Raw genomic sequence first — 264,594 nt, forward strand, 5'->3', positions numbered from 1 at the left:
TTGCTGCCATAAAACACTTACCAAAATCAATCCGGAGAGGAAAGAAAGAGGTTATTTCATCTCACAGGTTACAATCCATTATCAAAGGAAGCCAGGGCAGGAGCTATAAAGAATCTCCTGTAGTTCTGGTGGAAAAAAGAAAACAAAAACAACAAACAAACAAACAAAAACTTGACTTTTTTGCTTGGCTCCATCTCTATCATTCACATTGACTTCCTTCCTTCTCATGCCTGTGTTGTTGAGGCCCCTCCAGATTGCCTTGTTCAGTGACAACAGAAGCTGTCACGTGGCCAGCACCGCTAGGAAAGACTTCTGCACAGTGAGGACACACCGGCTGAGCTTGAATCTGACTTGACCTCCTTCTTCCTCACTGTGACTGAATTGGTGACCCCAGCCTTGGGGCCTCAGCTGCTCTTTACTCATTTACATCATTCATTAGAAGTCATAGCAAGGTGACATACTGCTTTCAAATGGCATGTCCATCCGGGAAGCTTGCTACTCACATGTGTAGAGCTGCACCCCTTCTGACTCTTCAGGATCTATCACAGTTTATGTGTCATGGCTACTAAAGAGAAGCCAGTTAGAGGGGCTAATAGGCTCCACACATCAGCTTAAAAATTACAATCACTAGATAAGGCAGAGGTTTATGTGGACATCTGTCAGATTACCCCATCTACATGGTCCAGGAACCACAGCCGCCTTGTTCATGTGAGACTTTGAGATGCTTACCCTGATGCCCCTGAACAAGCAAGCAGCAGTAAGCAATACAAAAGCAGCCTTGCTCTACACAGTTGCACTTAACAAACACTGGTGCAGGGTGGAGATAAGGAGGCTGCCAGTTTGGGTCTGCAGCCCTACTGTATGCATGTCCCCGTGGTCAAGGAATATCGGCTCCGGATGAAACTCCCCACCACCACACCATCCTCAGACCCACACTTGACTAGGAGGGTTATCTAGTAGCTGGTTTCCTGCAGAAGGTGGAAGTATGTCTTTTTGTATGCTGTAGCTAATAAATAAAGCTGCACTGGCCTATGGAAGGGCATGATGGAGCCAGGCAGGAAAATCCAAGAGAGACAATGAGAGGAGAGTGGGGGGATCTAAGGAGCAACATGTAATGGGACACCGGTAAAGCCACAGATCACATGGGTTATGTTGTAAGAGCTAGCTAACAAGAAGCCTGACCCACAGGCCACACAGTTTATAAATAATATAAGCCTCTGTATGTTTACTTAGGACCAAGTGGCTGTGGGATGCAAATGGGAGAGATTCGTCCTGACTGTGGGGCAGGCAGAACCTGAGAAACTTCTGGCTACATAGGAGTCTTTGTTACCAGACTCTGACTCACCCAGGAGAACCTGGACAGCTCCCAGGTACAGCTTTGGGCCAGGATATGGTCTCTTAAGGCAGTGCCAACTGTGGCCAATACCACAAATTCAATTTTGGATGGTCCTCATGCCCCATTTCCCTGCAGCCTCGCTGGTGCTCCCGCCCTGCTAGCTTTCTTCCCTTGTCTTTACAGACTTCCTAGTTGCTTAAAGCACTGCGCTTTTATGATGCACAGAAGGACAACTCCAATTGGATGGGGTGGGAGCAAACAAGGATGCAGCATCTCAAATCATAACCATCATAGCCACGTGTACTTGTGTGTAGACTGGGTAGATGCAGACCTTGAACAGAGGTCCTGGGGTCTTTGCTCAGGACAGTGGACCTGGGTCTGTGTTGCAATAGGAGCTACTACTTCTACTTGAATTGATTTTTTTCTTTTGAGATGAGATCTCATGTAGTTCAGGCTGGCCTCATAAATCACTATCTGAGCCTTTCTGATCCCCCTGCATTCATCTCTGGAGTTCTTGGATTACAGGTATGCATCATCACATCCAGTTTTTTATGTAGTGCAGGAGACTCACCTCTTAAGTGCTGGCAAACTCTGCCAGCAGAGCTGTATCCACAGCCTTCGCCTGTATTTCTCATAGCAGCTGCTCCCTCACGAAAGGAAGGGTGGATGTGTAGGAAGACACTGGCCCAAACCCAGTAGAGGTGTGCCCCAGACTTCTGTCAGCAAGACAGCTGAGGCAAGAGGAGCCAAGCCTATGATTTTTACAATGCGAGTCAAGAAACCAAGGCATCTTCAAGATGCCTTGATTCGAGGGAAGCCCCACACCCACCTTATCATAAGTTTGCTTTTGGTTTTTGTGTAACAAGTTTTAGCTTAGGGGAAAAAAATTTTATTAACCTGGAGGGAGAGCATCTGTATATTCTTCTCCCCACATGCCCTTTTATCCTAAACCTAGAAGCTTTTCAAAGACACACAGTACTGAACCTTTTCATTCATATATATGTGTATATTCATACACATATATACACACACACACACATTTAATTTATAAATTAATTTAGTAAGATTCTAACTGTAAGTATTGAAATAGAAGTTATAAGAGGAGTTACACATATATGTTATAAACATAGTTATATTCATGTATTATTCACAATGTATGATTGATAAGGCCTATTTCAGCAATGGTACTCTATATTTGTGTGTGTGTGTGTGTGTGTGTGTGTGTGTGTGTGTGTGTGTGTGAAGAGTCAACATTAGCATCAGAGTGATAAGTCAATCCAAAGGTGGTTGGTACAAGTTCAAAATTTTAATGGCTGTTAAATAATAAAAAGGTTTGCACTATATACATTCTGTCTACTTATCATACTCTCAGCCAGCCATGCACATTTCATTGCACATATAAACAGTGTACAAGGATCTTGAACACATCTTATCCATATAAGAACTGCATTTAAAAAAAAATTTACAAAATACTGAAGCCATTTGTATGATACAGCCAATTTCAAGAAAATTGTGGAAATTAATATCAAAAGAAATCTTTTAATTTTGAAAAAAAAATACCCAAAAGTAATGGTTATGGAGCTTCATGTCACCAGAGATACATGTAAAAATATATTTCAGGACGCCGCGCTGCAATGCCGTGAAGGTGCGGCCTTCTAAACCCTTGTGTACATCAGCTCTGAATGCTGCTCCAGTTGAGTACACTCTGTTAAAAATCCTCTCATCTTTACATTGTTATACCATTTGACAAAACAGGTATTTGTGCAGTACAGAAAAGTAGTAAAATATATTTATGTTAAAGTGCACAGTACATTTGATAGGAAGTTTTCTAGCTGCCTGTCTGAATCCCCATGTTCAGAATCCCTCCATCCTTCCTGGTGGAGGGTCAGTTTCTCTTGAATGCACTCATTCATCCTGAAGTCTTTTGTATCTACCTTGACGGTCCCCTACTGTGGCTACTGTTGCTCTAGAAACTGCCAATGGCTTTGTACAGAGGTGAAAGTGCAGTCAGTATCCACAGGCTTTTGACCAATGACTGGGGTATCCATCCATACCGACAGCATGAGTGTGCATGGGTGTGACTGGCCGGCATAGTCCCGTGAAGCCTTCGGCGAAGCTCTCCCACCGACAGGATGGGACGGGCTCCTCTCCTGGGCTGGCTCCTTTCTAGCACTAGTGTGCTGATCTTTGCTCCCCACTGGCTGCTCACACACTCCACCTACTTGACCTTCTCTCAGTCTGCTTGGCTGTGCATGTAGCTCCCACCAGAGGCCCCATGACCCACTCACTCACTTCCCAAGTTTCATACCAGACACTAGGAAACTTCCCAGTCTGGACTCTTTAAAAAGCACCAGCTCGATTACAATAAAAACAAACATGTCTACATTTCGGAATCTCTCCCTCTTTGAATGCCGGCAGTCGTAACAAGTGCTGGTTTCCTGAATCAAGCTCTATAACCCTTTCAGTTAGACGTCATCCTCCATCATCTCCACTTTCTCATTCATTTCTTCAACATCTACCTTTGGTGCTAGATGCGCCTCGATTACCCAAAACACAGTGCGAAATTATACTTCAAGACATATGCTGAACACTTCCCACTTCTATGTTAAAATGTGAATGTTTTGTGCATAGCAAAAGAAACATGAATCAAAAATAAAAACCTGTTCACATTTCATCTTCAAGTTTAATGTGTCTTTTTTTTTTTCCACATAGCTATTTACAAATAACTTTGGGGTGCTCTCTTGATTTCAGTCAGTTCAGTATACTATGCAACAAGAGGGCTGCTGGAATGTAGGAAACTGGATGGAATGCAGAAATATAAATAAGAACGACGTTCCGCAAATCAAAAGGGGGATTATCACCTCCCCAGAAAACAGCTCTCTGTCACAGAAGCACGTGTTTCTTGTTTAAATTTTTTTTTTTTTTTTTTTCTGAATCATATACACCAGGAAATAGGAACACTGAGACCTGGAACTCCTACATGCCCAAGAGGCTTGACAATAACTCAGTATTTATAATATTAAAATAAATTGTTTAACCACAAAAAAGCAGTAATAAAATAGTTTCCTAATTTACAATTTGCATCCAAAGGATGAATAACGACTCACTAATAAATAATATTTATATAAATATTTTGTATGTTGAAAATAGTTTCTCAAAAAAGGCAATGGTCTCAAGAAACATCTTGAAAAAAATTTGGTGGCAAAAAAACCTGACTGCATTCCCCTCCCACCCCTGATTCTACAAGGAGTTTGGTTTTGGTAAGACGGACGGACGGACGGACTCGCTGTGAAACGGCTGTGCTTGGCGTTTGGTAATGGCAGTCGGTGAGTGTGGAAGGGATGAAGGAGGCTGAAAAGGCAATGGTGTGCTACTCAGTTCTCTGCCAGCTCCCTCACTGGCTGTCAGATAATACCCGTCCAACCTGAACCCTGGAGGCCAACTCTAAAAGGTCCTGAATCCTTCCATAGGCTGAAACCCTGTCAACGAAGCTTGTCAGGGAACTGGCAGGCGGTGAGGGCGGGGAGCCGGTGCCAGGAGCAGAGCTGGGAGTCCCTGCTCTGGGTAGAGTCCGGGCCCACCCAGCGGAGAGGGCTTGGTCTCATGTGAACAGGGCTTTTGTGACGGTGACGTCCAACAGCGCTTGAACAGTCATGCCCACTTTGACCAGGCCTTTCTCTTCAAGGATGTGATGAGGCAGACAGAGCTTTTCCTAAAAGGAAGAACAAAACATCAGCGTTCAGATGATGATGGGTCAAGGACAGTAAACCCTCGCTACATCATGCACGGGAATTGGGGTGCGCAGGGCCACATGGCTGTGCCGCTTGCTTCCCTTGGCCTGTGCTCCCTCCAATGGTGACAAGCCATGGCCGAAGCCTTTTCTGGGTTTGCAGGAAAATGATTTCTCATGTGTGAAGGTTGTTCCAGAAGGTTCTTAAACACACCCAACTCTGTATTAGATCTAAACATTTTTCACTAAATAATTGAGTAACATGGAGTAAACACACACATACACACACACACACACACACACACACACACACACACGGAGGGAGGGAGGGAGGGAGGGAGGGAGGGAGGGAGGGAGGGAGGGAGGGAGGGAGGGAGGGAGGGGGAGAGAGAGAGAGAGAGAATATTATAGCTTCCAGCCATGGCATTTTAAAGGAACTCAATGACTCATGTACACAGACTACAGATGGTTATGATGGTCAGCAGCCTTGATTTAATTCATTTTGTTCTGTGATTTCTATTTTATGTGCATGAGTGTTTTGGCTGCATGTATGTCTATGCATCATATGTATGCCTGGTACCTGTAAGTCAGAAGAGACAGTGAATTCCCCAGAACTGGGGTTACAGGCAGTTTTGAGCTAGCATGTGGGTGCTGGGACCCAAATCCAGTTCCTCTACAAAAGCAGAAAGTGCTCTTAACCACTGAGCCATCTCTCTAGCTCTAGTTTTTAATTTTCCGTCTTAGGCGTGCCTATGTATCTGTGTGGGAGTATGTGCACATGAATGTGTTGTCCATGGAGACCGGAAGAGGAGCTGGAGTTACAGGCCTGATGGGGTGACTGGACAGAATTTGGGTCCTTTGCTGGAGCAGTACCCACTCTGAACTACTGAGCCATCTCTCCAGCCTCTACATAAGGCATCTAACACAGCTCCCAATGACCTCTCCTTGAAAGTTCTTTCCTTTAAACTGGCAAAGACATCCATCACGTTCTACTTCTGTGTGTGGGAAATGCCTGATGCCCAGTACTAAGGGAAATGACCTCGAGCCGTCCTTGTGTACACCATCTTCCATACGCCACAAAGCAGTTTACACAGTAACATGAAAAGACGTTTGCACCTTTGTTATTTGGCCATGTCCCACTACCACATGGGGGATTCTCCTTCTACTATACCTTCTTTGGTGGGAAAAGACCCCACAACTCTTACATCTGAGGGTCCGTCTTCCTCCTGTCTCTTTCTTTTCTATATAACTGAATTTTTGTATTCTTTCCCAATGTCTCTAGAACATTTTCCTCCAACCGCTGGTAATTTCTATGAAATTAGTTTTCTTTTCTTTCCCTTCCCCTTTTCCTTTCTCTCTCTTTTTCCCCTCCCCCACACCCCCTTCAGTGACCCTCTAAGTGAGATCATGTGATTTTTGTTTTTCTGTGCCTTTGTTTAACTTAATAGTGTCCTCCAGGATCCTGAATGTTGCCACTATGCAGAGAATTTCTTTTAGAAGGCTGAGCAGCACTATCGCTGAGCAGAGTTTAAATGGGATCTGCATTTGGGTGCAGGGGGTGGAGTGTGTTTATTAGCAGCAAGCCCAGTCCTGGCAACAAGACTGCTTTCTTCATGTAACTTGATGAAGAATCAGATCTTCCTGCCAACGTCTGACTGCAGACTCCCTACAAATCACCATAGACAAAGGCAAGGCACTGTGAGCATAGACCTTCAAAGGTATGCCCTAGTAACTGCAGAAACTTCTTCCACATTCTCAAAAAGCCAGTGTGTCCTGTACTCTGTCTCCTCTTCTCTCTAGTTCATATGCCTTGCCTAAGAGAGGCTTGGCCGGGCGGTGGTGGTGCACGCCTTTAATCCCAGCACTCAGAAGGCAGAGGCAGGCAGATCTTCGTGAGTTTGAGGCCAGCCTGGTCTACAGAGTGAGTTCCAGGAGAGCCAGGGCTGATACACAGAGAAGGCTTGGACCCCAGGCCTTAGGAAATGGTCACGTGGCAACGTAGGAACAATTTTGCCATGCCTTCAAGTACTTGTGGAGAGCCAAACAGGATGATCTTCTCTGTAACATGTTAGGCAATCATGTAAGTTTACACTGCCAGTCAATCTAACAGCCAAATGTCAAGGGAAGAAAGGATGGAGGCCATGTGTGACTGGAATTCAGAGTGAGCCATGACCCAGGTTAGGAGGAATGGTGACTCAGGACATCTGTAACTAGAAGACAGTACCCATCCTTTTCTGTACAGGCCAGGAAATCTGTAAGCTCCATTGTTCCTCCGTCATAGCTGGTTAAAGGGGCAGAGGTATGTCCTCCTCATTCTTGACCTTCCCAGCACCCAAGATCACCTCTGACCCAGGAGGAAATTATAAACACTTAATACAGCTAAGTTTCTGGTGTCAGGCATTATTTTGGAAAGGGGGTGGGGGGGAAAGAGGATGTGTATGTGAACATTTCATGCCATAGGCTAAAATCAATTTAAAACTATCAGTTAAATGTTTTTTTTTTTTTTTTAAAAAACAACTCTAAATGCCTTTGAGTAAAAGGAAATAATACTTATGTATTTATTTGTTGTATGTGTGTCTGCATGGATTTATATGTACCATATATGTGTATGCACATGTACACAGATGCCAGGGAATCTAGTTGGATTCCCTGGAATTAGAGTTACAGGGGGATATGAGCCAACCCAGGTCCACAAGAGCAGTCTTACACAGTCAGGGTCAGACTCCAGGCCTATAAAGACATATTTACAAAGTGCGAAGAAAAAATCAAAACAGTATAAACTTAAAAATGTGACATTTCCATTTGAAAAGTGAAAAAAAAAATCCCACTTAATGAAACGGTCAACAAACAAACAAAAATAGCCTGTAAAAGTGTGTATTTGCACCAAATTACAGAAGGCTTTGTGTGATTACAAGCTCAACCAAATTACTGAGAGATCACTAGGTACATAGAAAGGTGGTAGGGCATGTTTGTAATCCAGAACCCAGGAGGTGGAGTCAGGAGGTTCAGATGTTTAAAGCCTGCCTATGCTACATGAAACTCAATCAGTTAGATCTCCAAATAGCTTTGTTTAAGACAGTGGCAGGACATTTGATTCTCAACCTAACCTACCTACATCATGGCTTGGCCCAGCGTCTACCACACAAAGGCTCAGAACAGTTACATTAGCTTACAGTTGGGCAAAACCATCTCATACAAATTTTATTCTATACCTATGTAGAAGGTAGATTCTATATAGTGAATAGCTCGTGTAGTTTATTGAGTCCTATACTGAAAGTGGAAAATAAAAGGTTATTTATAATGGCACCATCTTATGTGTGGAAAATCCTAACTGAATATCATTAAGTCAGGAACCATCTGTAAACACAAATAGAAACATGTCCCTCATAATCTTCCTTTTTCTTTTCATTCAGGCCCACCCAGAGGTGGCCTCAGAGCATAGCTTGGAATTATCTAAGAAAACTAGCCTAAAAGGCCAGAAACCATCTAAAGATAGAGCAGTCCCAGGAATTCCACCACAGGCCTGGAAAGAACACGGGATCTAACTCCAGGTGCTGTTTGGAAAGATAAGCACAGAGATCCTGCAGAAATGGAGAGCAGGGTCAACCAATTTGTGACAGAGGCCACTTTCCATCACAACGGTTGTCTCCCTGCATCTCCCCAAGGTGGGCTCAGACATCGGAATGGGATTGGAGTTGCTGTAGATTTACTTTGGGACCAGGGTGGCAGAGAAGAGCAAGGGCATCGAAGAGCCAGGCAGGTCAGGTGCCACCTCCAGAGACCCCTGTAGAAATGGACTTAAAGCAGAAAAGACTGTGCATGGTTACTGACTTCACATGAACTAAAACTGTCCTGCTGCAGGTTGTCAGAGGACTTGTTGAAAATGTGACAGAGGAGGCCTAGTCTATCCATGGGCATCCTGTGCTGGTATTTTTTAAACAAGGCGAAATCACAAATATGCTTAACAGTAACACTCAGATGCTTTTCAGAGCAGGTGTTCCATGATACTGCCCCAGTGGTGGAACCATTTAGGCCAGTGGTTCTCAATCTTCCTAATGCTGCGGCCCTTTAATACAGGTCCTCGTGATGTTGACACCAACCATAAAATTATTATCATTGCTACTTCATAACTGTAATTTTGTTACTGTTATGAATTGTAATGTTAATTATTTTGGAGATCTAAGTTTGCCAAAGGGGGCTTGACCCACAGATTGAGAATCACTAGATCAGGCTCTCTTATCCACACTCTCCTGAGCCACAGCCAATAGGATTAGAAAAGGCAGGCGAGCAATTGATGCTAACTGTGGGGAGTAAGGTTGGATGGCTGTCAGGGCCAGCTCTGCTTCCTCTGCAATGTTCTTCTGATGACTATACATGGCCGACCCCACTTCTAGGCCAGCTACTGGTCTAACGAAGTCCTTCGCACCAGCTTATTTCCCTTGGTTCAGCCTGTTTCTTGATATGAAACATTCTGAGACTGGATTGTGTGAAGCTTAAAGCACGTGTTATTTTAATGCATGAGAATGCAAAGGTCTAGCTCTGCCCCCATGGTCAATCTCTGGCTACTTTGTCCTGTGTTCTTTCCATTCCAGCCCCTTCTCACCCTATGTTATCCACACACATCCATCCCTCCACAGCCTTCCCACTCATTCCTAGCTTACACATCTTTCTAATCTTAGTGGGGACTTTACTGTTTCAGGGGATCTGCATGGCACCCCTTCATGAGTGTCAGGCCATCTTTCGATGTGTTTCACAGAACCCTGTAATTGACCCATCTCAGGTCCTTCTCACTGAATCCCTCTTGTTTTCTAATAAGTTTGTAGATCAGGGGTCCATAAACTAGGACCTGCAAGTTAATCCAATTTCTGATCGATTTTTGTGAATAAAGTTCTATTGGCACACAGAACTGCACATTGGCTCATGTATTCTGTATGCTGGTATTCATGATACAGTGACAATTTGGGAGGTTGCAACAGAGACCATCAGCCTAAAAAAATAAATCATAAAATATGTCTGGCCCTGCCCCCCAAACACTGAAACCTGGTATGGACTACAAACTTTCTGAGGACGGGGGCATGGATCTTGGGCACTATTTTATCTACAGAGCACAGTGCGCAGTGCACATTCAATATTCAAAGAACAACTGAATGAACCAAGAATGAACAAGACTGCAGGGAAAGCCCAGGACCGGAAGGGAAGTGAAAGGCACACATCCCACCTATCTAAAGGACTGTTTGTGGATAGGGAATTCTGAAGTCTCAAACCTAACCTTTAAATGCTCTGCAAGAACATTAAAATATTTTTCAGGAGCTGGGACACAGCCTAGAGGTATAAAATCTACTTAACATATGCAAGGCCTGAGGTGCACTTCCCAACACCCACACATTTTGACTTAACCTATAACCACTGTGCCGCTCTCAGGCGCTTGAAATCTAAACTCAGACTGGGACTGGCAAGAATTCTGGAGGCAATCCACACACTAAAATAATTTTTTTTTAACAAACAAATAGCATTGTGATAACAAGTGTATTTAATTAACCACTCTCACTGATAAAACAACTCAGCTGTCCTGCTTTGGGATTTAACAAGGTCCCTTTTCTGCAGTGTTAAGGACATTGACGTAACATGGCCCTGAAGTCCAGAAGGAGCCATTAGAAATGGGCTGTCACAAATTCTGGAACTCCTGACACTAAGTGGAACATTTTCAACCAATAGTAGGAATGGAAGAAAGAGATATATCATAAACGGCTACTGCAAAATAAATATGTAAACAGTCGTTCCTCTTTATCAAATATTAGGAGGGCATATTAAAACGTTCTTTCTTACAAGATGATGGGGACTTAGTATGTGGGACAAATCACAAAACTGGATCCCTGACCACTCCTCAACCTCTAGGCAGACCAGTCAGGGGTCCCCAGCTGAGCTGAAATGGCAGGTGTCTGGGGCCTTGGAGAAACGCCCCAGAGAGGCTCAATATTCCAAACAGAAATTAATGGCTCGCTCACACTAAGCAAAATGACTCACTCCAAGTTTTGCATGAAGGGCTGAATTAACTATGTTCTGTGAGTGACCATACTTTATAATGAAAAAATATCATCACAGCAAATCCCAAGGGGAGCAAGCAGCACATAAGGGTGTAAACCAATGACATGAGAAATGAAAAGCGTAGCCAAGGGATCCTCAGGATACCAGGGGAGAAATACATAGAAAGTCAAATGCTGAACCTCAAATCTAATCTCATGAAATTGTTTGACTCACTGGATTTTTATTCAGAGTATTTTTCCTTGAGCCAGCAGCTCAGAATGTTTTTTCTTTTCCTCTTTCCCCCCATTATAAAGCCGCAATGGAAAAAAAAAAATCCAAACAAATGGCAGTAACTGAAGGGAAGTCCCCATGCTTGTGGCCGAGCTGGGTGGAAATGCCAAGAGCCACTCTGGGTACCCATGGACAAATGTATCAACGGGCCAAGAAAAAACTTGGATTAATCACCCAAATTGTGTTTATTAAGCAATTTATGGCTCGGGTGCTCACCAGACACAGTACAAAGGGATTTTATTGTTACAGATGGAAAAATACAAGATAGCACCAAAGGCATTTAGTACATCTGTGGTTATTTAGACACAACACATGTCCAACAACTTCACATACCCTGTATTCACCACTCAACACAAAGCTGGGAGGAAAGGGCTCAGACCATCTCACATCTTACCATGTAAAGAAATGTTTCCTGTTTAAAAAAATTCAGGTCTGATTTAGCAGCAAGGAACCTTTATAAATATATCCTTTCAAGTATGGAGGTTTTTCAGACTCTCATCTTCCCTGTACACATGAATAGGTTCAGAAAAATAAGATAATATTCTTAGCAGCCATATCTGAGGAATGTCCGCATCTCAGCAAACTAGAAATTTACCTTGAGGACAGTAACTCCATCATCCTCCCCACCCAAGAAGCAGCATTTGGCAAGAAGGATCTAAAATGAAGCAGGTGATGGTAGCTGGAGCTTGCAGCGGGACTTCTCATATCGTAAAGAGACATCCCAGGACTCAGCCAGATCTGGCAGTACGTTAAAGTCTACCATTTTTTTTCTTTAATTAAAAACTCATCACTTTGCTCCAAAGACTGAGAGTTGATAATGTAAGCCTTTAAAAACAGACTTAAAAACAAAACAGTTAGGTAGTTAATATCTCTGGAACAAAGGCCAAATGGACATTCAAAGTAAATGGAGAAAAACAGCATTCATTGAAAATGAAGAGTCATCTTATCCTTGGCTGCTGCCATAGTAACCCACGGCCCCAGTACCAAGAATGTTCCAAGGCCCATAGATTTATTTGAGACTGATAGTCAAAATACGTGACATATCATGAAAGGAAAATGACCCAATACATTATGCAAAAATAGAAATTCCTTCTATAAAACACTTTTCTCAGAGCCCCAGAACAGACCTAAGGAAAAGGAAAAGCGGTGTAAGCAGATCCATATCCACCAGGTGGCGCTCTAACAGAAAGGCACTTCCCCAGAATATGCCTGCATAGGGCAGAGACCGCATGCTCTGGTGGACTTGGGCGGCAACCCTTCTGAGTGCCCTTCACAATTCCCTTGCAGCAAACAAGGAGGATTCCACCTAACCAGCCAGCAAAGCAGTCATTCTCCAGATAAGACTTCTCAACTTGGTCCACAATGGCATCATCAGAGATTTTTATGAATTATACTTGGGCCAAAATGCTGGCATCTCATCTCTGCAAGGCAACCCTCCCTCTACAATTCAATTCCCAGTCCTGAATTAGGACAGGCATCAAGTCTCAAGACTCCCATATGCTAAATCCAGCCTGTTCTGTCCTGGTTCTCCCTATCCACTACCCAGAGCAGCAAAGGCTCATGGGAGAAAGCAGGGCCTATACAGCACTGCTGCACGTACTACGTGCATGAAGGAACATGAGGTATGGACTGACAGGCTTTGCTGTCGCTGTTGCTTTTCAGTTAAGTGAAAGAAATTACCCAATGGGAATTGCATTCTACAAAGTTTGTGCTTCTGGAAAAATCTGGTTCAGAAATGTTCACATTCATACTCAATAGCTTACTGAAGAGATGACAGGGATGGGAGTTTGCAAGGCAAAGGCTCCAATGGAGGAAGAAGCTGGGATGGACCAGGGTGCCAGAGCAGAGCATTTAGACGCGCACATGCAGGAGTTAGGCAGACAGAGCGTTCCAGCGGTAAGTGATATAGACCAGTACTATAAAGAGAACATGGACAAGACAGAAGCCTATAAGGTCCCTGGAGCGGAGGGCAGAAGTTGGTTGTGGGGGTTTCTCCCCGAGTGCCAGCAGAGTGTCAACAGTCTTTCGAATGTGACGAAAATCCAACTGCAGGATGTCATACGGAGAGCAGAGGTCGGCCTAATCCCAGGGCAGCCATTAGAACAGAAAGAGACAGTGCATACAATTAACACCACACGGAAGAAAAACTGGAAATAAACACACATTTATGGTTACTGGCAAATAGCAGGAGTCAACCCTTACTTCAAGTACAACAGTCCATGACCAAAGTAGAATCCCCCAGTGTTCCCTAGGTAAACTGGATAAGAAACGCCATCCCCAGTCACACCATGGCCACTGTGCGCTGTGCAATTTATACACCCGTTCTGGAATTAGAAAGGCCTTAGTAGTGAAATGGTATTAGGTGCTCAGCAGCAGCACAAAAACATGAGCTTTTTATTCAGGCCAATTGAGGGCTTAAACTTACTAAAGGGAAAATACAAATCTTAAAATTGAATCTTCAATCTTTTGGGGGTTGGGATGGGGTATGGAGTCAGGGTTTCATGATGCAGCTCAGGATGGCCTCAAATCCAGAAGCCTCCAGACTTGGCCTCCCAGGCACTGAGAGTATGTAAGAGTACGCTAAAGAGGGCCTCTGTGGTATGCAGTAGCAAAGCTAACACGCAATAGGTTATTATCTACATCCCTTTACTAGTATGTAAGTATGGAAGGATGCCTCAGCCTGTGTTTTATCTCCATGCAGTGTGTGTATAATATTTCGGTGTGCAGACTTCTGAGCATCTCTCTTGGCCCAACATTGTCAGGATGCAGTTTTCTCACACACTAAATTTCTGAACCAGGAGACTTTGTTTTGTTTTGGGTTTTTGTTGTTGTTTTTAAAGACAGGGTCTCACTTAATATGTAGAGCAAGGTGGTCTTGAATTCATAGAGATCTACCTGCCTCTGCCTCAAGTGCTAGCTTTAAAGGTGTATACCCCAACACCGGGTCTGAAACAGGATTCTAAGTCATGCAGCTCAAAATGAACAACAATTATAACTTGTATACCAGTAAGGAAGAAAAGCTGTGTTTTGCTTTCAACGTAAACAAAGACAGACAGTATTTGTGACATATTTCACAAATACAATTTCCAAGTGAGCAAAGCATTTTAAATACCTATTATATGTTTGTATATACCTTGCTGGAGTTGTTAGCCTTTTATTGTGGCTTCCTTGATAAGTATACCAATCCCAACTGAAAGGCTATTCAAGGTCTCATCTTGCCTGTATCCTCAGAGTTCAGCCTGATACTCTCAGGTAAGATACCAGGTGGGTTGATGATGATGGAAACCCTTTATGATGGCAGAGATGTTCTTAACACAAGGTATTTTAAATATTTATTTGAATGTTATATGTGTCTGTATGTACCCTGAGCATATGTGTTCATGTGTAGTATCCACAAGAAGCCCTGGATGCCCTGGAGTAGAATTTACAGACTGCCCTGAGCTGTCGTGCATGGGTGCTGGGAGCAGAACTCCTGTTCTCCTGAAGAGTCGCAAGTGCTCTTAACCAATAAGCCATCTCTCCAGACCCAACGAAAGATATTTTAAGATTAACAAATAATGTTAAATCTACACAATCTCCCATGTTTTCCCAGTGTATCTCAAAGAACCAAGATAGCATGGAGAGTCCTCCCAAGAATTCAAACAGCCACACGTAAACTGGATCTTCCTGGGGGACAGATGCTGGCCATAACCTAATCGATGAGAACTCTCTCCTTCCCACAGAGAAGGTTTCCACTGCAGAAGAACGTTCTAGTGCATTGCTATATCTGACCATAATGTCTGAGAAAAGCGGACATAAGACGGAGGCTTAAACACACCTGAAATGTGACTTTCTCAGGGACCAGTGAAGTCTGAGAAAAGCGGACATAAGACGGAGGCTTAAACACAAATTGAAATGTCAGGGATGGTTAAGACACAGTTATAATCCCAGCCCTAAGAGGCTGAGAGTTTGGGGTCAGCTTGGGATACATAACAAGACTTTGTCAAGAAAAAAAGAAAAAAGAAAAGAAAAGCAAGCAAGAACACTAAGGAGGCACCACAGGTCAGCTCCCTAGTAGCTCTGTCAGAGGGTCCAGACTGCCATGCAGTTCTTAGGGTGCTTCTTCAGGTGAGGTGGACACTCTCAGAAGCACACTCTGGAGAAGTAAAGGACATAGGTCATAGAAGCTAGATGTAATTAAAGCAGACGATGCCTAATGTCTCAGGCTATGATCATTTAAATAAAAAATTATGCCCTTTAAGAAAAATGGTCAGGACTAAGTAGGCCTGATTACGAGGAAAATCACCATGACAACTGCCCTGTGTAATGTGGTGGGCACCACAGAGCCAACAGCCAGCAGCTCCAGCCCTAGAAGCAAGGCAAACCATAGAGGAAATTCCTAAGAGAACCTCCTGGGGTTTCCTGACCCTTTGGTACTTTCCCAAAATTGGCACTATTGAGAGGAATTCTGAGGTTACACTACTCTTTTATCTCTGAGAATTAAATGAGAAAACACTACATTTGCAGAGACTAAATGCTTTCATTTTTTTTAAAAAGAATACTTGTAATGAGTGAAAACATTTTCAAAACAGTTAATTCACTCTGAACTCTTCTGAAGCAAATGTTGATTTAATTTCCCATTATACGGAAAGAAAAATCACAACCAGCAGACTCTAAGAAATCAGTTGAGATTAAACACAAGGATGTGATTGAAATTGCGAATAAAGATTGACTCAGACGCTCCAAACACCAAGTGCTTACCAAAGGGAAATAGAGACAGATCTGGATGTCTGCCTGTCTAAAAAAAAAAGTAAATGAAAATCTTTGAGGCAATCTCACTGTGGCTTTCACTATGCTATAACTCACTATCTCTACCAGGCAGGCCTTGAACTCAGAGATCTGTCTGCCTCTACCTAAATTACTTATGAATGTTCTTTATGTTCTTTAACCATATGCTAGTTTATGTGCTCCATACATGCATATATAATGGACTTTCGTCATATTTACCCCTCTAGCTGGTCAGCTTCTTCCACCCAAATGCCCGCCCCTCCACTTTCACGTTTTTTTATTACTACTGAAGCCCAGATTCTGCATATAGGAAAAAACATGCAGTATCTGTCATTCTGAGTGTGGCTTATTTATCAAAGTGACGGTCTCCAGTTCTATCCATTTTCCTGCACACTAATATCATTTCATTCTACTCTACTGCTGGGGGAAACCTGCATTGTACAGATGGTTTGCTTTTTCCTTACCCACTCGTGTGAATGGCCATCTAGGTTGATTCCAAGCTTGCCTACTGGAAACAGTGCTTGCATGGGTATGCTCGTTATCTCTGTGAAATGCTGGTCTGGATTCCTTTAAGTGTGTACCCAGGAAAAGTACAGTTGGGTCCCATGGCAGTTTTTCAGGTTTCTGAGGAACTGCAATCTCAGCTTCCACAGCGGCTGGTGTAACATTTCCATCAACATGGAAATGCACCTTCACTAGCAGTTTGTTCTTTTGGCTTTTTGACTTTTTGTTTTTGTTTCATTTTATTTGAGACAGGGTTTCTCTGTGTTTCTTGCTGTGTAGACCAGGCTGGCCTCGAACTCACAGATCCACCTGCTTCTGCCTCCTGGAATGCTGGGATTAAAGGCGTGCGCCACCACTGCCCGGCAGTTTTCTGCTTTCCTAATGACATCCATTCTGACAGTGATAATTTGGTTTTTACATTCCCTGATGGCTAAGAACAATAAACATTTTTCCAGATATTGATTAACCATTTGCACTTTTTTCCTGTGAGTGGCCTCCTCCACTCCTTCATTTATTCACAGAACTTCCTCCTCTTTCAGGGTCTTGTCGCTGCTGAGTTGTGTCTGCATGCTGGCTCCTAACGTCTGTTGGCCGAGTTGTTGGCAAACGCTTTCGGCCCTTCCTTGGCGGTGAAGAATCCTTTAATCTGATGAAATCCCACTGGTGGACTGTTGCTGTCACTCATTCTCAGGGGCACTGCCTACCCCTTCATCTTCAAAGGTTTTCCTCCACCGCTTTCACATTTTTATGAAGATTTTTGACCCAATTTTAACTGACTTCTATACAAGATGAAAAGGGGGGAATCTAGTTTTATTCTTCTACATTCCAAGGTCCATTTCTCCCTGCATTATCTGTTAAAGAGGCCATCTTTCCTACAGTGCATGGCTTTGGTACCTCTGTTGATAATCACATGGCTAGAGTTGCAAGGGTTTACTTCTGGGGCCTCTATCCTGTTCTCTCGGTCTATGTGTCTTCTGTGCTGATGCCACACTGTTTGTCACTACAGATCTGCAGCACAGTTTGAAATGAAATTTTGTGATATCCCACAGCACTTTCATTTCTGGTTGTTTTTTGTTTTTTTTTGTTGTTGTTGTTTGTTTGTTTTTTCCTCTCAGGATTGCTTTGGCCTATCCAGGGTTTTTTGTGCTTCCATGCAAATTTCATAATTATCGTTTATAGTTACATACTAATGGGAGGCCTTTCCATTTTCTAGTATTTTATTCAATTATTTTTTTTCTTCAGCATTTCAAAGTTTTTGTTTTGTAGACGTCTGGCACATACCTCCGCAGTTTGGTTATCTTAGCTGTTTTCTTCTGTTTCGAAAGCTGTCAATAGGGCCCACACCCCGATGGTTGTAACTGGCATACAGAAAAGCTACCGAGTTTTGTATGTTGATGTTTGCACCCTGACATTTGGCTGAACGTGATCATCAGACCTCAGAGTTTTCTTAACTACTGTCTGGTAACAGCCATAGCATGACTTCTTCTCTCACCTTTTCTGTCACTTTGAGTGACAGAAGTCAAGACCATGACGAACGGGAGAGGAGGAAGTGGACATCAGAGCCTCGTTCCTGATTTTAGAGGACATGCTTTTCAATTTCTCCCCATTCAATATACAGCTATAGGTTCATCACACACAGCATTTATTAGGTTAACTCTGATCCTTCTAACTCTAGGCTTTTGGAACTTTCATCATGAAGTGATGCTGGATTTTGTCAAAGACTATTTCTGCCTCCGCTGCAATGTCCTTGTCCTGGGTTTTATTTACATTCACGTCGTACTTACTGACTGCTATATGTTGAACCACACTTGCATCCCTACAATGAAACCAATTTATCATGATTACCTCTGTAGTGCTGAATTTGCTTTACTGAAGAAAACTGGTCTGGGATTTTCTTTTTGTGTTTTGTCTTATTCCACCCCCGGTGTGTGTAGAATGCCAGCTTTGTAAAATGACTGGGAATTGCTCCTTCCCTTTCTAGTTCATGGAATAGTTTGTAGAGCCCTCATAATGACTGATCTTGGCTGTCAACTTGGCAGAGCTGGGAAGAGCAAACCTCAACAGAGGAATTTACTCCATCTGAGTGGCCTGTGAGCATGTCTGTGGGGGCATTTTCTTGATTGCTAACTGGGGTAGGAGTACCCAGTCTACTGTGGATGCTGCTAGCCCTGAGGAGGTGGGTCTGGGCTGTGGAAGGTGGCTGACCAAGGCAGTGGAAGTAGTGTTCTTCCATGGCCTCTGCTTCAGTTCTTGCCTCGATTCTCTGCTCTGGCTTCCCTTCCTGACCCAAGCTGGTTTTGGTCAATGTGGAGGTTTAAACAACAATGGCCCCATGGGCTCATGTTTGAATGCTTAGTCATGAGGGAGTGGCACTATTTGAGAAGGATTAGGAGGTGTGGCCTTGTTGGAATAGATATGGTCTTATTGGAGGAAATGTGTCCCTGGAGGTGGGCTTTGAGGTTTCAAAAGCTCAAGCCAGGCCCCAAGTCTCTGTCTCTGTCTCTCTGCCTGCAAATAAGGATGCAGCTCTCAACTACTTCTCTAGCATCATGCCTACCTACACAGTGTCATGCTCCCCACCATGATGGACTAAACCTCTCCAACTGTAAGCAAGCATCCAATTCAATGCTTTCTCTTGTAAGAGTTGCCTTGGTGATGGGGTCTCTTCCTCGCAAGAGAACAGTGTTTTATCACAGCAACAGAGCCCAAACTAGGACAGAAATTGGTACTGCAGTGGTCTTGCTGTGATGGACCTGATCATCACATCACGCCTTGGGTTGTTTTGTGGGAGGAAGGTGGAGGGTTTTGAAGCTTCGTCTAGAAGAGTGACAGAGTACTCAGAGTTTAATGAGCTACCGTGGGGACTTGGCAGATGAGACTAAGAACACCGCTGATGATGGAGGCCTGACTTGGGAAGTTTCAGAAGGAAGCTTGAGATTTCCTCAAAGTCCCTATTTAGAACTGGCTGTGTGATCGTTCAAATTAAGAATCTGTGATGTCTGGTCAGCTGTGATCAACAAGAGATCAGCACCACTGAGTGAAACCTTTGCTTTCCTGGAACAAATCAATGCTGGGCAGCTGGAGCTGAGAAAATCATCTGTGATTGAAAAGAGACCAGCATCACAGGGGTCAAGTCTTCTGGGAAGTGCTGTTAGGGGTCAGCACACAGAAGCTGTGGTCCAGTTGGAGCTGGGGCAGGGAGGGGGTGGGGCAAGACTGCACATCAGTTTGGCAGCAGAACTTGGTAAATAATGTGTAAGAGTCTCCCCCAGATGGTCCTGGTTTTGAAGGCATGAAGGTGTCATGAAGAGCAGCAGAGGCTTGACACTGTGTTAGTCTCCCTGAAAAGATACCAGAAGAGGCCACTGTTGAAAATACAGCCTCAGCTGCAGTGGAGACTCCAGGACTGAAGGCATCTTGGTGAGAAGTTGAGGCTTGGCATCATGAGAGACTAGGAGAGGCCACTAGTGAAGTGTACTCAGCGGCAGTGGAAATCTTGGGATATTGGACATGCCAGGATCATGGGATGTCTGCTAAGGGCAGAGGCAGGTGTGGAATGAAGCCAGCCTGAGCCTATGAGACAAGCTATGTGGTTGTAGAAGCCAGAGAAGTGGGACTGCCTACGCCCTTTGGAGATGAGAAGATCAGAAGGAAGTCCAGGTCCTGGATGCTTGCTCTTACCATAACTGTGCCCTGGTTTTCCCTCTTGAAATAAAAAAAAGCATATGACTTACTTTTGATTTGATAGGAACCCACAGTTAAAGGACTTTGTACTATTAAAGAGACATTTGACTTTTAAAGCAAATTTTGTTTGGAGACAAGATCTTATTACTACATAGCCCTGGCTGGCCTGGAGGTTGTTATATCGACCAGGCCTGCCTCCAAGTCACAGATATATGCAGGCATCTGTCTGCTAAGCGCTGGGATTGAAGGCATGTGCCACCACATCTGTCAAAGTGTTGGAACATTTTAATGACTATGGGAGTTTTAAAGTACTAAGTGTTGGGGCTGGAGAGATGGCTCAGAGGTTAAGAGCACTGCTTGTTCTTCGAAAGGTCCTGAGTTCAATTCCCAACAATCACATGGTGGCTTACAACCATCTGTAATGAAATCTGGTGCCCTCTTCTGATCTGCAGAGATATGTGCAGACAGAACACTGTATGCATAATAAAAAAATAAATTAATTTAAAAAAAAAGTACTAAGTGTTATACTGTCACATTAGCAAGAGATTTGGGGGACAAGGGGAGGTCATATGTGTCTGTGTCAAGCTGGCAAAGCTTGTTGTTGTTATCAGCTTGCTGTCAGTTTGACACACTTGGGAAGAGGTGACCTCCATTGAGAAAGTGCCTCCAGTAGACTGGCCTGTGGGCATGTCAGCGGGGCATTTTCTTAACTGTAAACTGTAAGACTACTTAACTGTAGACTGTAGGAGGTCCCAGTCTACTGTGAGTTATGGCAGGTTGACCTAGGATGTATAAGGTAAGTGGCTGAGCAAGCCAGTAAGTGGTGTTTCTCCACAACCTCTGTTCCTGTTTCTGCCCTTAATTCCTTCAGTGGTGGACCATTACCTGGGAGTTGTAGGATGAAACAAACCCTTTCCTCCCCAGGTTGCATTTGGTCAGGGTGTTTATCACGGCAACGAGGACACTATGGGTGCCACAGAGTCTAAATTCTAAGAGCTAATCATATCTAGGCAGAAGTTCTACTTACAAAATTGGAATGCATTATATGCAATCAATATGCTTCTATTTCGATTGGACATTCACAGAAATAGTAGGTTGGTCATCACCCAAACCTGGTGACCAGGTATACAATCTTGTGTGATAAGGAGAAAGGTGGAGGATTTTGAATTCCCTCCAAGCATACAATAAAGAATTGCCAATTTTATGGACTTAGAGGGCAGCTCTAATATTGTCAAGCTAATTTATCTATATATGTAATTCGACTGTTATTAAAAATTAGATCTCTATTGTAAAACTTTCCTCTCTGCCTGAGTCATTGCCAACAATAAAACATTAAAAAAAGGTGGTCTGCATCTTGAAAAAAACAACTAAATATATTTTAAAAAATTTTAAAGTGTCTTTGTATTTAAAATTTTAAAAACACTCTTTTTTTTTTTTTTTTTTTTTTTTTGGTTTTTTGAGACAGGGTTTCTCTGTGTAGCTTTGTACCTTTCCTAGAACTCACGTGGTAGTCCAGGCTGGCCTCTAACTCACAGAGATCCGCCTGCCTCTGCCTCCTGAGTGCTGGGATTAAAGGCGTGTGCCATCACCACCGGGCCTAAAACCCTCATTTTAAAAGCTGCTTTGAAAATGATTTAATTTCAACTATTCCTGGAGACAGGTTGGAAGGCTACTGGTCAGAGGTGGGCAGGAAGCTCACCCCAGGGAAAGGATGCTCACATGAATGAGTGTATGGTCCTTAGAAAAAAACTGATGGAGATGGAGAGACAGCCTTAAATGCCAGCTGCAGGATTCTGCTATCTTCCTCCAGCCTTCATGGGCGACTGTAGTCACATACACAAACCCACAGACATTCTTGTAATTAGAAAGAAAAATAAATCTTAAAAAAAGAGATGAGCTGACTTTATACGTAGGTTCCTCCAAAAGTATGAATTTACAAATTAGTGTAATAACAAATCTGGCAGTTTGTATTTCCTTATCCAGCTACAGAATAAACCAGTAAGATTACTGAATCAAAATAAATATCATGCCAAGAATCTCATGTCCACCCTTCAAAGAACTGTTGGTTTCAATTTTAAGCGATGACTAAAGTCTCTGGTTTGTGGGAAACTGAGACAAACTCAAAGAAAATAAAAAACTCATTTCTCCTCAAAATGAAAACAAAAGTATAGCTTCAATTTGCCATTGGATGACAAAATTATGATCCATATCACGTCTGCAAAACCTAACTCTTCATAGCATGTGTAATGTAGGAATGCCTTATTGTTACTTTCTGTAGAAAAATCTCATTACAAAAACACAAGTCCAAATACTAAAAGGTGGTAAAAAGGAGAAAACCTCCAACACAGTTAAGCCTATATTCACAGAATCAGTGTTAGCACCTGCAAGTAATTCTCCATGTTGTTCTTAACTCCACTTGGTATGGCAACTGAGGTCCACCCAACAGCCTGTCCTTGTGAATCTGGAATGAAAATTAGTGGCCTTGCATCCTTTTGAAGGGACTTGGTCGCCAAGGAGGCGAGAAGGGCCACTGCCTGCCAAGGTGTCCACACCCACTGCTGACTAGGTCACTGCCTTAACTTTCTTCTCTATGTTCGCTCTAAACAGAGTATAAAGCAAGGCAAGGTCAGAGCAGTGAGAAAAAAAAGTATCTTTCTGATCCAAGTGCCACCCCCTCCCATCTAAGCAGGTATCTCTGTAAGAAAAACTATCCCATGGTTTTAAGACCACGGTTACTTATTTAAAATTTGGTGGAAACATTCCCAGTGAACCACATAGTATCTGTGGGATAATATTTTTGATTCTTCCTCAGTGAGAGACTTCTCTCAACCTGAGAGACTACTACTAATATTCCTAGAGTAGTCTAGATGTGGAATGATAGCCCACAATGAACCTGTTACGTGTCTACAGGAGGGCCCAGCTGACTCAGAAACGACAAAGGAAGCCAGATGTAGAAATGGCTTCGTAAGGCCCAAGACTTAGCCAGACTCAGATTCTTCGGTGACACAAAGACTCTATCCTGAATGATTCAGGAGCCCATCAAACACTGTCCTCAAGGCCAAGGTGATACTTGCACAGAGGTCAGAGATAGCTGCAAATCTGACCCCCAGCATCAGCCTCACAAGAGCATCCCTATTGCCTGATACTGTCTACAGTTCTGAATCTAGCCTACCAAAGACACTATGTGTGCACAAAAGCCAGCCTGGAACCGCTTACTGTAAGGAGTTGAAACGCTGCCTTACAACATCCCTCTTGGGCATACTTCCTGGATAATCAACAGACGACCACCTGGTTCTGAGGATCAATTGTTCAATTGTACATAAGTAGTTAATAAACACTGTCTGTACTGATAGAGATTTCTAAAAAATTGAATAAACTATAAAAGTAAGAACAATTTGAAAAACTGTTGCCCTTCCCATCCCATCAACTGACTTTGCACGTAATCATTTAACTGAATCTGCTCAGCGCTTGCATCTACCGCTATGTACCTGGTAAAATGTACAAAGTGTTTATGCCGACTTTAGGCTGTAGCTCCAAATGGTGGTCCTATGACAAACAGAACTAACACAGTCTCAGACAACAGATGAACTCCATGTCACCTCCTTGGATGAAACAGTCCCTCATGCATTTGTGAGATGAACACATTCTGTTCTGAGCCAAGCAGGAAGAGTTGCTAATTACTTCCCAACTGGGGATTTCTGGTTTTCCATTCAAGTGTGTTTTTCTTACTTAACATTCTCAGTAAAGAAGTTTAGTTGCTTATGCATATTTTTTTCTGGTAGCAGTGACCTAAGGTAACTCTTGTAACCAGTGGAAATTAGGGTAGATACACACGCATGCACACAAACACACACACACACACACACACACACACACACACACACACACACACACCTTGAAAATCTCTTACAACTTTAAAAATAGCCAAGTATAACCAACTGGGTCATGTGATTCCGGCAAGTGTCATTCAATTTTCTTCACCCTTCTTGGGAATTATGAGTTGACTATCAATCACTATTAGAGGCAACATGATAGAGGCATATTGAGAAATTGTGATGTTTTGCTCCTTTTTATGGTGATTTAATTTCCTTTTCTCACTTAGTAAGAGCAATCACATTTCATCTTGTTCCAGGGTAAGCCAAGAGACAGTGACAAGAATGATCCTTCATAACTCTTAAGGGCTTTCCAACACGGATTTAGGTCACTATCATCTGGGACTGGCTTGAGAGTTCCAATGCACAGTGGGGGAACTCTTACTAGTCCCGAGGTAGAATCAAATGATCAGAAAACTGTATTTTCACAAATATCTGAAGCCAAGAGTGTTTCTGGGATCCAGACACACACAAATGACACAGATGCACAGATTAATGGAGTTGAAAGCAGAACTGATCACCACAACATTTCGGGCAGTAAATAAAATTAGATTTTGTTTTTCAACAATGGAATTGATCAATTTCTTTTCATGGACACAGCACGATGCAAGGACGCTGTAATAGTAGTCTCCCTTTTCTCAAGTAACACAGGAATCCTTTTACTAGCCTCCCCCTAAACCAAAGTAAAAGAGAGAAAGGGAGGAAGGTGGGGGCTAGGAGGGAGGGGCGCAATACACTTTGAAATGTGGTACACAAGCTTAGAGTCTCACGAGAGGTGTTTTTTTTAAAGTTGCTTTATCCCTGTATCATTAGGAAACATAGAAGCCTTAAGAAATGTAATTTCTACTCATCTCTGTTTACCACGATGATGAGGAACATCTTAATTTTTGTGGCTGCTACCTAAAGCCTGAAGCCATGTTATGTTGAATTAAATACGGAAGTCTCTAAAAGCTCTGAGCGCCTTCCTAAGGATGTCTACAGGGCTGAGCCTGGGATGGGGCGTGGGGAGGGGCAAATACTTAACTATAGATTTACTGTATAATTAGGTGAGCTACAGAGAACTGTCAACTGGGCCTAGAGCACACAGAAGGACAAAATGAAGATGCAGTGAGCCAACTACAGCGCCCCACGCACTGTCATCACCAACGACAACAGCAGCAATCGCTGTATTCTTAGTGAGCATTACTTTGACTCCTATCTTAAAATGCAGCCACTGGGAATGAAAGCCAGCAATTAGTATGGCATCGGAGGTTTGGCCAAACAGCCCAGGCTAAAGAACCCCCCTGATCCGACCTGCTGCTCTTAGCTACTCTTATGGATCTGGTCCTAGGCCACTCACTGTCTCAGCAATTTCTGCTTAGAGAATTTACTGATTCTTCTCAATTCACTGATATTAGCGCTTTTGTTTCAAATTTGGAATTTCACATTTAAAAAAAAAAATGATGTCCCTTTTTCCTTAGAACTGAACATACATGTAAAACCACGTCAATTTCATTGCAACAGAACAATTCCAGCTAAAAATGTATGTCACTTATTCAAGATGATTTCTTGAAACTTGAAAAAAAAATGAAACCAAAACAAGATGTCTATTCTATGGTTCAAACAGCTACAATGACGTTTTTATCAAGACATGGCCATCTGAACTGAGTCTTAACGTTACCTCGGGAACGCCAAGTTTTCTGCATGCTTCCAAGAAGTTTTCCACATTCCTCCTGCACTTGGCCATGCTGAGTTTGGGCTAGAAATGTAAACATACAGAAACAACATCATATTAAGATAAAAAAGTTATCCAGAAACATCCATCTAGAGACAAAAAACTTAATATTGTAGGTCATATTCTTGAGCTGTGTGTGCCCACATAGGCCTTTATATGTGCTTGTTAAGAGAGATGTTTAGAGAGACACAAGTCTGCCATGCTGATGTGCTGACATCTATGTATGCCAGGTTTTCTGCTCACACCTCTAAGTGTCTGTGTATATGCACACAAAAACACATGCCATACGGTTGGATAACCCGTTTTAGTTCACCTAAAAATATACCACAAATATTACCTTTCTCCAACCACAAATGTATTTCCGTACAAAGGGTTAAAATCCATGAGGCTAACTGTCCCCTCACCCAAAACAAACAAACAAACAAACAACTCACTTTGATGACCTGGAAAGTGTGGATGGATAACAGGTTATTTGATTCATACAGGAAAAATTTTAGATGGTAAGTTTTAAACATGTCTTACCAATTTTTAAAAAATATTCCACTATTAATTTCCTTAAAAAAGAAAGCAAGAAGTGTGGCTTAAACAACTTAGTGTGGAGGCTAAAAAATACTCTCCCTCATGGTAGGAGAGGAAGCCCTGTGACAAGTATCACAGAAAGACACAGGACAGCTGTGCCCAGCCACACACAGACAGGAGCATCAGAGAGAACACCAGGAATAGAGAAGAATAGGTTCCAGAGGAAGTGAGGCACCAGAAGCCCGGCATCCTGTGGTCCTAGGGGCCCACTGTCCGCCATCAGGTACTTATAGTTCATGTACAGTGCTGTGACAGTGGTTCATTCTCACAGTAGCCAACCAAAACTCACATTAATTAGACCAACGGGGGCCGAGGCTTTGCTTACAGCTGGGAAAACGGAAGAAACTAGTTTTTCTCCTCCTAAGGAAAACTTTCAGTATGTGAATGACAATGACTATCCAAACTACCTCCCCTGAGCTTGGCATTAAAAACCACACCCCATGGGGCTCAGGAAATCAGAGACCAGAACACAAAATGCTTGCAGCAGTGTGGTTGGGACAGGCAACCTCGGCATCGTCGATGGTGCAGACATGACCGTATCGGCTGTCTACTCTACACATGCTGCCTTTGGTGCTGAGGGCACATCAGGGGAACAAAAAGACACAAACCTTGGGCCACACAGCTCTGGGGTAGCTGGAAACAATAAGCCAAGAGTGTGTAGAGTGACGTGGGGGTAGTTCTTACTGGTGATGGGTTTGCAATGAGAGAAAATACAAAGAAATGAAATTCTCCTGGCGTAGAGCAGGAACTGTGGCAGGCAAGGTGGTGGGCACCCACGGGTCCAGGTTCTATGGCTACAGCAGGGCTGCGTCCATCAAAAACTGCTTGAAGCGCTGGCAAGGTGGCTTAGTAAGGAAAGGTACTTGCTGCCAAGCCTAATAACCTGAGTTCGATTCCAGGACCCACACAGGAGAAGAAGAGAACCAATTTCTGTAAGTTATCCTGTGATCTCTACACACTCACTGTGTTAAGTGCATGCCCCCCCCCCCAAAGAAACACAAAACTTTAAAAACAAAAATACTTCAAGCTGATCACAGGAGAATTTCTACTAGTAGGCATTTAGAAGGAGCTGTAACAGACAGACTCCTGTAACCTAACAGCAAAAGGAATGCTTAGGGAGATCTGATGATTGGCAACCTAGACTCTCATAGATTTTAAACACCACTACATAGTGGATATAAGATCATAATTAAAAACACAAAGTATAGAGTCTGTTCATGGTAAAAACAGAACGACACTGTTTCTGCTATTTTCTCCTACCAAGCACTTTTTCCTATATTTTTCCAATTAAAAAATTATTAAAATGAAAAGAGCTCTTTCAAAGTATAGTGTTTTTTCCTGAAACATAAATAAAAGTGTAAGAGTTCCCAATCCTTAACGTCTCCTGACACCTTGCAAGGTGACAGTGCACACTCCATTTGGAAGCCGGAGAACCCAGGATGTCTCATATAAACTGGGGGAAAAGCTGACACGTGGCATACAGCGCACGCGTTATCATGGAGAATTGGCTTCGTGGCTAAGGGAGGACCCGAGTTCAGTTCCTAGCACCCATGTAAGACCTGCAACTCCAGCTCCAGGGGATCCAATGCCCTCTTCTGGCCTCCTCAGGCACCTGTGCTTGTGGGCACACACCTATACACAGAGCTAAAAAATAAATATGACTCTTAATAACAGTAACAGGAAGAGACTGGAGACCTCTGTGCTGCATTGAATGACGGAATTCACTGTCCCACAGGAAGGCTGCTAGAGACAGGCTTCAAGGAGACGTTATACTGCTACCCCTCCAATGTTTCTGAGGCAAGAAAAAAAAAGTGGCCGTACTTTTGAAAGGAAAAAGCAGTCAATACTATAGAAAAGGAACTTCTGTGCCAGAAGAAAACAGAGCAGAATAAAAATGCCCTAGTGAGAACTCCCTGAAGGAGGAGGGCAGGGGTCTCACACAAGTGGTCACCTGACACACTGATTACACGGTCAAAATTGTACCTTGAGATTAGTGGCTCTGCTATATATAAACACACATGGTAGCAAGTGACTCATTTACATGGCTTGTCTCTCTGGTACCTCATTTCATCTTCTCGAGAGCAGGTCTATTCCAGAGGAGGGTGTATATCAAGCTAAAGACAGGATGAAACTTGCCCAAAGCTTTTAGACACGGATCTGGAATCTTAATCCAACCTTTCATCTGAGCCCCTAAGCACCTCAACTTTCCCTAATGCACCCAATCTGTCAACATGAACTCTTTCTGTTCTTATTTGTATAACCCTATGTGGGCTCCAAAGATAAGCCTATCTACGATCCATCCATTCCTGCAGGTGGGATCACAAACGGCCCCTGTAGCTTTCTATCACTTGACCCTGGCTCTGTGACATCTAGGACAAGGGTCAGAGCTAGGCTATAGCTCACTAGGAAAGCACCTGGTTGGCAGGCAGATGCCCTGGGTCTGAGGAAGAAGAGGAGAGATGGGAAAGGAGGAGAAAAACCAGCTGAGTTATGCCTGTATAGGTCAGTTACTCAGGGTGCTTTCTATATTTATATACCTTCACAGGCTACTGCAAAATCCCCAATGATGGAATAAAAGGAGATCCCAATCAGTAATGACCACACTGAGGAGGTTGAGGCAGGAGAGCTCAGCTTGGGCTACCTAGGGAATATCATCTAGTGAAGGCCTACTGAGAAAAAAGCGTGAGAGAGTCCACTTAGAAAAAGTCTTCGACCAGACAGCCTTCCGAAGAGACATCTTGCTGTTCAAAGGCCCCTTTGTGAGGGCCAAATCTCTGTGCTCTATGGCTTTTAAACCAGTGTATCGATCCGTAACTTCTTTAAACTCTACACCTGAGATAGTTATTTCTGTCTTTCCCATACATGTTTTTTTTTTTAACAGCCTTTCTTTACCGGAAGTGCTGCTTCCTCAGGCTCCCTTTGCTCTGTTCCTCTAGTTGTAGGGGGCCCAACAGAAGGGATCCGGACAGACTCCCAGAGACCTCACCCACATCTTTAACCAACAACTCTGTGCAAAGAGAGCTTGTCCTATGCCAGTTTTCCTCTATCGGGCATTACTTACAACCGCAGGGGAGGGGACGTGGATGCTGGCGACAGACCGCGGGCGGATGTGGTTGGCCAGGTGGCAGAGCACGACACCGTCCATGAGTGCTGCCCCTAGGTCTTCGTGCAGGGTCACTTTCAACCTCATTTCGATGCTCTGCGGGTAGGAAGCAGGAAGAGCCAGTTGCTATGGGCACTGAAGCAAGTTAAGCATTAAACTCGGCTATATTTATGGACTGAAGCACTATTCTCAATGGGCGGATAAGGTAAGAGCGTCTAGAGGTAGGGAGGTGGCTCTGTCACTGAAGTGCTGTCAAGGACCCAAACCTGATACCAGAACCCCTCACAGTCTGGTATGATAGTGTATGCCTGTAATTCTGGCAGTGGGGAGGTGAAGTCAGGGGAGTCACCGAGGCTTGCTAGCCAGTCAGCCTAGTGAGCAAGGTCCAGGCCTGTGTGAGAGAGACCCTGACTCAAATTTTAAAAAAATGTAGATGGTATCTGGGAGTCATCTCCTAGCCTACACACACACACACACACACACACACACACACACACATGCGCACACACACACACACACACATAAACACACACCCCAGACACAGAGAGAATGTTCGAAAAACACTCATTAAATATTCTCAAATATCTTTTTTTAAAACCCTCTCTATAGACAGGTTCAGTTGTACTGAAATGTTTTAATTTAAAACTGCAGAAATAATGAAATCCTTTTTTAGTTTGTTTCTGAGATAGAGGCATATGTAGTCCAGGCTAACTCAAACTCTCTGCGTAGCTGAGGATGTCCTCCTGCCTCCACCTCCTCAGTACTGGGATTATACACCTGTGTAACCAAAACTGGAATCATTTAAGTTCAGTATTTTCCTAGCTTTGGTTATGAGAATACAAAAACAGAATGAATGGACTGATAAAAACCAAATCTGGCTAGCTCACTGGAGTTGACATGGGGTAGGAGGGGGATGAAGGGAAGCGTTTCGGTTGAGAAATCAATTAATGATCCTTATTCTAAACATCAGTCTTGAAGGGCTGAGGAAATGGTTCAGCAGTTAAGAGCATATACTGCTCTTCCAGAAGACCTGAGCTCGGTTCCCACCACCGACATCAGGCTGCTCACAGCTGCCTATAACTCCAGCTCTAGAGGATCTGACACCCTCTTCTGGTCTCTGCAGGTACTGCACTCATATGCATACACATACTCAGACATATACAGAGACACCTAATTTAAAATAAATAAAATTAAACTTGAATTTTGAAACAAGTCAGGAGAATTAGGAAGCAAGGCAGATTTCATACACTATTTGCCAAATTTTCCCAGTGACAACAACAACTTGCAAAACAACCATGGTATTACTGTGTGCCAAGAAATACAAGGCTCTTTCACAAGGATGCCCGGGGGACTGATGTTGCTTCTTGAACTCTTTGTACATATCACTCCTTCACAGGCTCCCAAACTCTATCCATCTGTTTTTTCAGTTTGCTTTCTCTCTGGGTCTTAAAGTCATGCCTGTCATCCTGTCATTCTGGCTTGTCCCACCATCTTTCCACTCTGCTGTGGCTCTTCTCCATCAAGTTTCATCATTGTGGATAATAACATATCTTTCAGTTCCAAACATCCACTCAGTCCTCCTTTGCTGAGATTTTCTGGTTCCTTGGTGTACCACTGTATGGCTTCTCATTACTCACTGAGGTCTCTCTACTGTGGCTGCTTGGAAATCCGTCGCAAAATTCTAGGCATTCTTTTCACCCCTGCAGTGCTGGGGATCAAAGCAGGATCTTCACTGGTAGCCAAGTGAATCTGACCCCACCACTCTGCCAATAAACGACATCTCCACCTTTTCTCAGGTCATTTTAACATCCTTCCAGATCAGAGCTGTCATCTGTGGGCTGTTTTCTCACGTGGTTTGTGATCCTCCCAATCCTTGATTTGAGGAGTGGTTTTTCAATCGAAATCCAGGCACTTTTGCACTGTGTCATGAGTCTCAGATTCCCTTAGAACTCTGTTTTAGGCAGACATGTTTGGGGAAACTGATCTGTTACAAAAAGAAAGACTCCCACCAAGTTTTCCACTTGGCCTCAGAAAGGGAGCAGGATAGTAGCGGTCTTCCTCTGCCTAGGTACCAGAGGAAGGATCCAGGCTCCCCACAGGCCTCCCCTGGCTCTGTGGGAGCAGACAGGCTCTTTACTAGAGAGGGTAAATTTCTGGCTTCCACCTTGCTTTCTCTGACACCACTCCCACAGGATGGCCTCGGACTCAGCCTTTGCTAACAGGGCATGAGTGTGGGACTAGCTCCTTTTCTCTGGTGTCCAGCTGGAGTAGAACACCAACTGTCTGAAAGTCCTCTGTCTTGCTCGACCACGCCCTCCCTAGTTGTCCGGGTAGAGGACACAAGCCTTCGCCATGTGAGCATTAGTGTCTCTGGCTCCAGAGAAACATGAGGCAAGAAGAAAACCCACAGAGCTCATGACCATGACAGTCTTCAAGTTCCAAGGACATCACCAACCTGCCTTCTTCACCTGGCCCTTCAGAGTACTTAGCGTGTGAAGGTGTGCTTACTGGGAGGCCTGGGAAGGGTGTGACTAGGCTATTCGCTAGCAGGAAGTACTGAGTTCAACTTTAAACCCAGAGCTACAGCTTCTGCTTTAGCAGAAGCTCTTCTGAACTGAGCAATGGCTATGGAGGGACAGCTAATGGACATTCAGAACAGATCTGTGTGTAGACATCGCGTGTGTGCGTGTGTGTGTGTGTGTGCGTGTGTGTGTGTGTGTGTGTGTGTGTGTGTGTATGTGTGTGCAGACTGCATGTGTGCATATGGTATGAGTATAGGCATCGTGTGTGTGTGTGTGTGTGTGTGTGTGTGTGTGTGTGTGTGTGTGTCTGTGTCTGTGTTGTGTATGGGTATGTGTGGATGTGCACACACATGTGCATAAGGAGATCAGAAGTCAGTTTCAGGGGTCTACCTCCCTCTCTGCCTTATTTTTGACGACAGGAATGCTTACTTTCACCTGGATCTCACCAATTAACCTAGGATCCCCTTGTCCCTGCCTTCCCAAAGCTGGTGTAGGGTTGTCTGAATGAGAATGAGCCCCATAGGTCACATGTCTGAATACTTGGTCCCCACTTGGTGGAACTGTTTGGAAAGGTTTTAGGAGGTGCAGTCTGTTGGAGGAGCTGTGCCACTGGGGGAGGACTTGGACGTTTAGAGAGCCCAGGCCATTCCCAGTTTGCTCTCTCGGCTTCATGCCTGTGGATCAAGATGGGAGCTCTCAGCGACTGCTCCAGTGCCATGCCTGCCCGCCCCCATGCTCCCTGCCATGATGGACATGGATTCCATCCCTCCACAACTGTAAGTCCCCAAATTAAACATTTTCTTTTCTAAGTTGCCTTGGTCATGGTATTTAATCACAGCATTAGCAAAGTTAGGCACTGGGATTACAAGTGCTCCTCACTACATCCAGTTTTGACGTGGGTTCTTGGGGTTGTACGTATGTCCTCACGCCTGTATAGCTGACATTTTTTACCAACTAAGCCACCTCCCTAGTTCCCAGGTATCTAGTTTTGTAAGGTAATCTTTGTCTCTAATTCTCATTATTAAATTATCCAAGTTTAAGGTTAAAACACGGGCTATTATTTTTCCAACTGTACTCTCACACATCCCAACGTCTGCCTTTCAAGTTCATGTGAGTATATGCCAGGCCAGTAAGTCCAACAACTTCCCTGTGCTTCTTGAGCCAGTCAGTATGACTTAATGTGTTGGTAGGAGGTCTCCAACCATCTGTTCCTCCCAACAGCCCACTACACCATTCATAAAGCATCACCTGCAGTAATAAAGATGGCGACTGACCTCTTACTTTCATTTTTTTTTTTTTGAGAATGTTTGTTGCTCCTTTGCTAAATTCACTCTTTCCTGAAATTGTATATTTCTGTTTCCTTCTTTTGACTATCTCTTCTCAATAGACTACATAAGCATCATATCCAGCACCTAAATGCTGCTTGGCATGGAGTGGTGGTTCTGACGGCAAATCTTGGTCGTCAGCTTGTCTGCATCTGGACTCAACCAAAACACAAGCTGTGGAGCCCCGCTGTGAGGGGGTTTCTTGGTCAGATTATCTGAAGCAGGAGGAGCCACCTATATGTGGGTGACATGTTCTGGTGGCAGCTGGGATAAACGAATGTGAGAGAGGGAAGCTTTGCTTTTAGAGTCCAACTGAATGAAGACCAGCAGCGCCCAAGAGTCCTCCAGGCTTTCAGTTCCAGATTCAGTCCGCTGAGATATCCAGCCTCAAGGACTGTGCAATTACTGGATTCTTGGCCTCTCCAGTGTGAGACAATGATTATTGTGATTACTTACAGGTCAATCTAATAAATCCCCTAAATATATACATAGAGATATTTAAAATAATTATACATAATTAAAATAAAATACATATACATACACATATATATGTACATATATTTACATATGTATATATGTGTGTATATATATATTCATTTATTCTAGCAGTTCTTTCCTTTTAGAAGGCCCCAACTAATACAGTGGCCAAAAAACATTTGTCAGAGGAAGGAGAGGCTTCAACATAAAATCTGTGGCCTCTCAGGAGCTTTCTTACCCTCTGTGACCCTAACCATGACACTTCTCTTTGAATGTGAGTTGATTACACGCTGCCTTTCACAGCTGACACCAGCCTCTTCTGGTGATGGGACTGTTAGTTTCTTATACAAATGTGTCATTTTCCTATGTAGACACAAAGACCTTCAGAGTGCTCATGAGGTTCCACAACAGTACAGTGAACACACAGCCCCAGTCCCCACCTTTACTGAGCTGAAAGTCTTGGATGGCATCCAGGCAAGACTTCACCTTCAACAGGAATTCAAATGGTTTGCTTATTACAGGGTGGCTTTAAAAGCTCTGACCAGTTTGGAATACAAAGTTCAGAATACTACATACATATCTTTAAACTAATGAAATCCTACCATTAAGCAAATAAATGACAGGCATTCATTTACAGTACAGCAGAATCCAGCGATGAGTCTTCAGTGTAAGCAGAAGCTGAAAGTAGGGATTAAGTGACTCACTCACTAACGGAGAGTCTGTCAGGGACTGATCTAGCTGGATCCAAAACTGGGACTGTGTGCAACACTGGAGGAAGGTGTTTTGCACACACAGAGTGTGCTTTGGTTCTGCACCTCACACGCTGTGCCTGCCACCCCCAGTACCTCTCGGAGTTGCTCCACCAGCTCCTTCTCTTCTCTCATCTGCTCCATTTTCCTCCGAATAGTAAACTGTGGGTCTATAGACTCCAAATTTCTCTGAGGTCTTAGAAACACTGTAATGGAAACGGAGGGGGCAAAAATCAATCCGTATTGCTACACAGGGCTAGTCCTAGTTCAGTGAAATAATTCATTTATCCCAAATTATTTATCCTTCATAGAAGCAAGGAGAGTCCAGGTTCATAGCAAAAGTTGGATGTGAATACTCAAAGGGAAATTCATCTTTTGAGTTATTCTAGGTTGTGTGGACTGCCAAGTTGTTTTTGTGGTGACTGAATGAACTGGATGGACTGAATTGAGGGGCGGGTCTCAGAGGGGTGGAGATGAGAGCTGCCACCACCCAATTCTCTCTCCTCTCCACTGTTCTTCTGTTCTAATCGATATTCTAACTGTATGCTTTATCTTTCTTTCAATCTACGTAATTTAGATCAAATAACAAGATACTAGAATTGTTTTACATGTTAAAAATAGGCATAGGAAACTGTTTTTGTTGGCTTCACATTTAATAAGCCTCTATCCAAAACTAAGTGATAACACGTGGGACTATATATTTGAGAGTGGAATGGAAAAATTCTGCTTGCCCCAGTCCCCAGGTGTTCAAAAAGCCAGCTCTTTACAGATGAGCTCAGCTTGTTGTCAGAAAGGCTGCCCAGACCGCAGGTGGTTATCACTGGCTTGGAGGCCTTAGGCTTCCTACCACAGCAGTGGCTGAAAACATGCCTCCTTGAGAAAGTCAGCTCAGCAGTTAAGAACACTGTCTGCTCCTCCAGAGAACCCAGGTTCAATTACAGCATCCACATGGTGGCTCACAATTATCTCTAACTCCAGTTCCAGAGGATCTGAAGCCCTCTTCTGGCCTCTGAGGGCACCACAGATGTACATGGTAAAAAGACATACATTGTAAGACAAAATATCCATATGCATAAAATAAAAATAAATAAATCTTTTAAGTTAAAACAAAGAAAATATATACTATCCTGGGCTGAATGTGTAGCTCAGTAGTGGAGCATTTGCCCAATGTATATGAAGTCCTGGGTTCAGCCCCCAGCACTGTGTAGAACAGAACAGAACAGAACAGAACAGAACAAATGGACTATGGAAAAAAAAAAAAAACCCTCACAAAAATCATATGCACTAAACATCTAGGTGATAACAACAGTTGGGATAATTAAAATACTTTCTCCAATGGCTTTCCACTATCTTTGCACCTGTAGAGGAATGCTCGGAACAGGACTTTTAAAAACCAAGCGTATTAGGAAGGCTGTGTTTGCAAGGCCATTTTGGCTGACTCTAAGGAGGTCTCAGTAACCAATGAAAGCACAGCTCTTCTTGAAATTGAAGATGTGTATGCCAGAGATGAAACTGAATTCTCCTTAGGCAAGTGAGGTACTTAGGTGTACAGAGCAAAAGAACAACCTAGTGACTCCTGGAGGCAAACTCAACAAAACCAGAATAATCTGGGGAAAGCTAACTCTGGCCCATGGGAACAGGGATGTGATTTATGGCAAATTCCAAAGCAACCTGTTTGCAAAAGCCATTGGATACGAGATCTGTGTGATGCTGCATCCCTCACAGATGTACGCTGATGAAAAGTAAGTAAGTAAAAGTGGATGTGCAGCCTTCTAAAAATATTCTACATGTAAAGAATGATTTTAGTAGCCAGGCGTGGTGGTACATGCCTTTTATCCCAGCACTTGGAAGGCAGAGGCAGATGGGTTTCTGTGAGTTAATGACTAGCTTGGTCTACATAGTGAGTCATAAGCCAGCCAGAGCTAGACAGGGAGGTGCTGATTGTAAATTTTTCTTGTTAGAGATTTTTTTGCCTCGAGACACAATGCTGTTGCTGCTGCTGGAAGTGGAGTGGTCTGGTTCTGTGTGGATTTTTAAGACCTGGCAGGGAGTGGGAGCGGTGCTGAGTCATTTGGGACAGTTTGTGCAGAGAATTCCCAAGTCAGAAATCGCTACCACCTAGTAAGTGCTAGGGACACCACAACTGCAGTATTCCAGCCACTGTCATTTAAACAATGCTGAATACAAGGAGCCTACAACTTCATTCTGCCATTTCCTACAACGTCACTTCAGAAACGACCTCAGTCTATCACACTTTAAAAATTAAATATGGCTTGCAAATATAACACTTAGAGAAAAAAGAAACTGTGTGTACTTCGTGTACTTAAATATTGAGTGCTATGAGGCTGTACCCATCTTAATCCTCTAGTTTCCTTTCTACACGAGTTCAAAGACGCCAGAACCAGCACCGAGATGCTTGGGAAGATGAGAAGTGTGACAGACACAATCTTTGCCTCGGTTCTTGGAGAACGAGGCTGACCTAAGGGTGCACAAGGCTTTTCGGAACTGCAGAAAGGAGTCTGTACCCTGGACTTAGGATGGAAGTGAAACAAGACATCACTGGTAAAAAAAAAAACCAAAGTGCATCACAGGAGTCTCTGGAATAAGACTGGTTCAAAGACAGAAAGGAGGAAAGCCAAAGCTAGCAAAAGGAGGCTAATGTGATCCAGTTGCTGGGCAGAAGAGTTAAAAAAAAAAAGCAAGGGCAAGCTGACCAATGAGAAGCAACAGGGTACAGCATTGGGAAGAGAAGTACAGGGTAAACCAACAGCAGCCTCATCTCCCAAAGATGTGAACCAAATTTACCAAAAAAGTCAAGGAATGTGGACAGAGCTTGGTAATGCACCCACATGTCACCAAGGGGCGCCTTGACCCCACTCCCATACGCCTCCTGTTTGCTTTGGAGGTCATTTCCCTTTTACATTTGTTCTTGGAGAAATCTTATCTAATACGGCCTGCTTGATATTTTCAATATGTTTTTATTGGATGATTCCATTCTGAATCTGAAAATATGAGGAAGTTGAATGAACTGTGAACTCTGGCTTAACTGCACACAATCTTAGCGTCTGTGTTAGCGCACCCCCTCGAGGGCTATCGGGAATGCAATGGGTTTTAATTTCCTGACATGCCTGTTTATTTTAAATTACCGTGCCTCTGAAAAACAAAATTCGCACACTGGGGTGTTTGTTCTGTGAACAGCAAGCAATAAAAACAAAAAAACAAAAACAAAAACAAAAAACAAAAAAACCAAAACAAAAACAAAAACAAAACAAAACAAAAAACACAAAAAAACCAACAACAAAAAACAAAAAACAAAAAACACCAAAACAACAGTATGTCAACTGTAGTTTACAGTTTTTTAAACAAATATTGCAAATGTACATACAGTTATTGGAAATGAGTTTTTGTAGTATATACACAAAAATTATACAATTAGTTATAACTACTGTGGACTATTTAAGCATTTTAAAGAAACCCTTTCAGCTAATAAGCCTGCCAGCTTATTTCTTTCTGAAGCCAGTCTTCAGGAAACTGCCCCATGGAAGAATTACCTTGTCTTAATTCCCTATCACAGCATTTCAAGAGCTCCCTACTCAATTCTGGGGACTGAAAGTTTAACTTGAAGCTATATAACAATTGTTAGCACCTGCTTTTCAATGCCATCCTGTTTAAATTAAAAAGAGGGGAAAGTGAGCTCTGTGAGTGTGCACACACGCATCTCCACATATACACACTTGTGCACAGGAAGAGGGGGGCAGATGATTGAGATACAGAGAAAAACAACTCTTTGTTGTTTAATTATCAGGGAGCAAATTGTTAACAGTTACAACAGGCTGTAAGACTTGCTGGGTATAGTCACGTAACAGGATCAAATTTCTAAACCCAGGCCTGTAGAGGATGGTGGTATCTGTATGTGGAGGATTCCATTGATCTTTCCATCCTTTCTATGTTTCAGTGTACGGCCTCTGCACCTTTACCCCATAATCTCTACTTCCCATGAACATCAAAGGTGTTTATCTGTGCACATCTTCTGGCATTCATCACTTTGTATTGCTGCATAATATGCACGACTCTGCAAGAGCCCAGTGGCATGCTCTACTGTATCCCACTAAGGAGAATGCTGAGACAGGTCTTTGATGAGTAGAGCAAACAAGTGTTTCCAATCTCTTGGGAAGCATCAGAAGATTGTCTTTGTAGAAACTATCCTGTCCTGATGACTAGTTTCTCGATTTCTCTTCTCACAGAAAAATCCCAAATTACTTTCCAGGTCTGAACACATTAACCTCTAAAATAAAATTTCCACACCAGTAGAGACTGTGTCCATCCTTTCAGAGCTGCATGTGTGTTAGAGGCGTGCTTAGCACAGGGAGGCACTTAACAGGTGCAAAAAACAAAACCCTTTCTCCAGTTGTTACCTTTCGGTTAAGGAAAGGACACTCACAGTTCTAAAGCAGGCTTTAGCTTTACCACTTCGTTAATAATTTAAAAAAACATGCATTTTGCACAAAAATTATTAGTTTACCTAAACTAAACAGAATTAAAAGAAATTTCTTCTCTGTGAAAGCATGGGGCTTTGAAATTTAGCCTCCTCTTTCTTGGAAGTTAAGACTGTGAACTAACATACCTTTAATATGTTTAAATTCAAGGGCAGACATACAATGAATTTGAACACTTAGGACTTAGATTCAGCTGGGTTCTTGGGAGCCAGAAATAAGCCAAACAAATTCATTCATTTCCTCCTGGGACTCCAAGTCAATTAGGAGCATTTACTGCCCTTCAAATGCTGAAATTTCCTCTCTATTATCTTGGGCAGTTTACTTAACTCTGATATTGTCAATCTTATATCTACCATGTACCACATAAAAAGGTAAACAAACAAGTAAATGCTTTGACTCAACACCAATGCTCACCTAACATCTCTGAACCACAGGGCCAGGCATTCTAATATGAAGCCAGAATTGAAAGCCACTGAGGAACTTCCCACACACTCAGCTTCCCTATTTTTGTAACCGGGAGAATAAGACCTTACTGCTATACTGTCATCAAAAAAGAAACAAAGATGTCTGTAAACTGGCTGGAGATGGATGTCATTCACTTACTCTTAGATGAAGGTCAATTTTAAATAAGTCTAAATTAGTACCCATGAATTCACCACAAGTGAAAAGGCAGAAACACCTCAAAAGAGGCCAGGATGGGTTTTTGACTTCCAAGTAAATGGGTAAAGGGAAGACTAAGTCACAAAAGAAGAGCTAGGTCAGGAGAAGAGGGTGAGTTCTCAATAATGAGCAGAGGGAAGGAGAGTCACCCCAGCCTGTGGCAGAGGCCAGCAGAGTCACAAATGCACTTCCATGCCATCTGTCCCTGTCAGGGACTAACTTCAGAAACTGTGAGTCTCCAAATGCCCAAGGTTGGTCTAGCCTGTTTGCCATTAAAAAAAAAAAAAAAAAAACTCTTTGAAGACTATGTTACGAAGAAAATGGTGAATTTAAAATGAGCTCAATTTGGAACAGAATGTTGGAAGGGGTTTAAATGAAAGAAGATATTTTGTGTGCAAAGTGAGGCGATCAACAAAGACATGACTATTCCAAGTCTGTGAAGTTAATAACTAAAAGTTACGTTATGGTGGTCTACACTCTCATTTACAAGGCTGGGCAGCTGCAGGTGTCAGAGAAAGAAGGAGCTGAGGAAACAACTAATGTGCACACCAGCATTTCTGGACTCGCTAAGAAGGCCTAGAGTGGAAGGGTCTGGCTCCACGGAAGCACCGAGAACAACATGGAAAGCATGTGTGCCATGATCCTCAGCTCTTCTCTGCATGGCCTCTGCAACTGAGACAGAAAACATGCTGCAGTCACAAGGCCAAGTCTAACACACAGAGGATGAAGATGTGTGTCACACTTTGGACAAATTAAAGAAAAATGAAAACCACCAAAGACATCTGACATGATTGCCCAATCCAGAGGGATACGGAAGACAATACCCCTATTACTGCTATGGCACTATGTGGTAAATCCCTGGAATTGTTACACACAGGAAAGAAAGGTCATGTAATAAATGCAAGGCTTGCTTTATTTTTAGATGTTCACAGTGATTATTGGCTGTCGACATCTCAGAATTTCCAAGGAAAAGGCGGCCTGGCCTAGAGCCTTGCATATCAGGTCCTCACTGGTACAATGAATATAGATTTGCTGACAGGAGACAGTGGAGAGTTGGGAATAGAGGCCTCCCTGATCCCTATCTCACAGCATCATCCACACAGCACAGAGAAATTCTGCTGCTGTTGAAAATTTCTAAATCTTTCCCAGGTTTAAAAAAAACAACAACAACAACAAAAAAAAACAACTCTGGTTTCAGACATCATTCCTAAGGAAATACCAACTCACACATTAATCTTTCATACTAGGCTTATTTCCTGTAAATAACAACCAGGTTTTGGGAAAAGCAGAAACTCCTCTTCATAACTAGTCGTCTATTTTTAAATAAAAGAACAGCTTATCAAGAAAGTTTCCATCAAATCATCCCCAGCTTCCAGAATTTAAAGCAAGATGATGTAAGAAGGGGATATTGTTTCATGATTTTTAAAATTATGCTTATTTTCAATGAAAAAAAAAAGTTAGACCACCAGTTCTTAACCTGTGGGTCATGACCACTTTGGGGGTGCCTAAGACCATTAGAAAAATCAGAAATTTACATTGTATTACATAACAGCAGCAAAATTTCAGTTCTGAAGTAGCAATGAAATAATTTTATGGTTGGGGGTCACCACAACATGAGGAACTGTATTAAAGGGTCACAGCATTAGGAAGGTCAAGAACCACTGATTTAGACAGCTATGAAATACTAATATTTCTTGTAGAATCAGTCTATCAGAATATGCATTCTTCTTTAATAAGTAGAAAATTTGGCTGAATTTTAAGCAGAGATCACAGCAAGTATTCTAACTTTACTTTCTAAGTGTTATAGATGTTATAGATAGTATACATCAGAAAACATACATACTGCTAAGTGTGCATAGTGGTTATGCCTCACATCTCACTTCTCTTGTTTCATTTAATATTTCTTCTATCACTTTGTAGTTTGAGATAAAATGTTTACAACTCACGTTAAACCAGAACAGAGATTTGGAATATATGTGGTATATAGTTCTAAATTATTTTATTTTAATCTTGAACTAGTTGAACTATCTAATGAGACAAAAGCAGGATATCCATAGTAAGACTCACGGGTGTTCCCAATTTTTAAAAATGTATACATTATTTTCAGACTAACTCAGTATCCTCTAATGTGAGTTCACACCAAAAAAAGTATAAAAGTCAAGATGTATAAAAACTCAGGGGAAAAAAAAGGGGGGGGAGTAATTTCTCTTCATTTTTAGAAATTTCTCAATGTCAACATTATTTTCAGTACAAAGCTCTAGGATTAGCCAGGTACCTTTAAATCTCCTTAAAAACACCATGTGATAAACATCAATAATAAAAGATCAACCTTAATTTTTGAGGTGGGGCTCCACTGTACAGCCTCAGGTAACCTCAAACTGGCTACCCTCCTGCCTCAGCCTCCCTAGGCTGAGATTATAGGAGTGCATCACCACATCCACATTCTAAACTAGAATGTGTGAGCTCAAATTCTTTATAGCTGAGCAGACAAACCAACCAAACCCCAAGCAAAATAGATAGAGAAGACAGCATTGTAAAATCCTCTCCAGACTCAGCACCCTCAGGGATGTAAACTGTCACATCATCAACTGTTGGGCAACAGTTCACATGCACTTGTCTGGACTCTTGCCTTCGAGGCTTCCTAAGTATGGAGCATGCAGGTCGACATCTACTGTCTCTAGCCACACACAAAGCAATGTGCAGCACAGTCACTGGCTTATTCACCAAAGCATGGAAGAAGAGAGAAAATACCTACCATTGTCACTGTCTCCTTCAGAGGGAACACTGTAGCTAGAGCTGTCCCATGTTTGTGCCTGTGTAAGTTTGTTGAAGGAGATAGGAAGAATGAGGGCTGGGTCTGCAGGAGAGCGAGAGAGAGCCAGGCGGACAGTTGCACAAGGACCAGGGGAAACCAAAGGGGCCGCAGGATTTCACACGTGGCATAAGGTTCGTATGGAAATGGAGTGGATTGCATTACACGGGGTTTAAATTCAAATGTACAATATAGGAGGAGAATGAGAGATGGCGTATGGAATGAAAAGAACGACAGAAACTGAGTGTTAGTACTCATCGGTCACATACTTTGCATGCAGTTAATATCCTTAACCTTAACAGTCCTGCAAGCCTGCAGCCTAGAGTACTTATGGGTCACACCAGCAGAGGAAAGAACTAATTTATGCAGTTGAAAGTAAAAGGGCCTAGCAGACACCCTTTGCAGACCCTTTAATCAACTAACCAGCAGAGGCCACTGCAAAAGTCACCCAGAGCTGTGGGGCCCACTAGACAAAGCTCAACATGTATAAATGTATCTGCTATTAAAAAATAAAAGGATTACAAAAGTGCTGTATATTTTAATGCTCTTCAAAAACCAAGACAGTAGTTTTTAAAGACACCCCCATAAGATTTCATAGCGTGTTTAATTAAGAACTGAACCTCACCAACTCTTCCTTGAACCTTGAAATACCTTAAAACCCACTTTTCAATATTGCTCAGTAAACAATTTTTGAATATTCAGTAGTCAACATACAAAAAAAAAATAAAAACAAAAACAAAAACCCCAACTAGCTACTAGAAGGAAAAAAAAAAACTCTCTGTTAGCTATTTATAAAATGATAACACATCTTATTTTTGTGCTTAATACCCAGAGAGTAATTTCACTGGGTAGTTAAGGAATCTGCAAATTGGAAACTTGGGGAGGAAATAGTATGTTTTCTCCATCTTAAAATAATACTCTACTTTTCATCTCCTCACAGAACTTGAAGGTTGCACAGTGCAGGAAGAAGGCACTCTAACGTGCTTACCAAGTCTCTATAAATGCATTCAAAGTCACTGAACCCATTTTACAGCTAAGTTACAGGGTCCAACATTCAAAAGACTATTAGTCTTTGGAGACTCATCCAACTTTTGATTTCAACTATGAAATTTTTTTTTTTTAATTTTGCAGAACTGTCCAGAAGGCTTGAAAGCATCTATAGCCCCACATAAGGCAGAGGAGGATCAAAGAAGTAACCTCCATTTCTCCTAGAACAGAGCTGGGATTGTGGAAATCAAGGCACAGCACAGATGTAGCCATATATGCATAGTTTCGCTCCTGAGGAGGTTAGTCATTTGAGGTTTTTTTGTTTTTGTTTTTTTTTTTTTGGTTTTTCGAGACAGGGTTTCTCTGTGTAGCTTTGCGCCTTTCCTTGGAACTCACGTTGGAGACCAGGCTGGCTTCAAACTCACTGAGATCTGCCTGGCTCTGCTTCCTGAGTGCTGGGATTAAAGGCGTGTGCCATCACCACCCAGCTTTTTCTTTTTTTTTTTTGTCATTTGAGTTTTATACTATTTCAACTAGGCTTTTCCTTTCTGTAACATACTCCCTAGGGCTGGAGACGTAGCTCAGTGGTAGAACACTTGCCTTGGGCCTGGGTTCAATTTCCAGGACTGAAAAACAAAAACAAAAAACCCAGGGACCCTGATCACTCTAGAGGCATTTTTTTCCTACTGGTTTTTCTTTCAATAGTCTAATGGCCAGGAAACCTCACACCTGGCCACATGCTGCCCATCAATCAAGGTGCTCCAAAAACAAAACATTTCCTTTATCAATGAATCTTCTTTCTCTTTCCCATAGCTACCTTTATTTCAAGCCAGAAACTGATAATCATACTGTTGCCATACTGCTTTACCCCAACCCCAGAATGCCTGTGTCCTCTATCAGGCTTATACACGTGTGTCTAGGCCCTTTATTAAAATCCACTCAGCAGCATTAGTAGTAAATATGGTAGGCACTAAAGAAACAAAAAAATTAAAACAAAGGAGGTCCTAAAAGAAGGCAGAGCACCAAATATATATATATATTATATTTTTCTATCTAGAGTCCTCTTTTAAAAATTGAGGGTGACTTTGCACATTGCTATAATTGTTTTTGTTAATATAGTAACACAAAAATTAAGTGGATCAAAGAGTTAGGTGCTTTCCTAGAAGAATTTCTTCCCCTGACTCCTAACCACTCACATAAGCCTTAATTAAAATGCTCACCCTCTCCTGTGAGTCAATGCAGAGACCTTACCATGCTCAGAAAGCAACTGGGGACATCTTGGGTAGGACTCTGCCTTCAGGCTGCCCTTTAGCTCATCAGGGCACCAGGAACCTTTGAGGTAAAGGGAGCTTTTATTTTCCGAGGGTAAAAGTTCAAGGGAATGTTCGTTCCCTACTCACATGTGCCCTTCATCACCTTTCTTTGCTGTGAGTCAAAGAAAGAAGGCTGCCCATTCCTGGAAGCACAGACCAAACAGCTCAATGCCATCCCCTGACCTCCCAAAGCACAGCTGTGCTGACGCCAAGACCCCAGCTAACTAGAACAGGCAGGGTTCCTATTACTCAGGTGGACATCTGAAAGGCCACAGAGAAACATCTGAGTTATTTAGTGTCAGAATCAGCAGAGGTTAACATACCTGACCGAGGCTTCAGGCCAAACGGAGCTGTGACGTTTGCAGTTGGAGACATTGAGGGAGAGTTCTCTCTCATCTGTGGGGTGAGAAGGAAAGGTGGTTGGGGGAAAAAAGGAAGAACTAGATGTCCTTGTATGGCCAAGGATTATTATAAAGCCACTCTGCATTTTGCTATTGCTGCACTGTGATGAAGTCTTGGCTTTAAAAAGAAAGATCATTTTGTTAATGCTTTAAGAGGCAGCCAGCCGAATGTTTTTAGGCACTCTAGCAAATTGTGCTACTGTTTTATTGTTGTATCAAATTTTTACTTGCTCACTATGAAAATATTTTGTAGTGACATAATGCTGGTGACCCACTTCTCATCCGACACAGCTAAATGTATGTGTGCAGGCATCCCAAAGGGCACACCTAATAAAGCCTCTCTGACATGGAGAGATGGAACAGTTAATGCTGAGCAGACAGCTCACCTACACAGAAACTGCATGCTGAACCATCACAGGTAATGACAATGCCATTGATTTGAGTGATTTTCTGCCATTTTCTGTAAAGACATCTCCATACCTAGTTTTCAAAAACTGTTTCTCATAAAATTAATTTTTAATTATACATAGAGCCAAGTGAATTTGTGACAGTCAGTGACATCTAATGAAAGACCCCAGAGACCTTCCATTAACTCAATTCATCCCAGTGTTATAGATGATCCATTTTTGTGAAAGATAATTCAGTTCCACATTCATGGAATGCCTTGGCTTCTATTAATCTTTGGGAATCTTACCTCATTTGGAGAATACTGGCTCCCATTACTCTGTAGCATTAGGTCATTCTGCACCTTAAGGAAGAGACAAATGTGTAAGTTCCACAGACTGTGAGAAAGAGGAGGCAAGGACCACATCTTTCTTATTTCCATCAGAGCCCTGACCCCAGAAGCACACAATCGCAAATGCTCAATTAATCCATGTGTTAAATAGCGAAGAAGGTCATACTTCTATTTTCTAAAACTACACAGCTGTATTCATATAAAAAAAAAAAAGAAAAAGGTAAGCCGGGCGGTGGCAGCGCACACCTTTAATCCCAGCACTCGGGAGGCAGAGCCAGGCGGATCGTTGTGAGTTCGAGGCCAAGCCTGGTCTCCAAAGAGAGTTCCAGGAAAGGCACAAAGCTACACAGAGAAACCCCATCTCGAAAAATCAAAAATGAAAAAAAAGTACCAGGAGAATAGCACAGATTGAGATGAGAGATCCCCACAGAGGGACCCTTCCCGAGAACCTATGAACACATATTACTTGGCAGGGTTACCAAATGCCTGCTGGCTCCCTTCTCCGTTTTAATTATTGGTTTTTAGAAATGGTCCAAGCCAGTTGTTCCAAAATAAACAGAAGCGCCATTGGGAGCGTTCAGCGTTCAGTAAGTACACATGCCTGCACCCCAAGTAACCTTGAAAAACCTCATTCCTGGGCTGGAGAGATGGCTCAGAGGATAAGAGCACTGACTGCTCTTCCAGAGGTCCTGAGTTCAATTCCCTGCAACCACATGGTGGCTCACAACCATCTGTAATGAGATCTGGTGCCCTCTTCTGGCCTGTAGTCATATATGCTGTATACATAATAAATAAATGAATCTTGAAAGAAAGAAAGAAAGAAAGAGAGAGAGAGAGAGAGAGAAAGAAACAAAGAAAGAAACAAAGAAAAGACCTCATTCCCATGACCAGTTTAGTATCAGTTTGCTGTGACAATCTCTGCTTAGGAGAAATGCTAAGGAATCAAGCAGGATGTAACTTACAATCGCTAATAAATAAGTTTAGGGATAGGTAATAACACCTTCATGCATGCCACAATATAAGCATAAATCCAAGATGCCCGTTCTGTTGGGACTGCTATTAAAAAAAAATCCCTAATTTATGTGAACCCAAGAGAAAAACACAGTTAGAATAAGATGCCATTCACGTCCCTATCCAATTAAGGGTCTTTGTTAGAACTGCCAACAAGTGGTATCATGCTTACTCTTTAAGTGACTTCTTCCAGGTTTCCCTATTGTTCCCCCCAAGCCCTCCTCTCTTCAATCCTATTCCTGTACAAGCAGGCAGGCAAGGTACGGTCTCACTGCATGGACTCCCACGCTACCCATTGGCATGTGGCCAGTCTTTTAAAGGATGTTTAAGGAAGATCGCCCTCTACAAGCCTTGCCTCAGACCTCTCAGCATCGTTACACATTGCACTCAATCCCCCCAGGCCACCTCATTCCAGGTCCATACCCAAAGCGGCCACACACAAAGTGTCCTTCCCTCTTGTCACACTTGCCATCCTTTCCTGAAGAAAACAGGAAACAGACTTGTTGGGATGGCAAGCCACACCGTATTCTTAGAATATTTTCAACGTCAACATCTTTCATTGATTCAACAATTCTGCTACCTCACAGGCCTCACACTCTAGACCTCCATTCCAAACGAAGCCACATGCAGCACGTGTCGGCAGAAAATGTTGGCAAACTGACGGTTTGGTGAAAGGGGGTGTAGACATGTAACCGAGTAACAAGTGAGACCTCAGAATCAGGACCAGTGGCCTCCAGAAGCCACACTTAACTTCCGTTTCCTTCATCTCATGACTTCCTTTTCACATCACACCATCTGTTCACCCCTTCCTTCTGGAAGTCACAGAAACCTGCCTGTCACGGACCCAAAGCTGCTTTGAGAAGGAAGACAAGAATGCCTTATGCCAAACACGGGTACTCACTGATGCAAAGGAAAACATACTCACAGCACACTAAATTAGCCAAGAGTACGTATGCCGAACAGAGAGGAGTTCAGGGATCTCTGACCCCTGGAAGCTCTGGCAATCTTAGAGACAACTAAGTTTGGTTTCGAGACAGGGTCTCACTCACCATGAACTTGGAAGCCTCCTGCCTCAGTGTCAGAATTATAGGTATTCACCACCATCCACAGCCAGACAGGCTGCACTTTTGTGTCAAGGTATGACAGTAGTCTGGGCCTGCCTTAGCCTGGCTATAGTTAGTTGACCCTGGAGGAGAATGTGCAGCTACTCCTTGGATGTTAACAGACCAGCACCTGGCTTTGTGCAGAGATGCCAAATGAAAATTAGACACAGACAAAGTCATGCACTGGGCTCAGTCTATCTTTAGTACACATCCATCCTCTTCTACCCTTTCCAAACTCTTTCAACATTTCCTGGAAGCATTGCTCATGAACTCCTAAGTGTGCTGGGCTTCTCGCCTTCTGCCAAGACAAGCTTTTAAGGAAAGATTTGATGCAATCAGGCCTTGCCAGAGTTTGGAGTGTAACAAGACTGAATACAAAGAGGCAATCCAGTGTACTGAAATAGATGGGGTCTACCCATAACCATGGCAACTGACCCAGCCAGTCACTCAACCTGGAGTTTCATGTCCCGCATTCATGAATGGGTAAGGCCAACTCCTGCATTTCCTAATAGTCATCTGGAATATACACTGCTAAGAGGAGGCCCTTTGTGGTCTTGGAAGTTTCTGTGGTGACACACAGTAGGACCCAGAGAATACTTATTGAAGAGATGAAAGTAGAAAGACCTGACTTCATTAAGGTTTGACTTAGAAAATTTCTGCTTTGCTCTTATATAAAATGCACCAATCCAACCATCACCATTTTGTCTTTCCCTTCCTTCCTTCCTTCCTTCTTTCCTTCTTCTTTTTTTTTTTTTGAGAGAGAGAGAATTTCACACAGCCCTGGCCTGCCTCCTGCCTCTGCCTCCTGAGTGCTGATGTTACAGGTGCATGCTACCACACAATTTATGGAATGCTTTCAGTATAATGGTCAATAAATTACTTCAATAAATTATTATAGAGTGGGCATTACATTCAATGATTTTGCCTCACTGCAAGCTAACGTAAGTTCTCCGAACCCATTAGCAGTAGGCTAGGCAACAGTGCTTACTAGAGTAGACAGCTTAAATGCAGTTTCAAGTTAATGTTGTTTTTACCTGAGCAATAGTCTACTGGGAACAGAAACCCATTGTAAGGCAAGAAGAACCTGTGTTGATAAGGCATATAGATAGATAGGAAGCACATGACCTGGCCCCCAGCAAAGCCTCCTTTTCCCCTCACATCAGGAAGAAGTATTTTTGAATAGGGACACAATGTTGGAATTGTGCCCTGGAGATGCAGTGAAGCTAGTTTTTTTTTGTTGTTGTTGTTGTTGTCTAGAAGCCTTGTGTCCTCCTCACCCTGAAGTCATGCAGCAGAGTCATAGGGAGTGGAAGAATCTCTTCACAGACTTTTCATCGGTCACAGGGGAAGAATGAAATAATCCTAATACAGTGATGAAATGGGGTTAGGTAACAACTGAGTGCTTGAATTACAACAAGCAATGGGAGGCAGAAGGACAGGGCAAGACCCCAAACCCAATGGCCTGGGAAGAGCACAGGACAGCACCTAGGCAATACCCAAAATGAGAAGGCAGCATCGCAATCATGAGGAAATGTCAGACAAACACCAAAGGAAGAACATTCCACTAGAAAGGGAATGTTCTGGGAATGTGGCTCAGTTGGCAGCGGACTGGCCCAGCATGCACAAGGCCCTGGGTTTAATCCCCAGCACTACATAAACTGGACGTGGTGGTGCACACCAATAATCCCAACACTCCAGAGGTGGAGGCAGACCGGCCTGAAGTTCAAGACTACCATCTACCTACACAGTGAGTTCGAGGCCGGCTTGGGGATACATCAGACCCTATCTACAAAAGAAAAGGCCTAGCAGGAGCTACAGTGGCACCTGTCTATAATTCCAGGATTTAGGAAGTAGGAGTAGGAAGATTACAAGTTCAAGGTTATCTTCTGAACATCAAGAGTTCTGGAACACCCTGGGCTACATGAGATCCTATTTCAAAACACCAAAAAAGAAAAGGCCTGTATTCTCCACAACGTCAACGTCCTGGAATTATCATTCTCAGAAACGTAGCAAAGCCAAGGAGACTATAAAGACACCAGACAGATTCGGTGACCAAACACAAAGCCTGACACTGACTGAAGTCCACATCGAAGGGTCAGGAATGCTCAGAGAACGATTTTACATCAACTGACCTATCTGGGATCTGGAGGGCTGAGGACAGGAAAAGGCGAATCGGTATACACTTCTGACAGGGAAGATGGAAATTCGTCTGCGGAAGAAACCCTGTTTGTACACATGTCATAGTGAAATGTTAGGGAGAAAGGCGAGGGATGTCCACGCTCTCAGCTATTCCAAAGAGCTACAGATGAGGAGACAAAAGGAGAGATTCTGAATACTACTACAACAGATGTGGGGAAACACCAGGTTGCATCTCCCTGTCCAAAAGGCAAGGGATTAATTGGAAGTGTTGGCACTTCAAAAGTCTTGGGCTTCAATTATTTGCAAATACGTGAGAGGAGCTTGGAAACAGGGCTCTGAGCTAAACAGTTGGTTTTCATTTCATGTATGCCTTATGCACGTGGTCTGAGGGGATTTTATTCTGTATTTCAAGTGCGCCAGTGTTGTGACTTTGAACTGTCTCATAAGACCAAGTGCAGAATTTTACATCTCTAGTGTCCTAGTAGTGCTAAAGAGTTTCAAGCTCTGTAACATCTTGGATTTGCACACTAACAATATTTAGCCCCTAACTGGAAAATCAAAGTGGAAAATTGTATCTTTATAATTTTTATAGCACCTGTAATTTATTTTTATAATCTTTTTGAAGTTAAAAGTATTTCTGAATATGAAACTTTTTGAAAAAGTGAGTCTAAGCCAGGTGGCAGTGGCGCACGCCTTTAATCCCAGCACTAAGGAGGCAGAGGCAGGCGGATCTCTGTGAGTTCAAGGCCAGCCTGGTCTGTAGAGCGAGATCCAGGAAAGGCTCCAAAGCTACAGAGAGAAACCCTGTCTCGAAAAACCAAGGGGGCGGGGGGAGTGAGTCTACAGGGAGGGGCTAGAGAGACAGTTTAGGGGTTAAGAGCACTTCTTCTTTCAAAGGCCCTGGGTTCGCCTCCCAGGACACATATGACCATTTACAATCATCTATAATCCAGTTCCAGGGGATGTGATGTCCTCTTCTGATCTCTATGAGCACCAGGCATGTATGTGGTGCACACATATGAGCAAAACACTCATACATATAAAAAAAAAAAAATCTTCAGAAAGTGAGTCTACTCTTGCTCAAACAGAGAGCATCAGAAACCAGCACAGGGCCACCTGCAAATAAACGTCCCCTGATGTTCAATCCTGGTTCATTTGCAAAGGTGGCACCATGAATCTGTCTAGACCACACCGATAACAATAACTGAGTAGGAGAATAACAGCTAGCATTTACGTGCCCACTGCTGTGAGATTTCTCCTGAATCATCTCATTTGAGCTACACAATAGCTATTATTAGACTGAAATTTCCCAAAAATAAAAGTAAAGTTTAGAGAGGTTAATTAAGTAGCACAGAGTTAGCAATTCAGAGACAGGGCAGCTATGTAAACACTAGTCCCTGCTGTAACAACATAACCACACTCTCTGCAAACAGGCTCTTCCCTTTACATTTTCTTTCCCTTGTTTCTTTTGCACAGACCTGTTGAGTGTGGAAATTGCTTTACTATTTCATAGGACATGGGCAGACAGCCCCAGGACATATACAAGTTTGTAGGGAATCTCAGTATTTCACGTGGGCCATCTTAAACCCACTCACTAGGAAGAGTGGGATACATTGTAATAGGCTCTGTGGTAGTTTGAGTGAGAATGGCTGCCATAGGCTCATATATTGAAACAGTTGACGGAACTGTTCAGCAAGGATTAGGAGGTGTGGCCTCATGGGAGGAGGTATGTCTCTGGAAGCAGGCTTTGCCGTTTCAGAAGTCCACACCATTCCCACCCAGTTAGCTCCTTCTGTCTCCTTCTTGTGAACTAAGTTGTGAGCTCTCAGCTACTGTTCCAGTACCATGTGTGCCTACTTGCTGCCACCAGGAAAGTCATCGACTTTAACCCTCTGGAACCATAAGCCCTGAATGAAACATTTTCTTTTGTAAGCTGCCTTGGTTACGGTGTTTTGAACAGCAATAGAAGAATAGCCAGACGTTAGTACCAGGGAGTAAGCTAATGCTGTGACAGGCCAGACCATGATGCTTTTCAGAGGAATGTGGAAGACTTTGGGACTCTGCCCCAGGAAAGCAGTTGGATGCTGTTAAGGATGGTTTTAGCAGGGCTATCGTAGAAGGAGCTTGGAAGACAGTTAATGCTTAGAGTGACGGCACTATGGAGACCAAGCACAAGTGGTTCCAGAGAAGAACAATATTAGCAACTGGGCCAGAGACCATTCTTGGAATATTTTGGCAAATAACATGGTTGTTTTTTGCCCCTATTCTAAGAATCTGACTGAAACTAAATTAAAAAGTTTGGGACTAGTTTCTTTGGCAGAGGGTATCTGAAGACAGCTTATATTTATTCAACTGTGTATTATTAGTAATAACTCTTATGCAGCTCTACAATGAAAAAGTACCAAGCAGGACAAAAAGAAATTCAAAATGTACAGTCTGAGAAGAAAAAGAACACCAGGAAATTTAATGTTGGAGCACAGGTTTGCGCCGAAGGAGATAAAGAGATGCTTGATGCCAAATGGAGCAAAGGGAGTAATGCCCTCAGGGCAAGACCCCACCCAGCTAGTCTGCAACATCTGGAAAAGGGCCCAGAAATTTTTCTGGTCCTAAAAAAAGCAACAAATCAAAGCTTATGGTAATTATAATTCAAGGAGAGAGTCAGGCTCCATCCAAAAAGGGCAGCTGAATTAGGCAGCATCAGCCATGCGGTCTGGTTTAGAATCATGAAGTCCAGGAGTAAAGGGGTTGTGGAATCCTCCTCTATGGAAGTGGTTCTCAACTTGCGGGTTGCAACCCCCACAGGGGTCATGTATTAGATATCCTGTATTATCAGATATCTGCATTGCAATTCATAATAGTGGGTCGCCACAACCCGAGAAACTGTTGCTGAAGGTTCACAGCATTAGGAAGGTTGAGATCCTTCTGTGGTTAAAGAGAGCTTCTGCGGTCAAGTGTAGGGCAGGGATATCCCTGCATAGAAGCCCTAAAAGGCCCTTTCATGAAGCCATGAAAGCAAAGCCTGGATTGTGTTGGAGACCCCAGGATGTTGGAGGTGCCAGAACCAGGGGATGTATGCCGGAAAGGGAACATGCATACAGGGAAGGGACTGGACCAACCCAAGGGAGAAAGTGTACCGCAGTCAACGAAGCTGGAGGGCTGTCAAGCTCTTTGACATCAGACATGGAATTGTAGGATCGCAAGTTTGCCCCGCTGAGTTTGTTATTGTCTCCTTCTCCTCGTTCCACTTTCTTTGTGTTGACCCCCTTCCTCCCTTTTGGAATGGTCACGTACATTCTGTGCCATTGTCTACTGAGACTATGCAATTTCCGCTTTTCATTTTAAAGGGGTTACAATTAAAAGACTACCTTGGGTCTCAGAAGAGACCTTGAAACTGTTCAAACTGTAAAAGACTGTGGTGACTTTTGAAGCTGCATTCCATGCACTTTGCATTACACTGCGGCCACAAGCCAATGGGACCCACGGAGTAAAATACAGTGGTCTGAATGAAAATGGATCCCAGGGGCTCATAGGCTTGAATGCTTAGCCCCAGTTGATGGAACTGTTTGGCAAGGACTAGGAGGTGTGGCCTTGCTGGAGGAGGCATATCAGTAGAAGCAGGCTTTGAGGTTTCAAAAGCCCATGCCATTCCCAGCTAGTGCTGTCTGTCTGTCTGTCTGTTTGTGTCTCTCTCTCCCTTCACTCCCTCTTCTCTGTCTATCTGTCCCTGGCTTGTGGATTGAGGTGTGAGCTCTCAGCTACTGCTCTTACACCACACCTGCTATCATGGTCCCTGCCATGATGGTCATAGACTCTAAACCTCTGGGGCCTCAAATTAAACATTTTCTTTTATAGGCCCTGATCACCATGTTTTGTCACAGCAATAGAAAAACGGTCTGTAGCTCCCCAGCTACTAGCTCAAACCTATTTTTCCACATCTGGGATAAGCTTTCTCTAGGATCATTGCTAGTTTTATGCCAAAAATGTTTTCTCCATGGCCACCCAAATTTCTTTCCATGTAACTCTATCTAATCCTGTCCCCAAATATTCCTGCCAACTTCTCATTTTAGTATTCTTTTGTATCTGTGTATGCACCTATGTGCACATAAATGTGGAAGCCAGGTGTCAACATCTGGAGTCTTTCTCAATCGTTCTCCACCTTAATTTTTGAGGGTTGGCTCTGAGGGTTGCCAGCCCTTTGGGAGTTGAATGGACCCTTTCACAGGGGTCACATATCAGATATCCTGCATATCAGATATTTACATTATTGTGGGAAGCCAGCTCCCACCTTTTAAGGGTTCCTATGAGGAGGAGAGAGGAATAAGAAGCTTTTAGACAGAAAGATAGCAAAGAGGAAAAAGACAGAAACACAGGATAGCTTCAGGAGGACATGGATCAAAACCCAACAGCCCCTTCTGTCTCTTCAAAAGGGCTTTTTATAACAATGCCAAGGAGTGAGGCCAAAGACCTCCCCCTTGCTAGATCAAAGCACACAGTACAGGCAAGTTCAGACCCTTCCAAACACCTGGCAATCACACCTGTGGTCAAATCAGCCCCTTATTCAGCCCTGCTAGGTAAAGCAAGCTCAGATTCTCAGACCCTGTGTAAGTTCTCACTAGGAAATCTCTGTGGGTCTCTATACATTATAATTTATAACAGTAGAAAAATAAAAGCTATGAAGTAGCAACAAAAATAATTTTATGGTTGGAGGTCACCACAACATAAGGAACTGTATTAAGGGGTCACAGTACAGGGAAGGTTGAGAACCACGGCTCTAGTTGAACCTGTGGCTTTACCAATCCAGCTAGGCTGGCTAACCAGTGATCCCCAGAAATGCTCCTGTCTTCACCTTGTAGCAGTGAGATTACAGACATAGGTGCCATGCCTGGTATTTCACACAGGTGCTGAGGGTCTGAACGCAGGTCTTTATGTTTGCATGACCATCTATGTCTCAATTCCCTATATATTCTTTTAATCTTCCCAGACATCCTCATTTCATTTGATCAAGTCCTTGAGGTCCTTCGTTTGGCTGGACTTTTTTTTCTCAGCTCTAATGTCTACACCAAATGGGCCTCCCTCTCATTTCTAACCCAGCACAGTATCTTAGTATCTTAGTATCTTAGTGACCACTGCCTGGCCCAGTGCGTCTATCTTGGCAAATAAATGTAGAAAATATAACAGAATCAGCCAACTCTCACCTTTCAGGGAAGGTGAGGGACAACAGATCAACAGATCAACAGAACTAGAGAATAAAAGCAGGAACCGTGTAAAATAGTGTCGGGAACAAATGCCGCTCCTGTCCTCCCACACGGCAATGCCAAGCTCTGTCCTTACCTCACACTCTGGAGACGTCTCCAGCTGCGGCTGACCACTGTAGGAAGGCGGGAAGGAAAAGAGACAAAGTGGATTTTGAAATACAAATCATTGTAAAAACAGAAAATATACTTAATTATGAAAGGTGAACGTACTTGAGTGTAGAGTCAGGTAATTCTAAGGCTTCTGCTGAGCTCATGGGGTACAGCTTTAAAATGCTTCTCTCTGTAACATCGGTGCTCAGGCTAAAGAGGAGGAAAATCATTAAACTTCCAGTAAACTCTACTGGCCCCACACACTTCAAATACTTAACTGACAAGCAAAGCTTGTCTTCAGGAGTAAGAGAAAAGTTTTCCAAACACATGTTGCTTTCCCAACATAGTTTCCTATCAGCTATCTGCACTTCTTATGTACAACTTATATACAAAATAGCACAGTAATTTCTGATAAAGTCATGATTTTCAAGGGTCATATAAAACTCAATTTATCTAGAACATCCATATTTACAGATGCAAAATCAACTTGCTACAGAATTAACATGACAGTATTGATGACATCCAGTTTTGACTGCAAAGTCTCTCTGATTTAGACTGCTACACTTAAAAAAATTACAAACCCACTGATTGGCTCACAAGAATAGTACAATAAAAATCAAGCTTGTCAAATTTATTTCAATTATTTTAAAATAAAGAACAAATACATGAAATAACCAACACAGTGGAAAAGAAAGTGTCCAACATAAATAAAATGGCTTCAACATGGCCCCTGACAAAGACACCAGTCAGGTATCACTTGGAAAGCGTTTGAAGTATTCTCCTACAAGCACTGCGTGTATCTGCCATTCTGTACACTCAGCATGCCCAGATGCTCCTCTTGTCTCATGTACTCCAGAGCTGCCAGGAGTCTGTCTAACTCAGTGCTTCTCAACCTTCCTAATGCTGTGACCCTTTAATACAGCTCCTCATGCTGTGGTGACTCCCCCAACCATAACATTATTTTCGTTACTACCTCCTAACTATAATTTTGCTACTGCTATGAATTTTAATGTAAATAGCTGGTATGCAGATTGTAGCTGAAGTTTTTTTTTTGTTCCTGCCTGGCTCCTGTGACCCTGCGGCCGCTTGGACCCAAGTAAACACACACAGAGGCTTATATTAATTAAAACTGGCCATTAGCTCAGGCTAACTATTAACTAGCTCTTACACTTAAATTAACCCATAATTCTTATTTATGTTGAGCCACATGTCTTGGTACCTTTTCCCAGTTCTGCCTTCACATCTTACTTCCTCTGTGTCCGGCTGGCAACTCCTGACTCCGCCTTCCTGTTCCCAGAATTCTCCTCTCTCTTTGTCTTGCCTCTACTTCCTGCCTGGCTACCGGCCAATCAGCACTTTATTTATTAACCAATCAGAGGAACGCATTCACAGCATACAAAGTGACAGCCACGGCAGCAGATGGTCTTAGGCAACCCAGTGTAGGGTCGTTAGACCCACCTGAAAGGGTTGTGACCCACAGGTTGAGAACCACTAGTCTGGAGACTCCTAACTAACCAACAGAGGGGGAAACTGAGGCCCAAATGCACAGCCTTTCCTCCCAGTTGCTCTGTCTTATGACTGAGTCCTAAAACACACAGCAGGACACAGCTATATTCACAACATCGGGACCTGCTTTTTCTTTTTCTTTTGCCTTGGGAATCAACCACTAACCAGTCAAGACTTTGTGAAAAACAGCAAAACAAAACAAAAAGGTTACTACTGGAGTGAAACAAAATTTAAGACATTAAAACATAAGAGAGCTGGATCCCTCTCCCTGTGATGTCAGCTCTTCAACTCCCCACTTTGGTTTCCATTCCCTCCCTTCCTTATGCCTGCCCTCTGCCCTCACCCCCTTACACAGCACCTTCTGAACCCCACTTCTCAGCCCTACAGCATCATGGGGCACTTCCATCTTCAGAACTGCTCGGCACATGCTCAACTGAAGCCAACCCCTCACTCCTCAGCTGGCCACTCCCTCCCACTGCATTCTCTTCATCAGATGGTAACACAGCAAGAGTTCAGGTCTTTCCCAACCCCGGGCTGATCCTCTGCCCTCCGCATCTCACGGTCCACGTGTAGGCCTCCAAACTCAGAACTGACCACTGAGAATCTACTGAGTATAAAACACAGGACAGCTTGGAAGGAGCCACAGCAAAATACCCATTTTAATATGCATCCTTCTAGATTTGTTTAAGCCTTTTATGCAACTGGAACCTAATTCTGAATCTATAATTGAACTCAAACTATGCATTTTTAGATTAAACTTTTTAGAAGTTAGTATTAAATAAGGATCATTTCAGCATCAATGGTAATCTTAACAAAAATGGTATGGACCACATGACATTCTATTTTATCAATGGCTATAAGATATATTTAAAGTCCCCCAAAATGGTTCATTTCCTTTTGTCTAAATACTGCTATTAAAAATATCCATTTCTCATCAAACAAAACAACAGTTCCCCTCCCTTGGTTCTTTAAGGTAAATTCTCACAAGTCATTTGAAAGGTCCATGTATTTTTAAATGTTGCTTACATACTACTAAAGTGACTTTGGGAATGTTTTACCAAATTAGTTTCATTACAACTCTTTATGTATTATTTCAAATGCTTACAAGCCTAAGAGGCAAGTGGGCACTCTACTTTGTAGCTCCATCTCATAGATGAAAAAATGGGATTCAGATGGTGGAGCTGGGTCAAAAGCTGTTTCCAGGGACCTTAAAATGTGCTGGCAGGCACCAGTCATGCTACTTCCTAATTCTTTGGACATGCACGCATGCACGCATGTATACAGGCTCCCATCCAAATCAATTAATGTCTCTGGAGTTAAAATGCTTTTCGAAAGCCAGCAAGATGGTTCATTGGGGAAAGGTGCTCACTGCCAAGTATGACCCAAGTTCAATCCCGAGGCCCTCGTGGTGGGAGGAGAGGGCAGATTCCCTGAGTTGTCCTACGATCTCTACACACACGCTGTAGAGTGTGCCAGCTTGCTCACTTGCACCCACTCTCACTCCCTCTCTTACACATCCACAGTAAGTGTAATTTAACTTTAGGTGATTTTCGATCAATTGCTAAGAATTTGCAGTCATACGCAAATGGACAGGCCACTATTCTTTCAGGGCCAGATGACAGTGCACAAGGTTCTGCCTGGTCTCATGAACCACCTTATTTATAGACTCCAGCTAAAAGTGACATGTCTGTAGTAGCCATGTTTGCAACATGACCCCATCATCTTCCCATTTCCCAGGACGCATGGTCAGAGATGAGGCTCAGGCCCTACTGCTGCAGTGGTCGTGTAGTTAGTGTCTCCCTGTGGATACAGTTGGCCTGAGAGGAGCTTTGTCTGTGGAAATTACATTATCTAAGGAAAACACGCGTGTGCACTTTCACACACACACACACACACACACACACACACACACACACGTACACACGCACACGAGAGAGAGACAGAGACAGAGACAAAGACAGAGAGCGTACATGTTCCTGACAGAGTCCAATTCAAATCTAAAAAGGCATCTACAATCCAAATCTTTAGAAATATATTGGCTGGTTGTCATATCTGGCACTACCAGAAATACAAAGAAGTTTTAAATTTCCATTCTTAGTAGAATTTGCCTATGATTTTTGTACTTCTGTCATATTTCCATTTTCTGTAAATGATACCAAGCATCCCATAGGGATGTCAGGAGAGGTAAGGACCAATCATTAAAGACTGAGAAGGCTGGAACTTATCTCAGTCGCTGTAAAAGTGTGACTCTTTTACTTCTGGATCTTGGGGAATAGGCAATTAAATGACTTCACCTTGTTACTGCTCACATCAAGACTAAACTGGGTATGACTATTTCAGAAGGTGAAGCCATGTCCTCAGTAACTTAGCAGGCTTCATCTACACACAGGACCGGGCTGGGAACAGAAGGGCATACCCGTTGGGATCCTGAAGCAAATCCTCTGCTTCTCTCAGCTGCTCAATCATCGCTATATCCAAATCCTGATCTTTGGATGAACCTAGTCTGTAACACAAGACCAAGTATGAGTGCAGAAGAACTACTAAAACATCTTAAGCATCTCCTTGCAAAACCCCATCAACTGCTGAAAAATAATTTTGACACACTCAATACTGTAATGAAGACACGTCAGTATCCTGCAGTTGGGTCCTATGGTGATGAGAGGAGACCCTGGGCAGAGAAAGCCCAGTTCCACTCCAAAGTCCCAGGCCTCCACCTGCTCTTATGGCCAGTCAGGCAGTGGACAAGGCTGGTGAGTCTCCACACTTTCCTGAGTTCTCTAAGATTTCCTGGAAGCACTCCCCTGAGTGGAGCTATATCCATTCTGAGGCTTCCAACTCTGGTTCCACCAGCATGGCTAGGTGTTATTACTTTTATGGTGTGAGGGGCTCAGTATGGAAGAGTACCTGTCCATCCTGATTCTTTTTTTTTTTTTTTTTTTTTTTTGGTTTTTTTGAGACAGGGTTTCTCTCTGTAGCTTTGGAGCCTGTCCTGGACTAGCTCTGTAGACTAGGCTGGCCTCAAACTCACAGAGATCCGCCTGCCTCTGCCTCTGCCTCCCGAGTGCTGGGATTACAGGCGTGCGCCACCACCGTCTGGCTTCTCCATCTTGATTTTTTTTTTTTTAATTTATTTTATTTTATTTTTATTTTTTTGGAGCTGAACCCCGGGCCTTGCGCTTGCTAGGCCAGCACTCTACCACTGAGCTAAATCCCCAACCCCCCATCCTAGTTCTTTAATGCCAGAAAATTAACTATAAAGCTTAAGAGGCACACTAGCCCTAACACACCTAAGTTAATCCAACCTCCTGTAAAGATAGGCCTTCTAGAAAACTCTACAGGTGATCCTGACTCTATAGCCAGGGCTGCGAAAAGCTGTGAAACTGAAAATGGGATTTCCAAAGACTGATCTGGTTTCAGTTCTCTTTCCTCGTGGTAGCATGATGCTACAGTAAGTCAGGTCTCCTTGGCCCCTCAGAAGTGTATCAATAAGGAGCTGATGGGACAGAGTGAAAGGAGGGAATTCCCGGCAAGAGAAACTTGATCACAGTTGACTGCTCTTGCCATACACCATAGGCCGATGAATTCCTACTAGTAGAGAACATTTGAGTAGGTGCATTTCACAATTGCACCAGTCCTTTTTAAGGGAAAAAATAATCCCTACAAAGTATAGTGGGAGGTCGAGACCTATATATACCCTGGACCACAGAAAGCAAAAGGCCTATCAACTAAACATCTACCCTATGCTATAGGTACCAAGTCTACCCTGGAAGAGGCTCATTTTCTGGCAAGACACTTATCTGCTCCCCTGGAGATCTTGCCAAATAAACCTTTATATATAGTAGAACAAAAAGAGATATTCATTTGGTGCAAGATCCCTCAGGGTCAAATGTTAGCCTTCTGTAACCTTGGAGACGAGAGCATCATCAATTTGTGCTGCAATTTCATCATCTGCAATATGGCAGACAACAGAGCTTATAGGACTACTAAAAGGATGAGCTGAGCTTTGGCCTATGAAATAAAACAGTGCCAGGCACGCAGAACCTAACATACGCCAGTTATGACAGTTATTAGACCAGCAACCAGGACATTAAAGAAATGCTTTTCAAAGATTTGAACCAGGGGCTAGAGAGATGACTCAACCATGAAGAGCACTGGCTACTCTTCCAGAGGACCTGGGTTCAATTCCCAGCACCCATATGGCAGCTCACAACTGTCTGTAATTCCAGTTCCAGGGAATCTGACACCCTTCCACAGACACACCTCTAGGCAAACACCAATGCAAATAAATAAATCATTTTTTAAAAAATTCAAACCAGAAGACCTTGGTTAAAGGGACTGGCTCTCCTGACATTAGGTCTGGCTATTGGCTTCTTCAAACTAAACAGAAGGAAAGGAGAAGACATTTTCACTACCATTATTTTTTTTTTTGATTGACAACTTTGAGTCAGATAAAATTCAAGGCCAACAAAGAAGTAAAACTTTCTGCTGTGCGGTGGTTCCAATGTACTTCCAAACTTTATGTGTAGAAAACTCAATGCCAAAGGCAGCAGTGTTAAGCATGGGACTTTCATGAGGGAATCTCGGGCCCTAGAGGGGAGCAATGGGTACTATTATTACAGGAGATGGCTCCTTATCCACAGGAGCTCAACTCTGTCTCATACCCTCTCTTCCCATGGGACAGCTTCTCACTAGACACAGCCTCTTGACCTTGGACTTCTAAGCCTTTATAACTGCAAACCAAATGAGCTTCCATGTCACCTAGTCTATGTGGTATTCCCTTATAACAGCACAACTGAGGATGTACTGTATGATCCAGTACTGTAATAAGAGTCAAAGGAAAATGGTAACTTCCTATCAGTATGACTGGGGAAGATTCTTGGCTTGCCCAAAGAAAAGTGGGTCAAAGTCTATCAGGATATGAGTGCCAGTGTGCCTGAAGAGGAGGGATGGCCCATGACCCGCCCTGGCACTCACATTCCCTCCATTGGCCAGTGAGGATCCTCTTCTATCCGCAAAAGTTCTTCACAGTCTTCTGCCTGGTCCTACAAAGAGAACACAAGGGATGTTCAATAAAGAGTTAAAACCGGTCCCAGCCCATATCCATGGCAGTGTGATTCACAAGAGCCAAAAGGCAAAACAAATCAGGTATTGGTTGATATGCGATAGATCTATAATGGAATAATCTTCACACTACATACAGAAAACCTTGAGTATGAAATAACACACACAAGCACTCTGCATGACTGTACCCACATGAGGTATTTATAGTAGCCAAATTCATTGAGATGCAAAGTAAAGCAGTGATTGCCAGGGAGAGGAGGCAGAACAGGACAGATTTAATAGATACACAGTCTCAGTTCCGAAGTGTTTTGGAGATCACAGAACAGTGCAACAATATGTATGTACTTAACACAAACTGCACTGTGCAACCGAAATGTGTCTAGGAGAATCTACTGGGGTGGTGTATAGGTAGTGTACACTTGTACCTCAGCATTTGGAAAATCAAGTAAGGCAGAAGGATTTTGAGTTCAAGGTCAGCCTGAGGCACCCTACCAAGCCCTTGTCTCAAAAAATTTTACAGATAAAAGATTTTATTTTTATATGTATTTTACCACAATTAAAACTTAAAAAAATTAGCTGAGAGGTGGCAGCACACACCTTTAATTCCAGCACACAGAGAGGCAAAGGCAGGCAGATCTCTGTGAGTTCAAAGCCAGACTATTCTACAAAGTGGGTTCTAGGACAGCCAGAGCTGTTACAGAGAGAAATCTGGTCTCAAAAAACAAAACAAAACAAAACAAAACAAAAAACACAACAACAACAACAACAACAACAAAACCTTAGAAAACTAAAGATTTAAAAAAAAAACATAAAGTTTACCTGAGTTCCTTATTTAATTCAACTTACTAGTATTTAACAATAGAAAAAGGCCCTACAACTGAATCCAATAGCTTCATGTGAACAAATTCAAAGGTCACTTGAATGTTCTCCCTGAACCTCCCACACCAAAGTTCTCCAGAGATGCTGCAGCAGGAGTGAATTCTGGGAAAGCTCTGTCCACTGGGGGCCCTCCATGTGTTTCCTCGGATTTTCTCCTTAGACAAGGAAAATGTCCTGGCTGGGCCAGCACTGGCAGGGAGGGAGCCACCCTGGAGTGGGTACACTTCCCTATTAGGGAAAGAACATCAGACTGTAGGATGTAGGGCACATCATCATTGGCTCTGGTGTGTCTTTCAGACCAGACTTCCCTGGAGAAGGATGTTTCAAAAACCACTCAGACTGTTACTGTATTGATTGGACTTTCACAGTTTAACAATCAACATATAAACTAATTGTGTGTCACTCTGCAAATGACAGAGAAATCCATGAAAACAGACTCCCAAAGCAACCAAAGCAACGTGCCCCAGCTCCTCTAGGTTTCAACTAGTGGAATTGGTTTCCTTCTCATTTTCAGCTTCAAAACGAAAAGTTACCAAAACATGTAGCTTTTCTTCAGAACACAGAACAGACTGACATTAGCATGCTGAGATTGTTTTTTGGCAAATTAGGCAGCGTTCAATAACTGGCCTACTTAATAAAAATTTACCTGTAATCTCCAAAGCAGTGCTCAGGGTACTTCCGAGTCTGTCTGTCTGTCTGTCTGTCTGTCTCTCTCTCTCTCTCTCTCTCTCTTGTGCACACATGCGCGCTCACACACACACACACACACACACACACACACACAGACACACACACACAGACACACACACAGATTAACAAAAATGAAACTAAACACATGCAGACATGCAGGAGGACTCTGGGTGAGGCAGGATGAGGTGCACTCTGCCTTCTGGTTCTAATTCGCATACTGTAAACTGAACGAGCATTACTGTTGGTCCTCGTACTGCACATTTTCATATTTCTGTGCCTTTTTAAACAATGATTGACAGTTCAAAATGGGCCCCAAATATAATGCTGAGATGCTGTCTAATCTTCCTAAGACAACTACAAAGGACCTCATCCAGAAAAGACATGTTAGAGAAGTTTTATTCAGGTATGCATGACCATGTTGGTGAATTCAGTACTAATAAACCAGTAACAGGCAGTCATGCATAAGGTCATGTTGCTAATGATGCGTAGCCATCTGAGGCTGCCACGTGCAAAGTGATGAAATTCTGTAACAACACATTTCTCAAAACCTATCTCCACCATTAAGGCATGCCTGACTCGATACTGAGTCAGGTGTCTCTGAAAAGAGACATCCATAAAACAAACATTTTGTGTTGAATGACAAAATATAACCAAAGGCTCTCAGAAATCTAAGCTGATATTTTCTCTAAGCAGATTGGCTCGGTATTGGCTGATTTAATATGCACAGTGGTTTCATACAATGTAACTATTATGAGAGATAAAAACTAACCAGAATAACAAAAGCACAAGATACCAATTTAGGAAATAGGAAAGGATTATATAAAACACAGAGCTTTCGATGGTCAACGTGCTGGGCAGTACAGCACACTCATTGGTCCTCAGGTATAAGGCTACAAAATAGAAGTCGAACCTAACACATGCTTGCTCCTTGAGAATCTGTCCATGGGATCCACCCTCTACAGCAGCCATGTCCAAGGTCCTTGGCATTCTGGAACTCTCTGAATCCAGGGGACAGTACGCTTTACTAATTACTTTGATTTCCTTTGGAACGTGAATTGGAGTCTGACTCTTCCAAACACATCTTTCAAGTGTTCTGTCTTTAGTGTCTGAAGGGAAACTCTTGAGGAAGTGAAGACAAGATCATTTTCCCATGTTCTCATGCTCTCACTGTCCCACAGAGCAGACGGACAAGGGTCAAATGTGGAAGAACCTTGTGGGAGGGACCTGAGAGTAATGTAATCAGATTTGTGCTCTAAGAAAACAGCTGGAGGGCAGAAGACTAAAGGTGTGTATTATGTTACAGGCATGCATGCACATGCACACGCACACGCGTGCACACACACACTTACAGAGGAGCTGAGTGGGCACCTCTAACTATCACAGTGAGACATGATGAGCTCAGCTAAAGCAACATGGATAGAGACAGAAGATGAGGGTAAGCTCTGAAGGTGAAGAGCTAGGCTACTGTACAGACTGTTTTGTGTTTTCCCCTTCTGTGTGTCTGTAACCATTTTAGACCAGTGGTTCTCAACTTATGGATCTCAACCCACTTGGGGTCAATGACTCTTTCACAGGGGTTCCCTAAGACCATCAGAAAACATAGATATTTACCTTACGATTCATAACAGTAGCAAAATTCCAGTTATGAAGTAGCAACAAAAATAACTTTATGGTTAACCACGACATATTAGAGGGTCACCGTGTTAGGAAGGTTGAGAGCCACTGGTCTTAGACTGTTGCATTGCACAAACTAAGTGGGGTCAGTTATGGACTTGTCAAAGTAATTATTTCCATCTCAAGGGCATGAGGAAGGCTACAGCATACTAGTGTCTTAAACAGAATAAATGAAGTTCAGCTGGGCTTCCTCCTGGTGGTCCTTGGAGTTAATGCCCCAAAATATCAGTCAGGCTGGGTCCAAGCACCAAACTGATCATCACAAAACATGGATGAGGTGCTGTCAGGATGGCTCAGTAGGTCTAGGTGCCTGCCTCCAGGTCTGATGATTTGAGTTCAGTCCCTGGGGTCCACCTGGTGGAAGGAGAGAACTGATTCCCACTCTCCTCTGACATCCACACAAGAGCCGTCTTGCCGGCCCATCAAACTTAAACCTTTTGAGCTTCAACTTCTGGAGCATTTTGGATTTCAGATTTTTGGATTATGGATCCTCGTTCTGTAATGTTTAATGTGAACATTCCAAAATCTGAAGAGCCAGGACATTTCTAGTTCTAAGGATGTTGGTTAAAGGGTTCTCAGCCCGGGCTCTCAAGCTAAGAAGTATTCACCTAAAACATGTTGAGGGACATGAAATGATGTTGAGCTTTTGCAAGTAAGCATGGTCATTCTGGCAAACCTGCTAACTTGTGAGGCTCAGTGAGCAAGAGGGAGCTGAGCAATTCCCAAATCAGAAAAAGAAGGAAAGAAAAGGAAAAGAAAGTTAAGAAAGAAAAGATATATAAGCAGATAGTCCAGAGACAAGCATGGTTGGGGCCAGCTGCCAATGTCAGACACAGAGAAGCTGAGCTTTGAGAAGACGTGCTGAAGGCTTTGGGAGCAACCAGTAAGCGAGACTGGGAAGTTGGTCTGAAATCTCTGAACCTGAATTCTAAGGTGCCAAGCAGAAGAAAATTAACTCAGCTGCAGAATCTTGCCTTAATACAGTTCATGAATCCCGAGTGGAGAGCATCTGCTCCGTCAGCAAACTGGTCTCTTTCTTGTCCTGAGCTGTTGCTGTCACCCAAAAGGGAAGGCTTTGGCTGAAATTCTCCTGTCAGGAAAACACAGAGAAAGAAGGAAGCGTGACTTCAAGGACAGAAGAGAAAGCACAAGTCCTCCAACACACAGACAACCACTTTCATCCCCCCTCACCCCCTGTGGAGGTCTGCGAAGAACCCACACTTTATCTTCCTTGTAGAATGTAAAAGTAAACGTGGGAGAAGAAGAAATACAAAATAAACAAGACCCCAAATTGAGTGTTAAAGGACAAGGCTGCTTGATGGTTTAGTTCCCCATGAAAGAAGTGAAATGTCTTCTCGTGTTTTAAAAATCTTGAGAAAATTACTAAAAAAAAAATTGTATGTGGCTAATTATTTCAAATTCTAAGTTCAACGAAATGTATTGACCAGCTGTTGCATGGAAAGTATCATGCCACTTAGATATGTACCTGCATGTACATTTGAGGGATTAAATGACTTCTGTCCTTAAGCAACTAATCATCTTAAAAAAGTGTGGGACACAACTAGACAATAGCCCCGAATCCTACCAACAATAGGAATTACCCTCAAGAAAGGCCCTCCAGAAGCAAGAGCATGCTGGGGTAGAAGTCATTTGTCCCAGCAGGCAGAGCACAGACAAACGGACAGCACAGAGAACTGACAGAAGCTTAGACAGGAGAAAGCAGGGCATGGGGGACATTACTAGTAACACATTAATTATTTTATTCGAAAAATCTGTCTCAAACATGACCCCTATTACTGCGTATTGTTGTAAGATTTATATGAATGAATACAGTGACAGTTATATTTGTATGCAAGTATTCACTTGTATTTTGGCGTCATGTACGGTTTCCATCATAGTCTCTACATTTAGTGCTATCCTTGAGTTCTAAATTTAAAATTCTAAATCTATGGTGCTGGAGAGACGGTTCAGTGGTTAAGAGTACTGGCTGCTCTTCCAGAGGACCTGGGTTCAATTCCCAGCACTCACACACCAGCTCACTACTGTCTGTAACTCCATTCTAGGGGACCTGACACCCTCACACAGACATATACCCAAGCAAAAACACCAATGCACATAAAATAAGAATAAATAAATCATTAAAAATGTTTAAAAATAAATAATAATCTAAATCTAAAGTCAGATGCGGTGGCGCTCATCTACAATCCCAGTACTGGAGAAGCTGAGGCAGGAAGAGTGTTCCAGGCCAGCCTAGGCTATTGTAGGAAGACCTTGCTTCAAACAAACAAAACGAAATACAAGTGTCCTAGGTCTAAAAATTGAAAGGAAACATGGAAATGTCTGAGTGGCTTTAAAACAGCCCATTAATCATTAAGAAGAACGCTGTAGGGACTGGACACATGGCTCAGGAGTTAAGAGTGATGTATTTGTTGCTCTTATGGAGGACCCAGGTTCCATTCCCAGCACTCAGTACTCACATGGTGGCCCACAACCATCTGTAACCCCAGCCCCAAGGGACCCAAAGGCCTCTTCTAGACCTCTGCAGATATAAGGCCCGTACACAGTATGCTTACATACATGCAGGCAAAACATGTAAACACATAAAATAAAATGAATAAATCTAACCAAAAAAAAAAATTCAAAGACAGTAATCGTACTGGGATTTGATCTGTCACTGACACAGTTCTACACTTCTCGTACAACATTCTCTATCACAGATCATGAATGGTAAGTTTCAGTATTTTCTTTTGAAGTCATTGAACCAACAAGGGCCATCAAAATACTGCCGCAATGATCTATGACAGTACGACTCTTACAAGGATTAAGCAGGCACTCAGGCTACAGTGTTCAGTGGTCACTTGATTATCAAAGAAGAACTTGAGTTACAGGGAAGCTTGGAGGCCACATAATCCATCTTTAAGGGGGACAGATGAGACCCGGTTATGGTCAAACAGATTCCTGAGCCCATTCCTCAAGTGCATTTCCCACCCTCAAGTGTATTATTAGATGTGACCATGGAGTGAAGGATGTCTTATAGAGGATGGATACGTCTAGGCCCATCCCACAACCTCCTATCCCCAAGAACATCCATGTTCTGCCCCTCTAGCTTAACACACATGGATGTGGAGACACTGGGGATCCACGCTAAAGGTGATGAATGGAGCATTGGTCTGCTAATCAACACTTAGAGGGCAGTTATCTACCAACTGCTAACTTCTATTTGGACTGCCACTGAGATCTAGAGATTTATGACAGCAGCTAGAGATGTCCTGAGTCCTATCTATCCTATCAATGTTTCCTTTCCAAAAACAAATTTAAAGACTCTCCTGTAATCTTCAGGATGAGGGCTCTTCTATTAACTGTAAAGAGCAGAGCTGGCTTGTGAAACCACAGGTAAGCCATTTAAACTGTCCGAGTCTTGGCTTCCCTACCTGCAGAATAGACAGAAGAGCTGTGTAGAGTTTAGGACTTGAAATGAAATCCCTCCCCATGGGCATGACAGCTGGCTCACAGTACATGAGATACAAAGAGTAAACTGATCCATCTCCACATCTGTATGTGGCGCTATAAGCCCTGTGTCCAAACCTACAAAGCAAGCGCTCTCTGCACACATCTTGCTCAGACCTTTAGCTGGGGTCAGACGATGGCATGCATCCTCCTTGATGGTCTGGTCTTCCTCCATGATGTTTGACATGGGAACATTGAGGCTAACTGTGTCCTCATCAGAGGGCTAAAAAGATACAGGGAATCATGTCATTCAGGAGAGAAGTCTAGTGGATGCAGATAAAGAGAACTCTGTACGAAAGTGGCATCCTAACCTTAACAAACAGCATGTTAAGTAAACAACAAGGATAAAACTCTACCCATGCTAGGTAGTGATGGTGCATGCCTTCAACCCTAGCATTTGGGAGGCAGAGACAGGTGGATCTTTGTGAGTTCGAGACCAGCCTGGTCTACAGAGCGAGTTCCAGGACAGACTCCAAAGCTACACAGCAAAACCCTTTCTTAAAAATTAACAAAACAAAACAAAACAAAAAAACTATCTATACAAATTCAGAAACGGCAACCTGATGGCCATGTCTGAACTCAGGAGAGTGACTGTTCACGGGTGGGCATGGGAGCGAGACTTTCAGGGCAGCTTAGGAGGCTGCACTTCATGAATGGGAGCTGGCTGTGAGTGCAGATGCACAGTGCCAACACTGTACACACACCTCTACACATATGCTTTTGCCTGAAGTCTCCTCAGCTTTCTCCCATTCTGAGCTTACAGCCACAGGCACTACTGGACCATTAATACCCCATATAACCAGGGAATATTTGCAGACAAAAAACCATGTTAGCCCTAAGCCATATTCTTACCAAGAAAGGGGCCCTGAGGTCTGACAAAAAGCTAATTTACCAAAACTACATTGTGGTTTCACAGAAGTAGCACCAGGCAGATGACAGCTCTGTCAGGTATGATAGCTAAGGAGTGGTGTTCTGTGTGACTTTCAGAACAAATTTCTATGAAGTAACGGGAGTTACTTGTCTCTGATGGCTCCTTCACCACACCAGCTGATGAAGTGTATTCAGGAAACCTGTGATTCTGTCACAAGTTAAGATACAGATCCTCATTTATTTTCCCATCCCCATTTTGGTGTTGTTATTTAGTGACAAGTGACAAGCATCCCAAGCCACAGGGAGCATGGCCTCCTCAGAGCACACTCAGGTGTGTGGCTGGTCCCTCAAGGCTTGCTTGAATACATGCACAGACTATTTAGAAACGGGCAGAAGACAAGCATGAATTGTACTCAGCAAACAAATATTCACAGATCCCCACCCATTCTTCCTTAATTATCTTAGGGAAAACATGAATTTACTGTTTTCATGGCCAATGTTAAGTCAATCAGACAATGGCAACCGTCAAAGCAAAGGTACTTGGGTGACTTCTGACTCCAACTAAGAGGTTGAAGTGGGGAGTGATCTTGGCCAAAACATTTACAAAAATAACACACCATGTAGTATAATTCAAAACCTTATACAAAACCACTATATAAAAAAAAGTATTCTAGGTGTGCTTAGACAATGAGTTTAGCATGTGAGATGGGAAAGGAAAGGGGAGACTCATTCATTTTATTCTACTGAATTATAATCATTTCTACAGTCTCCTTTCCCTCCACCCACCTCTTACCCTTACAGTTAGCAGAAGTCCAAAGATATGCGTTTAATTAAAGGGGGAGAGTAAATCCTCAGGCTCTCTTCAGAATGCTATTAACATCCTACTTACAAGAGAGAGAAGGACAATGAAGCTCTTTGTGTGATGTTTTATTAATGAACTTAATTACTCTTAGAAGAGAGATAAAGGAGACCTTGTTTCAATTTAATGGAAAATAAGCCCAGGGTGGGTAGTGTCTGTAACAATGGTCCATTTGAGGGGACTGAGGAGTTTTCATGAAGTCCAAGGGTTAAATAGACTGTAATATAGAAAAGCAATGTGTTCAGCATTCCCACCCCACCCAGGAACCACGGCCAACTCGCCTTTTTCTTCCTACTAATTCTTCTTCAAAATGTAAAACAAAATTCTTCATCAAAAAAATGTCGAGGAATTTTAATTGTGTGTGTGTGTGTGTGTGTGTGTGTGTGTGTGTGTGTGTGTGGTGTGCGTGTGTGTGCATGCTTTCCTATGTGTGTAGCATGTGGAGGCCAGAGGTCGATGCTGGGAATCTCCTTCCCTCCCTCCTCTCCACACTCTTCTTGAGACAGGGTCCACTCACTGAACCTGGATCCCCCTGATTTGGCTGGGCTGGCTGCCTGCAGCTCCCGGGTTCCTCTTGTCTCTCTCTTCCTCACAGTGGGATTGCTGGCTTGTACTTCTGGGCCTGCTTCTTCCAACAGCTCTGGGGATCGAACTCCAGTCCTCATGCTTGCATGGCAAGCTTTTTTTTTTTTTTTGCCAGAGCTGAGGATCAAACCCAGGGCCTTGTGCTTGCTAGGCAAGCGCTCTACCCCTGAGCTAAATCCCCAACCATGGCAAACATTTTACAAGCCTAAGCAACCCATCCCCCTAGCCACCAAATTTTAGGTTGTTTTGTTTTTTTAAATATACTACTTTATAGCACATTTTATTGGAAATAAACTTTTCTGCTTGCTAAAGCTCAAAACCAGAAGAGAACTAGAAAAAAAAAAAATGTCCTGAAATCACATTCAATGAAAATGTGATTTCTTTAGATGAAGTATTGGATCTAATCATCGTAACCTCAGGGGTATCCTGTGGATCTAACAGATCACACATGAAAGCAATAAAGACATGAATGGTGGCTAGGCAGTGTGGCACATGCCTTTAATCCCAGCACTCACCAGGAGACAGAGGCAGGTAGATCTCTGAGTTCAAGGCCAGCCTGGTCTACAGAGAGTTAGTTCTAGGACAGCCAGGGCTAGACAGAGAAACCTGTCTCGAAAAACAAACAAAAGATTCCAAATGAAAGTGCTCCATCACTAGAGGAAGCTCGATCATGCCAGACTGATTTGGCTGAGCTTACAAATACATTTAATTTTCTGAACAGAACACAGCTGAAGTGCCAGAAATATAAATATTGTTTTAAAAACTGTAGGTAAGGGCCATTGAGATGGCTCACCAGTAAAGGAGCTTGGTGCCAAGTCTGATGACCTCCCTGAGCTCAATCCCAGGAAGCCACATGGTGGAAGGAAGTGAGTCCAGCACATTGCCTTCTAACCTCCACACACATGTTGGGACACATATTTACCCTCTGAACACACACATTAACTCAAACATTTTAAATATACAATGGTTACAAACATTTCAGCAAATAAGCTACTCAAACCCAGTGCACACCTGATTCCTTAACACTTCTGAATATATATAAACACGCTTCCCTAAGTTACTGTTGAAGACAGGTATATTTATTTATAAAAGTGCTTCATACTTGTGCCGGACTTGGTCCTTTCATAGTGTTTACTTAGTATTGAAGAATAGTCTACATATGTGGGAGTGGGAAAAGAAAAAGACAGGGACCCTATTTTTGAGTTATTTCCAAAATAATAGGACATGCAGAGTGACAGCAGCTAATATTTGTGTAACCCTTAGGGGTTCCACGCCGTGATTTGTGTAACCCTTAGGGGTTCCACACCGTGTTCACAAATGTGATTGAACTGTCAATTCAAATCATTCAAATGCGCCAGCGGCTTTTTCCAGAAAAAGACTTTAGTAGACACAGACAGATGGACCCAGAACAAAGGACAATAACATGTCACCACATTTACCTCGGTGGCAGACAACCGCTTATCCCCATTGTCACTTCCAACTCCCGAATCAGAATCCTTCTTACTGGGGAGACGTCATCATCATTGAATTTGTTTAGGGAAAAAAAATGAAAAATCACAAAGTTGACCCCAAGATATATATACCAATTAAAATGTAATAACTTCATTACATAAAATTTATCATTATCATTGTAATTATTATCATGTGGCAACAAATCAGCCCAGTTCTAAGAACTACTAGGATAGGAGCATAATGGAAACTATACACACCTGCTGAGAACATCAGAAATCCTCTGTATTTTGGGCTTCCTCCTCTGAGGGACAAGTTATTTCTTTGAAACAGTTTATTTTATTTTATTGGTACATATATAGAAACAGTAAGATTATGTAATTGTTTTTATCTTATACATAATAAAACATTATTTTTAATCATTTTGAAAACCTTTCCTGTGATTAACTATACCTGGTAATATAAATATAAAATAATCAAAATATATTTAAAGCATTATCTTGAAAACACCATTAGCCCCGTGGCATGAAAATTCAAGTCACCCTATTTAGCAAAAAGCAAAGCAAAAGATCCCTGCCCCGGAGAAGTCTCAAGCAGAATCTGTTTCTTTAGTGCCACTATGGAAACTCTGTGCTCTGGATGCCCATGGCCTGTCTTACAGCACAAACGGCCCAAGGATGCTTGAACAGATTCTCACAATTTCACATGAAACAAGATGGGGAAAATTTTCCACACTGCATCTTAAAAACTGAAGCCCACATATCTTAACAATGTTAAAACACATGAACAGTGTGCAGGTATACACAAAAAATTGATAACTTCTAAAAATATTTCAGTTTGATACAGTCATTAAAAATCAAGAACAGCATGTGTGAGGCAAGATCTTGCTATTCATACATACCTACAGCTCAGGCTGACCTAAAATTTACAATCTTCTTACCTGCCTCCTAAATACCGAGATTACAGGTGTATGTCACCATGTCCAGCTTAATAACACCAATTTCAAAAAATGTAATGTTTTACCATAATAGAGTTTGATATAGCCATGCTAATTGTAAGCATAAACATCTATTATAGAGCTTGTTTATGAGCATCCATACAATAATCAGGAAGATCTGATTATTGATGAGAGATATTAGATATTGATGAGAGATTAGAGATATTAGTGATTCTCTCTAGCATCCATTTTTTGTATGCCATGATTTTCTCAAGCTCAAAGTCATACATGTGAATCACACAGATGGATTCTGGCTTCCATTCATCTGGGCAGCTGTGGCTAAGCACATTCTAAGCAGGCTGTCTCAGGGAGGAAGGCATTAATTAGCTCACCTGTCTTCTACATGCTGGTGTAAATGAGGCCTCTCCATGGCGTGGAGGTAGAGGGGGTCAGTCGTCTTAATCTGGCATGCTTGTATACTCAGATACTTAAATATGTGCACTTTGCCTTTTGTGCAAATCTATGGAGAAATCAGTAATGCATATTTACCTCTCAGCGACAAAACAAAATGTAAGTTCCAGGTCCCTGACCATGTAATTCAGTCTTCAGAATGTCATGGTGAGTATCGCCCTAACCATGGATACTAAACATACAAGAGTCTCCTCAGGACTGTTCCCTCCGAAGTTCTACTTAAAACAGAAAATCATGCTCAAGAAATCCCTAACCTTTTGCAACCACTAAATTCTAACAAAAAACATATTTAAATGACAATAGTGTAAGATTTATAAAAATCAGACAATACTGGTAATAGTCCAACCCAAAAGGTGAAAAAAAAAAAAACACCATAATTATTTTCAAGTCCACAAAGAGCAATTAAAAATTGAAAAGATAACCAGAGATTTAATAAGCCATTATACTATTTAAAAAGAAAATAAATTGTAAAACAATTTTATTTGCATGCAAAAAACAGACATACTTTGTTGTGTTCTCACAGTTTTACGTTTGATCCCCGTCTCAAAAATACCAACAATCATTTTTAAGAAGTTTAAATTCTGTTTTCCCAGCTAACGTTCAAATGAGGCACATATTACCCACTTTGGGGCCCGTATACTCTATGAAAAAGCTTCAAACGTATGACGGAGTGGTATATTATCAAACCTGTAATTCTGTCCTTGGATCGTTCAAAATGGTAACACAGATGTGGGCACAGATGTGATGCACCCTGAGGCAACCTGTTAGTCAGATTTACTTAAAGTGCTGACTGCATCTCATCAGGCCTAGTGCAGCTTTGGGTGTGCAGATGGTCCTGGAGCAGGGGCTCTGGGCGAGTCCTCACCTGAGCCGGAGGGGACTGCAGAGGATTGTTCTCCAGCAGGAGTACTTGTAACTGCCTCATCTCTCTAAAGCAGATGGGGATCACCAGAACTTTGTTGCAGGAAAAGTCAAACTTTACCAAGGGGAGATCTACGAGTTCTGAAATGATAGAGAAGAGGGGGGAATTTAATAAAGCAAGAATGAATCTCAGGAAACAGCAGGGTCAAGCAGCTACACACTCGAAAATTAACTTTCTGTGTACCTGGAGATGAGCTGTTCGGCAAGATCAAAAGTAAGCTGTGCTAATGTTAGGAATACATGGCATGTGTATGAAGTATTTCCCCAGATGGGGAATCTTTCCCTGGATGCTCAGTCATTACAAACCGTACTGCGGACACTTGCCATTCACATTACCTAAAGGGCCAGTTTTCTTCCAGCGAACGAACTGAATGAGCCATGTCACACAGAACACGTTTGTTCTCACAGTGGCCCATTTTCCTGAAGCACTTGCTGACAATGAATGATATGCCAATTACAGAAAATCCTTATCTATACCCTGTCACTGAGTTGGCACGGGCCAAGAGAGAGTTTCCGCAAGTATCTTCCTGATTATCTCAGAGGTTGGTTTTTTTCTTGTTGGTTTGTTTGTTTTCCTAGTGTTATCTAATTTAGCCTTTTCCAAAAGGCCCCATAATTCCGATCTGGCGGGGCTGCATTCTGTGGCCTCTGAAGTCATCCCCGGTGCAGCTCACAGGAGAAGGCACGACATTTAGCCCGAGGTTCCCACTCAGCGGCACAGTAAACACTCAGCAATTTCAAGCATTCAAGCCCAAACTGGTGGCTGCTAGGAATGAAGTCAAATTCCCAGAGAGCCAAGCGAGGCTGAGCCGTGCCAGAAGCTAGGGTGACTCCTGCAGATCCCGGAGCTGGCTGGGTGGTGACTACTGTGGGGTCACTTGAGAACAATGTCCTGCACTTTGGGTATGGGAGCTGTTAAAGGCTAAAATACAGTGGTTTTGAATACTTCTGGCCTTCCAAAGTATAAGATGGCTAGGAACCAGATAGGAGAGGACCTGAGGGTACCAGCCTACTCCAGCACATGGCTGAGGCTTCCAGTCAACTCTACAGGACTACTTTAGCTGCCCCAACACCACTCCCTTGGGGTAAGAGCGTCTTCTCAGAACTCAAGGCCCTGGGAACGTTAGGGGCTTTCCTTCTTTCCTACCTCACTGAAATACTCGGTCTTCCAGAACAGACCGAGACCGAAACTCTAGTCCGTGCAGGCTCTACAGGAAAAACTTGGGAATCGTATTTCAAAACATATGCCAAGGAATCTTATGCCCACACTGCCCTGAGAAGCTCAAATCCCCAGTGGGGGCAGCCATGAGTCTCAGGCCATACATACTCCCGAAGGTTGTTCTGATATGGTTGGGAAGATTAAAGGGGCGGCCAGGTTGTGGAGCTGGAAGCAGGAAAGAGAAACTAGGACCCTGCCACAGCAGGACCCTGCCATAATAAGACCAGCCACAGCAGGATCAGCCATAGCAGGACCCTGACATAGTAGGACCAGCCATAGCAGGACCAGTCATAGCAGGACCAGCCACAGTAGGACCAGCCACAGTAGGACCCTGACATAGTAGGACCAGCCATAGTGTCTCTATTGCTGTGAGAAACACCACAGCCAAAAACAACCAGGGGAGGAAAGGGCTTATTTTCAGCTTATGCCTTTAGTCCATCATGAAGGGAAGTCAGGGCAGGAACCTGGAGGCAGGAGCTGATGAAGAGGCCACTGAGGAATGCTGCTTACAGACTTGCTCCTCAAGGCTTGCTTTCTCCTAGAACCCAGGACCACCTGCCAAGGGGTGTTTATACCCACAGTGGGCTGGAGCCCCCCAATCAAGAAAATGCCCCCACAGACTCGCCGACAAGCTAATCAGATGAAGGCATTTTCTCAATTGAGGATCTCTTCCCAGATGACCTGACCGTGTCAACGTGAACAAAAACAAACAAGCAAACTTGTATGCTACAGTTTGTAGGTCAGCTAAGGATTGGGATTTCCAGGGCAGGGTGACTTCAGAGTTAAGCGGTCTCACCAGGGCCAAAATGTAATGGCACTCTGTGCTCTGTGGGCCATGGCTTTTATGACTCCTTTGCTAGAACAAATGGTGCTTTTCAGACAAAAGCTATTATGTAGCAAGTGTTCCCAGCAATTCTGTACCAATTAAAATGAAGACTAGCAAGCATGAGCACAGGACCGCTCAGGGGAGTGGAGAACTCACAGGCGAGCAGGTAAGGATGCTTTTCTGACAGCCACTGCCTCGTCCACGGGTTCCAGCGTGCAGTGGTGTCGGGAATGAGAACTCCGCGCTCTCACGGCAGTAATGCATAGGAGGTAATGACCGTAATGACCATCTTGCAAGGCTGATCCAGAAAGGGTCAAGAGGCAGAACAGGTAAAGGAAGGAGGTGAGCCAAGAGGGCGAAAAGGAGGAAGTGGAGAAGCAGCAAAGCAGGAAGTGGGGGGGGGGTAAACAGGAAGAGGAAGAGAAGGAAGAGAGGAAAGGAAAAGAGAGAGAAAGGGGAGAAGAAGAAGAGGAAGAACAGAGCAGGAGAAAGGCAGCAGGGAAGAGGAAGGGGGAGCGGAAGAGGAGGAAGGAAGAACTCTACACTTCTCTCTCCATTCCGAGAGAGGCAATGACTAGCTGAGCCAGTCCCCCGCCATCCTCCCCTAAAAGAAGGAAGCTTGGCCTCCCCACTACCTCATCTGTAAACCACACAAAACTGACTGGGGTAACTGGGCTGCAAACTTCTATTTTTTTGCCCTCCTCAAATTAAAAACATATGAGGAGAGATTCCCCAAGAGAGAAAATGTAATTAAACATGGGAGGTCACTGATGGGCTGCCCTGTGGCATCAACACTCTTGTTGTCAACAGGGTTCTCTCTAGACAAAGAAAGAAACGATATTCAGAAATTTTTTCCCCTCTGTAAAAAGGGTGTTCCAGTAAACTTACATTTTAGCTTTGGGTGTATTTTAAAATATCAAAGCTGAGAAAACATAATTATGGAAAGGCAGAGCAAGGTGTAACTTATTTTTTTTTTTTTTTAGGGAAAAGAATGTTCTTACGGTGGGAGAGAAAATGGTAAGAGATATGCAAACCTAGGCTGGACACGTCTGCTCTGTTCCCAGGTGCCACACTGTTGCCACACAATGATGTCACTGTTTTTTCCCTTCTGGAAATGGATTCAATTATTTATGACATTTCCACAATGATTATCACAGGCACTTAAATGCAGAGGGGCTTCTTAATAGCAAGCCTGAAAGGCTATACTGTGCAGATGTGCTGTGAATTAATTGTTTGTAGTTATAATACTACTATTTGCAGTTATTATTATTATTAGGGAAAATAGGGCCTGTTTTGTTTTGTTGGGGTTTTTTTTTGTTTGTTTGTTTGGTTGGTTGGTTTTGGTTTTTCGAGGCAGGGTTTCCATGTGTAGTTTTGGAGTCTATCTTGGAACTCTCTTTGTCAACCAGGCTGGCCTCAAACTCACAGAGATCTGCCTGCCTCTGCCTCCCGAGTGCCGGGATAAAAGTGTCGCCGCTGCCACCCTCCACCCGGCGGGAAAATAGTTTTATATACTCAAGGAAATGAGACTGTGCAGGAGCCAGTGGAAAAGTCAATCTCTTTATATGAGATGTACAGCTCAGATAAGGTAATGAACCCTACACAGAGGTAGTTTCTAATTGTTCTTCGAATGGAAGCCAACATGAGCAAGGGGAAAAACACTGGATCCCTCTACCATCAAGCACAGTGCATTTTACAAAGATTCACCACACTGTTTCAGAAGCTGTTTCCATGTCTTGAACAAGAAAGTAATAACAGGATGGCAAAACTCAGGCAGTTTTCAAAACGCCACACTAATAAATGCCACATGAACTGGATGTCTGCTGCTTCCAAGTGTACACTTTCGCACTGAGATGCCTTTCCAAAATGTCACAGAAACTTGCTACTACAGAAGCTTCCTAAATGCACCGATGCACTTACACAGGAAGAGTTAAAATGGGGTTACCTTATAACCTGTAATGGGGCAACATAGTTAAGTTAGAAAACATAGTGAAATCAAGCTGATACTGACTAGCTAGCATTCATAGAGCTTAAAAATGCTGTGCATGCTACCTGAGGAAAAAAGTAATCTTCAACCTTACCCAGCTCTGAACCATGGGAGTTACAATCATGACTGGTCTGGCACGCCATGCTCACTGGTGCAATAGTGGCTCAGACATCATACAAACAACCAACTACTTTCTGATTGGATTTAATTCCACCCTACAAGATGAAACTCATATCTAGCACCATTAAAGATGGGGCCAACAAACTATGGTTAGACAGGTAATAGGTCCTGGGGTAGAATCTACTATTACTATTCTGCTAAAAATCGCCATTGACTCCTAATAACTTATTGTTATACCCATAGTTCAGTGCATCGCTAAACCCTCATCTGAGAAGTAGTAGATGATTTGCAAATGGCCAAATGAAGAGAATGAGACCCCCAAATGGAACATAAATACTCCACCTTCTCCTCCCAAGGCTTGGGGATCATTGGGAAACAGAGGTGAGAAGAGTGTAACACCCAAAGGGGATGACTACAAGGGAAGAATGATCTCTGGGTATAGCAGGGCAGCTTAACATATGAATCTACAGAGCTGCAACAGCATACACAAAACGTATGCAAGACCAAACCCAGCAAGGAGATGGAAAGTGGGCAGAAAATCCCACCCCTAGCCATGGAGTTATCTGCAAATGGTAGCTGCTGGGAGAGAGAGAGACAATTTTATCTAAAACGTGTAGCCCCTGGTCAACTGACCATGCTCCCAGGGAAGGCTACCCACCCAAGAATACGTGGGTAGTACAAACTGGTCTTGAGTTAAAAAAAAAAAAAAAAGGACACAAAGTTGGCTGATAGGAAGTCAGGGTTTGCTAAGAATTGGGGAAGGGGAGTAATAGAATCAAAACATGTTGAATGAAACTCTTGAAGAACTAGTAAGATTTGTAACGTATATTTTGGATACCGGAGGGCCCTTAAACAAAATCTATGAAAATCAACATGGTCTTTGGAAAGGAGAGCATGTTTTGAAGAACTACTTGGCATCTTGCTTCTCATCTATTGGCTCCTGACCAGTGTGTGTGACGTGTGTGTTGTGATGTGAGCTTTAATTGTCTTACCGAAGTTAGTTAATATGGGAAGATCCAGCCCACTGTGGGCAGCGCCATTCACTGTAGAGGGAGTATGTACTATGAGCTATGCACTAATGGAGAGATGAACTCGGCATCGACAAGCAAGCAAACAGGCAACAACGCATTCTTTCTCTGACTGACTGTGCATGGGACCAGCTCCTTCAAGTTCCTCCCACCTGATTTCCTCACGTGACGGACTGCAGCCTGGAACTAGGAGCTGAAATGATCGCTTTGCCTTGAGTTGCTTGTTATCAGGGAATCTTATCACAGAAACAGAAATGAAATTAAAGTGTGTGTGCCACGTGTGCATGCACACTTTCCATGTACAAGTGTGAACAGGTGAGAGGCGGAGTTTGCCGTCAGGTGTCTTTACGGCTCTCGCTCTTGTTTGTTCTGACTTGTTTTCATATCTGAGACAGGATCCCTGCTCTAGTCTCTCTCCCGTTGCTGTGACAACACAACTCCGGTGAAAAGCAACTTCGGGGAGGGGAAGATGTGTTCTATCTTCCAGGTCACACAGTCCATTGTTAAAGAGGTCCGGGTAAGACCTGAAGCAGAAACTCGAAACAGAAACCACGGAGGAACGCTGCTTGCTGTTTTACTCTCTGCTGCCTTTCTTACACAGCCCAGGACCACCTGCCTAGGGATGGTGCCACCCACAGTGGGCTGGACCCTCCTATAGCAATTAGAGATCAAGACAATCCCTCATATAAATGCCCACAGACCAACCTGACAAAGACGACTCTGAGACTCTTCTCGGGTGATTCCGGGTCATGTCATATCGACAGTAATGTTAACTGGGCCAGTCTCTCACTGAACCTGTAGCCCACTGATTTGGCCGGGCTGGCTGTCAATGAGCTCCAGGGATCCATTTATCTCCACACCTCTTCAGTGCTAGCGTTGCAGGTGCACTCTGTCACACTCATATCTGGCTTTTCTGTGAGTGCTGGTGAGCTAAACTTCTATTTTATCCTTATGGAACCAGCACTTTACCCACTATTTATCCCCACAATACCCCTTACGCACTCACAACTTCTAAGTAAATATGTCTTTATGCACAAACCCTCACGCCCTGGACCTGAGGGACCTACTACTGCAAGAGCCCATGCGGGGCTGTCTGGGGGATAGACACTGTGACTGACTGTGCTACAGTCAGAGGAACCAAGTGTCCATGCCGAAGCTTTAGGGCCATCACCGGTACTGATCAGAGTGACGCCAGGTCAAGGGTGACTCATCAGTAGCGACACCCTCACCTAGAGGCAGAGTGCAGACATTGTGGGTTCTCAACTGGTGTCCCCAGACCCCAACGCTAGAGACCCTGACAGCCAGGACCTACTGCCACGCTTGTCCTCTCTAGACTCAGACGTTCATGTTCTGGGACATCACACACCTATCCCCAAAGAACTCATTCCACCATGTTATAGATTAGCCAAGTCCCTCACCCCAAAATTCAGCTACAGAAATCCTAACCCCAATAATGTAATGGTATTTGGAGACAAGGCCTTTAAAGGGGTGATTCAGTGACACCGAGGTCATTACGGTAGACCTCCATCCTCTGGTGTAACAGTTAAAAGAGATCAGGACACAGACACAAATAGTGAGATGCTCTGAGGACACGGGAAGAAGACCATCTGTGAGTCATGGGGAAAGGCACTGGAAGGAATAACCCAGCTAGGCCCTTCATCGCATGCTTCTCCAGCCTCCAGGATGGTGAAGAGACACATTCCTGTCATGTAAGCCACCCTCTCTGTGGTCCTCACAGCAGCCCCCTGTTGTCTGTTTTCTCTCTTTTGCCCTTTAGGGGGGCTCACCACCCAGCTCCCAGATAAATTACACACGGAGTCATATTATTACTTATGAATGCCCGGCCCTGGCTTGGCTTGTTTCTAGCCAGCTTTTCTTAAATTACCCCATCTACCTTTTGCCTCTGGGCTTTTTCCTTTTCTTACTTCTGTAATCTCACTTTCTCACCCCGTGGCTGCCTGTGTAACTGGCCCCTGACACCCTCTCCTTCTCTGGCTACTTCTTCCTCTGCTCCCAGATTTCTCTTTCTATTCTCTCTGCCTGCCAGCCTGCCTATCCTTTCTCCTGCCTCGCTGTTGGCTGTTCAGCTCCTTATTCGACCATCAGAAGTTTTAGAGAGGTACAGTAACAGAGCTTCATAGTTAAACAAATGCAACATAAGCAAAAGTGTAGCATGAATCTTAAAGGCACTTGTTAATAAAAATCAAACCTGAGGCCAGTTATTGGGGTGACTGCTGGAAGATCAGAGAAGCAGAACAAGCCACAGCTATCTCACCTTGCTAGTTCCTCAGCTGATCCTGTGTCCTCAGGCTGGAAGCTTCTGAGTCCTCCTCCACATGAATCTCAGATGAACAGTGTTGCTCCAAAGCCTGAACGCTTAACCAACCAAATGCTTAACTAACTACATGCTTTACTCACTTAGTTCCTGGTCCTCACGCCTTATATACCTTTCTCTTTCTGCCCCCACTCCCTGGGATTAAAGGTTGGGTTTCTGGGGATTAAAGGTATATAAGGCGTGAGGACCAGGAACTAAGTGAGTAAAGCATGTGGTTAGTTAAGCATTTGGTTGGTTAAGCGTTCAGGCTTTGGAGCAACACAGTTCAGCTGAGATCCATTCTGGATGAGGACTCAGAAGCTTCCAGCCTGAGGACACAGGATCAGCTGAGGAACTAGCAAGGTGAGATAGCTGTGGCTTGTTCTGTGTCTCTGATCTTCCAGCATTCACCCCAATAACTGGCCTCAGGTCTGATTTTTATTAACAAGTACCTTTAAGATTCATGCTACACAAAAGCGTCACACTTCAAAATACTACTCTACCATAAGCTCTAGAAAGCTACCACACATCCCACTAATGTTTATGTTGCTGTAGCCTTGCTTCAAACTACAACTTGAACCTTGTTCTGATATCTGCCAGGGAGATTCAAATTATTAATAGCAACCAGTGTGCCATCAACACCAGACCCGCCACCCCACCCCTCATCGAAGTGAATGGAAAGAGTGATATTTCCCACCTTCTCTTCATCTTGCCCTCCGCTCTTACCTGGTGGTAAAACCTTAAGGTAATTTCTTCGGACGTTCAGTTCTCGCAGAGACTTCAGCTGGCCTATCTGCTGGGGCAAGGCTGTGATCTCGTTGCAGCTGACGTCCTGCAGCAAGAAGGGGGTTGGGGGTGGGGGGTCAAGCAGGGATAATAAAACGCCTTTTTCTCCAAGCCTTTCATTGAATTCGCCTCAAAGAACAGAAATGCTTGTATGACTCCACATTATATTTTTATACTGCTCTCCGGGTCCCCAGTCAGTGGAGCTCAACAATGAAGAAAAGGGGTTTGGTTTCCAATGTCCTTCGAGGGGAGAAAAGATATCAGTGACATTCACTAGCCGTTTATGTCACTTTTTTTTTAAAGGCGCTTAGACCTTATTCAATACCCACCACAAACTTACAAGGCAGTATTATTACTACCTAATATTCACGACTCGAGAAAATGAGGCTTTGTGACCCCAGACAGACAGGTGACAGGTGACATTAGGAAAGAATTACCAGCTACTGTTACAGAAGCAAAGTTACACCACTCCCATCACACCAAGCTCTTACACAGAGAACTATGAGCATACCAGCTGGTCGTGTAATCTATTCTAAATGGACTTCCTATCACATGGTGGAAAGCTGTAGCCAACCCCTGCACACACATTTGGTAAGCAAGTCTGTGGGGTACAAGGATTCTGGCATCTCTGTTTGGGAAGGGTAGTACCCCACTAATCCTTGATTAGAACCAGCTGGCGCCACATAAAATAAAGACATGGCTCTTCTTACCCTACAGAAACTCATTATCCCCCCACATCTTCCCTGCCGCTCCAGTGGGCTGCCGGGCTTTGCTTCATTCTCCTACAATTCTAGAACCTCCTTCAGTCTGACTATGTTATCTCTCAAAAGAACTCTTGCCCATGACATCCTCTGGCTGGCTTCTGTTCCTCCCCCAGCCCTCACATTCATCCCCTCAGAGCTAGCCCAGTGCAAATTCCATTCTGTTGTTCACTGCTTGAGCCCTTGAGAGGCGGTCTGTCAGTTTCTCCAGGGCCTGTTCTGAATGTTCTCTCTTGCATCCTACACCCAAGCCATGCAGTCACCACCTAGAGTTTTGGTGCTGACCATATTGTTTCACAGTTCCAAAACTCATTCAGGCTTCCCGCCCCACTTGATATGCAAGCTCTGGCGTGTCCTCTCAGTCTCCTACTCATCTGTTATGGCTCAACTCAAGCCTCAACTTTTCTCTTTGAGACCATTCCCATGATCCTCTCCTGCTCTGAACAACACCCAGGGATGCATTATTTTCCCCTTTCCCTTTGCAGTCCTATCCAGGCCGTGTGTACCCGTAATTCACTTGCTCTCTTAGCCTCCTTCTCCTGCAAAGATGCGAGTTTCTAGGTGAGAGGACCCATGGCACACTCCCTCCATCTTTCTGGTGCCTAGCAGAGTGCCAGGTGTAAGGCAGGGATGAAATTTCCAATACCCTCTGATGCAGATGCCCCATAACACTGTGGCTCCTTCTGCCTTGCAGCTGGGACCCCAGAATGTTTTAACATATCACTCAAATTTCATGCAGGTCCCATTGGGTATTACAGAACCAAAGACAAATTCAGGCTATGAATTCTCCCAGTGAGGTTTAGTCATTCAACAGCCCACGTTATTTATGAACCTGCAAAACATCCTTTCACTTTAGAGGTCACCAAGGCCTTGTTACAAAAAGTCCATTTCACTTTCTTTCAGGCTAGATGAATGCATCACTAACCAGTCAATGTTTGGCTCACAACTTCAACCCTACAACTAGGAGCCCTGTTAGAGCAGGGCTATGTCAGTCGGTGATCCCCATCTTCCAGCTTTGACTCAAAACCCTCAGGTGATCAGTCACAAGCCTGCTCAATGGACATGACTTCACAGAGGCATCATATCACCTTTGGTACAAGAGTACGAGGCTGCAGTCTACAAAAAACGGTGTGCACAGGGTAGGTGGCACATTGCATTCTGCTGTCGTCAACTGGGTGGGGAAGGAGGGTGAGAAGGGTTAAGGGTCACAGCATTTTCAGGTACCACCTTAGCTGCTGCCTTTCTCCTGATCTAGAAAACTCTCTCTCTCTCTCTCTCTCTCTCTCTCTCTCTCTCTCTCTCTCTCTCTCTCTTTCTCTCTCTCTCTCTCTCTCTCACACACACACACACACACACACACACACATCTCCAGTGTTTAAAACAAAATAACCAAAGGACAATGGACCTCCCTCTACCAGTACATCTGCAGAAACCAAACTGTCCAAGAAAGTAAAATCAGAATTAGGTGGTGGTCTAAATCTGATCAGCCATGAGGTCCAAAAGCAAATCCTTCCTGTGAGAACTGGATCTTTCCGTGTCTTAACTAAATCAGCAATGGGCCCATTTCATTCTGGTTTATAACAAGCACGGAATCAGGCAAGCCTGAGACGGGGGTCTCATCAGATCACTCTACTGTACTCCAGACTCTAGAGGAGGCCTGGCCCAGGAGGGATGATGTCAGAAGCAGAGGAAGGGTGGGTTGTAGGGAAGAATCTGTGGGAATCATTTTCTATCTGTGGGGAGGATGTGTGTTACTGCACACATTAAGTTTCTGCAAGTCATGTAAGTGAGCACACAGGAAAGCTTTGCATTGCTTACAAAGACACGTCTCAGTGTGAAATCAACAATTCCCACAAGTTTCTTAAAAGAATGCGTGGGAAAAGGGAAGCCAAAGCATAACCTTTATGTTTAGACAATACACTCACAGAATGCCCTGTCCTGAGATCAAACTCAGCCTTACTCCATTCTTAGGTACAACTACAGACACCTTGCCTTATGTCAACTGCTCCCAGTTAATGGTAGCATCGAAGAATGCTGGATTCCTAAAGCCAGGTGACTCCTCCTGGTACAAACCCCTATCACTATGGACTTCACAAATAACACCAACTCCTGCAGGCTGTATTTACACACGTGGTGGCAGACACAGCACCTACTTACTACACATATAACAATGCTGCATCCCAAAGGCACCCAACTCTTCCACCTAAGAGACGGGACACCTGTGGACAAGTGCATGCATAGGCCAGCGGCCTGGTCAGATTTTGAAGGGTGTACATCAACTATGTTAATAATACTCTACGTTCCTACTAGTTATGCCTCCCAATGAAATGGTAAGCAGAAAATTCCCAAGCAAATCTATTACATAAGGGAGGGACAGGCTGTATGCCACTGTACAGTCAATACAGTTAAAAAAAAAAAAAAAAAAAACAGAGCAAATCCTACTCCCCAGGAGCCACTGAACCTAACCAAATTTTTAAAGAGGTTATGAATTTCATCATAAAAATAAACCCCATGGGTAATTATGTCTAATTAGCTGAAGGAGGAGGAGGAAAAAGAGATAATAGTCTACATGTCTGGGGATGTTTTGGTCTTGAAAACGCACTAGCAATATTTCTCGAAGAGCCTCATTCTCTGGAACATTTCTGTGCAAATTTAGCCTAAATAAGGCCTAGAGCTTTTGAAAGACAATACTTAGAAAAATGAATTAAAAAATAAATGCAATGCTTTATGGCAATTAGTGAAAATTACCAGACTATAAATTCCACATTCATTTACTTACTAGAATATTCAAATTAATTCCTTCTGAATTTTCTATTAGCCCCAAGCTGCTACGGTTCAGAGAATAACTAACCGGAGCGCCAGTGAAATTGCTGTGCGTTCCATGTTATAACATCACAACCGTACAACACAAGAATCATGCACAACTGTTATAAATATTTACTGATTTAATTCTGCCCAATAGAGAAGAGAATCTAATCATAACAATATTAGTACTCAAATCCAAGTTTTTCATGGACCTGCTAACCCAACTCTGATTTAGAGTCTACCAATGATTTAAACCACACTCAGTGACAGAATGGTAATAATACCAGCAAAAGAATGTCTGAGAACATTAGGTCTCTATGTAATTGGTGGAAAAGCACATTATCAGCAGTCCCACCACCACCACGGAACCATGCCCTTCTGTAGAGATGCCTTTTGTGTGTCTCACTCTGCAACTTTAGGCAAGTGTCTTACTCTCTGCATGCTCATATACAAAGGAGAGGTGAGCGCCAAAAGAGCCAGTTTGTAAAAGGCACCTGCTACCAAGCCTGAGGACCTGAGTTCACTCCCAGGCACCTGGAAGCCACAGGGTGGAAGGAGGGTGCTCACTCTGCCAAGTTTCCTAACTTGCACACACCGAACATACCAACAAATAAATGAGTATTAAATAATTCTAATTTTCTCTCACTACTGGGAAAACCCATGCACTATATAAGAAACAATGAAAACACTGAGTGGTACTCAACAATGTCAACTTTCATTTCTTGGTAATAAAACAATCCTCAATGCCTATGGTCAGAATTTGAAAAAAGAGGAAAAAAAAAGATTGTATACTGATTTAAACTTGAACCCTTTCAAGCAACCTTTGATGTGATGGATGATCTCCTAACACCCTTGCCTCTCCAATGTGAAACTGTACCTCATACCTCTCCACATACCACAAACACAGGCTTCACACCCTGTTCTTGATAATAAACAGAAATAGAAGCCACAGAGGGACCCTGAGCAACTCCTGGGTTTCCACAGAAACCAAAGAGGTCAAAGACATTTCCAGAGACCACTAATGGACAAATGATTACAGTAGGCACGTTGCTACACCATCCCACCCCCACCTCAGAGGCAGGAACATGAGGCATAAAATGATGGGGGAAGACTCTCTTCAGAAGTTTGTCATTGGTCTTTTGGCTCAACTTCCCTACATAACCAAACAGTTCATGAAAAGAGGATTAAAAAAAAAAAAAAAAAAAAAAAACAAAAAACAAAACACATGTGTCTAGGGAGGGCCTGGAAACACACCTGCCAACCAGTATGACTGAGTCCAGCCTGGTGGGCTTTCTGGTTATAAAGGCAGGTCCCTAAGTCAAGCCTTGGGGTTTTTTTTTTGCACACCCAGTGAGGGAATGGGTGAGGACAGGACAGAGAAAAAGCAAACACAGCCAGCAAGCCACTCAGCACACAGGAGCAGTGTGGAGCTCCCGAGCCTTTGGCAAATGTCTCATCCATAAAATGCCCCAATTTTATTGAGCTGTTAGTATGCTTGTTCACACCGTTAGTGTGTTTGTTAGTATGCCTCACAGCTGCCAGTTAAGTGTAACATGTGGCGTTTATACAGCACCTCTCACTGCACACACCTCATCATTCAGCCGGATTGCACAGAAAAAGAACCATGGTTCCGGAGGAGACGACTCTGCCAGTGAAACCCTCATAGGAGCATTGAGTTTGCATCTCCAGCAACCACGGGAAAAGATGGACACAGAAGTGGCTGCCTGTAACCCCTGTCCAACCAGTCTTGCTGAAAAACAGCAAGTTCCAGGTCCTATGAGAGATCCTGTCTTGTGGGAATACAGCAGAGAGTGATAGCGAACATTCAACATCCTTCTCTGGCCTCCCCATTCACAGGCACAGATCACACCACGTGTATATACATACATGTGTACACGCGTGTACACACACACACACACACACACACACACACACACACACACACGCCTACCTTGTTTTCAATAAATTCCAAACGCTTCAATGAGTTAAATGGGTTTTAGTTGACACAGGTCTACAGATTCCCACCGCCTGACCTGGTTCTACAGTAAGGAAACATTCAAAGCTGTCCATTTGTCCACAGCCATCAGGGAGAATGCCTCCTGCTCAACTCCAAGTCACAGCTTGTCACAGTTTTAATAAGGATGTCACGACTTTATTAAGAATGTCACAGCAAACTGAACTAAGGAGATCCAGAGGAAAAAAACACAGTCCTTCTAAAGCAGTTGCTCATCTACAGTCTAGGGGAGCAGAGAGGGGCTGCCTTGTGCTTTAGACTATGTCTATATATCTGTCACCTATCAACTATATCCATCCATCCATCCATCCACCTAAACTGCCTAACCTACCTACACTGGCTGGTTTTGTGTGTCAGCTTGACACAAGCTAGAGTCATCAGAGGAAGGAGCCTCAGTTGAGGAAATGCCTCCATGAGATCCAGCTGTAAGGCATTTTCTCAATTAGTGATCAATGGGGGAGGGCCCAGTCCATGGTAGGTGATGTCATCCCTGGGCTGCTGGTCCTGGGTTCTATAAGAAAGTAAGCTGAGCAAGCCATGGGAAGCAAGCCAGTCAGCAGCACCCCTCCATGGCCTCTGCGTCAGCTCCTGCTCTCAGGATCCTGCCCTGCTTGAGTTCCTGTCCCTGATTATCTTCAGTGATGAACAGCAATGCTGAAGTGTAAGCCAAACCCTTCCCTCCCCAACTTACTTTTTGGTTATGGTGTTTTGTCGCAGCAATAGAAACCCTAACTCAGACACTATCTTTGCAGTTCTGGGAGTGAAAGCTAGAGAGGCACATAAACCAAGGAAGTGCTGTACCACTGAGCTCAGTCCTCAAGTGGACCTTAATGAGACACAAGCTCCATCCCCTTAGGTAAGTAACTCCAAAAGCACTTCTTCACTGTAACGTGTAAACGTGACGCCTGCCCCGCTGGGTTACAAGGCTTTATGGAATGACACCGGTGAATGTGCTAGTTGACGGCCTGATCGAAGTAGATGCTGAGTAAATGTTGGCGTTCTCTCTTCCTTTTCCCCACAAAGCAGCACCCACATACACAATATCTATGCTGCAAGAGACGGTGAAGAGACCATTTAGAGTGGGCAAGGGGGTCTGAATGTCCTAGATTACTGCTCTCAGTAGTGACTCTAAAAGGATTAGATATATAGAGTTAGGATTCCATGAATTACCCTGCACCAGTGACTGCCTCAAGGTGGACGTACAAGCAGGCTGTGCAGAGCGTTGGCTGTGCCGGGTGATGGCCGGGCAGATCAATGGCTGACATGGGCACTCTTTGTCTTCAGACTCTCAGGTAGCATGACGTGATGGAGAGGCTAAGAATAAATGCTTTGTAGCTTGACTTCCTTGCAAAACTAATAAGGAACGACTGTGTTCTTTCTGATGGCTGAGGCATTTGGTCTCTTTCTAAAGGGCACACTAACTGTGGAATGTTCGTCCACACTTAAGAGAAGTGGGTAGGATTCTATTCCAAACACTGATGTGAAAATGTAGGAAACAGCTTTTCCAAAATAGCCAACAAACAATGCTTAGAGTCCAGTGGGCTGAGTGGTTTCCTCAGCACTCCAGCCTTAAATGGTGAGTTTTCTGAATGCTCAGGGAGTGCCCAACTTTTCTTTTTAACAAACTGGTACTCTGTATCTACAAAACCAAAGGACTCCTGTTCAAAAAAAAAAAAAAATGACATCTAGCTCTCCAGGGAACTCCTTCCCCAATTGAAAACTAAAAATAATCTGACATGACATGGTTACCTATAGCAACACTACTATTTTAGGCTAAATAAATAAATAAATAAAACTGAATTAAAGATAAATGAGAAAGGATGAAAAATAATCTTTTTTATTCTTTTTCCTTTTTAGTCTATGACCTTAACCAAGGCAGGTCCTATCACCTCTTCATGGTTAAAATCATTAGTAAATTTCACCTGCTTCACAAATAAATGTTGTACATGTTTTGTTTTGTTTCTTTTTATTGTTATTAATATGTGTGCATGCCACGGTGCACATGTGGAGGTCAGGGGACAACTATGGGAATTGGTTCTCTCCTTCCACCATGTGGGTCCAAGGAATTGAACTCAAGTCACAGGCTTGGTGACAAGTTCCTGTACCCACTGAGCCAGCCCACTGCATCCCATCAAAAATGCTTTTCATTAAAAGCACACTTGCCCAGACCCAGGGGGCAACAGAATATAAGACTGTAGAGCTGTCAATCTAAGTGGTAGTCCAGCCCTGGTGGCATTGAGCACCCAGTGTGTGAATGATCCTATGTGTGACTCATGACCCCTGAAAGACGCATACTGGACTTGGCAGGAAGGGCTCAGTACAAACAGAAGGACACAGACATATCTCAATAGTTTTCTGTCATATACGTACAGGGGCCATAATTGCCCCTCTAGAGTTAAATATAGTATTACAGAAAGGACTTTCTCTTGTTTCTTTTAACTGTTTAAATATGGCAACCACTACATTTAAACATTTTTTTTTTTTTTTTTTTTTGCTTTGGATGTCTTCTGGACAGTGCCACTGATGAGGGTGTTTCAGCTCAAGTTACCACGACCGGTGAATTTCCATATGTCATTGCCTCGCTGGCCTGGGTTCCATCTTTCCATCAAGAAGAGCCTGGACTACAATGCTTCTACAACCTGCTGGCACTCTGACATTCGGTAATTTGTGGGTCTGGGGGAGACAGGACTGTGGCAGTACTAAGGTGTGAGATGGGAGCTGGGATCAAGGGACACCCTGGCAACGATCAGCTTGTTGCATAAGGGACCCATCGCTTATGTCCAGGATTGAACACGGCATTGTTCTAGACATGCCAAACTCCTTACAGAACCACAGCACCCTGTTCTTTCTGCTCTTTGACGTCATTAAGTATGGACTCCAATCTTAGAGAGTGGAGATTTCTCTAACTTAACCATACTTTTTTGTATGTAAATGCAATCTGCAAAAATTATGTCGCTACAATGCCATAACCTGTCAACTTCAAAACTGCAAACCTGTTAAGATTCAGGTGTCACCCACAGGCAACTTGTAAATTTCAGGAATATAACCCAGCACAGCAGGGATGCCACTGTCACTGTCTCCTCACTGAATGACTTACTTAATCACAGGCTGCCTCCAAAGGATAGGCACTGCTGTAGTTTCTATGTTGGTCCCAAGGGTTCACACACTGGAACCTTAGTCTCCAGGCTGGTAGTAGAAGGAGGTAGGGGAATCCTTTAAAGAGTGGAGCCTAATGGAAGGTGATCTGAGCATTGGGACATGGCCTTAGTCAGAGTTATCATATTGCTGGCAGGACCCCAGTAAGGGCCAGCGAGAGTGGATCACTATAAAACCACAAAATTGCCACGCCCCCCCACTCTGTTTGGCTACCTGTGTAGTCATGTGCTCTTTCCCTCATACATTTGCTCCCACCATGATGATGCCTTCAGCTGTTGATGAGGAAATCCCTCAGCAGTGGCCAAACAGATACGGCCAGCTTGGTCATGTACTTTCAGCTTCCAAAACTGTGATTTAACAATCTGTTTTATAAAATTCCCAATCTTGGGCATTTGTTATAGTGATGGGAAAGGATGATTACAGCCCTCTCCTTGTCCATCTATATCAAAGTCTTTCAGAAAACCTTTAACGGTTATGATTAGTTAGCAAAGAAGAATGTCTTAGAAATCAGTAACATACCAACTCCATTAACTGTTTGAGCTGACCTATCTCTTCAGGCAGTGATCCCAGCTTGTTGTTACTTGCGATTAAGACTTTGAGAGGCAGACCACACAGGCAGGCGGGCAGGGCAGACAGCTGATTTCGGCTGTAAAGACAATACAACAAGAACACATGTAAACAGAAAGACCACTTCATGATGCTGCCTGTGAGCAGGTTCTCTTCTGTTGGTAGGTGCATTTTTTCTCTGGGTTATCTGGACAGGGGCTCTCCTGTAGCCCTGGGGGCCTGGAATCCCTCCATAGCCTAAGCTGGCTTTCAACAGTATGATCTTCTGCCTGTACCTCCAAAGTGCTAGAATCACAGCCTACACACCATGCCCAGCTGTGAACATGAGAAGATACTTTATAAATATAAAAACTCTAATACTTCTGCCTATGAAATCACTCAAATTACTAAGTGCACAAGAAAAAAATGCATAAAGAAGAATGGAGGAGTAGAGAGACAAGACTGGATAACAAACACCAAAATGCAATTTGACAACCACGCTGAGCTTTCATCTTACACCAATCAGAATGGCCAAGATTGATAAAACAAAGGACAGCTCATGCTGGCGAGGATACAGAGTAAGGGAACACTCGTCCATTGCTGGAGGGACTGTACACTTTGTAGAGCCGCTAGGGAAGGCAGTGTGGCACTTCCTTGGGAAGATGGAACTTAATCTACCTCAAGAACCAGCTATCCCACCCTTGGGCATATTCTCAAAAGATGCTTCATCCAACCACATCGACACCTGCTCAACCATGTTCAGTGCTGCTCTCTCCATAGCAGTCAGAAAGCAGAAGCAATCTAGATGTTCCTCAACAGATGAGTAACTAATGAAAATGTGGTACAATTATATGATAGACTAATACTCAAATGTTAAAAAAATGAAATTCATAAGTAAATGGATAGAGCTAGTAAAAATCATTCTGAATGAAGTGACTCAGACCCAAAAGGAGAAATATGGTATCTATTTACATATATGTGCGGATGTTAGCTAGTAAGTCTTTGATAAGCAGACCGCAATCTATATGACCACAGTGGTTAGGTGTAGAGTAAGGGGTGGGGGAGGGAAGGGTCTCCCTAGGAAGAGGAATAGAATAGATAGCTATTGATGGATTGGGGAAGGGGACTTAAACAGCAGCATCCAGGAAGGGGAAGGGGAAGTGGAATCAGAGGGGGAGTAATGGAGGGGCAGCTAACACTAAGGGCCACTTGAGGAGTCATATAAAAACCTACTACAGGAGAAGGTTCTTAAACTATATATAAATATGAAAGAAATCTAAATGGAATCACCAAATGACCAGAAGACAAAGCCACAACAAAACACGTCTTGCCACCCAGCGAAACCTTGAGGTTACATCTCACTGGAGTTGTTGGCCATAGGAGCCCCATGGAAACCCATGAACAACCCAGGCCATTGCCAAGGCTCTTGGTGACTCTCCACAAACTGAGAGTAAGGCCAACTGCTGGAGATAACACCTCGGCAACTCACTGAACATGGAGACGCCAGGCTGGTGCCTGCCCAGAGCTTTCACCCCTGCTACCCAAAGAGAAAGTCAACACCAACCCAGCTATAAAACCTTCAGTCTACAATGGTGACCTGCATGCAAGATACACTGGTCCACTGGAAACACAGATGTTGTGGGAGTAACCAACCCCTATGTGACTGGACTTAAGGCCCTTCCACAAGAGGGAACACAGACATGACACTGCTCAGGTGCCCAATAACCTGATACCAGAGAAAGCCGTGAACCTGGGGGAAAACCAAATACAATCATTCTGCTAAAGCAACGTAGCAGTAACATGACTCCTAACAACACTCTGCTACACTCATAGTCGGCACTTTGTTCAGCCATCATTACAGAGGCTTCCTCCTACAGCAGATGGGAACAAGCACAGAGACCCACAGTTGGACAGTGTGCAGAGTGAGAGACCTTGGAACACTCATCTTAAATGGGATGTTGACACCAAATTCCTCCTGCCAGGGCTCAGGGAACCCCATGGAAGAGGGGGCAGAGAGATTTTAAGAGCCAGAGGGGATGGAAGATATAAAGGAAACAGGCCTTCTAAACACAACAGGACCGGCACACATATGACCTCACAGAGACCGGCAGCATGCACAGGATCTGTACAAGTCCAAGCCAGATGGGGTCCCAGTGGTGAGAGGGGAAGTGGACACAAGCCCCCATCCCTAACCCAGAAGCCATCTCCAACTGACAACTGCCTGCAAAGGAAAAATGAATTTTTCTCCAATAGAGTCTCACTGGATGTACAAACCACTTTTAGGGGCAGGTCCCACGCCCAGCAGTAGATGGCCAACACAAAATGAACTGAATAGTGGTTTTGGAGGTCCTTTTCGGGGGGGGGGGGGGTGTCTCAAATGCTTAGTCTGGGAATTTTTTTTTAAACTTCACAGGTATTTTGCTCATATATTATGGCTTCCAGTTTGGAGTTTCTATGTGTGTGAATATGTGTGTCTCTGGGTCTACATGTGTTTCTTATACTTTCTCTTCAGCTTGTTTTTTGGCCTGTACATTTGTTTGTCTGTTTTCATCTTTCTATTTTTTAGAAGTCTATTTGTTTTCTGAAGAGAACAAACAAGAAAGAGTATGGATTTAGGTGTGGGGGGAGTTGGGAGGACCTGGGGGCAGTTACAGGAGAGAAAACTGTAATTAAAATGTATTACAAAAAAAACTATTTTTCAATTTCTTTTTAGTTACCATGAAATATTTTTTTAAAAAGAAATTTGCAATTCAAAAAAAATGCAATCTGACAGAAAGAATGCACGCTGGGGTCCTGAAGCAGAATCGGGAGAGTCAACTTTCCAACAGGCACATATTTCAGTACCAGCGATGGGCCCAAAGGTTTCCATGGAAACGTGACCACAGTTTAAGGAAGATGCTAAGCACCAGGCAGTTCCCTCCACCTGTACAGGCATCAAATCACCACACTGCAGCTCTCAACTCCTGGGTGCCTTTATAAATACACAGAGGGGCCCTCTTGCAGGAGGCCGCTTTGCACAGTGGGATGCCTTAGAAGGACAGAAGGACAACCTTTACCTCATTTCCCTCAAACCAAAACCAATGGGAGCTGGTGCTGTTACAGCTCAGATCATAAATAGTCCCCACAGGATGCCTCTTGAAAGGCCACCACCAGCTGAGCGGAGGTAACCCACACCTTTAATCCTAGCACATGAGAGGCAGATCTCTGCAAGTTCGGGGCCATCCTGATCTACATAGTGAGTTCTAGGACTGCCAGGGCTACACAGAGAAACCCTGTCTTGAAAACAACAACAACAACAACAACAACAACAAGCACACCACCTTCTGAGAGTACCATGATGCTCTGGCCATGAAGTACACCACCTAGCAACAGACACAGAAGCAATGGAGCCTAACTGACGAGATTGGAGCTTCCAAAAGAAAGCCATGGAAGACTATCTCAATTGCTTTGCTACGTGACCAGACGCTGTCTAACTGATGCCACTGCTCTCTCCTGACAACGTGGACAGGAAACTCAGTCAGACAGGACCAGAACTCTGCCCACCCTGGCACTCTTCGGTCTTCTTTACTGCTGGAAGAGTTCGTTTTTAATGTTTGTGAGTGTTTTGCCTGCAAACGTGCACCACACGAGTGCAGGTGCCCAGAGAGACCATCCGATTTCCTAGTACGGGATGGCTGTAAACCACCACCGAGTGGATGCTAGAAACTGAACCTGGGTCCTCTAGAAGAACAGCACGTGCTTTTAAACACCGAGCCGTCTCTCCAGCACCCGAGATTTTTAGTATTGGTTTTAAGCATGAAGAGGAAGAGAGGTGCTTGGGGGTGAGAAGTGAGACATAGCCATGTGCATGTCCGGGGTGTGCATGGGTGTGGCTTCTCAAAGGAGGGTCACTGTCTGTCTGTAGGGAGAATTGGTGCAACCTATAAATCAGTGGGTGGAGTTCCGATGTCTGACTCAGCTCCATACTGCTCAGCAAGAGCTGCCACAACTGCAGTCGGCTTGAGTGCCTGCGAAGGAGCAGGGAGAGGAAAAAGGCATTCTTCTACCGAAGGATGCCTGGTACCCGGAGGAGGCTTCAGCTTCCCGGAGCAGCCAGCAAAGGCGGATGGGGGTTTTGCTCCACTCTGCATAAAGAGATCTACTGGCTGTGTTTAGTTTTCTAAGTCAAAGAGTCGAGCAAGGAAACTCTGTTGTCTCTCCACATGTTCCGGTCATCCAATCAGTTCGGCCTCCCCATCACCCCCAAAGCCCTTGTCCTGCCACCAACCAGAGTCAGATGGGTTACAGTTTCTCTGATTTTCTTCCCCCACTCTTCTGTAGATGAAGCCAAGAGCATGTGATTGCAACTATTAAAACTTCCGTGGGTTTGTGCACATGCGCAACATTTCAATGCCATGCCCTGCGCGCATGCCCATTTAGAGGCAAAAACATCTGTAGATCACAGTAAGAAAGAGTTCTAACCTATCAAAATATCATTAGTGATCATTGGGGGAGGTAGCTAAGAAGTGGTTTTTATTTTCCTTTGCACATTTTACCATATTTCCCCAAAATTCCTACAAGTGTTTTTATGATCAGAAAAGAAACATCATCTAGCAAGATAAACTGGATTAGATGTTCCTCACATGGGCGTTTCTATATATGAGAACTTCCTGAGATATACACATAACCCATTCACAGTGGTTCATAAGCTATACAGGAGACTCTGCCTCCCCTGTACATAGTCAGGGAAAGGAATCTGGTGCATCCCTGACCTCCACGCTCAGAAAAAGCAGGTGCTGTGCTGAGCAAGGAGCCTATGTAATGGAGGCCCTCCCTCAATCAACACCTCAATATTGCTCCTACTGCAGGCACACACTGCCCAGCTCTATTAGGGTGAGAAACAGCACACCAACTATTTCCCCCATGGCCCAAATCTGCAAGAAAGCTATTTCCACAACTGCACAGAGGAGCTTTCCCATAAAGGTCCAGCAGGAAAGAGAAGAGTCCCAGTCCCACCCCTCAACCTCCCACCCCCACCCCGCCCCGGGCCTGGCTATGAAGATTAGAAAAACAGACAATGACACTCTTCCAATCTCTAGGAACAGTAGAGGAGAGAAGTGGGCCACCAGCCAGCCTCGCAGCCCTCTCATATCCGCACCCCCATAAGGACCTTTAAGGAACTTGTTGGATAAGGGTCCTTTTGGTGCTCAGCTGGCTTTTCTCAAGCTCTGAGAAGTAGCCATCACCTCTATAAAAGAGAAATCAGTTATTAAAAGGTGACGAGTCAATAATTCACAACATAACTTGTAATTATGAAATATTTATAAATATGTCAACTGGGCCTTGTGGTACACACCTATAATCTGACGCTTAGGAAGCTGAGGGAGAAGGGACACCTGGGTGACAAGACCAAGACCTGGTCTCAAACAGCAGAACCAGGCACCTGGGTGACAAGATCAAGACCTGGTCTCAAACAGCAGAACCAGGGCTGGAGAGATGGCTCGGCAGTTAAAAAGGCTAGGCTCACAACCAAGACTATAAAAAGCAGAACAGTTTATAAATATCCTATTTCACAAAGTGAGGACTGGCCAAAAAGAAAGTTAACGGGGCATTTCTCTTAGTATGGAGGCACATCTCAACTTTCTGCGGAGGAAAGGATCGGGGGGGGGGGGGGGGGTATTTCCAGAAATTTCTACCTTCCAATCCACATTGAAATCTTCCCAATACTTCTGTTACAGGTCTCATCACCTGATGCAGGTACCTAACCAGGTAAGTGACCCAAGTGACCCTTTTTCTGACCAAAGACATCCATAAAGACACACACATTTTCTTTAAAAACCTAAGCTTATAAAGCACCCATGGTCGCTTTGGTGGGAATGAATGCTTTTTACACCAAAAGCTGCTAGGCATGCCTCAAGTCCATGGCATTAAGTATTTAGTCATAATAAAAGCGCGGCATAGGCAGTAGTGTGTTCCTTCAATGCCACCCACCCATTCCTTCAGCACTGTTCCATATGTTTTGTCTAAGGTATTTTTTGGATTATTTGCAGTTTTCATGACAGTCGAAGGAAACATACATGGTTAATAAAGGCCCAGGGTCTCCCAGGGAACTATTCCTGAAGAGGAAGAGCGTCTGTATCCCTTTAGCCCCAGGTCCACTGCAGACGTCAGCAGCCTTAGCTTCCTGAAGTCACTCATCCGATAGCTATTTCTCTCAGGCAAGCCCCAAGGGCCCAATCCCCTCCCCATTCTCCACTCATCTCCCATAAGCCTCCAGGCTGTAAATAGAGCCTTCACGGAAAGAATGTTTAAGAATAAGGCCACATGGTACCAGATAAGGCCAATATTTATTCTCTAATCAAATCAGTGAGCCTTTCTAAAAGCTAATTTTATTTATTGTTCTGTCACTCTTTACAAGAGTTGATTTGTATCGGAAAGGGCTCCTTGGGTTGACATGGAATCATGGGTTCAACTGTGGTGGTCTGAGACTTCCTGTCCTCACTTCAGGAGAGTCTGCTTACCTCCTCCTGCCACTGGCCCTGCCCTGTCTGGGAGGAGAGGGGCCAAGGCTTGGCTTTCACCAGGTCCTCTGATGTCACCTCTGTCTTTCTCAGCTGAGTAAACTCCTCGGGTGTTTATTTCTCATCATAAAACCAAGTAACACAGTTCAAGACCAGCTATGGTTCTGTTTGTCTGTTGCCTAAATCCACAGGCTCAATTTTCTAATACTAGCACCCCACCCTTTATTCCTAAATTAAAGGATTCACAGGCCACGATGTTTCTGATGTGTTATTTTCAGAGAGCATTAGTTGTATGTCTTTTGACTAAAGTACTTATCAGTGTCCATTTTGAGAGGTTAAATTAATGACTTCTTGGTTTATTTAGGTGTTGTTTTTCTTGAAATAAGTAAAAACATAGATGTATAATATTCTTTATGTGATTTCACTGTCAGGGAATAATATTCTTATTTCGCCGAGTTATATAGGATATAGTTGTGTGTTTATGTGTCTTCACTTAATAAAGGTACAAAGAACTGACTTAGGAATAATTTATAGAAAAATGTTTATCACCAGGCAGTGGTGGCACACACCTTTAATCCCAGCCCTGGTGAGGCAGAGGCAGGCAGATCTTTGTGAGTTTGAGGTGATCCTGGTCTACAGAACCAGTTCCAGGACAGCCAGAGATACAAAGAAAAGCCCCATCTCGAAAAACCAAAATAAACAAATGAATAAATAAATAAATGTTCACCACAGATTTATCTACTGTGACCTTTGTACTACTGTGTAGAATGCTCACCAGTTCTGGAACCAAAAGACAGGAATTCAAACCCCACCTCTGCCAAAACATTTATTTCTATCTACAGCATTAGGTAAGCCATTTAGTCTCTCTGGTTTTGCTGGCCAAAAAATGCACATAGTAAGATCTACCTTGGTGTGGTAAGATGGCTCGGCAGGCAAAGGAACTTACCACCAATACTGATTATCTGCATTTGATCCCCAGCACCCACTAACCAAAGAGAAAACTAACTGCAGAATGTTGTCCTCAAATCTCCCTACATGTGCTATACACACACACACACACACACACACACACAGAGAGAGAGAGAGAGAGAGAGAGAGAGAGAGAGAGAGAGAGGCATGCACACACATATAAACACTCAAATAAATAAATTTAAAACATATTTTTAAAAGAGCTACCTAGCATGAGATTCTAGATGCAAAAGTGCTTAGCCAAACACTAAATCCTTACATAAAAATGAAGCCATCTGTACCCAACAACTAATATGGTTTATAAAGGAAGGTTAACAAAAGAGCAGATGTATGCTTAACTAGTTCATTGTCCTTAACTGCTAAAATTTCAGCTGTTTTAAGAAATGACTAGCAAGACATCAGAAGCAAGGCAGGGATGACACTACTGGAGACCTAAAAGAGGTAACAACTTGTTAAGTGTAAATATGTCAAACAACACATTAAAAATGTGTAGGACTGGGACTGGAGAGATGGCTGAGCAGTTAAGAGCACTGGCTGCTCTTCCAGAGGACCCAAGTTCAATTCCCAGCAGCCACATGGCAGGCAGTTCACAACTGTCTGTAACTTCAGTTCCAGGGGATCTGACACCTTCACATCAATGCATATAAAATAAATTTAAATAAATCATCTTTTTTAAATGTGGAGGACAAGCCAAGGGGTGGTGGTACACACCTTTAATCCCAGCACTGAGGAGGCAGAGCCAGGCAGATCTCTGTGAATTCAAGGCCAGCCTGGTCTACAGATTGAGATCCAGGAAAGGCACCAAAACTATACAGGGAAACCCTGTTTCTAAAACCAAAAAAAAAAAAAAAGGTGTAGGACAATTAGGAGAATTTTACTAAGACAGATATTTCATGATATTAAGAAGTTTGTTGTATAATAATTACTAGTTTTGGTAAATAAGAAAATGAACACAATATGATTCTACATTTCAATCAGTGAAAACACATCCCAGGAAAAATAAATATCATTCAAAAGACCTACTGAGGAGAGACACACTAGGCTCTAACCGCAGGCAAGTCCTGTGTTTAGTCCGGTCAGGACTGGGCGTGTTTCACAATGAGCTCTTCCCTGCCACCATCCCTAACTCCAGCACCCTTTCTCTAACAAAACATGAATCCTGGGATCTACTTCCAGGTCTTCAGAAGTCACAGAGTCATCAACCTTCACAGAACTGATAAGGAAACACCAGAGGCCTGAAGAGCTGCTGGCTGGTTCCAGTGTGGCCACCCCAGGCTCAGCCTCTGCTGCTCCCGGCAGAGAGAAAGCATAAACATCTGTACTGACTGACTGACTGTGCTGGGCACCTGGCCTGCAGGAAGCAGAGGTTACTTCAGCCAGGAAGTTTTCTTTTTTATAGGCTACCTCACCTGACTCTATTTTTATTCCTTGGTGTGAAATGTGTCCACCTCCCACTAAAGCAGCACAGCGTGTCTTCTGCTTTACATACAACACCTGCTAGTTTTCATACTCACAAGGCAGGGAACAATATCCATAGAGAACCACTTCCTTTTCCTGCTTCCTTCTTCCTGAAAAGCCCACCCTGGCAGTGTCTCACCCTGACTTCCCTCAATGACTGAAGACTTCCCCTTCATCACAACACCCCCACCCCCACGTCCTTCATTCCCGCAGGAATCTGTCTCCACAATGAACTACAAAAGCCTGCCTTGGAGTTATCTCGTGATATTTTTGATGCACTTTAATCCTACCGCTATAAAGCTAAAAATCAAAAAAAGACTATCTTTATGCTTAACTGTAGAACAAAGGTAATGTGTTACATAATTTCGTCAATCTGAACGGTTATTTACTGACCACTGTTGGGACTTTAACCCAGGGTCTCACAAGTGTGGCTACTGTATTACCTGCAGCTTGAATATGTCCCTCATTTGCAAACTTCAAATGCCTTAAAACTAGAAACCCACAGTGATTATTTCAATTAAAACCTGAACTGTGTTCTTGAGAGCTATGTCAATTAACTTCATGGCCACACACGTAAAAGGCGTGTTTTAAGAGGGTTAATGATTTGGGTTGAAAGGAGAACTGTATCAGAGCCAGACCCCCAGAAGGAACCTTCCAAGCCACTCCTCAGAATTCAGCCCCATTTTGAAGTAGCTGCTGCCCAGGCTTTCAGCTGTGCATGCCTGGACCATATTTGGGTACCACAACTGCACTGGTTTCCCACAATAACAGTCCATCAGTCTCCTCTTGAGTATAAATAAATCACTGCTTAAAATATTCCATATTTTTATACCCCCAACCGGGTAGCAACCATGCTAAGCAATGTCCAATGTGATTAGATAATGCCTCAACCTCAAATAATTTTTTTCCTTATGTCTGAAGTTCCTAAATTCAAAGAGGATGGTATTCACTGTAAAAACTGCTGCTTGAAATCTACTTCATTTAAGATGGAACAAATGCTTAAAAATCAAGGGAGATCTTCAAAAAGAACTCAAGAATGTTAATCTATCAAACATTTTCAGAACCAACAACATAGCTTTGTAGTTACATGCTTGTGTACGTTTACAGGGAGGGTGCTCACGTGTGTTCAGGGGCGCATGCGCATGTACGTGTGTGTGTGTGTGTGTGTGTGTGTGTGTGTGTGTGTGTGTGTGTACGCGTGCGCATACATGTGTGTAGCAAAAGGACAACATAAGGAGTTGTTCCTCAGGAGCCATCCACCTTGTTCTTTGTGACAAGGCTTTTCATGGGCCTCTAACTTGCCGTATAGGTTAGGCTGACTGGCCAGCAAGCGTCTGATAGCCATCCACCTTCTCGGCACCAGGATTACCAAAGCTTGTGGGTCATCCCTGCATACATTCATTCTGGAATGAGAAAAGCAAAGGACGTGCAGGAAAACGGCAGGAGAAAGGCACAGATTTTCCAGCAGGAGGCAATACATGGCTGCACTGGACATTAATGATTAGTGCAAAAAGGGGTGTAGGGAAGGGGCCAAAATAATCCTGAGATCTCAAGCACAGGTGATGGCCAAGGGTAAAAGCACAAACGGGAGTGAGAAAGAAGCCAAGACACACACGCAACGGGGAACGGGCGCAGTCTTGGCTACGTTCCTATGGTTGTGGTAAATCACCACAAACCAAGGCAACACAGGGAAGAAAGGGGTTCTTTGGCTTATGGTTCCAGAGGTTTAATGGTCCATGACGTGGGAGAGGACGCAGCAGGCAGTTGGATCGGCAGCTCACATCTCTAACCACAAATAGGAAGCAGAGAGAGCTAACCAGGAATTGCCTATGGCTCTGGAAACCTCGAAGCCCGCCCCCAGTGACGTACTTCCTCTAACAAGGCCACACCTCCTCCTAAGCCTTCCCAAACAGCATCAGGAACTGGAGACCAAGTTTTCAAACATACGAGGCTGCAGGGCCATTCTCTTCGAAACGCTACACTAGCTGATTTGTGCCACTAGCTGATTTGTGCCGGATTTTGAGGTATAAATAGGACATCCAAGAGGACCTGGATGGCAGGCAAAGGAGAAAGTGTGGAATGGTGTTCAAAGGAGCCAAACAGATGGAGGATGAACTTGGGATTTGTAAGACAGGTCTTGAAGAAGCTGTAAGGACCAAAGCTTTGGGCTTTAAGGAAGCACCGGAAGAGAAAGGCCATCTAGACTTGGGAACAGAAGAAACAGAAAGAAGCAGACAAGTCACCAGGAAAGAGTGATCAAGGCCACAGCAGGAAAATGGGACTGGCATCATTACCAAACGGAATTCCATTGTTTTTGATACCTCCTGGGTTCTTTTTCTGCTCATGAGTCAGTGCTAAGCTCCTAGAAACTATGGAAGGTACATGAACCCTTCAGCTTCATCCCTAACAGACCAGGCAACATCATTCTGAGCTATGATCAACCATATCCTACCTAACTGTGATCATGTTCTTCTACAGGAGTAAAAGCTGCAGAGGCGTCCTGTGGAGTTTCTGCAGATCTAAGTATAAAAGCCTGGTGACTCCCAAGGAATAAAGAGGAGAAGCTTCCTTCCCCTAAGACGGCAATAAAGGATCCCTGGCTAGCCCTACAGGTTCTATATAAGTGCCTGCAGATGTTATCACTGCTGCCAGACACTCAATGGTCACCATACTGAAGTCAGGCTGTTTTCCAGGGTACATTCTAGCTGAGGTCACCAGGGTCTCACGGGAGTCATCACCTACAAAGAATACAACACTCAAAACCATTTGCATAAACTCCCTGTAGGGCTCTCATTCAAATCACTGACCACCTGAAGGCTGACTGACTCTCCTCAGAGCACACAGGCTTTGGTTCTGCCCTATCACCCACCTTCAGGCAACAGGGCCCTCACAGTCCTCAGGATACTTGCTCCAAAAGGGAAAAACACACAAACTCCAGGAAATATTTTCCCCATCTATAGTCCTGTGTGATGAGCTCACTGCTGGACAACTCTGTCACGTGAGGACAGAAATCTGACTGAATGCCCTGATTGTAGAGGACACCGGCTCCCAGGATGGGAACGCAGGAGGAAGGAGAGCAGGAGGAGGAAGTCCACCGGCACTAGCATCCTCTCCAGCTGCTTCCTGGCTGCTATGAGGAGAGCTGCCCCGCTCTGCCACTCCCTCCCCAGCAGGGGTCATGCAGGCTTATGAACCATTGAACCAAGAGGAAGCTTCCAGTTCTCCCTGTTGTTCTGCCTGATTATTTAAGCCCAGCAGTGAAAGTCTCAACAACACACCAGCTGCACACACCAAAGGAGTTACAGTGAAAGAGATGTAAACCCCAAATCTAAAAGTCACCCACAACTTTCTTTACATATATATATGTATGTATGTATGTATGTATGTATGTATGTATGTATGTATTCCCCCCAGCAAGTGCACATGGGTTATTCATGGAATTAATTGCACAGGCTAGAAAGCAAATCTTGACCCATCTAAAGACTCTACACACTGGAAACATTCCCTGAAACAATGAATCAAATCCAAATTAATTTTAAAAGGTTACTTAAAATAAGGCTATAGACGTGTAAAGCTCATTGGTCGGAGTAATACTAGAAAGTAGAAAAGACTGAAGGGTGATTAAAAAAAAACCAGTGCATATTATGGTTTAGACAACTAGGCTTGGGCACCTGGGGTGGTGATCTCAGGAGAGGAAGAGTTATGAGTCTTGTGGAGGTAGGTGGAGCCTCATGGGGGTACTTCTAAGTCACTTGGGGCACATTCTGGAAGAGAGTCCCCTTTTGTCCGTTGTTCTGCTTCCTGGATCATGAGATGGGTGGTGTTTTGTTTTGTTTTGTCACACGCTTCGGTCAGGATGTACTACCCATATCAGAGACCCCATTTACAGAGCTTCCCAGTCTTGTACTGAAGCCTCAATAACTAAGTTACAATCATATTACGTTGATTGTCCTTAGAGTTTGTTTAGAAACTAAAACACTACATATAAAAATACTCGCATCCACCCGAAACTCTATGTACTCACATGCTGAAAGCTCTTACTAAACAAGGAGAGTAAGGCCAGGCACAGTGGCACAAGACTATAACCTAACTCTGGGGGCACTGAGCCAGCAGGTATTGTTTTATCTCTGGCACAGTGGGTATACCCAAATGTACTGCTGTTTCTGCAGTAACTGCAGCTCCACAGCTGCTCACACTTCTCCAGTGGGCTCTGCCTCCTGCCACTGCCACCATTGCCGTTTCTAACTAACTCTCTATCATTCTATTTTTCAGTAAGACTCAGGAGTCAGAGGCTGGGGTGAAAACCTGCTAGCTCAGAGAGGCTGAGGGACAACCAGCTGACCTTCCCTCTTCACCAGTGTCTTCAATAAGAGCTTCCTTCCACTCCGCAAAACCAAAAAAGACTGCCACACTCAGTCCCTCCCTACCACTTCCTGTGCATCTCTCTATCAGTCTTCCAGATTCCCTCTGACTCTCTATGATTACTTTCTGTCAACTAGCTGCTAGCTCTGCCTCCTGGCTGACTTTATTTAAGTAACACAAGTACACACTCGAGATTCACAGTGTTATCATATATCCCACAACCAGGAGGACTGCAGGTTGAGCCAAAGCTTAGAAATGAATAAACCTGTACCCAAAACAGAATGAAGGAAATGATAAATCAGACCAGAAATGAGTGAAATAGAAAATAAAGGATCAACAGATAGTCAAAAACCAATTTGGAGGAAACCTCCCCAAGCCCCCCCCCCCAACACATCCCTCATTTTCAATTAAAAATAATCCTGGGTGCTGGGCATGGTCATGAATGCCTTTAATCCCAGCTTCAGGAGGCACAGGTAGGCAGATCTCTGTGAGTTTGCAGTTTGAAGGCACCCTGGCCTCAAGTTCTAGGACAGCCAGGGCTACATTGTGAGACCGGTATCTCAAATAAATACATACATACATATATACATACATACATAAATAATCAATCTTGTGGGGGGTGAAAGTAAATGCACAAACTTACAGTTTGAAGAATAAAAGGAGGAACTATTGCAACATTTCAAATACAAAGTTTTGTTTTGTTTTGTTTTTTTCTGTGTTTCCACACTTAGGCTGTCCCCCGAAAAATTCCCAAACGACTACTTCCAGGTTCATGAAACAGTTCTACAGAGCATGGAATACAGTGGAGATGTCACTCAGTAAGATAACAAGGTCAAAGTGCTCCCAATCTATGAAATGCCAAAGCAGGACACGCACTCATTTCTGTCACTCGCACAGTGTGTGACTTGGGAAAAATGACTCTCCTGCCTCACACCTACTGCTACCAGGGCTACAGAAGGGCTTGTTCAGTGATGTCACAGATGAATGGTGCTAATGGGGATGAGAACAACAATTATTTCCCAGATCCAGAATTTTCTCTCTCTCTCTCTCTCTCTCTCTCTCTCTCTCTCTCTCTCTCTCTCTCTCTCTCTCTCTCTCTGTGTGTATGTGTGTGTGTGTGTGTGTTTCCCATCTCTCAACTCATATACAGGAAATGTAGTGAGCTGCTTATTAATGAAATGGCAAGGTTTCAAGGGGCTTTTCCTGGTCTAGTTAGGAAAATAAATGCAACTCAGAACGTGCTCATTTGGGGCCACAGAGTAAACACTGAGAATTACTGTAAGTGAACAGAAATTTCTGCAGTGGATTCAGAGTAAGCATTCACCTCATTTCTAGAGCGCTCCTTTGGGGCACAAAGATCTTAACATCCCTATAAAGATCAGAAACAGACCCGAAAACAAAGCCAGCAAACTCAGGCTGTGTCCTGCTGAGAGCACAATGTCACTTTTGTATGGCTGGCTTTTTTGTCCCCTCCCAATACAAACAGGGAGTTAAAACATCTGTGATCAGGTGTGTAGAATGGAAAAATCCTCCTCAGGAGTCTTGCCAAGTTAGGGCTATGCTAAAAGGAATGGAATTTGGTAAGAAATATCCCATTATTAACTTATTTGTGTTTGGCAGCCTGCCAGCACAAAACAAAGAGACAGAAATTTACACACACACTTCATGCAGAACGATTCATAAACACACCCAAAAGTTCAGGGCCCACTGATTATACGTTTGACCATATTAACAAACGCCCGGACTTAGAAAAAGCAAGGGTTAAGCCACATGGAGACAGCTGTGCTGTGTAGCCTGGGTGTCCCAATGGCCTCTTTCCCTTCTCCCATTCCATGGAAAATGGTTTCACTTAAGATTGATATCGTCAAATTCCAATCTGGTTCACTGTGTTTTGGTGTCTCTGTGTATCTAAAATTTCATAAGATACAATGTGACTATAATCTATCATAGACTAGCTGCTACACACACACACACACACACACACACACACACATACACGCACGCACGCACTCACGCACACGTACATATATGCATGCATACACACAGAGATACACAAGGTCACACGTGCAGGCCCACACATACACACATATGCATGTGCACACATAGCCACACAAGTGCACATATGCATGCACACGAGTAAACACACACACACACACACACACACAAATGTCCTCATTTTCCTTCTGAATAGAGCTTCATAAAAAGGTAAGGATTTAAGTTTGTATTAATTGAAACAAAACCCTTTTCATGTTCTTAAAAAGAGTATCAACTTTCCCATTTTCTAGAGTGAAGATACACTGTTTTGCCACAGATGGCTTCTTCAGTAATGTCAGCACAAGGCAAAAGAACAACGAAAATTAATTTTTGTTTCACAACAACAAAAAAATGAAACAACTGTGCTTTGTAAAGCTGCCCTGACCCAGGGTCCCTCAAATACAGGAGTGGGTATTTTGAGGATTAAAGATTATTTCTGAGAATGAGTCCCAGAAGAATGTGGGGATACTGGTTATACGACCATCAGGAAGTTGGCTCTTTCTGCACATTGTTTAGCAGCCAAAAAGGATACCACAGAAGCAGACGGCAGCCAAAATGCATTCCTTTTACTGTGTGATAACATTTCATGCAATAGACCAGCCTCTTCACAGGCAACAGCTCCAAACCCACTCCAGCTAAGCTGGGAAGCCAGGGCTTCTGGGGAGCAACCCAGGCCCAGCTGGTCGTGTTTCCCCTGTGAATAGGAAACCCACACCCCCTTGTCCTGGAAGCACTGATTCAAGAGGTGTAGTTCTTGCTGCCTCCATCCCCGAACTTCTCGGAGATGAGCCCCCATGCTCTCCATTCTGAGAGTCACAACACTAGCTACTGCCAAGCCCTCCGCTCCTCCGGGCTATTCTAGTTTCTTATGGAACACTAACACCTTTCCAACCATTTAAAATAGATTTTCGGCTTCTCTGTGCATTTCCCATTCCAAGTGTTTGTTGCTACGTAGCAACAGGCTTGCTGAATCACTTGTATTGTTCTTGGCCACATTTCTTGGACAAAGACATTTTCTAACAGGAAGACAGGGGGCACATACACTAAACTAACATAACCTTTGGTTGTGAACACCAAGAAGCAAAGATTAAAAGAAGCTAGATGCTTCAAACACAGGCTACATAAACAGCAATAAATCAATGTTTTCCCCAAATACTACATTTCCATCATCCGAGAGAATGTGGAAAACAGTTTCATGTTTTTAACTGCAGTTTACGATGAAGATGCTCTCATGTGTGAATTAATCCTGCCTCTTGAGAAGACATGAGGATCCTTGCCACAAAGCAGCCATTTGAAAATTGAAGATAACACAAGGAAGAAAGTATGCCAGCCAAGAACCTGGCTAAGCAGTTGCAACATGTCCCTACCTTATTACCATTACCACCACCACCACCACCATCACCATCATCATCAATGACATCACCACCATTCTCAAATATTTATGGCTGTTTACACTGCTAAAATATACATGCTTCTCAGGGGATGGAACCAATTTTGAACATTTCCCATAAATTCAAGGTATCTTTATATGGAATCTTTTCTACTTTAGAATGTATAAAATTAGTAATTCCTGCATATAATTTATTAAGAAAGGGAGGGATTCTAAATATAGCAAGAATGGAGCTGGAGCTCCATTGGCAGAGCATAAGGTTTCCATGTACAGTGCCCTGGTTTGACCCCCCACACACACACCATAGAAACACAACAGCATGGGAGCTTAAATTTAAGTACAGAAACATGAGCTCTAGGAAGATATTTTTGCATTACTTTATCTTAAAAAGTCTTTCTTCCTAGTTAATAAGAGAGAATATGTGTGTAAGTACCAAGCACCACAGAAAGGACAATGTTCTGGTTGCTTATAAAGGAGATGAACTCAGGGCTGCTGAAATGGCTCAGAGGTACCATCTACCATACCTGACAGCCTAAAGTCAATCCTTAGGGCATACTAGTCAAAAGAGAAAATGAACTCCCCCCAAGCTGTTACACACACACACACACACACACACACACACACACACACACACATACACACATATATATGTATTTAAAATTGATTAAGAAGTAGGTGATTCCCCCCCTCCCCAGCCCCATTTGTTAGAAATGTCACCCAAATATGATATCCTGAGTTCTTCCAGTTACTAGCTTGCATCCAGCTGAAGCAAGGGGCCAGTCTGAGTCAGGAAGATGTCACACAGACAAGAGACACAGCAAGTGTTGTGATATTGCTCAACGCCACAGAGGATGCCAACAGCATTGCCTAGACAAGGTTACATATTTGCAAATAAACAGATAGGCCAGTCACCTATGATTTCGAAACTACAAACAAACTCTCAGGGAAGAGCTATAGCACACTCTACCCAAATGGCTTCCAACCTAGAAATAACTCAAGCTCAAGGGACCAGTTCCTGAATCTTTTAATCAAGCAGGAATTAAAGACAGTTTGAGTGACATATTATAATTCTAGCTTCTTGGTTTCTTCAAAACCCATTCCCACCATCCTTTCATATTCCCGTATTCATATCTAGACTGACTTCTACATGAGGTTATCAAAAGCAACAACTTGTGCAGGCTAATTTTTGTCAGCTTGGCACAAACTAAAGTCACCTGGGAAGAGGAACCCACAACTGAGGAATTGCCACCATGAGACCGGCCTGTGGGCAAGTCCTGTAGGGCATTTTCTTGATTGATGGTTGATGTGGGAGGGCCCAGCCCATTGTGGGTGGTGCCACACCTGGGCAAGTGGTCCTGAGGTGTACAAGAAAGCAGGCTGAGCCAGCCATGGGAATCAAGCCAATAAACAGCACCCTTCCATGGCCTCTGCATCAGCTCCTGTCTTGAGCTTCGGGCCCGACTTCCCTCAATGGCGGACTGTCACCTGTAAGCCAAATAAACCCTCTCCTCCCTAAGTTGCTTTTGGTCAGAAAGGTTTACCCCCCCCCCCCCCAGCAAACTAGGACATCAATATTTTGGGCTCTCAAAATGGTTCATGGGGTAAACACACTTGCCACCAAGCCTGAGGTCCTGAGTTCGATTCCTAGGACCCACAAGGCAAAAGGAAAGTTGCCCTTTGACCTCTGCACACATGCCTTGGCACACATTACTGCCCCCATACAAAAGAAATTTAAAATGTAACAAAATAAAAAAATAATAACAATTAGTATCTAGCTTTTTTTAAAGCTTAGAGACTAACCATAGGCGTTGTATACACGCTCACATTAAGCTCCTGAGAGGTAAGAGACATATTCTGTCTTAATTTTTCTCCTCCTATCATGTTCCTTCAAAGAACACATGGTTCGGTGCCAGAGAATAAGTCCCACCCATGTTAATGTTCAAAGTAGGAAATGTGGGAAAAGAAAAACAGGCAAAAACTTAAAAATCGCCAATACGACTGGGAGATGAGGCACCATGGTGAATGCCAGGAAGCCATTTTAACAGTCTCTCCGCTTCCTCCTTCTTCCCTCATGTAGGAGTTCATCACAGAACGCCAACGGCATTCCGTAGTCTTCGGCCATCACCAACAACTTCTCTGTCTTTTTTAAAAGTTTTAAATTTATTTTTATTTTACGTTATGTGTATGGGTGTTTTGCTTGCATGTGCATCAATACAATACTTGCATGCCTGGTGCCCAAAGAAGCCAGAAGAGGGCATCGGATCCCCAGAAATGGAGTAACAAACAGTTGTGAGCCCTTATGTGAGTGACAGGAATTGAACCAGGGTCCTCTGGAAAAGCAGCCAGTGCTCTTAACCGCTGAGTCATCTCTCCAGCCCTTTCCTGTCTTAAAGAATTCTCAGGTCCACACTCCATTATATTTTCCCTATTCATTTGAGGACAAACAATTATCTATTCTCAATTACATGTAACTTAAAACTCATTAGAACAAATACATTACTCTTTTTTTTTTTTTTTTAAGTAAGAATAGATCATCAAGTGTTTTTAGGATTTTATAGTCAACTATGTCCCAAACTTGTTGGTACATACAGACTTAATAGATCGACATGAAGTCACATTGATCATGTATGTTGTTATGTATAATAATACATACTTATTGTATGCTAACTGCTGGGGTAAAAAAAAAAAAGTCATAACAGGGCAAAAATGGGTAAATAAACAGAGCTGCATCTGCTTTAGCAACAATCACAATCTATGAACAAATCTCTTGGGGAGTCGGGGAACCAGGTCTCTCCAGGCACTGCTGTGTGGGTTCCCAGGAACGTCCAAGGGAGCAAGCTTCCTGCTGAGGCAGAAACTGCAGGAAAACTGAAGCTGGTCAGATGAACCGGAGCCTGCAGAACTCAAAATCAGACAGATGAATCTGCAGATAACCTAACAGTACCCTGTTTTTTATTTTCAAAAAAAGAAGTTAAAGGCAATGACAGCTACTCCTAGGAATGTTTTTACCCTGAGGAAAAACATGCACTGCTATGAAATATGATGGAAGCCTTCTTTGTTGTTTTTGGCTACAAAAAAAAAACCCAAAAAGCCCCTAACTTTTCAGGAGCCAACCAAAACAAAAGGACAAAACCAAAGGAACAACAACAACAACAACAACAACAAACCACTGGCATCAGTATCTGTGCTAATGCGTCCCTGTGTCTGGTCTGGCTGTCTTTGTTATACAGCATAGCCTTGATGACGAGTTTGGCCCTACCCTTCACACAAGACCACAGCCCTCAAAAGCCTCAACTCCTAGCAGCTAGATGCTAGCGGCATGAGAGAAGATTCAGGCTGGAACATGGGAACTTGTTTTCATTCAGATAGAAGGAATAAAACAACTCCACCCTCTCTCCTGACATCCTCAATGTGAGATAAGGATTTAGGAAACAAGGAGCCAGAATCTCAACAGAGCAGTCAGCTACAAAGCTTAAAACCAAGATTTTAAAAGCATCAGTTTTCTTGAAATGCTAGAGCTAGCCTTAACGTGTTACGTTATTTTACTCAAGATACGGTAAGGCATGCTCAAAGAATAGCAGCTTAATTTAATGGGAATTAAGAAGGCAAACTGTCTATCTGGCTAGAGAGCTCAGCTGTTCTCCACCAAATTCTCTTTTGTGTGGGGGTCTTTTCAGTTTTTGTTTGTTTTGGTTTTACTTTATTTTTATTTATTGGTTGGTTGGTTGGTTGGTTGGTTTTTCAAAGCAGGGTTTCCCTCTGTAGCCCTGGCTGTCCTAGAACTCACTATGTAGACCAGGCTGGCCTTAAACTCAGAGATCCACATGCCTAGTGCTGGGATTAAAGGTGTGCACTATACCACATTCAGATCCTCCACAATTTCCTTAAAATGACGGAACTCACAAAGAATGGCTACCTCCCTTTCTCTTGAAATGCCTTAACTGCCATTCTTCTCCCTTCCTCCTTCAAAATCTACATGAATTCCTGAAGACAACATACCAGGATCCTTATACACACCGTCAGAGAGAGGACACAAGGATGCTATGTAAATATGCCCTTTTCCAACCTTGCCCGGATGACAGGTGGGCAAGTCCAGCACCAAGAGCAATACGAAGGGCCCTATAAATTTAGGACAAAGGGCATTTTTAATATTTCTGTGGTTTAATTGCAAGAATGATCAAGAATGGCCAAGACGACAGACGAACGTATCATGGTTCTGTGCTGGTCCCTGAATGCACATGATCAGAAGATCCCAGTTAAACCTACCTCAGGTTTAAGTAGGTAAGCATCTGCAAATTAACAATGGCCTCAGGAATGACCCGGATGCAGTTGTGATACAGGTTCAGAATTTCCAGTGATACGAAATGGCACAGTTCCATCGGCACTTCCACCAGCCTATTTTTAGACAGATCTGCGAGAAAAAGGAAAGAGCACTTTGTTAGAGCAGCAGCATCCTCGTCCCTTCTTTCCATGCTATGACCTGAACTTCATCCACATTTTTGGTCTTGTGCCTCTACAGTGATTTCCATTTCTTGGGCAAATTCAGAAGCATGTGCGTCACGGACACAAAAGTTCCCCGTGAGACCTTAGGTCTCTGATTTGTAAATCTGGCCACACAAAAGGAGCTTTTGGAAATTCTCTTAGGCAAGAATGTAACTCTATCTTCTCACATATACAAATATGCACAGTGACCATAACCATCCACTCAGGCTTGCAGTCCTTATCTGCACTGATTCCAGAGTCCAACTCAAATGTAGGAGGAACTTGTCTGTTATATCCTCTACAGTCAGACACAATCAGCACTTTAAAAAACAGTTTCTTCACCGGAGTACTTACAATGTATAAGACCAAGATAAACCAACTGTTGTCTATTAAGACCCAATGTGTGTCTGCCCAACAAATACCAGTAAAAGTGGACTCCACGGCCAAGTCCACAAAAGACAGGGGCCATGACCTGGGAAGAGATGTGAACACACAGCACCCCCAAATAAAATGATGCAATATCCTTAATGGAGAAATGTGAGAACAATAGACAGGACACCAAATATAGGAAAGAGAAGACGCCACAGCTGCGCAGAGTGAAGCCCAGACCTGGAGGATAAACTGGGAACTTCATGCTCATGAACTTGAAACTTCCCAGACAGCCTGAAGGAAGAGGATGAACTTGACCCATGAACACAATACTTGGGACAAAACAAGATGTAACTCCATACCTGAAACCCACGGCAAAGAACAGGAGCCTGCAGCCCTTCCATTCACAAGCCAAACAAACTCATCTTAGACTAAGATAAGGAGATGCTATGGTCAGTAGGATGCTGAGGATGCTGCTCAGCAAGGGGAAGGATACCCAGCCCCCAGAAGTCCTGGGTTAGATCTCCAGCCCCACAGCAAGAAGGGGAACTGCACACACAAAGGGAAAACAAGGGGTTCCTAGCCTACAAACAAAAGCGACAACATTGTTTCAAATGAAGCAACATAAATTGCAACCCCATTAATGTTGTTGTTGTTGTTTTTTTAAACCTTTTACACTAGTAAATATCAAATAATCTAATACAGACACTGCCATGCTGAGAACATGGTCAATAAAGGACTTTGAACTGGCGACATTTTAGCAGAATCTAACATAATAAAACTGAGAGCTAGGAGTTGTTTAAAAAGAGTAAGTCTAGGAAAGGTTGTATAGCTGGGAATTCTGGCTCACCTTAGGAATACTGTATCCCAGGGCTAGAGAGATGGCTCAGCAGGCTCACCACCCAGCCTGACAAGCGGAGTTCAATCCTAGGACCTACACCATCAATGGAGAGAGCTGACACTTATAAATTCACCTCCGACCTCCCCACACATGCCATGGCCCTCGCCTCCCCACTAAAAAGAAACGGCAAATGAATGTGTTTCAAAGAAAGAGGGGCTGGAGAAGTGGTTCAGTGGTTAAGAATACCTGTGGTTCTTGCAGAGGACCCAGGTTCAATTCCCAGCACCCACATGGAGTTCATAACCATCTGTAACTCCAATTCTAAAGGGATCTGGTACCCTTCTCTGGACCCCATGGGCAGCAGGCTCACACTTAGTGCACATACACATGCAGGCAACAACAACATAAGATAGAAAATAAAAACAAATACTTCTTCAACAAAAAGACTACTGGGACCAGTAGATAAAGCCTGGTTCCCGCGTTCATTCTATGGGACTCCCAGGGTAGGAGAGAAGGGGCTACTGTAAGCTGTCCTCTGACCTCCAAGCATGAGTCACAGCAGGAACGCAAACACACTTACACAATACAACAACAAACGTTTGTTTTTTTAAATGAGGGTGAGGGCCAGGAAAGATGGTTCAGGAAGTAAAGAGGCCCTTAGTGAAACAACTTGGAATCTATCCCCTAAACCCCTGTAAAGGTAGAAAGGTGAGAACCAACTCTGTAAAGGTGTCCTGTGTGTGTCACATGTGTGCTGTGAGCTGCATGGACGGACACACACACACACACACACACACACACACACACACACACACTATAATAATAATAATGGACACATGAATACAGTTGTTACAGAAATGGAAGGTATGAGGTGGGTGGGCATCTCCTCCCATTTGAGATTCCACCTGGGTTTCTCAGGGGACTTCAAAAGGTGGTTTGAAATTCCACTTTTCTTTTGAAATTCTACTTTCTCTCATTGTGAGTGTAGGTTTGACCTATTTTCCATCTTGGTAATTAGTTCCATTGACTTTCTTATGTGTTTCCTGGGCTGCTTTCTGATGGGCTTCCTCTTAAAAGAATATTGTATACTGGAGACGTGCTAAGAGACTTTCGTTATTTCCCCTCCCCCACCTCTGCCTACAAAGGTTAACTGTGAGATGATACATAACCCATTTTGCCTGGCTATAGTTACCATTTATATATGTGTACATAGATCAAAACAGATTAGATACATGAAATACATAAATGTATATACACTTTAACCCAATCTTTTTTCATCTACAAATATGGTGTATTTTTAGCAGAGTTTGAAATCCTACATGTTTAGAAAATAATTTAAATGTCAGTGGAATGCTGATTAAATATTCATACTCCATTAATAAATGTCATAAATAATGCTAATATGAAATCAACCAATAAATATGAATACAACAGTAATGGCATTTCCTGTGAGGCCATGGAATACTGAAACATCATACTCTGCAATGAACATTAGTGCTATGCACTCATTGGCAAGAATGAAAGAGTTCTCTGTGGCTAACAGGGAACCATCTCGAAGGTAACTTGCGCCCATGCTGGTAAGTGGCCAGGTGTAGAACAGGGCATGAAGCATCTGTGTTTTTAGAGGGTGTTTTACACAATTACTTAGCTGTAAATTATTTCTGGAGAGTTAAGAAACTAGTAAAAAACTGCAGTTTCTAGACAAAGGCTCTCTGGCTAGATGGACTGGTGTGGCTTCTCACTGTAAACCCTTCTGTACCTGCAAGACTTTGTGTGTGTGTGTGTGTGTGTGTGTGTGTGTCCAGATAAATATATGTATCATACATATACTATTAAAATATGAAAATCTCTACGTATATAAACACACATCTAAAACAGCCTTCCAGAATGTCCGCATGCTCGCTCTCCCTACACAATGAATTTGGGCCTTAACAAAAGACTGGAGTGACCATCAAGTCCCGGGCACTGGATCGGGGGACGGTGGGGTGTGAAGCAAATTTCCTGTCATGAATGTTTAGGACCAAAACAGAAAAAAAAAAAAACACAATTCCAGAAGACATGAAGATTTTCGTGTGCTACAAAGCAGGAAATCTGCCCAGAAAACATACACTGCCGCTTCCTGTGAGTCTGGCTGAGAATACTCACTGAAGTCCAGAGAAGCAGCTGTAGCGTGGGTTCTGTGTCTCTTCACAGCACAGACTGTCTGCTGTCCTCACCTCTTCCCTCCTCCACGGTCTCCAGGTATGGGGGAAAGTTCAGCATTTTTCCTCCCATACTATTTCTGGGCCTCTGTAGAGATCTGGGGTTAGTCCTACCTGCTGAAGGGAAAGCCTTAATTTTTCCTCATTTTAAATAGGATCTAATATTTTCCTATTAAACTCTTATTTTGTTTGCTTATTTGCTTGGTTTGGGGTTTTTGTTGATTTTCCTTTTGGAGATGGAATATTACTATGCAGGCTCAGGTTGGCCTAGAACTCCTCACACTCCTGCCTCAGCTGCCAGTGTTACCACCTGACCCCAGGTCTGACTCATCAGGCCCATCTGAAACTGATGTGGTTGTGTCTGGTTTTGAGACGGGGTCTCAAGTAGCTCAGGTTGACCTTGAACTCTCTATATAGTAGTGGTGGCCCTGAACTCCTGATCTTCCTGCTGGGTTTAAGGAAGATGCTGCTCTATCTGGCTTATAGGTTTATGCAGAGCTGAAGAATGAAACTCAGACCTCTAACCCTGGGCACTATGCACACTAAGCAGACATGCTATAACCTGAGCTATATTAAAACTTTGTTTCTAATTGGACTATACTCTATATACCTTTTCAAAAGGAGGGATATATATATATATATCCCCTAATGACATCACAAATAAAGTTCTAAGCTGTTGACCATGGGTATCCACCATGACAAGGCCTTCATTAATCCCAAATAAGTAGATCTCCATATCTACCAAGCTAGTGACAATTTCCCTTTGCCATGAGCTCCTATATTTCTGGATTTGTGTCAGTTTCTATATTAGAAGGTTAAGACATCTACATGCAACCTAGACTCTCCCAATACAAAAACAGCTGGCTTAGTCAGCAGTGTGGAAATTAAAACACAACAAGAGTTTGTTTGGGTTAATTAACTGAATGCTGAATTATTTACACACTCATCAACATTTCCTAAGTATATGCTTTCTACACAAATGGAAAACCACACACATTCAAGGAGCTTAAATATTTAATAGAAAAATGAGGCAAACTCACAACAAACCATAACTTAGGATATTCCAAAATATGCTTTTAGTAAGGGCCTAAATTGGGGGCCTGAAAGATGGCTCAGCAGTTAAGAGTCTGTATTACTCTTGCAGAGGTCCTGAACTTGGTTCACAGAACCCATATTGTGGCTGACAACTAACTCCTGTTCCAGAGGACTTGCATGCTCATACCCAAACACAGACATACACATAATTTAGAAATGAATAAAATTGTGTGTGTACATATATGTTTTAAATCAGGAGCTGCCTACTGCCTCCAAGAACAGATATAGCTGGTGACGTCTGTCCAGCACACACACAGTCGACGCCTCATGCAAACCCTATGCAGAACAGTAGTGCCTCCAGCCTATGGGTAAGAACAGGCTTGGGTCACTTGCCTAAACCACAGAGCTTGACTGTGCTCCCCCAAGAGACCACTCTTCTTTATGAAATGATGCCAACAAGACCAGATTACAAGTCAGTCTTCTAGTTCGATTTGTCCAAAATTCAACCAAAATATAGTCAACAGCAAGGTCACAGGGGAACAAAGTTGTGCCTCATGTATAAACAGGAAAGCCCTGATCTTGCTAGGTTTTCAAATATATGGCCTTTATTTTTTTTTTCCTATTTGCCTCTTAGCAATGTTTAATTCTCAACTTTGTTGGTGGAAGACAGAAATAGTACAAAAAAATGGGCAGCTATGCTCCTCTGAGCTTTATATACGCTAAGGGCAAATCATTGGATGTCTACAAAGGAAGGGAAGTCTGCATTAAGGTGTTTGGGTTTAGATTATCAGATAACAAAATCCAATGTGTTCCGAGTGCTTCCTGTTCCCTGAGAACCCAGAAGTAGAGCTGGAGAGGGAAGACAGCAGGAGGTGAGGGAGAGCAGGGAGAGCAGGTGGATGCGCATGTCCCAGCACTTGGAGAACCAAGACAGGAAGTGCAGGAGCTGGAGGCCACCTGGGGGCTACTGTATCTACTTTCTGTCTCACAAAAAGAGGGGAGGGAGAGAGAGGGGTGGAGAGAGGGAAGGAAGGAGAGGGGAGGAGATGGAGCAGGGGAAGATGGAGGTGGGAAGGAGGAGATGGGAAGGGAGGAGAGGTCCAGAGGGGGGAGTGGAGGATAGAGGAGAGAATGGGAGGGGGAGGAGGGGAGGGGAGGAGAGGCAGAAAGTGGGGAGAGAGTGAATTTAGGACATAGTTGTAATCAAAGGCACAGGACAGTAAACACTCCTAACTCAGACCCTGATAGAAGGCATCAGAGCCCAAGATGACACTTAGCCATCCCAGTAGTAACAGAATCACAGACGCCCCAAAGTCTGAGCAAGGAAGGTCCTCCACTCAAAACACAGAAAAAGCAAGATGTCTAGACCTCAAGCACAGGTAAAGAGGGCAATTCCTATCTTAATTTTGAATGACAACAAAAACCAGAGGTGCACATTGGTGAAAGACCCGGGAAGACCAGAGCCATTCAGAGATAAACAGGCTTTTTTTTTTTTCTTTTTAAACAAGGTAAAGGGCTCGGACAAAGGATTTGTGTTTGTTTGGGTCATTGACAGCTCTGGTGTTTTTGTAAATATAGAGGGGTATCAATGCATCTATTTCAGACAAGTTCCTAAGTAAAGACCTACCTAGAACCTCTCAGCCTGTTGGTCACTCACAGGTTTTTAGAAGTTGGGGGCCTGTGACTAGAGTGACACTCCACTATGGGGAGTCTTGTGGTGTCCATGTGATGCCCCCACACTATTCAGGGACAGCTAGGAGGCAATGCACAGCCCCCCTGGCATCCTGCGCCTCTACACCAAGCCTTAGCAGCAAGCACTCTCCCAAGGATGGGGCTATGCCCAAGAGGAGATTAGGACATAAAGAGGCCCCCTTCCCAGGACCCCCAGGTGGGACTGAAAATACTGCCCAAACTGGAGTCAGCTTTGGCTGGACTGAGCCTTACTCTCAGTTCTGTCTCAGCAAGTTTCCATAGATGCTAGGCATCAAAAATCTGGCCAGGAATAAAGTTTGACATATTTCAAAAAGCCATAGACATAGAAAACTAGTTTAATTTTTCCCCTTTGTTTGCATGTGTGCACCACACACAGAGACCAGGGCTTGACACCAGGCACCCTCCTCAACTGCTCTCGAGAACCTTATTTTTTGAGACAGATTTCCCCTCCTCCCCCTCTTCCCTCCTCCCTTCCTTCTCTCTTCCCCAGCTCTCTATTTGGGGCTTAGACTACCCAGGAAGCCCCAGGGAGCCTCTTGTCTCCAAACGCCCCTCCTACACACATACACACCTTAATTTTAAAGAAAGTGCTGGGACTAAATTCGGGTCCTCATCTCTTACAGTAAGCACTTCACTGAGTGGAAACTTCTCCACAAGCCCGGCTTCTTTCCCGCCTTAACAAGAACCAGGCAAGGCAGATGCCTCTGTAATCCCCAGTAAGAGACAGACTAGTGAAAAACAGAACTGATTCCCAGGCCCGAGAACAGCTACCAAAGCTTCCTGAGAGCCTTCTTCACTCAGCCTCACAAGACTGGAGTATCAGAAAGATCAACTGACCATCTGAGTCTATCTTGTAGAAAGAAAAACCATTAACAACTGGCCCACTTCTAGGTCCTGGTCGGCAGACACTCCACAGCCCTGTAAAAGCTACATGACCTCTGGCTAGGTCTTTAGTATGTTTTCCAAATGACGGGGGTGTGTCCCCGGGTGCCTCTGTTCTCCACCCAGCCCAAGCAGGCAACTGTCCTAGCTGGAAACCCACCCTGGGGTCTTGCTCTACAGTGGGGAGTCAAATCCACCCCAGCACAAACACACTCGGGCAGCAAACCAGCGCCCCTAAGATGCGTCTGCCCACATCCGCTGCTTAATTGAAGTATTCACACAAAAGCCAAGCAGCCAGAAATAAAACAATAAGTATCACGCTGCCAAAATAAGCTTTGCAAATTCCTAAAATAAAGTGGCCAAATGAATAAAAATAAGCAGGGTAGGGTAGAAAAACAGTCCGTGGAATCCAGTGTGCAGTCAGCAAGATTGCCTGGAGGTAGGGCACTGGACTGTTTTTATATAAAAAAGCGGTAGCTCATGAAGAACCGGATGAAGCCCCCACATGCCAGCAATAACATCCGAAGTTTGCAGTCATTAGCCATCCTCAATGTACCAGCTCTGATGGGCCAGGACAGCTGGGGACCTCAAGGACCACATCCTGCTGGTTGGTCAGAAGAAAAGGCCTTTCTTGGAAGTCAGTATCATGACCAGTTTCAGGAAAACCAAGTCAGGCCACAAACACACTACAATGAAAACTCACTGGAGAAGCCAGCACTCGCACCCATGTCCAAGTCCAAGAAGGCTGCAGCCCCAGACTCCCAGGACATGCCTAAAGAGCCCAGATAGCACTGAGTCCGTCCATCCTTTGGTCTTCTATATGCATGCCTGTGAAAAAGGTGAATTTACAAACCAGGCCAAGCAAGCGAATAACAATACAGGGTGACAGACTCGAACAGGTTCAATAATAGGCTGAGAAAAAAAGTTGTATGGCTGTGGCCTCTCTCATGAGAGGGAAGACAAATGTTATTTTTGGACCACAGCTGACCACAAGTACTTGAACACCAACAGTGAAATGAGATAGGAGGGAAGTCCAGTGTTAGCACCAACCATGGCGTCAGACTGGTGAGGTGTGTCAACATCACATGGAAGTCAAAAGCCCTGGCTCACTCCTGCATGCATCCTTGTGCCTCCTAATGCTGTGCAGAGCTGTTCCCACTTTCATATTGCGGCTCCTCCTGAGACCACTGCCTCGGGAGAGCATCTTGTGTAGAGGGATGGCCTGGGGTCCTCAGCCTTCTTCAACTAATTAGGCAAGGTCTCCTCTATCTTCCTCTCCGTGCCGAGCTTCCTCTCTGCTCCACAAAGCCCCCAGTAGGGTAAACCGACTTCCTTACTTTCTGCTCTGCTCTCCATAAACACTGGAGCTCAGCCCCAAGATTCACCACACACCCACAGGAGGAGCATGTCTGGAAAGGCCCCAGAGTAAGAGATCATGGCTCCAGGCAATGGGACAGAGCCCATGGCTGACTCAATCCTGACTCTGCAGATTAACCACCAGATACTGCAAGGGCCAAACAGGCAGAAATAACAGCAGACTCCTAAAAGACTAGAGAGAGTCCAGCTCTCAGGCATACTTCTAGAAGATCCACCAAGAAGGAGTTCTCACTGGTCAGCTCCATAAGGCTTGAATGATTTGTAACAGTGCTCTTCTCCTGTGTTCCCCTTAGCATGTGGATTTCTATTTAGTTGTGTATTTTGGTGGCTAATGTATCTTCCCCAGCCATGAGCCTAAGTTCTACACTGGCGAGGCCCTTAGCCACACAGCTAGAGCTCAGTGAAGAGAGCTGAACGAAGGGGATGGTGAATGTGGTTGGGAAGCAGGTACTTGGGCCACACAATGTAACTTCAAGCCCTGGCCTAGCACTCAGCTGGGAAGACTTGGAAACCATCACCTGCCGGTGCTGAGTTTCCTCGCCTATCACGTGAGGACCAGAACAGTAGCTGCTCCGGAGTCCTGGAAAGGGTTAGACTAGGCCACACCGAGTACGACCTCGGAACAGTGCCCACACAGAGCAAAGCACTCTAAGAAGAAGGGGCACAAATGTGTTGCCACTGACTTAGTCCAATACACAGCAAGACATAAGGTCTGAGTTACAAGTAGATTAGATGTAACTGGAAAGCATATTCCACAAGAAATACCAGCGAACTAATTACCCTTGTTCACTAACTATGCACACATATAGGTATATATGTTTCATTTGGGGATAAGGTGTTTGAGACAATGTCTTATTAGTCTAGGCTGGCTTTGAACTTACGGTTTTCCTGCCTTAGCTTTCGACGTGTTAGACTGGCTCACACCCTGTATTATTGGAGAGTGAAATGATGCAAAGGAAGCAGTTAGCAGCGTCCTGAGCTCAACTGGTGACCGCTGACTCGGGTAGTCCATGGCTCCCCCTCTAACCATCTCAGTGTCCAAAGAAGGCATGCACAGCTCAGTGGGGGAACTCTAGAGAGAAGTCTGGATGCACACAGACTGCTGTAGGAAAGGGCTTCCTCCAGGTGCAGAGAAGCCCAGGGATGCCTGGAAGGAACAACAGAACAGAACGTGGAGCAGCCGCTCAGACGGTGGTGGGAGGAAGAGACCGGGATTCTTGGAGTGCAAGGGTTTGGAAAGCAGGGGCCTCTGGGAGTTTTCATCCTGGGGTCTGTCCCTGACATCACACTTGAAGTGTAGTGAACGCCCCGCTGATTAAGCTGAATAGCTGATAAGGGAGGGAGCAGCCGCTCTGCTGAAGGATTGCTCAAGACCAGTTCCTAGCCATAAAGGAATCTAGCGCCCGCTGCCAGGTGAGCCCGCTGCCAGGTGAGCCTTGCTGAAGTGCAGACAGTGACTGACGCCCAGGGATGCTAAGGACTGCTGAGTGGGCTCTGCCATCGCACACTTTAGCATCCCTGTAGGCTTGTTGTCAAGGATGAAATACTGCGCACTGTGAGGACTAAGGGTGCTGACAGAAAGAGTGGTCCTCAACCACAAAAGATGGGGAAATATGCCGGGGGAACCTCAAAAAGGCCCTTGTAAGAAAATGATTGTACCATAAAAGATTTTTCCACAGTGTTGACTATAGTTGGAAACTTCTGAAACCAAACACAGCATGAAATATCTAGCAAACATCAGTCCAACAGGACCCACAGTTAATTGGATCCTTTACTATACACAAAATGCTAACTACAATAATAACAATAACAAAACAAAACAATAAATACACCGTGCATGAGTGCGCATCTGGACTCCCAGCTATTTGGGAGGTTGAATAAGGAGGATTACTTGATTCTTGAAGCACGAAGGCAGGCTGGACAACACTCTTCCCAGTGATAAAGATAAAAAGGCAAACAAGAGTATTGGGAAAGTCAGTACTCCGCCCCCCTCCCCACCCTCAACCAGAGGCCAAGCGCATGCAAGGCTTCTGAAACATCCACATCCATTACTAATCTGGTTCTCCTTCTTAAAAATCCAAAGGCTTTTAGAGGCAAGTCAAGTTTTTTTTTTTTTTTTCTTTTTAAAAAAATGCACTGTAAACAATCTCAGGGGTGAGACTACATACATCAGATCTTGCATCATCAAAGATAAAATTATCGACCCTCTAGGAGACTTTTGATTTTGGCACAGAAGGTATATCCATTTTAAAGGGTTCCAAGACGGTGAAATGAGTCTTTCCTTTGATCTGGAATCAATTTCTGCCTAACTAGCAAGTCGAGAAACTGGAGTTAACGGCTCATGTCAAACACAGCAAACACGGAAGGCAGCGGCAGCGTTTTGAGGTAGAAATCACAGAGGATTCAGAATTGATACCACATGGTGTCAATCACATCAGTGAAATGAATCTCACAGAAGCAAAACTTCAAAAGCTACCCACAGTGTCCATTTCAATATGCTTCTTAGAAAGTTAAAGAAAAAAATCACTGCCACAAAACCCCTCAACGATGTTACTAGTGATATTCTCACGCATACAAGACTTGGAAGATTTACAGCTACTCTAATATACTTAAATGTAACAACCCCTAGGAAAGAAAATTTTAATATAAGTCTACTTGAAAATCTACAGCAATGCCCTTGTATACATAAAAGTAAAAATTTTATCATTAATGACATTTCATATTATAAAAATGTTCAGCACTACAAAAATTAAAATGTCATGTGTATGTTCTTAAGAAACAGGTCATCTTAGGTTTTTTTTTTTTTTTTTTTTTTTGGCTAGTATACCAAATAACAATTTTCATTATGACATTTTCATATATATAATTTCTGTTTGGGGGAATTTAAAAATCATCTTGGAAATGTTTTGGATGAAAAAAGACTTTGGAATTCCAAAGTAAGTCTAAGAAAGAGGGGGATAGATAGGCAATTAACCACACTTTTCTGCTTTGTGAAAACTTCAGTTACTTGATAAATGCTGACAACATACTTACCACATGCCAGACATAGTTCCACACAGAAAGCAGCACAGCAGAAGTCATCAAAACCCCAGCCTTCCAGAAGTGACATTTTAAGGAGGCTGGGCGAACGAACCCAGCGAACCCATCAGAGACTCGCTGCCCGCGAGTGTGGACTAAGGGTGCCAGGGGGCACAGGGAGGGTGTGGCCTTTCAAATGGAGTTAGCAGGGAGGAACAGACGATGTCCCAGAAGACCTCGCGGCTAGATCCCTTCCCAGAGTGAACAGTCAGTGAGTGGCCCTAGGGTGGGGACAGGTGGCACACTGAAGGGTTGCTGGCAGGGAGAACCCCAGTGAGAAAATTTTAAAAAAGGACACTGATGTGGTCTTGGGGTACAAATCTGGGCTTCCAGCATCTACCAACCATTGGAGTGTTTCAACTAGGGTCTGACTCACCTTTAAAAGGCTCTTCCTAGAGGTGTCTTCAGACTGAAGGAGCAAGGGCCAGAGCAGCTGAGGACCACTGCCACAGGCAAGGAAAAGGGCAGTAAGACTGAAGTGCTGGGTGTGGTGGCCGAGACAGAGTAAACTACAGGTGTAGCACAAGGTGGTCAGGCTTGGCTTGTGCCTCTGTTGTGCTTTCAATATAAAACACACCACACACACACACACACACACACACACACACACACACACACACACCCATAGGCTCATGTATCTGAACATCTGGACTCCAAGCTGATGTCGCTATTTGGGAAGGTTGTGGAATTTTTAGCGGGTAGAACTTTGCTGGAGGGAGTGGGTCAATGAGGGCGGATGTTGAGGTTTTATAGCCTGACTCCACTTCCTGACTGCAGAGATACAGTGTGACCAGCTGCCTCCTGCTCCTTAGACCATGCCTTCTCTGCAATGGAGGACTGCATCCCTTTCTAACTGTAAGCCAGAATAAGCCCCTCCTCCCTTAAGTTGTTCTTGTCACATATTGTCATAGTAACAAGTAAGGATACAGATCTGAGAGCACAGCTGGTGGGACCTGCAGATGCGGCTCTGAGAGGAAATGAAGAGCCAGATGTGACCCCTCCAGGAAAGAATGGAGTGACCATGCTCAGGCCTAGAAACCTGGGCAGATACCTGCTACAGGTCAAGGTCATTTTAGAGTTGTTAGTGGAGACGTCCGCCACATACACAGGTATGTATACATGTACACACATGAAGCCAGGAAGCATGCAAGGCGAGAACATGAAAGACATGTCTGGAGGGCTGTCGGGACATGAGCGGCACAGTAAAGACCTCTCTAGAAAAATCACCAAGGAATACAGTGAAAGTGTGAGAACAGAGCGGATCGCTGGACACAGACAAGGCAATGGAGAAGATAAAGAAAAGGTCTACTCGGAAGGTGAAAACTCATTTAATGGGCCAAGTGTTTAATTGGAGGAGTTCCTGTTCTGCAAGATGCAGAGCTCTGGAGACAAGACTACACAACAATGTGATGTACTTGACATTCCTGAACCATGCAAACATTTATACGATAAATTTATTTATTTGTTCATGCCTGACTATACTGTAAATGTAAAAGTGCACTTTTTTTTTTTTTTTAAGTTTTCCAAGACAGGGTTTCTCTGTGTAGCTTTGGAGCTGTCCTGGATCTCACTCTGTAGCCCAGGCTGGCCTCGAACTCAGAGATCCACCTGGCTCTGCCTCCCAAGTGCTGGGATTAAAGGCATGCGCCACCACCGCCCAACAAAAGTGCATTTTATAACTGTTCTATCACAACCAAAAACTTTCAGGAGAGAAATAAGGGTGTGTTTACACTAACCAAAGCGAGGGGGAGCAGAAGAGGGCGGGTATAGGGACGAAGTGTGTCAGCAGGTCTGCACCCTGAGGAGAACAGCCTGAGGGAGAGGAAGGATGCTTTAGAAGATAAAGAGCACAGCTGATGGTGCTCTGTGTATCTGAGGCAGGCTGCTGGGGGTGTGCCCTCCCCAGGACCACTGACAGTCCTCCTACAGCAAGAGAGGCAAGCTAGTGGCTAGAGTGGACACAGATGCAGGTAAATGAACACATCAGTGGTGAGGACAGAGGGGTGTTCCTTCTGGTGGCCTGCAGACCCAGTGAGCTGGGGGGGGGGGGGGGGTATAGAGAAGGTGTCAAAGCTTTAAGGGGAATAGAAAAGTAGAAAGCGGTCAAGAGAGAGTAACTGGAAAGTGACTGTGGTAGTGAAATGCAGTCCAGGTTACCGTGTGAGTTAAAAGTGAGACCAGGGGAACAGTCACAGTGGGGACAGACCCCTGACAGAAACACGTCCAACTCACTGTAGTCATCCGGTCACGTTCAACCTGGATGCTTTTGCTCATCAACAAGCTCGACCTGGGAGCTTGGGGTGCAGCACAGCCACGTGACACTGGTCTAAGCCCTATCATGGAGATAGTACCAGGGAGGGGATAAAGCAAAAGCATCTCCATCTGGAGATCATGGAAGGATGCTCAGCAGCAGGTCATGGGTGCTGGGGAAAGTGCCTTCCCACCCCAGCAAAAAGCAGGAGGACATTCACCCAGGTACTCAAGTCACTTACTGGAATGTCATTTGTGAGACAGAGAAGCCATGTTAGTATAGATGAGCATAAAGTGAGACTTAATGTATAACCTATAGTAACACCGAGTCCATGGAGGAGGCAGACAAGCCAACAAAAGAGAACGTGCAGAGCGTAGAGGGACATCTCTAAACATGGTAAAATCCCACTCCACTGACAAAGGTTAAGGAAGGTTTCCAAGAAGCATGAGCGGGTGATGAGTCTCTGGACAAATACATGGGGAGCATGCCAGGGGAGGCAGGATACTCACTCAGATCATGGCACGGCCAGGATGTGGAACAGAAGGACAGGTAGCTAGCTCTCTCTGAGGAACCACCATTAGCCCCCTGTGAGACCTAAAGCACTGACACTCAGCAGGGATTCATGGAGGATCATCTCCACCTTCTCCACCAGCAGAAGCAGGGGAAGGAGTGAGGAGAAACGGGAAGGAACTACAGACAAGAGAGTCATGTGTGAAGCGGGGTTAGCAGAGCTCAGCCATCAGTCCAATCTGCAAGGCAAGGAATATCACAGGGCTTCCAACCCCTGCAGGGCAGGGAGAGCAGGAGTCACCACTAGGCTCGATTCTCCCACACTGATTTAAGAGCATCAGCGGGCAGCCAAGCAGAGGGCCTGTTCTCCACTTGATCTGGGGTTTAAGGTCCACAAGAAAGGCCTTGGTAAACTGTTAGCTAGGAAGACATCAGCATATGAATAAGGAGTGTAATGTCACCCCGAGAACATGGGGAAAGCAAGGAGAAGAGTTAGGAAAGAGTCTACCAACAGCTGCTAGGCCATGAGGCCAATGCCTTTCTCTGTCATAACTAACTCCTCAGGGGGAATTGCCAGACTGGAACTCGTATCTTCTGACCCCACGCCCACTGTTATCCCCAACTCAGCACCCTCTGCATGTGTATTACTTAATTCAGTAATAACAGTGGTGTGGCACTACTCTGATACCCTGACCCAGCACGTGTAACTGGGTGATGAAATTTAATTAGACATTTTTCACTTACTTTTTAGAAACCAATATGATCCATGCTTCAGAAATAAATTTGTCCAATTACACTTAATTTACTACCAATACCCCCAACCAAGAATACGATCATAGTCCAAACACCATGTCAACCTAAGAGCTAGGCTCCTTCCATGAGTTTTTTCCCTTGAGCAACTTTTTTTTAAGCCCAAAAATATGAAACAAAGAGTAAACTGTCTAAAAAGTGCCTGAATTTCCAATTTTTAAAGTTCACATTTAGCTCGGACAGCGTGGATAATAAGAAAGGCATGTTTGTGATGGCGACTGAATATAGTATTGTGAGAACATGAATTTTAAAGCTACAGAGAGCTGATTGGACGGTTCCTATATCCTTTTTGCAAATGAATGTTTTCTTGCTGAACCAAAGGGCAGTAAGATTGTCGACTGTAAAGTACAAACCATTTCACCCCATTTTTAAACTAGAAACCACTTGACCTGCTGGGACAATTCAGGGTGCTAGATTTAACTGGTGTATTATCTTCATGCACAAAATTTCCAAAAGATTTAAACATAAGCAAAATGTTTACCATTCTCTATGGTTTCTCTTTTTCCTCACCTGACCACATCATTTGCTCATCTTGAGTTCCTCATATGTAACAAATAACTACTACTCACAACTTCTTTCTTTTTGAGATTGATTTATTTATTTAATGTACCTTGGGGTTTTGTCTGCATGTATGTCTGTGTGAGGGTTTCGGATCCCCTGGGACTGGAGTTACAGACAGCTTTGAACTGCCATGTGGGTCCTGGGAATTGAGCCTGGGTCTTTTGGAAGAGCAGACAGTGATGTCAAGGGCTGAGCCATGTCTCCAGCTCCTTCTCACAACTTCTTAAATAAAAGAAATTTCTTTTAAGGCTCTGAAAAGAGGAGACAGCAAAATATATTCAGAAGCCTTCCCCCACTTTCAAGTCTCCGTCATTGTTTTATAGGTGAATACTGAGTTCTCATCTTTTTATTATTCATTCTTTGTAATCTAAATCTGTTTCTTAAAAATCTTCTCACCTGAAGTTCAAATCACATTATTAGCCCTGTGCTAAAGTCAACACAAAAATGATGCAAAACTATCTGATTTTTGCAATGCTCTTTCTCAACCTACACTATGATGGAGTGGAGAACAATGACTCCCACATACGCATACGTGCGGTGTACGGAGGGAGGATGCTTCTGACGCTGGAATCTAAGGCTTCTTAAGTAGCCTGCTGGCGGTGTGAGCCTTGAACCACAATCGTTCCTGAGCACTCACTGTGTCATTTTACAAACACCAAGGGTTTTCTAACTCATAATCTCATTTACAGACAACTACAGCCTCGCCAGAATCCACGGAACACTCCTTCAATCCAAGCACTCACAAGGCTGAGGCAGGAAGACTGTGAGTTCAAGGTCAACCTGGACAAACAAAAACTTAAAGGGGGTGTTCTTTTTACTTACAGAAAGGAAAATGAGATACAAAAAGTGAAAATAAAGTGGCTTCGAGGGCACAGCTTCAAGGTCAAAAAGGTGTAAATGTACTCAATGCCATCAAATTACACACTTAAATAAAAGACGTGGAGTTGGGGGATGGGAAGATGGCTCAGTCTGTAAAGTGCCATAGAGCAGGCATGGGGCCTTGAGATGGAATAGCAATAACCATGTAGAAACCGGCACAGTGGTAAATGTCTGAAATCCCAGAGCGAGGAAGGCAGAGCCAGGCAGGTCCCTAGCCAGTCTAGGCAAACAATGAACTCCAGGTTCACTAAGCCATCCTATCAAAAAAAAAGGGGGGAGGGGGGGGATGGCTAAGGAAAACAATGTCAACCTTCTGCATCATGTACATGCACATATGGGAAGACACACATATACCACACATATCCACAATGTTTAAAACGGTAAATTTGAGGAGATATATATATATATATATATTATTCATTTAAAAAAAAAAACAGCTAGATACAAAGGTAACTTCTTATACCAAAATAAATTCCAAATAGATTAGGGGTGCAGGGAAGTGAAAAATCTAGGATCCAAACCCCAATTGTTCAACAGTCCAACGTGAGAGGTCCCTGCCACCCACTAATGGTCTCCCACCAAATTGCTACATTTATGGGTAAAATCTACCCAAAGTGCTATTACACAAAACCACCTCATTATCATCAAATTAAGTTTAATAATAACTCGGCAGTAATTCGTGGCTTCCAGGGAATCTGCAACACACTGGGCAAGTCTGGCTGCCGAGCAGGCAGAGGCCAAGTGCCCAGGCACCACTAAGCAGGCACCTGGAAAACCAGCCCAGGCACTGCAGCCAGCCTGTCCACTGTGGAGACAGCCACTGTCAAGGAGCAGGAGCTGTGTGCGGAATGTACTCCAGAACGTACTTTTGGAGCCTGCAGTGGAAGAAGAAATGTTTGTTATGCAAAGGACGCAGAAAATAATCACACTTGTGTCTGAAGAAGCCACAGCATACAGCAGAGAACAAACAAAATTACAGTTTTCCAAAATACCTCGGAGTTGAAAGCTTGCAAAAAGCCTCAAATCTTTTCCTGTAAGTCTAAATAGAGTTCAGAGGGAGGAGGGAGGGGCAGGGGCCAATCCTGATCGAGATCTCCCTGGGGCCTTCAGACAAACACAGGTCCCAGATGTGGGATGCATGTGCTCCCTCCAGGCAGAATTATGGGGACCGGGGTGCAAGGGTAGGGAACCATGTTGGGAGGGAGAGGGGGGCGGGGAGGACACGCGGACCAGATCTCTCTGAAGTCTGAGCTCACCGCAGAGATGACAAACGCTTTCCACCACGCTAAACCTATATTTTGCCCTCCTTACTATATCAATCCATGCCAACCGCTGTTCTAGGATCAACCTACCAGCATATCAGGAAGGAGAGACAGTCAAAATGCACCTCTCCCACAATTCATAGCTTCAATGCTGAGTCTCATTCCCGTCAGACAAACAATGTCATTTCCCCAGGCCATTGCTTAATGAACACAAAGCTAAAAGAGAAAGAGAAACCAGAACTGACCACCTGGTAGCACTTTTCCCACAATCTGAGTCGGGAAAACGAGTAAACACCTTGGCTCCTTAGGCAGCAGGTCACATGAAACAGGGCAGAAGCCCCTCAGATTCGGACAGCCTTGCCCCAACGCCGCCCTTGCTATAGAACTAATTCATCAATATTATTCTTGGACTCCTAGACAGAGTCATTTCCTCAGTCAGCAGCTGTGGTACCACACTGCCCTCCACCAAGGCTCACACTCCACTGGGCTTGCACACAATGGGTCACCAAGACATTCCTAAAGACAGAACCAAAGGTTTAATTACAAGGGGCTTCCAGTCAGAGGCCCATTGACAACTTCGGCAGCCAATGAGAGGATTTTTACCCATGCAGTTGATTAGCAACAGTTTCCATGCTGGTGTTTTAATTTTTGCTGGGCATACATAACAGAAAATGCATTTCCATGGGACTGGTTGAAAAGTCAAAAATAAAGTAACAAGCAAAACAAGAAATGAAGGACCAAATGAGCTAGGTGTAAACACTGAGAAGACAATGTTTTCACGAAGCTGAAAGATTCTGTCCCAGGGTTCTAGAGCTGGTGTTCCAATCACAGACTGTGCCCTAAGTATCTCTGTAACCTTCCCTGGGATTTCTGCAATGTTCTCCCCAGCTTCTTGGGAACCTGGGATTAAAAGGAAAAGCAGACTCTCTGCAGTATTTATTTCCTGGAGTTCAGAGAGGTTTCACAGACACTGTCACAATCAGAATAAATAACAAAAAAATCATTTGTGAAGCTTGCAAGATGGCGAATCCAACAGGTACTTCACCAGGCTCACCTCGGCAGTAGCAAAGCCTGACATCCTGTGTCCTGCTCCAGGGCATTTCTTTGGTGAATTGGACTGGTCACAGGGGGCTTAGGGCAGCAGAGTACAGAAGCCACCATGTCACACTCATGATCAGACCACACATGGGATCTCAAAGCAGCTGGCTGTTAAATGTCCTCGGAAGCTGAACAGAGCCTCCATGTGACTCCAAAGTCCATGTGACAGTCTGTTCCTGTGTTGCCTCGTGCCTTATGCACGACTCTACATAATGTCCTTTGGGTGATTTCAAGAGATTTTTGTATTTTTCACAGCTAACATCAGACTTACAGTTTTATTTTTAACTTTTTAAAATTTTATATTATTATTATTGCATCTATGTCTGTGTGTGAGAGAAAACAGTGTGTGTATGTCTCTCTTTGTGTGTGTGCATGTGCGCGTGCGTGCACCACATGAATGCACCTGGCCATCTGGTGTCTGTTCACACCCATTCCCCCACAAAAATAATAAAATAATGAGGATGATTAAAAAAAAGAATGTAGATGACTCAAAGATATCACACAGGATCAAAGCCTGCAAATGATTGAAAGAGGGAGCCATGTTTACCCTTGGGGAGCACACCACCATTGCAATGACAGACAGCCGTGTCCAGTGGGAGCAGGGTGGCAGGCTCCATGTAGGAGGAGTTCAGGCCTAGCACCCTTCCTGACCTCAGCATGTGTATCCATGCACACACTAGGCTGACCGGGGAAAAAAGGAAGAGGGTATGGTGGAAAATCACAGGGAATCAGTGAGGTGTGACGCATCACGACTAGCAAAGGGTCAGAAAGAAAGGCATCCTTGGCATCACCTTGGCTCCCAAGTGTAGCAGGAATCTTAAAAAGTCTTATTAATAAAATCAAACCTGAGGCCAGGTATTGGGATGAATGCTGGAAGATCAGAGAAGCAGAACAAGCCACAGCTACCTCACCTCACCAATTCCTCAACTGATCCTGTTTCCTCAGACTGGGAGCCTCTGAGTCCTCATCCGAATGAATCTCAGCTGAACGGTGCTGCTCCAAAACCTAAAAGCTTAACAAGCCAAAAGCTTCTAGTTTCTGGTCTTCACGCCTTATATACCTTTCTGCTTTCTGCCCTCACTCCCTGGGATTAAAGGCTCACTTTCTGGGATTAAAGGCGTGTGTCACCATGGTTGGCTGTTTCCAGTGTGGCCTTGAACACACAGAGATCCAGGTAGATCTCTGCCTCTGGAATGCTAGGATTAAAGGCGTGTGCTACCACTGCCTAACCTCTATGTTTAATATTGTGGCTGTCCTGTTCTCTGACCCCAGATAAGTTTATTAGCATGCACAGTATTTTGGGGAACACAATATCAGCACACCCAAGAGCTTAGATGACTTAGCCTCTGTCACCTCCACACACTCTTAGTAATACCCCAAAATAACATTAGATGTTGTAGAAACTCATGCACTCTCCACTGGTCAGTGGTTGTTCTGAATCCTGACTCTTTCCTTTGGACTGTGAGGTCAATGCTTTCTTCTCTTTCCACATAAGACATTTACAAACAGATGACGGAATCTCACTACCCAATCTAACGGCCTTTCCATTAGAACATGCTGTCTAAACAAAACATGCAAGAAGCATTCCTCAAACATTAACGTGAGGCTAAACCAATCAAGAAATTAAAAGGAAATGCTACTCAGTATTCACTGCATTTATAAAGACAGGATGTCAGAATATCATAGTCATTTGGGGTTTTTTTGTTTTTAATTTTACATAAACTCACACATAAAGGGTGGTTCATGCAAGAAAAAGTAAGCCTGACGTATTTGCTAGAATGACTCTGTATCATCCTTTCTCCACAGTCCTTAATTTAAAAATGGCAAGGCAAGTTAGCCTCAACACAAATTATTACTTACCCCTGTGTCCAGTCTAGAGGAACCAGACTGTTGCTTGAATTTAACTGGTCTTATTAATAGAAAACCCTGCGCCAGATATTGGGGTAAATGCTGAAAAATCAGAGAAGCAGAGCAATTCAAAGCCAACCTCACCTCGCCAACTCCTCAGCCGACCCTGAAAGCCTAAGTCCTACCCGAAAGGCCTCAGCCAAAAGAGCCTTTATTTCCTGTCTCCTCACGCCTTACATACCTTTCTTCGCCCTGTCATATTACTTCGTGGGATTAATGGCATATGTGCTTCCCAAGCGAAGGCATGAGATCTCAAGTACTGGGATTAAAAATGTGTGCCACCACTGTCTGGCTCTGTTTCTCTCCTAGACTGAGTCAAGCTCATGTAGTCCAGGGTGGCCTTGAACTCACAGAGATTCAGATGGAGTGCTAGGATTAAAGGTGTGTGCTACCACTGCCTGACCTCTATGTGTAATCTAGTGGCTGGCTTTGTCCTCTGATCTTTAGGTAAACTTTATTGGGGTACTAAGTGTATCACCACATCTGACTTCAGGTTTGTGCTATTAGAATAAGCTGCTATCATCCAACTTTGCACATGTAAGAGTCTAAAATTGAACTAACCAACACCAAATTTCATGTTATACATTTTGCACATAATATGGCATCAAGGCTCACGGGCTTGCATTTTAATTAAAAACAGGCTAACCAATACACAAAGGAAGTGTTTGCACATCATAATCCCTTGAATTATGTAGAACATTACTGAGTATAAGAGCCATATGTTAAGCACAGTGGATGATTTTAAAAAATGTTGGAAGCATTAAAATATCATCTTATAAGTTCATGTCTTATTTGCCAACTGCAATTTACAACACAAAGTTTTAAAATGCCCTGTCCCAGTGCTATCCAGTAAACATTTTACATCTGATCAGTGCTCAATGTGACTGTTTTCAGGACTCCCCAACCCATCTGCAACACCCTGTCATACTTAGAAGGGAATTCTCCCCACTGGTAGGCTCAGCGCTGACACTACTCCACCTATCTGTCTGTTACTCACTCAACGCCTACCCTTTGTGCCTCTGCTGAGATCTGGGGATTTCCATAGGAAAAGTCACTGTCCTTTACCCTCAGAAATTTCCAGCCCAGTGAGGAAAACCACTTGAAAAAGCCAGAGTGACCTGTAACTGTGATTTAACAGACACTTTCCAATGTACCCAGTCAGGGCAGCATTATCTAAACCGCTGAAAGCAAAGCAAACCGTGTGTTCACTATTGGATGGCTGGAAAATCGAAATATATCTACACACTTCAAAATGGGAGGGAGTTATTATCACACAAGCTGTAACATAAACTGGAGCACATGGAGTTAGCTGAAACAGGCCTGAGAAAGACAACGACTGTGTTCCATTTACGTATTCTGAGTCAAATTCACGGGGAATGAAGAGCCACCACTCACAGGACATGTGGTTGCCAGTGGGAGCGGGGGAATGAGGAAGCATTCCATGGATGCAGAATTACAGTTTCATAATGGGAGGTGCTCGGAGACAATCGAGGGTGGTGGTTACTGGGCGGTGGTGGCACATGCCTTTCATCCCAGCCCTTGGGAGGCAGAGCCAGGTGGATCTCCGTGAGTTCGAGGCCAGCCTAGTCTACAGAGTGAGATCCAGGACAGGCTCCAAAACTACATGGAGAAACCCTGTCTCAAAAAACAAAATGATAATAATAATAATAATAATAACAATAACAACAACAACAATAATAATAATTTGAATGCACTTAATGCCACTGAACTGTACATAAGAAGACCGAGAAGGTAAATTTTATGTCGGGTGTGTTTTACCTGCAATTTGAAGAAATTTCAACCACCAGTTCTTCCATGTTCTTTCATATTCCGTCCACCTAGAGGTGACATCTAAGGACTTCTCTATCCCCACCCCTCAGATGTAAGCAGACCTACTACCTAAATGAATGGGATGCAAGACACGTAACCTGCGACCTCCAAGGTGTGGTAGGTTCCTCTAGCTTCCCCTGGAACAGTGGCTTCAGAGCCTTGGGCTGGTGAATTAAAAGGACAGCGGCAAAAGCCTCCCATAAGGTGAGTGCAGAAAACACACCAAGAGAGTGTGCCAGTGGTCCAACTGTTAGATTCCTCCATCGTCTAGTTTTAGTCCTATGAGAAAAGAGAGCTTTGGGGTCAACTCAGCTCTATCTGCCCTCTGACTGTGTGAGACAGGCCAAGCCAGACTCCCTGGCTTGAGCCCACTTGTCGCCAGAAACAAGAACAAAATAAATGATTAATATTGTCTTAGCTCTGGCCCATAGTGAATACGTCCTCAGTGGCTCAGACAAGATCCATTTAATTCTCACTGTTCTAAGAAGCCAAAGAGCCCAATATTAAGAAGCCAGCAGATATGGCATGTTAGGTCAAGTGGTGGAAAGGTCTAGCTACTGCCTCATGAGGGCTTCCTTCTGATGGCCTCTGCACCTTCCATAAGCCTCACATCCTAGCAACATCCACTTGAAGGTACGGTTTCAACACAACCGTTTGAGGAGAATACAAACATTCAGTCTCCAGTGTTGTTTTAAGCCACAGTTTGGGGGAGGGGGCAATTTCGTGGCCATAACTGGGTAAAGCCATCACAGAGGTGCATGTTAGGCAAGCATGAAGTTTGGTGCCCATGAATGGGATGGAGGGGGCAGGAATGAACAGGCCATCTGGGCTGAATCTCAAGGTGCTAACGGCATCACTGAGTGATGGGAGAGAGGCCAAAACAGATCCACTCAGACAAAGCTGCAGTTGCATGGGAGGTGGATGGGCTTGTTTAGAATGAGCTAGAACAGCTCACAGGGAGGAGGTAAGGCTGAGAAGATGGCGCATGGTCTATGTGTGCCTAGTCCAGGGGCTACGGACAACAGGCAGATTCTTGATTTTGTTTTTGTTTTGTTGCTTTTTGTTTGTTCATTTGTTGTTGGTTTTTTGTTTTTTGTTTTGTTTGTTTGTTTGTTTTGAGCTGAGGCTCAAACCCTGGGCCAGCTCTCTACCATTAAGCTAAATCCCTACCCTTTTGTTTTTGTTTTTAAAGGAAGCGGAATAATTCTGGTAGCAAGATGAATCTACTCACCACAAAATTCTGCTAAATGCCACTGTAACAAGGGTTAAAATGTATCTCTGACACGTAATTAACATTCTTGGGGTTAGCCAAGTAATCCATCATGATGTTAATGCCTTTCTTCTCCATCCTGATTGAAAACAGACTGTGCCTGCCACCAGCGAGAACAGCTGAATCTGAGTCACCGCCCCCCACAGCTGCCCAGCCTTCCACCTGTCCCAGGACCTCCCCAGAATGGAAACCCCTCCTGCTTCACTGATGTTTCTGCGAGACTCTTCACCTCCTACAGCTTCCCTTAAACCCTTGACAAACCTAAACCACTGTGTCAGGAGACGTCCGTCCGTACTCCCTCATCGAAGAAAAAGGAAGGAGCATTCCGCTGACCGTGGAGACGGATGCACTAGGAAACGGAAGAGAACAGGGGACTACCACAGAACTCTCATTCCAAAACTAAGTGAGGTGGATCCCAGCCAATGCCCTCAACACTGCAGGGTGTGAGGTGGATGGCGTGGACTGGAGGACGGAGGGAGTGGACCATCCACCTCACACTCAGGGTGGCAGAAATGAATGAAGGTGGCAGGCAGTGCTGTGGCGTATTCTGTTCCGTCTGTCTTTCTGCAACTCAATCTTGCAGTGCATTGGTTGCAAGTGAAAAACGGAGACGGAGCTGCGGAAGTCGTGCCGAGCTAAGAAAAGAGGGTGAGGCAGCAGGCGTGGAAAGAATTACCCATCAGCTCTGTCACTGACAGAAGGTGACAGGCTTAAACACGTCCACGAAGGGGATAACTGACTTCAATGAAAAGGGGTGAGGGACAGGGGAAGGGGTGTACTGGGGTGGGGGATCCTCCAAGGAGGACAAGTAGGTGTTCTTTAAAAATCTAGAGAATATACGCTTTGCTTCACTGGTGCTGAGAAGCTAACACTTAATAGGCTTTCAAGACTCTTAAACCAAGGCCTGTGAGATGACTCAGCAGGTAAAGGTGTTTGCTGCCAAGCCTAAAGACCTGAGTTCAATTCTCAGGTCTCCCGTGGTGGAAAAACTGACTCCTGAAAAATGTCCTCTACGGGCATATGAGTCTGCAAAAACACACACTAAAATAAATAAATGTAATAAAATGTTTAATGAATTAATTTTAAAAGACTCCTAGACCAATCAGCATTTGTGGATTTCCTCATCCTTAAAAATAGCTGTCTTGTCTCCACTGCTATCTTATGAAGTATCTGTCTCCTGCCGCTCCCAGCCTTCACAGTCTATTAAGCCCAGCACTATCATGCACTCAGATTGGACCTTACTGCCACCATTAATAAGAAACTGCTCCCAAGATAAAGCCAGAGTACATTAAATACAGATGATGGGTCCCCAGCTCCCAGGGACTCTGTAGCCTCCTTCCAGCTGCTCCCAGAAGAAGCAGAATGCTGGCTCAGTCCGAAACCACTTGCCCGCCCAATTACAGGGGATGCCAATGACAGACCAACATCTTTACACTAAAAGCTTCAACTGCTTACGCTGGGCCACGTGGCAGCGGGAGCAACCATTACACCACTCAGGCCCCTTGCAAATGCTGTTTTCCCAAAGGCTTCAGCTCACTGAGCGGCCCAGGCACAACAAAGCCAGTTCAGGAAAATGACCAAGGGTAGACTTCCTAGAGAAACAGCAGCAAGTCTAAACCCTTCTCAATAGACATGCCAGTCAGCGCTGTGTTCCCTAATGTCACTGGAAAACCCAAGGGAACTGTTCAAATCAGAAACTAATTTACATCCTTAGCTTATTCTCAGTATGAATTGATTTCAACCAATACGCTAGTGCAACACACACACACACACTGGAAGTTTTCATCTTCCAGGTCCTCTGGCCCGTGAACAGTTCCTTTGGGGGTTATGTGAGGGACGCTTGTACTGAATATTCTCGAGCGGCACTTTCACGTCAGCAGAAGGATGAAGCAGCTCAGCAGATACAGGAATACAACCCACTTACAAGGGCTCTGCAAGTCCGTGCCTGCTGCTGGAGGCAGGGTCAGGATTTGTACCGCTTTTTAATGAGCTTCTGCAGGCGATCCTCATGCAGACGCTTGTCTGTTAGCGAAGATCAAATCATACCCACCCAGGCTGAAGCAAAGCAAAATCCACTCGGTAGCCAAGACGTAGCCGGTTAGCTCTGTGCCCCTGGTAGGCCTCCAGTGTTACTTGCTACATCAGTTGTCTCTTAACCAGGCAGGTGGTTCACCAAAGGAATCCAATCAGCACAGAAGGCACACGTTAACTGTGCTTTGGAATGTCCACAGAAATGCATACAGGGTTTCCATTTCTGAAAGGGGTGCGTGTGTGTGTGTGTGTGTGTGTGTGTGTGTGTGTGTGTTACATATACATATACATAAATGAATGGATAAGTATGTGGAGGCCAGAGGTGGTCTTCCTCCATTGCTCTCCATCTTGTATTTTGCGACAGGGTCTCTCACTGAAACCTGGAGCCCACACATGCAGCTAGTTCAGCTAGCCAGCAAACCCCCAGACACCCTCCTGTCTCCTCCTCCCCAGTGCTGGAATGACAGGCAAGTTACTACAGCTGGCTTTTACCCAGATATGGGGCTCTGAACTTAAGTGCTCAGGCCTGTTCAAGAAGCACTTCACAGACTAAGCAAGCTACCACTCCAAGCCACTCTAGGAATGTTCTTTAGCACACACATTTCATCCCCGGGCTCTTTCGGCAACTTAGCACACTCCTTATAGCTCAGTTCCTCAGGACTGGTTTATGCACCAGCTTACATAAACAGCCTATCATAGAAAGAATAATAATGCAGTTTGGGGTCTCATGTCTGCCGCACAGGCATAATAAACCTATATCTTACTCATCAAATAAATCCCTTGGGCATTTCAGAACATAAACTAGAGACGGAACAGAAGCCTGCAGGATCAAGGAAGGAAGTTTCAGAGCAAGCTTGCCCACCTGAGGAGCACCCTGCTTTATCATACTGCACTTTCCACAAATACTGACTACAAAAATACCATACGGGATCATGACCATTTATAAGCTATTTGGTGACTTCACATTCTCTTGGCACGCTGGCTTTACAGAACTTTATAATAGCAAAGGTATTATAATATCAAATTATTCAAATACAATAAAAGTTCGACAACATTTTTCCGAGAGATCTAGTTAAGAACTACAGCAAAGAATCAGGGTACAGCCCTACCAACGTCTTGTGGCTCACACAGCCATTATCAAAAGCTTTCTCACTCATATGTTATCTCTACCTGCTCCTTTCTAAGGCCAGCAGAGTCAGCCATTAGGAAGCATATGGAAGCCTGTACTCCCTTGTTCAACAAGATCACAGTTTGCTACTGCCCCAGACCAAAGTCCAGATTCGATTTTCTGTTCAAGGGTAGCATGTGCAACCCGGGTCTGACTAGTCAGCTAGCTGCCTCCTCTACTGAACAACGTGTTTGGCATTCCCTGAGCGGAACAGCACTGCCCCTGCCCCCCAAGCTCCTCAGGGAACAAGAAATGCCCGGACAGATGGAGAAAACACACCGGGGAGCCAGCCTGCTGCACACTTCCCAAGAATGGGCAAGCAGCATTTTGCAGACAGAAATGTCTCATTCCCTGTACGTTCAACAATCTCAAAAGAGCCTCGTCTGCACTAACGAAGCAGGGGGATAAAATCTTCTGGTCACAAACATCTGTGCTCTTCCACACCCCTCACAGAAGACCCCAAACGAGGAGCTGAGGCATCTCTACAGCAGAGGGGCAGAGCTGAGCTAAGACCAGCTCACCTCTGCTCTCAGGGGCAAGGATGCCCACAAGAACTGCAACAGAGAGAACTCAATAAACTGGATTATACAACCTGTGGGAGCCAAGGACCGTTAAGATCAATCCAGGAACTGTTTCGGCACACCATATAACACAGCTAATTATCTTTAGTTAATGACTGACTCCACATCACTATTAGACAGGAAACGGAGTAAACGCTAATCTGATACTGTCTAGTACTGTCATAACTAGAACTCGGGTTAAATGCTAAGCATGGGACTGTTCAACTCCAGAGGCAAACCTCTTCATACTTAACGGGAACGGAACAGCAAGTTCCTACGAACTTTAAGCTACGGAGCTCAGCCGTACTTCAGAAAGACATACTGGCTTACAAGACAGGTCCCTCGATACAGAACCCATTCTGATAAACTACCTATACTGGTTGTTGCTCTGATTAAAACTGTATCTTGGGGGCTGGAGAGATGGTTAAGTGGTTAAGAGGGTTTGCTGCTCTTCCAAAGGACCCAAGTTCAGTTCCTAGCACCCACATTGGTGAGGTGACAAGTACCTATAGCTCCGGGGATCTGACAGGGTCTTCCGGCCTCCATGGGCACCTAACCACATGTGGCATACACAAATACTCAGACATACACATGCACACACAGATAAAATCTCTTTAAAAACCTCAATATTCTTGGAGCTTCAGACCTGTTTCTATGGAACTACAGAATTCTCTAAGAATTGTATTTATTTCACTTTACTCTTTTTCTATAAGAAACGACATAACTGTAAACACCATTGGATAACAGACACAGCAAGCACATCACCACCAATATAAAAATAAGAAGATATTATACCTTTGGTTTTGCTAAGCCTGGTTGCCTGGAGAAAAGGGACAGGGTGGCTGAGGAAGGACCCAGAAAGTCTTCTGCAGTGACTACCTCCTTATCACCTTGTCAGATCTGTACTGAGTCAAAACATTTCAAGGCCCAGGAACAGACACTACAATTACATTACCTCCATTCATAATTTAAACTGGTGCTAACCCAAGAGGAAATTAAACGTACTCTCTCTCCCTTAACTACAGACTTAACCCAGTATTAAGAGAAGTGAAATGTAAAATACAATTATACACTCCAGACCGAGTACGTGGGCACAATGTGTGGAGGAGTCTCCCAGCTCGAGAATCTATTTCAGCTCAGTGTCTGAACACATGAAATCTATGAGGCAACCATTTACTCTACGGCACCAAGAAAGGATGATAATAAACACCATGAAGATCCAGCAGTTTCTCCAGCCAGTGGTTCTTTTCTCTCCTCTGCCCCCAACACCAAGCTCAGCGGGCAACTTCTTTCCAAGATCCAGATGCTGACTCCTGTGAGCGGCAAAGTACCTTGTCAAGTACAACCCTCCCTTGGCCGGTCTTACCGACCTGAACTCTCACTTCAGCCTGTCCTGTTGAAACACCTATTCCTCAACAGGTTTCCTGAAAATCCTTGCTGGTGGCTTCAAGCCCACCTTCTTAAACTAAAGGAGAAGAAGAAATCTTTCAATAGGAACTTCAGGTAGTAAGCCTTTTCTAAAGCCACTCGTAAAAGGTAAGGCACGATTTTCTAATGCTTGCTCGTCCTTGTATACCCAAGGGAAATTCCCTTCCTTTTCACAAGGCAAACCCACGCTGGGGACGGGGACGACGCACAGCCCCAGGGCAGACGGGTGGCGCAGCAGGGGCAGTCTGCGGAACTGTGAATGGAGAGCAACTGTAGCTGCTTCTTGGGGAAACACAAGTAGGCAGAGAGTTCACAGCTTGAAGAGAAAGTTCCTCCGAGTATCAAGGCTGCCACAGCCGTGGCTCTTATCTGTCTTATACCTAGGCCTTACAGAAACGCCCCCCTTGGGTCTCCACGACAGCACTATTCTGTACTGTAACATCTCCTGTTCTCTTCATCATCTCAAAAAGTAAATAAATGGATGGATAGATAGATAGATAGATAGATAGATAGATAGATAAAAATAAAAATGCAGAACTCACGTAAACGCATAGAATTCTCTTACTTATTTTTCTCTAGCCACTGGTTAAGGAGAAATACCACAGCAAAGTTCAGTGCACACAACACAGAAGTACTACTCACCCCCAACACCAGGCCTCCCCTGAAACTTCATATGCATGTGCACACACACACACACACACACACACACATGACGCCATACAGATGGTATCACAGCATCCCAAAGGCAGGGCCTTTGTCTTATTGAACTTTGTGTCTAAACATCTCGTGTTATCGGGTATTCATCAGATTCTCAAAAACATTTGTTTAGTAAATGAAACATGAACCAAAGCAAAATGAGGACATGATAGTCTAGGCTTGAGGGAAAAAGTTCCAGACCTATCACGATGGGAACTTATCAGACCCTCTGAGAAACAAAGAAAAGAAAGAGGGCAGCACAGGGGAGTGTGTTGTTGTTGTTGTGTTGTTGTTGCTGTTGTGTTGTTGTTGTTGTTGTTGCTGCTGCTGCTGCTTTATCTTCTAAGGGAAATCTGAGTGAATGAGTCTACAAATGCTCATTTGCCACCGCAGAGAAAGAATGTGGCTGACCCTGTGCTGAGAAAGGTCAGGAAGGACAAACAGCATCTAAGAACTTGTGACTGGACTCACCCTGCAAGAGCCTTGCTCTGTTTCCCTGGGTGTGCATCAATGGGGCAGCCCACCAGAGCCATGGTGAGGTCAGACTTCAGAAGGGTCCCCCCACCCCCACCACCCCAGATAAGGCAAGAGCCTTAGGAGACAGGGATGCTGATGTGGATGAAATGACCCCACACCACTAGTCAGTGACGGGTTTGGGATGAGAACCAAGTTTTGCAGGTCCTTGGTCCAGAACTGCATCCAAGTCACCATCCTCTGCATGAGTTGAAGGGCTGAGGTTCTGCCATCTCCCAACCAAAGCATGGAAGCATAAATGCCTGGAGGCACTTCCGTAGACTGAGAGCCCGAGACCATCCCAGGCTCTTTACCTGGCAAACAGTAAGGCCTTTCCTGAGCTCTGAGGCACAGGCTTCCCTGAAATAAATACACATATAGAAAGTACTTCCAGGGACCGGGGAGATGGCTTAGCTGGTAGTGTTCACTGTTCAAGTCTAAAGACCTGAGTTTGATACCTAGCATCCATGTAAAAAGCCAGGCTTAGTGGCATACACTTATAATTCCTGTGCTGGAGGCGGGGAACAGGTGGGTTCACACTGTGCCCAAAAGAATATGCAGTTGTGATTATCCATTAAGAAATTTTAAAATCATTTACAAATTTAAATCGTCTTTGTTCTTGGGAACAGTAACAGCAAAGAGGTCTTGAGGAGGGAACAGAAGAGGGTTCAAAGGTGGATTTATTTATTCATTCATTTCTTTATTTTTGAGACGGGGTCTCATGGGTCCCAGACTGGCCTTGAACTCCAAAGTACTTGAAGATGGCCGTGACTGCTGCTCTTGAGGCCCCTTTACCTCCTGAGTGCTAAGATCACAGACATGAACCACTGCACTGTTTCCTGTGGCACTGGGGTCAACCCCAGGGCTACACAAGCCCTCTACAGCTGTGCTACATGCCACCAGGACCAATGGTGAGTTTTTTAAAACACAAGAATTGTGATGGCCACAGCTTATCCACATAGCCATGAGAAAAAGTTTTTAAGAAGAATTCAATAATGAGCAGTAATAACATGGATTCACCGCTAATCAATGAGTAAACATCAGTCCTGAAGATGACGACGTCTTCAGAATAAACTCTGCAAGGCGCTATGGCAAGGATGGAGGATAAAAGCTCTGTAAGTCAGTGGCAGAACACTAGCCTGACATAAGGCCCCATGGTCCATCCTCAGCACCAGAAAAAGAAAAAACAAACTGAACAGCAATGCGGCCAGACTGAGGTCAAAGTCAGGGTCCAGATGCCCAAAGTTCAGACAGTGATTGGGAAACATTTCCAATATTCTGAGTCACTGGCACCTCTTCCTGTGACAGACAATAGAGTAAGTCCTTCTTTCATCATCTCAAATGTCCTAATATCCTCCATCTGAGTTGGCAGCCCAGGGCAATGGGAGTTAACACCGTAATACACAAGGAAATCGGAATAAGGGGTTTATTTTGGGAGGAAAAATATTTGTTTTCAAATAAAAAACAAAAACATCAACCAAAGAAGATGATTCGAGACAAAGTTCTAAATATGATTTGAAAACAGCATCTACCTCTAAAGACTAGAATTTCCTTTTTAAGTTCTTCTTTAACTGGGTGTGTTCTTCTAGAAACCACCTGAGAGACTCCACCCTTTATGAATTCCACATTTCTTTTTATCATGATGATTTGTCTGCCCGGTGTTTATAACTTTTAGTTTTACAATTTTATTCATTTATCATCTTTAATCTGGTCTTTCTCCAGCAATTCTACTTCTCTAAAACCAGATGAAATGTACCCAGGTGCTGGGGGCGTGGCTCAGGGTCAAAGTGCTTACCCAACAAGCAAGAAGACCTGAGTTCGGGTCCCCACAGAACCCATGGAAACACTGCGCAGGTGAGTCAGCATGCCTGTAATTCCAGCCTCAGATATCTGAAACTGGATTCCTGAAACATGCTGGCTAGCAAGACCTACGCTGGTTAGTGAGCCAACAAGTGTAATTTCAGAGCCAGTTCGGTATGAAAAGCACATGACCTGGCTCACCTAGTGAGGTATAGAAATGCTGGTGAAGAGTAACAACCTCTTAATTTTAATGCTGGGGGGGAGAGGCTGGCAAAATGGCTCAGGGCATAAAGGCACCAGCCACCAAGCCAGGCAACCTGAGGCCAATCCCTAGGACCAGCATGGTAAAAGGAGAAGACTGAATCCGTAAGTTGTCCCCTCACTTCCACATATATGTCACAGCATGTACATACACACCCGACAGCACATACATACACACATAATAAATAAACATAAAATAATATTCTATTAACGTTTTTTAAAGCTGTTTGGCTAGGCCATCTAGAAAGCCTATGTGGAAGGAAACAATGTCCATGCCTTTAGAGCCATTCACAAAGTTCAATGTCAATTCCATGGAAAATTGGTATCTCTTTAATTCTACCGCAATTCTATAAAATTAATTCACTACAAAGTTCCCATTATTAACATTTTAGCAGCAGGCTGACAGCTGTCCCTTGGTACTAATGGCAGACATTTGCAACTCTGTTTCATCTCCTTGGTTACAGCAGGAAAAGGGGGAAAATGGTAGACTCGACTCTGTAGACCGTCAAATACGTTTTCCTGAAATGACAGGCTAAGAAAAGGTTCTTTTTTGTTTATTATTGTTCTTTTTTTCCCCCCCAGAAATCATTCCAGTTCTGTCTTAGGGATTTTTCCTCATACTGAGTAGAAATAATAAACATTAAGGTTGTCCCAAATGACAGGACACTGTTGGTGGGGTCTGTGATCAGCAGCAGAAACAGAGCAACTCTGAAAGAGAGCATGCCTTCCTCCATCTTGGTTTGCACACCTGAAGAAACCTTGTAACATGACTCCACTTCTCTTCTCCAAATGGCCTGTGCAAGGAGTCCCTGGGCTCGGATGAAGAGAAAGAAATGTACTCTGGACCCCAACTTCTGGCAACCCTTCCCTTCCTAAGCCCCCCACCTTCCTGGATGTCAGCACTGTTCACAGTGCACCCAGCAGGTCCCAGCCTCCAGCTCTGATCAGAGGGTGACTTAGGGACTTTCTACTACAGGGACAGACCTGGGGCATACTGCCTCCCCGCCTGCCGCTCTGCAAGACAACAGAAATCAGTACTGACTGGTTACAGAAGCACAGACGCACTGTGCAAGCTCCCCGAGTCTCAGGAAGTTCTTCATGACTAAGTCACCTGTGACTCCCCGCATCAATACCTTCCCACCCCGCCCTTGCTCCCAAGGAAGCAGCTCACCTGGTCAGGAGATGATAAATGACGGTTCTTTTCCTGACGTGGTTGAGGGCCTGAGATTTTATATTATGCTTTACAACGGCACCAATAGAAGTGTTTAATGAGTCAAATTACAATTTAAATGTGCCTGTGGAAACCGGAAATTTAGAAGGCAGTGAGAACAGGGTTGGGCAGAAACCATCGAATGCTGACATTTTAACAGAGTTCTGGTTCTCAGCTTCTGGTGAGCCACCTTTTCAAGTCTGAGGTAGTATCCACACAGAAGAGGGGTAAATATATCTCTCTCCACCATTTCCCTTAGCACAGAGACTGTGTGTGTGTGTGTGTGTGTGTGTGTGTGTGTGTGTGTGTGTGTGTGTTATGTGTGGTGGTGGTGGTGGTGTGTGTGTGTGTGTGGTGGGGGTGGCGATGTGTGTGTGTGTGATGGCTCAATGGGATAATCTAAGAAAAAAAATTCTGTCCTAAGATCCTCAATGATGTCTAATGTCTTTCCCCCCAATATAAAGGTCATATTCACCAGCTTCAAGGATTACTACCTGGACATTTTGGTCCTTATTCAACCTATCACACTGAATTACATTTCAGTGCTATCCAAAAGCCTTTGATGTGTGAGATTTTTATTCAAATAGAAATACAACTTCACTTCACCTATGGGCAAGATTAGGTTGAAGTCTTTCTGAGTCAATATTTACTCTCTGGCCTTGGTTATCCTAAGCCCTTCCCTCTGTCTGGACATCTTTGCCTCTAAGAACTGGACTACTTCACTAATCCCACAAATACTGAACAGGGCTTGTCGGATATGATGCCTCCCAAGGATTCTGTGGAAGCATTTCCATGCACTGAGGAAAAAGCAGCTTCCACTGTTCCTGGAGTCATACAACATACAGCCTCAACTATGGGGTTAAGCCTGCCATCCGAGGGTGAGCAGCAGTGAGATGCTAGCCACCATAGGTGACCCTCAACCAACATTTACCTCAACAAACATGGCTCAACCCTAGGCACTAGACCACACACTGGAAAACCAAGGACTATGCCACGTGAAGGGAAGAAAATGCACAAGAAAGGAAGCAAACCCAACAGGTCTGAGTGCCATCCTGGATAACAGAAAGGACACTTCAGCTTAAGTATGCAGGAGGTAGCAGGATATGGAGATGAAAGCCAGGCACGTGGTACACACCTTTAACCATCAGCACTTCGGAGGCAGAGAGATCTCTGAGTTCAAGGCCAGCCTGGTTTACAAGGAAAGTTCCAGGGCTACACAGTGAGAGCCCCTCCAAATAATAAAGTAAATTTTAACGTAGTAAGTATGTAAATAAATAAATGACTACTTACACAAGGACATAATGGTAGATGGTATTTGGACTCTAGGTAGGATTTCCAATTATAATAAAAAAAAAAAGGAAGGGAGGGAGGGAATCTCACCTCAAGGCAAGAGACCTGCCACTAAGAACCTACAGGGTTTCAAACAAAGGAGCCTTGTTTCTAGTTATAAACTATCTAGTCTTTGCTTTAAGTCCAAAATCACAGGAAGACCTCAAAATAAAATAGATCTCACTCCTCATAAAATAATAAATGCCCTCTTCCAGACATCTACAGAACACACACAATAGACATCGCCTAACATGCCTGGCTAAAGAATTTCTTGGCTCCCCCTAAATTCAAAGAATTAAAACAGGGCAGTGTGCTGTGTTTACCAGCCTCTGTTAATGACAGGGATAAATTGATGGTCAAAGGGTTTTCCATCTACCCAGCAACCCAGAGCCTCCCTCCCTCCCTCCTCTCACAAACTGAGCACATACTTCCTCCACCCCAGTCACCCAGGCCAGACAACAGGCCACCAGACACTGTCTGTGGCCTCGAAGCCACTGCACTGTCCCCTGGCCTGTTGGCTTCTCCCACGGAAACTTTATGGAAGCCTTGGGCCCAGGCTTCCCCTCTTGACTCTGTAGCTTCTCTGTGGGGACCTGCATGACCTTCACATCCCTTCCTTAGACACAATGTTCTTTCACTGCCAGTGGCCTCTCTGTGCATCACTCAGCATCCCAGCCCACTCTAATCCTGTGGGCACAAATGGCAGCAGGTAAGAGAACAGGGTCATGAATATCACCCTACAGCAGCAAAAGGAGCTAAGTGACGATGAAGAAGGGCTGGATCCACACAGGAGGCTTGCTGTCATGCAGCTCCTAGCAGGAAATGGGTCCAGGAATTAAATGACAAATAACATCCAACATTCACAAAACAGTGACAGTCATAAAGTTAAATCGTGTTCCACATGGCCAAGGTTTCCGAAGGTGAATTTCTTTCGAAGAACTCAGTGGCCGAGGTGTAGGTCTGTGATGGAGAGCAGGCCCCAGCACCCCACCCCCCCCCCCAGACAGGGAAAAAAACCCACCCCAACAAGGATAACTTTCATCAAAAAGCAATTGTGATGGGCATTTGAACGTCAGCTGTCTGAAAAGTTGTTGCGCTAAGCGGTTACTCAACAGCTGGGAGAGAAGTCTCTGGAATCAGGCAAAGCAGAGCTGGATCCTTGCTTTCCCACTAGCCTGCCCTGTGGTGGAGCAGCTTGTTTCCTCAGAGGGAGAGCACTGAACCCGAGATGCCAAGACTCCACCCAGCCCTATAACCATCAACACCTTACCTCCAACATATTCCAATTCACAGCCACTGTCACCAAGGTCTCTGTATCCTTATATGCAGAAATCTCACATTTTCAGACAACAAGAAAATATTGAGAGAAAAACCCTCCAAAGGTCAGAATGGTTCAAATTTTCCCTTAAGGAATCTATCTCATGAAGAAATACTTAACCTTCCCCACACAGGCATGGTTGGAGATGGTGGTCTATTTAAACTGTCCAACAGAAATACAGAAAAATCACATGAACATACTTATAGTTATTTTTGAAAAAGAAAAGCTAGATGGGAGAGGAAGAGAGAAGGGAAAGAGGAGGGGGAAGAGGACGGGAGTAGAGAGGGGGTCCCTCTTCTTCATCCTCCTCCTCCTCCAAAGCCCACCCTCACTGTAGAATGTCTAAACAGAATATTCTCCACAAGTTTTGAACCTCTGCTCCTACAGGGCACAAGTATGTTCTCAAGGTGGATCTTAATGGATAAAAGGCCCCGGGGCTTCTGTAAAATAAATATGTAAAGCAGCATGGAAAGAAGACGTTATTGTTCAGGAGTCAGGAAGCTTCAGAGCCCAACCCAGGAAAACACTTGGCAATCAAAGGTGTACACTTCCCAGTCTCTGGTCTGTTTAGAAAGGACTCCGATAACTCCACACATGTGTGATTCCATGTCAATCCAACTTCCCTCAGAGAAAACGCATGTGAGCTGGGAACAGCTACAGTTTAGAAAGGGCTGGAAAAATTACTCCATCCTCCTCCTCTGAGGGACTGTGTGCTAAGAAGTGCTGATGCCCCTGCTCTGCCTCTCCCAGCATGCCTCAGCATGCCGTCACTGCCTGTTACTCTGTCCATTGTCCATTTGAATGTCTGCCCCTAATTCCTCAGCCAAGACTAAAGATGGCGAAGAGGATCACACTACGTGTGATGCTAATCTGATCTTGGTCAGTAGTTGTCTGGTTCCTTAGAATGAGAGGTGAAAAGACCGCAGCTAGCGTTGAAATGAGATAAAAGGCATTTTTAAATGGCGTATACTGGGAGCTCATCCAATAAAAAGCACCTCGCAGATCCTTGTGGCATTGTTCTGGTACGTCCCTTCTTCAGTCAATGACAAGAGAGAAGAAAGAGGAAGCCCTTGGGGTCAAGAGCAGAGAAGGAGAAACCGTACGGAGCTCCAGCTACCATTTCGGGCTTACCCAGTGTCATGGGGAGAAAGGGCAAGACAACTGAGCATCCAAATAACATGGCTTGAGAGTCAACGTTTCCAGGAGACTAACCCTCAACAAGGAAGCTGTCCCACTGCCTGGGGTCACTCTCATCACTCTATCTCACAGGGAGGAGGCACAGGGCTGGACTGCCAGCTAGGCAAGGCTGGCTCACAAAAATGGCCCCGGACTCTAAGCCCTTTTATCTGGCTCCCTCTCGGGCGCCCGGCCTCCCTCAGCACCTTCTCCCGGCTATGAACACCAGATAAAGCAGGCGGCTAGGGTTGGTGGGAGTTTTAGATAAAGGCAATCCCCTCACAATGCAGGGAAGGTATGCCCACACAATCCTTCCATGTTTGACATTAACAGAGCACTCAATAAATCCCATGAGAAAGTCAACACTATTATAAGATGTGCTTCAGGTTAAAAGATTTTGCCCAATCACAGGCTAATGTCATTGTTCTGAGTGCACATTTTTAACTGAAAAAGTTTTTTTTTTTTTCATACAATATATTCTGGCCATGGTTTCCCCTCCCGTCAACTGCTTTTAGATCCTCTCCACCCATCCAACTCACTCTCTCTCTCTCAACAAATGGGCAAATAAAAAAATAAAAAGAAACAGCACCAGAAAGGATGGCTACACCGTGATGTCAGGGAGGATAGTTACTTTAGGCTTACAGTATTTTCACAGTTTTAGTAAAAATACAGTATTTTCGACTTCTAATCATTTTATCTCACCATAACCCTGTGGTAAGTAAGGATACTCAAGGAGCCTCTTTAATTACTTTTAATGTTAACAGATCTGAAATATTCCATGGATTGTGCTTTTATTAAAAAAAAAAAAAAAAATCACTGTCGGCCGGGCGGTGGTGGCACTCGGGAGGCAGAGGCAGATGGATCTCTGTGAGTTCGAGGCCAGCCTGGGCTACCAAGTGGTGAGTTCCAGGAAAGGCGCAAAGCTACACAGAGAAACCCTGTCTCGAAAAAAAAACAAAAAAAATCACTGTCAAAACTATCAAAATAGTTTAATGGTTGTCTCAGGGTTTCTATGGCTGTGATGAAAATACCATGACCAAAAGCAACTTGGAGAGGAAAGGTTGTATTTGGATTCCACTTCCATATCACAGTTCATCATTAAAGGAAGTCAGCACAGGAATTTAAACAGCGGGAACCTGGAGGCAGGAGCTGATGCAGAGCCCATGGAGGGGTGCTGCTTACTGGCTTGCTCCCCATAGCTTCCTCAGCCTGATTTCTTACAGAATCCAGGACCACAGCCCAGGGATGGCAGCACCCACAGTGAGCTGGGCACTCCCCTATCAGTCACTAATTAAGAAAATGCCTTACAGCCAGACTTTATGGAGGCATTTTCTCAACTGAGGGTCCCTCCTTTCAGATGACTCTAGCTCATGTCAAGTTGACATAAAACCTGCCAGTATGGTGGATAAAGGCTCTTGGTGTCACACTTGGGGTCCTGAGTTCAGTCCCTGGGCCCCACATAGGCAAAGGAGCGAACCAACTCCTTCAAGTTGCCCTCTGACCTCCACAAGTATGCCATGTAAATAAATAAATAAATAAATAAATAAATAAATAAATAAATAAATAAATAAAAATAATAAATAATGCATGTTATTAAAGGTTTTAAAACTAAACTTTTTAGATGGATATACTTTTTTATTTTCTACATCTGGCACTCTATCCTCATCATCTTTCAATATTCTATGACAGTCTATAGTATAAAAAAATGAGCTGGAGAGAGAGAGAGAGAGAGAGAGAGAGAGAGAGAGAGAGAACCTGCCTGGTGGAAGGGGAAGAATCAATGAGCCAATTGTGTTCAATGTCATCAACAGCAAAAACTAATTTTTTTTAGGCATCACTGAATTTAAGAGTTTACCATCATTATTTGAAACACAAAACCTCAAAGAAGTACTGAGGACAGCCGGTCCTTCACAGCCCTCTGAATGACTCAAGTGTCCGATCAGAAAAGTGAAGGCATTGTCTACATCCCATATTAGTATTGGGTTTCCCAATCAATCACTGCATTACTGACCCTGTGCCCCCTGCCCCCACCCCAGCTTTTTTGTTATCCACGGAAGAGCCCTGTGACACCAGCTCTGGAAGCCATCTCTGGAAACCCAGCTGGCTTGTATAAGGAGGGTGAGGGTGGCCGATAGCAGAGAGCACAGGACTTCGGGGAAGACTTGAGTCAGGCTCAGGAGGAGGAAACTGGAAGGCTTCCCAGGACCTTAGATCCACCGTGTTGTTCCCGGTGATCAGACACACCCATGCTCCCTACATAGCCCGCCAAAAACAGTACTCTGGAGCCAGGCCATAATCTGTTCCATGCCTGCGACACTGGGAAGACCTTTCACCCTCCTGGATCAAGAAAGCCCAAGAGGCAAAACACAGCTACAAGATGGAGGCACAGAACGCAGATGCTATTATAACAACACGGCCCTCTATTCAGCATGCAACAAACAGGTTTAAACTGAATGACTGCTTGATGGCTGGGAAAGTGCTCATCAGTGACTATTAATAAACAACCCTGATTATACTATTTCAGACTCACCCTCAGATAAGCTGTTTACAGCAGAGAGAAAAGGAAGGACAGTCCCGCCTTAGCCCAGAGCCATCAGTGCCCTGTTAACAGGGATGCACATTTTCTGGTGGGCAGCCATTGCACTCAGCGTATTATACTGCCTATCATCACTCATTGCTCACGAAGCCCTTTTAAGAGAAAGAGCAAAAACCCGCTTTCTATTTCATCTCACAGGAAGGACAAGCCAACACCAAGTCGGGCAGCCCACCCAAAGGTATAAAAACATGATAAAGTGCAAACCTACTGCAGGCTGACGGAATCACTGCCCTCTACCTTCAGTAGACACCAATCACATGTCACATGCCACACAGTCTGGGTACTGACCATGACATGGTGAGAAGATGTACTGGAGCAAACTCACTCAGTGACACAAGGAAGTGAGATTCTCTCCAAAGACTTTCCCCAAAGACTTTCCCCGGGTCTAAAATCTAGGCTCTGTTCCCTTTGAACCGATGACACCCCCCAGGCGGCTGCACGTTACAATGTTTAGTCTTGACACCTCTCAGGTTTGGAGTACTCAAGTGGCGTATTCACAGTCCAACCTTTTGAGTCTATACCCAAGACAGTCACCATCAAAGCAGAGCTGGACCCAGGTCTCTGACTGGGTGACAGCATTGTAAGATGGAAGATCCAGGACACAAACTTAACTACAATATCCCAACTATTAATTCTTAAGCTTGTCAAACAGCCTGTTTCCCAGCAAGAGTACATATAACAAGAATAATCAAGGAGAAAAAGGACCACTGATCTGAGTGTGTGGGGATCAAGTGAGGGATTGGAAAGAAGGGACACAGGAGGCACAGAGGGAGGAAAGAGAAGGGGGAAGTGATGTAATCTATCTTCATTTTAAAATGTATTTAAAAATAAATAAATAAGAGCTTCATAGGAAGAAGTTAGGGGGGAAAAATGTAAAAGGAAATAACTGTAAATTTGACCACAGTAGATGGGTCTCAACTACCAATTAGGCAGTGGTGGCAATGTCATGAGGTCTCCCCTTGTACTGACAACCACATGGAAGGTGGGTCACTTTTCCCTCCACCACCAAAAGCAACCAAGTTCTAAGCTTAAAATGCATGATGAGGGCTGAGGACACGGCAGAGCTGGTAGTGTTTGCCTGGCATGCATGGCATTCTGGGCTTGATCTCCAGCACGTTATAAACTGGGTGTAATCCCAAAGCACTAGGAGACAGAGGTGGAGCAAACACTTTAAGGTCATCCTGGACTACATAGGAGTTTGAGGACAGCCTAAGCTAGAAACTCTGTCTCTATAATATAATAAATGCAAGGTGAGATGAAATAATTTGCAAGATAGAAAACAGATCCAATAATACGTGTTTTATGTAAATTAGTAATATATATATATATGCAAACTGAAACAAATGCTGACTTTTAAGATGCAAAATGCACTTCTCACTGGAAAGCACTTTGCTAAGTCAGTCACAAACTCAGCTTTGAGTAAGTACAATAATGATCATGGCCTAAGGGAAAGTGAACAGAAGAAAATAAAAGTCAGTGATTCTTTAAAATGGCTGACCATTTGGTTCATATTCTTGACCTCAATTCCGATCTTTACATTTCAGAAAATCATCATAAAACACTAAACATCTCCAGCACAGGGGTCCAGAAGGCACAGCCACAAAATCAAAGACACCGTCCCCGAACATAAAGACGCTTACAAAAATGTTTATGTTACCCTGACAAAAAGCCAAAAGCAGCAGACGATGTACCTTACAGTGAAGGGTCAAACAAGAAACATCACCACACAGCATGGCCTTCGTGTGGGAAAACAGAACAGAATCCCCCACCTCCATCCCCCATGCATGTGTATGTGTGTATTGTGTGTATATACATATTCACCTTCATGCGAATGCAGTGGCCTGAGGTCAAGCTCCAAGTGCCCTCCACCTTGGGTTTTTTGAGGCAGGATCCCTACCTGGGACCTAGGTTCATTAGTTAGGATAGGCTGGCTGGGATCTAACATGCCGCCCAGCTTTTTCACATTATGCCAAATTAAATAACCAGTTGCCAAAAAACAAAACTATAAATACCATATGTGTAGCTTACATGACATACTTGTAGTCATCAAGTTCCTAACAAGGGAAAGCAGAACAGCAGCTTCAAAGGACTGGGATAGGAGAAGAGAGAGTTGGTGCTTCCTGGGCACAGACAGAGCGTGCGGGGCTCCAAGAGAGAATTCTAGAAGCCCCATCACACAGCAGCAGCATGAACGAACGTTAACACTACTGACCTGTGCACTTAACATAGCTGAGAGGTTAAGTGTTATGAGCATCGTACCACGATTAAATCCATAACCATGCCAGATCCAAACACCATAAAGAGACATCACAGACAGACAAGGATGGATAACAAACACACACACACACACACACACGCACGCACGCACGCACGCACACACATGCACACGCACACGCACACACTCACGCACGCGCACACATTTAGTTCTAAGGTTTCCCACACCATGAAATTTTATCCATAGTTCTGGAAGAAGAAAGCCACTTTCCAGTGACTCTGCAGTCACTGACCCCAGGCCTTGCAGCAGCCTTCACTTCCCCTACCAAAAACCCACACCGGAAACTCTGCCTCTCGTTCGTTGTCTAGCCAAATGACCTCAGAAACAACAACAAAAAAGTTCCCCACACAGAGCCTGTTTTGTTTCCATCACTTCCCCCGACCCCTTCCTTTTCCTTTTAAGTGGCAGAACCAATGAAAAAGTTGTATAGACTGCAGAAAGGTAGACACACACACACTTCTTAAAATGAGATCACTTTTTTGGAATTGGATATTTTTCCTTAAACCTATAGAATAATATACATTGAGATGCAAAGCCATCTATAGACCTAAAAGCAACTTCTCCCACATGGTAGGGTCCCATGGAGCCTGTTTGCACACTGCCTCTGCATTGCCAAGGACCCGGCTCAGGAGGCCACAGAAAATCTACATGGACACTCTAAAGAGCCCATTGGTGCAGATGAAGACAGGCTGGGACTTCTGGGGAAGAATGTGCTCTGCATGATGTCCTTTCACTGAAGCTCTACTGCTGGTTTGCAGTTCTGGTCCAACACAGCATCCACTCACTCACTTGCAAGGGATGCACACCACCCATAACACAGTTTCCAGAACCTTCAGAACCCATGGGGCTGGCTCACTTTGGAGGACTGGGAAGGATGGAAGGAGAGGCTTCCCCCCAGTGACCCTCACTGTTCAAGGTGATAGTTCTACTGTACAAGGTGACCTAGAATACTCCATTAACACTTAGCAATCCTCTAATCCTACCAGATGTTCAGGGTCAGCGTCCTACAAACCCCGAGCACACTGTCCTCAACCAATCAATGCATAACTTTGCTTTATTTCTGTCTCTATTGAAAAAAAAAAAAACAAACCCTTTTCATATATGGCTACTTTATGAGCACTGGAGTCACAGGCAACAGTGGCTTTCTAACACACAGGCATTTCTTCCTAAGGCATATCACTGCCAGCCCTTAGGAACACCAAACACACACCAGCCATATGGTTGGGACCATTTAAAAACGGGGAAGTCACCAACAGAAACATTACAGTTTAAAACAGCCCAGGGTTAAGGAGACTGCCACAGTTTGAAGAACAGTCAGGAGGAGAGCAGCCGTGTCTAGTCTCACCCAGTACAGGCATCTGGAACAACTGGCATATTTTGCTATCCTTCACATCCCCGGACCACCAACATCCATGAAAGCACCTCAGTATTGCTTGGGATAACAAATGTTGACATTTAGGTCATTCACAAACACACAACTTTGCATGATGAGGACCAATCTTAACTATATTGACCAGCTGAAGTCTCTTAGACCTTCAAGTATTGCTAGCAGTAAATACAAAATCTACTCAAACCTATCACCCAGTGGCTCTGCGGTCATCTGATCAGGTTCCCTGGACTATATACACTCAGCATCCAGCGCCAGATGCTTGGGAATGATGGAATGGTGGAAAATGCCCCTCCTCTCCAAAATTCAGCAGGCAAATGGCTAAGCAAAAGGCCGGGTGCTCAGCATTTAGCAGATAAGTCTTCGGGTATCTAAGGCCAGCATGACCTAGATCCAAACACATGCCTCCTCTTTTCCTAGAGGATCTCCTCAGCCTCCAGAAGCCTTCCCAAAATCATCCCCTTTGTCTATTCATGGCTTCAGCATCGAATCTGAATGCAACTTCCATTAAAATTCACAGATATTTTTCCACGTCCTAACAAAGGGGGTCTCTGTTCCAAGATTTCTGTATCCGTTCCATATTCACACTTGAGATTAAACTCAATGCCTAGCTTGTTCCAATTTGCTATTCCTGGTAACATCAAGTGTCTTACATCACAGCAATCGGAGCAGATGGCAGGCATACTGTCACTAACACAGCATCCTTGAAAAACAAGAGACTTTTTTTTTTTTTTTTTTTTACTCCATAGCGAAGACAGACACATGGATTTACAACCAGAATGGGCTGCCTGCCTGAGATCCAGAATGTTTAGAGCTAGGGGACCAGGGCTCTGGAGCTCCTTGAGGTAACTGTGTGTCTTCCATGCTTTATAGAAAGTTCAGGCCCCAGCAACCCGACATGTTTATCATGGAAGGAACTTTTGATTTTGCTTTTTGTAGACTGGAGGTCAGCTCTGGGCTCAAGCACACAGGCCAGGCACCTGCTCCACCACAGAGCCACATTCCACCCCGATCCTGTTGCCTCCTTCCCCCACCTTAAAGAGCTCCTTCTCCTTTCTGTGAAGCTAAAATAGAAGGCACTGCCTGTGAAAACTTCTGCTTCCAGTTCTCAAAATGGGTTACTGCAAAGGGCTTTTTGACATCACAATGAAAATGTTTTAAGCTTTCAGTGATGCTGTGATTATTATGCTTATTCTTAAAATATATTTGCCATTCTTTCTTCTTTTCTTTTTTTTTTTTTAAGGTAGATTCTTACTGTAACCCAGATTGGCCTCAAACTCACATTAATCCTCCTGCCTCTGCATCACAAATGCTGGCAATGATGCACCAAGTGTGAGCCACCACATCCAGCTATGTCTACCATTCTTAATCGCTTTCCCAACTTGGACACCTCATTCCTACACAGGCTAGTCAAAGAAAGAATGGATTGCAAGGGGCCAGTCACCAACAAAGAATTTTTTCTGGGCTAGGTAGGACTCTGTGCCTAGGGCTTCAGCTGACTCGTCAAGCCTCCTTGGGTCTATTGCTGTCACGTGCAAAGGCTCCAGAAGTACAGATCAATGACACAGGGACTCATGCTGAGTCGTGGCTAGAACTGTCTTCCTCTGCATTCACCATCAAACCAAACCACATCTAAGATTCCCTTTGCAAAGACAGGAGGAACCTAGAAGAGCAGATGCTGCTTCAGCCCCGGCTGGATACACTCAGGGGCAATAGATGTCGTCGGTCTGTCATAAACCTGGGCAAGGCATGAGGCTAGCTCAGATCCATCTCTGCTGAGTGGAAATGCTGACTTAAACATCATGGTTCTACCACTCTCCTGCCCATCTAGGGCTGCTGTGTGAGGAAGGCAGAAGAATCAGCCCAGGGTGGTAGGGCTGCAGAGCAGGGGTCCAGCGGGGTAGGGCTGCAGAACAGGGGTACAGTGGGGTAGGGCTGAAAAGCAGGGGTACCAAGATAGTAACGATTCACACTATGAGACTGAAAGGCTGTAGGCATGGTGACATACAGCAGGAAAAAGGAAGTAGGAGTCTGATCCTCAGCACCCATGTGAAAAGCCAGGCATGGTGGTTCAGTACGCACTGCGATGGTGGAGAAAACGGACCCCTGAGATTCAGTGACCAGCCTGCCTAAAAGGGGCAAGCCCCAGGCCAGTGAGTGATCATCTCAGAAAAACAAAATAAAAAAACAAACAAACAAACAAGGTAGACAACTCCTAGGGGCTGGCCTCTGATCGACATATACATGTGTACCTGAACCCATACACAAACTCACATACATGTGTGTGTGCGCGTGTGCACACACACACACACACACAGTACAAAATGAAAAGACAGTAACTATCTTGATTTGCTTTCTGGAATCAGATTGCTTGCACTTAATCCCAGCTCTGCCATTTATAGGCTGTGTAAGGTTGAGCAAGTTACTAACCTGTCTGTGCTTCAATGAGGATAACAGCCTCATTGGAAAAGTTCACCTCATGGAATCTTAAATGGGTAAACCAAATACATAGAGTACTTAAAATTGTTTCTGTCACATGTCATATTCTGACAAATGCTACAAGGATCAGCTTTGACCAGAGTTCGTATTTACAAGAACGTGTAATCCCAGGTTCCATCTCTCAACAATGACACCTCTGCATTATATCTTACCTATTTAAAATCAGCTTTATAAAAAGAAATGATACGTTATTTTTTTTAAAAGTCACACAAAATAATCTAGAGCTTTTTCCACATTGTTCTTTGGGGGGAAACTTAATCAAAACCATAACAACACAATCACATCAGGGTGAGCTCAGAATTTGGAGGGGCAGGAAGTTGACAGAGGTTGGGAGTCTCCCTGGAACTGATACAGAGGCAGTATCTACCCTCTTCGTGCCTCACTCCACCCAGGGCAGACAGCAGGCAGCAGGCAGTGACCAAGGCATTAACTGCAAAGGCATGGTGGCTGATGAGAGAGGCTGATCAGTGACCACTTAAACCACCCCCGGAACAACTGGGTCACAGCATCACAGCCTCGCTTATCTGAGGACCTAGCTTACTACTGTAACTGAAGTCACCTTGATTACCCCAGTTCTAAAACCCAGTGACTCCAGCTGGGGTGTGGCTCAGAGCTGGAGTACTTCCCAAGCACACTGCTGGCTCTGTGCTTCATCCCAGGACTGCAAGAAAAAAAAAAAAAATGTACTCAAGTCTCGTGACTCGTCCTGAAGGCTTTTCAATAAATCATTTTTTAACTCATACTGGCCCCATACTCAGCACTGAGGTCCTTAAGAAACAAAAAGTATGAAGAATGACAGGTCTTGTTAGCTAAATTTATCTAGGCCACTCATGTCTTGGGACTAAATCAACAGATATTATAGGAGACATTTTTGCTTCAAGTCTTGTCAAAACATGCTTGGTTGGAGCTGGAGAGTTAGCTTGGCAGTTGAGAGCACTTGTTATTCTTCCAGAGGACCTGGGTTCAGAAATTCCTAGCACCCACATGGCAGATCACAACCACCTACAACTCCAGATCCATCCAAGACACCAGGCATGCACATGATGCACAGACATATATACAAGCAAAACACACATATGCCCATAAAAACAAAATATCTCAAGTAATGCTTGGCAACACATTGTTAAAACTTCTTGTATTTGAAGAAGTAAAAATATCAAGAACTCTCGAGTATTTTTTAATGGCTTGGAGCCTAAATTTCCTTCAGGTTTGGAAAAACTAGAAACATGGGCTCAGCAATTGAAAATGCAGGGAGTGGGGGACCTTGGCCTAGAGCGACACAGGGATTTGGAGGGGTGAGAGTCTGAACAAGAAAAACACATGCATGCAGAAGGCACAACGGCCTGAGACGGAGGAAGCCACATGCTAAACAAACTCTATCCAACCTACGTCTCCTCCACAAAAGCATGTCAAAAGCCAGGCCCAGACAAGAGAGGAGGGGAGGGTCATATCAGGGCCAGATTCTACAACAAACTAGTCTGCATTTTAGCCTGCAAAGCAGCAGAGAGTTGCCAAAGGCCAGACACGGAGCAGAGTTCGGGAACATGGGAGGTGGGGAGGGGGGTCTAGAGTGATAGAACTGGCCGTGTCAAGTGAGCCAGGGGAGGAAACCCCAAATCACTGCAAAGCACTTGGCATCATACACAGCAAGAAGCATCCTCCATTCTATTTCTTCTCTCTTGCCCTTGCCTATGGTGGTGGAAGAATCCAGAATAGGGACTCTTTCACACACATCACAGTTTGGCTGCCTATACACAGAAGTGCACCCTGACTGAGAAACACTCCTACTCATTAAAAAATAAATATGTAAATATATGATAGGGATCCCTCACTATTTAACAGATATGATTTAAAAATCTACTCCACTGCACATTCCAGGGAATGCTTGCAGGCCACTGGACTGCACAGCTACATTCAAAACAAAGGTCTGGGCTACATAAGGTGCTGCTGGGGCCGGACACTGCGCCTCTCCTGAGAATTTGGAAACAGGATTCTATGTCTTGATTCCTAAGCCACATGATTCCAAGAAGTCTTGCAAACTGGGGGTGGCTTCTTACCCAGTTCTATGACAAAGTTTAAGGACTCTGTAACAGATAACCTTCCTAAATGACCACTGGGATCCTCTCACACCCCACACAGTGGATGTTTCCCATGCTACTAATCCCATGAGCTGAACTGAAAACGTAAATCTTTAGATAATAATAAATGGTCATGACCAACCCCCGCCGCCCCCCCCCCGGCCTGCTTTATTAATTCAAAGCACCATTAATGGCTCCTATCAGCTCTGCCTCTCCTTTGAGGCATGTGTCTCACTGACCTCAAGACCAGGGACTTGATCTAAGCCTCCTGGGGCCTCATTCGGATACAAGGACTCGAGGGAGTTTTAGTAGACTGAGGGTTCTCTGAAACCATAGTTTTAATTTTTTTTTATTATTTTCTAGTGAGCACACGAAGTAATGGGTTTCACTGTGCCATTTTCATACATCTGGAATCATGCTTTGTCCTTATTCATCCACGTAATTGCCAGTGCGGAAAGGGTGAGGCAGAGATTCTGGAGCTTCAGCTGAGCAAACTGTCCTTGAACATGAATGCTGGATGGCTGGTCCACACTTGTGAACCTAGCACTTGGGAAGCAAAAGCAACAGAATGGAAGTTCAAGGCCAGCCTCTGCTACATACAGAGTTCTAGGTCAGTCTGAGCTGCATGAGCTCCTGTCTCAAAAAAATAAACAAAACAAGTATGCTAGAAAAAATGGCTCAGCAGTTAACAGTGCCTGCTGCCCTTACAGAGGACCCAAGTTTGAGTCATAGCACCCATTCGGGGTGGCACACAACATTCTGCATTTCCAGGGGATCCAACACCCTCCTCTGGCCTCAGTAGGCACCGTATATGTGGCACTCACATGAACACACACGCACACGCACACACACGCACGCACGCACGCACGCACGCACACATGCATATGTACATATAAGTAAAAACAAATCTTAACAACAATGAAGAAGTACATGCTAGGAGCAGCCTTCCTTGTCCATCAAATGCACATCCAGGGCAGAATTGTTTTCTTCAAATTCGGTTACATCATTCATGCCTTCCCAAAGCCATGACAATGTCCAACAAGCATCAGTTTCAGCTCAGTAAATTAGATGTTCGGGGAGGTTTATCCACACAACTGGAGAAAGGAACTAACTCAATAGGAACATGACGAGCGCGCACACACAAGCCTACCGAAGGCTCCTAAAATAAATATTTTCCTTTGAAAGCTGTGTTTTTTTATACTCTCCAATTATTTCCAGCACTTGGCATGGACCCAAAGCAATTCAGTAACTTTGCCATTTATAGCAAAGCTAAGGCTGAGTTTCGCTGTGGGGCAAACAGAAAAGTATCCTTGCAGGGCGGTCTCAAGGCCATGGGACAGGAGCGTTGGAGCAGGAAGGGTGTGGGGTGCGATTCCCAGTTCTGTGCAAGAGAAACAGAAGAACCAAAAAGACAAGAAATGCCACAGCCAACGGGAAGCTGAGACCAGAGAAGGCACGCCTTGGCTCCCGAAAATAAAAACACACACGAGAACCAACGTCTTCAAGTACCTGGAAAGATACAAGCAGCCGCCAGAGGAGGCTAAACTAACATGGCCAGCTGAATCTGCCCAGTATCTGAGAAGACATCTACTTATGAAGCAGAGGATGAACTCCACTGTGGAGCCAGAAATCCTTCTCCTCACCCAATTTAGGAAAAAACTGCTAAGTGGGAATAAATGAACTTACTTGGGATGGCATCGAGCTGCCTCGGCCTTCAAAAATTTATACAAGTAACAGGGTCGGGTTGGGGAGAGAGTTTAGAGGCTCAAATGCTTGCCACACAGCATCAGGACCTGAGTTCAATGCCCAGTACTTAACGTAGGAAGCCAGGAGACATGCATTTATAATCCCGACACCGAGAGGACAGAGACCGGCAGATGCCTACGGTTTACTGGCCAGCCTAGACTAAACAGGTATTTCCCACCAGCGAGAGACCCTGTTTCAAAAAGGGAAAAATTGGACAAGGAGTGATAAACAGCATCCAAGGCGGCCCTCTCACTTTCATATCACATGATCACACAAATGCATGAACCTGTATACGCGCACATGTACACACACACACATATACAACAATGATAAGGGTAATTTTAAACATTCTTTTAAAATGAAGTAAGACTATTGTTGCCGTCAACAGCTCCAACTGAGGCTGCTGGGGGAGACAAGGGACACGGAAGTGTTGCCACACTATGAGAAACACCCTTAGTGACACACTCTCAAAGGAGAAACAAACGTGGGGACAAGTCCCAGCTAGATCAACAGACTTTTAAAATCAGGAGAGGCCTCCAAGCAGACATGTATGGAACTGCCATCCAATAAAGCGGCCATTTCCCACTGTTCCCAATACTAAGAGGAGGTTCACACTGTAAGAAAAATCACTCTGCATAAAGAATACCAATTACTCCTTAGTCCCTCCACCTCACCTACTTGAGAGAGACTGAACGAACAATGACATCCAGCTTTCTGGCCTGACCTCCATGCCATACTTCTAGAACAGAGAGACAAGGAAAAAAACAAACAATCCAACAGCTCAAAGTGGCTGAGCTCCTAAAAAGCCAGCCTGATAGGAGCCATGGGTGAGAACCGTTCTAGACTCCAGAATAAATGCCAAAGAGATTCCAGAGCCAGCAAGCACATCACAATAAAGACCATGAATGGATCTTAATTCAGGAGAAACATAAACATCTTCCAGTGACATCGTGCAGACAACCGAGGGGGTGTGGGAGTGTACTGAAGACAGCGCTCATCCATCCTCATGAGAGGATGAGCTCACTGCCAGGGTTAGTATTTTCAAACGTTTCTGACTTTATGTAGGAGAAGGCTTCTATCTGAAGGAAAAAGACACTGAACATACAGGGTATGAGACCCTTGGTCCAACATGCAGAAAAGAAAAAAGATGGAGTGTGGCAGGGGAGTGGAAAAGGAATCTGCTTACCCCAGTTACCTCAAATTGTTCATGGATGTATACACACATACATACACATAGATGCATATATGTGGTCATATGTATGCATCTATATTTGTACACATACACACACACACAGCCAAATGCACACACACACACAGATCTAGCACATGCAGGACAATGGAATCTACCTGGAAGGTTTACAAGTGTGCAAAATGTACCATGTTTCCCCTACTTCCTAAGATTTCTGAATAATTAAAAACTGGGGAAGAGGAAACTGCCGGTAAGACGTTACACATCTCAATGCATCTATCAGGAAAAGGAAGGTAAAGAAGAGAGTCGAGGGTTATTTCACATGTGACTGGCGGAGACTTTAATCAGAATTATAGGTTACTTATTTATCTTTGAGAACTGCCACCACTTTCAGAACGGTAGGTCTGCGGAGGCTTCCTACCATAATCTACCCCAGATTTACTGGGCACATAAAAGATGTTTTACGACTTCAGATAAAACCGAAACTGTACGGCTCTGGCTTTCACGCATTACCGAACAGCGTGCTGTAAATACAAATGACTCTAAAATAAGGCACTCAGGAAAGATGGAATAACTCCACATTTACAATTCTGTGAGGCCCATCGGGGAGAAATGTGGCCTAGAACCTGCACATTCCTCTGATTTTCTCACATTAAATCATATTTAAAGGTCCCCAGAATGCTAATAGCCTGAGCCCCACCATCCCTTAATGACTTGGTCATATCAAAAGGAAATGAAAACCTGAAGAGTAATGTCAGCAACCGGGAGGAGGGAACATAGAGATGGGTTCCCAAGGCCGTATGCAAATCTAATATACAAGTCTTCTCATGGCTACCTGATGTCAGGTCCCACAGAAACCCAGGACCAGTGTCACTCAGTACCTGTGGCTCTTCCCAGGACGTCTCACCCCGCCCCACCCCTAAACCTCTCCTTCTCAAGGGCTGGGCTTTGTTCCCCTCCCCCCAGCTTCTGACTCCTACAGAAGGCAGCCCTTTTTAGTTCTCGAGGTTCTCATACTATGCTCTCTTTGCTCCCTCTCTCTTCTCCCCTCCCCCAACCCTCCCACTCCTCATGGTCCAGTCTGCTCTGCTGGCCGCGTTCAGTCTGGACCCTTCCAGACGCCTCTGGCTGTTCTCTCCCTCATACCTACAATAAAAACCTTCTCCTCGGCCATACCTAGGATCCGTCATGGCCCCAGTTTCATTCACCGGAACCTATGCTAAGTTTCTCACTTCGAGCCCCCACCACACCCGACGTGAACAATAAAGAAGATACACTTTTCAACTTTCCACCAGCAAAACCAATGGTATTTAATCTCCAAAATTTTACTGTAACACAAGAACAAACTACTTTGGAATTTTTTTTTTTTTTTCAAATTCCTAAGTCATCGTACGCGCGTCATGAGTCTCCTGGGAGATTCATCCGTCAGCTCAAACCCTTCCCCTCAGGCAGTCATATGTGTATCTTAACACCTTTATTACCTCTTCTCTGATACTTGTAAAATGCCTGCTGCTTACTTCAAAACCATCAGAAGCATCCTGAAAGGCTGTCTAACCTGCTTTCATCTCTGTCAAAAACCTCAATCCTCAACTGGCATCCTTTCCATCAGTATGGAGTCACACATCCATTTCAGGTGCAACTGCAGACTGGTGCAGAGGTCACAGGTAGAGGTAAAAGGGCTGTGAGCTCCTTCAAGGGTTCTGCCTTTCCAGGAGATGGGAAGCACGCAGGGTCTGGCGGCATCGGAGGCCACACCCCTCTATTCTTTGGAATCAGGATAATAGGGACAAGAGACCTCACCATGAGCAAGCAGTGTCCCTGGAGGGTGGTCATTACAACCCAAGCATCTTGGAGAGGCAAAGAACAGCCCAGACTTATTGTGTCTGTTCTCACATCTGCCATGTGCTGTTTGATCCTCAGCAAAGACAGTATCTCATGAGTCTGAGCCAGCAGCCACTACTGGGGCCATTTAGTGGCCGGTTCCTTTTCTCTATAATGAAACTGAGACCTGGTGGGAGCCACTGACCCTGCTGCAAAACCTCAAGCTTTCTCATAAAATCCTGGTGAAACAGCTATATCTATCCACAACGCCTAATATTCTTCTCAGCTTGGAAAGATCCAGAAAAGCTACTCATGCCAACAAAATGCAATGTAACATCCCAGGACTCCATCCTGATCCCAACACTATCAGTCAGTCTCAGTCCTCAATGCAAGAAGGGATCGATCCCTGTACAGATGCCAAATGAGAAAACAAACAAGGATGTCACCTCACCAAAACTCTAGCTATCTGGCTGTCAAGTGCAAGTGACCGGCAGTCACAGACCCTTCCATGACACCTTCCCAGGAACAAATGTAATGGTCAGCTCAGCAAAATGTCCCTTTGCTGTAGCTATGGTCGCACCCCCCTCTGCCTGCCATCTTGCTTCCTCTCTCTCCTTTTACCAACATTTATGTAATATTATCTATGAGTCAGGCTTTTTCCAGCTACCTGACTGGCTAGAAATAGCTTCCCTGGTCCATGTCCAAAGCCCTGTGAAGAGAACATGTGAAGCTTTTAAGGGGGTCAAACTCAAGATAAAAAAGAAAAAAAAGTGAATTCTAAAGTGCTGATTTCCCCTGCCACACTGGCTCACAGCACTGAGAACTGGGATTTTACACAGCAGGGTGGATCTAAAAACAGACATCTACCAGGCATGACCAAAAAAAAAAAAAAAAAAAGTAAAAGTAAAAAGAGAGAGCAAGCTGGAATCAGAAGTGGAAACTACTTGAACAGACAATACACAGGTAGGTGAGGCACATCCGGGTCCATGGATTTCAGCTCACACTCCTTTCTGTCAAATCCTGGCACGTTGTGGAAAGACCCATGGTAATTCTCAAGAGACACAGGAGTGTGTCATCTGCTCCCAAGCATCTCCCAAATGTTCTGGGGCAGGTGACAGAAACTCCACCACTCTCCAAACCATCCCAGTGGTGGCAGACAGGCATCTGTTCATGTGCCAAGCTGGAAAGGTTTCCAATGTCCTACAAAAACTGCCCTTCCCTTAAGAAACTACCTCTCCATACCAGTAGGACCCTATAAATCCTCGCTTTGCTTTTCAGTAGTGAAAAGGCTCAGCTCTCTCCCTGCTTGTTCCCATGGAAGCGCTCTGAGAGAGGAATTTCTACACCTAACCAAAACCACAATTCCACAGGGGTTCCTGACTGGCACATACATCCCATCCGTGTTCTGCATCTGGTTCTGTTCCAGAAGGACAATGTCTCATGAGTGGCTCTTTATAAAACAGTGTTCATACAGTCCGTGTGAATTTTGACTATAAAATTATCACAAGGCTCGTCTGGCATGTTAAGGTGAAGGACTAGCTTGGTGTGGTGGTTCACATCTGAAATCCCAACATTAAAAGGTAGAGACAGAAGAATAGCCATGAGTTCATGGGCACCTTGGTCTAGGCAGCTGGTTCCAGGGCAGCCAGGAGCTATACACATCATGAGACCTGTCTCGCACTCCCTCAACCCCCAAAATAAGCAATAAATACGTATTAAGTCCACATACTTACAGAAGCACGTGAACAAAACCTTAGGAAACCAAAGTCCACTGAGATACAGTTAAAATACACAAAGGGAAGTAAACTGCAAGTAAAACTTGCGACCACAACAACGTGAGTTCAATCCCCAGATCCCACATTTAAGTAGCTTTAGCATGGCCTCAAGCATGTGTAATTCCGGCAGGAGGGGGAGGGGGGGGGGAGGGGGGGGGGGGGAGGGGGAGAACAAGTGGGACTCACGGGCCAGCTAATCTAGCCCACACCACGTGCTCCATGCCAAGGAGAGACCCTGCCTCAAAAAACAAGGCAGACAATGACTGAGGATTGATCCCCAAAGTTGACCTCTGGCGCCCAGACACATCCAAGAGCATGAGCATGTACTGACTTGTGCACATGTGCGCGCTCACGCCCCTACACCTAAGGTTGAAAGAGAAAGAGACTTCAGGGTCCATCACACTTAGACAACAGCTGAGTAGCTTTTCAACACCATGGGAAAGAGCCCACATCTTCACAACATCAGCAACACAAGCTTCCCTGCCTCCCTGGGCTCCAGGATGCAGAGCAGGCAAGTGATACCATTACTTTTAAGAACTCCTCCCCTGAAAAATAGGACCACAAAGCTTTTAGGGGGCTTGCTCAGTATCAGATGAGAATGAGTCGAATCCTACCTTCCCCCCGACCAAAGTGGGAAGCAGCAGGAGTGAGCCTGGGAGAGGAATGAAGGCCAGGAAAGGCCCTGAGCAGAAACCCCAAACAGCATTCATGCCAAGTGCCCTGGGCTCATCTTGCACCTGCTCCTTGATGCAGACGGTCCGCTTCTCTAGGAGACAGGATCTAAAGCTCTTTCCCAGGGCCAGATGCCAAGTCCTCCCGAAGAACTCAGAAATTCCACAAAGTTCACCTCAGAGAGCCTCTGATCATCGGCTTCCTTTAGCTTTGACATTTCAAACTGACCAACAAAGAACTCAACACATTTCTGAAATGAGACCTTTTTAACAGACCACTGTGTGGGCATTTGCATGCACGTCTGTATTGGGAAGAAGGACGGCAGCCTCCCATGAATGCATGGGACGATACGTTCTGAAATGGATTGTGCAATAGGGACCTCAGGGGAAGAAACCGGGATGAGCAAATATGGACACGCTGTTATCTATTATCCACATCAGCAGATCTGTAGTGAGAAAACACAGGGAAGGAACTGCTGGACCTACAGCCCATTCAAGTCAGCCAAGCAAAGGTTCACAGGCGAAAAAAAACATTCTTCCCCACTAACTACCAAGTGAACATGCATGGGGTGACTGGGGAAGGAGAACTAGCTTGCATATATGCCTGTAAAACCAGCTCACGGGAAGATCCTGGAGAGTTTGAAGTCAGCCTGGCTATACAGTAAGACTCTGCAGAAAAGAAGAAGGCAGAGAAAGAGCTCTATAGATAAAAACACCCAGTCATCAGTGCACCGTGTGTGTCTGTGTAAGCACAGCTGAAAACATACAGTAACAAGTCCACCATGTATGAACAGACAAAAGTATATAGCCATCAGTCTGTTGTGTGTGTACAGACCAAAACATACAGTGTATCAATCCACCATGTGAGCATGTGTATAAACAAAAACATACATCAATCCACCATGTGTGCAGGTGTATAAACAAAAACATTATCAATCCACCATTCCACCATGTGTAGGGGTGTATAGACAAAAACAGTTTATTAGTCCAGTGTTTGTGTGTATGTGTATTACACGTACATATATCTCCCTATGTATCCCAAGATGACCTTGAACTCTCAATCCTCACACCTCAGCCTCCCCAGTAAGCTGGCAGGCGTCTTGTTCATGGGGTTCTCAGAGGATCCGCTTTGTTACTGCTTTCCTTGGTGATCTATAAAAACAGACAGATGATGATTGCTGACAGAACTATGCAAGCAGGTGCTGTAACCGGACACTGTAGGGAAAGGCCACTAACAGCCCTCCATTTGGCCGTCAGCTGGACCAAGGTTTCTAGAAGAGCCCTTCTATGTATTCTGTGTTTATTCCAAGAACCACAAACAAATGCTTGAAAACACAAGCCTCCCTCTGCTCCTGGCATGTCCTCCACTTCACCCCCACTATCTACAACCATCCAAGGGGAAACTCCCCAACATTCTTCCATGGGATGTAACTTTTCAGCTCTGGGTTTTTCTCTGCAGAGCTGGAGGCTGCACCAGTTAAAAAACATTAACGAAATTAAGAATTGCCTCTCCCCCTCCACTGGGGAGCTCCCCCACAGAATGCTCCCCTGGCCTTTCTGGCACTCATTCCCTATCTTGCACACCCAGTTCCCACTATCTGACAGCAGAGTTCATATGTCTACAAATCCAACCCAGAGACTGTTACTTCTGTAGCAGCTTGACGAGACCACAGGGCCAACAAGTTGTTTCTGTACTCAAAGGCGTCCAAAGTATTTTTGGAGGGGAACAGGAACTGAAACGCAAGGATGGGAAATCAAGAAAGTAACATCAACCTTCCCATCCAGAAAAGACCCCAAAGGATCTCTGCACATATCTGTCTGCCAATCAGAGGAAACAAGGGCTTTTTGCATCTGTACATGACCAGCCTCCTCCGCCTGTCATAGTTTCCTCTGCATCTTAATGAGAGCCTCCGGCTGCTGTTAACACATCATCCTCCAGTCTCTGCAATGAGCTAAAAGCAGCAGTGTTTACACAAGATGGCACCCATGCCCAGGGCTGTCAGGGACACAAGCCATTGTCTGCCCTGGAAGCAATTTACGCTGGGCTGAGTGGTGTGAAGTCATGGAGACTTGAACCACATGGGTGCCACCAAGGACACACCCCTTCTGCTTCGCCAAATTCAACACAGACACACAGCTCCGATGCCTTCCTTAAAGCTAGCCACAGCCAAGAGATTTGACAAGCAAGTATCTATTGCCTTTCCCTGCCTCGGGACATGAGGGGGCTGCCCCCATGTGCATGTCGTTAGAAGGGACCCACTTGGGTTTTGCGTTCAGCCCAAGGCAGAGACGAGACCTCTGAAATCTGCAGTCTAACTAAGAGGGCTTCCCTTCCTCCCACGTGCCATAGTACACCTACAGCAGCTGTGCCACTGAGCAGCACCCCACAGACTCACAGCTCTTGACCTCTGAGCAAAGAAACAACAGCCTAGGAGGGGGGAGCCCTTAGAAACACCATGTAACACCAACCCAACCCAAGTCAGGCTTTGTCTCCTCCTCTCTCTTCCTTCTTTTTCTTGTTATTTCTTCTTCATGTATGTCGTTCAGTTACCAAGGAAACAGCTCACAAGTGATACACTGCTGGCCATTGCATTCGGCAACACTCAACTTGTATCTCTGTTCATGTATTTTACACAAGAGCTGGTTGCTAGGGTCCCACCAATCAGAATTCACCCCCATTCAATCACCCCCCCCACATCTAGGTTGCCTGGAAGAACATCCTACATGATCCCCTCCACTTGGGTATGGGTGGGATATAGGGATGTAAGGGGCAGCACTCTGATGGTTACATACATCATTTTATATAGCATATTGGTTTTTGCAGATGTCATTAAGGATTCTGATCAGTCTCTCTGAACCATCTTGAGTAAGCCTACGCTAATCAGGTGATGCCCTGCCCCCCAAAAAGAGAGAAGGTCAGTCTCCTGTTGACCATCATGGAAAAGGCCACTGTGGCTTCCACATCCACAGGAACTAAATTAAGTCAATATCCTGGGTACCTGGGATGGGGGCTCCCTGTTTCAGATGAGCACAGACCCATGAAACACCAATACTGTGAAGCCAAGAGAAGAGGACTCAGCTAAGGTGGGGCCCACACTCCCACCCCACTGAAATGTGGATCTTGAATGTCCCCCAAGGTTCATGTGCTAAAGGACAGTCACCAACATGCAGTGCCACTGGGAAGTAGTGGAACCTTCATGCACCATAGTAAGAGAAGCTAGGTTATTGGTGGCATTCTCCTGAAGAGGATACTGGAACCCAGCCCCTTCCACTCTCTCTCCCTTCAGACAGCTGGGAGGTAAGAAGTTTCCTCCACCATAGGGTCCTGCCCTGACCATGCTACCTCACCACAGGCCATAGGCAATGGAACCAAACCTTAAGAAACTTATAGACCAAATTAGCCCGCCCTTCTTCTAAGTCACCGAACTCAAGTATTTTATCACCATAATGAAAGGCTGATTGACAAAGCCACTGAGTTTGTGGTAATTTCTAGTAGTGGACTAGGATTCTATAGACAAATGAATATAGAAATACAAGAAGGAGACTGACAAAGAAGCAGGATCCTATGGTACCATGGGAGGAACCACTGACTCTGGCCAGGCAAGGAGCATCTAGATAGAAGAAATGTGATTCTCCAACTTCTCCAAATTCAACAAAGCAGAGTTCTTACTGACCCCAGGCATGACGCACTTACGTTAACTGGAAGATGCTTTCTGTATCACTCAGTTCCATATGCATCTGTCCAATAAGCACATATTGATCACCAACTATTTTCTCGTTTTTTTTTTCCTTTTATCAAAGTAGATTTTTTTTCCCCTGACATAATATATTCTGATTATGGTTTCCTCTCCCAGTTCCTCCCCACCTCCTTCCCCATCAGATCCATCCCCTGTCTCTCATTAGAAAACAAACAAGCATCTAAGGGGCAATAATAACATGTAGTAAGATAAAACAAATAAGTAACACATAGGAATATGACAAAACAAACCAACAGAAGGAAAGAAGCCAAGAAAAGACTCAAGAAACAGATATAAGACACAGAAACCCACTCTTCACACACTCAGGAATCCCATAAAAACATTTAACTGGAAGCCACAATACAGAATACACAAGGGAAGGGAAAATATAAATATAAAATAAAAATTAAGATAAAAATTTTTTAAAAAGAAAAAGCCCTGACATGACATTAATGAGACCAGGAAATTCCAACGGTGCCGTTGAGTTCAGTCTCTGGTGACCATCTACTGCTGGGCATGCAGCCTACCCTTACAAGTAGCTTGTTGCCCTAGCGAGACTCCCTTGGAGAAAACTACGTTGTCATTTACAAGTGATCACCAACTATTTTCAAGGCACTGCCCAGCGCCGATGAAGTGTTGCCAGCACACAGTCAACACAAGAAGCCACAAAACACCCACTCTAGGCAAAGCTGTGACACCTGAAGAGCTTGAGAGGTCAGAATGCAGACCGCCTCCAACCGCTCTATCAACCCCACCCACCCACACACTCATGCACAGCTTTTGATTTTGCAGATGTACGCTCTGACGGAGCGTGTGTTTCTACCTGGAGAATCACTCGAGCGTGTAAACCTGACAAAGACAGCACTCTCAGGCCCAGTTCCTTTGCCAGACCGTAAGGATGCAGTAAGAGCTCTCTCTTTAGGCCCATCTTTGTGGTTCTCTAAGTCTTGCTGTTGGCTACCATCGTCAACATTGGGGGTACACAGCCGAGCTTAAACATCACACCTACAGAAAACACCATGAGACGGCAATCCCCAGAACCTGAACACTTAGAAGGAGCACAAAGTGTGCTCGAAATGTGCATGTGTGCAGGCACAGACATGGTGACATGGTCACACACACACACACACACACACATACACACACACACACACAAGCACACACAAATAAATAAATGTAATAAAAACTCTTTTAAATTCCTAATCGGCAGAAAATGGGACCCTTTGTCCTGGCATGGGGTCCCTCAGCATGGAGTCATCATTTCAGCTTGTCTGAATAGTGGAGAAAGACAGAGGGGCAGAAAAGTAGGCCCAAATGGGGACTTCTACCTGGTAGAAGAGAATGGCTCTTGCTGACCAGGAAGGTTTTGGTTTAACTTCTTTCCTCCATGTATTTCACTAGTTGGCCAAAAGAACTTATTGTTCTAACACCCGAGAACTCTTTTAGGTAAACCTCACCCAGAGACCAAGGTGCAGAACGACCTTTATCACCACAATACACTTCTTCTGGCTGAACTCACCTAAAGTAACAGATAAGCAAAGGATGAAAAAAAACGACCAAACACAAAGTAACCCAGGCAACCTAGGTAAAGAGGTGTTCTGTAATTTCAAGTCGTATGGGCTGGCTTTTTTAAAGCCCTCTTAAGCCATTACATTTTGTTTACTTTCCTTTTGGCTACAGAGATGTCTCAGCAGTTAAGAGCACTGGCTGCTCTTCCAGAGGACCCAGGTTTGATTCCCAGCACCCACATGGTGAATCACAACGTCTGTAACTCAAGTCCCAAAGGATCTGACACCTTCTGTGCCTTCTTCCAGTACCAAGCACATACGTGATGCACAAACATGCATACAGGCAAAACAGCCTTATCCTTTCCTTTTATAAGCCCTGGAGTGTGCATACAACAGTTTATATGTTCAGAGAAAGGGAACAGTTGAGGTGGGAATTCTTTAGGAAATGGGGTAGAAGGGCTGGCTGGAGAGATGGCTCGTGGGTTAAGAGTGCTGGCTGCTCTTCCAGAGGACCTGGGTTCCATTTCTAGCACTTTCACGGCAGCTCCCAACCCTCGGGAACTCCAGGACCAGAGGCCCTCTTCTGGCCTCCCTAGACACCAGGCGTGCAAGTGGTGTACAGACAGACATGCAGACTGTTAGGTCTCAAAGCCGGGTCCAGTCTCTCGAAGTACCTGTGGCTACTCTCAGCACCTCTTACCCCACCCCGAGCCTAAACAACTCCCTCTCAGGGGCTGGGTTTCACTTACCTCCCCCAGCCTGATCCATTTTGCCTATGCCGGTCTCTTGGCCTCTTGGCTCGTGCCTCCTCTCTTGGTCATTGGCTCCTCTCCTGCTCTCCCTCTCTCCTCTCATGGTCTGGTTTAGTCTGCCAGCCATGTTCAGTCTGGGCTCTTCCCTCTGCCTGCTTTCTCTCATGTCTATAATAAAAAATCTTCTCCGCACCTTAGGAATAGTCATGGCCTCCTTTTATTTCATTTTTTTTTTTATTCACAAACAAGACAACCATAGCCATTAAATAAAAATAAATACAGCTATCTAAAAAGAAAGTGGGGTTTGGGCATCAACCATTGTTGTGAGTCTCCAAATGGACTTATTTCCAGCACTGGGAGGCGGAAGCAGGCAAATCTCTGTGAGTTCGAGGCCAGCCTGGTCTACAGAGTGAGTTCCGGGTCACTCAGAGGTGTTCAGATGGCACAGACGAATCTGCTTGGGTGCTGCCATTGATTTCATTCACCAAAGGCTGAGACACAAGGCCATGTGAGAGGCTGTGGGCCCAATTCAAGTCACAGACCATCAAGAAGAATTGCAGCGCATCCCAGCACGGCTCCAATACAACAGTAAGTGTATTTGGACAGGGCACTTTGGCAGCTTCAGAGGCTTTGCATCTGCTTTTCAGGAAGCCTGGAACAGAGTCCGGAAGTCCTCCCTTCAAAATGCAGGGAGCTGTAGGCTAGCTGGACAGTCAGGACAGGGAGTCCCAGGCAGTGCCTGCCATGGGAGAGGCCTCACCCAGGCCTGACAGGCCAAGGGAACAGAAGACAGCTGTATCAGTCAAGAGCTATGCTCCCAGACAAGTGACAGAGACAGATGCAGGTCCCCAGTGAGGGGGGTTAGGAGCAACGAGGGGAGTCCTTCTCTAAAATAGTTCTTGTGTGAACATGAGTTCTAAGCACAGCTATGAGCAGTAACAGGGCGGGGGAGGGGGTAATCAGAGGCTTAGAATGGTGAATGAATTGCCCCAAATGACAGAGACAGAATCTGACTTTGGTGACTTTGAATGTCACCAAGTCCATTACTCACACAGCCAAGATGGTTTTTCACCCTTAGAATGGTCACACGAAGAAAAGGACACCAGCCAGTGAAAGACAAGGAGACTTGAACATCTAGCACCTCTTCGATCCAGGAAGGGCTTTCGTATCATATGCGGTTCTAGAAAGCTCCACTGACTTTGGCAATGATGTAACTGGTCTACTTTGTAGAAAACCAGTTGACACGCTGAGCTCTTCTCCAGTGACTGAGCACAAAAGGCAATGTATGGAAGTCCACCTCGGGGTCACAGCCACACGAGTCCCCCTGGCTGTCCTGTTAATGTGCAGGGCTGCAAACACCACTGATAACTGTTCTCTGCACACAGGCCCTCAAGAGAAACCCTCTGCTGATAATGATGAGAACGGGTATGTAGCCAAAGCCCAGAAATGAACAGTCACTTAAACCTGCTGGGACACCTGTGCCAACCACCACCCAGCATCACCACCAAGATGCGCAGGCAGTTAAATAGATGTGTTTTGATCACCTAGATTCCCATATATTATATTATTTTTCCAACATCATAAGAAAGTTCCTTTTTGTAGGTAAGGGCTTTTTTATTTTATTGTATTTATGTATTAATTTTATGTGTATGGACATTTTTGTCTGCATGTATGTCTGTGTATGATATGCATGTCTGGTGTCCATGGAAGCCAGAAAGGGCACCAGATCTTCTGGAACTGGAGTTAGATGTGGTTGTGAGCCACAACATGGGTGCTGAGAACCAAATCTGGGTCTCTAGAAGAACACCCAGTGTTCCTAACCACTGAGCCATCTCTCTACGCTGGTCAGGGCTTTTAATACAGTACATTACCCTAATGGAGGAGCTCTAGAATCAAGAGCCCAACAACGAAAAAATAACATGCCATTACCATTTACTCCTGCACCAGCAAAGGCAGGAAGAGGGGACAAGACGTAAAGCTGGACAACTGGAGAAGACTAACAGCATGCCACAAATCAGAACCACAACACTAAAGCTCCTCCACTCTTAATTTGTAGTATTTCTCCAGTATAGAAAAAGTATTTTAAAAATTACCTCTAAAGATAAGTAAGAATGGGGAGCTGGTTCAATTGGTAAAGTGCCTGCCACACCACCTGAACTCAAAACACCAGCAGACATGGACACATACTCACACAACCCCAGAGCTAAAGACAGGCAGATCCCAGGAGCTCACTCGCTAGCCAGTCCAGGCAACCTGTGAGCTCCAGGTCCCATGAGAGACCCTTGTACAATGTGAAATGGGGAATGACCAACGTAGACACTCAACTCTATCACATATGCACATGCGCCTGAACACACACGTGTGCACACACGAAATAAAGCCATGCACTGCAAACTCTCTCTCAAATAAATAAATAACAGAGCCTGTGGTTACTATGCAAGTTCACTCACCTGTCACATATCTTTGTTGATGAGTGTTCTTTTCACAAATTCCACAGACTATGGATTGTACTAGCTCCTGCTAGAACATGCCATCTAGGCTCATGATCCCAACAACCCAGCTATGACTAACTGGAAAACATCCCCAGTATCTAGCCCTAAAGAATGAAACATGGTGCTTCTCCCACACCAGTAAGGCATCCCTTGGAGCAGAAGCTCTGGTTGGATTTGGATGCCTCCTCTTATCAGCCCTGTGGCAACTATTTAAACACAGCCTTTGGAGACCTGGGAACCTCTTGCACTAGAGCAAAGGTCATGTGAGATACCAGGTGAAGTCTCCTCCATTGCCTTAGAAAACCCCTCTCCCCTACCATCAAGGAGCTGCATAGAGTCAGCAGAGTGGTCAAACTGATTTTGAATGTTTCTCCACACAGTGCCTATGGGATGCTGGGCCTTGCTCTCTGAATCTCGGGGAAATGGGAGTCGGTATGTACCTGCTTCCTAAGATTGCTTGGGGACCTAAATGTGAAAAGGAGCATAAAGTGGAGAGTGTGATATCTGACTCAAATAAAGCCATCATCGCTGTTATGGTCATGATTATTAACCGGAGGAGAGACAAGAAGTTAAAGAACACATGAGGATCATCAGCTGAGTCATGGGATAACTGTAACTGCCCACTAGAGCCCACAGATGGGGGTGAGCAGGGGGCGGGTGGTGAGCAGGGGAGGAGTGAGCTGGGGGTGGAACTGTGGTATCCCAAAAGAGGGAGCAGCTAAGATTTTGAGATGACTTACAGGGATGGAAAAAACTTCAGGGTATTGTGTTTCTGTTCTCTTTTATTTGGTAACTACAGTGAGATCAAAAAAGGTATGATCAAAGGTAACGTGGAGGCCTTGAACTGGGAATATATGAAGACATCTACAAGAAAGGCAGCTGGAGCCTTGGAGGCCCTCAAGGAAGGTCTCATGGGAGACCCCAGTAGGATAAGCAGGGTGGCGCCAGATTCCAGCGGCCCAAGAGACCCGCTGTCAAGCAGCTGAGCCTGGGTGGGCCAGCAGGGGAGATCCAGGGAGGGGTGTGACAGGCAGTGTGCAGGATCACAGCTGTGCCTTTGGCAGTTGGAAAGGGACAGGCCACATGGTCCCAGGGCTATGAGATCCAACCAGCAGTCCACTCTCCCCAAAAGAGCAGCTCACAATGACAGTGTGTTGTCAGGAAGGTAGTTCAAGTTTCAGAATCGGACAGCTGAGGTACAAATTCTGCCTCCCTCCCCCTCCTCTGCAGGATCATGACAAGCTGCTTAGCATCTATAAGCCCCGGCTGTGGTCACATAAACGACACCTAGGTCTAGGCTGAGGGGGGACAGCTGCCCTATAGCATGTGGCGTTCGCAAAAGGCAGGATCAGTACTCTTCCTTCCCCCTTGAACTCTGTCCACTAACTGCATCCCAGTGAACTTGGCTGAGCGTTAAGTTTTTTGTTCATCCGCCGCTTTTTGTTTTTCAAGTGCCATGTGTGAACAGAATTAAAACGTTTCGTGAAGACAGTGGTGATGAGTTATGTTACACTAAACAAACGAAAACAGAATGGCCGGCCTTCCAAAGGTAGGCATTGATTCAGGGGCAAAGCTCCAGCTGTTCTAAGGCAGCTGGGTGGAGGAGGGCTGAGAACACAGGAAAGTGATCCGCTTTCTAAGTGGGAGTGCACGCACACAGGTGTGTTTTCAGTGTACTTTAGGAAGACATGCTTGCCATAGAGTGAAATGCATTCATTTTAAGTATGGCGTGCTGACAAATAAATGGATTCGCCTGTGTACTGGCTGTTCCAATCAAGACATTCTCTTAGCAGACGTGGGGACACACGCCTATAGTCCCAGCACTTGGCAGGAGAATCCCAAGTTCAAGACCAGTGTGAACCAGTGAAGATACCTTTTCTCAAGAACAACTAGAGAAACAGCAAGGACGAAACTGCTTCCTCAGCCCTGCCCTGGCAAGGTCCCAGCTCCTGACCCAGTTCTATGTCTGGTTTGTGCCTATGCCTGCCTTGCTACCATTATTCAGATCTTGTCTACATGACTACATATCCCTTTCACCGTGTTCAGTATCTCATAATTTTTAAATTAACACTACATATTGCTAGTCAAAATCAGTAACAAATGCCAAGTGCCTTATCAAAAGGATTTCTTGGCACGGAAGTTAAGAAGGGAAAAAAAAAAAAAAAACAAAAACAAAAAAACCCAGCAGAGTGCTGTTCATCCCTTCAAAAGGACAGCAAGGCCAGGCTGCTCGCAAGATGACCGGGACACACTCGTCCACTTCAGGATCTGATTTAACAAAACAGACTGATGTTAGGTCTCAAAGAAACCTGCCACAGTGTCACTCAGTACCTGTGAGTCCTCCCAGAACGCTCACCCTGCTCCTACCCTGAACTTTCCAGGCCAGGGTGCTGGCCTTCTGGTCCCTTCCTCTGATCCCTATATAACCTCAGCCACTTTGGCTACCAATCAGCCATCTCCTGGCTTGCTGCTGCCTCTCTCTCCCCGTCTCGCTCCCATCCCCATCCCCTATCATGGCCCAGTTCAGTCTAGACCCTTCCAGATGCCTCTGGCTATTTTCGCCCTCACATCTACAGTAAACCTTCTCCTCCACCATACCTAAGGGCAGCCATGCCCTCGTTGTTCATTCAGCTGGCAGACATGGAAAAGTCACTTCCTTTTCTCCATTTCAAACGCTGCTTAAAAGAGTGTCATGCGGGCAAGATGACTCAGGGAATAAGGACATTTGATGCGTTTGATCCCCAGCCCGCACCTCCCGCCCCAGAATCACATGGTAGAAGACAGGACTGACTCCTGCAGGTTGTCCTCTGACCTCTACACCTCCATCATGGTGGATGCACACTCACACATATACACATAAATAAATAAATGGAAAAAAATTAAAGATGGTGTCTACCATCTACCATGACCTATGTGTATGGATAACTACAGGACTTAGGAAATGTGTTAGAGAGGGTTTTAATAGTAACTAGGCCAGAGCAAATGTTATAAGCCAATCATCCAGTCAACCTGGACTCATGAGCATCCCCTGAGGTACCTCTGATGACGTCTAGGATGGCCTGATGTTCTCACAGAAAGTGAAAGATTGAGCAAACGTGGAAGTCTTTCATCCCAAGGTGCTGGCGCTTGTCCTAGCCAGTCTATCATGTGGTGGGAAAAGATTGCAAACAGAGCTGGGAGACGGCTCAGTCAGTAATATGCTTCTCCTGAGTCCAATACCAAGCACATTCAGGCATGTTTTCTAAGCCTAGCACTGGGGAGGTGGTGATAGGTGGGTTCTACGGCTCACTGGCCAACCAGCCCAGTCTAATCAGCAAGCTCCAGGCCAACACTGTCTCAAAATGAAGTGGACAGCAGCTGAGTAACACCTAAGATTGTCCTCTGGCTTCCACACAGATATGCACACATACACACCTGCAGGAGTGCTCACGCACACACCAAGATTACAAGCTGTCGACTCAAGGAGGGAAGGGGTCTGAGACCCAGAGTCACCACAGAAAAATACACAGAACCTGTAAAGCCACTTCAGAAATTCCAGCACTGCCTGATTATGAACAATGGCTGGATTACACAATCCTTGTCACTGCCCTCCTCAGGGACAGGGAGTAAGGGTTCAAGCACATGACCTCAGAACTCCTGCTGTGCAAGACAGGAGACATCCAGTCTTCTTTAACATACCAATTCAGGAAAACAGTCTGGGTGGGGTCTGGGGGTGGGACAAAAAAAGTAAGTCTTCATAACTGCCAACAGAGTTTCACAAAATACATCATATTCAGTATATCCCAACTCATGAATGTGTAGCTTATGATACACATAATACTGTGACAGGGCAAGACGGCTCAAAGGTTCCTCCCTCTTAGATCTTGCTGAGGCCACTTCAGCTTTCTTAGAATTTGATCTTCCTGATGGAGAATCCCATAGAAAATTACCCAATTCTATTCTAGGACCTGAGGGCAAGATGGCCCAGCTACCGTAGGTAGCTCCTGTTAAACTGCCTGCCTGTGCAGGACCCCTCCAGCTAAGTGCCTTTCTTTGCTGCTGCTAAACACTTGCTTCTGAGAACCTCCCCTGTAGCTGCTGAGCAAGGTTGACAGGAGGTAGGTTTTGCCTTTAAAAGCCGCCCCCCCCCTCCTCGGTCTAAATGCTCGGGGCTAGAGTTAGGTGAGACTACCTGAGAGTAGACCCAGCAGCTGGAAAAAGGACTTTCAACAGGCTGTAAACTGTGTCCAGTGGTCAAGATGGGCTCCCTGGGACAATGGCCCTGAAAGAACTCCACAGTTACCAGAAAGCATTATCTGAACCACAGCTAAAACTAAAATTAATCTGGATTTATCCATGCTTTCTAAACACATACACACACACACACACACACACACACACACACGCACACACACACCTATATTGGTGAAATTATTAAGGCCACTCCACGTAGTTAAAAGGGAGGTTTATTTTGTGGGGTAACTTACAAATGAAGGGATAGGTTGCAGGGTCTGGCAAAGGTATGGCACAGTCCGGCTGTGTTCTCTGGAGAACTCTGCTCGGTCTACCTCCAGCGTCCAGGGTCCCAGAACCAAGAGCGACCTCTCCTCTCCATCCTGATCCTGGGTCTTCAGCTTCCCCCCTCAGCCCCGCCTTGTGGGCGTGACCATTACCGAAGCCTCAGTGGGGGTTGGAACTTCCAGGCCAATGCTGGGATGGCTACCCACTACACACCTACTTTAAACTGCATGCCCAGATTACCATCCACTTCTCTAAGGAAATTATGCAAAGAGAGAAAAATGCCTTCTTTCAATTTAGATTCAAACTGCAGACCAACAAAATGTTAGGGTTTTTGCAGTGCTGGGGGACCAAGCCCCAGAGGCTCATGCATGTTAGCACTCAACCACTGAGCTATATCATGTCTTTGGGGCAGTATGGGACTGAACCACACAGACTCAGGAATACCACTGAGCTGCATCCCAACCCTCCTTACTACTGTCTATTTTGAGATAGGGTCTTCCCAACTAGCCCAGGCTGGCTTTGAAACTAACTCTATGCCAAAGGCTGGCCTTGAATTAGCAATTCTTCTGCCTCAACCTCTGCTGTGGCTACGACTACAGGCCTATCCTATGGGGCCTGGCTCTACACTTAAAAGATTTTAGGTGCAACCAAGGAATGCACTGAATAAGACACATTTGGACAAATGAAATCAATCATTCTTGTTATCTAAAAAGACAGCTTTCAGAAAATAGATATTTGCAATGTTCTGGACCCTGAACTTCTTAGTCGCTGACCAAACTGGTTATTTGCTCATTTCTCACTGGATAAATTAAAATCTAGTAAGATGTCAATGAAAGGGTCAAGTGGGTTACAGTTTATATGGTTTAGTGGCAAGCATTTATACCCAAGGATTAATAAATATGTATCTACAGTTTCATTATCATCTCCTTTATTAAATGACTATTTCAAGTCATTACAGCTGGAGATTTTTAATACATATCTTTCTTTTTAAAAAAAATAACAAGTTACTTCCTTTAGAATTCATTTCTTACAAAAGGAGTTAATAGCTGGCGTTGACACACAGGGAAGGCTCTGGCTGGATCTCCACAGATTGCATATGGTCCCTCCGCACACTACTTCAGAATGGTATGGGATGTCACACGGGTTAGGAATCAGTGTCATTGTCTGGGATGGACTCCAGCATCTCTACTACCCAAAGGATCGTCCGTCACAATGCCCCAGGTCTGAGTCTCATCTCATTTCATACCTCCCTCTCATCCATTCCTCCAGTGCTGCCAAAGCAGAGGATGCTTGGGCCTGAGCTCCAGTTGGGTACCACCTTCTCTTGCTCAGTGTACTTGCACCACCTGAGTCCTCTTCTCAGAAACAAAGATGCTGCGTTTATCAAGGGTGACCTGGGAACCGTGCTAAGGATCCTGGACCCACAAGTGACACTGCTTACCATAAAATGCCCCCCATGCCTTTCCACAACATCATCTTTGGGGGGGAGGGTGAAATGGATTTTGATTGAAGTTCACCGCAAAGGCAAAACAGTAAGAAAAAAGAAGCTTGAGTCTTGATATTGAGGTTAGCCAAGCACTCCCAGAATACACTCTCCTTCCACTACCTCAATCCCCCAGACAGAAGAGTTGAATATATTTATGGCTCAGGAATGCAGCCCCAACATGCACAGAATCCAAGGCTCCTTCTTCACTATCAACTCACTTCCCTCAGGTTACCTTTATCAAATCAGATTGAAGACCACTGTCAAACAGAGGACTGAATGGAAAAACAAAAACCAAAAAAGCCCAGAAAACATGGTTCTGACTGTACCAGACTAGTAGCGTAACCCAACATTTCACCATCCATCTCTTGCCTGCCTGTGGAACAATACCACCTACTTCCACCTTTCCGAGTCTGTCAGGAGAGTAGAAACATCACCTCCACACACTGCCAGAACGCACACTCAGTCTTTCGGGGTACTGAGATTGCTTTGTTACCATCACAAGATTTCTAGGAAACTAATCTTTCCCTGTCTTGTAAGAGTGGGCATCTTCTCTTAAGTTGCCTCGTCATGGCAAATGTTGTGCCTAGTGTTGAGCTACACAACTCACCCAATCATCTATTCTTCACAATAACCCAAGGATCGCCACGCTCCTCTTTCACTCAGGAAACTGAGGCACAGAAAGTGAAGTATTCTTTCCTCTGGAGCTGGATGAAGTCCTGGCAGCTTGAGCTCTCTGGCACCATGCCAATGACAGGCTGGTGCTTTCCAAGCGCTGCCTTGATTGACGGAAACTGAGCCGCCCGTCTCTACGGGACCTAGGCTTCTGTCCGTCACCCACCCAAGCCGAATCGGTTGAGCTCCAGTGCGTCCCTGTGAATCTACACAGGACCCAAACGGGAAATGGCATTTTTGTTTTTAACAAATTACAAATATCAGCTCTAAAGACATTGACTAACTTCTCTCCAGTCCTAAAACTTGTAATTTGTACGATAACAAATATTTAAAAAGCAGGGAAGCATGCATGGTAGCACTACCTGCAATCCCAGCACTTGAGAGTACAGTGAGTTTGAAGACATTCTGTACTGAGGCCCACAGTATAAGTGAATAAATAGGGAAGTATATAAAATAGTATATCTTGTGTCCAGAAGCCTCTCAGCGTCAGAGCCAACTCAAGGCACCTCTGACTTGTGGCAGTCCTAGCTGCCCACATCAGTGTGGAAGAATACCTAGCTTAGGCCCACTGACCAAAGAGTCTAGGAGTGGGGTGGAGACCTTCTAGCACATACTGGGGATGGCCAGAAGGAAAGAATCATCTCCCAGAGGCAGGAACTTGGTTTACAAGTTGATGGCCATGCCTCAGGACTCGAGAGTATCACTCCAAAACTGTGGCTGTGTGTCCCAAAACAAATAATAAGTCAGTAAAGTGTACATCAGCCAAGCATGCAGACCAGAGTTTGATCCTCAGAACCCACATAAAAGACCAAGTGCTGTTTTGCGATCCCAGTGTTCGGTAAAGTGGAAATGAGAGGAAATTTGGGGCTTGCTGACTACCTAGTCTAGCCATGACCTAGAGAGAGACCATGCCTTCAACAAAACATGACAAACAGCTCCCACGGAACCACACTCAATGTTGACACGTGTCCTCCATGGGCTCATGGAGCACACACACACACACACACACACACACACATTCTCATACACACCCATATACACAAGAAAAAGAAGAAAGAATTCACCATTAACACAAAGGCTTACATCTGCTAGGATTAAATGGACCTTCCTGGGTTGGCAGGAGAACTAACGTTCTTTTCACAGGAAACCTGGAAGAGCAAATTCTAAATTACAAAGGTTGCTATGAAAAGAACTTTGTGGCCTTCAGTTTGTGAACCAGGGCTGCCCAACAGGACTGTTAAAAGCTTGGAATCCAATTCACAAGGGGCCTGTGCAAGTCCCCCCAAACCACAGGCAGTAAAATCCTGAACTAACAGGCTTAATCCATGACTACTATTGGTATTAGGACATTCTCCCCAGCTTTGGACCAGATGTCATTAAAGGTTTCAGAACATTCTCTGATCCTTGTGGGGTCTACCACAAGGCTGGTCTGGCTGAGTACCATTTGAGACCTTTACAGAGGGACAGAAGCCTCCCCTCCACCCCAGTGTGGCCTCCTGGCTTCAGCAAGAGTTCTTCAACACAGGGCAGTGAGAGGCTAACCTGGCTAGGCACCCACCACTCTTGCTATGTGACCTTGGCCAATTGAGAGAACCCTCTGGGAGTCATTGTCCTCAACATTACTGGCAGAGAGATATGAAGGAATGGTTTCTACAGTGTCCCAACTCCCTCTTCTGAAGGCAACAGAAAGGTGTGGCCATGAGTGACTAAGCCCCGCCCATGCTCAAAGCAGAACACCTGGCGAGCACTAAACATAGAATACATGTTGAAGCCATATCTGGCACCAACCAGGGTGCTGGCTAATCACCACCCTCACCACAACTCTACCAGGTATTATTAGCCCCCATTCCACAGGTAAAGAAAGCAATGGGAAGATTTATCTGGCCTGAGAGTAGGGTTTTCAGAGACAAAGATAAGAGCCGTACTCAAGTCTTAGGAGGGAAAGGGAACCAGTTTTAACCACTGAGCTATTCTGATGAGAGCCCCTCTAGCTAAGGGCTTCAAGTCTCAACAGGCAAGTTAACACTTAATGAGAATACTTAAACGTGTAAAGTACTTGCAAATGCATCATTTCTTTAATCTTCTCCTGAGTCTATGAAGTAGATAAAACTACATCTGCTTTCTTTTAAATCATCCGCCCTTCCTTATATCTGATAGGTACCCAAAAATGCTGATAGGGTGGGAAGATGCTTCAGTTGGTAAAGTGCCTACTTTACAAGCATGAGGATCTGAGTTCTGCCCACTAGCACCCCAAGAAAAGCACATAGCACCATCTGTGGCTGTAGGGCTAGCACGGCGCAGGCAGATCCCTGAAGTTTGCAGACAGCCTAAACCTGTGCTCCACATTCAGTGAGGGTCAAAACCAAGCTCAAGCAGGATGGTTTTTATTCGCGAGTTCCTTATAATAAAGCTCTAGGGCAGTTAGGCACTTGTTTTTACTAAGGACCTAAGTTTGATTCCAGCACCCGAAAGGCAGCTCACAACCACCTGTAACTCCAATTCCAGGAAATCTGACACCCTCTTCTAAACCGGGCACACAAATGTTGCACAGACACACATGGGCATAAAACACTTAAAATTTACACATAAAACTTAAAAATCTAAAAGAGGAAATTTTAAATTAAAAAAATAAGATTTTAAATAAATTTGAAAAGTAGTAAGATTGTCCCCGTGTAAGCCCAAGGTTCCAAACAGCCAGCTCATGCACCAAGGACAGGTCCCAGTCCCACTGCCTGGATGCCTCCCAAGCAGCTCAAGCTATTCAGTGGTCTCACTTCTCCAGAGGGCCTGATCCAGCTGGGGGCTCCACAGCCTTTGGTTCATAATTCATGTGCTTCCATTCGTTTGGCGTTGCCTATACTGAATCCACCAGGTTTAAATGAATCCCCAGGGGAGTCTTGGCCCTGGAGGAGATGGGAATGGAGGGGAAGGGATGGGGTGGACTGGGGAACCGGAATGGAGGGGAAGGGATGGGGTGGACTGGGGAACCCATGGCTGATGTGTAAAATTAAAACACAAATATAATAACAATATAAAAAATAAATAAATAAAAATAAAAAGTAGTAAGATTGAAGACACCCAATGTAGACCTCTCCCCGTCTGTCTGTCTGTCTGTCTCTCTCTCTCTCTCTCTCTCTCTCTCTCTCTCTCACACACACACACACACACACACACAAATGCACTAGCTTTTATTTGCTCATTTCTTTTAATAGTATATATTCACTGTACAAAATAAATGAGCATCATCACATTATCATGTGTGAACGTCATGTGCTTTGATCGTATTCAAACCCTAGCCCTCCCCGTGGGTTCCTCCCCTTTTTCTAACAGTCCCTCCACTTTCAAGTGCTTCCTTTAAGAGTCTAGATTCCAAAGCCGGATAGTGATGGCACACGCCTTTAATCCCAGCACTCAGGAGTCAGAGCCAGGCGGATCTCTGTGAGTTCGGAGCCAGCCTGGGCTACAGAATGAGTTCCAGGAACGGCACAAAGCTACACAGAGAAACCCTGTCTTGAAAAACCAAAAAAGGAAAAGTCTAGCTTCCAGATATGATAGGAAAACAAGCAATATTCACCTTTTTGAGCATGATTTATTTTGCTTAACATGATCTCTGGTTCTATCCATTTTCCTGCAAATGGCACCTTGTTCTTGGTGGCTGAGTATGACCATTTGCATTATCTGTTACTTTTTTAAATCTATCAATGGACGTCTAAGCTGATTCATAACTTGGCTATCATGAACAGTGTTGCTATAAACACAGGTGTGTAGCTGTCTCTCCTGCACACTGATATGAACTCTTTGAAGTGTAAATCTGAGAGGGGTATAGCTAGATCCATGCTAGTTCCATTGCATGGTTTTTGAGGTGGTTTTTTTTTTTAATATTTTTTTATACAGTGCATGTGTATGTGGCTATGCCTGAGTGTACATATGTGCACCGTGTGCCTGCAGGAGCCTGCAGCGGTCAAAAGAGGAGTTGGATACCCTGGAACTGTAATTACAAAAGTTGTGAGCCACCATGGAATGCCGGAAGCCAAACCCAGGTCCTCTGCAAGAGCAGTAAGTACTCTTGACTGCTGAGCCAGCTCTCCAGCCACGTTTCTTGTTTTTTGAGGAACCTCCACAATGATTTCCATAGTGGCTACACTAATTTACATTCCTACTAACAGTGTATGAATAAGGGTTCCCTTTTCCCCAAAGTTTTGACAAGCATTTGCTGTTTGATTTCTTGTTCGCTAAAGGGTCACTATGTAGCTTAGGCTGGCCTGAAATATGCAGTGTAGCCCAAGCTAGGCTCAAATGTATGAACCTCCTGATGCAGCCTCCCGAGTGCTAAAATTACACGCAAGTGTCACCACACCCAGATTTTATTTACCAGTTGTTGTTTTTTTTTATCTGCTATCGGTTACATAAAATTTTGTCCAGCTCTTCCAGAATCCCTTAGAAGTCACTTGATGTCAAATAAAGCGAGCACCAGAAAATAGCAGAAGACCAACTAACAGTGCACACATACAGGACAACCTCATGGTAGATCTAAGACAACAGACCAACGTGCAGAGTCCAGGGGCAGAAAAGAGAAGTCAGATGAGCGCTGGTCTATCTCACTACTCTGGTGGTAGACCTGGAAGGCCCACACAGAAAATCAGGAAAGTCCCTGAAGAGCCACACTCAGAGGCCAGTGAAGAAGGAAGAGACTTAAACCTGGGGAAAGCAGAGCACTTCCCCCTTTCCTGAGAGGGAAAGGGTCCAAGTCCAAGATGGTGGTTGAAAACACAGCTGGTACTCAACTCTGTGGACAGCATGCTTCCTCCAGGCAACACATGCCCACGCTAAAGTGTAATTTCCAAATAGGCAAAGCAGGACATAAAAAACATTAACCAGTAGGAGCTAGAGGGACGGCTCAGCGGTTAGGAGCTCTGGCTACGCTTGCAGAGGACCCAAGCTTGGTCTGCAGCTCCCACATCGGGTTCACAACCGCTTGTAACAACGCCTTCTACTGGCCTTCTTGGGTACCTGCACTCACATGCACATACCCATACAAACACATACACACAAATATACATAGCTAAAAGCAAAAAATGATTAAAAAGCAATAACTAATAAAAATACTGTGATAAATGTGGTCACTTTTTGTGGGGTGTGTATAGACATATATACGTGCATGCATGTGTGTGCGGGCACATGCGTATGTGTATGCTTGCAGAAGCCAGAGGACAACTCAGGTACTATTCTGCTTTTAGACACGGTCTCTCATTGGCCTGGATCTCAGCAAGTAGGCTAGTTTGGCTGGCCAGAGAGCCTCGGGACCCAACTGTCTTTGTATCCCCAAAGCTGGGATTAAGAACATCACTCTACCTGGCTTTTTCTAAAATAGGATCTTGGAATCAGACTTGGGTCCTCACAAGCACTTTACCAACTGAACCATCTCCCAAACCTCATCCCTTCAGGCAATGTCTGTCTCCACCCCAACATACACATGCACGCACATGTGCGAGCGCACACAAGTAAAATCTATATTGTATTCACCCTTCTAGTGCTGATGTAAGATGACATTGGGCCCATCCAATGGGACAAAGTGTGATGAGGGATAAAGGTACCCTGATGGTGAGTTACACTACTACAAAACGGGTACCGTAACATAGGATGTCTTTCTGTACACTGTGAATATGTTTCTCCTATTGGTTGATAAATAAAGCTGCATTGGCCTATGGCAGGGCAGGATGGAGCCAGGTGGGAAAATCCAAGAGAGACAGGGAGAGGAGAAAGGCAGAGTGAGGGGGGGACGCTAGCCCACTGTCTAAGGAGCAATATATAATGGGATACAGGTAAATCCACAGAACAACATGGCAACATATGGACTGACAGAGATGGGTTAAGTTATAAGAGCTAGCTAGCAAGAAGTCTGAGCCATAGGCCATACAGTAATTAATATTAAGCCTCTGAGTGATTGTTTTATAAGTGGCTGCAGGACTGTGGATGGAAGAGATTCGTCCGGACCACAGGGCCAGGTGGGACTGAGAAACTTCCGCCTACAGTACCGGAACACAAGACTGCTATACTGCATCAGTTGACCAGATAACCAAAACAGACTACTCAGTGAGTAACAGGTCCGTAGCATACAGAGCACAGATACATTAGCAAAGGGGTGACTCCTATGCTGGTCAGGATGAAGTAGAATGAAACTTAATTTCATTATGCACTCAGAATAGCGCACAATGTAAAACGTATGATTTGTTCATTTCTGGAATTTTCTGTTTAATATTTTTGGACAACAGCTGACCACAGGTAACGAAAACCATGGAAACAAAGTCACCATGAGGGAAGACTACTATACCCAAAGAAGAAAATAATGAAATACAAAATGCATGAGGTAACGACACAAATACACCTTAGAGCGACATATGATTCAACAGCGAAATGTTCAAGAAGAGGCAAAGTGGGGGGCAGCTTGCTTTGGGCAGCCAGAGACTTCATGGAATATGAATTGGACACGCACAATTCGGCAGAGCAGTGAAGAGTGGGAGCATGTGACGGATGGCATGGAAAAGCAAGCAAAATGGAAAACAGTCTAGAAGAGGCCAGGCAGGCAGTCTGTTGATGGTGCAATTTTGAACTGTCACCGTTGCCTGCAGAGAAGAGTGAGTTAACTCAGAACTAAGCTAGACTGCTGCACCAGGTCAGGCATACAGAAGCTGTATGACACACCATACCACACAGACACCAAAAATACGGAACACCATACCACACAGACACCAAAAATACGGAAGAGCATCACTGGCCTGCATACTGTAGCAGACGGACAGTGCCCAGGGGTCTGCTGTCAGAATGGAGGCGGCGTGAGAAGCCGGAGGACTCGAAAAGAGGAGACCAGTGATGAGAAAATTTCAGAGCTCCCGGAAGGCTCATGCCCTGTCCATCTCATGCTCTCTTTTAGGGCCCACACAGCACAGGGAGCTAAGAAGAGCTGGGAGAAAAGCAGGCCTCCGGGAAGATCCCACAATCCATTCCCTACTCCCCAACAACCTAAATGCAGTCTGTTGGCTTCAAGTCAAGCAAGCTCACCTGCCTCAGCCAAAATCATATTGATCGCAAAGCAATTATTTCTAATTTAGAAAAAAAAAAAAAAATCCCAACACTGGGAAGCAGAAGCAGGGGGATCACAGCTGAAGGCCAGTCCGAACCACATATCAAGTTCAAGGCTATATAGAGAGTTCAAGGCTGGCCAAGGTACATAAGGAGACCCTGTCTTAAGAAAGAAAGGAAGGAAGAGAAGAAGAAGAAGGGAAAAGGGAAGAAAGGAAGGGGAGAACAGGGAAGGAAGGAAAAACTTCTGCTATGAAAATCAACATCGTTATTCTGATTTGCTTTTGGGTTTGCCCCATCCCCCACCCCCAGGTCTATACTCTCCTTATTTAGCCAGTGTAAGAGAATACAGCCGAGGTAAACTGTGAACATACAGAACTCTTATCAAAAATGCATTTCCCGGCTCAGTAGTCAAGAACACTTGTTCTTACAGAGGACTTGGGTTCATTTCCCAGCATCCACAGTGTGTCTCATAACCATCTCTAAGGGAACCTACTCCCTTTCTGACCTCCATGGACACCAAGCACACGGTACACAGACATATAGTCAGTCAAAACATTCATATGCATAAAATATAAAAATAAATAAAACACATTTCCCTTCTCTTCCAATCCTGGAATATGCAAATCAGTCCAAGTCTCACAGTTTTCGTGGAAACAACCTCACTTTCTTTTCAGTTACTTCGCAGTTTCCAAAGGCATCATTTCTTCCTACAGTGTGCACATGCAGGCCCCTGGTCTCTTAAGAGGAAGAACACCACAGCATGCCTCATGCTTCAGTCTACCTCACAGACCCAGTTTTCCTAGACCAAGTCTAACCGAGAAGTCTGACTTCTTTTTCCCCCCTCTTCTTTCTTGCAGTCTGTTTTTTTGTTGTTTGTTTTTATTTTGTTGAACAACTCTCATTGCTTATAATTTAAAAAATAAAAAAACAAAACAAAAAAAAAACTATCACAGCAAAGTTCTGGCACAGAAAAGAAACTCTGGAGCTGGGGAGGTGACTCAATCGGTAAAGTGCCCATCATGCAAGCTCAAGGACCCGAGTTCAGATCCCCAGCACCCACTTAAAAGCCTGGCACAAGGAGGTAGGGGTGGGAGTCAGAAACAGGCAGATTCCTGCAGCAGCAGCTCCCCGGCCAAGGGAGCTCAGACTAAATGAGAGAGACCGACCCTTCTCGGAAGGTAGAGAGCTACTGAGGAAAACTCAGCATCAGCATCCTCTGGACTCCGCATGCATGCACATACTCAAATATGCGAGAGAGAGAGAGGGGGGGGGGGCAAGAGAGAGCGCGCACGCGCACACACACACACACACACACACACACACACACACAACAAACAGCTTTCATGCACCACCACAGCAGCACCTGACAGGCGCGAGGCTACCCAGGAGCTGTGCTATTTTGCTAAATTAAGTACTCAGCTATGGCAATACAGTAAGGTTTTGTGTCTTACAGACTTGTCAATTTTTGTTATTGCTGTTTTTCAGACAGGTTCTCACTCTAGAGCCCAAGATGGCCTCAACCCGATAACAGGTATGTGAGACCAGTGAGCTATTAAAACCTTTATACTATATTATAACTTTATAACTTGACCCCTGCAGTTAACACCAAATCACTCTAATGCCAACGGCTGATGTGATCAGGAGGGTTCAGGAAGTGGTGAACTACCTAACCCAAGGCGAACATCTCTCTAAAACTAAATGCAGTATTCCAAAGGAGCCACATACACTATGTAAGCAGCTCAAGGGTTGTGTCCTGACTGATGCCCTCATCCCCACTTCTGCCATTTAATTCAAAGAATCGCTGCAGAAGCATTGGGGGGTGGGGGTGGGGGGCAACAAAGACAGGAACAGGAAGTAAACACGCTCGGTGCCCAAGGGCACCTTTATATAAGAGACTCTCAATCTATACCGCAAACAGACCTGGGGACGGAAAAGCACACCTGAAAGGGGAGAAATTCAGGTTTGATCAAGCAAAGATGAAGAAGAGTAACAACAGAGAAGTCTCAGCCAAGCGAGGCAATGGACTCCAGAAGGCGTCTGTAACAGCCTTTAAATACTGATAGCACAGCATCACTAACCAACAGGGTAGAAAAGTTGACCTTGCCTCAGCGCTCAGAACCATTCATAGTCAACGCTTGAAATAAAAAGTTTCCAATGGTTGGATGTGAGGCAAATATTGGCCTGTCATGAACCAGCAAAAATTAAATAAAAGGTTACCAGGACTCACAAAATCTCCAACAGATTCGGTTCAAAGACGAAGGTGAACAGCTCCGGGCTGTTCTTTGATGAACATGTCCTGGCCTGTACTTGCATGTTATTATTTTGGAAGCATGTGTATGCTACTGGCTTTTCAATAATGCGGGTCTACCATGCATGTTGGTAACACACCACACCAACCACAGGGAAGAGCACATGTGGACGTGATTTAGATCCCCCATGTGTACTGAATCACGGTGCTTTAAAAGCCTTAAGAGCAGAAGTCCTCTGGGCCTTGACAGGGAAAAAGTTAATCAATGGCAGAAGAAAATATGGAAAAGATGGGAAAGGATATAGTTCCTGAATGGATGAGCACACAAACAACAAGCGAACACATTAAGATGACTACATGAGCCCACGGGAATATTTAACAGAACATGGACAATTTAACAATCACTCTGCCACTAACCACTCAACCCTAATCTAATTCAGGGGATTACACACACACAGTCATGGACCTAGAAGGAGGCTCATTGACCAGGAGGGATTCAGCCAGAGGGGCAGAGTAAAGGAGCAAGCAATGGGATAAACATGATCTAAATACATTATATACACTTAAAATATTCTCTAAAGGTTAATAAAAATAAATTTTAAAGAGACTAAAAGATAATGTCATCAATAACCAGTAAACCAATCCAATAGCAGAAAACGATCTATAACTAGATATATCTATGAAAAAACACAAGGTGGTGGTTGTGGTGGTTGTTGTTTTCAAGACAGGGTTTCTCTGTGTTACCCTGGCTGTCCTAGAACTCATGCTGTAGACCAAGCTGGCCTCAAACTCACAGAGATCCACCTGTCTCTGCCTCCTGAGTGCTGAGATTAAAAGTGTGCAACACCACACCCAGCTTAAGAACACCAATTTTAAGAAAACACATGTGGCCAGGCCTGGGGGCACACACTTGAAAGAGAAAGAAAATACGATTTCAAATGCTCCACTATGTTTAACAGTGGAAAAATCTTCATGGCCAAATTATGGAACCGTGCATATTATCAAAAACAGGCTTCATTATCAAGCTCTATATGGATTCCAATGGCTAAAATATGTTCCTATCCAAGAACTCTGGGGCTACAGGGTGGGAGTGCGGTAGAGGAAGTCAGCCTGTAGCAGAAAAGCCTGCCCCTGAATCTTCAGACACTGAAGAGAGCTAGGATCAGGCAGGGGAGAATAACAGTCCCACCAGCTGACAAATCCCAGGCCCCAGCAGGTTTCCCAGAGTCCTCAAACAACAGAGCATAAAAGCTCTGTGGGCTGACTCCCACTGTAAGGTAGGAGTGGGGTATGACCAAGGGACAGGCCTAAATACCCTCTCTTCTTTTAATGACAGGTTCTCCCTCCTCATCCTAGGGTCACCTTTCCAACCACAGGATGCTCATGGGCACATCCACCCACATCCACCCTGCAAACCCTGACAAGCATCCTACCTCTGCTGCCTATCCTAACTTCTGAAGGCTGCATATAGCGCCTGGTACACTGTCTGGACACTCTCTTGGCCTGTGGGGCTCCCCCGGCTTCCTATCTCGATTTTCACGCCTTACACTTTGCAGCTCCAATCCCCACCCAAACACAAAATTAAAAACTCTGAAGAGAGAGGTACAGGGGTTAGGAGTAGCACAAAGCTACAGCACTTGCCTAGAATGCTCCAGGCACTGAACCATTCAACCTCGTGTCTCTCACAGGCTCCCAGTATTCTTCACCTGGTGATAGCCTAAGCCTGTTTTACTTTCAGTTTTGAGCCAAGCTCTTAGTGTGTTCCTGGGGCTGGCCTTGAACTCATTTTGTAGTACAGGCAGACCTGGAAACTGTGATCCACCTGGCTCAGCCCTGAGTAGCTGGGATCAGAGGCCAGTTCCATCAAGCCCAGCCTTAGTGAGTGTTTATGCCCTGTAGTTAGATACACAAACTCTCCATTTCCCATCTAGTCTTGGTAAGACACTGATAATGATGGGCTCTGCCACTCAGTCACAATACAGCCTCTTTTTTTTTTTTTTTTTTTAAGTATGGTCTCATGTAGCTCAAACTATGTTATCAATGGATGACCCTAAACTCCTAATCTTCCTCACCCCTCAAGTGCTAGGATTACAGGCGCGTGCCACCAGGCCTGGCTAAACAATACTAGTTTTCAAGGAGTGTTTCCAAAGGCCTGTGTAAGGTTTTCTTTTGACTTTCTAGAGCCCCGTGCAGCCAGCCTCTGTCAGATTTCCTTTCTTTTCAATCCACTTTATGTCAGTCATAAACGTAAACTTTTGAACTTCTCCATCTGAACTGATGTTACATGATAAATCAACACTAGACCGGATGAGGGTGCTTTGCTGACATGCCTTTGTGTGTTTCTTCTTATCAGGTCCAATTTTGTGCTTCTGTTTATATTTGGGATGGTCATTATGCGCTCTGGCTATGAGCAACCTCAAGCCCGTGTGAATCAGCCTGTATGTTTAGAAAACAAAGATATTACATGCATCCAAAGACCCCTCTTACTCATCTGGGAAGATAAATAAAACAAAACAAAAAAGACAGTTTATCTCCCAATCCCTTCCTCAAACCAGAGAGTGGAAACTTCATAGGGACGAATGTCTACGGAATGAACCTCCAGGAAGCCTCGCAAATTCTAGCCCTAACCACTGTGGCCCTCTGCCCAACAGGAGATGGTCGGGACACAAACACCAGCAAGGGGCCGTCTGGATTCAGATCAGTGGTCCATGTCTCAGAAGGGGTATGATTCCGAGCCATGTTACCTGGTTTCTCTCCAGGTCAGTCTCCACCTGGTAATGAGGCTCCACGGACTCCTGATACGAAGTGTTCCACGCTGACCCATGTAGATACCAAGCCCATGTCAGTTCTAATCTGGGCCAGGACAATAACTGTTGTAAAGCGGAGGGAGAGAGACCTTGGTAGGTTGGAGACGAGGAGACCCCACAGACACGCCATGCAGACATGGCAGGCGAGGGTCACAGCAAGTAGGAGCGGCAGGAAAGACACATCACGCAGGCGGCACTCACATGAAAAGTTTTATTAAAGGGGGGGGAGAGGGAGGAGGTGAGGGGGTGCACACCTCCTGGGAATAGAGGAGGGGGAGGGGTTTTCTCTTAAAGAGGACTTTACCTAAGATGAAGACAGGGCACTGGGCTGGCCAGAATGCTAACACCTATACCACTGTCCCCATCACCCCTTCTCGGTAAACTTACTGAAAGACTTCCTGCCCTCGCACAACAAATCTAATTTTGATTGAAATTCAAGTAAATGAACAGCCTCAAAGTGAGAACAAGGGAGTTTTTGTTTGTTTTGTTTTGTTTTTTGTTTTGTTTTTGTATTACTGAAGTACATGTATTTGGTTTTGGTTTTTTGTATGACTGAAGTACATGCATTTGGGTGACAAGGGCCTAGACTTCTACTGAGCAGCTCCAGGCCTCCAGACTGCGTTTACATCTCTATTCATAGCTGTGTGCTGTGTCGCCCAAGCATACAGTCCTGTCTGCAGAAGCAGCTGCTGGAAAAGCGACATTTTACAAGACACAAACCAAATGGCCCAGGATACAGTAACAGCTAGAGGCTTTCTGTACTTTCCACTACCAAGAAAAAAAAAATTACGAAAAAGTTTTAAAGATCTTCAGATGCCATCCTTAGATAATCGGCTGGAGCCCAGGAGAAACCACTAGCTTCATGGAATTTATTATTACCAAATATTCATCAACTCCCTGAACTCCTTATGTGTAGGAAATGTCAACACCACCCACAGAATGTCTTTATTTTGCTTTGTTGCTCTCACAAGTAAAGAACAATGCTCAATTACACATATTCTTTGGGGGATATGGGGGTGTGGAGGCATGTAGAATGAGTCGAGGGCCTCATCACCTTGTAACCCAGACTGACCTCCACCTCCTGGGATCATAGGTATTGCCCCCATGTCCAGCCTAAGTATTTCTGGAGGACAGAAAGGAAGGTGTGCGTTTATACTCAGCTTTTGACCTGAGTCAGAGAAAATATTCCTTAACACGTATTAAAATTTTACATATAACAACTGACTCTTCAGTTACCTTTTTTTTCCTCTTCATTATATTGCCTTAAGTGCCTACAAACTTAGCTGCCACCGTTTCGCCTCTTCCGTCCCTGAAATAATATTGTTTTAGGCTGTGGAATTAACAAGAAGCCTCTTAATTTTAACAAGTTAGGAGTCTTAGCAGCATTAAATATATGTGATGCTCCTAATTAAACATCTGCAAAACCCATGGCCATACAGAACCAGAGAGAACATAAAGGACCCTTTACAAGCACTGACCACCCATAGAGACAGTAACTGTAAAACACACACACACACTACCTTCGCACTGGTATTCTCCAAAAAAAAAAAAAAAAAAGCCAGCACAGCGTACATGGCAACTTCACCCAACTTCAGGAGTAATCAGCAACACTGAAGCATTGGAACAACTCTAAGGGTGCTGCCGAGCTACACAAATGTGTTGATATTGGTCGAGCTAGCTCTACCTTCTGCAGTATACACAACCATCCTAACTATGGCAGAAAGGAAGGACTAGGTAGGAGGACTGTTTTTAAGGTTAATGAGTCAGGCGACTCTTAGAATAACTTCTACTTGAAAAGCCGTAACTATGAGGTCCTACCAAGAGTCTCTCCAGCTGTTGAGAGCTAAGTTCTGGAATTTCCCCTCTGCCTGCCCATTCCGGGCAATCCTTAAATCCAAATATCACCGTTTAATGACCCCAGAGGAGTGCTTCTGTCCTCCAATGAATTCAGAACTCCATCTAAATCTTCAGTAGGCCTCCTGATAAACGTTTTATGGAATTAACGATAAACCTAGCCTCCGAAAGCCACAGCTGGCTCCCCGGCCCCGCCCCCTAGTCTTCCTTTATAAGAGGAAGCTGAAAGACCCTGATAGGGGAGTCAGGTAATCCAGAACCCTAGAGACCTGATGCACTTCGGAAGACGCAATGACAGTCGTGAGGTCTAGGCAATGGCTCAGACATGGGGCACCCACTGCCCCGGGAAACGCTAGGCGCTAAGCTGGGGTACAAACCGTCCCACAGAGAGCGGAACCGGATGGTCGGAAACCAAGTCAGATCTGCACCGATGATCCCAAGGCCCCAAGCCTCTTCCACCACCCTCCTTCCTGTTTATGGATCCGCTCCCACAATTCCGACTACCAAAGGGAAAGCAGACATCTCCGAAATATGTCAACACATGACACAACATGAAGAAGCCGGCTGCTCTTTGGCGCGAGTTACAACTTGCCGGGCTCACACTGGCAAACAGGCTCACTTTAATTACTTTTCATTTACTACGCCACGCTTCCCTTGCAGGGCCCCCCGCAAAGGCCTGGTTAGTGAGAACCGGGGAGCCCCGGTGGAGGGAACCGAAATGTGTGGGCGGAGAGCCAGACACCAGGCTCTGCTCGCACAGGCGCAGAACCAAGGCTGGCACCGCCTCTCCGGCTGCAGCAAGCCACGGGCGCGCGGCGCGGTGGCCGGGGCCACGACACTGCGCGGAGAGGACAGGGCTGGCCGAGGGCCGGCCACCTTTGTCTGGGTTTCCCCACCCACCCACCGGGACGTGGGATGCTTCTGTGGAGAGAGGTCCGGGACCTGCTTCATGTTCCAGACTTGCTCGCCGTTGCCGGTTATCTCCCACTTCCCGCGCGCCAGACAACGCTGGTGGGCGCAACCCTGCGCTCCTGCACCATGGTCGGGGTCAGACAGGCCACCGTGCCCGCTGCAACCATCCCGCACATTGCAGAACCCGCTCCTGCCGAGCCAACCTAGTAGCACACCCGGGCCCGGCGGGAAGGTGCAACAGTCAAGTACACGCGTGGCCAGCCCGGGCCCTGTCTCACCTGCTTGAACCGTGTCCGAGAGGTCGTGCCCGGGGGCTGCCGTCCGGGGAAACTCCTTCAGCTTCCTTGCGCTCAGGTTCAAGCCCCCAGAATTGGCCGCCTCCTCCAGCGCGCGCTCCAGCCCACGGTTCAAGGGCAGGTTGAAGCCGGCGCCTCCCGTGCTTCCGTGGTGCTGGTGGTGCTGGTGGTGCTGGTGGTGGAGATGCGGGTGCAGGGTGGTTACCGAGAGAGCGGGCGTGAAAGCTTGGGGTTCGCTTCCCGGCGTCGCCATCTTCTCCCGGTCCCCCGCCCCGCTCCTGCGCGGGGGGTCACAGGTTTCTCCGGCTGCCCCGAGCCCCCGTGGTCCTCCCTCGCAAGCCGCGGGACGGAGGGAGGGACGGCGGGCAGCGCAGACCTAGAGGCAGCCGCTCAGTCTCAAAGGTTTCCAGCCCGGGAAGCCGAGGGCTGCGGCGGGCGGCGGCGGTGGCGCGCATGTGTCTGCTCGAGCCCGCGCCCGCACCCTCGTCCGCGCCCCCGCCCGCCGCTCCTCCTCCGCAGCTTCTCTGCGCTCCTCCCCCGACGCTGGCTAGAACTGGATGCGTTCTGGGTGACTTTCACTCCGGGGGGGCCCCCCTCGGGCTTTACATCTGCCGCTCCGGGGGTTTTTGTTTTGTTTCGTTTTGTTTTTGTTTTTGTTTTTTAAGCCGTTTGGGAAAACCGGGGTGAGGCAAGAGATGCGATTTGAAATACAAGGTGGCAGAGGAGAGTAGTTCTGGCTGATTGACCCAGAGTTCCCCCAAAAGGGCATTTTTTTTCCACTGTGTGTTTACCCTCACTGACGCCCCCTGGCATTTAGGTTCTTACCACATAAATTCTCTCATTGAAACCAGGAAGCCTGCGAGTGGAAAAATTGCTTCCTTCAATTGGCAAAGGAAGTTGAGAAACTGAGCCGAGATCACCCCTGCAACAGTGGGAGGGAATTCGAACTCACAGCCCACAGTCACCAAGTTTTGCACCTTCAATGTAGACCATAGAGCCAGACTTAAGTGTGAATAGACAAATCTAGAAGGACTTTGAGAAAGGATGATTTTACAATAAAATACGTTGTCCTAAGAGGAAGAACACTAATTGGGCCCCAAATTAGTGCCCCAAGAGTTAGAAAGCTAAAGACCTAACACGCCAAAAGGCCACATCTTAAACCTAAGCCTAGATGCTGTCAGATTTTCAGTGTGCACCTTCTCTGTCCATGTAGGACATAGGAACTGACATGTCTGCTTGCAAACAAATGTTCTGCCACAGGTGACCTCCAGTGGGTACCCAAGCCAGAGTTTGCTCGCCATGGAAAGGCCAGAGGGCCTGTGTCACCTAAAGGCCACCCAGCTGAAGGGCTGATAATGCCACACTCCCTTCCCACATCTTAAGAGCCAATTTCCTGGGACTGCACCCAAGGCTGGGCAGTCTCTATGGGGTGACTTGGCTTGGGGAAATGAGGCTGGAGCGACATGTGGACATGATACAACTTTATCATACATACAGCAATGCGACCTGTGATAGTCTAGGCAGCAGTGCGGACCTAGTGACTTCATGGGCTCAGCACTAAAAGTATGACATGGACTTCACTAAAGGGCTACCCTTAATTCCTGAGATTCCAGGCTGAGAGCAAATCATACTCATTTTTCCCGGAAGAAACAGGCGCCACCTACTGGTGCGTCCGCAGCCTCTGTCTCTGGCTTTTCTCCCTCCAGTCTCTTGAGGCACCAAGCTTAGTTTTTTCACCCTGTTCTGTGGGCTGTCTCTTGCTTCCTTTGTGGTATAAAAGCATTTTAATGTCATTCAATCTTGCTTGTCAGTTCTTACACTAATTTCCCGTGGGCTTAGGGCTGGTTTCAGAAAATCCTTCCCAAGTCCTCTATCGTGAATGGTTTTTCCTGTTCTCTTCTGACAGTTAAAGGTTGGTGCATCTGACATTTCGGGCTTTGCTGCATTTTGAATTGATTTGGGGGTAGGGTGAAAGACAGAGATCAAGTTTAATTCTTCCAAATATAGAATCCAGTTTTCCCAGCACCATGAGCTGGAGACCGTCTTTTCTCCAGTGTGTGCTTTGGGTACTTTAGTGGGAGAGCAGCAGCTGGTACTGCTGCATAGACTCATTTCTGAGTCTTCTGTTCCTTTGGTTTACATGTTTTTGTGGGTTTTTTTCCCCCTGTGTCTCTGTGGTACTTAGAATCATGTATTGTGATTCCTCCAGCATTTTTATTCAGGATTGCTTTGACTACCCAGCATCTCTTGACATTTGTTAATGTCTAGAATGTTAAAAGAATGCAAAAAATTGAAACACCCAAGAAACCAATCCACTCAACGAACGGGCAAACAAAATGACCAGACACTTCTCAAAAGGTAAAGTACAAATGTACTTTCTGTTGCTCTGATTAACACCATGATGAAAAGCAACTTTGGGGGGAAAGATTTCAGCTTACAGCTTTCGCATCATGAAGAGAGGTCGGCAGGAACCTGGAGGCAGGAACTGAAGCAGAGGCCATGGAGGAACGCTTCTTGCTGGCTGGCTACTCGTGGCTTGCTCATCCTGCTTTCTTATTCACCCCAAGACCACCTGCCCAGGCATGGCACTGACTGCGGTGGGCTGGGCCCTCCTACAGAAACCATCAATCAAGAAAATGCCCCCACAGACTTGCCTACGGGCCAATCTGATGGAGGCATTTTCTCAATGGAGGGTCCTTCCTCCCAGATGACCCTAGCTCATCTCAAGTTGACAAATATCCTAACCAGCACACACACTAATGAAAGGACTCAAGGAGGCTTTGAAATTTCTTAAAATAAATGAAAATTTATTTACAGCATTTAAACATGTGCCTGCTCTTCCTGCTTTCCCTGGTCCTCCGTATCCTTTGACCTAAAATCTAGGAGATACTATGTTTTTCCCATAGATTACAAACCCAGTTCAGAACAAGAATTGTGAGAATACACCCACCACCCTGGGCATAAGTAGTTTCTTTTAAACAAACAAGCAAGAAACCCAATCCTTTGCTAAGGGAAACAATGCCAATGAGTCTGCTTTGCTTTGAATAAATACTCAAGTCCTCCTGGCAGTCTAACCCTGCCATTTCAGTCTCTTGTGTCTTGTGCAGATTTCTAACCTTCAAACTCTGTGAGATTGGTACCAGGTCCTGGAGTCTCAGAATCTACAGCATCCTGCATGTAATGACTGCATGGCACATAGTAACAGCTTGCTATTTGCTGGTCCATCTCTAAAGTTTTAGATGATTTTTCTGCACGAAGAAGTTTTTCCTTCAAGTTGAAGGGAATACTTGACTCTTGAAACTAATCTTGAATATTTCTAAAAAAATTAGAAAATTTAACCAGTCCTTCCAGGTGGCTCTCCCTTTCTTCAAACTTGGCATCTCCCAGTCTTGCATCCCCTTTATTTAACTAAGAACTACAAACATTGATAAAAAATTCTATCAAAGATGTACAGATGTTTTCCTTGTCATCCTTCCTAAGACAATATACAATGGGGACCTCTCATACATTGAATTAGGTATTACAGGGAATCTAGAGAGAATTTAAGGCATGGGGGGGTGTAAATACTTTAGCATCATCAGGGCTCATTATCCACAGGAGGTCCTACACCCAATCTCCTTCAGAATCACTATCTTTATAATAATTGTATACTGAAAAACACCAGGAATTCTCTCTGGGTAGAAACCCAAAGTCACGTCTGGGCTTCATGGTCCCCTCTGCCCAAAGGTGACTGGACAAGAGGAATCCTGACACCAAATCCGGTCATCCATGGCCGGCAAATCCTCCTATCAGTCTCCCGATTGAAAATTCAATGAAAAACACATGGAGACCACAATCAAATAAGAACAGGCATTCGACCCCAAGGTCAGCAGAATCTGGCCTTATTAGCATTTATTTACCTCGGTGTTCTCTAACCCCTCTGCCTTCATTTCTTCTTTCAAAAAAAAAAAAAAATTGCCAAAATATTCCCTTATGAACACCGCCCTTTTCTGGTCACTCCCATCACGTGCTCTCAATACAAAAGTATTCTCTTTGTAATGTATCTGTAAATATTTGTCAGTAAATATCTGTAAGCCATCAGGGCATGTTGTATTCATTAGCTTTCAAGGGCAGGGATTGGCTCTTTTGTTTTCGTCCAGTGCCTGGATGAGTCAATAAATCATGGTGTCTGACTGAGGTCTTTTGAGTTTTGCAAAGCTAGAGCTATCAACATGGATTTCTCTGAAGATTATAAATGTTACTATCTTGGACATGTTTCAGATGTTTTTCTAATGTTCCAGAACACTAGTCTATGAATCCATTTGTGACAAAATGACCCTAATAAAATGAGAAAAATTAGGACAAGTTTGGTGAATATTTTTTCTTTTTCTTTTTCTTTTTTTGAGCTGAGGATCGAACCCAGGGCCTTGTGCTTGCTAGACAAGCGCTCTACCACTGAGCTAAATCCCCAACCGGGATGAATTTTTTTTAAATAAAATTAGATGCATTGAATTTTAAGAATTCTATAGTCTTGAGACTGTGCCTTTCCTTTTTCCTGACAGAAAAAAAAAAATGAAACCATGATAACTAGTTATAATACTAATATTCCTTTCTGAAAAAACAAACCAGAAGTAGACTGCCAAAATGAACTCACAGTTCTTCTCATGTTACTTTCTTTGCGCTCCAAAAGACCAAGAACTACCCTTGAAGGTTCTCTCCCTCTGTACCCCCGGCTTGCTTTGAAGTCAACTCCTGATCCTCTGTCTTTCCCTCACAAGTGTTGGGTTTATGAGTATACACTACCACATCTGCTTTATGAGGTGTCTGAGAGAGAGCCCAGGGCTCTGTGCTTCCTAGGCAAGCACTCTACCAAGCTAGATCCCAGCTTCTTGGCTTTCCTTAAAGGAAGTTGTTAGTCCTGTACTCCAGTTGCCTGCCTTCAGGCATTCTCTCCAGCTTCGCCCACAATTGCAACCTGATGCAATGCCCACATATCCTGCTTTGTTTGGATCTTGGCTGCCACCACCCTTCTGTTTTCTGGGGCTTTCTCATTCTAGAAATTACCTTCAGCCTGAGAAGATGGTGTCTGCCTTAGGTTTTTAAATCTTTCATGGCAGACTGTTACCCACACTCAACTCCCTTTTCTCTCTCTCTGCCCCAAATATCACATGGAAACCCTCGGTCCCTTCATGGGCACTTGCTCCTTCTCTGTCTAGCTCTGCTCTGCCCCATGTCCTTATTCTCTTCCAGACTGAACAAGAGTGCTAGCTCCTAGACCAGAGAGACGTCATCCATGCCCTCTTCCATAGCAGCGTCAACTAGATAAAGTACAGCAGGGCATGATGGCACTCGCCTTTCATCCCGGCACTCGGGAGGCAAAGGCAGGTGGATCTCTGAGTTTGTGGCCAGCCCGGTCTATACAATGAGTTGCCAAATCTACGTAAGAACTACTCAGTAAGCCGGGCGTTGGTGGCGCACACCTTTAATCCCAGCACTCGGATCTCTGTGAGTTCCAGGCCAGCCTGGGCTACAGAATGAGTTCCAGGAAAGGCACAAAGCTACACAGAGAAACCCTGTCTCAGAAAAAAAATAAATTAATAATAATAATAATAATAATAATAATAATAATAAATAAATAAATAAATAAATAAATAAAAGAACTACACAGTGAGAGCCTGCCAAATTTTTTTTTTTTAAAAAAAGGAAAGAAAACAGAAAGGAGATACTACAGAATCTGGGCTACTGACGGAAGGTTTTCAATGAAACCTTCTCCTGGAACCACTCTCTGAATGAGGATGGGAGATCCCAAGTGCTGAAATGCTTATCCCTCACTCTTTCTTCCGTTTTCATAAATATACTTGGACTCGTGATTAAATGTCCATTTGTGTGCTTTTAAAGAAACTGTTAGCTCTTAAACTCAGGACAAATGGCTAACTGAAGTATCTGTTTAACATATCTGAGCGGACACTGGCAACTACCTGTTACAGGGACATCCTGGCTGGCATACACCATCCTCTACCCAGGGCCTGGGCTAGGCCGCTTGCCCCAGCTTCTCATCTCTTTATAACCCAGCCATTTTGACTATGCAGTAGTTTCTTGGTCTCCTGGCTCACTCCTGCCCTCTTCTCTCTCTCCTCTTCCTCTCTCCTATTTCCGGGTTCATTCTGGACCCTTCCAGATGTGTTCTCCCTCATATCTACAATAAACCTTCTCCTCCTCCTCAACACATACCTATGGGCAATCATGTCCTCAGTTCAGTTTTTTCATTCAGAAATTATTAGTTTAAAAATTATGTATGAAATGTTATAATCCATTGTATGGCAGAGACAGCATTCTGACCTAGAACTTGAAGGCTGATAGCATTTTGAAAGAAATGCAGAAAATATACTTTGGGCTACTCCAGGATAAGACAGTGGTTATAATGAAAATAATATCTTTGAAATAATGAGATTGAGATCTCTCTGTGTAAAATTTAGGAGCTGGACATGCATCACAATTGGAGAAGCAGAAACAAGAAAATCAAGGTAAATCTGAGCCAGCCTGCTCTACAAAGCAAGTTCCAGGTTAGCCAGGATTTCTCAGTGATACTCCAGCTCAAAAAGAAAAGAAAAAGAAAACTTTGTAGTGGAAAGATGTCAGGTGAGCAACAGCTGATGCTTTGGTTCTTAGGAGAGGTGAGTGATAGTGTGGACAGAGGAAGTCACTGGAACATAAGGACTCAGTGGTAGCACACTTACCTAGCAAATGTGGGGCCCTGGGTTCAATCCCCAGCATAGCATAGATGGTGTGTGGATGGATGGATGGATGGATGTTAGATTGCTAGATAGATGATAGACAGACAGACAGATGATAGATGACAATGAGGTACCAAATAAGAGGTCTTGAGCTTAAAGAGATATTTTTGAAAACTTGTTTTTAATCGGTCTCATATGGCCCAGGCTAGCCTACAATGCCTCTATCTTCCAAAAGCCAGGGTTACTGGTGTGCCTCACCATGCTGGGCTCACTAAGAACTTTGCTTTTTATTTTTAATTATTTGATTTTAGTTTTATTGAGACAGTGTCCCTTTGTATCTCAGGTTGGCTGGAACTCACTGTACAAGTCCAGCAGCCTAAAGAACTACAGCCATACGAACACACACTGAGTAATGCTATGCTGGAGATTGAACCCAGGGCCCCACATATGCCAGGTAAGTGCACTACCACTGAGTCCTTATGTTCCAGTGACTTCCTCTGTCCACACTATCACTCACCTCTCCTGAGAACCAAAGCATCAGCTGTTGCTCACCTGACATCTTTCCACTACAAAGTTTTCTTTTTCTTTTCTTTTTGAGATGGAGTATCACTGAGAAACTTGGCCTCGAACTTGCAATTCTCCCTGACTGCTTCAGCTTCCTGAGTGTTGGGGTTGCAGATAGGTGCCACCATACCTAACTTGTACCTAGCTTTTTAAGTATGCAAATATAAATGTTAATGGGTTAATAGTGTATACACCATTGATTTGCTTATTATGTATCATCTAATCATTGTATCGAATCATATAATATGGGTTTACTGTGTTATTGTTCTGTAATATGATGAATGCATATACTATTTAGGGGAACTGGCAACTTGACTAAAGGTAGCTGCACTTTCATGGATAAACTAAAGTAGCATTACTCGGTGTGTGTTCATATGGCTGTAGTTCTTTAGGCTGCTGGCAGACATGCATAAAGGGTACCATTGCTAAAAATAAAAAGGGTGGAGAGTTGGGATGCAGCTCAGTGGCAGAGCACTTACTCATGTGGGAGGCATGGCTTCAGTTCCTAGTATTACAAATTAAACAAACAGCACTATTTAGGCATGCATGGCAGCTCATGCTTGTAATCCCAGCATCTGGGAGATGAAGACAGAAGGATCAGGAGTTCTGAGTTAGTCTCAGCTACATTGCGATTTGAAGGCCAGCTAAGGCAACAAACAAAACACTTAAGAAGTGATTTTACTATGGATCTCTCAGAACCTTGGGTGTGCGACTAGACTTTGTGAACACGCAGGAAGGAAAGATGTTTCCTGGGACATGGTTTTCATATATGCTTCACACACATTAATCTCGGCTTACAAAACTTCTCCACAGTCCGTACTATGAGAACCCACAGACTAGGGCAAACCCCAGTCCAATGATCAGAATTTCATCCCAATCAATGGTTTGTGTGGCAGGTGTTACTAGGGAAGTATGTCCTCAGCATGCATCACTACAGCCTGTGTCTCGGGTGGATTCTAAAAGAATTGCAAAGCCTCTTCTGACAAGGTAGCCTGCATCTAACTAAGGCATTGGTTTACATTCCTCAAAGGGAGCTTTGAGGGGTGGGATGTCATTGCAGGGATAGTTTCCAAATCCAAGGCTATCATTAGTGACTAGCCAGATGCTTCCAGGGTGGCTAATATCACTAGACTTAACAGGGTGTGTACCTTTGGCCACAAGACCTTTAGCAGCCTATGCCCAGTGATGGTGACATAAGCTTATATCATGTCATGCACTAGATGCCTAGAACCTCAAATCAGGAATGGTGGCTCATGTTTATTATCTCAACAGTCAAGAAACTGAGGCAGGAGGTGTAAGTCCGAGGCTAGCCAGGGTTACGTGGTGAGTTCCCTGCCAGCCTGGGCTACCAAGTGAGACCTTGTCTCAAAGTAAGAAAGAAAACAAGTGAAGTAACAAGAGGATAAAGAATCCTAAGAACTCCAAGAGACACAGGTGAAAACTCAGACACGTAAGTAACAATTCAGACACGTCAAGTACTGTATGCTACAGGGTCAAGAGTATAAATAATCAGAAAGAGAGAGGAGGGAAGGAGGGAGGGAGGGAGGGAGGGAGGGAGGGAGGGAGGGAGGGAGAGAGGGAGGGAGAGAGGGAGAGACACAGAGACAGAGAGAGACAGAGACAGAGACAGAGGGGGGGGGATGAATCTCTATTATTTCTTACATTTTTCCAATGCATCATTTATAGAGGAGTCGCACCTAGAACTAGGGAATCAAATGGGACAATGATAAGATCTTGCAGAAGCAGAAGAACACAGTTACTTCCTGGAGTCGGAAGGCAATATAACCCACCTTATTTCAGGAACAAAATGGAGTTACTTCAGTTTCTAGTTGGTGCAGAGAGGGCAAACTCAGGATGAGTGGAACGGGGATCAGGGAAATGACCAAGAAAGAGGTTCACCCCATTGAGGGTGCTCAGTACCAGATCCCTCACAGTTTTCTAAAGGGGCCCATTTATCTTCGGATCTGCTCATGGCTACTAGAAATCCCAGGAAATCTACTACAAGCAAACATAGGACCTATGGTCTGAAGAAATCACAGCCACTATCTGGACATATGTCTAGCAATGTCTGCTCTAGGAAAATATTCGAGAGGTCAACAGGGCTGCATTCTAGCTGGTGAGGGTTCATGTTAGGGCTCCAGGCACAGGGGTGAGTTTACTCTAGTCTTGATGTGCCTGGGTAGGACAAAATGACTTTGTAATGGAGACCCAGAAACCACTACCAGTATGGTTACAGGAAACAGAGCTTGGGGGGCAGGGCGGGGAGCAGTGCACAGAGAAAGGTTTCTCTTTCTTTGATACCTTTTCTATTCAGTTTAAAATGTCACCTTGTACATCTGTACTTTTATCTTTAACTTTATATATATATGTGCCCGGTGCCCACAGAAGCTAGAAGAGAGTTTCAGATTCCCTGGATCTGGAGTTAGAGACAGTTGGAAGGGATTTTGTGGATGCTGGGAATTGATCCCAGGATCTCTGGAAGAGCAATGAGCCCCAAACATCTATAGCTTTTTATAATAATTTCACCAATTAGCTGGGCATGGTGGTGCACGCCTTTAATCCCAGCACACAAGAGGCAAAGGCAGACAGATTGCTGACTTCGAGGCCAGAAGCAAGAGGCCAGATCTACAGAGTAAGTTCCAGGACAGCCAGGACTACACAAAGAAACCTTGTCTCAAAAAACCAAAACCAAAATTAATTGGCATATTACATGTAGGATGAACCGGAAGTGAAGAAGCAAGCTAGAAATGTTAACATGTGAGCTAGGAGGTATTGTCCATCATGAAGCACAGAGAAGGCTGCAGGGTGCATGGATGAGAGAGGCATTTGCAAGGGAAACACAACAGAGTAATCCCATTCAACCATGAATTCTGAGCTGCTTCCCAGTCATGGGCAGGGTTTGGGTTAGAATCAAGGGTTAGGAGCTAAGGTCAGGATTAGGGTAGGGTATGGGCAAGGAAGGAGGTGGGGAAGGAAGAGAGGGAAGAAGGATGGAAGCTTCTTAAAACGAAAATTCCGTTTGAGGGCTGAGGGGAGGAGGGTTCAGTGGTAAAGCATGTGCCACAGAAGCAGAAGGCTCTGAGTTCAGATCCCCAGAACCCACGGAAAGTCAGATTCAGTAGCACTAATCCTCTTGATCCTACATTGAGATGATGTTAATCCTACTAGGTGAGAAACAGACCACCACCAGTTTTTGAACCAAATTTGAAGCAAGCTTTCTTAAATACCGGCCAGGAAGATGGACACCAGCCAGGTCCAAACCAGTGATTTCCAGAGAATGACAGCGAATTAATTAGCCAGGGGCTTATAAAAGCAAAACCCACAAGGTTGCATAATTCTGCCCTTCATCAAATCAGGGGCAAGCACATATTCTGACATATTTCCTGCGTACATACCTCCCACCTATGTGTGACCAAGCAATCCTGTGCAGTTGGGATAACCAACCTTGTTTACTGAAGTGAAAATATATAGCTTATCATATATGATATATCTTATCATAATAGCCCTGGCATTCCAGGAAATGATCTGTCCTTGGGCAAGTGAGTGGGGCTTACAGGTTAGAGACATTTTTGTTTTATAGATCTTTTAAGCAAGTAATTTAAACTTAAAACATAACTTTAGCTCTCACAGTGAGGGATGGAAACAGGAGAATCCCTAGCAGCTTACAGGTCAGCTATGCTGGTGAACATAGAGACAAACAACAAGAGACCCTGTCTTTAACAAGATAGACGGCCAGGACCAACACCTGAGGTTGTCCTCTGACCTCTGCATGCTATGCCATGGCCTATATGTGCACATTCACATATGTGAATGCACACACATAGACACGGAGAAATTTAAAACATTTAGTTTGATGCTTAAGATAGAAAACTAAAGAGGCCCTGAGCATAGTGATAAATGCTTATAATCCCAGTACCTGACAGAGAAAGGAGGATGGTGAACTCAAGGACAACCTGGCTACAATGTGAGTTCAAGGCCAGTCTGAGATACATATGGAAACCCCACTCTCAGGGGCCAGAGAAGTAGCTTACGAATCCTTGCCTGGCACGTACGAAGCACTGGCTCATCTTTACAATGCCAAACAAGCAAGCAAGAGGAAAACTCGGGAAGCAGCTTCCAGTAAGTCAGCAGCTACCTCCACATTCCTCCCTGTAGTCGGGGCCACTCCTTGGAGTCTGGAGTGAGCCTGTTTGCCGCTTGGCCAGTTCTACAGATTGGGAAGCCAAAGTAAGTGCCTGAAGGTGCATTGCCAATACCATTCAGCTGGCCTGACAGAATGTTGCCTGGAACATGGTCTCCAACTCCTAACTCCTCTTTTTCCCTCGTCCCTTGTTCTAGCTTGGTTTCTGCTGCTCCGATAAAACGCTGGTCAACACCAACTCAGGGAAGAAAGGGTTTGTTTGGCTTAAACTTCACACCACAGTCCATCATCAGGGAAGTCGGGACAGGAGCCCGAGGCAGGAACAGAAGCAGAAGCGACAGAGGAGTACTGTTTACTGGCTTGCTTCCCGTGGCTTGTTCACCTTGCTTTCTTTCTTTCTTTTTTTGTTTTTGTTTTTGTTTTTTGTTTTTTGTTTTGTTTTGTTTTCCAAGACAAGATTTCTCTGTTTAACAATCCTGGCTGTCCTGGAACTCACTCTGTGACCAGGCTGGCTTTGAAGTCACCGAGATCTGCCTGCCTCTGCCTCCCAAGTGCCAGGATTAAAGGCGTGCACCACTAACACCTTGCCATCCTGCTTTCTTATTCAACCCAGGACCACCAGCCTAGGGGTGGCACCACCCATGATGGGCAGGGCCCTCCCACATTTCATTAATCAAGAAAATGTCCTCACAGAGATGCCTACGTGCCATTCTGATGAAAGCAATTCTTCAACTGAAGGTCCCTCTCCCAGGAGACTCTAGTTTGTGTCAAGTTGATGAAAACTAACCATTGCCATCCTCCTGGGGACAAAAGTCATTGACCATGCCATTACCTGCCAAGGCTGGGGTCTGTTGGGTCCTCTCTTCAGTTCACCTCACCTGCTTGCTGCTCAGGGTGGCTTTGTTAAGGGCTGTGGCCTCAGTGCTACCTCCTAGGCTGATGCTGGGTACAGGCTGTGGTTTCAGCTGGCCACGGGACTGCAGATGGCTTGCCTACTTGACTCTTGGCTATAAGGGAGTATATCCTGGACAAGGGAAGTGCCCAAAGGCCAGGCACAAGAATAGGCTGAGTGAGCCGGCACCCACTACTTGTGTTGGCCTTTCTGCACCCAAAACGCTGAGTTCCCTTGACGCTCTAGACCTGTAGAACAGAATGCTTCAGTGTGTTAAGTCATTTAAGATTTTAAAAAGAGAATATATATACCCTCTCCTCAGAAAAACCAACTTTATTTTCTACACATAAAGCTGTGTATAAAATTTCGAAGGTATCAGAGATTTTTCTGAACCCTCAGGGCTGGTCTGGTACCATCGTCATCCACCAGACTGCATACTAACTTTCTCAAAATCAAGAAAAAGAAGGGGGAAAAAAAAAGCAGACAGACTTGAAAGGCATTCAGTTCCATGACAGTATTTCTGAAAATATTCTTTTTGTATACAGCAAGTTTTTATTCTTCAGGACTCTCTGATCCTGGCCCAGGGTACGCAGGGAACAGTAGGAGATCAGAACTGTCTTTCTCACACCAGTGGGGTGGAGGTGAGTCCAGATGGTGCTCAAATGTGTCCTGGTAACCACAGGCCCTGACTTTCATACTCAGAACTTCTGTTTAAGCTTCTAGGGCTAAAATCCCAAATGGCTCTCCACCTAGCCTTTCTTAATTGCCTTCACCGGCTCAGGTTAGCTTATTCATGTGTGCTCAGGCTCTTTCCAGGGTTCCTGCCATCTGGCTGATGACCCAACACCATCTGTCCACAGCAGGATGTGAGTACTCACCCTTTGCTGGAGTACAGACCTACCCATCACTAGCAGCATGGCTGCCCAGCATGTGGCTCACTTCCAGGTGACCCAGCAATCAGCCCAGAGTCTGTAGGAAGCACATGGCTGAGGCTCCTCCCACTCTGAGTCTGTGATAAATGGTAAACAGGTGTTTGGACAACATTTAAGTCATCTGGAACCCTGCATTTGACAAGAACTAACTGGTGTTTCACACAAGGGCACAGGTATTAACTGGTTAAATAACCTATACTCATCATCAGGGTTAAACTCTCAAGAAAATAGGGGGTACCTAGCAACTTTGTTGGCTAATATACCCTGATTTTCACCCAGCAACATCTCCATTTTGCTCAGTAAGTGACTGCAGAACGGAAAGAAAACTGTAAAGCTTGATGTCAAAAGCCCCCATTAGCACCTTTAGAGGCATTTTTCTGTTTTCATGCTTTATTACATGGGGAACGCAATTGTGTGGATTGCCTTCGTGCTGGTGGGAGAGCCAGGGAGTGAAAAGAAGCAGGAGGCGAGGAGACCAAAAGAAGTAAAAACTCCCGAACAGAGGAGCGCAGACTCCTGGCGCAAAATGAGAGAATGACACATGTTCCGTTTCTTGCTGTTGCTGGGACTACAGTTATTCACTGGCGATTTCAAATGGTCTGTGCCTTTTCCTACTTAATACCAAAAATTAGATCCAGATGCCCGACTTAACGCATACCCTTTTTCAGGCTAAGTTTTGTAGCCCAATGGTAGAGTGAATGAGCCTCGGGTTCAATCCCCTGCACTCTAAAACCTGCTGGGGTAGGGAGTGGGTTGGGGGGTAGGCTTTCCAAAATTGAGGCCAAGCTGTTGTTTGCGACTCCCCTCCCACTTCCTTTGGGCTTGAAAAGTAATTTGAAAGCTCATGAGAAACTATGGCTCTTCATAGTTGACTGTTTCTTAGTCATTAGCCATGTGAATTAAGGAGGCAAACAAATACATATTTGGTATCCATTAACCATCCCCTGCGTTACACCAGCAAGTTAAGAGAAAAACCCAGAGGGCTTTAAAAAAAAAAAGTGTGTGTGTGTCATGTGACCTGGAGCAGTTACTGAGAATGATAGTGAAAATCTGGCATTGACTTACAATTTAATTTTGTTCCCTTTGACTTCACAGTTGGCTTTTCTTCATGTGAGTAAAAGAAAAAGCTTGATTCTGTAAGAAACATCAGATAAGCTCCGGAAAAGCACACATGCTACAGTTATTTCTTTTTCTTGTTTTTCTTTTTTTTCTTTTTTTTTTTTTTTTTGAGACAGGGTTTCTTCGTGTACCCTTGGATGTCCTGGAACTTGCTCTGTAAACCAGGCTGGCCTCCAACTTGTACACATCCACTTGCCTCGACTTCCCCAGTACTGGGGTTAAAGGCATGTGCCACTGCCATCTGGGTTCTACAGCTATTTCTTAATTACTGTGCCAGAGCTTTTTTCTAATTTTTGAAAGTAAAATATAATTGTGTCATTTCCTCCCTTCCCCTTCCTCCCTCAAACCTCTTCCATGTACCACCCCCTTTCTCTCTCTCAAATTCGTGGCCTTTTTCTTGAATTAAGTGTGTGTGTGTGTGTGTGTGTGTGTGTGTGTGTGTGTGTGTGTGTACCTACTTAGCCCATATAATATTACTTGCATACATATGATTTCAGAGTTGACCCTGAAACCAACTGGAGGCCTCTTCCCTGGGGAAGATTGTTTTTTTCCACTCTTGACATTCCTTAGTTGCCTGTAGTTCTTTGTGAAGGAGATCTCCCCTTTCCATGTTAGTCCATTTCACCTTTGTTCAGGTCTTGTGTAGGAAGCCATGTTGTTCTATTTTATGGGTGTAGCTTTCCTGACATTTCTAGATCTCCCGGCAGACTTTCTGGTACCCTCTGGCTATTGCAATCTTCCTGCACCCTCTTCCAAAATGTTCCCTGGCCCTTAGATAGAGGAGCTGTGCTGTAAATGTATCCGTTGGGGCCAGCACCCATAGTCACTTGTTCTCTGCGTTTTGATAGGCTGTGGTTTTCTGTAATGGTCTCCATCTGCTGCAAAGAGAAAATTCTTTGAAGAGGGGTAAGAGTTACACTTATCTTTACAAGAATAACTATGTGGAATGCAGTGAGGAATTGCACTGGTTAACTAAAGTAGTGGTTGTAAGTTCTCCTCCAAGACCTATGACCTCACTAACCCCAGGGAGTTGGCTAGGTTTCCAATACTAGGCTTTCTATCCCTCTTGTTGAGCAGGCCTTAATCCAATTAGAGAGCTGTTGTTTACTGCCAAGATATGGGTGCACCTCCGGGTTATTGTGCCATGCTGGTGGTGGTTCTTGTTAAAGCTCTTGAAGGCTAAGGTCACAGAAATACAACTCTGCGTTGTATCCAGAGAACTAGTTTTGGAATTGGGGAAGTGCACCCTGATTCTGCCAGTCAGCTGTGTCCCGGTGACCCTGCCGTTCATTTTCTCTAGAATTCAATTTCCTCATGGTCCCGTGAAAGGAAAGGAGTGGATAGTTTGTGCCTAAGACCTTTTTGCCTCTCTGAATTTCATAACTTTAAAAATCAGTTTGAGCAAACATTTTTATTTTCTGCTCTACTTGAAGTTTCCAATACTTCTCATCCAGAGAAAGAGTTCCTTGCCTCATCGGAGCAGGGCAAGAGTATACATGGGTTGACATTGGCAGTCAAATAAAGTACTCCTCCAAGCCATCCGCAAAACACACAATAATCTGTGTATCTCCTGAAATGTGGCCAACTGCAGGAAAATTCAGCCCTAAGAGACTTCCCCCAGCTCAGCTACTATTGGCTACTGCTCCTTGTACAAGTCTTGTTTCCATAGTACCTAGGAGCAAAGGATCACTATTTTTCCAGAAAGGAACCAAAAATTTCTCAGAAGGTATTGAGAAATGATGTAATGGTCACATTGGAAAAGGAACCAAAATCTGCCAGCCTACAATCTCAAACACCACTCTCTGTTGCAGAATATTATTTTAAGGTGTGTAACTTTTGTTTAGGTTGCATTTGTTTAACTCTGTGAAGCTGTGTTACTGTGCCTGTCTAAAACACTTGATGGTGTAATAAAGAGCTCAACAGCCAATAGTGAGGCAGGAGAGAGAAATAAGTGGGGAAGGAGAAATCTGGGAGGAGGAGAAGTAGCCAGAGAAGGAGGAGGAATTCAGGTGTCAGCCACCCAGCTATACAGCAAGCCACGGAACAAGAGTTATAGAAGTAAGAGAACGGGAAAAGCCCAGAGGCATAAGGGTGACGGGATAATTTAAGTTAAGGAAAGCTAGTAAGAAATAAGCAAAGGCCAGGCGGTAGTACCAGCCAGGTGGATCTCTGTGAGTTCGAGGCCAGCCTGGTCTACAGAGTGAGATCCAGGACAGGCACTAAAACTATACAGAGAAACCCTGTCTCAAAAAAACCAAAATAAATAAATATTAAATATTTTTTAAGGCCTCTGGGTGTGATTTATTTGGCAGCTGGGGGGCGGGCCCCTCAAAAGAGTAAAATACACCACCACCACCACTCCATGGGCAGCTAGTCTCAGAAAGGTCAGAATCCTCATGATGCTTGATAACGAGGGTCACAGACTCAGAAGTAAGAAAGGCCCATGATGATGGATAATGTCCAACTTGCTTTTTGGTAATGGTGTTTCACTGCAGCAATAGTAACCCTAACTGAGACATTCCCCAAACCCATTTCCTCCAAAAAATAAGTTTTTATGTAAATTTCCTTCTAGTTATTTGTCACATGGATGCAAATTTTAATGAAATTATATAATATGCAAATAATTATTTTTAATTGTGTGTGTGTGTGTGTTTGTGTGTGTGTGTGTGTTTGTGTATGTGTGTCTGTATGCCTGACGTGTAGGTGCTACAGATGCCAGAAGGCATTGGATTCCCTAGAGCTGGAAATACAGTTGTAAGCTGCCTGGTGTGGGCTCTGGGAGCCAACCTTGGTCCCAAGGAAGAGCAGCAGTACATGCGCTAACGGCTGAGCCTCCTCGGCAGCTCTGCAAATGGTTGTTAATATTCTAACTTTAATTTGTAGGACAGGAGTTTACCCACATTGTCTTTGCGGATGATTTTCATTATAATTAGTACAAAGAATTAATGCCAAAAAGCCAATAGCTGTAAATAACTTACATGCCATTCCCTTCTAAATGAGTATGGCAAACACTTTGCATTTTTTTCCCTAAAGTAACGTAAGTAGATGATATTCATAACTCTCAGCTTTCTGTGCTTTGTTTCATTTCATTCTCCTGAAACCTGGGTACCAATTGCTGTTGCTTCACCCTTTACAGTGTGTCTCAGTTTCTTTGCCCTCACTGTGACCACCTGACAGAAACAGCTTCAGGAAGGAGAGGCTAGTGTTCCACACTTCGAGAGAGTAGAGTCCATCCATAGCAGAAAGGCATGGGAGCTGGGGTGGCTTCATCCTTGGGGGTGGGAGCTTGTGGCTCAGATTTATATCTCAGTGCATCAGGAAGCAGAGAACCAGGGCAGGGATTGAAAGTGGGTGTCTCCTTCAAGGCCCACCCCAAGCACCCCACTTCTGCTAGCTAGGCTGTAGTTTCAAAGGTTCCACAAGTTCCCAAAACAGTGCCAACTAGCTAGGAACTGACCGTTGAAACACACAAGCATGTAGAGGATATTTCAGATTCAAACAGTAAACAGTTGGAAAGAATCTCAGAGAGAAAATAAAGTGTATTGGAACTCAGAGCCTGGTGGCCTCAGGTACCCAGGATTTCCAGGGATGCTAGGTCCCTGTGCTTTGCTTGTCTCAGGGATGACACATTGCTCAGTGGCTTCTGCTACTGACATAAGCATCCATGTTAACATGCAGGGCTCTTTAGCTTCACGGGTACAGTTCTTCACAGCTTTCTACATGGGGAAGCCAAAACAATCTGGAGAAATCCTTTCTCTAAATATCTCATCCATTATTATCTGTAATTGCTCTGCTGAAAGGCATTCCTCTCTGGGTTATTGCCTTTGGGTGTTTAAAGGGTCCTTCTTAAAAATCTCCAAACCACTGAGAATGATGACTTCATGAAGGAGGTCTGGCTGATCCATATAATGAAGGCGGCATCTCGGCTTTTGATGGTGGCAGTTCAGCGGACATCTGTTTGGTTTGCTGAGCAACCCTCTCCTACTCTCAATGGAATAGGATCCCCATTGCTGGATTACCCGAAAGGCAGTTGTGTTTATAATGTGGCCACTGATGGTGATCTTTCTAGTGTCAGGATTGAGTCAATGGAGTCCCAGGGGACTGGGGACTCACAAGGAAAGCTCACACTCTGTCTCCTCAAAGGTCAGTTTGGCAGGCTTGAGAGAAGGCAGGAACTTTGCTCTGTGGAGATGATTGTTTTGATTTGGATACACTACCAAAAGGCCACACAAGTGGAGCTCCATCTGTAGCTTGTGGTTTTATGTTGGGAGGTTCTGGAAGCTTTAGGAGGAACCCTTCTTGGAAGAACTGGGTCACTGATAGTGAGCCCTTAGAGTAACTTATACCTGGCTCCTTATTGTTCTTTCTGCTTTTCCAACATGAACAGTTTTCTCCACCTATATGCTCCTGCCGTGATGTTTTCCACATGGACCCAAACAATCATGAACTGAACCCCATAAAGCCATGAGCCCAAATAAATGTGCCCTTTCAAACTGTCCCCATCACTCATCTGCCACAGCAACAAGAACATTAATATAATTATTAAGACAAGACTTGAGCTCTGTCCTCAGAAACCTTCAGAGGTCCAGATTGAAGACATGGCTAACATTGCCAGTTGCACATCCCCAGGATTTGTACATGCGTAGTTCATCATTTATCCAATAAACAAGGACGGACAGCTTGAACTGTGGTTCAATGATGAATCTTCTTCCTGCAGAAGCTCCCAGAGTGTCTGTCGAGTACCAGAGAAGCGGGCAGACACAGAACGTGACTAGATTGACAGCTACAAACAGAATAGACACTGTTAGGATCCTGCCCTCACTCACGCACTCCCAGGCACAGCTTGGGGTCTTGCGTCTTGCATCATCAGCGGGTCCTGGCAACTACGTAAGAGCCTTAAAAAGCTGGATGCGGACCCCCATCCTTTCTGTGTGCTCTCTCTCTGTTCCCGCTCTGCTCCCGCCATCTTTCTTTCTCTCCAGGCCTGGCTCTCCTCCCTCCTATCCCCTACTTCTTTCTAATAAAGCTCTTTGTAACTCTGGAAGTCGTGGCCGTGGCCAAGTCGTGGCCGTGGCCGTGGCCCGTGACTTTTCCGCCAGTAACCAGCGCCTCCACTAGTGCCATTTATCATAACCATCAGACATGACTATTAGTAACCTCAGTGGCAAGGTGGTCCTAGGAACAGAAGGAAGTAGAAAGGCTTAGGTGTGTTGGGAATCTTCCAAGGTGGAGGAAACATTCATTTTCCTGGAGAACAAATAGTGATTTTGCTCTCTAGCCGGCTCTTCAATACTCATTGATAAATATCTGTAAAATGTGCTTCCTTCCGGTCAACAACAAGAATGAGCTGCAGTAAAACATTTTCCATTGAACATTCTATGGCAAGTCCAAGATGGAAAACGAGATGAATGAAAGGAGGCCCTTTTGTTTCCTACATCAGGCTCCATGATGCTAAGAGAAAACTCAGGGATTATTTTTCTCCTTTTCTCTTGTGTCCCAACACCATGTGACCTCTGAGGCAGATGTAGTTAGCTGATTAAAGAAGCTAGAAAACATTTGTTTTGCTTTGTCTTTCTGTCTTTGACAGTCTGGCCAGCAACAAGGGAAGATCTGTGTGCTGGAAAGCAGTGTGGGGTCTGTTGTTCTGAGGTACCTTCTAGAAGCTGAAATGCTCACATCTACACATTTCAAAACAAACAGTGCCTACAGAATGCCAGAAAACACCCCAGAGGGTTCAGACTGATTACATGACAACGGCATATTTGGCCAAGAAATCAAAGTTGTGTTCTATATGGATGCCAAACATCTGGATATTTGGAGGCAGCTGTTTCCACACTGTGGGCCACATAGAAGCATTTTATACCACTGTGGCCAGAGATTGCCTGTGTCTGATCCACTGCTTCAAAGACCCAGTCCCCAGAACATCGTTGACCCAGTGTGGCTTGATTGGGGGTCAAGTAGTAATGTTAATGGAAACTGAATTGTTCCTTGGGATTCAAGCCTAAAGAGTAGGTGTGGGACAGATTTATGAGGGAGACCAAATCGCTTCAATGGTGCATTGGAGAAAGAAAGGAAGTGGTGTGGAAACCAGGGTCGGAATGATGTCTCCTCAGGGCCCACACAAGCTTTGGTAAGGAGGTTGTATCAACAGCCAACCATTGACTGTGGCTTTCATTAATCACTGAGCACAGAGGCACAGGAAGAGCAGAGATGCAGCAGTTAAAGGACCTAGTTAGGGATGGCAATGTACCTCAGCAGGTGAAGGGAAATTCAGTCTCTAGCATTTCAAAACTGGGCATGGTGCCACAGGCCTGTAATTCAAAGGAGGAGGGAGGCAAGAAGATTTGAAATTTAAGCTACACAGTGAGTTCGAAGCCAGCCTAGGATACACGGATAAGAATAGCATTATCTAATAATAACACTAGTAATGATATATTACTATTTATTATAATTATGAAAATGTATTGCTGTACATGACATGAAAATAATAGCAATAATATCATTAATGATGACCTGGGCTCTGCTCCTAGCTGGGCCACCAGGGGGTTTTAGCGACCGCTCAGACTCCCTGAGACTCAGCTTTGTAATGGGCAAGATGGAGACTAACTCTCCTATAGGACTGTGGAGATGCTCAGATATGATTGTCGAAAGCCCCTTTAACCGTCAACGGGATACTAATGTACAGTACCATCGACAACCTTTCAGTTCCCGTTTTGATGTCAGGTTAAACCATAAAGTGATTGAGTTGTTACACTAAGTGCTTCAGAGAGTTCTTAGGAGAACCGGGGAGCAGGGCACTCACTGGAGAAAAGCCTGAGGTTTGAGAAAACAAACAAACAGATATGGGTTTGGACTCTGGCTTTAATGAGAGCTGAGGATCACCGGGCCAGTTACTTCTTCGCCTTCTTGGTTATCCTTTGCCACACGGCTGCCCCTAGGAGTGGTTGAAAGGGCTAAGGAGATCTCATCAGCCAAGCACTGCACTGGTTCAAAACCAGTGGTAAGGTGTCCCCAGTATTTCTGAGTGAGTTGGCTGCTGAAAAAAGGGTTCAAGTGGAGGATGGCAGAAGCTGGCGGAGGATGGGGGAGGGGGAGGGGAAGGGGGCAGGAGGCGGCAGAGGATGGTGGAGGAGGATGGCTCACCACTGCTCTCCAAGGTGCAGACAATCCAGTGTGCGGGGGGGTTTGGAAAAATGACTCCTATACTGCCTTCCCATGCAAACTTTCTTTTTCTTTTCTTTCTTTCATTCATTCATTCTTTTTTTTCCCCTTTGATGTGATTTCTCTATGTAGCCATGCTTGTCCTGGAACTCACAATATGGACCAGGATGACCTCAGACTCACAGAGATCTGCCTGCCTCTATCTTCTAAGTGCTGTGATTATAGGCATTTGCCACCATGGGTGATTTGCTTTGCTTTTGTCTTGTTTTGTTTTAGCTTGGTATGTGTGTGTGTGTGTGCATATGCACACATGTGAACATGTGAACAACCGTAGGTATCATTTCTTTCCAACCTCCCCTCCATTCCCTCTCCCCCCTCCCTCCCTCCCTCCTCCCCTGCCTCTCTCCCTCCTTGCCATTCTTCTTTCTTTCTTTTCAGACAAGGTCCCTGGATGGTTTAGAACTCACAGAGAAGGCTATGCTTGCTAGTCTGTGGATGCCAGAGATGCGTTTTTCTCTGCTTTTCCAGCAATGGGATTACAAAGGTGCACCCCCACCCCCACCCCCACCCCCACCAAGCTTTTTTCATAGTCCTGAGGCCAAGCTCGGACCCTCCCACTTGCCTGATAAGCACTTTACCATGCAAGCTACGTTCCCAGCTCCTCCATCTGAAGTTCCTATGAGCTGCTGACAAAATGCATAGAATTGCAGGAAAGAAACGAATTTGATTCTGAGAAGAGTCGTTTCTTCATACGCAGCATGAAGAGCTGTGTCTGAGAGAGCAGCTTTGAAGACTAGGCTCCCGGGCTTTTTATTGGCGTAGAATCCAGATCACTGTTTAACAAAACCCAACACAAACAACTAGCCGCTTGTTCAGGATGCCCTGGGCTTTGAAGCGTCAGGGTTTCAACTTCTGCTCTTAGTGATTTGGCCCCAGCATCAGATAAGGGACCACAGGATCTTATTGGAAAGTTAAAGAATGAGAACAGGGGCACTTATCAGCAACTGTGCCATTAGCCCTCACTTGGGCTGTAATTGCTGGCAGAACCCACAAAGTCACTCTGGGGTGGAACCATCAATGTTTCTCACTTTGCAAACAAAACACTGTTCTTCCTGGTGAACTCATCCTTTAGGACAGAGTAAGACCATCTCAGTTTGGCACGCTGCGTCAGGGAAGGGGTAGCTGGAGGATGGAGGCCTGCAGGATGGAAACTGAGCCTGTAACTCAGACGGACACATTTTCTTTGGTAAATGCAAATCTCTTTGTTAGCGGTTAAGTGAACTTGAAACTCCTGCAAACACTAGAAATTGACTCTTTCTCCCTCTGTTGTATGACAAAAATTTTCCTGGAGAGACACACATGCACATCTACTCACCCCAGATAGGGACTCCATGACAGAAAGAAGGACAGATAGCACCAAAGGCCACCTTGGTGACCCAGTGAGTTTTATTGGGGTTACTTACAGGGCTATTGTCTCCTTTGCTCCCCTTTCTCTTTCTCCCCCAGCTGACCCCACTTGGCTACAGACTGAGCCTAGGGCTTTGCCCATGGAGGCCAAGACTCTACATCTGAGCTTCAACCTGGCTGTCTTTTACCTTTTGAGACCAAGTCATATAAGTTGCCCAGGCTTGCTTTGAACTCATTCTCTAGCCCAGATAGGCTTTGAACTTCTGATTCTCCTGCCTCAGCCTTCCATGGAGATGGAATTATGGACATGTACCACCAAAACCTTGTCTCCACTTAGCCTTGGCTTCTGGCACTCTCAGTACATTTCAAAGTCTTCTAAATGCCCCACTGGGCTGACATGCACCACCTGCTGTTACAGTTGACCCCTTTCCCCGGGACACCAGGAACTTGACCTTTAGTGGTTTCAGATACTAAAGATCTGGGACCTTGGTAGCTGCAGATAGCCCTGTAGCGCTTGTATCTCTGACCTCTCATAACAGGTTCCTTCTTCATGTTATGAGCAATCCACCAAATAGATAACCCTCTAGGGGTATCTTATGTCCTTATGTAGACTGTCTTTAAAATGGATTATAACCAGAAACGACAGTCACTCCGAAGCCTAAAAAGTGAAAGTGTCGCCGACGAATGGTGGGACACGCCTTTAATCCCAGCACTGAGGAGGCAGAATCTGGTGGATCTCTATGAGTTTGATGCCAGCCTGATCTACAGAGTGAGTTCCAGAACAGCCAGGGCTACATGGAGAAACTCTGTCTCAAAAAAACAAGCAAGCAAATGAATCAAAAACAAAGTGGAAAAGCCAAAGTGTTAAAGCCTCCATTTGTTGAGAAGCTAGAGCCTCTAAAGAGGCCAGAGTTGCTGTTCTGAGGTAGCTCAGGTATTTGGCCAGTCTCAGAGGAAAGCAGCTTCCTGTCCTTGTGGCCCAAGCAAGGAACGCCGTTCTACCAGGTTTAGCTGCTAGGTACAGGGGTTCTTTTGTTAATGCAGCAGAGCTGGAGTTATCCCAATTAATCCTCTTGCCTCCTCCAAGTCTTACAAGCTACTCTGAAGAAGCCCATTTTATTAATCCCCACTTTATAGGTGAGAAAGAGGGGTTGTAGAGAGTGTAAGTACCTCACAAAGAGCTATGGAGAACCAGAGCTGGGTTTTAAACCCAGGTTGTCCCGACTCTAAGCCCAAACTCACAGGACCCAGTACACATTCCCTCTAACCAGCCCCCTATAGGAGTGGGATGGTGTCTCTTCTTTATGCTTAGAGATGCCACGTGCTCCCACCGAGTTTTCCAGATGGACAGAAGTAGAAGGGTCAGTGCTTCACATAACAACTTTCCTAAAGGCTGGGAACCCACGACAGCCTTTGAATCTCCTTGCCTAAGCCACACCTGCCCAGAGGGACACAGGCTTTCATTTCTTCCCTAGTACTTGGAATCATATTCTTGTAGGAGCAGTATACTTTTCCTTTAAGGGAAAAAAATCTGTAATAAAAATGACATTAATAGCTCTGTCTTTGTTATTTCTGTTGCAGACATTTCTTCGGCGAGACTATGGGGTCATTAATAGTTATTTATTTTAAAATATGACTCAGTACCTTTAATGCCACCAAATTATACTCTTAAAATTATAAAAGAATAATAAACCTTATATCCTGTATACTTGACACAACAGAAAACAATTTAAGACAACAACAAAGCCATTATTCCTGGGCCAGCTGGATAGCTCCAGCTGAGACTAACAATCTGTTTTTGATCCCTGAGACCCACATGGTGGAAGGAGAGAATGGACTCCCACAAGTTGTCTTCTGACATATCCCCCACCCACCCACCCACCCCACATGCCCTGGCACACGTGTCCCCCACCAGGCTAAGCAAAGAAATGTAAACACTTTTAATTAAAACTGAAAAATACGATTCTTCCCTTTGGCTGGATGAAGGGGCGGGCTTGGAGGTTTGCTGTGCGGTGTTTGCTTTTGAAAACACACATCGGCTGTGTTTCCAGGGTTCATTATCAGCTGGAGGAAACAGGCTTTGTCACTTGCAGGAAGAAATCATTGACTGTGGGTCAGATCAGTTCCTTGCATTCAACCATAATGACTTTTTTCTGTTAGCAGAGGAAATCCAACAACTTGGTGACTTCTGAAATTTTGTGCATAGGAAGGAAAAGCCAGCAAGGCTTTCGTTGCCCACGCCGGAAACATGACCCATTGAGCTTCCCTAGGACAATGAGGTGAGAGAAGTCCTTTCCCCTTCTTCGCTGGAGAAGCCATAGCTCAGCAGGTTTGGAGTCCCTGGCTCTGCTGTGGATGAACACAAAGGCTTCCATTCTGAAGCAGACCTGCTGTGTTTTCTTATAACCAGCGGCCCCTGGTTTCCTCCAGAGAGCTTTCAATAGCTCTGGATGTGGAAACCATCTCATTCTCTTCAACCCATTAGTGATCACAACAGGGCTTGGAGAAGGATATAGGAGCTGATCTGGAAACGCTAACAGTCTTTCAGAGGAGGGTCTGAGCCTATGCACAATTTCCCAGTCTTTGACTTGTTAGCTAAAGTAGGCATTTGGGATTAGATCCTCTGTGTGGTGTCCAGAGATAAAGCAGAAAGGGAAGGGGCCAGGTAGAGGGGGCTTTCATGATTCTTGTTTACTGTCCACTGAGCCCGACTTCTCTTGGTGGTCAGAGTGACCAAAAGACAAGGCCAGCACCTCCCTTCCCCCGTCTCCCCCCCTGTGGATGACATCCATTTACATAAAGAGGATGAGTGTTCCATCCAGTAGGATCCTCTTACCCTATGGGACTTAGGAGCTGTTACTTCACCACTAACCATCCCAGATCTGTTTCCCATCCTCTCCTACCTGCTGTTTCCTGAATCCTGGTCCCCGTAGACTTCAAGGTAAGGCATACTCACCTTCTCTCTTGCAGCTGAATTTGACCAGCTTTTGTCATTGGAGGAGTTGGGTGTTTCCACTGGGGCCTTTCTCCCCAACCTCCTTCCTTCTTGCTTTAGCAGTGAGCTTCTGGAAATGACCAAGAATTTCCTTCAACACAGCGTTAGTCTATCGAATGCCTTTCTGCTTGTTGCCCACAATTTTCTTCTGATTCCCACCCACTTGGGAACAAGAATAGGAATGGCTTTCCCATGTGCCCCAGCATATTCTCTAGACACTTGTCGGAGTTCTTAAGCCCGTGTCCCACAGTCCTGTCCCTAAATTCTCTTGTCGCTCCCACAGCTAGCCCCCTGCAGCCCTCAGAGGTTTTCCCAGAGTACTGCCCAGGCCCAAGGATCTCTGGCCTGTATGGGCCAAAGTTTGTGATGCCACGAAGCTAAAACTGCAAAGCCAGTTTCCCTATCAAAACAGTGCTCGACTGGGGCTGGAGGGAGACACACAAGGCAGCTCACAGCCTTCTGTAACTCGAGCTCTGGAAGAATCCAGTACCATCTTCCGGCCTTCCCATCCCTCTTCCCTCTCCTGTCCTTCCACTACACACAGATAAAAATAAAACAAATCTTTAAGAAGTACTAGTATAGTTTATAGCAGTGAATTTTTATTCTGAAGGAGTTATCCAAGCCCTTCCTATCCACAGTGTGGTCAAAGACTGGGAGCAGCTGCACCTCCAGAACTTGCTAGAAATATGGCAGCTGAGCCCACCTCAGCCCTTCCAAACCAGTGTCTATACTTAAACAGGGGTCATCGAGATACACAAGAGCTTCATTCTCAGGCAACTCTTAAGTCCTCGAGATCACTGGATAGAGCCCGGCTTTGAGACTGTTAGGACAGGGTGAACTCTGGGAAACAGTGCAGGACTGCTGCCTGGACTCCAGGCTGAGAAGAGCAGGAGGCTTTGAGTTGTGTCTCCTTCCAACACCCCCCTCCTCTCACACACCTCATACAATCCTCAAAAAAGCCAGCAAAAGTCACCCACCCTATTCTATATATCAGTGTACAGGTTCATTTTCATTCTGTTAGGAGCAAACATTATTTGAGTGTCTCTTAAATAATAAATAATGTTATATAGACAGAAATGATAAATGGTAAAGAAAAGAGTGGTGAAGAAATTAAATGTGTAAGAGATCAAATTGTGAGGGTAATGTTGTGGAGTATTAGTTTAAAATGTGTTACATTCTTTTATTGCTGTGGGATGTTCTGCATGTTAAATGTGTTGCTCTGATTGGTTAATAAATAAAACACTGATTGTCCAGTAGCCAGGCAGGAAGTATAGGCGGGACGAAGAGAGAGGAGAATTCTGGGAAGTGAAAGGCTGAGGCAGAGAGATGCTGCCATGAGAAGATGTTAAGATACCGATAAGCAACGAGCCACATGGCAACTTATAGATGAATAGAAATGGGTTAATTTAAGATAGAAGAACAGTTAGCAAGAAGCCTGCCACGGCCATACAGTTTGTAAGCAATATAAGTCTCTGTGTGTTTACTTGGTTGGGTCTGAGCAGCTGCAGGACTGGCAGGTGAGAGAGATTTGTCCTGACTGTGGGCCAGGCAGGAAAACTCTAGCTACATTTCATGCTGTGGAATATTTGTTTAATGATGCAAAGATGTGTTACATTCTTTAAGGTTGCATTTGTTTAACTCTGTGAAGCTGTGTTACTTTGCCTGCCTAAAACACCTGATTGGTTTAATAAAGAGCTGAGCAGCCAATAGTGAGGCAGGAGAAATGATAGATGAGGCTGCTAGAGAGAGAGAATAAATAGGAAGAGAAAAAGAATAGAAGGAGATAAATGAGAAAAGCAGGAGAGGAGGATACCAGGGGCCAGCCACCCAGCCACAAAGCCAGAAAAGAAATAAAAAAGAAAACATACACAGAAGTAGAAAAAGGTAAAAGCCCAGAGGCAAAAGATAGACAGAGTAACTTAAATTAAGAAGAGCTGGCTAGCAACAAGCCAACCTAAGGCTGGGCATTCATAAGTAAAAATAAGTCTCCGTGTATTTATTTGGGAGCTGGGCCCCCAAAGAGCAAAAAGTAAAAGACAAAACACACACACACACACACACACACACACACACACACACACACACTCTAGGGTGTAGAAATGATGAGGTGATGTGTGGGTAGTTGAGGATGGAGGAGAGTGTTGACTTTAACCTGTGGCATTGGGAGTGATATTGACATATGGATGAGACAAGGAAGGTAAAGAAGGAAGAAGCTTGGAGAGGAGAAGGTTGGCATGCTGATTTAGAAAATGTGTGCATGCCTGGTGGTGGTGCTGGTGCTGGTGGCGGCGGCAGCAGCAGCAGTGGTGGCGCAAGCCTTTATTCCCAGCACTCGGGAGGCAGAAGCAGGCAGATCTCTGTGAGTTCGAGGCCAGCCTGGTCTACAGAGCAAGATCCAGGACAGACAACAAAACTACACAGAGAAGTCAAAACAAAACAAAACAAAACAAACAAACAAAAGCCCAGAAAATGTGTGCACATTTCATCCTCCAGCCTGGAGTTAGGAAAGGCATTTTTAAAAAGAGCTAGCTTTCCAATGCTGGGAGGCAGAGCCAGCCAGTCTAGCGAATCAGAGAGCTCCAATCAGAAAGCTCCAGTTTCACTGAGAGACCTTGTCTAAAAAAAATTAGGAGAAAAGTGATCAAGGATCACCAGAAGTGGACATCTGTGAATGTGCACCTGTACACAGACATTCATACATATGACCACTCACACACATGACCACTTACACATATACATTACACATACACATTGCACACACACACACACACACACACACACACACACACACACACACACACACACTGTCCCTGGTCTAATGGAGTATGGCTGTTCCAGTTCCTTCCTCTTCCTGATGTGGGACAGCACACATGTGGTCTGTAGAGGAAATCTGAAGAGTGAGGGTTTAAGGTGGCCTCTAAGGCAGGCTCTCCACTACAGAAATCAGATCTGCTCTGTGATACCCCTTTTCCTGGATCCCCAAAGCACCACTTGGGGATTAAATGGGAAAGGAGCCTCTGCTGATTTATGCTATTGTGATAAGCACAAAGGGAATTCCAATCATGAAAACTGCCGTGTGTGTGTGTGTGTGTGTGTGTGTGTGTGTGTGTGTGTGTGTTCTTCCATGATGAGACACTCCTCCACTTTTTATATCTTTCCTTTTCCTTTTCTGTTTGCTTGGTTGTTCTCTCTATTCTTCCTGGTTCTTCTCTTGGGATCTTATCTAGCTCTTGTGTAGAAAATCCAGACTGCTGTCTCAGGTCTCCTTGTTGTTTTGGAGAAAGAAATCAGGGCCCTCAGTCCTTAGGTCATCTGATCACAGACTAGCAGCTCTGATAAACGGATTCCAAATGCTGTGCAGTGGACAAAACAGCTCCTGGTGACAAGCTGGAGGAAGGGTTTCTGTGGCCTATGTGCTGGTAAGTAAGCATACCTACTATACAAGTGACTTGGAGTCTCTCTGCTTGTGTGTATCTGTGTGTGTATGTGCGCACTTGTGTGTTCACAGGTATACTCATTCCATGGTACTAATATTCAGGTCAAAAGACAACTGCAGGCCTCCCCTTTCACCTTGTTTGAGATAGAATCTATGTTGTGTGCCTCTCTCAGGCTGTCTGTCCCAAGCATCCAGAGAGTCTGCCTCCACCTCCCATCTTGCCTTAGGAGCACTGGGATCACAGGTGTGTACTACTCCACCCACATGTTATGTGGGTACCTGGGACTTGAACTCAGGCCCTCACACTTTCATGACTAGTACTTTGCACAGTAAACCATCTCCCCATCTCTCTCTGCTTTTCTTTTAATCGAAAGATTTCTGCTATGGATAATTGATTGATAAATAAAACGCTGATTGGCCAGCAGCCAGGCAGGAAGTATAGGCGGGACAAAGAGAGAGGAGAAGTCTGGGAAATGGAAGGCTGAGGGGAGGAGATGTCAGCCTGCTGTCCAGGCAGCAGCATGTAAAGGCAACAGGTAAAGCCACAGACATATTGATTAACAGAAATGGGCTGAGTTTAAGTGTAAGAGCTAGACAGTGGTAGGCCTGAGCTAATAACCGAGCAGTTTAATTAATGTGAGCTTCTGAGTGATTATTTATAAGCAGTTGTGGGGTCCGTGGGGCTGGGCAGGACTGGAGAAAACTCCAGCTACAGATTTCAATATACATTTCATCCCCTTTTAAGTAAAGGAAAAAAATGTAATGATGATCATACATACACATCGTTCTTTGCTCTTCCTTTCAAGGTTATTCGCAGCACAAAGGCAAAACTGTACTTTTCATTTGCCCACATCTACACACTCCTCTTCCTCAACACCTGTGAAGAGACACATTTCACACCTCTGGGAAGAGACATGCAAAGATAAAAATGTGATAAGAAAGAAAAAAAAAATGCTCCTGGGGGTGTGAGATTAAGTAGCTCTAATTCTGTGCACCAGACAGAAGAATAGGAAGGCTTCAAGGTGGAGGTGACATTGAAGCCAGGACTTCCAGGATGAGTAGGAGTGTGACTATCAGCACGAGGCTAGAAAGGCATTTCTGGTAAAGGAAACAAGAAGAAACGCAGGAGTGTAGCACAGTGGTTCTCATCCTGTGGGTTGTGACCCGCTGAAGGGGTTGATATCAGACGTCCTGCATATCAGATATGTACATTATGATTTGTAACAGTAGCAAAATGACAGTTCTGAAGTAGCAATGAAAATAATTTTGTGGTTGGGGATCACCACAACATGAGGAGCTGTGTTAAAGGGTCACAGCATTAGGAAGGTTGCAGACCCCTGGTGTAGCATGTGTGAGTGCCAGGGGAGGGCCTGGGAGAGAAGAAAGAGGAGAGCTGGGGCCAGATGCTAAGTGTCTTGTGGCCAAATGTTACCTTAGGGGTAGTGAGAGCTATGGAGAGGCTTTTCATTAATAACTGATGGTTTCATTGTCATCTAAACTGGGCCAATGGGATGGTTTGTGGGTCAGTGTGCTTCTTACCAAGCCTGATGGGCCTGAGTTCAATCCTCAGGACTCAACATGGTGAGAGAAGAGAACAGACTCCCTCAAGTTGTCCTCTGATGGCCACAAGTATACCATGGCAGATTCATAGGCACACATGCATGCACAAAGTAAACAAATAAATGTAATACATGCAAAAGTAGTTGAAAAAGAAAATACCCAGAACCTCTATCATGGAGAGAAGAAAATCTCCACCTAATCTGTCCCCGAGGCCCTTCCCTTCTGAGTAGGTAGCTTGTGCCCAGTATCATCATTTTAGTCAAGGTCTTCACAAGCTTTTTTGGACCAAGTGGGACAGGGGCCTCTTCCATCCATTCAGTGATTTCCCCAGGATCTTCTAAAGACATTAAATAAGATTGTCATGCCATGATGAACTGAACCAAAGGACATTCACCTGGATTTTTGCTAAGTTTTGATTCAACAGAGCTAAGCAAAGAGGTGGCTAACACAGTTTCTAAGGTGCAGCTGGCTCTCTGCATGTAAAGACCTGAGGCTGTCTAGCTCCATGCCTGTGAAGCACACTTGTGTGCTGCTTCTATGAAGACTGGGCAGGAGAGACTAGACATAGAGAACGGTTTAGAGTATTCTGGATACGGTGTCTCTGTATATCTGCAGCATAGGGAAGGCTCTCGGTGCATCCCTACTCCCAACCATAACGTCCCTCAAGCAAGCAGGAAGTTCTTCTTACATGAAGGCTTAAAACTTGGACAAGAGACACAAGCACTGGGAATCCTTTCAACTTGGTTCCAAAATGGCAGAGCTTGGAAGAGATAGTGTTGCCTTCCTGCCTTCAATTAGAAGCATCCATGTCCTTTCTAAGCATGTCCATAAACAGCTAGCTTTTAGTAAACAAGTAGGAGGCTCTGTGTGGAAGTATACAGAAGAGAGAGACACACAGATCAGTGGAAGAGAATGAAGAAAGTGGCCAGGCTTTCAAAAAGGATGATTTGCTACTTAAAACTGATTCTCAGCTAAAGAGACCTCGCTCTGGGCATGTCCATAAGAGATATTTAGATTGGATTCACTGAGATGTGAACATACGTGAATTGATAAAATGTGAATTATGCACGGATAAAGCTGTTTGCTTTTAATTCATAAAGAAGTGGGTATCAAAATGTCTTCCTGAAGTCCCCAGAAAGTTTGAGGATCCAGAAAGGATTCTGTGGGGTGCAGGGCTCAGACTCATATGTCCAGGGACCTGGGCTGTGTGACACTGTTCCTGTGAGATACCTTCAGGCTGAAACAGCAGGATTTTCTTATCCAGCTGCGCCTGTTCTCTGAGCCCCAGGCCCTGGTCTCCTAGGAATGGCTAGATCCTGGCTCTAAACCTGAGACCCAGGTGCTAGGAAAATTCCTGGATTCGGCATCTGGTGAAGTTTCATTTGACCTTTGACCTCAGCAGCTGGAACCTACTATTCTTTAGGCAGAAGATAAATCAGCACACTGGGGATTTGCTAGGATAGACAGGGTAGAACAACATGACCATCTGAGGCTGGTTACTCCACCATTCATCACAATAATCAGCACACCCGAGATAGACCTCTGGGGACAAACATCATGTTTCCAACCTGGTGTAAGTTGCTTGCAAACCCAGCCATGCTATTCAAAAGCAAAGATCTCAAAATGGGATGTTTACCCCAGGCAGGCCCCCGACAATTGGCAGGGGTTTGAGAGCATCGGAGTGGAATTTCTGCATGTTCTTCATTTCCTCTTTCTACATTTCTGGGTTTATTTCCACTTTTCAATATACAGTTACATAATGTCTTAGAATAATTATACCTGCTCATTGCCTGCGGGTACGTTAATATAAATGAAGGCTCTTATGAACTTGATAGTTGTATGCATTTTAAAAGTTCAGAGACTGATGGATATTTGGGTTACTGGATAAAGATTGATTTAATTGGACGTTATTAGATTCTGAGACCCAGCCCTAAACAAACAAAATATCTAGTTCCGAATGCCCACCTACAAAGACAGGCACTTGCTATTTATTTATGTATTTACTTGTGTATTTATTTATGTGTTCATGTATTTATTTATGACAGGGTGGCACACTATAGCTCAGGCTGATCTGACACTTACTATGTATCCCAGGGTGGCCTCAAACTTGCAGTAATGCTCCTGCCTCAACTTTCTGAGTTCTTAGATTACATACATGAACACCAAGACTTACTTTTTAAAAAATGAATTCATCTTAAGTGTCAACCACTAGAGTTTAATTTCCCTGTGATAGATGGGTGAATCCTATGCAGTTACTCCTGCCTGGGTTCTGAGGCTCCTAATCCTTATTTTCCACCAACTGGACAATTACACCTCTAGCTGTAGATTCTACCTGCCCTTGCCTGTAGCTTTTACCCTGGCTGGAATTAATGTGTCCTAGAACTATGTTCCTGGCTAAGCATTAAGTCGCCTTTCTTTCTAGTCCGGCTTCAGGCTGCCTCCTTCATGGTGAAAACTAGTTTTGTATATTGACCAGACTCATGTATCGACTCAGAGATGTGTTCTTACTCAACATCCTGGTTCTAGTCATCAAACCCTACTTTGTTTTCTATTGCAGAGAAGGGTGGAGAGAGGGAAAGAGGGGGGAATGGGGAGAAAGAGGAAATGGGAGAGGAAAGGAAAGGAGGAGAGAAGAGAGGAGAGAAGAGAAGAGAAGAGAAGTGAAGAGAAGAGAAGAGAAGAAGAGAGGAGAGGAGATAGTAGGCTAGTAGAGAACAGAAAAAGGGGAAGGAGGAGAGGGGAGAAAGAGAGAAGAGACAACCCACTAATCATCACTGTGCTTTGCATATGGTTTGCCTGTGCCTACCATGAGCTCATGTGCTGGAGCCCTGGTCCCCAGGGTGGCAGTATTAAAGTGGTGGAACTGATAAGAGGTGGGACCTAGTGGTTCCATCACTGAGTACACAAACATACATGGATGCAAAACACCCATACACATAAAATAAAATGAAAAAAAAAAGGCTTCTTCTAGAATCTACTCATTGTTTAATCATTTCTTTTAAAGAACACAAATGTGTTACACACCAGTCCCCTGGAAATGTGAAGCAAAATCCACATGCTTGTGTCATATGTCCAAACTGGAGTTGACAGCTGGCTCCAGACCCCCATTTGGGAGAAACTGGATGCTGAGATAGATTCTGAGGAATTCATTTATGGTGAATCAGACTCCTGAACCTTGGACACCTGAAGACTGGAGGCCTTCCCTTCATGTCAATATGTTCCAGATGGAGCCTCAAAATTCACCTCAATGAATTGTTTAGTTCCCCTTTCTATTAATGGAGTTTCTCTTCTTAACTATTTTTGTTTTTCTTACATTCTTTAGATTAAAAACAATTTTTCTGTAAGAACTACATGTAAGAATTAGCAGAAAACACCCTAGAGATTTACATGGCACTGTACTTAAGATGTCCTGGTGCCTTTAAAATGCCCTCACAGGGCTGGAGAGATGGCTCAGTGGTTAAGAGCATAGAGTGCTCTTCCAGAAGACCTGGGTTCAATTCCCAGCACCCACATGGCAGCTCACAACTGTCTGTAACTCCAGTTCCAGGGAACCCAACACCCATGGCAAAACACCAAAGCACATAAAAATGCCTTCATAATGCTGAGCACATACTCTTCGTATAGATCTCATGGTTGACTAAGAGAACTGGATTCCACTGTAGCTCAGGAAGGCTACAGCTTGTGGGGAACCACTCCGCCCCATCCAATCACATCTGTCGGGGACGCCCTCTGGTTCAGCCATTACACAACAACCAAAGTCCTCCTGGAGTGTGTCAAGGGATTTCAGTATCCCACAGCGTTACTTCATCCACCGACTTCCTCATATCTTAAATTGTTACAATTATCTGCCTCATGAGATGGTTGTTGAAACTGAATATCATAATGACTGTAAAACAATCTTAATTCCCAGATGTCCTATCAGCTCATGTGACACCTGTCAATGTCTTCCAATTGCTCAAAAAGTATTTCATGGGATAGCTTTTAATTATTTTCATCTGAGAGTATAAGGCTTGAAAGGTCTTCATGGCCCAGCTTAAACTCCCCTTCTGTAGTAGCCCTTGATCTCTCTGGAAGGTCTCACCATCAGGTCCAGATGGTTGGGTGAACAGAGGGTAATTGTGGTCTTCTCTAAATTTTGCCCTCTAGTAAAATTCAGGTCAGGCCATTTAAAAGGAATAATGTTTTATATTTTATTATTGGCAATCTCCTTTTCCTTCCTTTCTTCCCCCTTTCTTTCTTGAACCAGGGTGCCTTAGTTTCTTGGTCCATTGTTGTGATCAAATACTCTTGACAAAAGAAACCAGAGTGAGAAATGGTCCATGGTTCTGTCCAGGTGATGGAGAGTCAGGCTGCAGGAGCTGGAAGCAGCTGGTCACATCACATCCACAATCGGGAAACACACACACACACACATACACACACACACACACACACACACACACACACACACACACACACGGCTGCTTCGCTCATTTTATACCGGCTGAGCTCTCCTGCCCCGGGAATGCCCCCACCCATAATTAAGATGGACCTTTACCAAACAGAGCTTTGGCTGGGGGAAGTGGGGAGGAAGAGACAGTTTATCAGGGAGTGAGAGGACTAAAATGAAGTGTAAATATGTATGAAACATGTCACTGAATAAAAAGAAATAAACTTATTTTTAGAAATTTCTCTAGCCAAAAGAGAGTCAGTTAAAATGTGTGTTTGGGGGGAAGATTAAGAAGCCTGTTCTTAATTGTTCTTAAAATGTTCTGTTCATTAAAGGACAAAAAAGATGGATTCTCCCACAGTCCTGAAGAACACCCTACCCCCAGGCATGCCTAGAAGCCCATCTACCAGGCCATCCTATGTTTTGTCCAGCTGACAGTGTTATCTCATGAGGCTTGAACTCAGGCCTCTGTATATACTAAGCAAATGCTCTACATCTCCAGATCTTCAAGTTACAAACAAATGTGACAGTGCCAAGCAGTCAGGTGAGACACTTGACTGGAGTCAGGTGATAGGATTCTGTGTGGTTTCTGTATTGGAGCAATTACAAATAAAGTCACTAAAAATATTCACATGTACCCAGGTGGTGATGATGATGACGACGACGATGCATGCCTTTAATCCCAACCCTTGGGAGGCAGATCTCTATGAGTCTGAGGTCAGCCTGGTCTACTGAGAAAGTTCTAGGACAGCCAAGGCTGTTACAGAGAAGCCTTTTCTCAAAACAAAACAAAACAAAAAGAAAGAAAGAAAAAGAAAAAATTCACATGTAGTTTATTTATATGAATATATATTTCCAATTTACTGTCCGTGCTTAAAAGTGAGATTTCTGGCTTCTAGGGTCTGGTGTCTCTCTCTTTAATTGAAAATAGACTTTTTCATACAATGTATTCTGATTACCATCTCCCTTCTGCCAACTCCTCCCCGTTCCTCCCTAACCACTCAGATCCACACCCTTTCTTGTTCTCTCTCTTTATAAAACAGGCATCCAAAACAGAAAGGAAAGGAAAACATTACAAAAGAAAAACAAACAGACCCGAATGAGACAAAACAAAGGGACAGAACAAACAAACAGACCAAAAAAAAAAAAAAAGAGCCAAATAAGAAGCAGGAGAAACACAGACACACACACACACATGCTCGCACACAGAGAAACCCTATACAGACCATCAACAGCACTCAGGAAACTCTGGCACTCTTCCCACACACAGTGTGGCCGGATTATTGGCTGCCTTTCTGAGCTCTCGCTCTGTGAGTGTCTGTCTCATCGTAGGCTTCTTTTTAAAAAGCACTCAAATGTATTTTGATTTTTATGTGTATGAGTGTTTTGCCTGCATGTATGTCTGTTCACTGTGGGCACATCTGGTGCTTGAGGAGGCCAGAAGAGGGCATCGTGTGGGTATTGGAACAGAACCTGGGAACCTGGACCCTAGGGAACAGCAGCCAGGGCTCCTAATCACTGAGCCGTCTCACCCTGTGTGTTTTCCTCATGTTTCATGATATTCATAATCTCCACCTTCTCATGTGTTCACTAAATGTTGTCCAAATATTTTATTTCATTTTTTTTTCCAAGACAGGGTTTCTCTGTGTAGCTTTGGTGCCTGTCCTGGATCTTGCTCTGTAGACCAGGCTGGCCTCGAACTCACAGAGATCCGCCTGTCTCTGTTTCCCAAGTGCTGGGAATTTGTTTTTCTACTACTGAGTTTTAGATTTTTATTTCATTTATTAAGTTTTTTATTTTTAACTTTTAATTAGCATGCAAGGTGACAGGCTTATTGCTTCGGTTGGTCTCCCTGCCTTCTCCCCATCTCTCTCTCTGCCCTCTTGTTTACCTTTCGAGTTGGTGTTTGTGTGTGTCGGTGTGAACTTTCTCTAAGGAGAGCCCCAGAAAACACAGTTTCCTCTGCATTGTTCTGAAAGAGAAGGAGAGACACTGGAAGGGCTGTGTGCTGAAGAGAGAGGGATCCACAATCTGTAAAACCGGGAAATGTTCGTAGCTAAAGGCAGAGGGCAAACAAGCCATGGGCCCTCGTGCTTGGGGGTCTCGCGGAGGGTACCAAACTGGGTCTGCCATCTGTTTTCAGTATTTAACACAGAAATTTAGTTTTAAAGAAAAAGCTTACTGTTTTGTTAACGGTACCACCTCTTCAAATCTTCCCTGATAATACCCCCACCCTGGTCATTTGTCTCAGAACAGGAAACTACAGTTTGGAATTGAGCTAATTGCCCAGGACAAAGGTCTCTATAGGAGTGAGGCTTGGGACCACAGTCCAGATGCATTTTCCTCCATCCTGCTGCCTTCAGTGAGGATAAAGAGGAGAGACCCAGGAGAGCAGAGCAGTCCAACCCCTGAACAAGGACTTACCAGAGAGTGGGATAAATGGCAAAGGATTGACAAAGCTTGTTATACACCACACAGAGGACTGTGGAGATAGAGGACTGTGGAGACAGAACCCCTGGCCTCCATTTCCACTCTTCCCTTGGTAGACATCCCGTCCCACAGCCTAGACTCACCCTCCAGCAGCAAGATGCTGGAGGCAGTGTCCAGATGAGAACCACAGTGGGGACAGGTCACCTCTTCAGGACAAACATGTCTCCGTCAGCCCCAGGCTCTTCTGTCTTATTTGTCAGAACTGAATTACACTGGTGCCTCTTCATTTGGACTAGGCTTACCACTAGCTGCCATAAAGCAGTCAGGATAGACTGTAGGCTAGGGTGGGGGGCCAGACAGTCTCAAATGAGCAAATACAGTTTAGTGTTCTCATAACACGTCTGCATTTTCTCAGCCTTCCATGGTCTTTGAGCTCTTTGAAAACTCCACGGAGATCTCTTTAAGTTGTAATAACCAGTTCCTACTCTTAGAAATTCAAGTAGGGTAATTTTGCTACTGTTAGGAATTGCGATGTAAATATTTTTGGAGACAGAGGTTTGCCATAGGGGTCACAATGCACAGGTTAAGAACAGTTGGTCTAGCTGAAAAGGCATGGGTTAGTGCGGATGCTGTCAAGTTTTTGTTTGGGTCAAAAGCAGTAAATGCAGCACACTAGTCCCAGGTGACTGGTCACCATCACACTCCAAATTAGTCACATTCATATTTACAGGGTAAATTTGTTAGAATTTGATAACGATGACCAAAAATGTAGCACAACTCAAATTTCTTACAAAAAAAAAATCTTTGAAATCTCACTTTCTATCCTGTTTCAATAGATCTCTTTGAGACTATTTGTTTTTTCTACCATCTGTGCTATTCAAACAAGACATAAAAATAGTTTAGACATGCATCATCCCAGGAGAATAGTGTTGCTATCAATGTAACTTAGTAAGAAAGACTAAGAGGGGCTGAGGAAACGGCTCAGCCGTCATATGAAATACAGCTCTTACAGGGGACTCAGTTCGGTTCCCAGCACCCACATCAGGTGGCTCACAGCTGCCTGTAACTCCAGATTCAGGGGATCCTACACTGTCTTTTAGCCTCTATGGGCACCTGCACACACACACACACACACACACACACACACACACACAGACACACACACACACACACACACACACACACAGCTAGAGTTTTCCTGAATGGCCCACTGTCTTTCTCATCCACCAGTCCTGTAGCCGCTCAGACCCAACCAAGTAAACACACAGAGACTTATATTGTTTACAAACTATATGGCCATGGCAGGTTTCTTGCTAACTGTTCTTATATCTTAAATCAACCCATTTCTATTAATCTATAAGTTGCCATGTAGCTTGTGGCTTACCGGTATCTTACATGTTGCATCTCATCACAGCGGCTGGCAGCATCTCTCTGACTCAGCCTTCCACTTCCCAGAATTCTCTTCTCTGCTTGTCCTGCTCATACTTCCTGCTTGGCTACTGGCCAATCAGCATTTTATTTATACAGAGCAATATCCACAGCGTGTGCGCAGATGCACGAGTGTGCGCACGCACGCGTGCACGCACACACACAGGTACACACACATAATTAAAATGAAAATCCAGACAACCAGGTACAGATTTGGGAAGAGAGAGGTAATGACATCTCCAAGGTCATGGGTGGCTTCGGGCCAGTGTCTGCCAGCTTTCTGTACATTTACCTTTTTAGAGTATGTCCTAGAGCTTCATCGGCTAAGAATAAGAACGCAGTTGCAAAGCCTTTCACCATCAAGATCACCATCATGCCAGGGGTTTTATAGTTATCATTCAACTTAAGATGATAGAGACACCTCTATTATTTCTATCTCAGAGAAAACCAAACCACAGGATTCAACTAGCTGGCCCAAGGCTGAACATCTACAAAAGATGGAACTGGATTTGAACCAAGGCAGTGTGGTTTTAGCCCAAACACTCCCAACCACCGTAGCATCACTAGGGAGCTTACCCATAAAAATCAGGCTTCAGGAATGGGAAGCAACATCAGTTTTTCATCCAGACCCCCTGCCTGATTTTATACACATTGTGTATTGTGGGTGTTTAATACAACATCCATGTTACCAGTTTATTTCAGTCAAGAAAAAAGTGGAGGCTTGAACCACTGGAGCGCTTCATTCTTGAGTGTGAAATTCTTTGGCCCAGTGGTGAACCGCTACGTGGCTGTCTACTCTATCTCCCACAGAAGGTTCTTAAACAAGGTAGGGATCATGAGCCTCTGACAGGATCTCACATGTGAGAGAAACCCTTTGAAAATGAAACCACATTATCCTGTCGTGAGTGGGTTTGACAAACTCTCCAAGTCAATATAGCCTCGTGTGCTTTCTGATAGTGTACATTAAGCCTGTTAGTATTCTGAACCACCCCCTAGGGACCTGCCCAGTGTCCTGATGTCATTTTATGTAAAGTCCTCTTTAAGAAAAAATTTCTCCCCTTCACTCGCCGCCCCCAGGTAGCACGCACCTCCCTCTCCCCCTCCCTCCCCCCTCCCTCTCTCTCCCTATAATAAGAAATTTTCCATGTGGACATGTGTCTGCATAGTGCAAGTAGCTTCCCACCGCTCCACCCGGCAGCCCACCATGGCATCTGCATGGCGTGTCCCTCACCCACCAGGGTACCTTGCCCAACCCGCCAAGGCCCCCCTGTTTCATAACAGAGCCTCTAGCTAGAAGGGAGTGAGGCATACAATTCCATTTGGACAAACTGGTTTTGATTTTTCATCATTCCCCAGAATCTAAGTACCCTTAAACACCTTGCTCAGACCACATTGCCCAGGCGTGATTCCCTGTCTCTCTTAAACTGCGTGAGTGGCGTATACAGGGTTCAAACCCCAGAATATAGAACTTTTTATTCATGACAGTTCACTCTGCTTCGATCTTAAGGAAAACCTGGGAAAGGAAGTAGTGTGCCTTCATTCTCTTGGTCCTCTCTATGTAGGATGCTTGGATGAGGGAATGTGTCTATACCAAGAGGGACAGATTTCTGTTCACCATGAAGAACCACAACTAGTTCATGGGTAGGATGGGTATGCGTGAGGGTCTGAACAAGTACCCCCATGGTGAAACCCTAAGATAATGGTGTGAGGTAATGGAGGTAAGGCTTCTGAGAGGAGATTAGGTCATGCGTGACTATGGAACCCTCAGGTGTTCCAGGATATTCGATTACACTATGTGTTTGCAGTAATTAAACAAAATGAACCTTGGATCAGGAGGCAGAGTTAACAACTAGTTGACAGAAAGTAATCATAGAGAGTCAGAGGGAGTCTGGAAGACTGATAGAGAGATGCACAGGAAGTGGTAGGGAGGGACTTTGAGTGTGGCAGTCTTTTTTGGTTTTGCAGAGTGGAAGGAAGCTCTTATTGGAGACACTGGTGAAGAGGGAAGGTCAGCTGGTTGTCCCTCAGCCTCTCTGATCTAGCAGGTTTTCACCCCAGCCTCAGACTCCCGAGTCTCATTGATAAATAGAATGATAGAGAGTTAGTTAGAAACTGCATTAGTGGCAGCAGCAGGGGGCACATCCTGCAGGATGTAAAGGTCCGGCCTGCCTGCTTGTCTGAGAAGCCAACCAATAACTTCGGAGCCGCAATTACTGGTTGAAACGGCAGTAGACTTAGGTGCAGCCGCTGTGCCGATGGAAAAACAACACTCAGGAATAGGATCTATGTCCTTATAAAACAAATTCTAGGCCCAACAAGCTGGTCCGATAGGTAAAAGTGCCGGCTGCCAAGCCTGAAGACCTGGGTTCAATTCCTGAGACCTACGTGATGGAAGAAGAGAACGGATTCCTGAGAGTTGTTCTCTGACATATGTATGAAGACAAAATAGATAATGAAATCATAAAAGGAAAGAAAGGAAGGAAGGAAGAAACCCCAAGAGCTCATTGGTCCCTTTCACATGTGAAAACCTCGATCTTGGACACGCCAGGGCTATGAGAAATGAATTCTGTTCATAAGCCCCACCCCATCTATGATACTTTGCCACAACAGTGTAAACGGAATAAGAGCATGGGAGCTAGCAGGAGCTGTGCTAAGTGAAACAGACCATACATGAGAGGACAAACGCCCCATGACCCTGCTCACATGTGGTGCCTAGAGTAATCATACTGAGCTAGAAGAGGCAGAATGGCAGTTCCAGGAGGTGGAGGAGAAGTGGGGGCTGGGGGAGGGGCGGAGGGTGTTCCCGTTTGATGCAGACAGTTTCAGTTTGAGTCAACGGGAAAGTTCTACAAGTGGTGGTGGTTACGGGAAAATGTGAATGCATTGAATGCCACGGAATCTCAAACTTGAAACAGCTCAGGCTTGGTGGTGTGGCAATCCAAACACACACACACACACACACACACACACACACACACACACACACACACATTTGAATGATTGTAAATATGTACATGTTTGACCACAATAAAAATGAGAGAGCTTTGAAATGGTCTGTTTAATATTAGAGATAAAGTCTCACAGATTGTTGAGAACAACAGCTTCAACTCGGTGGGTAAACTGAGGTAGAGGAGATCAGAGAGCTCACAACCAAAGGTCCAGGCAGGACCAACATGAAGCTGAGGTCACAGTTTCCAGGGACTCTTATCTCTATGCCACCAACAGCCAGGGAGGGTTTCAGGGACACACAGACACCAGTGACTCAGGCCCTTCCCAGTGCCCTTACTGCATTGAAGCACTCCCTCAGAGCACTACCCACGCTTCTTTGTCTGTTTGTGTGTGGTTCAACCCTGATGATAAACTCTTTGAGGGCAGGTCCCAGGGCTTTGTATGGATGTTTCACCACCAAGCAGCTTGCCTACACCCAGTAAAACCTGAAGGAAGATTTGCTAAGTGGACAAATAAATAAACACACAAACCACTTATGGGCAGGCATAGGCTACTCAGGCTGGGTGAGTATTAAGAAACAATTTGGGAGTTTAATTACTTAATTCATCGGCTATATTAGGCCAAGATCCAAATACAAAAATTGATAATTGTATGTGTTTAACTCAGATATTGAGTTTGGAAAACAAATATTAATATCCACATGTGTTTACAATTTTATTAGAGAGCAGAGGCTCAGGTTAAAGAGTAAGGCCTGTCCCACCTTGAACTATATGGCCTGTTTCCAATTTTATAATGCCTGGTAGCTGTTTGTAAGAAAGAAAGGTGAAGTCTGGCGCCCTCTTGTGGCCTTCTACTTGAACGACAAATGCAATGAGTTCCTGGGATGCTGGGACATTTGTATCCCGCAAACACATGCCCTGGCAGAATTGCTTCCTTGAGACCCTCTGCTGCCATCACTGGCTCTGTCTCTTAACAATTTCATATCAGAATATTTCACAGGCTAAAGGTGCAGTTAGGTGGTTGTAATCTCTCTGTATGGGCTTAGATACAAAATGCATAATGAGATCAGAGATGAAAACTCTTTTATAGTCCCACAATCTTAAAAAGGTCAAGGCCCAAAGAATTCATGATTCATCCCATGTCTTTTCCTCTGGTCCCTCCTCTCTTATTTTCTCCCTGTCTTTGTGCCTTACTGAGCCCCCAGAAAATCAGCTGCTCATCTTTCAAGGTGTTCTAGTCTGCTTTCAATCACTGTAATAAAATATCATGACCAAAAGCAACGGGGAAGAAATGGCGTGTTTAGCTTACACATCACAATCATAGTCCATCAGTCCTGAAGTCCAGTCAGGAGCTGAGGGCAGGAACATGGAGGAAGGAACTGAAGCAGAAGCCATGGAGGAATGTTGCTGACTGGCTTTGCTGTCCACAGCTTGCCCAGCGTGCTTTCTTATAGCACCCAGGACCACCTGCCCACGGATGGTACCTCTCCTAGTGAGGCATGTCCTCCTACATCAATCATTAATCAAGACAATTCCCCCACAGACTTGCCTACAGGCCAATCTGTTGGGGGCATTTTCTCAATTGAGGGTCCCTCTTCCCAGATGATCTCAGCTTGTGTCAAGTTGGCAAAAATCTAGCCAGTACACAAAAGGGTACGTAAGCATCAGTACCTTAATAATAGGTTGTATAATCTTATTGATCAGCTCTGAACACATATAAATACCAGCAACATTAACAGACTCAGCAGGGTGTGTGTGTGTGTGTGTGTGTGTGTGTGTGTGTAAGTATATCAATAATAAAGAAGAGGTCTCTAACTTGAGAGAGAGTAGAGGGAGGCAGGAGGAGCTGGAGGGTGAAGAAGGAAAGATGGAAATGATGGAAATGAAGTATTCATGTATGAAATTTTCAAGAAAGATTTAAAATTTAAATTAAAAAGATTATTTTCTTATTCTCTAAGGGCTAGCTGGTAACTTGTCTTAGTTCATCTGAACTCTTCATTAGCAGCTGTGTTCCACAAGGGCAGTTTCTGTCTTGAGACCAGTAACTACTCACTCCCATTCACCCAAGGCTCAGCACAGGGCACAATAAATGTTCATCAGATATGTCAATTGAAAAGCGAGGCAGAAATTCATGTTAAAAGCAAAGAACAGGCAAAACTTCTGCAGTAGATCCTCTTTGTTAAGTTCTGTATCCACAAACTCAATCAATCGTGACTCAAAGATGTTGTTTAAACTGTAACTGAGCCTGCACAGACTTCAGCCTTTCCCTATACCATACGGTGTAACAGCTACTTACATAGATCCCACATTTTACTAGGTGTTCTGAGTAATCCAGGGATGATTTCAGCATAAGGGAAAGCCAGACATGGTGGCACATACATATAATACCCACACCTAGAGGGTAGAGACATGAAGATGAAGGGTTCAACACCATCCTCAGATTCACAGGGAGTTCAAGGCCAGCCTGGGTCATGTGAGGCCCTAAAAAAAATAAAATGTTTTTTGAGAAGATGAGTTTGGGTTCTGTGTAGATACTGAATTTATTTTTAGAGGACTTGAGTGTCTTCTGGATTTCGGTAGCCATATGTATCTATTTTTAGAAAAGACTTGAGTGTCTCCTGGATTTTGGTAGCTGTATGTATCCTGGCACCAATTTCCTGTGGTCATGGTAACTAGAGTGCTAAAGCTTTGCCTTGGTCCTCCAATGTGAGTATGTGAAGAGGCTAGGGTTAGAGGAACTGATAAAGCACTTGAGCTCATCTGAAATCCTAGCCAACATTCCTCCCAACCAATGAACAGAAGATGAACTCGGAGACCGATCATTCTTGCTCCAAGTCACATGACTCAAAAAACCAATTCCCACAAAGCAAAACAAATGATGGCTTTGGGTTCTTGCTTTCCTCACTCTGTTTCTCTCTCTTCTTGGAAGACAGCTTTAGTCTTAGACCAGACATTTCAGCTATCTGTAGGCATATATGTACAAAACATTTTGGTAGATTTAAAAATCTTATTTAGATGCTGCAAGGAACCAACACTACCCCGCTACCCTCATTCTCACACTAATTAATGAATAGACCGAAAAGCATGCTCCTGGACAACACTGAATTCCAAGGGGGATTGTGGAGAACTCAAATATTGGAATCCATGCTCTGTGGTTCACTAGTCATACAGTCTATGCAGCTGGCCTTTCTGCCTTCAAAGCCTCACTTATAAAATAGACAAAAATTTGAGTGTGTTGATAGTTTTTTAAAAATATACCTTAGTGTATTTTTATTTTTAATTTAAGATAATCTTGTGTGTATGCATGTTCTTATATGTGGATCACATGTGTGTGCAGGTAGAGGCTAGAGGTTGATGCTGACTGTCTTCCTCAATCTCTATCTTATGCATTGAGGCAGGGTGTCTCACTTGAACCCAGAGCTTGCTGATTCAGCAGTTTAGCTGGCCAGCTTGCCTCAGGGATCCCTTGTCCCCACTCCCTGGTGCTAGAATTGCAGGTGGGTGGACATGTTCACCAGCATTTATGTGGATGCAGAGGTTTCAAATTCTGGTCATTGGACTTGCATGGCATGGTCATGACCCATCTCCTTGGCCTCTGAAACACACACATTTAAGTGTATTGTTTGATACATTGGATATTGTGTATACTCCCAAACTGTCTCCACAATTAAGATAATGAGTACTTCTGCCATCTCCTGCTCCTTTGTAATCTGTCTTTTACATCTTTCCTTGGCCTTACTTCCCAGGCAATGACTGATTTGGTTTCTGTCACTATTGGGCATTGTTTTGCATTTTCAGAATTTGGTATGAATGCAATCATGTAGTGTGTATTTGGCATTTTTCACATTCTGGCTTCTTCCATGTTGTTTACGTAGTCTAATTATTTCGAGGCTGTGACCATTCTCAGAGTGTATTCCAATGGCCCAATGGCCCACTCATTGTGTGGAAGAGCTGTTCCTCTATTCAAGTTGCTTCCAGCTGTGGCCATTGCAAGGAAAGTTGCTCTGAACTCCCACAGCTGGGCCTTCGTATAAGGTTATGCAATGGGCTGAGTGCTTGTCCCCTGTCTCCAGCCCCACGTCAGAAAGCCCAAACCCCAAGATGATCGTTTACCATTATCTGTCACAGTGTCACACTCAAGTGTTTCCAGGTTCTTGGCCTCTTATCCAAAGAAGTGAAAATCAGAGCTCGCCCAGATTTGCAAAAGTGGAGAGACACCTTTATTCAGAGTGAAATGATAGTATAGACTACAATGGATAACATAATCAAGATTGACAGTGGGCCACGTGAGTGAAGGTATTCAATTATATAGCTTGGATTTTCCTTTTTTGTGGTTCAAGAGAAGGAGGAGTTTAGTCAGTATGGGGCATAGTTTGTGTGATTTTCTGTTTTGATTGATATGTTAGGTCATGTAATCATTTTCCTACAGTGCATCTCTCTTCCCATAAGGCAAATGATTTTAATCATATGCATGCCTAATTACAAATAAGCATAAGATGGTAAAATAGGGGATTCTGCCTAAAAGTTCACTTGAAGGACAGTTTGCCTTACTGACTGAGTGTGCATCCTAGACCAGTTCAGGCTGGATCAGCCTTTCTGTTTTCCATACCCAGATGCATTGGGAATAAACTGGAATAGAAACCATCTAAATTTCATTGTTAGGGGTGGAGAAATGTACACCATTATTTAAAGAATGGTGTGTGTGTGTGTGTGTGTGTGTGTGTGTGTGTGTGTGTGTGTAGCTCAATGCAGGTAGAGATCAGAAGTTGCTAGGTGCATTGCTCAGAGAGGGCTGTGTGTGCATAGCACCACAGTAAAAGGGTGAGGTTGCCAAATGTGTTATTAAAAGAAGTGTGTGTGTTTATGTGTTGTGGAATAATCTTTTTTTACACTGTGAAGATGTGTCACTCTGATTGGGTTAATAAAAAGCTGAACAGCCAATAGCTAGGCAGGATTTCTGGGCGGAGAGGACACTGAACAGAAGGCAGAGATGCCAAGAGACACAGAACAAGCAGGATGGGCACTATGAAGATGATGTCATAAAGCCATGAGGCAGAAGGTCAATTAATAGAAAGGGGTTAATTTAATACATAAGAGCTAGTTAGAAACAAGCCTAAGCTATCAGCCAAGCATTCATAATTAATAATAAGTTTCCATGTCATTATTGGGAAGCCAACAGTCCCAATGAAAAAGTCTGACTCTGTGTGTGTGTGTGTGTGTGTGTGTGTGTGTGTGTGTGTGTGTGTAAAACCAAGCAGAGTAGAGTCCCAGGTGACCACACTTTTCCCTGTTTGAGAGTTGTATCTCCACCTACCCACCAGCAGTGCTTGAGCGTTCCAGTCCTACATCCTCTCCAGAACTCAATGTGGTCAGGCTTCTAAATGTTATCCAGTCTACTGGGTGCCGTCTCTAAAAACTGGCCATGCCATTGGCCTGGCAGTCTTTAGAAAGCCTCTCTACACAGGTGTGGCATGGCAGAAGGAAGGGCAGGAGAGAGGTAATGGAGACAACTCAGTACAGGCTCTTCTCAGGGACCCTGGGCTAGGAGCGGATGCTCCAGATATACGTGCAAGCCCAGTTCAAGGCAGGGCCACTCCAGATCTCAGCTGTGTTATCCTGAGGTTTATGACTTTTGCAGACCAGTGCAGCCAGTTAGGTGTGGCTCCAAGGGACAGAACATTTCTTTGGATTTTTACCCACATCACAAAACCACACTACTTCTTCAGTAAATCAGAGTGTTGGACTTGGATAAAAATAAGCTGGAATATCCCATAGCTTTAACAAAGTTAAAGTACATCTCACTGTTACTCTCTGCCAACAGGGAACACAAGACCAGCAAGAAGACTGGAAGGGAGAGGCAAAGCCAGCAAGAGCCAGGATGACCATCTGTCCCTCTGTGCCCAGGATGTCCTGTTGCAGTGCTAACCGCCCCACAGCAGTGAGGTACAAGGACAAGTTCCACTTGAGTGGAAGCTGGAGAAAGTTATGAGTACAAAGCTCGAGGCCTTGACTAGAGGAGAGAAGATGTCGCACAATCTCCACGTGGTCTAGAGAGTGTTTCTCATCTCTCCAAAGACGAGAAGTATAGCTTCACAGTCAGCAATGTGGGTGTGTGAGGTGTACCACAAAAATTAGGTGCTTATCAGATGGGAAGTGTGCCACAAACACCACTAACACAAACACAAGCAGGGACAACAGGAACAGGCTGGAATGAACACAAGACTCCTTCCCTGGCCATTGGTCTCCACCCTGAGGCCACTGTTTTTTCCCACTCCTTTAGATGATGTTGTGGGTTGAATTGACTCCACCTCCACATGCTGAAGTCCTAACCCAGCCCACTTTTGGTCATGACCTTATTTGGAATTAGAGTTTTTTACCGATGTAATCAAATTGTGATGGTGCCATGCTGCATTAGGGTGTGCTCAGTGATGGCTGTTTTTAAAGAGAACTTTGAAGCCAGGCATGCTAGTACATGCCTATAATCTCCCATGAGATGGGGTCTGAGACCATCCTGGACTACATAGCAAGACTTGGTTTCAGAAAAAAGGGGGGTAGAGAAAATCAAGGAGGAGGAGGAGAGAGGGAGAGATTTGAACATAGAGATACACATTAGAGAGGAAGACTGTCTTAGTTATTGTTCTGTTGCTGTGAAGAGACACCATGACCAAGACAACTCTTATAAAAGAAAGCATTTAACTAGGGCCTTGCTTACAGTTTTAAAGAGATAGTCCATGATCATCATCATGGTGGAAGCAGACAGGCATGGCACTGGAGCAGTAGCTGAGAGCTTTACATCCTGATCCACAGGCAGCAGGCAGAAAGAGAAAGACACTAGACCTAGCAGGGGCTTTCGAAACCTCAAAACCCACCCCAGACACACTTCCTCCAACAAGACCACACCTCCTAATCCTTCCTAAACAGTTCATCACTGAGATTAAGCATGCAAACATATGAGTCTATGGGGCCAGACATTATTGAAACCTCCACAAAGACCACATGATACAAAGTTAGAGACAGAAATTAGAGTCTTCTGAAGCCAGGGATCACCCAAGACTGTTGGTGCCAACAAGAAATTAGGATAGAGACACTGAGCAGATTCTCCCTCAGAGAATGATGGTGGCTCACTTGCCAACCCTGCCCAGCACCTGATTTTACACTTCCCCTCTCCAGAACTGGGGAGAAGACATTTATGCTATTTTAAGCAAACCGCGTTGTGATGCTTTGCTCTGGCAGCTCAGCTCTGGGAAACAAACACAGGGACCTCCACCCATGTGACTGGTGATGTACTTAACGAAGACACATGGAGAAAGTTCAATCTTGTATGGCCATGACGAGAGAAGCCAAACAAGTGACAAGCAAAGGGGATGTTCCCACCGGGATTTGACACACACCTTTCAAACCTGTGTTTTGAATAGCCGGTCTCCCGCATGGGTGCTTTGGCCCCAAGGATCTGGGGCCTTAGTGATAGACATTGGCCTTTGAGGGTTATGCCCACCCTTCCCTGCATGGCTCCCTTCCCTCCGTCCCATCTGATGTGTGAACAAGCTGCCACTACATGCTTCTGCTACATCAATGCCACTGTGGGCTCTGCCATGACTTCCTTTCCAGGAGAACTGGAATTCCCCTGCAGCTATGAGGTGCAATAAAGCCTTCCTCCCTTCAGTTGGTCTGTTCTTTTGTCACAGAGAGGAGAATAGTACCTGACAAAGAGTCTCACTTGGGCGAGCGGCAGAGTGTAGGTCACAAATACCAAGAAGCACCACCCCATCTCATCCAGGAGAGAATGCTTGTCTTCCTAGAGCTCATTAATGTCTCCATCTCATATTCTAAAAGCAACAACAACAACAACAGCAAAACTCCTTACAACACAAGACAAACTTAAAAAAAAAAAGTCCATAAAGCATGTATATACTATTTAATAATTACATAGCAAATAGCTTGTTTTGTCTGGTTGCTGCACACCTGGGGCTGGTTGGTTTCTGAAGAACTTTTAAGTAGCAGCTCACACTCTGGGAATGGGAAGTCTGAGGTCAAGGAACCAGCATGCATCCATTGGTAAAGAGCCTTCTTATTGTATCTTCAGAAGGCAGATTGGGAGAGAACAAACACTCTCTGGTGAGCCCTTTACATAAGACAAGTTATTAATCCTGTCATGACATGGAGCTCTCATGACCTAAACACTTCCCAATAAGCCCAATATTCCACCTGCTGCATTAGGGATTAAGCCCTTCAGACCACAGCACACCCATGTAGCTACATCTCAGATACTAAGAGATTGCCACAGCCTCCCCAGTCCTCACCTCTACACAGCCACAGCCTGTCCAAACCCTGGGAAGTGCTGCCCTCTGTCCTGTGTTTATAGTGTGTATAGTCCTATACATCCCTCAAAAAATAGAGCTAGGCATTATCTCTTTCGAATATAATGTAAATATAATAAACCATATGTATTTTTATATCTACTCTTTTGTTGATTTTTTTTTTTTTTAATTTGAAGTAGAGTCTCACATTGCTGCTTGGGTTGACTTGGAACTTACCCTAAGCTGGCCTTGAACTCACAGTGATCCCTTACTCAGCCTCCCAAGTGCTAGATTACAAGCATGAGCTAACACATCACTTAGATTTTTCTCTTTTACCAGCCCTCCCTTTCTTCCTCACTCTCCTTTCTTTCCGCTGTCTCCCTCTTTCGCTCTCTTCTACTTCCTCCCTCCCATCCTCCTTTCTGAGGTGCAGAGAAGGACACCCACGGTCCTGTGAACGTTAGGCAAGCTCTCTATCTGAACCATGCTGTGAACCCTAACACCTATGTTACTGATTGTGGCTCCAGTTATTTTATTATGGGACTTGCTCTCAAAACACTTTAAAATCAGTTATTTATTTGTCTTACTTTTTGTTTGATCATTCTGCCTGTACCACAGGTCTAACAAAATCACAATCATTAAATTGCTCCTCCACCCCATTCCAGGCTTTCTGCAGTTTCCAGAAAGACTGTATTTATTCCAGGCTGCTCAGAAGGCAGACCCAGTTTAGGATTTCAGGGTACTGATTGATCTCCCCCACAATGTCCACCAAACAAGGAAAACAAGATGCTTTTACATCAAGCACAGAGACTAAAACATTCAGAATGCTGAAGAGTTGCCCAATTTTAGAGCAAAGTGATCGGTATGGAACAGTTAAGCACTCCTCCCTTGCAAAGAAAGAATTTTATGTAGGATTCTAAAAAAAAAAAAAAAAAAGCAAACTAGCACGTATTATAGCACTCCAATTCTAGAGTGCATTCATATCGAGAATCTAATTCCAGGGTCTTGGAAAGTAATAGGAATGTGCCTCTTGGTTCCAGCAGGGCCTTCTGGTTGCATTTGTGTGTTCTGTTTGGTGCCACAGGACTTTGTCTGTGGTCCTTGGATGTCTTTTCTGGATTGAACAGGAGCCCGGAAGTCATTCCTCTCATTGCTCTTGTTTCCTTGCTGGTTTTCCAAGTCAGCAGCATTGCCTGGAACTGACTGACAGATGAGGGATGGTCATTCTGGGGCAGAGGATGAAAGAAAGGCAAAGAGCGAGACAAACAGAAAGAAAACACAATCCTGAAACAGACACCCATTTCTCTTTAGGCAACGTAGTTAGAAGCTTCCACAATGGCTGAACCATCTTGTGTTCAGCTCTCACTCATGCTTCAGGATGGGTGGCTTGTGACCTGTGCTGTCGTTACAAAACATCCATCAACAGGCTCTGACCCATTTTGTCTTGGTCAGCTAGAGTCTGAAGGGTTGTGGGCAGGGGCACTTGTGTGCATGGAGTGAGGGATCTTTTTGTGTTTCAAAGGAATCTCATGGGTACATTCAGATCACCAGATCTCACCTAAATACTTTTTATTGTCATGAGTGAATGCCTCTCCCTCTGCCTTCACCTCCCCTGGTCTTTGTTTTCTGTCTCTTATGTGGATAGACATTCTCTTACCAATAAGTCAGAGGAAGAGAGAACTTAAAAGATTAACCTTTGCGTGACCATTCGAGGAGACAACACTTGAGTTCATGATGACCTCATGTTGTTGGGGTCGGTCTAACAGTCAGGGTTTCTTCTTGGAGAGGGCATCTTGATGTGGCTCCATGCTTAATGGATGGGGTGGCTACAAAAAGCAGCTGAAAGTTGTCCAGAGAATCCATTCAGAGATAGGGTCCTAACACACAACAGAATATTCTTCAAAGAGTCAGAAGAGAAGGGTTCAATTAAGAATGAATTTTATTACCTTACTGGAACGTGCCAAGTGTGTTCTCTTCCATCCTCTCCTCAACTGTCACACTCAACAGGAAAACCCATGCAGAAAAGTAGGTGACCAGATGGCCTTCTTCTGCCCCCTCCCTGTGATGGGTGATTTCAAATGTCACCTTGACAGGATCGAGAGTAACCTAGGAGACAAGCCTCTTGGCATGTGTGTAAGGGAGTTTCTAGACAGAGTTCATTGAGCTGAGAAGGCCCATTCTAGCTGTGGGCCGCATCCTCCAGCCCGGGGTCAGGAACTGAATGAAAGTGAATAGCACTAGCACTTGACACTCTACTTTCTCTGTGTTCTAACTGCAGATGCAATGTGAGCAGCTGTCCCACGCTCCTACTGAACCCGGGTCTTCCCAATTCATGAGGCTGGCTGCTCAGGGAGCCCTGTGGATCCTCTTGTCCCTGCCTTCGTTGTGCTGAGGTTACGGGTGGATCCTGCTATATCTGCCCTCCCCTTGCCCGTGGGTGCTGGAGAAATTGAACTCAGTTCACCATGCTTGAACAGCAAGCACTTTACCAGCTCGGCAAGTATACACTCTCAAGTAGTTTGAAGATCAAGCAGATGGAGGGTCAGAGAGCTAATGCCCCTCTTTACATTACCTGTTGCTTTGTGGTTTTAACACAGTGCACAGTCCCTCAGCTCCAAGAATGTGGCTGGCAAACGTGTATTGATTAGTTGCTGCATTTAGACACCTACAGAGAAGCCTGTTTGTTTAAAGAGAAAGACATTTATTGGGACACATTACCAAGCTACTTTGAACTCTGAGTCAGTTGAAAAGGAAAAACCATGAAGCTGTCTGATTCACTAAAAGAGAAATGAGCCGAGAGCTGGTGGGTGATAGACAGAAAGCAACTGGACTTCATTCAGATGGTAAATGACAAGCTTCTTGGAGGAACAACTTGGGGAGAAGGGAACAGTGCCACAAAGGTCTTTGTGGGTCAAGCAAAGATTATGCAGTTTACAAATACATTTGGAAGTGGAGGAAGTAATTCTTGGACACAGGGTAGATAGAAACCATCTTCTTCCCATCAAGTAGAAGTCTCAACAAAGGGAAAAAAAGGTTGGGTTAAAAAGAATTCTCATTTTAATCTACACAATAAGAGTGATGACTCTCTGACTGGATATGGGGAATCCCAAGGATTCTGCAGAGGATCAGTGTGTAGATTGTTCCTGTTGACAGGGTTCAGTGCTGACCATGGATGGGAAGTTGCACAGACATACATATGCCCTCTGTCGTGTGTGTGTGTGTGTGTGTGTGTGTGTGTGTGTGTGTGTGTGTGTGTGTGTGTGTGTGTGTTTAAGCCTACCAAATAAACTACTATAGAATTTTTTTTCAAGAAAATAACATTTGTCAAACTCTAACAATGTATCAGAAGTTCTACCACATATAATTTATTTTCTCACTTAATCATCATTTAAAAGCCACATAACTGAGTGTTATTTCTTTCTTTAAAATTTTAAAATAATATGCATTCATATTATTTTAATCTTCAAAATTGCCTCACTAAAATAGACACTCATATATGCAACAAGTAGATAAACTGAGGCTTAGACATCTTAAACAACTTGTGCACTGTCAAAGGAATAAATATCATTTTGGTCATAAATTACCTTGAGTCCTTGATATGGCATAGAAATCAGCTACTATTAGGGAATAGAATATTTGTGGAAGACTCATATTAATTCCAGAGAGCGAAAAAAAAAATATGGCCAGGTAACCTTTCTTTCTTTTTTCTTTTTGAGACAGGATCTTACTGTGTAGCTCTGGCTGACTTGAAACTCACTATGTAGACCGGGCTGGCCTGGGACTCACAGAGATGCCTCCTGAACGCTTTGACTAAAGGCTTATACCATCAAACTCAGCCCAGTTACTTTTCACTTATGACAGTCATTAAGAAGCTGGAATAAAACAATCTCTTGGCTTCAAACTTGGATCTTACTCTGTTTTTGCTTAGATTCTACAATGACATGATGCCCATTCATCTGGGGACTACTGTGCAGGTTAGATGCCGGGGTCATGAGTCTGATGGAGTGTGGAACATTCAGAGCTTGGTCCTTAAAGAGTGAGTGTAGGGTGCAATGGAAGCCTGTGGCTCTACCTCAGGAGAGCTTTGACTGTCCATGAGTGATCGACATCTGCCTGCTGGTACTTGTACTAAGATCTAAACATCTAGAGTGTGTTCCACTTGGTCCTTACATCAACTCCTTGTCCTGGATATTACTGGTGCTTCACCAGGGAACTGAAGCTTGGGAAGAATCATTTTACCTGCTGAAGAAAGTCAGCTGTCCTGCAGCGGGGAGGCCACGTGACCCAAACTGGTGCAGATAACAGTCGGGAGCTCTGAGGTCTAAGGGCCTGTGTTGCTTCTGTCCTGTAGTGCTTTTAGGGACATTCTTAAAAGCGCGACTGACTTCCCTTTTCCCTCTTTGTCACTAATCATTAATTAGAAAGGTTCTAGTGCTCCTGAAATCAAAGTGTGTGTGTGTGTGTGTGTGTGTGTGTGTATTGCACATGTGTCTTACTCGATCCCATCAGTGTAATCATTCATGATTCAGTCTAAGTTCCCAGTAAATACATACCACAGCCGACACAAAAGATTCCACTAAGTTGAAGATAGTGTTGAGGCCCCTATTTCCAATGCTAATCTTCTCCGATATGTCTAGAGTGTCTGCTGTGGGTTTCAGTTGGTCTTTCCGACAGCTCCATGTACTAGGTATTACTGGGGTCGCATCCGCTTTCAAAAAAGAGAACTAAGGCCCAAAGAGAAGCATCTTACCCAAAGGAGTCACATGGCTGGTGAGTGTCCCTTGGAGCACAGGATATGGAGCTTCAGCAACAAGAACTCAGGTCCAGCTCCCCAGTTGCTTACATAATCATAATTGTTGTTCACCTCACATAATGAAAAGGAGTTCATTCTGCTCTGAATTTTGCTGAATTTTACTTACTCTTTGGTCTGTCCATTTAGCTTTGTGGTCCATTTCACATCACTTTTGTGTATGGGATGAGGCCAGGTTGATCCTTGAGGTGTTTGCACATCTTTTTTGTTACGTTATTAAATGAACTACAGAACCTATTTCTTTTACCTTTTTTGAGATAGGGTCTTGTTGTGTAGCCATGGCTGGATTGGAACTTGCTGCGTAGATCAGGCTGACATTGACTCACAGTGATTCTGCTTCTGTTTCCTGAGGGCTGGAATTGGAGGTACCGCTCCTATATAATAGAGAATGTATACAAATCTTGCCAGTTTTCTTTTCTTTTCTTTTTCCCGAGACAGGATTTCTCTGTGTAGCTTTGGAGCCTGTTCTAGAACTCACTTTGTAGATCAGGCTGGCATTGAACTCACAGAGATCAGCCTGGCTCTGCCTCTAGAGTGCTGGAATTAAAGGCGTGCGCCACCACCACCCGGCCTCAGTTTTCCTATTTTTAAAATTTACATTAATTTATTTCTTATGTATGCTTGAGTGTGCATGCACACACCTGCCACATTTTTGTGTAAAGGTCAGAAGACAATATTTAGGAATCAATTCTGTCGTGGATCCTAGGATCTAACTCAGGTTCTTAGGCATGGCAGCAAGCTGGGCAATCTTACCACCTCACCCCTATATTTTAAAATTAAACCTATTCTGTTTCGGCAACACACGTGTAACTACATAAAACGAAAGTTCCCATTTTAACAATGGGGGTACACTCAGTATCGGTAGGGGTATGACACGAAAGAGACACCAGTGTCCTAGTATTCATGCCTTCAGCATATTAACCTTGGAGAGACTAGGGACCAATCTTGCCAAATCCTTCCCCAGTGGGGTTCTGGATGTCAGTTGTTAAACGCTTGCTGGCATGCCACCATTATTAGCTTTATAAGACTCTCAGCCTGGCTTCTAAGCCAATCACCACCACATGCTCTTCCTTCGCTTTCCCTTTCTCTTGCTCTGCTTCCTCTTCCTCTCCTCTCCTCCTCCTCAGCACCATCATGAAAGCTATTGCCATGTTCTGCATCCACCATGTGCCAGAACAGTTCTCAGGGTTCTGCAGGTTCCCTAACACCCATGGCCTCTCTGTTAAGTATGCCTGCCCTGGCTAGTTTTAGGTCAACTTGACCCAAGCTAAAGTCATCTGAGAGGAGGGAGGGACCCTCAATTGAAAAAAAGCCTCCATAAGATTGGGCTGTAGGCAAACCTGGAAAGCATTTTCTTAATTAGTGAGTGACATGGAAAGGCCCAGCCCATGGTGGGTGATGCCATCCCTAGGCTGGTGGTCCTTGGTTCTATAAAAAGTGGGCTGACACACATTGGGCAGGGCTCAGGGAATCCTGCAGAAGAGAGGGAGGAAGGATTGTGTGTCAATCCTTCCTCCCTCTCTTCTGCAGGATTCCACAAGCCAGAGAGGTCAAGGACATCATGAGAGAACCCGGAGTCAGCTGACCTGGGCTTATAGGAGCTCAAAGAGTCTGAGCTGACACCAGGGAGCCTGCATGGAACTGACCTAGGCCCTCTGCATTTGTGTGACAGTTCTGGGGCTGGGTCTGCTTGTGGCACTTCTGGCATGGGAGTGGGGTCTGCCCCTGATGCTTTAGCTGGCTTTTGGGAACCTACTCCTCACTCTGGGCTGCCTTCCCCAGACTTAATACAGGGGTGGGTGCTTGGTGCTGTTGAGACTTGATGTGCCATGTTTTGTTGGTGTCCATGGGAGACCTGTCCCTTTCTGGACTGGAGTGGGTAGATGTGGGGGCCAGAGCGGAGGTGATAGGGAGGAAGTGGGAGGAGAGGAGGAAGGGGAAACTGTGGTACTGTGGTTGGGATGTAAAAATTACTAAATAAATTTAATTAAGAAAAAAAAAAGAAAAGGAAAAAAGAAATCAGGCTGAGCAAGTCATGGAGAGCAAGCCAGTAAGCAGCATTCCTCCATGGCTTCTGCTTCAGTTCCTGCCTCCAGGTGCCTGACCTGGTTGAGTTCCTGCCCTGACTTCCTTGGCTTTCCTCAATGGACTGTGATTCAGGATGTGTAAGCCAAATGAACCCTTTCCTCCCTAAGTTGCTTTTGGTCATGGTGTTTTATCACAGCAAAAGGAATCCTGACTGAGACAATGTGCGTGGACAGTAATGGGTACCTGTCTTGGGTGCTTCTGTGTGTGGATATCTGCTCAGTCCTACGTTCACACCCCCATTTACACTTGTACACGTGCATTTGCTGTGCTGACACACACACAAAAGCTGCTAGACCCCCTTTCTCTCACTGCCGCACCAATGTGAAAGAGTCTGATGGATTTCTCTGCAGCCTCTCTTCAAATCCCTGAAGTATCCACATCAAGGCCCAGTGGTCACACTTGGAGAATCCCATGCTCTTGGTTTGGTGTGTGAACAGGAATCGCAGGAAAGAAGCCACAGACCGATGGACACCACACTGATGGGGAGAGGTTGGAACACTGTAGAGCTAAAGCTTAATTATACTTTAGCTCGAGCTAGCTTTGGCTTCCTAAATAGCCATTTCTCACCCACCTCTGTGTCAAACCTGACATCCTGTGATCAACAGATAGAAACCTTTTGGGGTTTAGCTTAGCAGACCACTGGCTATCCCAAGGCCAAAGCTAAGCATGTCATCAGATGGCATCTCAAGCCTATAGAGATTCCTCTGCCCGCTGTACACACCTCTCTGCTGTTTTTACCATTTTAAAAAAATGCCTTGGTTTATAACTCTCTTTGTTCCTTTACTATATAAAAACTCCACGAAACTCTTCCCTCACTGGAACATGGAATCTGAGGGATGTAGCTGGAAGTTTTCCTGTGTCCCAGCTGGCCGGCAGTTGGGACAAATCTCTCCCACACGTGTCCCCAAGTAAACACACAGACGCTTATATTAATTATAACTGCATGGCTCAAGCCCTTTGCTAGCTCACTCTTATATCTTAAATTAGTCCGTAACTATTAATCTATGTATCGCCACAAGTTCAGGTGAAGCCACAGAGGGAACCTGGCTCCGCAGTCAGAGTCACTCAAATTTGGCCCCATGATTATTGTCTCTTATCCCTTGTGAGATGTGAGCTGTGTTTTCTGTGTTGACAGATATCAACCTCTAGAAATGGGGAGGGGGGGTGTTAGTCTCACTGCAGACAACAGAAAAAAGAAAGTTTCAGAACCCATTTGGGAACTGAACACAGACAGTGCAGATGAGACCGAGAGTTCTGAGCTGAAAGTGCAGAGTCTAAGTAATGGTCCGGAAGAACCGAAGTGCTCAGAATAAACGACTAAGGACATCGTCACAACGCTCTCTGCCTGGGCAATTAGGTCACCCCAGAAAACCACAGATATTTGAGGTTAGAAAAGAGCTTTGTACGAGCCATCTAGCCACATCCTCACCTTCTCACAGCTCTGAGATATCAATGGTGGATACTCACAAGCATTCACTTGTCTTAGCCTTCTATTGCTACAGTAAAGACCATGACCAAAAGCAACTTGGGCAGGAAAGGGTTTATTTCAGCTTACTGTGTATAGTCCATCTCTGAGAGAAGCCAGAGCAGGGACTCAAGACAGGAGCCTGGAGGCAGGAACTGGAGCAGAGGCCCCAGAGGGATATTGATACTGGCTTGTTCCCCGTGGCATTCTCTCCCTGCTTTCTTAAACAACCCAGGACCACCTGCCCAGGGGTGGCACCATCTCCAGTAGACTGGGCCCTCCCACATCAATCATTCATCATGAAAATGCCCTACAGGCCAATCTGATGAAGGTACTTCCTCATTTGAGGTTTCCTCTTCCCAGATGACTCTAGCATGGGTCAAGTTGACAATAACCTAACCAGTACATCTCTCTAAAAGTCTGATGCTTAGAGAACAGGCTGTGAATAAAAGCCTTCAGCATCTCCTGAAGATGCTCAGGACAGTGCTTCACCTGAGACCTACTGATGGGGATTGCAGGCTGCCAGATAATGTTATGTCCATTGGTGTTTGGGAAGTACTTCCTTAAATAACTGAATTATTGGTGGGGTTGAGGGTGTGGGGTGAGGGGTGGATGTGTGTGTGGGTGCAAGTCATTACCAGTAGGCTTTAAGCTTGTTTGTGCCCCCAGGGTTCAAAGCCCTTTAGCAGCCCTGCTGCTCATGGCACAAGGCTGCAATTCCAGGACTTCAGATGCTCATCTCCTCTCTTCCCACTTTTCCTTCTTATATTCCAGCCAAGCTTAGCTTGGGGTAGTGAGTGGCACAAGGCAGCCAGGCTTTCCTTCTGCTCTGTTTTACATGTATTTCTACTGACTGGTCTGCCTTTCATCAGTTTAACTAACAGGACTTCTATAAAACCTCAGATGCACAAAGGAAAATCCCCTCTGCCGAGTGGCCTGGTGAGTGTGGTCAGCACATAGCTCCAGCTACCAAGCACTCGTCACTCAGCACAGGACGTGCAGAGTACTTATGCCTTTGCCTGAGGTCAGCACTCAAGCCCTTTTTCGCTGACCAAGTGTGGCCATGGCTCTGGGGGTCTGTTCTGTGGGTTTTTCCTTCTTCACAGGGCCCTAGTGCTGAGTGTTGCACAAAATACAGTGTCATCAGTGTCGAGCTGACTGTCACAAGCTGTCTCACCAGACAGTCTATAAACAGTGATGGAAATGAAGTTTACTCTTATAGGAGGAAGTCCTTCAGACTGCTAAGACGGCGAACTGATCTGTCAGAGGAACATGCACTTTTCCTACAAGTACAGAGTTCAGATCACCATTGCAAAGTCACTGTGCTTTTAAGTTTATACAATTTGGCTACCAACTTCTTTATAGTTTTTGTTTTTGTTTTTGAGGCAGGGTCTTACTCTATAGCTCAGGTTGATTGATCTGGAACTCACTACGTAATCCAGGCTGGTCTTGGATGCATGGCACTCTTCCTGCCTCAGCCTCCAAAGTGCTGAGATCACAGACATGAACTGCACCATGCCCACTCAGCTCATCCTTGCCAATTTAATTCTTTTGTTTTGTTTTGTTTTTGTTTGGGAGCTGAGGATCGAACCCAGGGCCTTGTGCTTGCTAGGCAAGCGCTCTACCACTGAGATAGATCCCCAACCCCGCCAATTTAATTCTTTATAAAGCTTTTATTTTATTTTTATTATATGTGCATGGGGGGAGGGAGGTTATATGGGCTCAAGAGAACAGTGCCAGCGGAAGCCAGAAGAGGGTGTCAGATGCCCTGGAGCTAAGCTTGTTGGTGCTTTTAAGCCATCTGATGTGGGTACTGGGAACTGAACTCATGTCCTCTGAATATCAGTATGCACTCTTAGCTGTTGGGCCATCTCTCCAGCCTTCTTACCAATTTCTTTAAAAAAAACAAAACCAAAAAAATTTTATTGCTGCTTTATGGATTTCACATCATGCATCTGATCCCACTCATCTCCCCACTCCCTTCCTACCCTCTGCTCTTGCAGCCTTCCCCCACAAAACAAAATTTAAAGAAAAACAAAACCAAAACCCAAACCAACCAAACAATAGTGTGGACGCTGTAGTGTGGTCCAGTGAGTCACACAGTGTATCTTTTAGTCCATACATCTTTACTTTTAAGTGTTCTTTGCAATGAGTCATTGGTCTGGTTTGAGGCCTTGGCTTCTACTAACCTGTAGATAGTGGGATCTCACTCAGGCTCCTCCTGGATACCCTGTTGTTGCCCTGGAGCTTTGGATCTGCAGGTCTGGCCCCTTCACATGCTCCAGCAGTTCACAGATGTGGTAGGTGTGGGGTGGGCTACCTTGTAGTCCTGGTTCTGGGCTTGAGTGGTAGCTATTACCAATTTCCTGATTGTTAGAATTATTAAGAGAAACTGAAGTAAGAAATGACTTCAAGTCTAATAATTGATTCCATTTCCAGCTCTAATTCCCCCTAGTCATGAACTACAAGTACAGGTTCCAGAATTAGGATGTGGACATCCCTGGAGCCCATTGTATTGGCCCCATCTCATAGGCTCTGATAGAGCCAAAGGGTCTTTGGGACTGATACATAAATACAAATGGTAATTACTGATTATTATAAAAGTGTAACTATGGGGAGTGGGACAGGTGAGGGTGTCTTGGTGGTGGTGGGTGCCTTTTGTCCCCACAGGTAAATGGATGCTGAAAAAATATTTTTAAGTAATGGATTAGCTTGGTGAATCAAGCTGAAAGACGGTGGTAGTTGGTGAGATGAACTGATAGAGAGGAGCTGATGCTGAATTAATAATGTACTTTGTAGAGATGCAGCTTTACTCAGACTGGAGACCAGTGTCTGCTGGAGTTCACTGTACTGGCGTTTTAGAATTTTGAACAACTGTAGCACTTTTACTGAAGAAGTCATTTGAATTTTGTCATGGTTGATAATTGAATAAGGAGTATTTCAGTCTTCCAAGGTCATTAAAGGATTACAGATTCAGTGTAACTGTGGATCTATGATATGACATGGAGGAAGGCAAAAGTTACCTGCATTTGGCAGGGTATGGAGTGGTCTGGATGGGTGGATGGAGAGGGTGTGGATGGGACCTCTTCTAATTGGAGACCAGAAAAAGATATTTTTCTATGTGTATGTTGTGATGGGCAATGTGAGGCCTGTGAATTAGGAATGGGGGTCTTACTCCATGGATACTTAGTGAGAAAAACCCAGGATCTGGTGAAGGAACGCCCCGATGCCTGTGCTTACTGTAGAGCATGCAACTGGACAAACTAATATTGATATTGAAAATGGGAATTTCTGCACCCATAAGGACAGATAAAAAAGCAGAAAATTGGTTGGGGATTTAGCTCAGTGGTAGAGCGCTTGCCTAGCAAGCACAAGGCCCTGGGTTCGGTCCTCAGCTCCGGCCAAAAAATAAAATAAAATAAAAAGCAGAAAATTTCCCCCAAAGTGTTCATAAGTGCCCAGGAGCTCTTAGGAAGCTCTAAGGAGGGGACCTGCTCTCTAACACACCACAGACATAATGTCTTGACACTTGGTCAAGTAAGAAAACCAAGTTAACTTGGTTTAGAAGAAATTGTAGAAAAAATGATGTGAATTTTTTTCTTGCTCCAGAGCTCTTGAATAAAATTCACCCCAGCCACAGGAGATTTTATCTGTGTGTTTCAGCTCTTCCTCACCATACAGTCCACATGGAAATGTCTCGGGAAGTGGTCTAAGCGAGACCAGATGGCTATGACCAAGTGGGTGAAACACCAGGGATGGGGCGCCGAAGCGCAGGGAGTAGCACTGGGAGGGACTTGTGGAGGACGTAAGGTGAGGTTGGTGACCCAGATGCAAAGGAGGAAGACAAGGACCATGGTGTGAGGGCTGCTGTGGCTCTTAGGGTCACTGAGGGAGAGGTGAGAAAGACAGAATAAAGATGTATCTGATATCACACCAGAGAAGACTTCGAGGCTGGTGGAAAGACTGGGCTTTGGGCATAGTAACTGCTCCTGGGCCTGAATAATCTCAGCTTAACGTCTTTCTGTTTTGTAATGGTGTATACTTGGACCACACCCCATAAACCAAGTGAGAGGTCACAGACATTCATGAAATAACCGAACGCTATCAAGTACAATGTTCGATCTGGGTCGGGGGTTGGTGGATAGAGATCCAAGGAAAGAAAGGTGCATGAAGAAAGGCCTCTTCCTGGACCCAAAAACAGTGAGCAAGATGGTAAATGGGTGTTGTACATGCTAGGCAAGTGCTCTACCACCAGGGTACACCCCCAACTCATTATTTCCAGTTCTTTACTTTTGGTTTTTTGTTTGTTTGTTCGTTTGTTTTTTGAGACAAGTTTTCTCTGTGTGCCTGTCCTGGATCTCACTCTGTAGACCAGGCTGGCCTGGAACTCACAGAGATCACCTGGCTCTGCCTCCTGAGTGTTGGGATTAAAGGTGTGTGCCACCACCATCCGGCCTTATCATTTTTTTTGACAGCATCTACCTACTATGTAGTTCTGGCTTGCCTGGGACTTTCTATGTAATATTTTTAGTTCTAATAGCAGACTAGGGCTGCACTCATGTGGAACCCCAATTTTTTCTGTATATCATATTTAATCATAAAAATAGACCACAAGACAGGTGCAGCGTCTGGCTCTACTACTCTAGCTAAAAATACTTTTAGAGAGGAGAAATGGAAACTATGTAATGAAGAGGGGGGTGCTTGTCATAAGTCAGACAAAAAGGTCCTTGTCCTGTTGCCTCCAGGAATCAGCCCTAAGGATTAGGGATGGCCTGAACCTGTGGCTGTGCTTTGGGATGGGTCCACACTCTTTTGGTTAACTGTCTCCACCTCTTAGGCAAAGAACCTCTTCCAGGATAGGCCATCTTTGAGCATGCTCCCTTGTACTCCACGCCACTTAGCAGCAGGGGAAGTACACAGAGCAGAGACTGACAGGCTAGTGGTATGGTGTGTGCCTTCAGTCCCACTGTCTTAGGGTTTCCACGGCTGTGAAGAGACATCATGAATACAGCAACTTCTGTAAAGGAAAACATCTCAATGGGCTGGCTTACAGTTCAGAGGCTTAGTCCATTGTCATTGGTGGAACATAGCAGCGTACAAGTAGACACGGTGCTGGAGAAGGAGCTGAGTTCTACATCTTGATCTACAGGTAGTAGAAGGAGTCTGTGGGCCACACTGGGAGTAGCTTGAGCATAGGAGACCTCAAAGCCCACCCCCAGAGTGACACACTTCCTCCACACGGCCACACCCACTCCAACAAGGCCACACCTCCTAATAATGCCACTCCCTACGGGCCAAGAGTTCAAACACATGAGTCTATGGAAGCCATACCTATTCAAACCACCCCACCCGCCTACTACTAAGGATGACCAGGCAAGATGATTTTATGAGCCTAAGAGTTCAAGGCCAGCCTGGGTAGAGTGAAACCATCTTAAAACAAACAAAACAACCTTCAAAAGATAGAGCATACTTTCCTTCCTGATGGGAGAGAATAATAACCTAGAGGCTCAGCCCTGACACTTCTAATAGGAGCAAATAATGAAAGATTTGTTAAAACTCAGGGAAAGAGTCTCCAAGTGTTCTCAGGCATACGGCATTCCCTTGAGCTTTTAGTCCAAAGGAGTATCGTACTGTGACAATGGATTTTAATAAATATGTGTGTGTGTATGTTTTCATTGTGGTAAAATATACAAAACTATCTATTTCAACTCTTTTTAGTCACAGTGAGTCCATTTACAGTGTTGGACAATCGCCACTACAATCCAGTCCCACATGTTTATCATCCTAAGCAGAAATTTTGTACTCACGAAATAATAGTAACCCCCCCCCTTGCCATCTCCTCTCCCCTGGTGGTCTTTATTCTTCTGTCTCTATGGATTTGTTCTAGGTTTCTCTTGTAAACACAGATCTGCCCTTTTGTAGGTAGTGGCTCTTTAAGACAGGCTGGCAAGAAGAACAGCACCCGAGCAGCTGAATGCAGCTTCCCTTGCCGGCCTTGTCCTTCTCCACACGTCTTGGTGTCTCTGTGGTGCAGGGTCAGCCTCCCTACCCCGACTTCTGCATGGGGATGACACCATTAGGCTCCATTGACTTATTATGGAGTTTGTTTCCTCCGTTTCTTTCCTGTTTTGTAGAGACTGGTTTCCTCTTTCCTGACCCTGTCAGCTGAGTTCAAAGGAAGGGT

General features: G+C 44.6%; 1 protein-coding gene across 5 annotated transcripts; it reads right to left on the reverse strand.

Annotated features, from left to right (window-relative positions):
* Positions 1-2,620: 2,620 nt before the first annotated feature.
* Lrch1 (leucine rich repeats and calponin homology domain containing 1) lies at positions 2,621-200,074 on the reverse strand. Of its 5 annotated transcripts, none has more exons than XM_036199045.1 (20): positions 199,578-200,074; positions 113,631-113,775; positions 92,625-92,751; positions 83,310-83,415; positions 75,034-75,170; positions 74,090-74,217; positions 72,751-72,814; positions 69,115-69,220; positions 66,465-66,580; positions 62,161-62,228; positions 59,603-59,689; positions 55,801-55,890; positions 55,667-55,703; positions 46,041-46,094; positions 45,269-45,341; positions 44,884-44,964; positions 34,774-34,883; positions 29,563-29,700; positions 25,869-25,946; positions 2,623-5,048 (listed from the first exon to the last, which is right to left on the reverse strand). In XM_036199045.1, the coding sequence occupies exons 1-20, from the start codon at positions 199,846-199,848 to the stop codon at positions 4,938-4,940; spliced, it is 2,127 nt and encodes a 708-aa protein (XP_036054938.1). In that variant the 5' UTR covers positions 199,849-200,074; the 3' UTR covers positions 2,623-4,937. The 5 variants fall into 5 exon arrangements, with proteins under 5 accessions (XP_036054937.1, XP_036054938.1, XP_036054935.1 ...); XM_036199042.1 differs by lacking the exon at positions 44,884-44,964 and adding an exon at positions 42,589-42,690 and having other exon boundaries at positions 199,578-200,072; XM_036199041.1 differs by lacking the exons at positions 2,623-5,048; positions 44,884-44,964 and adding exons at positions 11,602-13,460; positions 42,589-42,690 and having other exon boundaries at positions 199,578-200,073.
* Between the last annotated feature and the right edge of the window lie 64,520 nt (positions 200,075-264,594).

Source organism: Onychomys torridus, chromosome 9, assembly GCF_903995425.1.
Source record: "Onychomys torridus chromosome 9, mOncTor1.1, whole genome shotgun sequence".
NCBI lineage: Eukaryota > Metazoa > Chordata > Mammalia > Rodentia > Cricetidae > Onychomys > Onychomys torridus.

Excerpts from the sequence above, each read along its gene's own strand:
- Lrch1 (XM_036199041.1), bottom strand. The coding sequence starts at position 199,848 with ATGGCGACGCCGGGAAGCGAACCCCAAGCTTTCACGCCCGCTCTCTCG. Across the intron at positions 75,171-83,309 it reads CCTTAAGGTTTTACCACCAG|AACTCGTAGATCTCCCCTTG; the intron begins GTAAGAGCGGAG and ends CTATCATTTCAG. Across the intron at positions 45,342-46,040 it reads GCCAGTATTCTCCAAATGAG|ATGAGAGAGAACTCTCCCTC; the intron begins GTAAGATTCCCA and ends CTCACCCCACAG.